General features: G+C 47.7%; 5 protein-coding genes across 9 annotated transcripts; all 5 read left to right on the top strand.

The window, feature by feature from the left end:
* Positions 1-1,401: 1,401 nt before the first annotated feature.
* Positions 1,402-146,821, top strand: TNIK (TRAF2 and NCK interacting kinase). Of its 4 annotated transcripts, XM_058031366.1 has the most exons (34): positions 1,402-1,592; positions 27,993-28,058; positions 75,533-75,589; positions 79,244-79,369; positions 84,777-84,887; positions 87,197-87,287; positions 88,632-88,762; positions 92,041-92,095; positions 93,119-93,197; positions 97,104-97,279; positions 98,867-98,933; positions 100,325-100,529; positions 108,856-108,966; positions 109,410-109,496; positions 110,774-110,974; positions 115,228-115,392; positions 117,041-117,280; positions 119,483-119,589; positions 122,448-122,611; positions 123,698-123,795; positions 124,516-124,539; positions 127,315-127,323; positions 128,398-128,582; positions 131,727-131,853; positions 134,234-134,398; positions 137,217-137,331; positions 137,692-137,862; positions 138,487-138,630; positions 140,150-140,284; positions 140,514-140,614; positions 141,850-141,999; positions 142,907-143,066; positions 143,616-143,755; positions 145,289-146,821. In XM_058031366.1, exons 1-34 carry the CDS (start codon positions 1,536-1,538, stop codon positions 145,370-145,372), a joined length of 4,104 nt encoding a protein of 1,367 aa, XP_057887349.1. In that variant the 5' UTR covers positions 1,402-1,535; the 3' UTR covers positions 145,373-146,821. The 4 variants fall into 4 exon arrangements, with proteins under 4 accessions (XP_057887349.1, XP_057887346.1, XP_057887347.1 ...); XM_058031363.1 differs by lacking the exons at positions 124,516-124,539; positions 127,315-127,323 and having other exon boundaries at positions 1,403-1,592; XM_058031364.1 differs by lacking the exons at positions 109,410-109,496; positions 124,516-124,539; positions 127,315-127,323 and having other exon boundaries at positions 1,403-1,592.
* Positions 146,822-151,880: 5,059 nt separating this feature from the next.
* On the top strand, positions 151,881-160,296 carry SLC2A2 (solute carrier family 2 member 2). Of its 2 annotated transcripts, XM_058031154.1 has the most exons (12): positions 151,881-151,895; positions 152,533-152,628; positions 153,140-153,170; positions 153,264-153,396; positions 153,922-154,046; positions 154,773-154,888; positions 155,418-155,580; positions 155,963-156,150; positions 157,006-157,110; positions 159,216-159,317; positions 159,732-159,935; positions 160,105-160,296. In XM_058031154.1, exons 1-12 carry the CDS (start codon positions 151,881-151,883, stop codon positions 160,294-160,296), a joined length of 1,470 nt encoding a protein of 489 aa, XP_057887137.1. The 2 variants fall into 2 exon arrangements, with proteins under 2 accessions (XP_057887137.1, XP_057887136.1); XM_058031153.1 differs by having other exon boundaries at positions 153,140-153,396.
* Positions 160,297-167,463: 7,167 nt separating this feature from the next.
* Positions 167,464-172,160, top strand: EIF5A2 (eukaryotic translation initiation factor 5A2). The gene is made up of 5 exons (XM_058031475.1): positions 167,464-167,546; positions 167,762-167,960; positions 169,307-169,411; positions 170,902-171,033; positions 171,281-172,160. The coding sequence occupies exons 2-5, from the start codon at positions 167,796-167,798 to the stop codon at positions 171,338-171,340; spliced, it is 462 nt and encodes a 153-aa protein (XP_057887458.1). The 5' UTR covers positions 167,464-167,546; positions 167,762-167,795; the 3' UTR covers positions 171,341-172,160.
* Positions 172,161-175,329: 3,169 nt separating this feature from the next.
* Positions 175,330-177,889, top strand: RPL22L1 (ribosomal protein L22 like 1). Its single transcript, XM_058031536.1, has 4 exons — positions 175,330-175,415; positions 175,669-175,761; positions 176,142-176,263; positions 177,667-177,889. Exons 1-4 carry the CDS (start codon positions 175,407-175,409, stop codon positions 177,809-177,811), a joined length of 369 nt encoding a protein of 122 aa, XP_057887519.1. The 5' UTR covers positions 175,330-175,406; the 3' UTR covers positions 177,812-177,889.
* Positions 177,890-186,776: 8,887 nt separating this feature from the next.
* OPA3 (outer mitochondrial membrane lipid metabolism regulator OPA3) lies at positions 186,777-187,765 on the top strand (the record flags this gene model as incomplete). The annotated part of the gene is given in 3 exon segments (XM_058031377.1): positions 186,777-186,956; positions 186,958-187,083; positions 187,270-187,765. Coding segments are annotated over 3 exon segments (528 nt in total), but the record flags the coding sequence as incomplete, so codon positions are not given.
* Between the last annotated feature and the right edge of the window lie 18,735 nt (positions 187,766-206,500).

Here is a 206,500-nt window from a genome sequence, read left to right as displayed (position 1 = left end):
GGTGTGTAGCTCGGGAAAAGGGGTTAAATCCAGGCAGGCTGCCGTCACTGCGGGTGATGTGCAGCCCCGTGCGACTTCCGCTACCTGCCACTTGGGCAGTTCATTACCCAAAAAAATCACATTCTGCTGCGCCCTCGCAGCCCTGCAGGCTGGAACAGACACAGCCAGCGCTGCAATCGGGATTAGTACGTGATAAGGCAGGGATGCAGTCCCCGGGGAGAGCCGAGGGCAGCGGCAGCACCAAGCCTGCTGTTTCTAGGGAGGTTTCAGCAGCTCCTTCTGGCCCTTGGTCCATCCGTGTCCCTCAGTCCTGCCTGGTGAGGCTGCACCTCCCACATCAGCAGCCTCCCCACAACTGCACGGCCGTTTGTAATACCATTTATTATTACATTTTGGAGCACATCTCCAATCAGAGAGTGTAAGAAAATCCCATCCGCCTGCCAGTTGACTCATGTGTAGGGTTTCCGCTTCCCAGATCTGCATATTGTAAGCTCCTGACACAAGTTGATGTTGTAAGTACAGCTTCCATACGGCTCTCTCAAAGGCAACAGATTTTTTTATACATATATATTTATATACGGCACCTGGTTTGGCAGGAACCACATCCGAAAAGGGGAAATAAGGAAAACTAAAAGCTGACTCTACCTAGCTATTGCTGGCTTGGGAGGCGGTTTGGCCAATTCCAAACACAGCATCCATCCCTTATCCCTACTGAGGATCAGCCTGGGAGTTGGTAGGGCTGGGATGGCTCCCAAATGCCGAGGGAACAGGTCGACAACCGGTCAGCAAAGCCAGCTGTGACATCTGGATCCAGCTGCAGAAGGGCCGAATCTCCCCGAGCATCCCGAGGAACACCAAGCAGGTTCCTCTGGCCTTGGTGCTCCAATCTCCTGCCTGCAGGATTCGGGTTCAGCACCTGAAACTGGGCAGTTTTCCCACCGCACCTGACGGGCACCGCTGCCGGGCTCCTTGCGTGAGGGAACCCACGCGGCCTGGAGCCCTGCGCCTTTCCGCCCAGCCCCAGCCCGGATTCCGGGACCTTTCTGTCTCGGGGGGATCTGCGGGCTGAACGAGCCCGTTTGTGCACCCCGGCGGGTCCCGGTGCCCGTTCCCTCCGCGGGTGCGGCTGCCCCACACGCCGCGTCCCCCTCGCTGGTCACAGCCGCGGTGCCGGCGCAGCCCCCGCCCGCCCCTGAGGGGGGCTCTGCCCGCCCCCGCGCGGCGCCGCCCCCTGGCGGCGGGTCGGGCGCCGCCCCCGCGGTGACAGACAGGGGCGGCGCGGGGCCGTGCGGGCGCGGTGCGGGGCGGGCGCGGCGATGCGCCGCCGCCGCCGCCATCCCGGCGCAGCCCGCGGCGAGCCCTGCCTGCCTGGCCGCCCCTAGGCAGCCGCGCTGCGGGCGGAAGGACAGGGGCGGCGGCGGCGGCTTCTCCTTCCCGGCGCCCCGCATGAGGAGAGGCGTTAAATAGCGCCAGCGCCGCGGCGGCCGCCACTGCCCGGTCGGTGGCGGCGGGGCCGCCTGGCCGGCGGCGGAAATATGGCGAGCGACTCCCCGGCGCGGAGCCTGGACGAGATAGACCTCTCGGCGCTGCGGGTGAGGCGCAGGGCCGGGGACGGCGGGGAGGCATGCGGGAGCGGCACCCCTCCCATCCATCCATCTATCCATCCATCCATCTATCCATCCATCCACCTATGCATGCATGCATCCATGCATCCATCCTTCTCCCGGTGGCGGGGAGATGGGGCTGGGGGTCCGCGGGGCTCGGTATGTGTGTCTGTGTGTGTGTATGTGTGTGTGTGTGTGCAATGTGCGCCTGCACGTATGTAAATGCGGGTAAGATAACCGTGCGCGCCCGCCGCCGCGCGCTCGTGTGCGCGCATCCACACGTGTGTGCATCCGCACATGTGTGCGCGTATCCGCGCGTGTGCGCATCCGCACATGTGTGCGTCTGTGTGCATGTCTGTGTGTGTGTGTGTGTGTGAGTGTGCCCGCCCCGCAGGTGTGTGCGTGTCCGTGTGCGCGCACCCGCGCAGCGCCGTGGGGACGCGGGTGCGGGCGGCCGGGCGGGTCCCCGCGGCGGGGAGCGGGGCCGGTCCCACCCGGACACCCCCGCGCTCCGATCCCCTCACCGTGGGCAGGCGGACACGCAGGGATGGCGGGGCCGGGCACCGCCGGGGTGCGGAGCTCAGCCCCAGATTCCGCTTTCCCCGCCCCGGCCCCGCAGCCTCTCTCCATCCCTTCTCTCCATCCCTTCTCTCCATCCCTTCTCTCCATCCCTTCTCTCCATCCCTTCTCTCCATCCCTTCTCTCCATCCCTCTCTCCATCCCTTCTCTCCATCCCTCTCTCCATCCCTCTCCCGCTGTGTCCCTGCGCGCTGCCTCCTCCTCGCCCCCCCGGAAAATGAAGCCCAGCATGTACCCTTGAAATGTCAGCCTCGTCAGACGTGTCAGCCTCGGCGTGGGCTGTGGCCTGATGTCCCCCCTGGTCCATTTCTCTTGTAACTTTCTTCCTTTTCCCCGTCTTTCTGGCCGTAAGAACGGCTCGATGGAAACGAGCATGGGGAGTCATTGAGAGAAACAGCATTTATGCGGGAGGCAGCAGCCAGGCTGCTCCACACAGCCCGCTGCATAGGCAAATAAATAAAATCAAGCAGAATCTGCTGAAGACTTGAACAAATGTATTTTTAGAAATATTATTTGATTCAGTACAAGGGAAAAAAAAAAAGAGAAGTCTATCTTTATTCACTTGCCCTACTTTCTTTCTGGTGAGTTTCTGGTTGATTAATAGTGTAAATGATTGCTCAGCAATACACAGTGTAGATGAGATTGGAATGGGGGAACCATCTGCCTTAAAAACAGACCTGGAGCTGGTTTCCCCTCTTAGGTGGAAGGTGCCTTGGGAGGAAGGTTGCTGAAGCCGGTGGAGTTAATCCAGGAGAACAGTATAATTTGGGAGAGAGGGAGCCCTCCCCTTCTTCCCCACCTTTTGGGTTTTTTTTTTTTAATTTTAATTTTTTGTTTAACATCTGTCCTGGGAAGTGTATTTGAACTAGGATATAATGCCTTTTTAAAACCATATCCACACGTGCTTAGTTTTTTTTTGTTGTTTTTTTGGTTTTTTTTTCCCCTTCTGTTTGTGGCTTTTTAATAGCAATGCACAGCAGCCACAGTCGGGGTTTTGTTTTCGCTTTAGGAGGAAATGTATATTGCCTCCCTCCCCCTGAGACACAGCAGCAGCAGCAGCGCCTGGCTGATGAGCAGAGCAGTGCTGGCATTTCAGGGTAACCGGAGACAAGGGGGACCTAAAATCCCTGACTGTCACCGGGGTGGGACAGCAAAACCCTGACTGTCACCAGGGTGGGACAGCAAAACCCTGACTGTCACCAGGGTGGGACAGCAAAACCCTGCTCTCTGCCCAGCAGTGCCCACTCTGCCAGCACGGAGCTGCCGCCACTCAGCCCTCTGCCCCCTCTCATGGGGACAGACCTGCTGTGGCACTTTCCTGTAAATGATGAGGGATGTGGTGGTTTGCAAGCCAGACAAGAATAGGAGCTTAATTTGCCAAGGAATAGATCTCCTTCTAAACCGAGCTCCTCCAGCACTTAGAATAATTGTTAGAGGTCGTAAATTCAGCAGATTTAGGGCACGAGGCGTGAATCATTCCGTGGGGTCTGAATCAGAAATCGATAGTAAATTTGCTGCCTGAGCACAAAACATGGCAGGGAGGCGTAATTCCCCAAGCCTTGCAAAATTTTTATGTAGCAGAAAAGAGGTGTCACGTTGCAGTGGGTTTGTGGAAGGGTCTGGGTGGAGGAGATGTTGCTCTTGACCCGCCTGTGTGTTTAAAGGGGTGAGAGGCGCCTCTGTGAAATGCTGGGAGCAGGTAGTGACTCAAAAACCTGGCGATTTGTTCCCAGCAGCGGGGAAAGGAAGCGCTCAGGACACTTTATCTCTGAGTTTGAGTCACTGAAATGTTCCAGGAGGCTGAGATGAGCCACAGGCAAATGTGTGTGAGAAAGGTGGGCTGCCGGCTTGCCCAGTGCCTTGCTTTGGCTTGCCTCCTGCTGTCCCAGGGAAGGGAGCTGTATCTGCAGGATGGCTCTTGGAGGCTGAGCACCAGCAAAACCCTGCACACCATCATTCAGTGCAGTTTGCCACTGCCCACGGGCTTGTGGGGTGGGATTTACAGATCTGGAAGGCTGGAAGGTGACATAGGAGGTGGCAGGAGTTGCGGTTTTTGCCATGCTGTGGAGTTTATTTTGGCCACACAGCCGGGCTCCAGTGCAGCAGTGCGTCTGCTTGATGTGCTGGAGGCTGGGCAGGAACAAAGCACTGAATTCTGATTAAAATGCACGGCCTGGTGCACTTGGGGTTGGCTCCTGCCTTCCCTGTGACGTGCTTCTATCCATCACTGGGCGCCGTGCTCATTGCCCTGGTACCCAGGAGTGCCCCTGTGTGTGCCAGGACAGGAAGGATTCTCAACACAGAGATCTTCCAGTGGTGCTGCTGGTAATGGGGATTGTTAATGTTGCAGAAAAATGTAAATTAAAACAATGAGGCCAGCAAACAGGTAGCACTGCATATTATACTGACAAGAGATAAGCTACGTTATAATGTTCTTTTGTATGGGCAAGGTGATATTTTTGCTAGTCCACTCAGCATGTTTAATAGCCAGATGACCTGGCAGTGTTATTAACAGAATAATGATTAACATGGGGATTCACACAGGCTGTTGACAGGCATGTTGGAGAAGCAGATTTTTGCAATAAAATGAAAAAGTGTGAGAAGGGATGCAGTGGGCCATGGTCTGTGGTGGGAATTGCACAGCTGATCCCAATAGGAGAGAGCAGAAAAATGGGGCTGGGTTTGGTGATTTTTTCCCCCCCTTTTTTTTTTCATCTCAGCGAATGCAAGAGCCTGTCATCTCTTGCTGAAGGCAGTGGCCTTGATCCTTCTCAAATATTCAGGTCAGTAGCTTTTCCTGTGCTGCATCCATCTGCAGGGCTGGGCCTCTGGCTGATGCTCTCAGAGCAGTGGTGCTGGGCTCTTCTGCAGTAGCTGCCACAGCTGGATTCATCCCAGTTGCTTTGCAAGGTGTGTGGGAGTTATAAAAGATCTCAGGGAGGAAAAACCTTCCCCAGGGAGCTGATAACCCCTGGGCTGGGTCTGGCTTGGGGCCAGCAATCCCCCTGCTCACAGCTGCTGCTTGTCTTGCAGGCAAGGGCTCACCCTGGGCAGAGGGCACCAGGCTCGGCTGGGATGTGCAGCTGGGCTGGGGGTTTAAAAAGAGCCTTTTGGGGAAGAAGCAATTGTTTTCTTCATGTACCTGGACGTTGCTTTTGTTTTGAGCTCATTAACGAACGCCAGGCTTTTGTTGTTTACTTCAGTGAAGTGCTGACCGTGCACTCTTTGGAAACTGTATCCTAAAATCGTTTATTGTTTTGAAAAAGCCTGGCCTTTAATGCTCAGGCTTGGAGGGGAGACAGCAAAGAATTTAAGGAGCTGGTGAGTTAGCTGTTGCTGGGAAGAATTGGATGAAACCCAAAAATGTCACTACTCTTCCTTTAGCCTGCTTTGTGTAGAAGTGAAGTTTCAGTGGCCCTTTGTTTGCATTAGTTGATCACTGTCAATGAAGATAAAAGCTGACATGTTAAAAACCCACAAAACTCAAGCATTCTGGCATTGTCCTGTTTCTAGAACTTTGTCAGTTTATGGCATATTTCAGCATCATTAAAGATTTAGGAGAAGGTCTATTGTGGGATAAGCACTGCAAGCCACCACTCAGGAGCATTACTCTGGCAGCATTATTTTAGGTTTCTTCTTCCAGCACCTTTTAAAAAAAATTCTGTAGCTCAACAGAATTTGGGCAGCTTTTGTAAAGGTCACCTTCCTAAATAGAAAGAGGAACAAACTTGACTGGAGATGACTTCTAGAGATTAAAAGAAAAAAGACATGAAAAGCTTATTTTGCTGTATTTTACATGATAATGCTATATTTGCAAATAACTTTGCAAATTAATATCTAATTTAAAATTAAAATAGTTAAATATTAATTTTGCAAATAACTTTGCAAAATTTGGGGCAGATGTTCAACAAATGAAAATATATATTCACAGTTCCTGAGGAAAGACACTCTCAAGAGTATTCCATCAGGGACTTAATCTGTCCTCTTCCAGTGTCATTCAGTGCACATGTAAGCCATGGAGCATGACAGCATCCATGTGCTTTGTCTGTTTTGGAGTCCTTTGAGTTCTAAACCATAAAACTGCAGCAGAATACTGGTCCTGAATCACAGAATCATGGAATGGTTTGGGTTTGAAGGGACCTCAGAGCTCATTTAATTTTAAACCCCTTCCCTTAGCCCAGGCTGCTCCAAGCACTGTCCAGCCTGGCCCTGAACAATTCCAGGGATGAGGCATCCACAGCTCCTCTGGGTTTTATGTTGCAGTGCATTTCTACCCTCTGAGAAAATAATTTATTCCTAACATCTAATCCAAATCGTTCCTCTAATTTAAATCTTCCCAAAGGGATGGCAATGTCCAGCTCCATTCCTTGAGCCGTTGGTGCAAATGTATCCTCTGTGCACCTGTGCATGTTCTTGTGTGTGCTCATGCAGAGTTACCATGGAAAAGGGTCTGTCTTCTGTCAGATCTTTCTCTGGGGTTGGTTGTGTTCTTTTCTCTGCCCTTTGGAGTTGTGCAGCCCAGCTGCTGCTCTTCTGCAGTTACTCTTCAGCGCTGGTCTTCCTTATCTTTGCAGCTCTTCCACAGCACAGCAGTGTATGGTGTGTTTGAGGGCATGGAGAATTCTCTCTTCTCACTGATGTTCTTTTGCTGGGCAGCCATAAAAATTAATAATTTGGAGTGAATTTATGGCAAAATGTATGCTTGAGCAGGCTGAAGTTTGAGCACAAGCACTTTGTTGAATCAAGCCTTGAAGCAACAAAGAGCATTTGGCTGGTGTGCATATTTAAAATAAAGGGTCTGTTTTTAATGCATGTGACAAGGAGGAGTTAGAGGAGGTTTTTAACCTTGCTACCTGAAGGTAGTTTTTTATATGCCAGGCTTGTAGCTGTAGTGGTACAATCTGTATGAGGTGAGGGATGAGTTTCCATTTGATCTGTGTGTGAATCCCCATGGATGAATCAGCCAGCTGTGGGAGAGGTGTCCTTGGAAATCATCCCTCGTGTGAGGCCAGGTCAGGGGAGAGCTCCTGGGCTCAGGCTCTGAGCTGCTCCCTGCACCCCCTTGCTGACTCCTCCTGATGCACCCTCACCCCTGGCAAGGGCAATTGCAGACACCAGTGGGGGTTCTGTGGCTCTGACCTGCAGGCCAAGGACAGGCTATTGATCCCTGTCTCAATTCTTCATGCCTCATCTGTAAAGGGGCAGAATCCTGCTGGATGTCCCGTGCTTCCCCAGGGAAAGCTACCAGCAGGCAAAAGGGTACATGGTGTGGAGAAATACCTTTGGCAAAAGCTCTTGTGCCTTGGGGTGTGGAGGATGGTTGAGGGTTCAGGACCTTCCACCTGGAGGCAGCTGGCTGCCCAGGGAGCACACACATTGTTTTCCCTTGCTGCCAACTGCAGAAAAGACCAGGAGCCTGATGGAGTGAAGGACTGACTGATCTCCCAGGATTTGGCTGATCCTTTCTCCCTGCTGGTGGCCTTTTTGGCCCTGACTGCTCTGCAGGTGTAGAGCCTTTCTGTTTGCTGATGCTCAGGTGCCTTCTTTGCTACCTTTCACACAGCCATTAAAGCAGGATGCAGGTTGAAACCCACAAGCCTAAGTCATTTGGTAGCTCCATTGGGTGAGAGGTTGTGTTTCCCGCTTAGAGAGCCAGCAGCTTTAATTTCCTTCTCCCCAGCCCCCTTCCTCTGTCCTGTTTTGTCACTTTGCACTGTGGCTCCACATTGAAAGTGATGGCCAGTCTGCTCTGGGCACAGAAAGACAATTTATGTAAGTGAGATTTGGTGTTTTCCATGTAAATTGTTTATGATTTCTAAAGGAGCTGTGGCCAAGGAACGCGGTCCTTGGGAAACGGATACTCCCCCTCTCCCTGTGCTCCTCCTCCATGGCTGTTTGTGGATGAGCCCTGCAAAGGGCTCAGCATCCCCTTCCTGCCCCGGGATGAGGATGCCCAGCACATCAGCCCTGGGGAGCTCCTGCAATACCTCATTAGAGAAAGGAGAGGAAAAGCCACCAAGGTTGGAAAGCACTGATAAGAACTTTAGTTGGCACTCAGTTCTATCTTCCTGCACGCTTGATTTTTATTTTGTAATGGCCAATCAGAAAACATTTCCCTTTGATCCAGAACGTCACTTTTCAGTGTTGCTTTGCTGCAGTGCTTGCCAGAAGTTCAAGGTTGTGTGTTGGTAATAAATGATGGCAATCAGACAGGCAGCACTGGAATGGCCAGGCTGGATAGCAGCTCCTGCTTCCATCCAAGGGAGCCAGCAGCCTGTCCTGCCCCACACTCAGAAACTGAGTTACCCTGGCCAGCACAAAGTGTTGCCTTTGCTCTGCTGTGGCTAACCAGCTCTGCTCTGCCACAGGAGCCTTGCCAGATATTCATGGCTTTGTGCAAACAGCGTCCACTGCCAGTCAGTGAGGAGCCACCTGTGCAGGTGACACTGTCCCATCCTTCCTATGGTTGCAGTCTGGTGAAAACAGCCCTGCCCTGTGGCAGGCACCTATTTGTGCTGCTGTGAGCAGTGAGCTGCTCCTCTGAGCGAAGCCTGAGCAGTGCAAGCTCAACATCCTCCTGCTGCAGTGAGGGTGGGTGTTTCTGCTTGCCTGAGTGCACGTGTGGTTTTCAGCCTCACACTGCACACAACCTTTTGTTACAGATTTTGCTTGTTCCCTCCAGCACAGTGGCATTTCAGGGTGCAGAAAGTGTTGCTTTCAGAACAGCAAATTGTTCCGAAAGCAGCTCTCTCTAAAAGCCAGGGATATTGCCTCACGTGCATAGTCCTTTATAAGCTAACAAGACAAGTAAAAAATTTATATGGCTGACAGTTTCCCCTCCCCTTCCTTTTAAAAATTCCCTTTTCTCCTGATTTTGAAACTCAGCAGGAAAAAGCCTACTGCCAGCTGAGTCATGTGTTCAGTGCATGACAGAAGTGACTGTTTGGGATCATGCCCTGAATCTGCTGGATGGTGACTTTAGGATGCATTGGAGGTGGAAGAGCCTTTGCTGAGGAAAAGATCTCACAGCTTGAGCCTAATAAAATGTGTCTAATAACTGCTGTAGCATGCTATAGAAATACAAGAGATCAAAGCTTCAGAGGCATTTATTTTCATAATTTGTGGGTCAGATCCTTGCAGGACTAATTGGGTGCTGTTTGATGTCCAGGCAACAATAGAAATCTCCCTGTACATCAGAATATATTTGTCTCTTCCTCTTTCTTTCATACCAAAGCATAAAAGCTTAGTGTGATTTTGAGATAAACTGGCAAAAGGGGAAGAGCAGATCTCCTCCCTACCTCACTGCAGTGTTTCTTAGCAGTATTAGGAGGATAGTGAGGCACTGGGACAAGTGCCCAGAGAAATGGCAGATGATCCATGCATGGAAGTGTTCAAGGCCAGGTTGGATGGAGCTTGGAGCAGCCTGGTTTAGTGGGTGGCCTCTCTGCCCATGGTGAAGGATGGCTTAAGGGTCCCTTCCAACCCAAACCATTCTGTGCTTCTGTTACGCTGGGGCCATACTGCTGATTCAGTGGCCAGAACAACGTGTCTGCTTACCAGATGTTGATTGTTTAATTACCATCAGTGCTTCAGGAGCACTAAGCCTGATGGCTGTTGCCTGCCAGGCTGCTGGTCCCCAAAACATGAGCCAGGATGAAACCAGAGGATGGGTTTGGTGGTGCAGCTCAGTGTGCTCCCCAGTTGTGAATCTCTGGTGGTGTCTCAGCACTGTGGGTGGTCAACCCAAAACACAGCAGGTCAGAAATGCTTTGGGCTTTGCAGGGCGCTTACAAAGGTCTTGTATTTATATGTATTAAAAGAAAGTGTACAAATATAAATAAAAATAAGCGTGGGTCTAACCGTTCCCTCTTGAGTGGAACAGGACAGCACAGCTTGTCCCTGTGCCTGGCAAACAGACCTTCTTCAAAACAGGCCAGAATTTTCCAGGCTACTCACTCAGATGGGAGATGCCAAACAGTCATGAAACATGGCTGGAAAGGAAGGTGCAGTGCTCTTAAACTTGTGGGTTTGTGTTTTATATTCCCACTGAATACTCAGGATAGGTGTTTGGGGAAGGGGATTCTCTCAGGTGTCTGCAGGTACCATCATTTGGGGAGGAAAGAAAGATGGGTGTGCAAGGCAGATGTTTCTGGAGAAGAACCAGAGGCCAAAGGAACAAAATGAAAAGGACTTTAAATGCATTTTCTAGCCATGCAGACAGGCTGTCTTCAGTGCAATAAATCTTCAGCCTTTATATATTGATTAGCTTCAGTAAATAGTGTGATGACTCTGCTCTTCCCATTGCTATTCTGTGGGGATCGGTGTGTTAGTATGGCTGAAGAGGCTATAAAAGCTAAATGGGATTCCAGTAGTGAGAACCGTTTACAAATGCACTCCAAAGTGATCCTCACAGCCAGTGGGACTGTGTTGGACTGCTGTAAATGTAAACAGAATGCTCCACTGGTGACCAGGCTCCTAATGGCCGTGTTTTCTAATGGGCAAAGCTCTGTTCTCTGAGCCAAGTGTCCTCCAGTGCCTGTGCCCTGCCCTGGCAGGGATGCTGTCTGCCCCTGGTCCCTGGCTGGGCACCTGTCATGGACACATTCTGAAGAGGAGAGGCTGAAATATGGGGATCCCTGGCTAGAAAACAGAAAATGGCTGAAAATGCCCTTTTTTGCACCAGCCATGTAATAATTTCTTCAGCATTTGTATGATGCTGGGCATAATTTGAAGCAATTTTGCTTGTTAAGCTTTGCTCCTGCTCTTGGAGCCAGGTATGTGATGTGGCAGCCTGAAGGTGGTTGTGTTTGAGCTCTGGGCAAGCCCCAGATCCCTGAGCATTTGCTACAAAAAAGCATGGACAGAGCAGGAAGATGGCAGGAGCAGCATCTCATTGTCCTTGTGGAGGATGGATGGATGGATGGATGGATGGATGGATGGATGGATGGATGGATGGATGGATGGATGGATGGATGGATGGATGGATGGAGAGCTGCTTTACCTGTTGCCATAGCTGGAAGCCCATCCAGAAGATTTCCATTGGCATCTCCCTGTTTTGTGGCTGCCTGTAACAACACCCTGGTGAAAGAGCTCTTCCAGAGGTGGTTTGGACCATGAGCTGAAATCCCAGGTTGCTCTGGAGACAGCTGAAGGAAAGATAGGATGGAGCAGTTACAAAATTACCATAACAATGCACCTTTAATTCAGCTTGAAGGAAATAATTGAAGAGTAGTTGTCACTTACGTTTGTGACCTCTGCCGGGATGACTCACACTGCAATATAATATGAGTCACTTGTTAATGATGGCCTGTTAAGGAGAAAGTGCCAAATCCCTGCAACTTCTTCTGTAAAAGCCAGGACGGGTGTTCAGGATATTATTGCCTAGAAGTAACTGATACTCAAGAGCACTGAACACCTTGAGGTGGCTCTGGGTGACTCGGGTGTGAAAAGGCAAAGGTCCTGAGCAGAAATGCTGCTTCTTCTTTGGCCTTGGTTTGAGAGAGCCGCAGAACACGGTGTAGCTCTCCTCCCCAGTGCTGCCCTGACGTGCCCAAGGGTGGGGACCCTGATAGCTTTCCTTCCTGCCAGATGGCCCAGCTGGCCAGAGGGCAGGTGCCTGCTGGTGGGACAGAGGCTGGGAGGGAGGGAGGGAAGGGGGTTAATGGGTGCTCAGCTCACAGAGCACCCATCAGATCTTTTATTTATATGTATTGTGTCTTCAAACCTCTACAGAGCATGGGCAGGGAGGTCTTGGAGGCATCATGGCTGTTGGGAGAAGGTGAAGGGAGCACTGAAACACTCTGTGGGAAGGTCCCTGGGGTAGCACCGATGTAGAGACCTGGGGGAGGAAGGTGAGGAGCTGCAGCCTGTGGTGCCATGCAGGGAGGGCTTGGCCAGGCACAGCTTCCCCCTGAACTCCTCGTCTCTGACGTGTGAGAGAAGTTTTTTATGGCCTCGGGAACTCGCGGTGCTCCTGCAGCAATTGACTTGAGCACTCACTTGTTAATCATCTACCAGCTGTATTAAATGCTTCCTCTTACCGAGCTAGTGTTTTTCCTCAATAAATGAGATTTCACAATCCACAGAAGAAGTGAGAGGCTGGTGTGGAGATGCTTGTGACCAGGGGTAGGAGCTCACCAAGAAGTGACCAGCTCCTGTGCTTGGGAGGGGGTTTCTCAATTGACAGAAGAATGATTTTGTCTGTAGTCAGGAAATTCTGCGAAGTGCTGACACCAGAAGTTAGCTTGGAAAAGGGAGTATTTTCCCCTCGATCTCATAATTGTAGAGAAGCATGGAAAAAGGTCTTCTGGAAAGACCATAATCCAAAGGGCAAATAGAAGACTTCAAGTAGCTTATTGAAAATTCAGAAGAAAAAAAATGGAGATAAATGTGTGAGGCTCTGCCTGCTTTCTTCCCTGAGTGATAAAACAGAGATCCCTGAGCTGCTTGTGCCATGCTTTCATCCTGCAGGTGAGAAGCTGCCTTCCCTCTCTTCTGCCACCTGCTCCAAGGTGTATCTTGCCCTCTGGGCTTTGCCTGGTGGCAGTCCAGACAGGACTGGTGCCCATACAGGATCCTGCTGCCTTAGGCAGCGCCAGTGTGGGCACAAGGAGGCAGGAGGGTGGTGGTGAGGGGCTGTGGAGGAAGGGGACGAGGAGGAATGGACCTGAAGGAAGAGAAATTTACTCTTGGATGTTCCTATCAAGGCAGTCTAAGGCAAGCAAAGGACATTGAATGTACGTGTCGGTTGCATGGCAGAAAATTGTGTGTAGGACCTTAGGAATAGCTCTCTGTGAGGGGTGGGGGAATGAGACTTCCTGAAGAGAAGCTGCCAGCACAGTGGAACCCAGATCTTGAGCACATCTGTGTTTTGTCTTGCTCGTTTGATAACGATCACCCACTTCTTTATCAGTTCCTGCTTTAGCACAGTGCTCCTGCTGCTGTGGGAGCTCTCATCATGCCTCTTGAATAGGCAGAAGTTCATCATCTGATGGAACTGGAGGCACACCTTGCAGGTGGGCAGACCAAACCCCCCAAAAATGGAGCAGTGTGGTTGACCAGCGAGACAGGGGCAGAAGTTCAGAGGTGAAGCTGGTTTCTCAAGGCTCTTTCACCACAAATGGTGGGTTTGTTTTTGCCTGTTGATGTGACCTCTTTGTGCTGCTGGTGTACAGCAAAGTGCCTGCACAGATGAAATGTCCTCGAGAGAAGATGCAAAAGCTCTGCTCATTATCAGAAACGAGTGAAACTGCTCCAAGCTAATATGGCTGCCTAAAAATAGAAGTGGTGTTAGGGGGAAGGGCTGTCTTCTGTGTTCATTTGCCCTTGATTTTCATGACATTTTGCTGCTCTATATTGCGTGTCTTGTTCAGGAGACTGCGTGTCCTGGTCACACTGGAGTAATTCACAAGAATGTGTGCTTGTGTCAAAAAAAAAACATCCTGAGGAGTCTGAAGAGCTTGTTGGGGGTTTATCAGTTAACTGGCAGAATGCAGTTATTCAGGTTTATTCCCTCATCCTCCTGCCCCTCTTGTGTCCCTTGCTGTGATCCTGAAGCCTTTCCTGAAGGAGTGGGAGGCCTGAAGAAGGGGATGTGGCTGACAGTGAGGCTCTGGGATGGGTGCTGTGAGGTGGTGGTTGCACAGGCCATCCATCATGTGCAAACCTTGCCAGAGAGGACACTCATACCTCAGCTGAAGGTTGCAGCATCTACTTTGCAGTTAAGTGGAAAAAAAAAAAAAAGGAGAAAAAAATTACTTATGAGACTTAATTACTGAGTTATTGTTATTCAGTATTTAAAGCCCAAGTTTCATAACTGCCTTGTGATATCAGCATTCATGTTCTTTGTCAGTATTATGCAAGCAGCTCACCTTGTGATCATGGAATACTAAAAAGTGCTTTCTAATGCTCACCCTCGTTTCTCAACGAGTCCATAAAACCTCTTCTGCTTTCCATTAATTATGGAACAATGGAGCATTTTCCTCTTCAAGGGAGCTGAGCCGTTTTTGTTTTTTCTTCAAGTTCTTGAGCCAGCTGCTCCTCTGAGACATGTCTGTTCCAGAGTGGACATATCTCCTGTCCTTCACTGCATTGTCTTTTGCCACTGGGGAGACAGCAGGAGGTTTGTGGGCCAATCTTAGGGGCAGAGGTCTTGCTCTGCTGAAGCAGTTCCAGCTGGTGCTTGGCTGTTTCTGGCACTGCTGTGGTTGGTGTGATCTGCCTTCAAGGTTAACTGAGGCAGCTGGGAAAGATGGGAGCAGGTCCAATGGGGATAACTCCATTTCCTTCCCAAAAGAGCTGAAATACTGGCTTGCTTGTCGATATTCAGTTGTTTTCCAAGTGAGAGTTTATTTAGAACCAGAAGAAGCCTTTCTGGCCCCAGCAGGAGCCGTGCTGTGAGACCCTGGCACTGCAGCTCTGGTTTCATCTGTGCCAGGTCTGGATTTTCCCCACCTTCCAGGTTTTGCAGAACACTGAGAGCAGACCTCTAGTTTTCCTGCTGATCAGTCCAGTTCTGCCACTCAGTGGCATCCAGAGAAAGGCTGGGACAGGGAGGGTTGTCCTGTTCTGTGGGGGTTGCCTGTGAGGTGGTTCTGCAGGTGGCTCTCCAGAGGTGGTGGGGTCTTGTGATGTTCTTGGGAGAGTCTTGAATGATTTCCTTGACTTAAGAGATGCAAAATTTAATCTTCCCCCTGAGCTTTCTCGAGAAAAAGGAAATGATTGTTTTTTTCCCTTCCCTGTAGGGGGAAAGGGTTCAGATGTTTCTCTGAGCCCAGATGTGGAGTGCTGAAGGGGATGTGTGCTCCCTGGCCAGTGCTGCTTCTCCATCCTCCGGATTTTTCCTCAGGTGCACATCTGGAGATCCATAACTCTTTTCACATGCTAATGAGGGCTTTACAGATAAGATCCCCTGTGAGGAAAGGAATGCTAGGACAGTCTCATAGCAGGGGAAATCAAGGTGAGGAGTGGTCAAACATCTTCCTTAGATTCACTCATGAGCCGTGCAGCCCCAGCAGAGCTCAGAGTAGAAGTCAGACCCTTTGGCCTCTCATCCCGTGTTGTGGCCATTAAACTCTGCTCTCCTAAGATTAGATAGCCTGTGGTTTTACTGTCTGCAAGCCTCGATGAGCAAATTCCTTTGGATAAATGCTTTTCTTGTACACTTGCCAACACTGAGTGATGTTCGGGACATGAGGGAAGGGAAATAACTTGCAGGCGTCAATTTTCAGGAGATGAATCAGATGAAGGGATGATACCTAACAGGTCTGAGCTGTTGGAGTGGCTCAGTGGTGAGGATCACATTCTGTGTCTCTGGTTTGGACTAAGTGATATGGGAAACCCAGGGTGCAGCTGTACCGCCAGCAGCTTACCATGAATTTGAATATTGCTGAACACTATCCATTCATGGATATTGCTGGACAACTGGATATTGCTGAACAATATCCAGTTCCTCTGGGTCTCTGGCAGGATGAGAAATGGCACTGGAGTTTGAGCCTTGGAATGGGTGCTAAAGGGATTGGAGTTGCATACTTGGTGTTACCCTGACCAAAAAGTCCATCCTGGCTTTGCATCACTTGCAGGCTGGGAAAGCTGATAGTTGAGGTGGTTTTCCTGCATAATGAATATTCCTTTTCAACACAGGTCTTCAGAGAAGGATTGCAAAAGCATCTTGGTGTTGTGGTAGTTTGTTTCTTGCTGCAGCCTGAGGCTGTAAGGTGGACCACAGCTCAGCTGAGCACATGCTGCCTTTGGCTTTCAATGAATCTGCAGCATCTCCCCTCCCTTCAGACCAGAGAGACAGTGATGGGCCAGCTGGGTCTGCAGAGAGGGATGAGGTGAAGCTTTCTGAGCATTTAGGGTGGCCTGGCAGAGTTTGTTGTGCTGTTTATTTTGCTTTCTGTGGGGTTGTGTTGTCGCTGAAGCACGTGGGTTTGATTTCTGGTTATGAGCATCCTTATCTGCCTCTGTAGCCATTAGCTCTCTGTCTTGCCCATGTGGGAAGCTGTGAGCTGCTTCATCCGATAAGGCTTCTCTTATCTCTTCTGCTCTTTATTGTGTAGAATTGAAATTACTCTAGGAACTATAAAAAAGAGGATGAGCCTGGGAATTGTAGCTGAGGAGTTGTGTTTCTCTTCCCTGCACAGACCAACGAGATGTCAATAGAAAGTTTGAATGTCTCCAAGCATCAGCCAAAGCTGAGTTCTTGGTCATGTATTATGTTAAGAGCAAAACATATGTCCTGAGATTTCCTTCCCTTACTTTGTGCAGCACCATCACAACACCACGTTTGGCCTTCTAAACTCATCAGCCTGCTTGTGAAATATTCAGTAAAGCTGAGTTTGCATCACTGTCAGTGGGCTGCATCTTTTTGGAGTGACTTTGATCTTGCTTTTACTCCGTGCTGAGTAATTTACAGCCCTCTCCCTCTGCGAGTCTGGCCCTTGCAGGCTCCCTCGTTTCTCCTAATCGTAAGCATTTAAGTGGTATTAGAGCTGCTTATCCCCGTCTTGTTCTCTTGCAGAGTCATTAACACCTCTGCAAAGAAAGCGTCAAGCTGTAGTAAAGTCAGCTGGTGGCCCTTGGCAGTGGTTTGAGTGGTTCCAGAGGGAGCAGGGGGCTGAGCAGGGTGTTTGGGAGGGATGCTGGTGGTGGGCTCACCCTTGGGAGGGGGTGTTCCCCTTCAGCCTGGGGTCAGGGCTCCTTTCTGGGTATGACAACAGGCACCTCAAGCTTTTGTTGAGTTCTTCCCCCACCCCAATTCCCTAGAGGCCAGAAACATCCATCTCTCTATGTTTGCTGTGCCTCGTTCAAGGGCATGTCTCTAATGATGCCAGCAATTTTCCTTTCTGTTCTGTTACCTTTACAAAGAGATGTTCAAGGGTGATCCCACAGGAAGTCATCCAAGAAAACCCAGAGCTGGTTTTGCTCTTCACCTTGTCTGTGTTCCTGTGCCACAGTGGTCTGATCTGCCTCATGGCCATGGAGAAGTCCCACTCATTGCTTGGTCCTTGGAGCCAGTTGAGCTCTCCACTAATTAATGGGAAATTGTCGTGCCTTACGTTAGGCTGGCAGGAAAAATTAATGGGGGTGAATAATAGCACAAGATACATGGGAATCAACGTTTTTCTCCTTGGAGGCTGTAGATGTAATCCACTTAATATTCTGTGGAACACAAGATTAATATTCTTCAGCATAATACATTTGAGGGCTTTTCTTTTTAGTTTGCTGGCAGAGGCATTGCTGCATTGCTAAAGCTGAGGGCAGGGGATTAGGAGCGGGGGGAAGGATGCTGACCCAACTTCCAGAGGATTCAGAAACAGAGAAATCTGGCTAGAGGAGATTAAACTTCTTCCTGGCTAGCAGGACTTTTATGCAAAAAATGCGTCTCACACTGGGACAGCCCCTGTTGAAAGCTGGTAGGGTGTCTTTCAACTCTCTGGATGCCTGAATTATTGGGGAACAGATCTGATTTGCTTGGACTGTGTGGTGTGACTCTGCTGGTGGGCTCCCAGTGCAAAGCTGGTGCCTGCAGAGTGTGGAAACCAGCCCCAGCCTTGCACTTGTCCTCCTTCACAACAGAGTTTTGCCATGATTTAAACTCATAGAGCTGCTAAGCTTCACAGAGGTTCCTTTAAAATAATAATAAAGCAAAGCCCCTGTTCTTTTTCTTTCACAGGATGGAAAGAATGCAGTGGGTTGCCAAGCTTAAAGAGGAGTAGATACAGCAGAAATAAATAAATGAAGACCATTTATTTAAAGTTGATTAATCTGATATGTTCGTAGTTTTCTAAAATAAAATCTAGCCCCAGAGAGTTTGGCAAATCAAATAACAATAACGGCAGTTAATTTAGAAGCAGTTACTAATGTTTCTCATCCCCTTTTCAGATCCTTAAACACTCATGATTAATCTCACATCTTATGACTGTGGGCCAGATCCTCGTGGGGATGTGCACTGTGTCTCTTGGGATGAAGGAGGTGGGTTTGAAGAGCTGACCCCATTTCTGAGTATGGGAAGGACTGAAGGGCTCAGAGGAGTGGCTGGTGGTTGCTGGCACCTTGTGCCTCCAGGAGGAATAGTTCTGATTTTTTCAGTTGAAATTCCAATTATTATGGGCTTCCCCACCTGCTTTGTTTTCCTGTCTTGTACTGGTCTTCAGCAGGCTGGTCCCTGTGGTCTTACAGAGCTTGCTTAGCTGCTGTGTGTGTGTTTATGTTAACATTTCCAGCCTGCTTGTGTGAACTAATAAAAAATGGTGGGGCTCTGCAAGAAGCCAGATAGTGTCACAGCTGGTTCCAGGGACCAGAGCTGGCTCCCAAGGCAGGGAGGTGTCACAGGGCTCCAGTTTGACCTGTGGGTCAAATAAAGCAAAATATGGTGGTTGGATTTATGGGACATCAAGGTGATGTGCAAAGCAAAACCTGCACATGCTCCTGGGGTGTCTGGGAGAATGGTCCCTCACCTTGTCTCATCTAATGCAGATATCAAATGAGCTAAACTAAATAATCTGTGTGCCCCTGCCAAGTTTAGTAGTTCAAGACATTGGGGTTTGAAATAAAAAGCATCTCCTTCAATTTCTGAGTGTGTTTCACAATGTAGGAAGCCACCAAGAAATACAGAAGACTTGCTATAGGAAATACTTCAAACCCTGGCAAAAAAAAATCTTGCAAATCACTTCAGCAACTGTGGACCAACCCTGATTTTAGGCTTTTTTTGGGCATGGATCAGGCAGGAGCTTGATTTTTGCTGTGGAACCTTGTTTTACACCCAGTTTGAGTGTCTATCATAACCAACCTTTTGGACTTCCTGCTGGGTCATTTCACAGCCTGTGAAATGTAGGAAAAAAGGTGAGAAGCCTTCCTTTCCCCTTCCCCACATCTTGTTAACTCTTGGGTGAGCCACGTATTTCTAAATTGAAACATGCAAATTAGTACAAAATTGATAATGTTTTAGATAATTCTGCTGATTTGTCAAGACAATTCAATGTAAAAGTGAGTTTATAATACAAGGTTTTGGCATCTTGTTGATATAGTTGTGGAGCTTGGGATTTTTCTACAGTCTATGCTGCAGAGTTCTGCTGAGTAATTTAAAGTGATTTGTTCCCCATATTGTCCTGGCTTGAAACTGCTGCCACTGGGGAGTTATCTGCATTTCTTGCTAGCCAGCCCTTGTAGAGCCAAGTGTGAGCAGCTGATGACAAGTGACAGGCTGTGGGTAAACTCCTTGAAAAGCACAAAACCAGCAGATAACTCCATCTCCAGATGATCTGTGAAAACTGGGCTGATGTGAGAAACTGAATCCAGCAGGGGAGGTGGTGTTTCTCCAGACATGTGTACAGGGACAGGAAAATATTGAGAAGTAATGGCAGCTGCTTTAATCTGGGATTCCTGGAATGCTTGCCTGCATGCCTGGCTGTGTGTTGGTTGTTGCACAGATCCCTGCTGTTGAAGGCTGCAGTCCATGGGTTGTTGATGCTGCAGCCCTTTCATCCCTGACGAGATTTCTGATAACTGAAAAATGGACATAAGAGGTGCAAAACCATCCTAGTTTAAGAAAGCAAAAGGTTTTAAGATCGCTTTTCTTTTCTTGCTCCAAAATGCATCTGGGAGTGAGACGTTCTCCTGTTTTAAGCCATCTCTCTGGCCATAACTCTCACTGCAAGGAGGGAGCAAGGCTGTCATTTCTTGGCAAAGGCGCTCCCAGATGGTGACCCCAGCCCTCCTGTGAGGGCTGCAGGAGCTGGAGTGTCCTGCAGTGCCTCAGGAAGGTGCAGACTGGCTTCTGTCACCCCTGCAGACAATGCCACAAGCGTGTCCTGCTGTTGGAGACTGAATGTTTGTTTGCCTGTGTGTGAGAGGGTGCTCCCTTCTCTTGGCACGAACTTGGCACCAGTTGTGCTTTGCACAGTGCATCTCCAGGAGCGGGATGTCAAGGGGCTGCAGTTCCCAAAACAGCTGCCTTGGTAAATGATTAAACCAACTCCTCCAAGAGCCCATAAACCTTTGACAGCGTTCAGTGGCAGGTAACGATTTCAGCTTGATGCAAACATTTGCTGGCCAAGGTTGAAACTCTCTTTCTCAGAGGGGTGAGATCTAAACATTTAGGAATAATATCTTACTGGTCTGAAACTACATGAATGACTTCCAGTGAGGAGAGCATCCAGCTGCTGTGCTCTAATTGATGTCTGCATCTGAAGAAGCGTGGTACAATAGTGGTAGTGACTTCAGATCTTCTGGGGGCTATAGATGTGATTTATAATTGGCACTGCAGCTTTTTAGAGACACTGAGCTCAGCCAAGCCTTTTATATATTGCCTTGTTGGAGTTGTGTGCTTGAATTAGGCATATGTTGAAGGGGTTGATGGCGCTGAGGCTGCATTCATCTAGCAAGGCATTGAAAACCTTGGGGTTCACTTAGCTTTTGCTGATGCTTCTGGTGTGATTGGCTTCTAGGCTCTCCTGGATGAACAGTCTGCTGTGAAACTGGGAGGTGGGCTTGTCATACAGCTGCAAACAATTCATGGAGTCTGTCCTGGTGATGTATGGAATGTGCTGTGGAGCTTTAAAGGGGTGAGAGGAATGGCTGCTTTGGAGGGAAATTAACTTCAAATGAAGAATAAGTACAGTTGTGTTGTCTTGAGGGTTATTGAATATCTCAGCATTTCCTTACCGTGCTGAGGCTCACGGAGGCCAAATGTTCATTTTCATTAGCCTCAAGTCAAAACTTGCTGCCTTTTACTCAAATGACATCAGGAGAGATGAACTCACCGTGTTGTGAAGGAGTGTCAACAACTCTCCATGCTTTTGAAGGAGTGGGAAGGAAGCTTGGACCTTTGTTTTGATTAATGTAAATGTGTAGCTTGTGGGTGGCTTTTCCTTGGCCTGGACTGCTCTGACATGCTGGAGGAAGGTTAATTTATATATGTCATTGTTGTCCTCTCCTGGTATCACTAGTGCATCTTGGTCTGTGGGACCCACCATTTGCAGTGCTATAACTGCATCATTCTGGTTGGAGAAAACCATTTTTTTTCCAGGTCAGTATATATGTGTTCCTTACAGGCTTAGAGCTCCCACATTTCATATTTATGGAGAGGGTACAGAATGGCTGCTTTTTCTTTTGACGTGCTAGAAAGGAGAAACTAGGTCAGAAGAACTCTAATTTTGTGTGTGCAGGTTTGAGTCTGTGAGCAGGAAATCTGGAATACTCAGTTTATTGTAGCTGCAGTGGCTTGGCCTCTGCAGAACCAAATGGGAATGAACTGTCTATGTGCATAAGGGATTTTGTATTTTTCTTCCCTAAGCACTGGTGTTGGCTATTCCTCTGCTGGCTGGGGGCTACAAATCTACACTTACATCCTAAATTGAACAGGTAATAGTTGAAGAAGTAATACAGTTTTATTGACTGAAAAGCCCAATGTGGCGATTAGTCCTTATTTAATTTTGCTGCTGCCAGCTATTGGCAGGTCTTAACATTCTGGAAAGGAAAGAGACGCTCACATGGTGGCTGGAGCTTTATTGCAGTGAGAAGCTGGAGAGGAGAGTGCTGGAGACCTGGGAGAGAGAGTGGATTTATGGTTCAGGAAGGGGGAATGGACAGAGCACAGATGTGGCTCTCAGTGGGGCCTGGAAGAGCATCTCCTGGTGAGATGCTGCACAGGATGGTTCAAATAGATTTGTAAACAGCCTTCTCAGCTGTCCAGGGGAGAAATTTCTGTTAATAACTTTCCTTCTGTTAATAACTTTGCCTTGAGAGCAGTTTTTCTTACGCTGCGTAGTAATGCTGTTTCTTGACTAACATCTTCTTTTAAGCTACGGAGCTGGGTGTTTGGGGGTGAGGGAGGACAAACTGCTTCTCCAGAACGAAAACAAAGCCCTCGGGGAGTTCATTATTACCCTTCCAAGTGGAGCAGCTTGTATTGCTTGAGTGGGCAGGAGGTGCAGTGGTAGATGGCATTGATGATAGCTTGTTTTGTGAGTCTCTGGATGGGTGGGCGAAGGAGGGGAAGGTACCAGAGCTAGCAGGAGAAGGCGTGAGATTAAACAATCCCTGTGAGGTCTGAGGAACATCCAGGAGTCCAGCATGGTTCTGCTCCATTGCTTGGCTTTTATCTCAGAAATACCTGCGCAGCCTTTTGAGGTTTTTTGCACTGCTTTAATTAATGGGCAGCCTTAGGGCTATGTCTGTGTGATTGAAACTTGAAAAAGTCATGTCCCCAGCATCTTTTTTAGAAAGTTGCCAGTGACTCAGTCAGTATTTCGTTGCCTTGGCCTCTGCCTTCCTGCTTTGTTTGCTGCTGTATTAACAATCCTCTGCTGGCTTGTGCAGTCCATCTTCACATTACTCACAGGGCTGTTAACTAGAAGTGCCTTGGAGATGGAGACAGCCAGCTGATTACTAAAAAGCAGCTGTGTCTTCAAGTGCTCTTCAAACCCCTCTGTTTTTCTGTGAACTGAGTGTCATTTGGGGTAACTTCCCCAAGGTAATCCAGACCTTGTTTTGTCACACAAGTGCTTCAGTTCCTGCTGTAGAAGCCAGTGCAGAAAGTGCTGCAGAAGGAGTGAAATTATGCCCCTTCAGAAGGAATAGCAGGGGAATTTGTAGAGCTTGGGGTTACTGGGGTCCTGACGGCTGGGAGATTGATGGCTGTTTACAGAGTTTCTAAAGCTTCCTGCTAATATGAGAGGTGGCTTCACAGAGCATGGCCCAGCCAGCATTTGGCCTTGGGGAAATGGAATCTGGGCAGGTGTACAGTGTGAGAACAAAAGGCTTCATCCTTGTACTCATCCCTGGCAGTGGTGCTTTGCATAATCAGGAATGTTACTCTGATGATAGTTTTGCCTATTGAGCTCTACTGCTGAAAGGCTTTTCTGTCTCCCCTGCACTCCTTGCAAAACCTTTCTCACATTCTCAATCAACGATCTTTCTCTTCTGGCTGGAGCTTGGTAGGGTTGGAAAACTCAACTTTCTCCAGGCAATTGACACCTCAAGACAACCCCTTGGGTTGGCAGTGCTGCCATGCCAAGCTGTGTGGTGCCAGGTGGGATTATGGTTTTCCTGGGCTGTCTGGGCATTGCCATTAGTTTACAAGAGCCAGCTTTTTGGGATGAATGGCCCTCTGGTGCTTCCCAGTGCCAAAATTTCTCTTTGTAACTCCCAGGAGTTGCCTAGGCAGAGGCACCTGCCCGCAGACAGAGCTCCCTGGGTCTCGTGTTGAGGGTGATGAGTAAATGGCTTTGTAAGCCTGCTTTGTTTTTTGTGGGATCTCCTGTTGAGGCTGTTTTATGATGGAGATGTAAGGCAGAGGCTCACAATATCCTGATGCTTGGGAGCATTAGTGCACAGGCTTTATCTTTTGGTGGAGATTAAAAAAACTCTTGTGATGCCGCAGAGCTGCTTTAGCTGATTGGAGCCTGGGGACACTCCTCTGTTACTGACCCGTAACTCTGCTGCCTCTGGTTACACACTGCTTTTTCCTTCTCTAGGGTTGTAACATTTGCTTAATGACTGGGTAGCTCCATGATTTTTGGCTGGAAGTTGTCATTAGCTGCTAGAATTGGGGGACTAAGCGCACAATGATTGCAGAGGCTCCAATCTCTGATTTCCCCTCCCGTGCATCCACTGCAATCGTGGTTTAATTGGTGTGCCCCTGGGTTCCCCTCTCCTGAGCATCTTTCCACTGTCTCCTCATGTAACCCTTCCTGTTACATCCCCTTTGTGTGGGCTACAAGAGAGAAAATTGAGTCTTCTTCAAGGGAAACAAGCAGATTTGGTGTACAGGCTGTGGGTAAATATTTCTCATGTTCATGGACATCTGCATAGTGGTATTTAAAGATGGCTAACTTGTGTTCTGCTCACCATAGCCAACACTGATGCACACCTGCAGGCCTTGGCCCTCAGGTGACTTAGCCCTGGGTGTGGATACTGCTCTCTGAATTGTCTCCTCAAGCAAAGTGTTGGCTGTTGTGTGCCTTGGACTTGTTGGGACATTGTGGTGTGGGCAAGGACATCTCTCAGCTTTAGTTCTGTGGGTTAGGCAGAAGGAAAGGAGCAGTTTTAACCAGGAACCTGCCAGCCCCACTGTGTGCTCCGTGCTGATAAGTCTTCAAAAGGGAGGCCTGTTTTGTTACTGAAATTTGAATGTATCCTGCTTTATCACCCACACACAGAAGTCCCTTTTCTGATAATGCACCAGTTTCAAATGCACTGTTTACTGAAATAAAGTGGCCTTTTTTGTCCTTACCCATGATATTGCTGGAAAGGATGATGCCTCTGTGTTCTTCTGTGTCTCAGACTGGTTTTAGCCACTGAGACGTTTGTACCACTGATTTTCTTGAGAGATTAGGAGAAACATAACAATTTCCCTCTTGAATTTGAGCCTGTCCAGGCTTTACTTGTGGCAGCATGGCCATACCCTGGCACAAGAGGCAGTTCCAGGCATGTCCCAGCCCATCTCTGCCTGGAGGAGCACTGGGTCTGCAGGTGCTGCTCTGAAACATTTCCCATCCCATGGGCAGATGAAAAGTCCTGTTGAGTGTTTTGTTGCTTTACGGAGAGAATGCTTTGTGGAGAGCCTGAGTTTCTGTGTTTTCTGGCACAAGCTCTGAGTAGCAGGGAGGAGGGAGGGACCCTACCTTAGTTAAAGGCATCTTGGCAAAGTCCTGGTGCTGCTACAGCTGTAAAAATCCTTTTCTAGTTAGAGTGAGGCTAATGTAGAGCTGAGAATTATTTGTGGGTTTGTCTCAGATGCTGTCTCTCTCCTCCCTGTTTTAAACAATGCACCTTCTTTGCCTAAACTAACAGCTCACCTCATTTTTTTCCTTTTATTTGTGGGCTTGTCATTCAGTGCAGCTGTCTGCAGTTACACGAGGTACAGTAGCTCTTGTGCAGGCATTCTGGGGTGTGGGAGGAATGGGTTGCAGCAGCCTTATCACCTGTGTGTCCCTCCTGCACTGAGGAGAGGGCATCAGCAGGCTGGGAGCAGCTGTGTGGGATGAGCTTTGCAGCCACCCCCAGCCAAGTGCTGCTGTGAGCCCTGATCTGCAGCACGGGCTATATTTGGTCTGAGATTATTCCCTGCTTGGCCTGGATTGGTCCTGGCTGGGGCTCTGCAGGGTGGATTGCTTTTTCCCCTGGCTAACATCACCCATGCTGTGTGCCTCTCTCTTTTTTCTCCCTCCCTGCCCTCTCCAGCCTGCCCGAGCTGCTCTGGTCCCTCCTGCAGCCTCAGCAGGGGCTTGGTGGGATGTGCAGGGACAGCCTATTCCCCAGCAGCCATTAGGATGCAAATCTCCTTTCTGTGCATCAGTCGGTCCAGGGGAGGCCAGTGAGGAGCAGGGCTTTTTTTTTTTTTTTCCTGGAAAGGCCATTAATAGCATATTATCCCTGTTTCTTGGGGAGAAGCTTTTCCCTTTAGCTGCCTGCTGGATGGGAGGAGGGCAGTGGGTCTGGGAGGAGGGATCCAGCCCCCTGTGCTCCCTGACAGTGCTGGCTGTGCTGAGGTGGCAGCAGTCAGGGGAACAGTGTCACTCCTGGCTGTGCTGAGAGATGCCCAGTCACCTTGGCAATGCTTCTGGAAAAATGCAGGGGGAAAACAGGATGGAGAGGGGACATTGCAGCAGGGAAACTGCCTGGCTGGTGGGAGACAGGAGTGGAACTTGTGGGTGATGTGAGCTATGGGGAAAAGCCCTCCTGGCACAGAGACAGCAGAGGCAGTTGTGGATAGCAAAACAAACAAGTGATGGATGGACTCAGGCAAAGCTACTGGAGCTACAAATGTGACATTTACACACATAAGACCAGTGAACCTGGGATGGTGGGATGGGGTGCTCTTGAGTTGTAGGATTTGTAGAAAGAGGCTGGAAAGCATATTGCAAAAAGGAATTCTTTTTATCAGAAATGGCCAGCTGCATCCCTGCATGTTTCTCCAAACCTCCTAAGCATATGCCCTAGGCACGGCTTTCTTCTGCCTTAATCTCCTAGTGAATATTCAAAAATAGATATACTTGTAGCACTGGAAAAGCCTCTTTCAGAGTTGTTTCAGCACTGCAGAGAACAACCCTTAGGAAAGAAACTCAAAAAATAAACAGCAGCTGCTGCCATGTTTCCCTGTCCCCACCTCCTCACCCACTGTGGAAACCTGGTGTCAGTTCCCTTTCCCATCCATTCCTGGCATTTCCCTGCCTGGTACCAAGGCAGCAAAATCCAGGGCTATCCACAGCCAGATGAGATGCTGCATGCTGGAAACCTGTTGTGCTGCAGCTTCACCTGTGTCTGGCCCAAGTGTGTGGATGCAGGTGTGTTTGTACAGGTATGGTCTCCTCCAGCACAGCTTCCCTGCCCTTTGCTGCAGATTGTCCTGCTGAATCTGAGTGTTGTTCCCACCCTGGAGTACCCCAGGGTTTCCCAGGCAGCCTGAGGAAGCTGCTGATAGATGATGGAGGAGCAGGCAGAGGGGGGATGTGGCATTTCTGGATGATCAGAGTCATTATGTCACCCTGTCACGGAGCCGTGCCAAACCCCGGCTGCTCCACAGCAGCTCCTCGAGTTCCTGGCTGGGTGGAAAGCTGCCCCAGCCATATCAGGACTCAGATTAATTTACTTTTGTGGCCCTGTTAACTGGATGAACCTTGCTTCTCTGCTTCTCACAAAGATCCAGTGTTTGACTTTTGGACCCAGCAGCATCTTGAGTCCCTGCAGCTTCGTAATGAATGAACCCTCTGTGTCTGTGGTGGGGTGGTGGGTGTCCATCTCCTCAGGAGTGCTGCTGGCTGATCCTCCTTGGGAGGCATCCCTGGGAGCTGGTATCCCTGGGTTCAATGGGATGCCAAGTCATCCAGCAGCTCAAGTAAACCCAGCAGGGAGGATGAGGATGGGTGGTGGTGTGGGAGGCAAGGTCACACACAGACCCCTGGGATGTCAGGATGCCTCCGCATCTGCAGCTTCCAGGGGGATTGTGCTCTCCAAAATTGGAGTGATGAGTACAGGAAAAGGAGGAGGAGCAGGAGAAGGGGAAAACCCACCCAGAGGAGAAAATAGCAGCAATGGTTATTCCTTCTTTCTGTCTTTCCCCACCCTCCCTCTTATCTCACTGCTCGTATCATCTTTGGGCTGTGCTGGTGGGTGCACGAGTGTGTGTGACTGCTCTTCCCCTGGCTGGGCACATGCCAGGTGCAGGGGGTGTGGGAACAGGGTTTCCTGCTTTGTTGCCACCTTTACAAGGTGTTGTGTCCTCACATATAGCATTGCCTTGGAGCTGCTTATCTCAGCTGGCAAACTGGGATGTCAATAGCCAGGATGCACCCAACCAAAAATGGCCTTTAGACCAAGTAACACTAATGGTGCTGACCTCAGGAACAGACCTGGAAACCCCTGCTTTGAGCCCCAGAATGGCATCCTGCCAGTTGGCTTGTTTTATTCCAAAGCTGATGCATAAGAAAATCTAACTTTTAACAGCAAATGTTTGCTGTTGCATTTAAAGCTTGCCCTGAGTGTTCATAGATGGAGCAGATGACAGTCAAATGGATGGATGCTCACTCACAGGCACCTGCCTGGCATCTCCCAGGCCAGGTGCTGGAGGTGGGCAGCACCTGGCAGCTCTGTGCTGCCCAGAGTGCTGGGGCTGCCCACACAGGGCTGGCACCTGGACAGTGCCACCCTTGTGCTCATTGTCCTTGTAATTCCCATCTCTGGTCTGCCTGAAAACCTTAAACCACTCAAAACCCTTGTCAGAGAAATGCTGATCTTCATCAAACATTTATTTTTTCAGAAGTCTGTAAATATTGCTTATTTAACATTCTTTCTCTTTTCTCCTAGGATCCTGCAGGAATCTTTGAACTGGTTGAGCTCGTTGGCAATGGCACCTACGGGCAGGTCTATAAGGTAAGAGCTCCTGCTGCAGTGATGCTGTTTGCCTTGGCTGGGTGTTGGACACGGAGCATCCCAGCACATCACCTTGACTAGGTCTGACCATTTCAAACCTGACAAGAAACCTTGCTGAGCTCTGACCCTTTGGTCCTGTGTGCAAGCACCGTGTAGCATACACAGCTCTTACAATAAGGAATTCACATTAGCTCTGAAACTGCCACAAGAAAATGAATTGCTTTTTTTTCTTCCCCTTTCCCCCCAGTTGCTTTTTATTGATTAGATGATGAGGAGGGAGTGAGAAGTCTGTGCTTTAATAGCTAAATCTCGATCTCGTCTGAGAGCTGAGTTTACGGCTGCAATAGGCTGCCAAATGAGTTTGCTACAGTCTAGTGCTCTGCTTGCACACAGGCTGGTTGCCGTCCTTTCCACTGGCAGCAACCTGCTACAGGATTAAAAACACTATTAAAATGTTTTTATTAAGGTGCCTGTTACAGTCAGTAGCATTGCTTTAAGTTTTTCTAAACATCTAGAAGCAGCAATCCACATGAGAATAGTGAAGGGACTGTGGAGAGCAGGATTTTTAAAACATGAACTTCTTTACAAGAATATTTAAAATGCCCTTCTCCTGTATTGTATCACCTGGCCCAAACACTTCTTAGCTTGGGGGATTTCCAGATGTTGTTATCTTGGTGGGGTCTTTTTATGGACTGTTCTTGTGCATTTGGGGTGGGATTGAATTATTTCAAAGTCTGGGGTTATCTGTGTTTATATGTGGTGAGGAGTTGTTTCTTGTCATGGTTGCTTGAGGAATTTGCCAACTTTTATGGTTCTGCTGGGAGTCAGTACCTCCCCTGGGCCTCATTCTCCAAGGAACTCCCGTGTGTGTGTGTGTGTGTGTGTGGGCACAAGTGCTGTGTACACGTGTACTCATGCGTGTGTGGGCACACAGGGAGCCTGTTTACCCGTCATGCCCGTGTTTCACTTTGACTACAGAAAAGAATATACTCATGTGCTCCTACTCTGTGGTTTTGGAGACACAGCTCTTGCTTGTCATGCTCTAAAAGCCAGCGGGCTGCCCCTGCTGCAGAGAATGGTGTTCAAAGAGCCAAAATTCCCCCATCCTCCTGCTGCTGTAGACTAATCCTGTCAGTAGAAGGATCGAGGGATTGAAGCGAACCGAAGATGAACTGGAACTTCTGGAGTTTTAAATGTGTGAATGTTTGAACTGAAACAGATTTTTTTTTAAAAAATAACAAAAACAAAGGAAAAACCGCCCCACCCCAAAGCTGTTCTTATCAAGGTTATATTCCAGGGAGCCTTCCCCTCTGGTATTCATTGTTTTCCCACCATGTGCTCCCTGCCACGGGAGCTCCCTTCTGAACTGTTTTTATTCTCAGCTGCTAAAATAACGGTGGAAGGTGACCTAATTTTAACTGGTTCATATTTCTAACAATCCGTGGAAACTATGTGCCTGTAACAGCCTTTTCAAAGCGTCGTGTGTTTTTGTGGAGAGCAGAAAAAGGAAATAAGCTGGTGCTGCTGGTTGTGCGGCTCAGCTGATCGGGTTTCCTCTTGCTGGGTTCAGTTCTTTCTGTGTGTTACCTCAAAGGGGAAAAAAACCGGCCAGAAACGTCCCAAGTGTAGGCCGAACGTTTCTGTGTTCCTTTCCCCCGTGCTGTACAAGGGGAAAATCCTCCTGCTAGCTGTTTTTAACGTGCTAGAGTGGCTGGATTGTCCTCGGTGTGATTCACGTGGTGCCGGTGCCAGACGGGATGGTGACGGGGGTGGAGGGGAAAACGCTGCTGTCCAAACCAAATTAGTAACTATTGAGGTATGAGCTCAGGCTAAGCCTGACTCCGCAGCTCCCTTAGACTGGAGTCCTGGAGTAGCACACGGCTCTATAAACAAAAGGAGACTTTGATATAAAACATACATAACTGTTTATGGTGTCCCACCCTAAAACCCAGCGTGGAAATAAGATCTCTGCCATTCTTTTTCTCCAGATACCACCGCTGTATTTATCTCTTGCAGCAAAACAAATGGATCAACTTTCAAGACGCACAGACCTTCTGGCTCCATTCTAAATCAGCCCTTAGAAGTGATCCATACCTAGGAGCAGTGTCCTCTGTAATTAGATGGTTGTTCCATTGCCATTTCCAAGCCCTTCTCAGGCAGGGCTGGACTGTTCACAGAATCATTTAGTTTGGAAAAGGTCTTTACGCTTGAGTCCAGACAATAACCCAGCACTGCCAAGCCCACCATGTCCCTAAGTGCCCCAGCTACCCATTTGTTGAGTCCCTGCAGGGATGGTGACCTACCCCTGTGTGCTGTGTTACCTGAGGTGCACCTTTGCTCCCCTCCTAGAGGCTGCTGCACCTCTGGTTGTGTTTTTGGGTTCTGGTGCTGGCTGCCAGCCCGAGCTCTGCAGGTCCAACCCCTGTGCTCTCAGCCAGGAGCAGTCACCTGCTGAGCATCACCCCCCTTCTCATGGCTGGTCCCTCTCTGGAGCAAGAAAAGCAACTTTGCTGTTGGAAAGAGGCAGAAGTGAGATGTTTATTCCAGGCAGGGCATGATGTGCTGCAGCCTTGATGTTTCCCCTAGAAAATCTGATACAGCAGCAATGTCTGACCCTGCTTCATGGCCACGTTTGTGCTGGAGACTGCAGGTGTCCTGGTGAGAACCAGCTGGCCTGCCCAGGACCTGGGGGGAAAACGTGCAAGGTGCAAAATTCCCATTGATCCCATGGGATAAAGGGCATGGTTATGTCCTTACAGCTGAACGATCTCACAGGTTGAGGAGCCTGAGAAGTGTCTGGGGGTGCCACAGCAACAGGAGCCCTCAGGGAGCAGGGATTCATGGAGCCTCAGCATCTGCTGTGTTGGAGAGGCGGGGAGCCCCTGGCACAGCACAGCACATGCCTTCTCCTTGCTGGTGGGAGGAGAGCTGTGTTGGCCAAGCCTGGAGCACCCTGAGAGCTCCCACAAGGAGGGCACCACTGCCAGAGCCTGAGCACTGGGGTGCAGCTGCTGCTGCTGCTGCTTTGATCCTGCTTTCTGGGTCATGGTCTGAAGATCCCTTTCAGGTGGTCCACTGTGCTCCTGTGAATCAAAGTCTTGTTTTCTGAGCCTTGTGCTCGAGGCAAAGGCCATGGGTTCTGTTTGACCTCTGTATTTTCAAGTAAAGGTCTTCCTTTGCTCAGAGCAGCAGGTTAAAATATCCCTTTGGTTCTTCCCAGTGACACCTGGGCACTGCAGGAGCCCTCAGCACAGACCTGCTCTGCTCTCACTTCTCTAACCCCAACCACAAGCTCCTCACTCTGGAAAAATGCAGAGAGAAATACATTCCTTGTTCGCTGCTTAACAATCTCCTGTGAATAGCTCAATTTTTATTTTAATGAGGGACTGCACTGGTGATGATTTATCTCTCTAATTGAATCGGAAGCTTTTCTTTATTTTCTAATAATCCTGCATCTAATGTTACAGATTGTAAACTGGTTTTGATGAAAGACTGAGAACTTGCTAGCTGCTGTGCCAGACATTGTTGCAGTAGTGAATTTTTGTGTCCTTGGATTTTATTTTTTTATAGGTATTTAAGGAAATGACTATCAGGAATACAATGAGTTGGACTTGGGGAATTAAGCCTTTGCCTCACTGGTTTTTAGCTGATGGCTGAAAGCAACTCTAAACACAAAACTCACTAGGACTCTTCAGAGCATTATCTAAACTGTGAGGAAATGCTGCTTTTATGTCCCAGAACATTATTATTGCTGTTTATTTCTACTCTGCATGGGAGCAAACAAATACTCCTTAGAATACAGTGTGTGCTTAGATTGCCTGGGTAGATCAGGGCCATAACCAGTGGGGTGTCCAGCACCAATAAAGAGAGGAGTTCAAAGGAAAAGGACACTGGGCTACTCAGAAATGCCTGCCCAGTAGATGGGTGCAAAGCTTGGGGACACACCCACTGACTGTGCATTGGGTAAGTGGAAAACCAGAGCAATTCCTTCAGTGTTTTTATGGACTTAGCTGTGGCCCATGGATGGTATCAGCCAGGAAGGATTTTGATGCAAACCTTCTCAGTAGTGAGAAAAAGAATCAGGAAATAGATGAGATGTAACCTTTGTACCTCTCATCTTGTGTGTTTTACAACGTGGAAGTAGATGATGTTGAGATTACAAATTCACGTGCTCCTTCCCCACTGTGCCAGGAGGACAGTGGTCATTAGTGCCAAGTGCTGCTTCGCCTGGTTCCCTGGGATGTGGCTCTCCATTTGCAGCTCCAGCAAGGTTTTATTTTACAGGGTACAAGATAGAGTATGTGAGCACCTCTGTAACTGCACAATAACTATTGATTGCTTAATTATCTGGTAAATGCCATATAATCAGCGAGCTATTACCCAGCAATAGTCTGTGCTCTAATTTAGAGCGTGTGGGATCCACGTGCCGCCCGTGTCAGCTGTGCCCATCCGAGGAGCTGCTTTACCATCCCCACCTGATGGGGCATGGCAGGGAATCGCCCAGGGCAGGTGGAGCACCTCTGCAGCCCTCTGCCAGCCCAAGTGAGGCAGATGTTTGAAGGGAAGGTGGGTTTTGCAATTGCTTTTTGTTGTCTCTCTGTCTGGAGTACAATACACATGGGAAAAGATTGAAGAAATGCATCCCAAAGTCTTTAGTCAGGACTTATTTATTGCCCAGCTGGTATTTGCCAGAAGTCAGGGCTAATCCACCGGGAGGCAAATGCCCAGGTTTGACCTGGTAGGTGGAGATGTTGAGGTGTGTGGGTATTAGAAAGTGAGTATGATATTTGAAATCCAAGTCACCTGTTGCTGTAGAGCTGGGACAATTTGGTTGCTGAGACAAACCTGTGGGAATGTCCCAGGCACAAGCCTGTGTTTGACAGTGTTGTCTTGGAGTTTGCAGGTGCCAGAGGAGGGATAATGCATGTTCTGCACTCCTGGGTGCTTTCTGTGCACTCCATGCACAGTGGCATCCTTCCTCCTGGCATCCCCAGGCATTCCACCAGTGCAGGCTGGTGGGGTAGCAGATAAATATCTTAAAGAAAGACTATTAGAAAACTCCTTTTTCCTTTAACTTATTTTTGAGAAAACAGAGCGGAGTCTGTGCCATGTTTAACTTGCCTGACATCTGTCTCAGTCTGGCTGCTGCTGATCAAGTGCTGGGCCTTTGCATGTGCCCTGGTGAGAACAGAAACTCTCCAGGTTCCTGGGTCATTAATAGGAGTTCAGATAATTAGCCTGAGTGAAGAATGACAGTAATTGTTTTTAATCATCAGTTGGTTTATTGTCTCCCTTTCTGAAAGGCTGATGGTCAATAGCTCGATAATTAATCACTGCTGCTTTACCCGTGTGGAAGAAGCCACCATGCTGCACACAATTAATATTTCCTGGGGATTGTTGCTGTAAAGAATTAACTGTAGTTTACATACACAGCTTTTATAGCTGCAGACTGACTGCTGTGCCTTGCTTGAGAGGCCAGGCTGAATGTGTGCACACCAGTGCCTGCAGAGCAGGTTGTGCTGCCACACACCCTTGTCCCAACACCTGGCCTGATGTGCTGGTCCTGAGCACAGCCAGGGCACCTGCTGCCCCCACTCACAGGCTGCTGAAGGAATTCAGAGCCCCATCATCCTGCAGTCTAAACAAGCAGCTCTAAGCCTAGACAGCTGTTGCATTTGAGGGAGCACTGTGAGCATTTCTCTTTTCCCACCTTCGTGTTTATGAAATGAACAGTGATGTTGCAAGGTTGGGTGTGACTTGGGCATTGGTGGTTCTAGTGTTGTATCCTCAGCTTTGGGTCTTTGTTTTTATGTTTTCAAGCTCTTCAGAGGCTGCTTTTGGTGCAGGCTGAGTGTAACCACACGTGTGTGAATGTGTGTAGCCATCCCTCCTCATGCTCTTGTGGTCCCTCTGGTTTGGGAAACTTCTGGCCTTCCCCATGGTTTGGTGCAGCTCTCAGAGCCTGCTCCAGGGGACTGAGGCAGGGAAGCACTTTGTGTCTGCCCACCCTGCCCTGTCCCAGGCTCTTCCTTCATTGGGATGGTTTTGGTGTTGGCTGGAACACTCACACGCACATCCACACACAGACCCTTGTGGGCAGGCCCTGGCTGCTCATCACCTTCAAGGTCAGGGACGGCCTGAGTGTGGAATGGATTTACAAGACTTACAAGCTGCTTTATAATCCTTCTGTATGACAAGCACAGTATTAAATATTAAGCCATTGTTTCTGCTGGGATGGCTCTGTGTGCTGGCAGAGAGGGTGCTGCTGCTGTGTGGGGATGCTCACCAGGGCTGGGGTCTCCATTGCTTCCATTGCTGGGCTTTTACCAGCTCTTTCTGGGTTGCAGGAAGGGGCTGGGCTGGAGTACTGGTGTGTGATAACTCCTGCAGCCTTATCAGAAGGAAAATGGGCAACCTCAATGCATCAGCTTCCCCACGATGTTATAGTAGCTCTGGAGCAGAAGGTCCTTTCCATGCTGACTCAAATGGAGTGTGTTTCTGAAATGCAGATTTGTTTTTGCCATGCAGGCAAGGAGGTCTGGACTGAAAAATGCTTAAAATGATGCTTCATTCTTATTAAAAAAAAAAAAAAAGGCAAAAGCTTTGTTACCAGAGCAACTGGTACATCTTGTGCTGCTTCATTTCTCTGAAACACAGAGCGAGCCCTCAGCCCTCCCTTCCCCCCGACAAGAAACCAGCCCCCACACACCTACACACCAATATGTCACATTAGCTTTGCTGCTTTCTGAATAATGTAAGGGAAAGGTGCTTTTTCAGTCCCGGAGAATGCAGGTTATAAAAGGTGATTAAAAATGTCTGTATTGCTTCCCTTTAAATCTCTGCTCCCTTTCCCTCCCTGCTGAGTTTGTGAAGGGAAAGGGCAGGGTGAAGGTCAGGAGCAGGTTGATGTATCTGTAGAGTGACATTTGTCCACTCTGCCTTGCATTGCTGGGTGCTCTCATTCTATAAATCCTGCACAGCTTTGCAGGACAAAAAAAAATATTTGCAGTGTCTTAGGGTTAGAAAAGCTGCTTTTGAGGATGCCAAGTGAAGTCAGTGGTGCTGCAGAGCGTGGGGAATGTGGTGCTTGGGCCTGCAGTGCCATTTGTGTGGGTGCCAGGCATGGATGGGGACAGAGGGAGAGCCCCCTCCTTGGCTTGTGGCATTGCAAGGTGCTCTGTGCAAGCAGCTGCTGTGCTGATCATGGCAGCAAGCCCCACGTCCATCCAGTGCCACGTTCCCCTGCCCAGAGGAATGCCTGGGCTGGGAACTCAGCCTTGGCTTTTGTCACATCTTCTGTGGGGGCACCGAGAGTGAGAGGTGAGGGTGCAGTGTGTGAGGGAGGTGTTTAGAAAAGAGCCAGCTTTCAGAACTGGGGTTACTGTGTGTGAAAGCACAACTCTCTGCTTTGGAGGGGTGGCTTCTCCTCTGCTGAAGCTCCCACTGCTCTGCTCACTGTAGTATCTTATCAGCAGTGCTCTACAAGGGTGTGGCGGTGGCTGGTGGGTGCTGTAAGGCTTGGGTGGGCTACAAAACACATTTGCTTTTGGGTTATAGCCCTCTCATGGGAACCCTGGGCTGCAGGGCACAGGTGAGGAGCTTCTTGCTCTCAGCAGAAGCTGGTACCTGCTGGTTTTTGCAGTTGTAAGCTTGGATATTGTATTTAGGAGGTAACAGGCTCGTGTAGTGAATTGGAGCCTGTGCAGTGCACAGGGAGCTGGGGACCAGGACCTCACTGCTGTGGATTCTCCAGTGACCTTTGCTAAGTGCCTCCTCTCTTCTCCTTTCCCATCTTCCTTTCCCATCCCTGTCCTTACCCCATTCCCAATATAATCAGAAACAGAGCAGTGCTGGGGAGGTTTGGGGGGCAGAGCTGGGAGCTGCTGGGTGGCACCAGCATTGGAAATCCATCTCTGAGGCCATGGGGAGGCTGAGTGCCTCTGCAGCAACATTTTGGGAACGAAATGCTGAGAGCAAGGCTGATTCCCAGAGGAGCAAGTGGAGCAGCTGCTGCTAGGTCAGCTGAGGAAAACAACCGAGAGAAGCACTGAAAAATAGGTTTTGGAGCTGGGAGGTGTTTTGTTCCTCCCAGCTCTGGAGGTGCCACTCTCAGCTAGGAAGACACTTTTTAGAGAAGGGGATGGGAGGAGCAGCAAGCTGTAAATGCTGGTCCAGGCTGTGGATTTGAAGCTTTTGCAAATGCTGTGGTGTTTGTCTTCAGAGACGTTTCTCGCTTGTCACTTTTTTGTGTCACTCCCAAGTTTTGATGCAGCTTGACTCGTGGCTGACCCTGAGGACTGGGAGGCAAGTGATGCCTACAGGGAGCTGGCTGGAGCTCTGCAGCTCCTCCTGCTTCTGCTTTGAAGGCTCACTGCAGAGAGAATGGTGCCTCTCTTCAAATCTGCTCTTTATTCTTAGGTTTACCTGGGAAGCCCTTTACACTAATTACCTAAAGATGGAAAGTGCCAAGCAAACACAGCCTGCTTCCAAATGTTGTGGGATTTTTTTTTTCCTCTTCTTGCATAAGAATGGCAGATTGGCGTAATTTTTTTTGTTTTGTTTTGTTTAAGTCTTCACATTTTTTGCGTGTCTTTAGGTGTCCTAAATTCTTGTGTTGAAATGTGCACAAGGCAGTGTGTGGCTAGAAGCCCAGCTCCACCCTCCCATGCCCTTGTCTCCAGCCCATCTCAGCCTGTGTGTAGGTGGCTGGGAAGGTCAGTTTGGGCTGGAGAGGGATGTGGGGGAACCTGAGCCTTTGTTAGCACCAGCTGAGGTGATCCAGCCCAGAGAGTCCTGTCAGGTGCCACAGCCTCCTCTCCCTGTGCCCAGGGCTCATCTTTGGGTGTAGAGCATCCACATCCACCTGTCTTGGGCTGGGCTCCACACCTGGGCACTGGTGTGCCACTCATTGCTGGAATTCTCTGACTTCCCTCCCCAAGCTTTTTGTGCTCTCCACTGGAGCAGGGCAGTGCTTTTAAAGTATAGGTAAATGCTCCTTTATCTTTTTTTTTTTTTTTCTGATGATGGTGTAATGACCAGGGCATTGGGCTGGTGGGGCTTTGTGCCGGCATTCAGGTCAGTGTCTTGTGTGGCAGTGTTGATTTGCATTTTAAAAGCCCCAAACTTATGGTGGCTGTTGTTGAGGAAAGGTTGAATGTGTCAGCCTCAACGGCAAAGGAAACAGAGGTAAGCAGATGTGCTGGGAGAAATTAACATCTCTCCTGCTCTGATATCTGGGCCAGCAGAGTGAGATGGGGACAGGGAGCCATTTCATCCTTCCAGCTTAACTCTGTTCTTCTTGCTTTGCATCCCCTTTTGGAAAAGATGGGAGGTTTCCATCATATCTTGCAGTTTATAACTCTTTATGCCAATACTTTCCTTGATGTTGTAATTTCTCCCTGAGCAGAGCCATTATTTGAGGATAAGATGCCTCATTCAGTAACTTGAGCATTCACAAGTCTCCAGCCAACCTCCCCTGTCCCCACCTGGGACATAAAAAGAGTTGGAAGCTCTCACAGACCACACGAAAGGCTAGAAATGCATCTTTGTTTTCCAGAGGTAGAAATTCAATATAAGCAGTCATCAGGGCTAAGGAAAAATTGCAGATTCCACTGGACTTGCCATTAGTCTCTTGTTTTTTTTAGAGCAGTTGTGGCTGTAGTTGAAGTGGGCAGCACCAGTGGAAATGCCTTTGCATTCCTGGACTTCAGAGATTTTCCCTTTCACACTTTTATTCAGCAGGTCCAGGATCAAGGCCAAACCTTTTCTACGTAACTAATAGAAAGACAGCCAGTTCAGCAGAATTTCTGTAAATAGCCTGTTCCAGATGAGTTGTGAATTGTGCATGTGAATGCCAATAAGGCTAACACTGGGGGTAGTTTGCCAAAGAAGATGGAAACCTTGTGTTCGAGAAGCAGGCTTCTGAAACACAATGTCAGATCACATTTTTGGACTCTGCAGACACATTGTTTGCTGTAGTCATGAAACTGCCCAAAATGCAGAAGAGTTTTGATCCATGGCACTGAAGGACAGCATCCAGGGGGTGAGTCCTGGTCACACAGAAAACACTCAGCATCAGCTGAAAATCCTGCAGCAGCCCAGCAGGGGCTGGTCTTTCAAGAGCTGGGCCCTTGAAAGAACTCCTCCAGTATTTTTAATGTTGTTTTTTCTTTAATTGTCCAAAGCCAGCATGTGTTGGGATAGCCTAGCAGGCAGTTTGCCAAAGGGCTCACAGAGAGCACAATTTTGGGCTATGCCATGTGTTGCACACATCTTTTCATTAAAAATCCTTTCCTTAGGATTTTTCCCTTCTGAGAAGCTGAGAGGCCTCAGGAACAAAATGCAAACAATGGTTATCTGCTGCTGTGGAATGCAACAGGTGCATCTGTGATTGATCTCGTGTGGATGTTTGTAATTAATGGCCAATCACGGCAGAGCTGGCTCTCCCTCTGTCCGAGCCACAGACCTTTGTTGATTCTTTTCTATTCTAGCCTTCTGAGATGAAACTTTTCCTTCTATTCTTTAGTATAGTTTTAATCTAATATATTATCATAAAATAATAAATCAAGCCTTCTGAAACATGGAGTCAGATCTACGTCTCTTCCCTCATCCTGAGACTCCTGTGACCACTGTCACAGCCATGTGTCTAAGATCACTCTTCTTCCTCCAAATCTGTCATCTTTCTTCTAGAAAGAGCCCTAAATGTGTGTTACAGTGCCTGGGGTTGTGTTTAGAGGACTCTGCACATTAGCAGGTGGATTTAAACCCAGTGGGGGCAGTGTGTGAGCCCCTGGCAGTGCAATGTGCCTGCCTGTGAGGGTGCAAGAAGCCCCAGCCAGCTGTGAGAGCATCCCTCATCCCTGGGGAGGGGATGCAGCTCCTGGAACAACCACAGCAATGTGTGCCTTTGCCTCTGCTGGTCACTGCCTGCACACTATTCCAGGGCTAGGGAATGTTCCTTGGGCTTGGGGAGCCCACAGCTGAGCTGGCATGGGGAGAAATCCAGTGGCAGGCAACAGCAAACGCTCTTGAAGGCTCCAGCAGATGCTCCCAGTATTGCGTTTTCTTCTTCCCTCACTGGTGACTGTCTACAACCTGTTTGGGAAGGCACTTGAGAAGAAATAAGGTAATTACATAATTGAATAACAGGTGTGAGAGTGGCATTCTGAGCGCAGCAGCAGTGAGGAGGAGCTGGGGCTGTGGGACGTGACTTGTCTTGCATGGCACAGATTAATCACATCAGCTCCTGGGAGACAGGTCTGCCAGAGAGGTGCTTGTGCTGGATGCACTGTTCATACCACTCAAATTAGGCTGTGTACAAGAGCTAGTAAAAACCGGGGGGGGAGAATTCCAGCAGAAGGGATCAATAACTTGAAAGCGTTTTAATTCAGAACTGGAAAAATGAGAGAGGTTATGGGCAAGGAGAGTGTGTTAATAAAGGAAAATGAGTATTTGTTACTGCTGGTGTGAAATGAGATAATTTAAGAGATGTTCTAGGTGCCTTTTGTCACAGTTAATGCCTTTTGTTAGGTTTCCAAGCAAAATGGAGCCTTCGACGTTCAATTTCAGGGTTCTCAGATGATCAAAATACCGTGGGGCAGCTTGATCATCTCATGCTTTACTGGAATGAGGTCATCAATAACTTTTGCCTGGGTGTGATTTACACAGTTGTCAGTGTCTGGATTGCCATAATATGTCTCTGCCCAGGAAAAATGCTGCATTTGTAGGGGGGGGGGGAAACCAACAAAACAGAAGCTCTCTGGGTAGTTGGTTCACTGCTAATAATGGATACAGAAAAGTGATTACTTGTGATCCATTCAAACAAAAAGGCTCAGCCTCTAAAGCTGGAGGCATGGAAGCTGTTACAAGGTCAAGCAGTGTCCTTTAAGGAGAAATAGGTGGCAAATACTGTCAGTGGCAGATAACACATCTGCAGCATCGTGAGAAGTACATCTGAAATTAAGATTAAAGGTGCTTTGCACTCGTATGGAGAGGGGGAAAAGAGAAGATGGAGATGAAATCAGAAAAAAGAGGATTAGCTTTTGGTGGGTGACAGGCAATAGCTCTGGCCAGGGAGAGATTTAAGCAGCAAAGTGCTCAGTAACCCAGGGAATTATCAAAGGTTTCTGCATCTGCTTCCAACTGATGGTCTTCAAGAGCCCCAAATTCTTTGTGTTTGAACCTTTCTCTCACCCCAAGCCTGTGTGTGTGTGTGCACATGCAAAATCTCATCTGCAGCCCCATATGTCAAGCTGGGAATGCAAAGCCCAGAGGCCCTGGTCATCCTCACTTGCAGGAGTCTGCTTTAATTTTAGATGCCTTATTCACACTGAGGAAAAGGGGACCTGACCTGTAGCTATGGTGGCAGACCTCGTTCTTTGATTGACTTACGCTGTGGGTCAGGGCACCAAGAGCTTCTGAAAATGAAGTCATTGTGTCTGGGCAGATGTTTTCAAGTCTCTGCTTTCCTAAATGGGGCTGGGAAGCTTTGCTGAGGGTCCTGCAGGAGAAAGTGGATCTGTTGACTGATGGGTAGGAGGTAAAATTAGCTTATTTGAGGTGTTGAAGAGGGTGGCACTAAGTTTTGTCAGTCATGATGCTGTGAAACCCTAATATTTGAAGATCGGTTTTGGCTGTGACCTCTTTGAGAAGCAGAAATACTTTGACCCTTAATAACTATGGTATGGCAGTGGCTTCACAGGTGGGAAATTTGGATTTGTGTTCCCAAAGGAAAACACGTTCCCTGAAGCAGAAGGAATAAGATCCAAGGCATCAAATGTGCTTCTCCTGCACCTTGGGAAAACACCACAGCCCGCCAAAACCTATGAGGTTTTCATTCACATTGGACTCCTTGGTGCAAATCTTGTTTTTGCAAAAACTTTAAAATGTCTGGGGTTTATTCCATTGTGGGGGGAAAAAAAGAGTGTGTTTGCAGATCTCAGACATTTAGGAGAATGTTGTTGGTTTCCTGGTGGTGGTCAGTGGTGCCCAGGGCTGCTGGTCTGCAGTTCTGCTTGTTTCCTCTGTGGCAAGATGCTCACTGACATCCAGATTATCAGGTCCATAAATACCCAGGCATCTGGGAGCCCTTCCTGGTGTCTGGTCTGTAGCTGACCTTTCATTTTGCTGGCAGAAAACGAAGATTAGCCTTGAGATCAGCAGACTGCAGTGGAGGTTGCACATCCATGCTGTCAGATAGAAATAGAAACAGAAACTGGAAAGGGGAAATATCATATCTGTTAAAGATCATCTGTGTGCTATTAATGTACCAGTGGCCAGGCCTCTCCCTGAGCTTGTGAGAGCTTTGCCTGCTTTAAAAAGTTGTGTCTGAACTACAACAACCTCCCAAGTTTGTGTCCTTCTTGTGGACCTTGCCTCCTCCATTTTCTCATGTGTCTTATCAAAGGAGCATAGTGTTTAATCCAAGGCAAGTCTCAGAAGAATAAACTGCTTTGGTTTTCATAGTCTGGTGCAAAATTCTTTCTGCATTTCTTGGCACTTGGTTATTAATGAGGCATTTGTTCTGTTTGCTTGAAAACCTCCCAGCAGCCAGCACGTGTGTGCTATGCAAATTATTTGTGGTTTGGTTAAATACTGTTTTACTAGAAAGGGGAATAACTGAAATTAGTAGAGGAAAAATAAGTAATATTAACCCTCTGTGGGCTGTTCCCTTGTTAATTGTTTTGGTGATTTGGCTCTTGAACTGAGTGTGCCACTGTTGTAAATGGCAATTTGGGATGTGGGCTTGAATAGTCACATACCCCTGAGTGCTTATTTTGTGTGGCAGCGGTCCAAAAAACTGCCAGCGTCCTAATTAACACACTTTTTCAATGGACAATATTAATATTCATACTATTATAATGTAAAATGAGTAATTTGAATAGACAGAATACCTTGCACTCTCTTGCTCTCTTGTGGATTAACCTACAAAAGGCCACTGGCACTCATCCTTTCAGGCCTTAATGGGTACAAAGGCTTCTAATAAAACTGTTTGGAGCAGAGGTGCCTGGAAATGTGTAGCAGATATAGTGCATGTGGTAGGGATGGTGATAATTTGTTAGAGTGGTGAAGGGAAACGTGAAGGGAAATGGTTTTGTAATAGATGAGCACCTCCAAATGATGGAGGAGAGAGGCAGCTCTCGGGGGTGACTGGCCCCACAACATCCATCTGAATGGTGTCAGCCTGGCAGCAGTGATGCAGGAGTCCCTCAGCTGGGCTGGTGCTCGGAGGAAAACAGCACTGAGGGGGAGGAAGCAGATATATGTCTGACTGGAAAACAAAGGACTCGCAAGGCTGGTTTGTTTTATTGATGCCCACCATTAGAGGCTACCAAAAGATCTACTGCCGAGTGTAGAAAAAGGAATAGAAGTGCAGGGAATGCTGTGAAAGAAAAGGGAAAGCAGGTGCAACTGAAGCAGGAAACATTGGATTTAGCCAAGAGGTTGAGCTGTGAGGGTTGTGGGGTGGGTTTGGGTAAGCCCAAGTCAGTTACTGGAGGATCCAGGTTACTCCATCCTCCTGAGATATGTGCCTTGTATCTGCACAAACCATCCTCTGCCTCTCCCAAGGTCTGACTGACCTTGAGTCCTCAAAGAAGAACTGGCTTTGGGGTCAGTATTGAGGGAAACTGCTGCTGAAAAAGCCAGACAGGTCTGAGCACATCTTCAGCACTCGGTGCAGAGAAGGCTGTCAGCTGGGGGAATCAGCTTTGCAGATGCTCCATCCTCTAAGGAGCACTTGCTGGTGCAGAGGAAGCTTTGGTAGCTGCAGGTTTGGCTGTGGTCCCTGCAGGTCTTGGGATCCTGCAGAGAAGCTGCTCTGTTTTGAGCAGCAGAGGAGAAAACCTGTGTGAGTGCAGAATTGATGACAGCAGATTTGAGTGGCTCAGTGTAGGAACAAGATCACTTTTAGAAGCATCAGGGGAGACTTTGAAGAATGGATGAAAGGGAGCTGGGTGAGCAGGCAGCTGTGGACACAGATTACCTGGACCCAGGGTAGTTTTTGGTGGCGTCACACACAATCTGTGCATTCCCAGGGCCTGGCACTGCTCGTGGTCTCTTATGGAGGATGCAGACACACCTTAGAGCTCAACAAGCCAAAGGCATCTGTGAGGAACAGCATTTTCAGCAGAGGAAGGTGACTCTGTAGTGCCACGGGGTTCACTGTTGAAACTGATTTAGTTCATTTTGTGTATGGGTAGCTTTGGCTTCTGAATGAAAACTTAACCATGGAAACTGTAGCTGCTCAGTCAGAGCTGCAAACCCCTTTCTGCAAAGCCTGGCCTGATGCTGCTCTGGTGCCTGTCTGTGGCCTGTACAAGTTGTTGGAATGGGGCAAACCGCTTTTCCTGAAGGTTACTCATCAGCCACTCTGCCAGCATCCAAGATGGGCAGATCAGGCTGAGTTACCCCGCTGACTTTGGGTGCTGTCTTCTGCCTGGGGGTAGGACCTGAAGCCTTTGTGTGTGCCTGCCCAGGCTGGATCATCCCTTGACTGGTCAAAGATGGGTGGCATCCCCTCTTCTCAAACAGCTTCAAATACCTCTGTCTATGGTGTGTCCAGGATGAGCTCTTACCTTTGGTACCACCTGTGGGCTCTTCCCATAACTTGGGATTTGGTACATCCCATGTAAACCCTGAACATGGGTGATTTACACCCCATTGCACTTTCAAACCCAGCACGTTTGTGCATCCAACCAACACCAATAGCCACATTAGCTGTCCCTTGATGCATCGTGTTCCAGTGGAGCACATCCCCATCTTCGTTAAATAATCATCCTGAGAAATGGACTCGTAGCCCAAAGATCTGCACTGAGCTCTGGTATCTGGAGAGCAGCTCTGTGGGTCTGTTCCCATCAACTTCTGGGCAGGCACATTCCCTTAGATATCAGCAGGACTGCCACTTAGTCTTCCTCACTCTGTTAACTCAGTTTAATATTAATTATTATAGATCTTACTTTATTTTTTTTAAAGTGAAAGGGGACAAGAAGTATGTTTTCAGGCTGTGACAGAGATTGCTTGAGTCCGTAAACAAAGGACCCACTGGAAAAGTTGGGGATATCCCATTAGCTGGGAGCTCATGGAAAAACTAGAAGCTTTTAGAGCCCAAGTTACCTGATTTGTTATTGCAGCATTACGTGAACTAGCAAACCTCCTACGAGGAGTTTGTGATTTAAGCATGCAAAATAAAAGTCCACATCCCAGATGCTTCTCCATGGGGGCTGTGGGGGCTGGCTGGGGCTGGCAGGCTCCCTGTCAGCCCCGGCTTTCACCCTCTGCAGCTCCCTCCCTTGAAGATATTTTGGTGAGCAGTGAAACCGCCAGCGAGGCAAAAAAAAAAAAAAAAAAAAAACCAAACAAAAAAAAAAAAAAAAAAAAAACAAAAAAAACCCCCAAAAAACCAAAGAAAGGCGAGAGGAATAATAATACATGTAATAGTGAAGGCAGTTGGGAGGGGAGGGGAGCAGGGCCGAGTGGTGCAGAGCTATGAGTCACAGGCAGCTCCGCTCCCGTGCGGGCGCAGTCCCGCAGCATCGCTGCTGCCAGCCTTGCCAGCTCCCTGCCGTGGGGCTGCCCTGCTTCCACACCCCTCATCCTCCTCCCCGCTCCCCTCCAGCCCCGTGTATCCCACCGTGGGCGCTGGGCATGCTCGTGCCCGTGCCCTTTGCTCCGCTGAGCCCCAGGAATGGGAATTGTGTCTGCAGCGAGGTGCCCGGGGCTGGTGGCACTGCTGGGCATCCTCCCGCTGGGCACAGGCTCTGCTCAGCTGAGCTCCCTCGCTGCTGCTTCCATCTGCCCGTGTCTTTGCTGCCAGAGTTCATAGAAGTACCGAAATCCATTTTCCTGCCCACACTTGCTTGTCCTTAGGTGTCCTCTTTTCGTGGAGCGGTTTCGTTTAATTGATTATTTTTCGGAACTTTTGGGAAGAAGCCTCAGAGAAGGCCTTAAAATAGAGAAATCATGTAAGTTTAAATATTTTTGAGGAAGGCTGGGAAAATATTCTGCAGCCTGCTCTGTGACCTTTCCACGTCTCCTAGGAGGCTGAGATCAACTTATTTTTGAATAATCCCCCATTTGCATTGAAAATATGGAAAAACTCATTTGTATAGCTGCATGTTTTGCTTCAAGGTGAACAGAAGTCTCAAATGTACTGAGTGGTGGCAAGCCAGGGCTGATGCCAGGAGGGTGTGTCCATCAGGACACCAAGGCACAGAGTATGATTTTTTAATTTTTATTCAATCTCACGAGAAGGCTGCAGTTAGCCAGGCCAGGCTTAAGGTCAGGCTCAGCTCCGCCTAAAAGCTCTCATGGTATTTTGTTCAGTTGAGCTTTAGAGGGTTTATTGCTTCATTTTTTAGCCTCAAGCCAGAAATTGTTTTCCCCCTTTTTTGCAGGAAGGATGTTTTCTCACAGATCCTTTGCTTTGCTGATGACGGAAGGAAATTCTTCCGAGCCAAAATATTCAAATGATGATTTCCTTCTAGAAAAAAATAATATCCCCTTTTCTTTCTTTTTTTTTTTCCTCTCCACTGTAAAATGTGTGTATAACACAATACCTGTCTGGGAAATGTGCTGTATTTTTAAGCTTTGGTTCCCATTCTGGGGTTTTGCTTTGTTTTTAACACGTCTTTGCAGCATGAGCTGCTGCTGTTCCAGCTAGCTCTGCTCACTCCACATGGAGACACATTTAATGAGAGGTCTTTCCAAGGCTCCCCTTCCCGAGCCACATGCCTTTTCCTGCCCTGGCCCGAGGTGAAGCGTGGAGGAGCCTGGAGTGCCCTTAGTGGGGGCAGCTGGTGACAGTGCTGGGGTAACAGTGCCCTCCATTGCAGCTGGAGCAGCCCCAGAGGAGCACAGGAATTAACTCTGCATTTCCTAATCACTGCTGTTTGGGCAGGTTGTTCTGAAGGGCCTGTAGCTGATCTCTGCTGCGGTGGCTTTGGCGAGGGGTGGCTCGCTCCAGCCTCGCCTGGTGCAGCGTTCTCAGCCTTTGTCAGAGCACTGTTCCTTGCTAATTTTCTGTAATGCTGGAGGTTCTTCAAGCTGGGACTGAGCAGGCAGTGAGAGCTGCAGTGGAGGGATCTGTGTGTTCATCCATCCTCCCTTCTCCCCCTGGCTGCCCCAGGCAGTGCAGGTAGCAGAGATGCTGTTCTGGAATGGCCACGCTGATGTCAGGACACACATATTGTTTTGAACAGAATGAGGTATCTGCTTACAAAGCAAATGACTTCTCATGGTTAGGTTGAGATCCTCACAAATTTGCAAATTCTGGGCTGTGTAGAGATGAGGCACGCAGCTTGCTTGGTGTTGCAGTGAGGAGAGGAGATCACCTCTGTGGTTATTTAAGGATAAATCAATCAGTGCTCAATCTCATCCATATTTGTTCCTAATGTGTTTATTTACGTGCTCAGCCCAGGCATATGAACATCCCTTTTAAAATCAGGGGGGAGAGAAGATGCTCCAATCAAAATGGAAAAATTACTTTCTGCAGCATTTTATCTTAAATCCAGTCTCAGTTATTGCTCCAGGACTATCTGGGTGTGATGAAGAGCCAGGAGCCAGCAGATTACTTCAAATTCTTTTTTTTTTTTTTTTTCCCTGAGGAGACAGAGGAGGGGGAAAAGCTGTCAGGGTTCTTACACCAAGAGGGAAGGGAGGGATAAGAGGGGAGCCCCAAGGGGTTTGCTGGTGCCAGGGTGGAGGCACAGGGTCCCAGCCCTGCACCTTGGGGCCACATCCTGCCCTGTCAGAGGGTTCCTTCAGAGGGATGCATGGTGGCAGGACACCTTGAGGCAGGCAGCTGAGTCATAACTGCAGCCAGGGGATGCCTGGGGAGCAGGGCCCATCACCCTGGTGCCCCCAGAGCATCCCTGCAGGGCTTCACATGGGCCCCAGCATCACCTCCAGCAATTAAGTTTTTCTTCATTCCCATCATCTTTCAGTTCTGAAGCAGCATTTACATTCATATCCATTTTTTTCCCTGGCTGCTGCTGCTGCTGCTGCATTTTGTGCCGGGGGAACCTTTTTGGAGAATGCCTTTGACAGAAATGTGTTTTCTTATCCCTTGAAGCTGAAAGCCATAAAGAAAGAATGAGTTTAATGAACAGACCTTGCCGAATCACCACCTTGAAGCTCTGGCTGCTCATGTGAATCAAAAGTGGCTGAAAGTAGGTCATATAGTAAAAATGAATTAGGCTTACTTCACATTTTATTGACTCTGCCAGTTTTTCATTCATAAAGGCCTATAGTTTGGAATGTATCTTGTCTTTTTAATGCTAGGCTGAGGTAAAAGGGGAGAGCACTGTTCCTTATTCCCTCCCTTTTGCCTTGCATGTTTCTGGTGGTTGATTTTATGATGGCTGGACTTTCTCTTTCCCGTTTATTTATTCTTTTGTTCTCCTGCACTCAAGAACTGCTTAAATGATGACCATAATATGTTCACAAGCGGGAATTCAGGCTGGTCCCAGAAGCTTGTGTAACACCTAAATTAGTCTTAAAGCTTCTGAGAAGGGTTGAAGGGGTGAAGGGGTGGTGGGGGCAGAGGGGTTACACTGGCATCTTCTCCATGGGCTTGGGCAGCAGGATGGCACAGGGAGGGGTCAGTCCTCTGCTTCCAGCCTCTGCCCCTGTGAGAAATCCTGGATTTTGGGGTGGCTGGAGCTACCTCACCGTCGGGCAGATGATGGGCTCCACCTGTTAGTTCATTCAGTGATGCTCGGCTGCATCTTCGGCAGCTTATTGGGATCAAACTTTTAATTTTGGTGTAAATCCTTCAAGTGTCAGTGGTTCCATGGCTAGTCCATCCATCCCTGCTCGTGATTAATTAGTCTCACTCATAAATGGTGCTCTTTATTTCCCATTGGTCTTTGTCTGTTTTCAGTTTGGAGTCATTTGGTCTTGTGGTCTTGGTCTGCCATTTTCTGCCTCTGTCTGGAATTGTGATTTTTCCTGAAGTTTCTGCTGGAGTTAAACAATCTGGTCTCAGCTTTAACAAGAAGCTGGGAGAAAGGGGATGGAGAGAAGGCAGAAACATTGCAGTGGTGGGATCCCTGACTCTGTGCATGCAGTGCTCATTTAAAAGACATTTTTTAAGGGAGACACATAATACACAGCACTGAGATCTTGTGTTCAGGATTTCTGTTGTGGCTAGTGGCAAAACAGGGAATGAGGGCAGCTTCTGTAATGATGGATGATTTTTTTTCCTGCCTTCCTGTCTCTGTTGCCTACTCTAGATGGCACATACTTTAAGGAGGTGAAAAATCCCTACTGATAAATTAGGATTTGTTTTGCACCCTTTTCTCCGCAATTACAGCTAACTGCTTTGATGTCAGCTGAAGACCTTTATCCAATGACAGAATATAAATCTTCTCTACCTGTGGTTTCATAACTTAAAGAAATACAGCCAGAAAGTGTCTGGGTGGGAAGAGAAAGTCCCTGCTGGCAGCCCTGTACCAGCTGACTGGGGAGGGCACAGCAGATAGTACAAGTACCCTCTGTCCTTATAATTACTGCTGGACAATCCACACATTACCTAAAATCCCAGCTTGAAAAAATTAAACCATTTAATCTTGTGTAATACAATGTGAGACATAGATGAAGGCCTGTAAGTAAGCCACTATTCTACTCCAGAAAAGACCTTCATTGACTATTATGTGAACAATAAATCTTCCATTTTCTGTTAAGAAACAGTAATTACAGAATCTTCAGCTGCGATGGGTATCTCCTGCTGACAATAAAAGTCTGTCCTCCAGCACATCATCAGTATCTTGGTGATGGATGCTGTGGACTACACTGTAAAGATAATATAAAATACTGTCTGTAGTATGTGCTGGCAGCCCCTTTTTTAAGCCTTGTGAGTACAGATTGGGAAGGTGCTCTGTGTATCCAGGAACACTTCTTGTTTGTCACACTTTCTGTTTTTACCAGTTCCAGGATATTTTTGCTGTTTGGCTCGGTTGCTAGCAAGGAGCTCCAGGGAGGTAAGCTCTGGTTTTTGGTAGGTAGGAAGCTGCCTCAGCACACATGGCAGAGAGAGATGACCTCTTTCACTGCTTCACCAGCAGAATCGAAGTGGAAAGCTGAGTGGATCAATGGAGCCATAATCCAGTTTCCCAGGGTGGAACTGGGTCACGGGAGGCATGGGCTGTGGCCAGGAACCTGCCTGTGGGTGCAGCTCCAGCGCTCAGGGACACCTCAAGGACACATCCAGCTGCTGTTCCATTCAATCTGATGGACGCTGGCTGCCCCACAGCAGGTATTGGTATGGGAAGCAGGTGAGGGGATCAAAAGGAATTTGTGGTGTTGAGGAAGACAAGTGCTAGATGGACTCTGAGCTACTTTTACTTCTCAGATTGTTTCCTGAGAAAATATTTCTCAAAAAGTGTTGCAATCTTATTAAATGGCTGTACATCTAAATTTACTGACAATTTTGAGATTTTTTTTAGTTTATTTCTTTTTTCGTGGCCTGATGTTTTATAGTCTTGCAGGAGTTGGGTGGCAGCAGAGACTTGGCCTCTGTTTTGGAGAATCCTCAGGTAGATCTGGTTTTCCAGGAGTCATTACAGAGCCTCTTTGATTCCCCTGGAATTCAGAGTGAATCAGGGCGAGGGTGTCAAGTTGTTGCCTGCTTTGGCTGTCATGTCGCAGCACAGAATTCTTCCATGCAGGGTTCACATGACTGAGCCTTGAAATGCCCCCATAAATGTTGGGAGATTTGTGTGTGCCTCCATCAGTGCTGCTGGGGGCTTTGGCCAAGTCCTAGCTGGGGTTCTTTTGAAAAGACTTCAATTAGACAAGCAGGTGCTGTGCTCTGACCCTCAATTTTCTCTCTTCTCTTCCCTCTCCCAATCTGTTCTTAAACCATTGTGCATCAGGCATGTGAGAAGCACAATAATAGTTTGAAGACAGCATTAAATAGACAAATAGCCAACTTTCATCTTTAGTAGCTTCATTTCTTTTCTCCCCTTTCCCTCCTGTAATGTACTGTTTCTCTGTTATTTCTTTTTTCCCCCATTTCCTCATTTATTTATATCTTTCTCTGCCTGAAATTGCCCTAGTTACAGCTGTCACATCCTCACTTGGTGGTGGTCTGATTTGGCAGCCCTGTTCCCTCGTAAAACTTACAGACAAATGACGGCGTTTAACTCGTGGCATCCTCTGGATGCTCTGCACTGTCACAACAAGATTAGAGCAATTCACATAAAACTAGAAAACCCAGCTGTCTCCTAGGAGGAAAGTCTATTCCTCCATTCCTTCACAGGGTGTGAAGATGGAGCAGTTTGTTGTGGAGAGCTGCAGGCCCTGTGGTTGCATCCTCCATTGTTAGTGGTGGTTTCATGGTGTTCTCTGTCCACCCTCTGCGTCTTTTCTGAACTTGGAGTCAACTGGGCACCATTTCATTGCTGATGGTTGAAATCCCAGGCTGAGGCGTATTGTTCCTTGGAAATGAGCAGAAATAACTGGCTGAGATGACAGCCTAAATAATTCACTCTTGGAGGAGCGTTCTTTGTGCGCTCTCTGAAGCATTGATGAGGAAGGAAGCAGAATGCTTCTCCTGCACAGCAGCACGTTGAAAAACATCTCCACTTCTTTTTCAGTGACACAAACAGATTTTGCAGGCCATCCTAATGTTCTGCTACCTCCTGTCCAGTGACTGATGTGATCCATTTCAGATTATACACTGTTTTTCTTCCCGTCAGGAGCAAAAATTGGCCTTGCCTTGTGGCTGGTGACAGAGGAGCTCCTGGCATTTCCTGGGATGACTCATCTCTCGCCATGTTGATACATTTGGAATGACTTTGAACTCTGTGGTGCTTTGGTAATTAATTTGGCGTCTTCCTGAAAGGGCTTTCAACAGTGACTCCTTGTGACTTCTTTTGCTGCGTAAGTCATTGAGGAACTTTGTGGAAAGGGGAACTTTTTTGGGTTTCCTTGCTGCAGGATTAGTCAGATAACACCCAGTGTGCTACAGCCTGCAAAGGATCAGAGGTGTGTGGTCAAGGCACAGGATTGAGGAGCTGAATGTTTCTGCTGTGAGAGTGGTTTTGGTGTTTTCAGGGCTGTCGACCTTTCTGTGCCTCCCTTGGCTCATCAGTACCATCAGCCCAGTGGGGACATTCCTCACTTTGTTGCAGTTCTTGGGTAACTGATGCCAAAACCGCATTTTCTACCCAGTGCTTCTGACTCCCTAGGGCATGCTGAATGGGTTTGTCAGCCTTGTGAAGTTCAGGGAGGGTCTTTGGTGTGATCTGTGGGTTTGGAGAGGGGTCATGGAGAACCAGGTCCTGTGCTGCAGGAGGGCTCCCCAGGCATGGATCTGGGTTTTTTGACCAAATATCTGGGACCTAGCTGTGATCTTCACAGACTGACTTTTGTACAGATGGTTTGATAAGAGCCTCAGCTGTGCCGCTATGAAAAAGCTGGGATTTTTACAAAGGCTGCTGTTCATGGAAATAATGTAAAAATTTCATTTGTTGTCAATACATGAAAGCCCACGCTGAAGATGAAAACTCATCTTACAAACTGCTCTCTAAATTATACCCATGTGGTGTTTGGAACATTCTGCTCAACCCTTTTAATTAAAGACTAAACTCTATGAGACAATTGCTTTGCATCCCTCCCCTCATCCCCCTTTGCTTTTTTGGCTGTTTCCTTAAAACATATTCCCTCTGTTGGGAGGAATGACTGAATTCTGTTGCTCCTTCTTCTCCCAAATGTTCCAAAGGTATGTTACTTTCTGAGTGTATGCAGTGGGATGGGCTTGCTGTAGGACCAGCAGGACTTGTGGTAACTTTTTCCCAGCGAGCAGCAAAGCCCAGTGGATACCACACTCTGTCCCCAAACTGTGGGTGAGTTGCCATGGCCAGATAATGTGTCACCCAAAAAGCCTTGGCTGTTACACACCCTGCTTTCCTGCTTTTACTGGCAAAGTGGTCCCATGGAGAACTGATGGTCAGCTCGGGGATGGCCATCACAGCATTTTAGTGCCCTGTTGTGCCAGAAACCTCCTCTTTGATGAGCGTCACTTTTTGTGGTTTCTTTTGCCTTCCCATCTGTGATGTGGGGTTGTGAGTGGTGTTGTACATCCTGGTGCTTCTGCAAGTGCTGTCAGTGCTGGGAAAGCAGTCAGAGGCTTGATGTGTCAGGTCAGCTGAGCTCAGCCTAGCGTGAGGGTTCAATTGTGGCACCTAAATAAACAGCATTTTACCCAGTCAGCTCTGCTCTTCCTGCCTGCTGTGAGAACAGCCAGAGGTGGGGTCGCTGAGAGCAAAAAGGCAGCAGGGATGTGAAGAGATGAGTGAGGGGCTTCTCTGATAGACAAGTGACCATCACAGAAGGGCCTGGTGCTGGACCTTACATGTTGCTGTTGTCTGTGGCCTGTGCAAGGAGCAAGGCTCTCTCTGTAATCTGTTCTTGTTCTTCTTTATCTCTTAATGTCTATTTTCTTCTTGATACCTTGTGAATAAATGGCATCAGTCCTGGGATTAAAGTTCAGATAAGAATCTGCTGTAAGATTGAGACCATTTTCTCTTGTGAAGGCTGTGCATCGCCACTAAATGGCTTAGGAGTCAGGGAGCAAACGACTGTAATGAAAAAATTGCTCTCATGAACCACTGTGTTCTCACACCCTGTTATAGGAGAATCCCAGAGTGTGTTCAGTGGTGTATTTGCAAGAAATAGATGGGCAGAAGGGACTGTAAGTGGGACAGGTGCTCTTATATCACACAGAAGGAGAGAGCAATCTCATTCTTGCTGTTCAGAGGAGCAGAATGCACCTATATCACAGCAGCAAATTGAAAAGTCGTGGGTAGAAGATTAGGTTTACTAGCTGTGGAATGCCTCCTGGAATTCAGATAGAGCTGTGCCATTAATAGAGCATTAAAATTTGATAGCTCTTGGCTTTGCTGGAAGTCTGAATTTACAGCTAGTTACTGGGGTGTGCTGGGACCTGGAGGAGGTGGTGGAGTTGACCATGGTGGCTGATGGATTGTCCACCAGCATTTCTGTGCTGTGGCCCTGCTCCCTCCTGTGGGTCAGCCCCAGCTCCTGGGTGGTTGTGATCTGTGGTGGCCCTGCCTTGAACAGGGCTTGCACCAGATGGAGATCACCTCTAAGCCATATTCAAAAGCCACATCCAAAAAAGTGAGGATGCTGTTTTTGTCTGTGAGGAACTGGCTGAGCTGAGCAAGTCTTGGTTTAGCTGTGCTTCTTTCTGACTGTCCCCTCATGTGAAGTGGGGCGACATCCCCACCAAGAGGCAGATTAATGTGTGATTTCTGCACCATCAGTACCGGGATGTGGCGCGTGTTCCTTTTGCCTGTGCACAGTGGCTAATCACTGGGAACCAAGGGAACATCCCACTGAGCACCATCACCTTGTCTGGCAGCATTCCTGGTTCAGGGCCCTGGTGTTTCCCAGGCAGGCAGGGCTGGGCTGGGAGCAGCAGGGCTGGCTGGGCACCCTGCATGCCTGAGCACAGCACACATCATCCCCACTGCTCCCTTCACAAGGTTTATTATTTTTAGAGCGAGCAGGAGATGGGAATGTGCTGAGCTGGCTCATAAGACCTGCCAAAAAAAGAACATCTTTCAGGGCTTTAACTTCCATCCCCGTGTCGACAGAAGAGCAATCTACCTGGAATTGATAAGTGGTATAGCTTGGAGTCAGTAAGACTTTTGTAGCACCTCCATAAGGTATGAAATCTATTACATGACTGTTGGAGGAAATCTGTCAGGATAAACATTAGGGTTTAAAAATAAGCAGGTGTTTTGCACCCAGAAAAATTTAATTACTGGATTTTTAATGCTAGTGCTAAGAAAGACCAAGGTGTTTTGTGGAACAAATCATGGCAGCCCCTGTATGCACTGGGGCTGTTGGTGCTCATGGCATGCTGTCAGGCCCACAGCCCTCTGGATGGGAAAAGCAGTGAAAAACGCCAGAATCCTGGTGGCAAGGACAGGCAGAGCTGCTGGCACTGACATCCATGGGGTCAGGCTTTTTTCCATCTGTACTTCCCCAGTTTCATGAGTTAAACTCTTGAGTTGCCTCATGAGTTTGTTAGTGATCCTCTGCAGCTTTCCGAGGGCTGTGATGCCCTGAGGTGGTCCCAGTCCCTCTGGGCAGCGTGGGCTCCTGGGGACACCCTGGCCGTGGGGTTTGCCCCTGTCCCAGCATGTGCCACAGCCCAGCAGCAGCTGCAGAGCAGTTTGTGTGGCGGGAGGAATGCGAGGCTCCCATGACGTGCACCTTCAAATATGCTCCTTTATTCTGGGCCCTTGCAGCCCGCAGATAAACCCGTGACTTATAGGGTAAAGACAAACAGCACAAGCACACCCTTGAGTTATCTTGGGTGACATTATTACTGTGTTGAAGTACCTTGCAAGGACGTTATCATGTTGCTTTGCTCCATTATAAGGTCAGCAATTGAGGGCTGAGTCAAGGAGGGATATGGCATTTTTGTTTTGCACAGTGAGCTTGATAGGGATAACTCATTTTTTTCCCAGACTGATAAACTGCATTAAAAGTTTTCAAGACCTGTAAAATTAGGAGTAAACTTAAACTGTATGGAGTAGAGATAGCTTTTTTTAATTTAAATCTTTTTGTGAAACTAGTCAGCAAAGCATTTACAAGTAGTGTTGGCTGTAGCTTCAGTGAGCCAGGGGCAGAAGAGCCCCAGGTTTGTAGTGAGAGGTAATGTCTTTTATTAGAACAGCAGTTTTTAGCCAGCCTGGAGGAGCTGCCTGAGCCCTGGGGCATGCTCAGCCCTTTCCTCAGCCTGGGAAAATACGATGAAAATATTTTCAGCAGTCTGTTGACCGTGTTAGGCAGGATTTAAATCAGCTTCCTGGCGCAGTGATTCAGGTAGGGTGGGAAAGGCTGGTCCATCTCCGTGCAGAATGGATGGGATTTGTCTGCTGCCATAAGGAGATCCAAGATCCATGGGTCAATGTCTGATGTGAAACCCACTGAGATCGACTGGGAGGCATTAGGGATCACTTGTGTTTGGGGCCAGAGCCCAGGCAGCCTTATTTATGTCCCCCTCCAGCTGCTCCCACAGAAGACAACTTGCAGGTGTCCCCGGGAGCGGGAGGGCTGGCTCAGCCAGCTCAGCTTTCTCCTTGGCTATCAGTGCTTTGCTTCCATAAGTGAATGTTTTCTGCCAGAAAAATGTTCCCAGCTATATTTTTTTTTTCCCCACTGGCTTTATTGAAACACTGTGCCTTTCTTCTCCTGGCGTCCCAGCTGGTGCCTGCCCTTCCTTTGGTGCATACCAAGTCCTCCCTTCGTCACGGAGAGGGGATGCCCAGACTCTCTTGCTCAAAACTGGTTTACATTAGGGGAAAAAAAAAAAAAACCAAAAAAAAAACCAAAAAGTTTTGTGCAAATTAAAAGTTTGTTTTCCATGGAGAGGCTTGGATTTATTTTCATAGTATCTTGGCAGTTTTGGGGATATTTCTTTTCTTTTGTTATGGGGTTTTTAAACCATCTTTACTTGGTGCCAGCCTGGAATTGAGCATGGAAGCAATGATGTGCTTTTCAGCTGAATTTCCCAAAGAAATGAAGCTGTGCCAATGGCATGCTTATCAGTGAGTCTCTTCTGTCTCCCAGTCAGGGAAATTTCCAACCTCCCAGCTCATCCCAGCAGATGTAGCAAGGGTAGAGGTCCCTGGGACCAGTGAGAGTCCCTAAGACAGGTAATTGGAATAAGGAAGAGACCCTCCATGCTGCTGAGGGAACAGCTGCAAACCCTGACATTGCTGAGCATCCACGAGTTTATATTTATGAGTGGCAAAAAATAGTTTTGATAAACTGCAGCGCTTGTTTCTCTTTTCCTTTTTTTAATGAACAGAATGGCTCGTTTATACAAGATGCTTGAAGGGCCTTGTGTGCACCACTTATTTAACAGCCTGTAGTGGAGCCTTCCTGGGAAAGTGACCTAGTTCAAGTCCCCTGAGGCTACTGCAATAAAAATGATTATGAATAAAACTGCTCTTATCACCATATGGCAGTTTCAGGCACTGCACATCCAGAGTCTGCAGCGGTTTTGTCCAGAAATGGTGAGCTTTTTCTTAAATAAATCTCTCCAGCAAAGGCAGCAGAGGAGGGGTTGCCATTATTATTGGTGCTGTTCCCTGTGAACCAGCAGCAAAATCCTCGGTGGCTGGAGAGGGGAGGATGGGTTTTGTTCTGCAGGCTGCCCTGGATAATGTGCTTTGGGGAGCTGAAATCCTCCCATGGAACGGAATCCGTTCTGCAGGTGCAGAGCACTTTACTTTTTCCTTATAAGCCCAAGCAGAGATTTAATTGCTGCTCTTCAGAAGTGCAAAACAAGAGAATGTAATAATTAGAGCTGTCAGGGTGTCCTTTCTTTCATGCTGATGCTGACATTAGCTGGTTTAAAGCCTATTTTTAACCTCTGCAACATTGAAGACTGACTGTGTATTTTCAGTCTGGCTTTATTTGTTTCAAAGTTTGTAAATTTTAAGTAGTGTAAACTGGAAGAGGTGAGGAAAAACTGGATGAAAAAAGGAAAGAGAGGAAAACCAAACCAAATAGAATGAAAAATGCATTGGTAAATTATGTTCATCTTACAGTGAGTTTTTTTTCTTTCTATGATCCTGCAAAATTCCTTCTAACTGGAAGTTGAAAAATCTCAAAACATAAAACCACAAGTGCCTGGTAAGATAAATATTGTGTTTAATGTACCTTCAGACAGTGCCCTGGATACAGCAGGCAGCACGGGGACTGTTTTTCTTTTTCAGTAGTCATGGCTTTATCCAGCTTCATCCCTGACTCCTCTGGGGTTACCCTGATGAGCCAACAGCAACAATAGGAAACCATGATGTGCTGATTTAGCATTTTGCAGATATTGTATACAGGCATGTAACTCTGAGTGGATATCTATGTACATGGATTTTTAAAAAAAATTAAAAATATGTAAAAAATAGTAAGTGTTAAAAGTGAGCCACTGCTCCCCTACAGCTTTTCTGGGGCAATGGGGATCCACTGGTTTTTTTGGAGGCTTACAAAAGGCTGAGCTGGTGGAGATGCCCCCATGCAGGGCACTGAGGACTTTGCCATGTTGTACTAAAGGGTCTCTCCTTATCCTGGAGGAATGAACCCAAAGGACACAATGAAACTGGGATTTCTTGGGATGTCAGAAAGGTCACAGTCCTCTGGTGCTGGTTAAATACCTCATTTAAAGTGAGTCAGGGATGGAAGAAGAGCAGTGTGGTTGTGTGGTCTCAGTCTTGCTAAATTAGTGCCAGAATGGGATGTTCAGACAATCTCACCACATGGCTTCCCGTATATGTTCTCATATATTTTTCTCTGTCTGGCATTTAATTATCATTTTTTTTGGTACCTGGCAGTGCTGCCAGCAGTAACTGGGGGCTGCAGGGAGAGGTGGGGATGGTTGTGTGGTGAAGGAGTCCTCTTGGATCCATCTGATGGTGGCATGAACTTTGTCACATTGCTGATTAGGCACTGATATCTTGTGGCTGTAGCTGTACAGTCCCAGTGAAGGCAGTGGATCTCTGCAGAGGTATGTGTTACTCCCCTGTTGTTACAGGAGAGCTTAGAACGTGGTGTTGGCAATGGATTTATTGTATATTTTTGGTGTTTCTTGGCATGGATGGCTCATTCCTTGCTTGCCCTCTCGGTTCCTTGCAGATAGATTATCATGCCACTGATGCTGGCCTCTTGTCATGCAAGGTATTGACATCCAAAGTACAGATTTCTAATCCTAAAATTACAGCCTGCTCCTTCATAACGTGAAATCAGTTAGTTAAGCTCCAGATAGTCCCCCAGCCCCTTGTCAGTCACTTTGCACTGTTGAACTCTGAGGCATTAAAGCACAAATGTTACACACACCCCCTGGCTCCGAACCCGCCGGCCCCACGTGAGGATGGAGTGGCAAAGGATGGAGCTCTCCAGCTCCAGTGGGCTCACTGCTGCCCTGGGGAGTTGGTGTCCTCACCTTTCCCCCTCAAAGCCTCTTGGGGTGCATTGTGACACCCAGTGAGCCTGATTTTCCTCTTACACTGGGGAAAGTGAGATACTGGAATTGCTGGAAATCGCTGATTAAATCTGACCTGAGAACTGGAGTTGAAAGCTTCTTCCCATAAGGCTGGTTCAGCTGTAGTTTGTGTTCTGTAACCAGAGTTCAGCCAGAACCTGGCTCCCTCCATAATGAGCTCAGTTACTTGCCCATTGTGAGTGCCATGGTTCTAGAAGCTCTTGAGTTTTGGTTGGTTTTGTGATTAACTTTTCCTGAAAGATCAAGCCAGGACTGTGCTGTTAAGATTACTGATCTGTTTTATCCCTTCCCCAATAATCAGGAATGAAATGGGCATTTCTGCCAGCACCAGAAGTAATAAACCTGGTTTCCGTTGTATTTATGTCTCTTGGTTGATTGAGTACTTCCCTAATTAAATTAGGATTCTATTATGTCTGCTTATACCTATAGTCTCTCACTCCCATTACTTTTTTGGCAACACTGAGGCTGCTATAATTGACTGGAGAAAGGGGCCAGCAGGATTAAAAGCTGTTGGAGATAAACCTTGTGAAAGGCTGCATCCAGCATCCTTTGCCACCCAGCTGCCTGTTGCCATGAAGTTGGTAGAAAATAATTATCTTTGATGTCTTTGAAGTTAGCTAATAGTGTTAAAGCTCCCAAGTGCACACATGCGTGCACCCACGTGAGTCAAATTCCAGCTTTTCCTGGGGAAGCTGGGATAAAATGGAGGAGGGATGGTGTTTTTCAGTCCAAGCTGATGGTTTTGCTCTGGAAGGTGAGGAATGTGTGTGGCCAGCATGTTAAAGTGTGGTTTGGCAGGCATGGATGAGTTGTGCACCTGTGCCATGGTAGCACAGTGTGAGAGGGAGAAATGGGCTTGCAAGTGGGCGCTGAGGGGGTTTTGTGTAAGCAGCAGCTCTTCCCAAATGTGGTCTGTTCACAGAAAACCAGGCTGTGCCTAGAAAATCACATACCAGAGTGCTGGGGTAACTCTTACTGGTTTTGGGACAAGTGGGAGATGGTTGGGTCTGTCTGAAAGTGTTTCTCCTGGAGTGCCACAGTGCAGACATCAGTAGGGATAAATAGAGTGGAATACCTCTGGAAGGCTCACAGCCCTCATTCCTGCCTGGGAAGGGGTGACATTACACCCTCTGAACAGGAGACCCTCCAGGCTTTGTCTTTCCACACAGGAACCCTGCAAGATCCTGGAATTGCATTTCAGGAGCACTGCAAGAGCTTTCCATTCAGTGTACCCCAGACGTGACAGTGGGACCTCTGTCCTGTGGCAGGATCGAGAAGACAAGTTAGTAGGTTGAAAGGTGGTGGTGAAATCTTCCTCCATATGTTATGAAAATCATGGAATGATGGGAATCCTTGCTGGAAATCCGTCTTTAGGCTGAAATGTTTGTGTCAGGTTTAGTAGTGTAGAAAATATGTGAAAATAGAGGCTTTGCATGGCAGATACCCTTTTGTGAATAATTACACGGCAGCAGAGCTCAATTAACAGTTTTTATTAAAAAAGAAACAAAGCAAATTTGCAGAAACACAACCTTAGGACTGCAGTAAAAAAGGGAGTTACCTGAGAAACATGAATCTTTATGTTTGTCTATATGACAAGAAGGGGGAAATGCTGAATACTGGTGTGACAGCACAGCCAGGTCTTAGAAAAGTAATTACATAAATGTTCTCAGCCCACCTTCCCACCTTTTTTTTTGCCCTTTTTAAAAAATATGTATATTCTTTTAGAACATGGAACAATTTTGCAGGCTAGGAATTGCCATTTATTCATTTCCCAGTAACTAAATTAGATGTCCTTCTGCTTTTCTGAATTAGCCTGTTTCATTTTCCGTGCTTTTAGATGCTTTTAGCTCTAATTTGTGTGGTGTCCAGGTACCACAGTCAGAGAAGAATGGGTGGGGGAAGGAGAAAAGGAGAAACCCTCCCATCAGTCCTGTCCCTGCACCTTCTCCAGATGAAGCTGTGGGGTCAGTGGCTTTTTAACAAGTCCTCCAACTTCTTTTTCAGAGGGATGCCAGGTACCAGGGGGGATAGCTGGTATCAGCTGGATGCCTTGCCAGGACTGAAGTGAAACCTTACCAGAACTGTACCAGGGAAAAGCAGAATGTGAAAAACAGAGGAAAATGGAAAGAATGAAAGTAAAGGAGTAAGAGGAAGGAGGCAGTAGGGGCTCGTAGGACTTGGATAAGCTGCTGTCAGACGATGCTGCAGAAAGCCTGAACTTGTATTTTTAGGGACACTTGGGTTTATACTTTACTGTAAATAATGGGTTTGGGGGGGAAGAAGAGAAATGACTGTTCTTCCTGGAATCTGCCCCACTAGGCTTTGTTTCACTTCTGCTTTCCTTCCTTGGAACCACAGCATTTGCAGAGTGAGAGGTGTTGGCATCCTCCCACCCATCGCTCCTGGGGCTTGCCCCAGCACAGCAGAGAATTTCCAGGTGGCACAGGAGCCAGGGAACCACCATGTACCACCCACCTCCTGGAAATCTGCTTTGCCCACTCATTCAATAGCAATTTACCATTTCTTGCCATCCACGACCAGGTTTGCTGTATGTTGGAAGATTTCCCCTAAGTGTTTGTATTTCTAGTGGCTCTGGGCTCAGAGCAGAAGAGCAAGGGCTGGTAACCTAATTTGCATGAAATCATTGAGGAAAACAGGATGCTTTTGGAAAGACAGGTGTATTTTTGACCTGTTCGCTGAGCTTTCAGAAAGAGGAAATGATTTGAGATTTCCTCAAAGGGATTTCAAGCTGTCCAGGAATTTCAGGGGAGACCAAGAATCTGCTTTTCTGTTGTCACATGGGGTGTTTCTCACTTCTTCTTTCTGCCTCGTATTTTCACAGAAATGGGACACATTTGTGCTAAATCACAACGCTGTGCATCACTGATAGTTCAGGCAGGGTTTATGAGCACTTTTAAAAGACTCTTCCCCCATCATCATTTAAGACAGAGAATGACTTTTATTTATCATCAGCAGGATGGGAAAGGACCATGGTGTTGTAGCACATTAATAGGCTGCTACAGATGGTGTCCTGAGCAGGTCTAAGGAGCTTTTCCCAGGCTGCAAGTGCTGCTGAAATCTCTCTCTCTTAACAAGTGTCCTCCACAACCACAAAACCCAACTTGCAGTCAGGGGACAGCTTGGCTTGCCCATCATTCAGGGCAACTAGTGGTGACTGCTCTCCTTGCATGTCTTTACATCACATCAGGGCAGTTTATCCCCTCTATATCTACATTTATCTTCAGGGTGGGTTTTATTTGCTGAATTCCATTTCTTCCTGGTCCAGCACATAAGTGCTTTGAGAGCCTGAGAAGACAAGGAAAAATACTGCAACAGAAATTTATGGGGTGCTTGTGCATGAAAAGGAACAAGATTTATTGGATTCTCTGGTTCTTCTTGATCTGGAAAGTACTGGGAACAGCAGCCTTCAGGGAATACTTCAGCTCAGCTCTTTCAGAGACAGGAATTTGGAGATCTGGAGGAAGGAAACAAAATGTTAAAAGCTTAAAAAAGATAAATGGAAAAAAAGAAAGGGACTTGTAGCACAGGTACCTAATCCAGTTGAGACATTTGTGTCAGAAGTTTTGATGATGGCTCATTCTTTGTCTGAAATTACTCATCTTCCTCCTTTGTTTGAAGCTCATGGGTTGTAGGCAGCAAGGATGAGTTGTGGCTTCTGCAGTCACCTCCTGTGCCATCCTGGTGCTGCTGCCAGTGACTTCCCAATCACATCACTACTGTGAGCATTAATCACAGTTATTCACTTGCAGTTAAATAGCCAGGGTGGGTTTCAGTGGCCTTGCAGGCTGCCTAGAGTGAGCTTGGTTGGAGGCACCATCTAGAGAAGTGATGCTGGGATCAGCAAACCTGCTTAGGTTTTCCATCTCAAGACTGATGCTCCAGTGGCCCTTGGGTCTGGCTCTGGTGCAGCTCTGCAGCACTTGTGACAGAAATCTTCCCCCCATTTCCCTGTGCTGCCCTTTCCATGTCAGTGATGCATCTTCCCCTTCAGCCAGCACTTCCCTTTGTGATACAAAACAAGCTCTTCTCCTGAGGAGCTTTTTTGTTCAAAGGGATCTGTGTGTGCTTTTGTGAGGTGAGGAAAGGAACATCTTTCCTCTCTGGAGAGGACCCAGGGGGCAAACATGCACCCAGGAGAAGAACAGCCCAAAACAGAGACACATGCAGAGGTTTAAGTTCATGGCCCCCTCATGCCTTTGCTGTAAACATCCTCTGCTCCTCACAGTGCTGCTCCTGTCTGAGCAAATGCTGCCCTGGCTTTCCTTTATCCTCTGGGAGTCTCCCAGGTTCACCTCTTGCAGAATATGAGGAGCACCAGGACATCTCTGCCTCATCTCAGCCCATCACCTGCATCATTTGGGACAGGAGCAAATGGCTTCAAGCTGCATCAGGAGAAGTTTAGATTGGCTATTAGGAAAAATTTCCTCACAGAAAGAGTTGTCAGGCGCTGGAACAGGCTGCCTAAGGAAGCAGTTGAGTCACCAGCCCTGAGGGATTTAAAGGATGAGTAGATGTGGTGCTCGGGGATGTGGTTTAGTGCTGGACTTGGCAGTGAAAGGTTTACAGTTGGGCTCGTTCATCTTAAAGGTCTTTTCCAACCTAAAGGATTCTGTGATTACTGAAACAACAACATCAACAACAAAAGAAGAGCCAAGCACATCTTGTAGCTCCCTCTGGGAAATGTGGTGTCCGTGGAAATGTTAGAAACTGAATCCCAGGGTGGTATTTCTGCAGCCGGTGTGTCCTGCTGAGCTGCAGCTGCGGGAGGGATGAGAAATACCAGGCAATCTGATTTCAGTTTCCTGCTCCAAAGGCAAAGGAGCAGGTTACATTTATGATGGCGTTTGTACAGAAAAACACATCTGTCCATGGGCTTTGTGTTGTTTTTTGGGCATTAGGAAAGGGGTTGATCTTTTGCTCTCACAGGCTGCTCGTTTCCCCTCTGATGCTGGTCAGAAATTGGGTGATAGTAACTGAATTTTATCTTTTACCCTTCACATTTAAGGAAACCTTCCTCTGTTCTCTCAAATGCTGGCAGCTCAGTGTGTGCTGATTGGAAACAGTCAGTGCTGCACTGGCAGAGCTGGCTGGGGCCAGGGTTGAAGCTGCAGAAGCCTGAGTCATCTCGTGAAGCAGATCAGCTTTTAATTACAATTTCTAGTGCACTTTTTAAGCAGTCTTGTGGAAATGCTGTGCAGAAGCATTTGAATTAAAAATGTAGAGACATTTTGTTGACTTTTTTTTTCTCGTTAAGTTTTCTGGGAAAACAAAAGCCCTTTGCTTTAGAAAAAAATAATTAAGAATTTATAGACCGCTGTTGTTTGAAGGTGTGAATGCAGGGTATGGCTGTGTGAGGAACAATTCCTGATATTCTCTAACATGTCTCTACACTTAGGCAAGGCTTTGGAGGCTTTTTGCAATATGGCATCACCCACTGCATCATCATTATGGGGTAATTAGTATTATTTTGCCCATTTTACCGGGGGATAGCATTGAGCAGCAAAGAGCCCAGACTCTCACCCAAGGTTGAGAGCGCTTGGTGGGGATCCAGGAATAGCACCCAGCTGTTTGCCTTGGCCTTGGCCTTGCATCCCAGGAAATTGTCTCACACCACACAGCACTGGCTGTGCTTTCCAATCCTTTCTTGGAGTTTAAGACTCCACAGTGCACTTAAAAATCTGCATTAACTCAGTCAAGGCTCCAATGTAAAGGAAATTTAAACAGCCTGGTACGTGTATACCAAAACTTACCCCTGAATGTGAGTGTTTGGAGGATTGGGCAAACTGACAGGTTGGGGTTTTTTTCCCTGGAAAAATACAGGGAGGTCCTTCCCTGCTCTTGCATGTTGGTGGCTTCTACAAATGATCTTTGCCCAGGTGAACAGTCCCTGAATACCAAACAGCATAACCAAACCAGCATTTTGTCTGACAGCCAGCTCTTACTGAGGGGAAAGACCTTGAATATGAATGAAAGAGCTTTTTAATATGAATCTGCCTGTAACTATTGGTGACATTGCTCCTACTGAGAAAGGGCTAACAGCCTGCGGTGGGCTGGGAGGAGTGGCATGTTGTCCTGGCTCTAGGGAATGGGATTTCTGGGTGGCCTGAGCTGCCTTTAGGTAGGAGCAGGATGCAGCTGGTCCCGGCTGATGCTGCTAAAGCTGTACCTTACCAATTTCTTTCTCTCAGTACAGCTGAAATTGCGGGTTTGTGGCGTGACTCAGTGCAGTGCCTGGCCTTGGTTCCTTCCTGGCGTGCCTGCAGCATGGCATAGTCCGTGTGGATTAGCTGTGGATGAGATCTCACACTGAGCTTTTCAGATTTCCACTAAGATCTTTATCCACTGGAATAAAAGGCCATCACCCCCTGCCCATATGTGTTCTCCCTGCAAAGCTGCAGGCAGCCTTCCTGAGCTGCCCACGTTCCTGCAGGCAGCTTTTTGGGCTGCTTTGAGAGCTTTTTTGTCTGCTTTGTTTCGCTTTGCAAATAACTGTGAGTAAAATCCATAGCCTTCAGTCGGTTCCTTCAAACTGTACAGCATTGATTTGTGTCTGTACATGTTATTGCTCTCTAATGGCTGCAGAGCCCTCCTGCCTTGGTAACCACATCAGGCAGTGGCTGCAGTCCTGAATTGCCAAATAGTGACTGCTGTGCCAGTGCTGGGCTCGTCCCTCCTGTCCCCAAGTGCTGAAGGTGGCAGGGACACATGGTCCTTTCTGGCTTCCTCCCACTCATTCCTGAGCTGTACTGTTCCCATGCAATCCCTGGTACTGGCTTAACCTTCCCCTGCTAATCCCAAGTCCTCCTCCTCCTCTTCTGCCTGCTTTCAAATCCCTGGCTAAAGCCCCTCTCTGCTGTGCTGCCTTGTGGAAAGGCTGGATGGGGGGCTGCGTGCAGGGCTGGGGAGGGTCTTCTGCTTTGTGGGGTCTTTTAGGGCTCACTCCTTTCCTGGAGGAGCCCTTGCACCCCAGTTTATTCAGCAGAGAAATGAGGAGCTGTGAGGAGCCCTGGGTGTCCTTCCTGGGAGAAGGCTCCTTTGGCATGCACGGGTGCCCAGTGGTGGCATCAGGTCTGTTTTGGAGCAACCTGGCTGCCTTAGTGCTTCACAGAAAAGCTTTTCCTTGCCAGTGTGAGGGTAGGAAATTCCTGCTTGGGAGAGGAGACTGGGAGATGGAGGAGCTGTAGGAGCAGAGCAGTTTAATCTGCCGATCGACGCTGTTGATCCCAACCCACAGGGCTGGCTTAGAGGGTGAGCCACAGAGGGGCTGTTCTGCAGCACAGTCAGAAATCCCATCTTTCTCCCAGACAAAGCAGAGAGTGTCCATGTGACACACACAAAGCAAATGCAAGGGTGAAGGGGTCTGCATGTCATTCATCAGCCTCCCCTTTCCAAAAGCAGTCCTGAAATTTTGCTGCTCAATACCTGACTTGCTTGAAACATTAGACAACATGAAAGCTTTGATGCCTCCCTGTGCAGCCAGATTAGTATGTATATCACAGAGGATTGCTCTAGGCATGGCTGGGTCTTTTAAATCAGTAAAACACAGCACTGCAAAACGTTTATTGACTCCTGACAGTAAGTGACTCAGGATAGGATGGGATGGACAATAAGTTGTCAAGGCTGCTCAAGGCAGACAAAGAGCCTGGAGGCAAGTCTGGATGAAAGGGAGTGTGATGTCCATCTGCCTTCAGCTGTGTGAGGTCTAAAATTGATATTTCAGCTGACATAGATAGAGAAATGTGCAACACAAGGTCTGCAGTATCTTGAGTTACAAAACCATTGGGATTAGGGGAGCACCTCAGCCCTCCACAAAAGAAGATCTGGGGTATTTATGTCATTCTTACACTCATTTTCCTCATGCTATGACCTCAGTCACCCAAGAGATACAAGTGAGACTTTCTGGCAGCTGTGGCATTTTCTCCTAAGCCCCATAAAGTGTAAGTACCTTTATCAGCTTGTTCTTGTTCCTTCTGCCACCCTGAGACAGGGCCTTGGAGTCAACTCAGGATTGATGAATGAGTGAAGCCTGAGTGTGTGAATTGGCTCAGGTGCCAGTCAGCCCTGCCACGTGGGCAGGAATCAAGGGGCTTAGATCTGTGCTGACCCAAGGGTTTGCAGGACTGGAAAGGCTCAAAGAGGGAGGCAGTGGAAGGGTTGGAAGGATGGCTTGCTAAGAAAGTGGTTCAGGGTGGCTGGATGTGAATCCTGGCTCATGATGGGCATGTTCAGCTGTTACCAACATTGGGACTGGACCTCAGAAGTCCCCAAATTTCTGCTGGATTCGGAGTGTTAGGGTTGGTGCACAAGTGAAACCTGGTGGATTTGTGTTTAGGCTCCTTTCTACAAGCAGAGAGTCGTGGAGCAGGTGGGGCTGACAGAGATAAGAGCCTGTTTGATAACCTCTGCTGAGGTGTCCAGAGAGATCCATGGTGGGATCTCATCCTGGGCCATCGTGTCTGCAGACGAACAGGGCCATGGGGGGCAACTGTGCTGTGCTGTGAGATAAAAGAGCACTGCCCTGCAGTCACATGGAGAAAGAAACACGGGGAACAGGACAAACATGGCAGGGAGAGCAGGCTGGGCTGCTCAGCCAGCTGTGGTGATCCATGGGAACATGGACACGCTTGGTTTGTGCCTTTGGCAAGTCAATGAAATGCAGTGGAACCCCTTCATGAAAACCCATCGACAGCCATAGACTTAAACTTCCTGAATTAAATGGTTGGGAAAACACCACAAATATTGGGCTTTCCTTCTTACTCAATTTTCTTTACACAGCCACAACAAAAATCACAAAACCCTCAAGCAGCTTTGGATAACAGATGCCTCTGTGTTACCTGGCTTCCCTGTTGCTGTCTCCTGCCACCAGTGCTGTCCATCCCTGCTGCCAGAGAGGATGCCAAGCACTCAGGTTCACAGAAGGTGGTTCTCCCTTGCTGTTGTTGGTTGAAAAATCACCTTGCACTTCACATGCCACCTCCAAAACTGGATCTTGCTACTATGAAACTCGAGCCGAAGTCAAGCAGATGGCAGTGCAGAGGTGTTTCCAGAAAATCCCATTTCCGTCACTGTGTAGTGTTTTTTCCAGAAGGGCCATTTTTAAAACTCGGTTTGCAAGACAGTTACTGATTTGGGGAGTGGCTTAAAGAACAGGTGACAGTTCAGACGTTGAAAAGCAGCTGTTTAATGTGAGGCACAAATAACTGGGGTACCAAACACCTGAGAAGGCTGAGGGGTACCTGTGTCCTTCAGTGTTCTGGGATGGATTGTCATGGGAGGCAGCAGCACACGTTTGCAGGCACTAAGCCCTGTCTGCTCTGCAGCAGGGAGCAGGTTAGGAACAATCTCTTTTGAAGGGAATTGTTTTTCTTACAAGTACAGAAGACATAGCAGCAGCTGCCAGAGCACATGGTGTTGTAGAGACCATGCTGGTGCCCCTGAGCTCTGGACGCAGCAGCTCGTTCTCTTGCTGAGCTTTTGGTCTGAAGTCATGAGCAGCTCCAGTCATTAAATTAAATCCCAGATGCCCTGGGATGCCTTTTCCTGTGTCCTGCACAGAGCCTGCTTCATCTGTGATGGGAGCTGGTGCCTGAAGCTGCTGGGCTCGTGCTGGAGTTTGAATGTTGGAGCTGAAGTGGTTCTGACTCCAATAAAGCCAAGGTGACCTGGGTCCAGGCAGAAATGGGTGGCTGTGGGTTGCAGACAGCAAAAGTGTGTGGAGATGGGGATCTGTGTGGCATTGTGCAGGTGTGACAGCTCCTGCTGCAGCCCAGGCCTGGCCAGGTGTCCCATGTCAGTGGGACAGTGCTCTGGGGTCAGTGCCAGCTGTGGGCCTGGAGCCTGGCTCCTTCTTGGGCCACCCTTGAGAGCCAAGGATCTCTTTGGGAATGCTGGCTGATCCAGGCAGTGCTCCCTGCACGCTCACTGCTTCCCACTGGGAGGAAACCTGGTGCTGCTGTCAGGACATGGCCTCTGTGCAAGGGTGCCTTGTGGGTCTCCTCAAGGCAGATTTAATTTTAGTTGTGAGCTCTGCAGCATTGAATAGGCAGCGAGTGAAACAGAAGCACAGTGGGGGTGTTAAGGGTGGTAATAACATGGCTGTCATGAACTAATGCTGCTGGGAACAGGCTGTGCTGCCTCCTTTTAGCTGTGAAAATGTGCACTTGCAGAGGAGCTGGGGCAAAGGGAGGACAGGCTGTGTGGCAGGGGAAGGAGCACCCCAAGGCCTGGCTGCTGCCCTCCTTGGCAGAGACTCGTGTGGAATGCCCCATGATGGATCTGGGGATGCTGGGCAAGGGGGCAAAGGGAGGACAAGCTGTGTGGGAGGGGAAGGAGCACCCCAAGGCCTGGCTGCTGCCCTCCTTGCTGCTCCCCATGGCAGAGACCCATGGGGAGTGCCCCATGATGGATCTGGGGACACTGGGCAAGGGGAAAAAGCTCACAGAGGGCCTGGGGAGGCTGCATGGGGTTCAGTGGTAAATGGTGTCATCTCTTTCCTTCATCCCACTGATATGCTCTTGAATCCTGCAGCCTTCAGTGTGGGATCAACTCAGTGAATATTGCCCTGAGACACTGCTTGTCCTTCCAGTTTTTCTTATATATACATTGCTCTTTGTCAGGAACATCTCTCCTTAGGCCTTTGGTGCCTCAGGTTTCCATAGGCTGCTCCTAAAGCCCACTATTGGGGTAATCTTTTGTCTGTTGATGATCTCCATCTCTCTCTGCTCCCTGCTGTGATGTTCAGCCCACTCCTCTTCCAGCCCAGACCTGCTCCTGTTGAGGCTTTGACCTCCCTTTCCCAGAGCAGTGTTCGTTCCTGGGCCATGACAAATGCAGAAACACCTTGAAATCTGCTCTGCTGCAGGGTTTGCTGTGACCATGAAGAGCAGACCTTCACAAGCTGCATCTTCAAACACTTGTGGGCAGAATCTGTCGCAGTCCTTGGTGTGACCATGGAGGAGATGCACAGCCTGACTTGCCCAGCGGGCTGGTGCTGAGTGGTGCCACAGAGAGGGGGGACAGGCTTTACAACCAGTGTTCTTCCCTGGGTGGAAATTAGAAATGGGGCAGGCCGTATCTACAGGAACCATCTGCAGAAGCTTCTGGAAGGATTCAGCTCTCTGATGCTGATTTTGGACTATTTAAGGCAATGGTTTTATCCGTGGAAGAGGGAAACCTGGTTCTTCCTGAGCTGGAGGTGGGAGTCTCCAGCCTCATTTGAGCTACACGAGAGATGGAGGATGGAATGAGCACAAGCACGCACCTGAGAGATGTGTTTCCATTATATAGGGAATATAAAACTGTAGTCTTGCTCACCTATAGGCTGTAGTGCATGTTATTCCTGGAGATGAATAATGTGCTAATTTAACAATTTCGTCTGTTAATCTAATAATCCTGCCTTTTCTTAACGTCAGAGCTGTTGTGGAGCTGCACTAATGGAATTGCAGCTCTCAGAGCTGCAGGGTCCTGATCAGAGCTTGGATTGATACAGAGGGCTGGAAAACACTTCAGTCCAAAGGCCAGCTCTGTTGGGTCAGCACAGAGCATTAGCTTGGCCCTGTGCAATTAGAGGCGTCTGTGCTGGGAGCAGATTTAGGCTTTTCCAAGGGGAAGCTCTGGTTGTTCAGTCCAAACTGAAGTATTAATAAAAATGCCCAGCTTAGCAGCAAAAAAGAAAAAAAAAATCCATTTTGTTTAGTTTCTATCTGAGTTTTTTGAATGTTTTTCAATATTTGCTCTTTAAAGCCTTGGTAAAGATAACAGTTGTAAGGGGAGGATTGGCTATGAGTGAAATTTGTGTTTTTCCCTCCCAGTGAAAGGTCTTCTCCCCAGAAATAGCTCAAAGGAAGGTAGCATGTTGGGCAGAGGTGAAAATCTGTCCTCAAGTGAGCAACCAGTGTTCTGAGAGCTCAGGAGAGAGAGAGGAGAGCCTATCCTGGCCACCAAGTGAGATGTCAAACACCGGATGCAGCCTTTTTTGGTTTTCATAGGTTTTCCATTTCTTGGAGTTTCAGGTGTGCCATGTTTATTGGAGGATGCCATTTGCAGAGTGTTGGAAGTCTGGGGAAACAGGGGCTGTTTTAAGTGGGGTTTGCCCCAGGTGGAAAGGAACTGCAACAAGTCAGATGTGTTCCTTTGGTGCTTTGAGGCAGTGGGATCACTCTGAAGATCTGCAAATCTGTTTGTGGGACAGGAAATGATGGAGAGATGGAAGGAAGGATGCTGCCATTGTGGCCAGCTCCTGCTGTAGTAAAGCAGAGAGATGGGGCTGAACCCCTGGGCAGGGTGAGGGCTTGCTCTCCAGCCCCAGTGGCTTGAAATCCCACTCCTATACTGGAGTTAAATGCAGGCAGCAACAATAAGGTTTGGCCCATGATGGTTCTGTTTTAATCAAAGAGATATGTTACTCTTTGTTAAAATAAACATTTTCCCCATCCTGTTACATGACTCAGTTTTTCTTATGCTGGCCTCCAATGTTTTAACTGCCTTCTCAGATACATGGATTTATTTCAGATGTATTTGAAGAGATCTGTAAACCAAGTGCAAAGCTTGGGTACGTCATTTTTAGCCAGCTTGTTTTGGAGATTGCTGAATTTTCACACTAAAATAAGCCTATTTTTTACACAGTAAGTATTTTAGCCCCTCAGACTAGCTGGAGAGGGGATTTTGGCACCCTCAAGATTGTTTTCAATGGGAAACCAAGTACATAAATGTGCCTGTACTCTGTAAAAGCTGAGAATAAATCATGCCAGGTGCTATAAAATGGTCTAATGTACAGCAGGATGGCAGCTCAGCTTCACAGCTCCTGTCGGAAGGCAAAGCTCCTTCTCCCAGGAAAAATTGGATGCAGTTTTCAAGTGCATTAGTGCTGAAGTGCCTGCATGCTAAAAATCTTGGATTGAGTCCCTGGATTGCCTTGAACTACAGGAAGAGAACTGGCAGGACCTAGACCATGAGGCTGTGAGAGGTTCTGGCCCATCCTAGGAGATCTGAACTGCAGAAGGTCTTGGATGCTGAAGCAGAATCTGGAGGAGATGGGACTCAGCAGTGGACACCTTGACTAGTGTGTGTGCAGAAGTGGGGCTGGGCAAAGAGTTTTTTGTAGCATTTAGCAAAAATTATATGTGGACACAGAAAAGTGAGCTGGTGACTTCTAACCTGGTAAAATCTGTGGTGAGATTGTTCTAGGAAGAGCATGAAGGATGTGGTGATGCTGAGGATGTGCTGGGTTTGGAGGCAGGGGTTGGGCAGTAGAATGGGTGATGGTTGGGCTGCTGGCACCAGGCTCAGTATTTTAACTGCAACAGAAATGAAATTGAAGAAATTTATTTGGGAGGATTCTCTTCAGCCAAAGTGGTGATATTTGGAATTTTATGAGAGTTTTTGTTGTTTGTCTCACTGAGATTTCTGTGTGAGACACAGTGTTCCTCAGTGGGGAGGGCTGACATTGTGGCCTGGTCCCAGCAGGGCTGTGCATGTTGAAATTTCAGCAGTGCCTTGCAAGATCCCACTCATTTGAATATTTACATGCAGCACTACTAAGGGCAGTGCAAAATGGTTGGATTTTAAGTGTTTTGCTGTAAAACATCAGGCATACAACATGGTTACTCCATTGAGTGGCTGCAGTGGGGATTTTGTGTGCATGGGGCATTGGTGCATGTCCAGGCTGGGAAGTGTAAGAGATGTTGCTCTGCCTGGCAGAAGGACGTGGGAGCTCTGCATTTCCCAGCAAAGTGACAATTCTGTCGTGTCCCACTGGCTGCAGCAGGTGGTGGGTCATTTATTTTGTGGGATGAATAAAAGCCGACAGCACGAGTTAAGTAAATATGATGGAATACATTTCTGGGTACAGAAACTGCAGGTTTTGCTTAGAGGTGAAATTCATGCTTGTGCAAGGAAAATTTTAAAAAGCAACAATCAATCATCCTCTTTCTGTCCTTAAAATGTGGGCTTCAGTTTTGGGCCAGGATATGCAGTTGTTGTCTACAAAGGCTGGTATTGAGGCCAGGGTTTATTTATTTAGTAAACATAATGCCTGAATGCACCAATTGATGTTTAAAAGCATTTACCAATGTTCTGATTGTGTGCTGGTCCATTACACTTTATGGAGTGTGAGGACCACAACCTTTGAAGAAAAAATTTGTGGTGCTTGCTTCATTTGTAGAAATTAGTCTTAATACTTGACATTATCAAGTTAGTGATAGTTGATATAACATTTTGAGAGTAATTAGGAGCATGAGTTTATGCTCAGATGGATGTTCAATTAAAAACTGTGGCAGCTTTGAAGATCATGCTTGAATAATCCTGAGGCTGAAATGTGGGTTTGTACCCAAGTGAACCTTGACAGCAAATCTGGAGAGGGGGAAATGCTTTAGCAGCTCAGTTTTCCTGCTGTATGTTTTATGCCATTGTAGCCCTCTCCCATGCCCATGGGGGCACCAGAGTGGAGGACTTTTGAAAAAGTAGAGATTTTCTGTTGAACCACAACACTTCTTGCCTGTTTTGAGCCACATCTTTGGTGTCGAGGAGGCAGAGTTGCGTAAGGGAGCAGGAGTAGGGCTCAGTCTTAATGTGGTTTTTGGATAGGTGGTGGCTGATGGTGTGCAATGTTTAAAGGGAAAAAAACACTGCTGTGGTGATGGTTTAAAGGAAAAAACCAACAAGTTTTGGTGGGTGGAGGACACACAGGAGGTAGAAGCATCACAACAGAGCTTTTTGGTGGTTCTCTTGTATTGATACGTCAGTACTCTTTTGTAGCTTCCTTGCAGCAGTACAGATTAACACTGGACAATTTAACACTTGACATTAATTAATTCCCAATTTCAGCTTGTCTTGGCTTTGGCAGAGATGGTTCCACTTCCTGATCCAACTGATAATTTGGAGAGACTGCAGGGGCATGGGTGCTTCTGGACTTGCTTCCAGGCTTTGGGCACAGGCACTGGAATCTGCATGGCCAAGGTGCCAGAGGTGGCTGATGCTGTCAGAGGGGTTTATTGCTGCCATGGCACCTTTTAATGGGTACAGGTTGGATGTTGATTTATTTCCTCTGTTGCATCTCTCACTTCCAGTTCTTGGTGTCTTCCTGCAGCCTGTCTGTATCTTTATTGCAAATTCAAGGACATCTGCAGTAGGGTAAAAATCAGCTGGGTTTTCTAAGCTGTTTATGAAGGTTTCACAGCAAGTCTCAGTGCTGAGCAGTAGGTTGAATTAAAGGGGATGGTTGACTGCTGAGGAGATGCCTGTTTTCCCTGGATGGCTTCATCTGCCAGGGTGAAGCTCTGCAATCCATTATTGTGAACAAACTATAGAAAAAGCAAACCTTTGCTACAATATCCCAGGGTGAGCACTTACTGGTTCTACTCCGCCTGATTTTTGCGTGACTAAGTGCCCCTCATGGCTTACATTAACATATGTTTCCAAGTGGTTTATTTTGTTTTGGTAAACGTTTACACGATATTAAGTTCTTACCATTGTCTGTAAATGTCTGGGAGGTGTGCAAGGAGGCAGCAGATTCCTGGGAGAGGGATGCTGTGAGCATACAGGGATCCCTTTCCCCTTGGCTGGTACTGAGGGAAGCAGGAGCACTTCCCCCCAGCAAAGCCAGGGCATTTCCTTAAAATACAAAATGAGGTGGTGGTGCATCACATGAAGGAGGTATAACTCCTAAATCATGGTTTGAAATGCTCCAGCTTGCTTCCCCCTCCTCCTCCTCCAGCTCGTGGGAGATGGGGATGCCATGGTCCAAGTGTTTACCCTGCTGGTGCTCTGTGGGCTTTAATTAAAGTGTCAGTACACGTGGGCACTTCCTGGGCAAGCCAAAAAGGACAAATTTAGGAAGAGGAGGATTTGTTTCTGCAGATCATGCTGTCTAAATAGATGGTGTCTGTTGACATGCCCCTCCTTCCCCACAGCCACATCCAGGGGATGCTTCAGCTACAGCCTGGGCTGCTGGGCTGCACTTGTTTCATTACTTTTTGTGTTGCACACTCTTTAAAGTAAAGCTCTTTTTCCTCTGCTAGAACATGGGCTTGCTGAGGACGTATAAATTGTGTTAATAAATGAGCGAGGAGCCCTGGTGGGTGAATTGGCTTCCTGGTGAAGTCATAAATTTGGAGAGGATGATGCTGCCTTGCTCCACAGCCGGCGCATGGGTTTGCTTCCCAGCGCCGTGCCTGGAGACCTCAGGGACCAGGGAGAGGTTCCCATGTCTGGTAATTCAGGGTTCCTGAGCTGAGGTGGTGTGAAAGACCATCTCCAGTCTGCAGGAGGGATGGGAGACCTGACACACACCCCAGCTCATCAAAACACACACTGCTGTGGGGGCAGGAGGAGCCTCCAATTCAGGAAAAGCTTCTATTTTTCCCTGTTTCTGCCACTCTGCAGCTTGATCCCTCTTTGTCTCTGCTGCTGGTTCTGTCCTTGGTGTGTTAATTATCAATTAAGACACCAAGGACAGGGCAGGAGCTGCCACTGCCTCTGTGTCTTCCACACCGTATCTCACAAGATGGGGCCTTGGGCAGCTCCACAGTAAATAGGGATGCAAACTGGAAAATAGGGATGCTTCCCTTTGCCTCCTGTGAGAATCAGCATTTGCTGCCTTTCCTGGAGGAAAATCATCTTTTCCTCAGGCAGCCTGGTTTGGAAGCAGAGCACATGTCCTGCAGTTGGGGGTGGGAATGATTTGATACGAGCAATTTGGATGTGATGTTGGGTGATCAGTTTCTCAGGAAAGGAGGAAAGGCTGGGATTTGACTTGCTTGATAGCAGTTGTGTTGGTTTTAAGGCCTCATAAATAGTTGGAGCTCTTTTATATTTTCACCATCTCTCCCAGGCATTTTCCCATTAGGATTAATGTAGTCGAGCACTGTGCAACAAACAGTTCATTGCAGTGATTTGCTGGTTTTTTCAGTGGCTGAAAATTGTAAAAACCTCTCTAGCCCACTCATCAAGTCTTTCTGTAAAGAATTAAATTACTGGGCAGGGTGAATATGGTGCCCTGCAGGGCAGGGGTCCCTGGTGTGTGCCCAGGGAGCTGGGATGGAACCCAGGTGTGCTGAAGGCAGTGTGGGTACCCCAGCCAGCACATTCCCATCCTCTCATTTCCAGCAGAGTCATGCTCTGTGCTCAGCAGAGGCCCCAAGCTGGTTCTTTGTGCATGGCTGAGCATTAAAGGGTATTTCCAGCACTTGTTTGCCAGGAAAACACAGCACTGAAGGCCCTGTACTAATTAATTGTAGTGGCAGGAGGAAGGGGAGGGAATTGCTTTCTCATCATGGCTGCTGTGAAGATGCTCTTGAAAAAGCAACAAATAATGCATGGATGCTGCCAGGGCGAGGAGATAGTTTAAGGATATTGTTCACTGCGAGGAAAACATTGTCACTGAGCAAAACCAAACAAATTTCTCCCTTTTCTTTTGCAGGGTCGTCATGTTAAAACAGGCCAGCTTGCTGCTATTAAGGTTATGGACGTCACCGGGGTAATGTATCCTCCTCCTTCTGCATCCTTAAATTACAGATAAGAGGGGAAAGGGGATGGGGTGTGACAATGTGTGGGGGTGGGTGGAAGACTGATGTTTCCTGGGATGTAAATTGCCTTTGTCTTAATAGGATATGTGCCATTATGAGGTTTTAGTTTTAATAAATATGTGAGGAAAAAATACATCTGGAAGAGTTTTGGAAATTAAGTACTTCATGCTGAAGCAAAGCAGCGTCCAGTTCCAGCAGTGGCTCTTTTAAACACCCTACTAAATTCTGGAAAAGATCATAGAATGATTTGGGTTGGAAGGGACCTTAAAGATAATCCAATTCCAATCCCTGCCTTGGGACACCTTCCATTGTCCCAAACTGCTCCAAGCCCCATCCAACCTGGCCTTGGACACTTGTAGGGATGGGACAGCCACAGCTTCTCTGGGCACCCTGTGCCAGGGCCTCACCACCCTCACAGGGAAGAATTTTTTCCCAATATCCCATTTAACCCTGCCCCCTGTCCATTTAAAGCCATTCCCTCTTGTCCTATTGTACATGATTTTGTCAAAAGTAGCAACAGGATCGTGTATTCATATCTCCTTTCTGTTTCTCTGCATGTGTGATTATCACTGAAGAGCTTTTGTTCACCAAAAATATGTTGCAATTATTGTAATGAATAACTTCACGAGGCAAGTTGAATAATTCCTGTGCATCCTACTGATAAAGAGGAAAAAACCCACACCACCCTGGTCTCAAATGTGGCTCTTTTGAAACTTGTGTCAGACTGAGAACCGAGAATTTACAAATCAATAAATTAATAACAAAATTATAGGGAAAGGATGCTTTCACCATTTCCCAGTTGCCGCAAAAGAAAAAATTATTTAAAAACAGAGATACATTTTGGAGCATGACATGAAGATGCTTTCTTCCTGAGTATTTTTTTCCTAAGTGCAGTACTATCCCTCCCAAAGTTCCTGCACTGGAAACAATGCCAGGCTTGGGAGTAAGAATGTGTTTCATTATGTTTTGTCTTTTTTTTTTTTTTGACTGGAATAACACCTTTCAAAATTAGGACTAGATCACAATCTACCCACCTTAATTTTTGAGTTAATGTTTTGGTAGCTTACAGGAGCTCAGCACATGCAGAAATGACTCTCTGTGAGAACAGTCAGCTGGCCTTGGGAATCTGTTTTGAAATACCTTAGATGTTGTGGTGTGGTATTAATATCTATGGGACCTTGATCCAGGTTATTTTTGGTGCTAACAGGTGAAATGGTGTGTGGAAATCAGTCTGTAAATGTGAATGAGATTTGTTCCTGTTTACTTGTAGTATGTACAAGTGCCATTTATCTTGTTCTCGTGGGAAGCAGGCTCCAAGGGAATAGGCAAACTCACCAAGCATAAACCCATGGCATAAATAGCAGTGAAATTCCCATGGGATGAAGCCTGATGCTAGAATGAATTTTAGCTGAGAAATCAAAATATTACTCTGAGGCCAAACACAAGCTTAGATTTGAATCCACCCTTAATTCAGTTGTTTTAAAATGCTTCCAAGGAAAGATATTGGAGAAAAGGAGCAACCTGCTCTGGTGGAAGGTGTCATTGCCCATTTGGGGGGGTTTAACTAGGTGATCTTTAAGGTCTCTTCCATCCCCCAAACCTGATGATTCTGTGTTCAGCGAGCTCCCAGACCGCATTTCATCCTGGCCACGTGCTTCGCGCTAAACCCCAACAGGCTCCTGACAATCATGCTTTGTTTAACTCATCTCTGCTCTTACTAATTATCTGCTTGGGAAGATTGCAGAATAGAGGTCCTCACATTGCAGCACTTCATCAGTTTGGGCAGCTGCTCTCTCTGAGTTAAGGTTCAGATCCATTGTCCAGGGCTGGTCCTGCTGTGTGCTGCATGACCCACATCCAGCAGTGGATGTCACAGAATCAGCTGATGGAGGCAGAGTGAGGCAGCAGAGCCTGGCCTGTGGCTTTTGTTGGATTTGGGATTGGAGTAGTTGCAGCAGCTTGCTGTGATGATTCCATTTCCATCCCTACCTCTCTGGATTTGTTGAGGATGATCGTTCTCAGTAGTCCTGCTTGGAACAGGAGTTTGGGCTGGAGCCCCTGAGCCTGGCCATGCAGACACATCCCCAGGTGCCATCCACAGTTCTTATGCTTTGGGGGCTTTTTCCACCCATTTTGAGTTCTTCAGCTTGAAGATGGAGTCAAAATTGAGCCTGGCCATGCAGACATGTCCTCAGGTGTCATCCACAGTTCTTATGCTTAGGAGGCTTTTTCCACCCATTTTGAGTTCTTCAGCTTGAAGATGGAGTCAAAATAAAACTTCAGACCAAGTGTCCCTCTGGCTTGCCTCCATTTCTTCCTAGAGAGCCAGGCATGAATGGAGGGATGACTGAAAAGCTGGATGGGTGCTCAGAGCTGGAGGGATTTTGTGCTGAGCACTGCTCCCAGCACTGTTGAGCATCCAGCTGCTTTTTAGGGCTTCAATTAATAGAATCATCTCTGATAACCTTCATGTTATGTGCTCTGGTTTCCTGGACAAATGAAAACAAGCAAAGTTGTGTTGACTGCTTGAAGAGAGGTGATAAAGGTTCTTCCAGAATAGTCCCCTGGTTTCCTTTGTAATGTTTGAGCCTGTTCCTCCTCCTCTTTGGTGCTTATACCCTCCCTGTTCTTACCAAAAATAAAACTGGAGGTTGTTTATGCAAGCTCCATCCAGATATTTCTCGTACTTTTTCCTCCTGTCTTCACCTTTGCTGTTGTTCCCTGGATGGTATTTTGGGAAGAGAGATGTGTTTCTGTCTGTGTTAGGTGACTCCTGGTCAGGGGGCACTGCTCCTCAGGACAAGCTGCTCCTGCAGCTCTGCTGCTCTCTGGGTCCTTGTCCTTTGCCCATTTGTAAAACTGAGGTCAGGAGAGGCAGGTGAGGGACACAGGGGAATAAAGGAGAATAAAGAACAAGCAGCCCTTCTGGTCCTTTATACCAAAGCTGGCTGACATCAAGGTGCTGAGTGCTTCCTGTGCAAATACAGGGGGCTGGAATTCAGTCAGCTTAAAATAAAACCAGGGCACCTTTGGTGGGTGTGAGAACAAAGAGGTGGGACATCAGAACAGGTATTAGTGTGGCTCCTCTGCCTCTGCTGCTTCAGCTAAAGCCACTCTGCAGGTGGGACAGAAAGGAGCTGGGACAGCTTGGAATGGTGCTTGTCACCAGGACTGGGTTATCCCGATGGAGTTTGTGGGCAGGCAGCCCCTGCCTGTTCCCCATGTGGTGCCACCCCACCACCAGCAACTCCTGGTATCTCCAGAGGTCTTCAGGAGTGATGTGCCAGAGAGCTGGGAGCACAGCAGCCCTTCTGCTATGCAGTGGTTTGTAGGAAAACACCTCTGGTGTGTCTGTGAGGGTGTGTTAATGCATCACTGGGGTAGCACAGGTATGGCTGAGCCTCACAGCAACATGAGTCTCCAGAGCAGCTCACAGAATCCACTGCAAAGTGGCTGTAAAAAATGGTGCAAAAAACCCCCTGGGATGTCAGGCAGGAATGGGGTGCTTGGAAGTTCACCCATGTGCAAAGACAGCTCAGACCCTGTGAAGTGCAGTCTCCTAATGCCTCTGGTTTTGTCTTTCTTTTCTTTTCACCTCATCCCAGGATGAAGAGGAAGAGATCAAACAAGAAATTAACATGCTGAAGAAGTATTCCCATCACCGAAATATTGCTACATATTATGGTGCTTTTATTAAAAAGAACCCACCAGGAATGGATGATCAGCTCTGGGTAAGTTGCTTTCTTTTCTTTAAAATAACTGGGATTTAATAGAGATTTTTTACTCTGAATTGTCCTCTTACCAGCACCCAGCTTACACAGAACCCCTTATTTTGCATTCATCTTCTTCAAAGCCATGGCTTTGATCAGGCTCTTGCTGCACTGCAAAACACATCTCCATTTTGCCATCAAATCTTTGCAGGCTGATTGTAAACCCATTTTTGTTCTGAAGTGTCATTAGCAATATCTTTATTACAATAGTCATGTTGGAAATCATTCCATCTTCTGGCAGCTGGAGGGAGCTGGGAACATCTCTGGGAAGATGGAGGTTGAGGGTGATTCCTGCCAGCTCTTGGTGGTGCCTCTTGTAATTCACATTTCATGGAGCCTGTGCAGGCAGATAAAGAGGAGGGGACAGTGAGGGGAGGTCAGGGGTGTCTGTGGCTGCTCAGACACTTTGGTGGAGATGCTGATGTTGCTGAAGGGCATCGAGCTGCTCTGCATCTCCACAAATCCTCGTCTGCCTCCTCCTGCTGCTTCCCTTGTCGGGGCCTTCTTGGTTATTAATTCAGCATTCCCAGCGCAGGGAGGATGGAGTTTGAATCTGCTCCATCCCTGGGGAGAGACAGAGCATCAGAGCCCACTCCCACAGCAGCAGCTGGTGCTCAGGGCAGGGCAGTGGCACCACGAGTCAGGGCTCTGGTCGTTGCTGTAAAATTAATTAAAGTTGTTGTGCTGTGTTCTGAGCTTGGCTGTGCTGGTTGGAATCTCTGGAGCAGCAGCCTGCAGTGCCTCTGGCCATCAGAGCAGCAGTGTAGGACCCTGCTTTCCTTGGAGGTCTCTTGGAGAGAAGGCTGTGTTATCAGTACAACGACCTGGATGTTGTCCTGTGGTTGAAAAAGTCTTTATTTCCTCACAGAGTTGTAAATCCAGTAAATTCTGCCTTACCCATGTGAGGGGGTTTTTAAGTCTGTGCCCAGTGTTGGGATGGTGGAGGCATTCCTGGGAAAGCTCCCCAGCCCTGGAGGAGAGGTGTGCAGGTGCCACTGTGTTAAATAGCTGTTGTTTCAGGATCTGATTGAATTAGGGCTCCTGTGAACTCTATCAGTCTTTGCCTCACAGATAAAGGCTTGTTTATTTTTCATTGGCTCTTTGTTGGAATAAAACGGTTTCTGATAATGCCCAAGTAATTCTTTTTATCGACACTCGGGAGGCTGATACGGAAATAAAAAATAGGGAACTCTTTCAGAGGAGATTAAAATCTCTCAGAAACGTGGCAGGCTTCCGACATGAGGTATTGTCAGTGCTGCTGCTCCATTCCACAGCAGCCACTTGCCCTGAAAGATGAGCTCAAGCTCACTGAACAACCCTGTTTCCAGAAATTAGGGAGCTGTGCAGAGGGTGTTATAGCAGATGCATCACAAATATGCTGTGTTAGGCAAAAAAAAAAAAAAAAAAAAGGAAGCAAAAGTCATAGGGACAACCTTTATGGACCATTTAAAAAAGAAATTTAAAAATATGAGGTAGGTTTATTCTTGTGTTGGATAATGTGTTGCATTCTGGGGTGCTGTGGGTTTCAGGAGGGTTTGTGCATCTCTAGCTGAGGTGAGGGGGTCCTGCTCTGGTGCAAGGGAACAGGGTGAGGGTGGGCTGCAGAAACTGGGGACGTTCCCAGGGATGTGAGGATCCAGATAATCAGTAAACTGCTGCTTCTCAGAGTTAAACTCAATAAATTCCCCTTGCTCTTCTCAAATCTGAGCTATGGGATACCAGGCTGTGCATAACCCGGAGAGGTTGTTGAGATATTTTGGGGTGGGTGATTTTTAAATGGTGGCAGATGAAGCCTTCATTTAGAAGTGAATTTAGCATTCATTTTAGAGCTGGATGTGGGAGGTGACCCCATCCCAAAGGACCCCTTCCCTGAGCGCTGCTGGAAGCTGCAGGCACTGTGACCCCGATACCCTGTGCCCCTGTGCAGGGTCGTGGAGGTGCCACTCAGCTGGACACTTGTCACCTGCCCTTGCTGTCCCCTGTGCCCTGGGGCCATGGACAGAGCAGGCCCAGGGGCTGTGCAGAGTGTGGGGGGCTGAGCAAAGGCTGGCACAACCCAGAGCCCACCCAGGGCAGGGCAGGGCAGAGCCCGCACGGTCCCCGATGGATGGGCTGCCATGGCAACCCTGCCCGCAGCTGCATCTGTCACCAAGGGGGACAAATTGCTAATAGGCAGGCTGCCAGATAGCCACGTGGTGGGGTGGCCTCTGGGGTGTCCTCTGCAGCAGATAATCTGGGCCAGTGTGGGGGTGATGTGGGAGCAGCCCCTGGGGCAGGGTGGCACTGCTGCAGCTGTGCAGTGCTCAGGGCTGGGATTGTGTGCTTGCAATGTGTTTTTTCACTCTGTTGAGCTCTAGGGGCCCACTGAATTGCTTTAGGGTGATGTGAACAGAGTCACACCAGGGATCTGCAGAGCAGAAATGGGGGCAGCAAGGCTCTGTTGAAAATTGAGCATGAGTTGTCAAAGCAGTGGGTTACACCTGTGCAGCTCTGAGCAAGATTGCTCTTAATCTGTTTATATACCCTGAAAAATATTTTTGGGCAGTTGCTGATTCTTTGCATGACAGAAATTAGATCATGAAGCATTTGAGAGGGGTCAGTTTTCAGTTGAGCTGTATCTCTCTTTAGTCTCTCCAAGCTCTGCAGTCCCAGGGGAGTGAGAGGGGATCAGGGCTGCTCCTCTGGCCCCTGAGCGAGAGCTCAGGGTTACCAGAGCAGATTTCATCTGCTGTCTGGCACAGTAATCCAGCACTATTTAACTCTCACTGCTCTTCAGAGCAATGTCAGTGCTGTAAACACTGCAGGACTGTGAGTGCAGCTCCTTCTGCTGCCATCCCTCACCCAAAGACACCAGCCTGCTCAGGATCCCTGGTGTCAGCTGCCTCCCCAACGGGCATGGCTTGTTTGGCTGGGCTTGACATCCAGGGAGATGCAGGCAAGTCATTTATTGAGGAATTTGTGTGAGAGCACTTGGATGCTGCAGTTGGAGAGGAGAGAGCAAAGCAGTGCTGGCCCCCTGCTCCCACCCCAGCACCAACAGAAACAATGAAAACCTGGCCTTGTCTCACTGCTGAATATTTTAGTTGCTGCTAAACACCAATTTGATTGCTATTTCTGTTTCTGAAAGGGGCATCAGCTTTTCTGCTGATCCCCCAAGGGAAGGTCTCTGTGTTTTTAATGCTCCATCCCTGCCTCAGGTGCCACAGTGTGAGGCATGAGGGACTCCTTTGCATGGGAGCCAGGCTGAGGGGTGGGATGAGGAATTTGAGTGGCCTGGGCTTATGGGACCATGTTGCACCCAGGTCCTGCTTACACACACAGCAGAAGGGTTGATTTCCAGCAGCATTTAGCCTGAGGGTGTTGTGTGCTTTTTTCTGTAACTTCAAAGAAGTCAAATTGTTTCTGAGCTGAGGCATAGGGACACAGGAGGATTTGTCTTGTGTAGTAAAATATTTAATTTGGGGAGTTCCTCTGGACAAGCTGGAGCAGTTCACTGCAGGATGAATTGGAATTGGTGTTCTGGAGATGCTCAGGTTTGAGCTCTTCCAGGTAATACCCAGCAGTGATTGGAACAGAGGTCTTGCCATTCCCAAACTGAGTAAGTAGTGGTTGATTTGAAAACTGAAAAGGCTCTTTAAACAAAAAATTCATGAGACAGCAGGACACAGTGATTTACAGCTGCAGCTTCTGAATTTGCCTTGCTTATGAAGTTTGCTGTCACTCTGGTATGAAGAGCTAAGTAAATGCTAAATGAACTGTATTTAAATATACTTCTTCAATAAATGTCCTTGCAAATTAAATTTCAGAAGATGATCTTACCTTTAGCCCATCTTGATGATAATTTTAATTATAGTTAATATAAATTCAATATGCGTTTCCAGTTTATTGTCTTACTCCATCATGGCTTCATCCCTTAAGAAAATTGGTGATGAGGCAGGTGTGTGAGGGCAAAGCACTCACCCAGAGCTATGAGATTTGTGAGAAAGTATTTCAGTATCTAAGTGCCCTTTGAAGCCTTTTCTAAGTGTATTAAACTCTGCCCTAAAATCAGCAAGAACTTATGCTCATTTTAATTTTTCTCCTGTAAGACTGTTGGTTTCCAGCCTAAACATACCCATAGTGTTCATAAATTGATATTGTGGTAGTAACTTCATTGTTCTTCTCCCTCTCTGGTGCTTATCTGTCCTTGGTCAAAGCCAAGTAAGGTATAGTCTGCTCAAGTGTTTTATTTAGCCTGAAGGTTTATGGCAGTCCTGTGTCTGGATTTTATGATCATTATAATTTATGATAGTCCTAAATCACTGCATTTGTGCAGTTTGGTCAGGAGTAACCCTTCTGCTGTTTTAATTCTCTTCTTGGCCTGTGCTTTTAATCATGATGTCACTTGCTTGGAGAACGTTAAATGCCATGTAAGCCTCATGTGATAAGAAACTTGAAACATGCACATTGAAGAATCTGGCAAGGGAATGTATTCAAGTAGGAAGCAGATCTAATTGAAAAACATGGTTTCACATCAGAGAGGAAGGCACTTGTCCAGGCCTTGGAGGAGGCTTGTTGCACACAGGGGCTGTGCTCACTTTCTGGAGCACGCTGATGGCTCCTGCACACCCTGGGGTCTGCGAAATCCCAGGGAGGCAGGCTCACATCCTGTGCTATTTTTGTAGTGTTTATTTCACAGTTGTACAAGGAAGATTAAGTTTGGGCAGGGTTAGATCATTACATTTCTATATTTGATATTCTAAAATCTTGGAAGTGGTACAAGTGGCCAGTCATGGTGGAACCAGCCTGAGCAGTAGGGCAGCAGCTCTCTCCTGGGAAGTCTGACACTGCTTGGTAACCTTCCCCTCAAAGGAGGTTTCCTGCTCAAAGACATGGTCACAACCAAAGTCTGTCTGGTTAAATAAAAAATAAAAATTGAAAAGTACACCTGGTTTCTAAATCATAGGAAGCTTTCAAATATCTGCCTCGGTGCCTTTGTATTTTCAGGTTTGAAGAACTTGCATGCAAGAGGCAGAGTTTTGTTTTATTGCTGTTGATACTAACATTGATCAGAAGTACAAAATAGGGCATGTAGGGGTAGGGTTTGAGATTCTGATCTCTTTCACTGATTTTCAGCACTGGATTGATTCCTGTTTCTTGCTCCCAGTCTTCTGGAGGGCCACAAGCCTCTCAAGCCTTTCAAGCGTTTTACTGTTTCATTTTCTCTCAAACCCCAAATGGATTGCAAGCTGATAGGTCCAGGATGATGTTCCAATGGCTCTGTTAGCACCATGGGGTCCCCACAGAAGCAGTGCCGGTGTCAGGATGCTGCTGCTGGTGTCACTGCACAACATTTATGTCATTAATGCCATTCCTGTTCCCTCTGCAGCTGGTGATGGAGTTCTGCGGCGCGGGCTCCGTCACCGACCTCATCAAGAACACCAAGGGGAACACCTTGAAGGAGGAGTGGATTGCCTACATCTGCAGAGAGATTTTGCGGGTACGTGTCCAGGGGGAGCTGGGTGTTGTTGGGAAGGTGGCAGCTGAGGGCTCAGGGGACACAGGAAGCCTTTGGCTCCGCAGATTTCGTGGATGCTGCGCTGCCATGGGCTGGAGCCTCTGTGCTGCCAGCAGGCGTGAATGATTCATGTGCCTGTATGATGCATAATAAATAAGCCCTGCTTAATGCCCTTTAGCTCTGTTAGTTGCCTGAATTTTAACCCTCTTTTTCCTTCAACAAAAATATAATCTCCTATTAGTATTTAAAGGGCAAAGATTTATTTACGTTTGAATTACGTTTGTAGTTAGCAGAAAGGTGAGGACTAATAAAGTCTGTGGAAAGAAGAATCTTCATGATTAAAAAGCATCCTATTTTTTATTAAATCCACATATCTGATTTTAATGAGGATGCTGCAGCTTTTATACTCACAGTACAAATGTTTGACTGAGATGTCTTAAAATGGGCCGTGCCAGAGTTTCATGTACTGGGAACTGGCAGCTTCAGCAAAGACTTTCCTGCAGTTTGCATTGCTGAGCTTAGAGGATGGGGTTGTAATGGTTGCCCTACATTAAAATCTATTGCTGTGTGAGCCAAAGATTTGTTCAAGAGGAAGCAGGAATATTTGGCATGTGAAGGAAATCTGCGCAAGAGCTATCAAGTGATAGGATGAGAGGAAAACGCCTCAAGTCACACTAGGGGAGATTTAGGAAAAATTTCTTCATCAAAGGGATTGTTAAGCACTGGAAGAGGCTGTCCAGGAAAGGATGGATCCCCATCCCTGGGGGGATTTAAAAGAGTGGCTGTGCCACTTAGGGACATGGTTTTGTGGTGGCCTTGGCAGCTGTCAGGGTTATGGTTGGACTCTGTGGTCTTAAAGGTCTTTTCCAACCTGAACAATTGTTTGATTCTATGAATGAAAATGAGGCAGAATGACCATTCCAAATGGATGTGCCCAACACTGAGCCTGCCATGGGTGTCCAGAGGTGACACAGCATTTCTGCATTGACCCTGAATGCCACTGCCCACACCACAGTGATGTGCAGGAGGTGCTGGTGCTGTAACTCATCAGCTTTTGCATGGACACTGCTTTCAGTGCCAGGAGGGCACAGTTACATGGGCTTATTTTTAGTGTATGAGCTCCATGAGCCTGCTCCTTAAAATAGTCCTGGCAGTGAGTCAAAAGCCAGCCTCTGACTCATGTCCCAGGGCCAGCATTGGGTGTCACCTACTGCATTTTGGCCACACATTGGGGTGGTGGTGGGTGACCTCTGTGGGGTGTGGGGTGAGGAAAGGCTCCCAGCTTCACACTGCAGAACGTGGCTCAGCCTTGGTTCAGACAGTGGTGAACAGTTGGAATTCTAACACGAGGCTCAATCCCAGGTTGTTAAAGGATTTATTGAAATCCTGTGGAATTTTTGTTTTGCCTCAAATGCTGAAAGGTGCCTGTAATCAAGTATAATATGGCTAAAAAAAGGACTCCTATACAGATATAATCTGTTCCACAGTTTTCCCAAGGTAACAAGCATAAAATTACTAATAGCTATCAGAAACGATAGCTGAAATCTTTTTCTTCCTCAAATATGAATGTTTAATGTGAAATGCAAACCTAGTGCAAAATTAGTTTTTGAAGTAATCCATATTTTTCCTAAGCTGGCAATCTGGGTGGATTTTGCTTTAAAACTGAAATAATAAATTAATGAAATAAAAATGTGGGTTGCGAAAAGAAATTAATGAGCTAATAAACCAGCACAACAGCAAAGCTAGTTTACCTTTAGCCTTTGAGACAGGCTTTTCACTTGAGCTATATCTCTATTAGGGATATGTGCAAGTTATAATATTTGTATTTGCATGGTAGCTTTTTTAATACAAATTTCTCAGTGTACTGAAATCCAGTTTATTGGACCGATATAACAAGAGAATTGTTTTCTTTGGTTTCTGGATGATGGAAATGGAAAAGGGGGACAAACCCATTCTATTATTTCTGCCACAGAAATGGCTCCCTGAGGCAAGGGAGCACATGGAGGAAATCATGTCTGGAGTGATAGAAGAATTTGGGTTATTACAGGTTCCTGCTGGAATGGGAAAAATTGGGTTAAAACTCCACAGAATGGGCAGGCTCCTCGCCAGGCCTGTCCTCCCAGCATGGGACATGGGACAGTGTTTGGAGCCTGTGATAAACAAAAACATTCTCAAGTGCTTAACTCCAACTGTGAACCTTTCATTTCTGGAGCATAATTGGTTGAGGAGGAATGTCAGAAAATAACATACTTTGAACTTGGGTTCCTCTAACCTTTCTCTGAATTCTCCAGGGCTTGAGTCATCTACACCAGCACAAAGTAATTCACCGAGACATCAAGGGACAGAACGTGTTGCTGACAGAAAATGCAGAAGTGAAACTAGGTAAGAGTGGGTTAGAGCTCCTGGAAACTGCAGGTGGGCTGGCTGGGGAGAAGCAGCCAAACTGGCTTGTGCATGACCTGAAGAAAGAGGATGGGTACCAAGAGCTTCTCTCTGGGCTTTGTTATGTTGGCTTTGATGCATGACCTTGGGTGTTGACCAAGTGCTGTGCCTCACACTGCCAGGGGTTGATGGCCAGGTTCTGCTTGCAGAGATGCACCTGCAGTGGTGTTTCTGCTCAGACAGCTCTGCCACCAGGTACAGGTTAAGCAACCAACACCAATTTTTCATGCCCTGGATTGAAAATTGCCTTGTGATCACCACCAGATGTTGTCAGTGGCTGTTTCCCCACAGCTGTATAGCAGTGTCCTGGAGAATAATCCATTTTCAGTTTAGCATGACATCATCCAGACTCCTTTTCCAGCTAACCTGATGGAGGGGTTGAATTTGCAAGAACTACTCTGAATTTTGTGCACCCTGTTAGTCACCCTGGAGAGGAGCAGGCATTGGTGTGGAGATCATATGGAAGGCCGCAGATCAGTGGAGATTGTGTCTTCACATCCTCACTTGTCCAATATTGATGTTATTGAGGCTGTCTTTGCACAGTTAATTTATGTTGGTGATGAAAGAGCCCTCACACTGGTCAGGTGTGGTGCAAGTCTGGTTTTCCCGTGCCTCCTCTCTCCCTCTACAGCAGAATAAACCCCTGGCTTAACAGATGGCACCACCAGCCCATTGGACTTTATGCTGGTGAGGATTCCTCTCCAAGGGGAAATTCTCCAGGGCAAATCTCTAGCCATTGTGTTGTGCAAAGTGCAGTTAGTGGACCATAGAGTTTTCTCTCATTGGTTTGATTTCATCATTTTTTGCTTCATTTTGCAGCTCTCTGCTTGACATTTCTCATGGGCCTTTGTCCTTGGTCCTTAGCTCCTTAAGTCTTTTGCATTTTTGCCATTTGCAGCAAGAATTTAGGTAGAAAAATGAGGCTTCCACCAGCATTTGGCAGGCTTCAATTCAAATGAGCAAGCACAGAACAAAGGCTGCTGCTTATTCATGTAGCTAACCCTGTTTCTCATTAGTATGAGGAGCTGTGATTTCTTTTCATTGCCTCCTGGCAAGGAGGAGAAGGCACAGGGTTTTGTACAAAACCTGGACATCAGATGATGAGGTCTGTCCTTGGCTGACCTCTGTTGATGCCAGCAGAGATCAAACAGGAATGTCTTCAGCCACGTCCCCCTTTCCTGGCTGTGCAGAGCTGTTCTGAACGAGCACGATGTTTTACATGGAGCAGAGCATTGCTCGGGTTTGTCCCTGACCTTGCCATGCCCTGCTGTGTCCCTGCTGCAGTGGATTTTGGTGTCAGTGCCCAGCTGGACAGGACTGTGGGCAGGCGGAACACCTTCATTGGCACGCCTTACTGGATGGCCCCCGAGGTCATCGCCTGCGACGAGAACCCCGATGCCACCTACGACTTCAAGGTACCTAAACCAGCCTCTCCCTGCTCAGGGAATCTTTGCAGCACTGAACAACACATTGGCAGGCAGCACAGGCTCCTCCTGCTTTCTGGTTGTGGGATTTTGGGATGCCAGTTCAGGTCCAACCTGAATCTTGGTTGTGCTGCTCACGTATCCAAATTTACTGTGAGGAGTCTTTCCCCATGTGGAGAAAGTGTCAGACTCAGGCTTCCCACCTGCTACTCTGCTTTTTGGTGCTGTGTATTCAAATACTCCAGTCAAACAAGCTGTATTTGCTCTATTTACTCTGGAGAGGAGTCAGGTCAGGTTTAGAAAGGGTAAAATCACATCCTCTGGCCTGCAGGCTGATATTCACAGGGAGATGTGAAGGCTGCCACACAATCAGACGTTTAGGGGGCTGACCTACTTTTCACATGTCTCTCCAGCCTGTTTGAAGTTTATTTTTGGATCAGTGGCAGCACAACATCGCTGCTAAGTTATAATGTGGCACAGAGCCCTGTGCCATGCAGCAGATCCACAAGAAGGTTAGGAGTCCCACCTGCCCATTCAAACTACAGTGAGGTCTGATGTTTAAAGCAGAGAGAGCTTATTATAGTTTATCTATTATAGTTTATCCTGTTTCTGCCTTACTACAAGTTTCTGGCCACACATCTGTAGAAATATCCCTCGATTTTTTGTCGCTTGGTTTTTTGAAGTGTCCCAGAACTTGAATTTCCAGCTCAAAACCTCCTAAGGTCCACTGAGTGTGTCCAGAGAGGAGGGCAGGGCATTGCCACATGAACCCTGGGGGGGAAGCTCAGGCACATGTGAAGCTTGCTGTACTTCTGTTCATGTGCCTGCTGAGAGGTCACTTCACAAGGTGATGTTTAAAAAGGACTTTGAGACCCTCTGGTGTGAGCTGCTTTCTAAAAGTAGAACACTCCAATGTAGCAGAGCCACAGCCCACCATTGTGATACAATTTTGGCTGCAATTACTGATTATTCAGAGAAATATTTGAGAAATGAATGATTTTAAAGAAGTCAAATGATGCTTTTCTCTTGCAGCCATTTAAGTGCATCAGTCAACTTTTGAACTGAGGCTTTTCCAGAGAGCAGCTCTCCAGTCTGAGTTCAGACTCTGGGTTACAGAAATTGTTAATGACGGGGACATGTAGAAATAGTTTAATCTCCAATTACTTATTACTCTTTGATTAAGCAATTACAACAAGCATTTCCTCAGCTCTTCTGAGGGCAGTGCTTCATGACAGGGCTGCACCCTGCACTGGCCGCTCTCACTTCTCCACCAACAGCTGCCTGTGCAATACTCTCATTAATCACAGCTTTTTGTCATTATTTCTTTTTAAAAGGACTGATATCTTCATAGACTACTTCTACCCTCTGAAATCCCTGAGGATTTTCCTCCTGCCAGAATAACTGGGGCACTTAATATGCCATGGGCTGCTGCACAGGCTGCGGGAGCAGAATCCCTCCATTGTCCCCGAGGATCAGATGCTCACAGCGAGCCTCTGAAGTTGGCTCTGGCCATTTTCCCGTGGCTGGGGGTGTGGAACAGGAGCTGATTGCTGCTGACACGCTCCTTGCAGGGTGCTTTCAGAGCTCCTGGTGGTGTGGGAGCCGCTGGACATTAGTCCGTACCCCGGATCACAGCCTTGCACCTGATGCTCCTGCTTTGAAGTAGGGTGGGGAGGATGTAAATTATAATTATTTCTTTTAAAAGGGATGCAAATCAGATGCTCTCAGGTTTGGCTGACTGGCTTAAAATACTGAATGCAAAAAAATGAGATTTATAGGGTGAGAAAAGCAATCCTCACAGGCTTAATCTCTTGGACAAAAAGCCTCTGATCTCACTGTTTTCTTAGCCAGAAAGAGATGGCTGTGTAATCTATGGAAGGAGGCAGTAAATACCTCCTCACATAAATAAACCACTTTAAAAAAGAACAAATAGAACCCCCCCTGCCGTTGTTGAGGTTATTTGTTGTTTTTTTCCCCAGCCAGTCTTCCTTTTTTCTTTAGAGATATCTTGTCAATAAGCTTAGAATCAAAAGGAGGAGGAGAAGGGAGCCTGCTTCCCTTCCCAAGTCAAGGCAATGCAAATACATTAGCACAGCATCCCTTTGCTGGATGGACTGAAAGGCTTTTCAGTCTTAAAAATAAAAAAACATTAAAAAAAAATCCTGAATTCCAGATCATTATAAAATGTGTGCTTCCCGCTGAGCTTTCTGCTTTCTCTGGGAGACTTAGAGAGATGATAATCCCTTTCTGTGTTCCTCCAGCTTTAAGATCACTTGGCATCTTGCATATAACACTGGGCACCTCAATATGGAAAGACACATTAGGAATTTGGAAGGAGTTCAGTGGCAACCCAGAGGGAAGGGGTCATGTGTGCTGAATCATGTGGAAAGACTGTGATAATTAAGTATGCAGCAGAAATCCCAGCTGACCAGAAACAAAGGATGGATGAGACTGTGCTGTGAAAGGGCTGAAAATAATATTTGAGAGAGAATTTTTAAGCAGGTGCAAAGATGTGTAGCAAGGACAGCATTTGTTGAGGGAGAACTTGAGCTAAAAATGAGGAAAAGTGCCCTGGAATTGGAAATCCAAGTTGCCTTTCCTGGAGGGTGTATGTGAAAAGGTGACTGGCTCCTGGAGCTCTCTCTAGCTCTGGCTGGGCTTTTGGGACTCTGTACTGGGAAAAAACAACCTGTCTGGGATTTATTCACTAAATGGTGGGTTTAGAGGCTTGAGGCAGTTTAGAAAGAGCAGCTCTTAAAGTGGAGAGGAGAAAAGTGAGGTGGGACTTCAGGGACGTGGCAGAAAGCAGGGCAAGGATGTACAAGAGGAAGGTGGAAGGCAGAGTCCATCCCTTCCAGCCTTGGTGGAAGCACCAGCACTGGTCTGAGTCGTGTTCCCAGTCCAGCAGATGGGTTGTGCTCATTTTCTCTCACTGGGCACGTCCAGCCTCTGCCTCCTGCACTGCCAGGAGAGCAAATCCATCCCCTGGGCTCATTGCCAGGGCTGGGAGTGCAGCCAGAGCTCAGGAGTGATGGTGGGGTGGGGAGGAGCATGGAGGACAGGGAGCTGGGGATTTGGGTGATCCTGCTGGCAAGGGAGAGGATGGAAGGAGGAGTGTTAGAGGCATGAAATCAGATTTTCCCAGATAGGTGCATTGTCTCTGCTCTGACCCTTCAGGAGACTCAGGGCTGAGCAAGGCTTGGGAGCAGGGTAAATAAATGTGTGCATTCCTCCTTGCACTGGCAATGTCCCTCTGCTTTCTTCCACAGAGTGACCTGTGGTCTCTGGGGATAACAGCCATCGAGATGGCCGAAGGTGCTCCCCGTGAGTAGTCATGGCTCTCTTCTTTACCCCTGGGTTGTAAAGGCTGGACTTTGCTGAGCACCAGCCAGAGTTCAGCTCTGGGCAAGGAACACCACCCCAAAGATTTTCCTGGGATTGCTGAGCTGGAGCTCGCAGCACCCATGGGGACAAAGCTGCCAGGGGGCAGAGTGGGCAGGGAGCAAAGGCACCTGTGTGACACCTGATACATCCTGGGGCACTCTGGGACGTGGTTTCCTCAAATAAAACACAGATGAAGAAGGGATGGAGAACTGGAAGCAGTAAAACACCTCAGAGCTGGCGTGGCACTAATAGTGACACACTGGGTTCACCTGGGTGCAGCTGCACAGGTCACACTGCCACAGTTCCAGCGTTGTCCTCAGGCTGTCCTTGCTGGAAAATGGAAGTAAATAAAGCACAGGATTGTGCCATGTGGTGTGGCTGTCCCATGCTCTGGCCCACTGATGTCAGCACCTGGCAGGTGCTGGGGACCTGGAGCTGCAGGAGCAGAGATGTCCCCAGCCAGCCCCTGCAGTGACCCTGGCAGTGCTGGGGACACTCAGAGCCCTGGGATGGGGACACCAGACCCTGAACTCAGAGCCCTTGGTTGGTGACACCAGACCCTGAACTCAGAGCCCTGGGATGGGAACACCAGACCCTGAACTCAGAGCCCTTGGTTGGTGACACCAGACCCTGAACTCACAGCCCTGGGATGGGGACACCAGACCCTGAACTCAGAACCTTGGGATGGGAACACCAGACCCTGAACTCAGAGCCCTTGGTTGGGGACACCAGACCCTGAACTCAGAGCCCTGGGATGGGAACACCAGACCCTGAACTCACAGCCCTGGGATGGAGACATCAGCCCTCACCTGAGCTCCAGTGCTGGAGGTGTCTCTGGGGGCTTGTTGCTGCTCTCATCCTGCCACAAGGGTCTGGCAGCCTCAGAGGAAGCTGTGATCTCCCAGTTGCATCTCCCAGTTGGATGTGTGTGCTGTATTTAATGCCTCTCTTTACAAATTGCAGCTCTGTGTGACATGCATCCCATGAGAGCCCTGTTCCTCATCCCCCGCAACCCGGCCCCGAGGTTGAAATCAAAGAAGTGGTGAGTTTCTTTCTCCATCTTTAGGGACTGTAAAAACATTGCTGGAGCAGTCTTTTTCTGCAGCTGGGCACGCTGGGGACATGGTGTTGATATTTATTTATTTAGTTTTGGGGGTTGGTGATGGTCTCCAGCATCATGCTGGTGAGTGCAGGTTTGGGTTTTGGTCTTCCATGGAGAGGAAATTTGTTCTGAAGGATCCACAATGGCATGGAGGCCTTCCTTGGCATGCAGAGAGAGCAGCACCCTCACCCTGCCATCTCACAGTGCAGAATTGCCTTTTCCTGGGCAGTTTGTGCAGCCTGAAGTCTGATGACACTTTGCTTGGCTCCCGTTTCATTCCAGTCAGGTTCCGTTCTCAAGTGGAAACATGTATCCAGGCCAAAGAAAAAAAAAGAGGATGGTTTATCTTGAAGGCCCAGGAATGCAGAGATTTGTACTTTGTTTGGGCTTTATTTTAAAATTTTGCAGGAAAAGAGACATCACTGTTTTGGAAAAAAAAAGCCAAAAGGAAAGAAAGTGAGGCATGCCAATAAAAACCCACAGGAAAAATATTCCTGAAGCCCAGCCAGATGTTGTTTTGTTACTGTATGTTCTGTATTGATGGAAGTGGAGTCCTTAAAAACACTTGTCTTTGGTTTGTGCTGTTTTCCTGCCCCAGTTCAGCAGTGGTTTAGTCAGGAAAGATCTGCCACATGTTGGAGAGACAGCACTGCCCCCTGTCCCCAGATGGGCTGAGCTCACAAAGGGAAGCTTTGCCTTAATCCTTTAAATTTTGCTTAATATCTTATTGATTGCACACCCATAAAAAGGAGAAGAGCCCATGGTGTGTACTGATGACAATTGGAGCAACAGCAGCAAATATTTTATTGCTGACAGAGAAGTGAGAGGGACTTGGAGCTCTCTGCTTTGGGTGCATGGTGTTAGGTTTTTAGGACCAGCCTAAAAACTCACCCAGGCTTTGGCAGGAGGCATCTCAGGTTGGTCAGCCTGATCATCAGCTGCTCCAGTACCAAAGCAGGAGCAGAGGGACCATTCCCAGCTGGCTCTGCAGAGGGTTGTCAGATATTCTTGCTCTCTTTGCATGACCTTTTGAGGATACAATTAGTCAGCTGAGAAAATAGTGTAGGTGCTTGTTTTCTGCCAGATCACCAGTCTGCTCCTTTGTTATCCTCACTCCTACAGCACAAAGAGGATTGTGAGACTTGAGAGTTTATTTTTCATACAAAAGTGCTGTTTATTCAGCAAAGACTCCCTCAGCCTCCAGGCAGAGGGGAGCTGATGAAAGCAGATTTTGAGCAGGATGTTTCCCCATGTCCTTAAGGTAAAAATGGAGCTGGGATGGAATTTGTGTTTTAATCCTTACCCTGCAAGGTGGCATGTTCCTGGGCACCCCCTTGCCACACACATCTGGCAGCTGTGCCAGGTTGGCACATCCTGTGGGGTCTGCTCAGAGCTGTGCCAGGGGTGGCATCCTGGGTGCTTTGATGGAAGATCTCCTGGGAAGCCACAGTGTAATGAAACTCCAGCTTCAGGAGCAGCTTGGTGCTCACCCGGCCTCTGCTCCCCTTGCATGATCAAGCAGGCATCCCTGGTGTCCATCACAGCTGGGACATGTGCACCTCGGGTAGCTCAGAGCTCTGTTCATCCTCCAAGCTGTCATTGCAGTGGAAAGCTCCAAAGGATCCCGATAAAGCTCCACCAGCTCCTTGAAAGCAAATTTTTGCAGCATTTTCAGTGTGGCACTGGGCAGATTTGCTGTCCTTGGCTCATTTCTCAGCTGGAGGTTTTTGAGCTTTGCTGGGATGAATCCTGGAATTCTGCAGGCCCATCCCAGGAAGAGAGGAGATGTTTGACCAGGCTTTTGGGCTTTCACAAGCACAGGTCACAAGAGCAAAGCAAAATGGAGAAAGGTTCAACTTGAGTTTGTCCTTGCTTTTGTGCACAGCAGCACATAAGTAAAAGCACACTACATGGGCAGACCATCTTTTTCCTTGCATGTAAAAGTAGTGAAGGGACTCCAGCCCCTCTGAGGGTAAGTCAGGAAAGCCAAGAGAACACTGGCATGGGAGCCTGCCCTCAATTAAAAATTGCAGAGAGGAAAATAATTTTGTTGCTTGCTAAATCCTCAAACTAGCTTTTGAAGCAGTGCTGTGTTCCAATGAAATTAAAGTCTTTGGTGTATCATTTTCTTTCCCAATTAAAGGCAGCCAGCAATGAAGCTTTATTTTCCTCTTCCCCTGGTTGCAGGCAAAATGAACTCAAACTTTAGTGATTTTGTTCCCATAAACCTTCGTTGTAAAAGACATGAAACCTCTTTGTTAATGAGGTGATATTTGCACTGTGGTACCACTTTTCATCCAAGCAGCTGCAGAAGCTTTGCAAACATTGATTTAAGCTTTACAAAGCCCAGGAGCTGGAGGAATGTGTGTGTTTCAGGAAGATGGGCTGCCCTGGGCCTGGGAGGGGATGAAATGTGTGGTGGAATCCTCCTGGATCAGAGCCAGGGAGAAACCCTTGGTCCTCAGCTCCAGTGGGGGCTGAACCTGCCCCTGGACAGGCTGGCTTTGAGAGAGGAAGATTTTGGGAAATGCAGCAGCCTGAGCTGGAAAATGGAGGGGGAATCCTTGTCCATAGCTGCTCAGGTGTCTTAGGGCATCACAGGGCACTGGGAACCCCCATCCCATCTCTTCCAGAAGGATAATTTTTCAGCTGCTTCACCTGTATTCTACTTGCACATGCTCTGGACCACACATCCAGCATGGAGTCTCTCCAGCTTCACACCAGCAAGGGAGAATCGTATTTTAAAAGTGATTTTTTTTTTTTTTTTGAGCATCACATTGATTGTGCCTTCTGGGTACACTGATACACTGTGCTTCTCAAGGCAAGGTGGGGAAGGCAGATTTGCTCATTAGCAGAGCTGGAGGGAAGATTTAATTGGATCCAGTAGCATATTTTATTTTTGCATCTCCATTTGTATGGATTAGCACTTGAAAGATAAATCATTTTTAGTCTGACAGCTTAAAAGTAAAATCCCTGAAAGCTTATTGTTTTACTTCTAATGCAATTCTGTAGTATCTGTTGGCTTCTGACATTAATTTATATTCATTTTCTTATTTGCTAAAGCAACATGGACTACAGTAGCCTGTCAACATTTTCCTTTCTTGTAAATCCCTGTTCTCTTGAGTTTATAATGTGGTGAAATTAGTTCCAGGAAAACTTTGGATATGCAGCACATGAGACTAAGACAAATTTGTTTATTAAAGATTTGGCTGAAACCGTTTTAGCTGAGATTGAATGTGACTTTGTGGGCAGAGAGGAAGGCAGGGCTCTGTTCCCATCTCTATCAGAAGAGCCTGTCCCAGTTCCAGTCTCCCAGTCCCCTTGTCCCAATCTGTTGGATCAGGGGCTCTGGGGCTTGCTGGCCCCCCAGCCCTGGTGGGTTGTGATGCTGCTGAGAGAGCAGGGAAGGGCTGCAGGCAACAGCATCACCCAAAAGTTGCCTGAGCTCTACCAAGCCCTGCAATGTTGACACTTAAATCTAAAAAAAAAAAATTAACCTAGCTTGTCCCACTCAGCTTCACAAAGATTCATCTCTTGAAACACTGCCTGGGGTTATAAAATATGAGAAACAATCCACTCAGGCATTGTGCTTATATCTGTGTCTGTTGTATCTCGTTTCTACCTGCAGTTTCACAGGTTCAGAGGGGAGGGAGCAGGAACACTGCCTTGCCTTTTCTTGGGTGCCATTGGTGACGTCTTGCTTTGGTGATTCTCTGGTCATACTGATGGTTCCCAGCTTTCTGGGATAACGAGCGAGACCTGGGAAAAATCACCTCAAACTTTCTAACACGAGAATCAATATATTTACCTATTATTTCTGTACCTTCCTTGCCTGTTCTTGACCAGGTCTAAGAAGTTTCAGTCCTTCATTGAGAGCTGCCTAGTGAAGAACCACAGCCAGAGACCAACCACGGAGCAGCTGATGAAGCACCCCTTCATCCGGGACCAGCCCAACGAGAGGCAGGTCCGCATCCAGCTCAAGGACCACATCGACAGGACTAAAAAGAAGCGAGGAGAGAAAGGTCAGTGGACAAGAGAGAAGGGTCATTGGAGAAGAAGCAACACTCTGAGCAATCCTTAACCTCTGCCATGTGCTCAGATATGCCTGCCTGGGCAATCTGTGACCTCTGCCACGTGCTTGGGGATCCCTAGTGCAGACCAGGGCACGTCCAGGCAGGTGAAGCTTGTGGGTAAAAGAGGGAAGACAAAAAGGACTGGGTTGCCCAGTACTAGTTCCCCTTACTCAGATGGCTGAAATTGTTTGCAACCTCGTTAAATTCTATAGGTGTGAGCCTTCATGTGGTTTTGGGGACTGATTGTTTTGTTGGGTTTGATTCCTCTCAGTCGTTGAAATGAAAATAAATACCTGTAACTAAACAATGCGTGTTCATGCAAAGGAGACAGGTGACTGTCATTAGAGTTAATCAGTGTTTTTAGATATTTTTTTTGCCTAATGAAAAATGATGCCACTTTTTAGGCCAGGTGGTAATTTCCACATGGAACATCCAAGCCTTGATTCATTAAAGCGTGTGTATAAAATTTACGTTTGCATAGATCCGTGCTGGCGTGTGGGAGGGTGAAGCTGCTAAGCTGAATTTTCCCCAGCTCACGTATTTCATGCCAAGTGTGTTGATCTACGTGACATCCCTGCAGCACCAGCGATGAGCAGAGCTGTGCAAACCAACATCCAGATAAGACCCTTGCCCCAAAGCAATTCCGCTGACTAGGAATAACCCATTAAACTGAATGTTTTCAGTGAACTCTCCAGGCCCTATCAAAGTCTTCTGCAAGAAAGATCAGATAGCAGAAGAAACTTGTTAAAGTATTCAGCTGCTTGTGAACTGAATTTTAATTTGAAAGCTCATTTGTAGGATCCAGCAAATTAATATGTTGCTATTTCTCTTCTTATTGGTAGTGGAATTAATTTTTCATGAGTACCTTCCAGCCCCTTGTAATAGATTTCACTACAATCAAAACAATAAAATGGGATCCCAGTGAAGTATTAAATGTGTTTAGTCTGGCAAATGAAGGTTGGACCCTAGAGATGGAGAGTAATTGGATAAATGCAAGCCTTTCTTTGACTATAATTCCCTTCATCCGATAAAGATGATATCCCAGCAGAAATTGCAGTATGTAACACAACATTGCAGTGAGCTTTTATGTGGATATCTTCATTGCCTGGAAATTACATGGATTTGCATAGGAAGAGCATATGTTTAGGGAAAGAGGAGCTGCTGCCTTCAGAGCCTTGGGTAAATCCCACCTCCCTGTGGCTCTGGCTCCAATGGCTGGTGGTGCACCTCCTGTTGCAGAACCATCCTGAAGAAGGGGGTCATTCACTGTCATATGGGGATAAATTCTTATTTTGTGGACACCCCCATCTTTACATCAAGGGGCTGTGGTTGTCAGGGCTGTTGCCCACTGTGCTGGTGCTTCCCTGCCCTTGTGGCCCCCATAAAACCACAAAACGCAGAGCAGTAATGCTGCTTATTCTTGGTTATGCAAGGTAAAGAGAATTGGCTGTTCTGCCTTCAGAGCTCTGGGGTTTTCAGCCACTGGAAAAACAAATGAGTCCAGCAAAGGGCACTGATGAGCAATTCTGTTCCTAGATGAGACAGAGTACGAGTACAGTGGAAGTGAGGAGGAGGAGGAGGAAAACGACTCTGGAGAGCCAAGGTAAGAATCAGCATTTCATTTGTGCCCTTACATCCCTTGAGCTGTGCATAAAATCAGCTTGGAGCATGGGCTCCTATGAACTGGAAATGGAAAAAGGACATTCTGAGCACAGAGTCCTGTTCCCTGGCAGAACAGAGGGAATTCTCGCTGCCGGGTGGTGCGTGGGTATGAACTGATGCTCTGGATCACCTTAACCAAAAGCTGGGGAAGAAAAACCCCATTGCCTGTTGGATCTGCAGCACAACATGGTGCTGTCATGGGAATACGGATATTCAGATGTGGAAAAATGTGAGGTAAAATTAAAAAATTCTTCAAAATATGGTTCCTTACATCCAAGTGTAACTAACTCCCAGTTTCCATGTAATTTTTCACCATGAAGCCTCCCAGGTGCTCCTGCAAGCACCGTGGGGCTGGAACTTTCTTTGCTGACATTTTTCAGAGCTGTTGTAATTAGTATCAGGTTATTCCATTATTTCTCTGAGATAATGTAGTATTTTAATAGCTGGCAGTGATTCATGCTAAATGTGCTTTGTGCACAGCTAAATATAGTGCGTGCCAGCCACTGCAGCACCAGAGGCTTTGGTTAGAAACTTAATGTAAAGGAAACCTTGCCCTTTCCAGTGAGTAAATGACCGATGAGCCATGAGCAAAGCTCTGTCACCTTGCAGGTCCCCATCCCTCCACCCCTGCTGCCCTGACGTTGGCAGGGGGTTATTTACAAATCACAAATGGAATGGGACTGCTGGGGAACGTGCCTTGAGCTCTTTTATTTTTCAGCATTAGTTTCTTTACATGATTATGACAATGGGAAGATGCCAGCAGCTCACATCTCAGGCAGCAGACTAAGAATTTGATGTTACAACTTACTTTATAAGTTTTTTGGCCAATCACACAAAGCAAAAGCATATTGACAGTAGTTCTATTTAATCACCATAAGCACACATACCTTTGGTTAAAACAATGCTTGCTGACTTTGAATACAATACCTGCTTGTAAGCCTTAAAACACAACGCACAGAGCTCCATCAGCCTTCCTAATATCTTGCTGGATAAACTTTTCTGTAGCTTAGAGAGTTACTCTAGACAAGCGTTAATACACAGACTGTTGTTCTATGCGTTAATTCACAGATCTTTTCTACAGTTTAAATAATTTTTCTGCTGACCTATCTCATAGCTGCTACTTAGCTCTGCTCACAGTTCTACTGTATCTAAAGCCAGCCTTTTGCAGCTTTCCCAAAACCCTCTATTTTCGCGGATTCCCACAATGCCCACAAGCTCTGTCGGGTGCTTGGATGCTGTCGGGATGGGAGCGGGACCACGCTGGGGAACCACGCGGGTACAACAGCTTCAAGGCTGCAGGGAGGGGATCTCTAACGCTCCTCCTGCGTGCAGCTCCATCCTGAACCTGCCCGGGGAGTCGACGCTGCGGCGGGATTTCCTGCGGCTGCAGCTGGCCAACAAGGAGCGCTCGGAGGCGCTGCGGCGGCAGCAGCTGGAGCAGCAGCAGCGCGAGAACGAGGAGCACAAGCGGCAGCTCCTGGCCGAGCGGCAGAAGCGCATCGAGGAGCAGAAGGAGCAGAGGAGGAGGCTGGAGGAGGTAACTGGCCAGGGCTGAGCTGGCTGTGGGTGTGGAGCAGCAGAATTTCTGGTGGCAGGTCTCTTGGCCTCCTTGAGCCAGGTCTCATAAGTTGTTGGAGGTGTATTACTCACCCAAGGTAGCTCAGCTACCTTTGGAGGTATAAAATCAGCAGGATGGCTTCTGTCGCAGTGTTGGAAACACCAAAGTGTAATAAAAGGCAGAATAACAAATAGAGAAAAACCGAGCCGGGTGCAAGAGGTTCTTGCTCCTGGTAAAACACCTCACAAAAGCGATTAGTTTCTTTGCTCGCTTCTTTTTTTAGTAAATTGACTTTTTGGCTCCTGTCCAAATAGCTGTCCTTAAGTCTGAGGTGAAGTCCCCTAAGCCTGTGAAATGGCTCTTTCACCTAACCAAGGAGAGAAACTTCTGAGCTTCTTTCTTTTTTGAGGGGACAAAGGAGAGTTTTGTCACTCTGTCAGCAAGGGGCACATTCCTGTAACTGTTCTCAGGTGGTTTAAGGTTATGTGCTGACCTCTCCAGTCAGTAATCCCAAACATTTTGTCACAATGGTCAAGCCCCATCCTTTTGGTGTAGCCTCCTCCAGCCACTCTCCCCACCATAGCCAAGTGTTGCCAACTTTTGTGAAGGTAATAGAACTAGTTTGCTATGAATAAATCCTTGGAATTCTAAACCTAAAGGGGTCCCTGGAAGTATTGAACTACTGACTACAGAGTTAGCCCATGACTGGGGTGACAGCTGTGTTCAGTCGAGGTGTGCAATCCAGCATCTGTCAAGTTCATTATCATTATTTGCTCCTGTGGACTGTTACAGTGGAAAAGGAGCTGAAAAGCTCAATTTGCCCTGTCCCTGGATCCATGTGCCATTTGTGTCCTATTTAATCCATAATTTCAATTTCAGTCTTACAGTCCCTGCCAATTACAATTTCTCTTGCAGGGGAGGGGCAGATGCCTGCCTGACTTGTGCAATGATCCATATGTGCCCTGAAGGATAAGATTTCATTACCCTTGTCTTTACATACCAGCCACAAATGCAGTCGGTCTTAAAATTATCCACCCCATTTAAAATCCAGCTGCAGGATTTGACCTCGTGACTTTGGGTGTCCCTGAGCTGCTCAGCCTGGCCATGTGCTCTGGAGGCAGTGCTTGCTTTTGTTTTAGCTCCTGGTTCTTGTATTGAAGAAATTCATCAAAAAATAAAGGGGCTTTTCCCCATCTCTTGGGGGTTTTGATGGGGTTTTTCAAAAAGGCACCCATAGCCTTGCTCTGAACTCAGCCAAGTGACTCATTGAAGGGTTCATGTGTTGAGGATCATTAAACTAGCTTTCTCAAGAGGTCACCAATATGTCTGATAAAAGGGTTTGCAGTAAATGGAGTGTTAGACAATCCATCCCCTTTATCTGTACTGGGTAATGCCTCAGGCCAGGGGCACAGACAGGAAGGAATTTCAGGCAGCTGATGGTGATGATGGTGATGGTATGGCCCCTCTTCGAGGTGGTCCTCTGAGCCCCTCCAGGGCAAAAATCAACACAGGCAAATCCCAGGCAAAGCATTTTTTCAGTCTGGTAAATATGTAGGTCTGTTGTGGTGTTCAATACTTTGTAGGTCAAGGTTTGCTAGAGCCCTGCACCCATCCCAAGGCAGGCAAGCTGCTTTGGGAGAGGACAAGGCTTGCACACAGATGCACCCCAAAATCCCCTGCCCCAGTGGGTGTTTGTGAGGACTGCTGTAAGGGAGCTTGGTTCTGCCTTTGTCTCAGCCTGCTTGCTGCAAGCAATACAGGAGCAGAACAACAGCAGAATAAAAGCAGACACCAGATTAACTGCAATCCTGTAATGAATACAATGCTTGCTGCTGTATTAATATGTTCTCTTCACACAGAAGAAAATTGTTCTCTTTGCTGCTTCCCAGGCAGGTTTTGAATGGAGGACTAATCCCTTTGCTAAGCAGGAGTGCTCTGCCCTGAGCTACAGAGTTGCTGCCTTGCTGGGCTGGGCTGTGCTCAGTCCCCTGGGCTCTGCCAGTTCCCTTCTGTCCCCAGGTCATTAAAAGTCACCATAGCCAGGATTTAAACCCAATGCCTTTTCTAATGGCTTGGAACAGCCCCTTCACCCACTGCCTTCTTCCCAGCTGGCTCACAGCTTTTGGACCTCGGGTGAAAGGGGGAAGTGCTGGAGCAAAGCTGGCCAAGAGGTGTTTGGAAGCTCCTGCCATGTCAGGGGAGTGGGAAAGGCAGGGGGCTGTGGCTGAAGAGCATCCTCTGCCCCCTTGATGTGATCTGTCCCACGGGCTCAGCCAGGATCAGGGCAGATGCTGGGGCCAGCTGGCAGCTGTGATAGCCCCAGCATCTTCTCAAGTGCCCATTTCCTCAGGTCCATCTGGCCAGGTTTAGCCTCACCTGCATCCAGCCAGAGCAAAATGAGCTCTGCTCTCTATTAGACACGGTTTGCGTGGCGAGCAAGGAGCAGCTGAGTTGCTATGGTGAGGATTAAAGCTGGAGTCCTTGAAAGAGGCACAGCCCTTCTGTTGCAAACGTGGTGGGTTGTGGCAGTGGTGGGGACAGATGCTCCCCAGCATGGCTGGCTGTGGCTTTGCCAGCTGCAAGGTGCCCTGAATCTGCAAAACCAGAAAATCTGCAAGGGCAGAGATTAGCAAATGAAGTTTCATGGCTGCTGCAGGGATATAGTTTGGATATAGTTTGGTCTTTGCCCTTGCTGGGTATTTTGGGGCGGGAAGCCTCTGATGGGAAGCCACCAGCAGCTGTCACAGTTGTGCTGAGTGTGGTGTGGCTGTCCTGAGGCTCCCAGCACACTGCATGGCTGTGGAGGGATGCTGCAGCCAGGCTGCTGCTGTTGGGCCTCTCTGCTTTTTCCTACACCAGCTTTGCACTAGCTTTCATCAATAGCTTTCTTGGCCAGGGGTTTATTTTGGTTAATGGGAGCAGGATTTCTTCCATGCTGCTTTATGGTCTGACTAAGATGGGGTGTGCCTGCAGCAGGCAGCAGTGGTACCAGCAGATCTCTGGGGGAACAGACCAGTGGAAGACTCAGATTACTGTGTTTTCAAAATAAATTTGACCTTTAAAACACGGCAGAGCAGCCGGGACAAATAAACCCTTGGAGCTGGTGGCTTTTGGGTCTCCCAAGTCAGCCTGTTCAAGCTGCCAAACATATTACTGTGTTTACAGAAAGAGCTCCTACTCATCATAAGATGCTGTGGAGCTGTCCAGGCTGAGGCAGTGAGTTGGCATTTGGGCCCAAGTGCAGCTCCAAAGGGATTGATGTAGAAGGATGCCAAGCTCAGAAATGCCTGGAGTTAATTTGTACTGGAGCTGAACAGCAAAAGAGTTGAAGAAAGGCCTTAGTGGGATAACTGGCCCATTCCCCCATCAGTGCAGACCTTCAGGAGGTTTGTTTAGTGGTTTTTCAGTGTCTTTAAATACTGGCAGGGGCAGAGCTCCTACCCTTTCTCGTGTCTCAAAATGAAAGAATCACATTTTTTCTGTCACCTTGAATCTTCCTAAATGGGGATTTCTGAACCTCTCACAAAGCACCTCCCACGTTAGGGCATTTTTGGGGAAATCCACCATCTCCTGGTGTTGCTCTGACAATAACATCAAATGCATATAGTAAAAAGTCAAGTGAGGAGTTTAGTGGAAGGTCTTTATGGCCTTCCTGGTGCCCTGCAGACCTTGCTGCCATCCTTTGCGTGTCTCCTTGCATCTGTTGGACACTTGGGTCTCCTTTTTCAGGAGCTGACCAATTTCCTTCTCTGAGGCTGAATCTTCTTCCAGGCAGTCAAAGAGATTTAGATTTGCAGCTGTCTTTAATTGCAGTGGAAGTAAAAATGCCCAAGCCAGCTTTGAAACCGGGGCTTTCATGGGAGCAGAGTTGCAGCTTTGTTTTCCCTCGCACAGAAAGTTGGTCTCATGAATTCAAAATGTGCACCAGAACTAACCCTCAAATTAGGAAATTAAATATCAATAGATCCAACAGCACTGCAGAAAATGTTTGTGTCATGCAGAAGGGTGAATAGGCTTGAATATATTTTAATTTTTCCCTATATATACATATATTAGATATATATAGTTCCCTAATCAGCCTTCCATTTGTTGCTGGCACAGAATGAGCCTTGATGCACTGGTTTAACCACCAAAACTCCAGCTGAGCTGTAGGAATAACACATCCTGGGGTCAGGAGCTTTGGGGATCCTGCAAGACAAATCTCTGTGCAGACCCCTTGGCAGCAGTGGGCAGATGGAGTCAGAGAGGGCTTTACATAACCTCATTTTTCTGCCAAATTGTGGATTTTTCTCCATTCTAGGTATAAAATGAAGGTCAGATCATTACAGGGAATGTACCAGGCAGATCTTGCTGTTTTCATTTGAGGCTCCAGTTAGTGCACTTACAGAGCTGGATGTTCAAGGGATAAAAAATTGCTGAAGCTCCTGTAAATGTTAACCAGCAGAGCACCATTGACTGGAAGCTCTTATAAAGCAATAAAAAAAAAAAAAATCAGCAGTTAGTTGTAGGTAAATTTAGGTTATCTAAAATGGTGGTTTGTTATTTTCTTCTGCATGTGCAGTTGTCCCATAGCTTGTAGGAACCTTGTCATTAAGCCCCCTCATAGGTGTGGGGTCCATGGGGACCCTGCAGTGGTCCCAGCAGCATTCCTGCACCCATTTCCAGGGAGAGCTGGGTTACAGCAGCCCCTGTAGTACAGGTAGGAGCTAAGCCTCATGTCCCTCTCCTTTTTCTTTGGTCAGGAAGCATGTAGGGCTCATAGTTCCTGAAGCATGAGATTCCTCCTGCATGGGGCATCCCTGCATGGTGATCCTGAGCAAAAGCTCTGCAGTGGTTCAGAGCAAATCAGATCCCTGCTTGCCGTGGTGGGAAATTCTGACCCAGATTCTCTACCAGTGGGAAACACCTCTCCATGCTCCAGTGCTTGGTGTGTCAGAAAAGATGATGTTCCAGCCACAGTCACTCTTTCCCTGGTGGCTCAGATAAATGAGCCTGTCACAACAACGCAGCCACCTAGAATATTTGTTTTCATTTGTCACTTGGAATTCCCCTTCCACTTCTTTCCTGGCTCATGCTGGTGTTTGGGAGCAGCAAGCCAGGGTTTCCAGGAGCTTCTTCTTGCCAGTGTCAGTGCCTCTCTGAGCTCACAGGGTTCGAGGGGCAGCTGCAGCTCCCTCACTGCTCATAGCCCAGGATGTGTCTGATCTGGCAAAGTGAGCTCGCTCTTTGAAGTCCTTGTTTCATGCCAGGCCTCCAAGGGCCTCCCCACCAGAGGTTTTGCTTTTGTGTGTCTCCTCTCATCAATATTTAAAACCTGTCATATCTGGTGCAGTGCAAATAAGATCCCATTCTGGCTTACAAGCAGCTACATATAGCTTTACCTGCAGAGTTATATAAATGCAGCCCTAATTAATTGGTGCTCTTGCCTTGCATGAATAATGGATCTGGATGGTGTAAATACACACAGTAGTTTCAGGCTTGGAGAAATGTGGGAAGTGTGCTCTTGCAGTGGGAGAGGGAGGTCAGAAAACAGGGAGAAAAGGAGGCAATGAAAAGAAAGAAAGATCTTTGAATCTTTGATTGGTTTTTGGGGATTTTTTTGTTTGTTTGTTGGTTTGGTTTGTTTTTTGTTTGTTTGTTTTTCTGGGGTTTTTTGTTTGTTTATTTGTTTTTTGGGTTTCTTGTTGGGATTTTGGGGGTTTTTTTTTTTGTTTCTACATGCACTTGTTTTCAGCTGCATCTCCCTGATCCAAATCCCTCTTTCAAAAATGGTCCGTATCACCCTGATACTGGGTAGACTGGGGTTTTGCCCACTGCAGTGCCAGCTCCTCTCCAGATGTTTGCCAGCTGCTGCAGCGGGGCCATACAGGGAAGGCAGCTGATCCAGCCCTGCTCTTCTGGGCTGCAGTGTTCAGCTGAAGGTGCTGGCAATGCCACCAATGGTGACAAGTGACCTGCTTCTAATGTGACCTGACAAATGTGCTGTGGAGCTGCAGGGCAGTGCTGCTCTGCTGGCCTCCATAAATGTGTGTGTTGGATCCTGCTCAGAGCCTCAGCCCCAGGAGCCTGCCTGCAGCAGGGTGCAGGGGGCCTTGGAGCATCCAAAAGAGCATCAGGCCTGGCTTTGAAGGAAAGTGGTCCCTGTGGGTCTCAGCTCTCATTCCTGTAGTTAAATAGGCTTTTAGAAGGCTGCTGGTGAGGTGCTGCCTGGAAGGAAAGGGGACAGAAGTGGGGCGAGCTCACTGGGGCATGTGGTACCCAGGAGGGATGAGAAAATTGCTTTTGCCTCCTTGTTTGGAAGGATTTGGATTTGTTCACCTACCAGATTGGAAATGAAGCCCGTTTGGGTGATTTTTATTTAAGAAATAGCTGTGATATTCAGGGCCTTGCCTCCTGCCAGCCAAGCCCAGCCTACACAAGCATGATGTGCCTTATTCAGCAGTGTGATAGTTTAACTAAAAAAGCCAGCCGTTAAAACCCACCCCAAAACCAGTGTGGCACAACTGGGACTGGAAGCTCAGGCTAATTTATTCAACGCATTAGTCTGAAGATGTGTGCTTCAGAGGTCATGGGAGCAGTGACCAGCACCTGAGGACATCAGGGAGCACTGGTGAGGCCAAGAAATCCACTAAACCACCAGGATGCTGCAGAGTGCTTGTGTCCTGGTGGTGAGCCCTCTGCAGTTTCTAGTGCAGAGTCCCAAAAGCTGCACCCAGGCCCACGTTCCCCTGTTGCCAGTGGGGACAGGAGTGCACACAGAGCAGCACATGCATCCCCTGCCCATGTGGGCAGTGCCAGGGACTGTGCCTGCAGCTGGCAGGTTATTTCAGGTTGGAGGCAGTTTTTCCTTCCCTGATAAATATTGCTATAGGTGGCACTAAAGCTGTGCTGCAGCTCAGGGAAATCATTGGAGTCCATGTGGATGTTACCTGTGGGTGAGGAGGCAGCAGCAGGACAGGCAATGGCTCCTAATGGAAATGCTGGGGTCTTTAAATGTTTGTTACAACAGCTGTAGATAGATTTATCTCCATGGATATCTATCTGTAAAGATATCCTTGGATGTGTATCTCCACAGAGACACAAATATATAGAATATGGAGGAAAATACAGTATCTCTATAGGTATCTACAGATTGATACAGATTTAAAATCAGTCTGTGCAGTGCGGGTTCCTGCAGAGCAGCAGTTTCACACGGAGGCATCTTGGCCTCTGCAGTGCTCAGCCAGCTCTCCAGCTGCTGGTTCCAGCCCTCCCCAGGGTTTAGAGAACGCATGGCAGTGCCAGCTTCTCCAGTGACACATTGCCATGCACTGCTCAGCCACCGTGTGTCGGCAAGGGAGGGGAAAAAATACAGGAAAAAAAAGAAGGAGAAAGAAGGGCCGGGTTTCTGCTGCACCGGGTGCCTTCCCGCTGCCGTGTGGTTGCACCAAGGAGATGATGGGGACGATGGAGTCAGGGCAGGCAGCTCCAGAGCCAGTCCCGGCATTGGAGTGCCCTCTGCCGATGCTGCATGCGGTGCTGCATGTGTGCTGCAGTGAGGGGCTGCCCTGGCCAGCAGCCTGTGCAGCACTGCAGCACTCTGCTGCCAGACCCTGCTACCGGTGTGGTTTAGGAGGAGTTAGGCTGGGTTAAAAGCAGGTGTGTGGGGGCTGCAGGTGTGCCCAGGGTGACTCACAGCAGGCTGTGGGTTGTCATCACCCCAACACTCCCTGTCAGCAAAGGTGCTGCAGAGTGGAGCAGGCAGGGATGCACCCAGGAGGAGTGGGATAGGCAGGACCTGACAATAGCAAGGGAAGTTCCATCCTGCTCATTTGGTGCTTCAAAAAGGAAAAACCCTTGGATTTTGAGTCTTCCTTGTTGGTTTCTGGTCTCAGCAAACATAAAGAGGAATGCATTTCCCTCTCAGTAGGCAGTAACTCCCCTGGCTCTGTCCCTGATCCAGGGACAGAGGCAATGGGTTCATGTAGCTCCCAGCTGTCCAAGGCTTCATTAACCTCCTGGTTGGCCATGCTGGGACATGGGGACCATGCACTGCCCCCATGGCTTCATCTGCAGGTGGGAGATAAAACAATCTGGTTCTGGCCAGGAGGATGCTGTGGGCTCTCCACAGCCAGTGCCAAGCACCAGAGTGTGTGAGGATGGAGTGGCATCAAGGAGTTCCTGTACCACCCAATGATCTCCTTGGATGGGTGGGAGCCCTCTGGGTGTGTGGGCAAGGTGACACCCCAAAAACAATGACAAAAAGGACTTTGAGCTCCTGGGGAGAGGGATGGGGATGCTGACCTGAACCTCCTACCCCCCACAGCAACAGAGGCGGGAGAAGGAGCTGCGGAAGCAGCAGGAGCGGGAGCAGCGCCGGCACTACGAGGAGCAGATGCGGCGCGAGGAGGAGCGGCGGCGCGCCGAGCACGAGCAGGTACCGGGCTGGGAGCACGCCTTCCTCTGCCTCTCATCACAGATCTTCCTCTAAACACTCCTTTTTTACCACTTGAGAGCAAATTGCTTAATTGTTAACGCTGCGTGCGTCGCTTTCACTGCTGTTTATTTCTGTGTGGATCCACTTGCTGGCCCACAGATGTGAAGGCACTTGGTGCAGGTTTTCCATGCCCGCTTGTTCTTGGGGTCAGGTTTTTTGTTATTCTTGAGTCATGTTTGCCATTCCCCAGCAGTTTCCATTCTTGTAGAGTGGTGGACACCCTGGGCTCTTTGGGCAGGGATGGAGGGTGCCAGGGCTGATTGATCAGATCACTTGGGCGGGGTGGATGTGGGTGCCCACCTCATTCTCCTTCCTCCCCGGAAATACTGGCTCTTTTACCTTCTCTCTCTTTTTCCTTTGATCCTTGCTGCCCATGCCTCCAGGAGTACATCAGGCGACAGTTAGAGGAGGAGCAGAGGCAGTTAGAGATCCTGCAGCAGCAGTTGTTGCAGGAGCAGGCGCTACTTCTGGTAAATGGGAGGCCACGGCCACGCTTGCCGCTTGCTGCCCGTGTCGTGTCCGCATGCACCCGTGTGCCCCAGTGCCTCCTGGCATGCCCAGACATGGGGGACACCGCTGTCACCACCCTCCCTGGAGCCTCCTGTCCTGCTCCATGGCTGCAGCATGCCTGGATGCCCTGTTCTGCCTGGGGCTGGCTGCCCTCATGGTGCACGGCTCTCATCGCATCCCTCCGCAGCATTGGTGTGTTTGTGTGTGTGTGTGTGTGTCCTCCTGAGAGGAGCAGCCCTGGTTGCTGCTGTGGAGTTTTGGAGGCTGTTTGCAGCATGTTGGGATGTGTTCCAGCTGTTGTGTGCCTGCATCCATCAAACCCACCCTGCCATGCTGTTTTTCATGTTCTAAGTGAGGGCTTTTGTTTCAATTTCCTCGCAGGAACACTGTCTGTTCCCTTGTGTGCTGTTTGCATTCTTGATGTCCTCTTTTTTATTTAATTTGAGTTTGAGTTATCCTTTTTACTGCTGGTAGCTGTTACTCTTACTGCATTTTCTTTTAATCTACAGGGTTGTTTGTTTGGGGTTTTTTTTTGTCTTGCTATTTTATTTAGGAAAAAATCCAAAGCCCTCACAGAAACCATTACCTTTTAAAAGGACTTCGCAAAATTATTTACTCCTTTAAACTCATAGAGCTGTAGGGATTCAGAAAGATCACACAGTTGGCTTTGCAGTCTGACTCTTCTCAGGATCAATTAATTGGTCCTACAGAGGAGTTGGCTTCAGTTGAGTTTTGTCTGACCATAATATCATGAAATGGTTTGGGTTGGAAGGGACATTAAAGACAGTCTCTTTCCAACCCCCTGCCATGGGCAGGAACACCTTCCACTAGACCAGGTTACTCTGAGCCCCATCTTGACCAGGTGATGCTTGGCACATCATTGAATTGATCCTTCTTTTCTCTATCCAGAAAAACTTGGGCAAAGTCAGTGGTAACTGCTAAGCAAACCTCAGCCCTCAGTGGGTCTTTCAGGGTTTCCCTCACAAGGCAGCACTCACATCCCCCATTCCTCCCAAACGGGGCAGAGCATCACCGGCAGAGTCACAACTCTGAATTTGCTGGTTCTGCTGTCTCTCCTTGGGGATGCTTTACAGCTCAGTCCCCAACATCTTCCAAATCAGCGAGCTCTGCCAGAAAACAACCTTTCAGCTGCTCAGGCCCCATTGTTGACCCAAACAGATAAATCTGCAGGTTGCAGGCTGGCTGGGCACCGTGTGACTGTGTTTCTCCTGGGCAGGAGTACAAGCGCAAGCAGCTGGAGGAGCAGCGGCAGGCGGAGAGGCTGCAGAGGCAGCTCCAGCAGGAGAGGGACTACCTGGTGTCCCTGCAGCAGCAGCAGCAGCAGCAGAGGCAGGACCAGAGGCCAGCAGAGAAGAAACCCCTGTACCATTACAAAGAAGGGATAAATGCCAGCGAGAAGCCAGCGTGGGCCAAGGAGGTAAGGGAGAGCAGGGAGGATGGTGATGCTCGTGTGCATCTGCAGGGCTGGCTCTGAAATGCACTCAGCGGGTTGTGCTGCACGGGGTGGGGACCCAGGAGATGCCATCAGCTGTGCTAGGAGCACTCCCAGCTCGGTGCAGTGTGTCTGGGTTTGTACAAACGGGAGGTTTTTCCATGAGGGCATGTGAGAAGGAGAGTGAATCCCTCCTGGAGGGGTTCAGCCTGTCTGGGGGCTTGTGGACATAGAATCATATAATTCAATTAAGGGGTTGGAATGGACCTTGAAGATCACCTCCTCATTCTCCTTCCTGCCATGTCCACAAGTCTGCAGGGTCAGGGGTGAATGCAGAGGGTGATGGTTGTGAGGTTCTTTGCTGAGCCCTAATTCTGCATAGGCAGGGGTTGGACAGCTTTTCCCCAGGCTCAGGGCTGTATCCCTTGGGGTTGCTCTTTCCTGATTTTTTTCTCTCAGGCAAAAAGAGAGGATTGTAATAGTTGTGAGATCTTGAATATTAATTATTGCTAGTCTGAATAGTCTTGAAAAGATTTAAGACATGCATGTCTGCAGTGCAGATTCAGAACCATGTGCAGACTCTTTCTCCTTAATCTCTTTGTGGTGACTCCAGTAAGACTGGTGCCTGCTCTTTCTATTCATTTTTCTAAAATTCCATCATCATTCTCCAGCCCTTTTTAGTGTAAGAAGAGGTTTGATGAGTGGGATTGCAGATGAGGTGTTCCAGATGTGCTGAGCTGCCTCTGATGAGAGAGGCTTCCACCTGGGTGGTTCCTCTGCAGCTCTGTGCAGAACTGGGTCACTCTTGTCCATCTGCTGGGAGGCTGAGAGTAGGTAGTGGGCAGGGAAAAGGGAATAAACTCTGTCTTTTATTGCCTGGTTTTAAGTAAACCCTCTAGAACCTTGCTTAAGTGCTTCTGGCACTGTCTGCAAAACTTCAGCAAAGATATGTAAAAAAGAATATTATTTTTTTATCTGGGGTGAAGGAAAAGAGTGCTGGATTTAGCTTTCCCTTTCAAACACAAAGGCCCATTTCTTCTGTTTCCTGGGGCTGGCATCGTTTTGATGCTGTCCCTGGAAGCAGGACATTGGGAACTGCACAGTGTTAATAAGAGCAGCAGAACATGGCCTCTTCCCCTTTGCCAAAATCATAGGAAAGATGAGGTTTCCTGTTGTTGGGGAACTTCTCCAGCTTCCACCAATTAGCTCTCCAAACCATTTATTCCTTACCTGTGTCACTCTGTCTGGTTTCTAATTAAATGCTCCAAGCTGTGGCATCTTTCTGCTGTTGGGAGCAGTAGTTTGATGTACTGCCTCAGCAAAGCCCCCTTGGGAATCTCCCAGAATGACTCCTCTTGCCTCCATCCTGTTTTATCTTCTGTTTAGTCCTACTTTTAACACAATTCAGGTACTTTGCTGCATATATTGAAGGCCCACCTTTGCTGGCTCCACAGATAGATTTGTGCTGATACTTAATGAGCCCACCATGGTTTTTGTTACAGTTTAGCAATTTCCATACCCAGCCCATGCATGCTAATTTAACAGAAATATTGAGACTTTGTTTTCCTGTGGGAACAATGAAAAGACAAGTCTGGTGCTCAGCCTACAGTTTCTGGAGGCTGTGCAAAGCTTATTTGGATATTTCCTGAGGATTTTGCATTACATCCCATACTGCCCTTGTTTTTATGCTTTTTTGGTATCAAGTCTTCTCTTGTAGGAGCTTGATCACCACGGCTGAGCCCTCCTCATGCTGTGCCTGTCTTTGCTTTTCACACCTCTCCTTTATGCACACATTTTCCCACCCCACTGGTTTTCACAGGGTGACCCCAAGACCCTGCAGGAGTGGGATGAAGCATCGGAGTGAGGCTGTGAGACTCACCCTGTGGTCATGTCCCTGCATCCCCTGGTTGAGGGGCTGGCCTGTTGGTGATGACAAAGCTGTGGGTGAGGATCCAGCCTGTGCTGCATCTCTCACAGCTTCCCCAGAGCACAGACAAGGATTTCTCTTGATGCTGAACGAAACAGTCTGAGCAGATAGTCCTGCCAAAACGCATGGATGCACACTCCCTTCTGCTGCCCCTTCTACTCATCTTCTGGTTACCCAGGGTTATGCACTGGAAGCTAACTTGGGATGTAGCTTGGATGCTGTCCCAGACCTGTCCTGTTTTTCCAGGCACATCTCTTATAATTATGGACTGTTTGGGCTTTTTTGGAGATCATGTTGGGACCCTCTGGTGATCCAGCCAGGGATGTGGCATTAGCACTCTGAGCTGTGGTCCTGGAATTAGCAGCTCCCTTTGTTACTGACTTTCCTGTTATGGATCAGTATTTGCTGAACAAGGTGTTGCAGATAGCCAGGTACAGCTTGGTCAGATGAAGGATGGATTTGGGCAGGAATATACCACACATGATTGTGCAGAAAGGAGGGGACAAGTTTCCACATTTTCCACATGGTGGCTGGACCCCATGGTGCTTTCCCACTGTTCAGAGCTTCCCTGAGAGAACTCAGGGCTCAGCTGTGCATCATGAGCTGTTCTGTTCTCTGCAGCAGCCAACACCCACAATCAGCTCCTCCTTCAGTCCCCATGGCTTTTTTCCTGCTCTCACTTTGAAGTGATGTATTAAGACATTAGCAATCCTTTACTGGGACTGCACAGACACTGCTAAGGATGTTTCCTGTTTGGGGAACCTTGAGTTCAGTTAGAGATGGTCTGTACTGGAGCAATGATGAACATCTGAAGGATTTTGCTGCTTTTTCCCCCTTTCTGCCTAACAGTGGAATCAGTAGGGCCCCACCAAGCACAGCTGGAGAATTGCAAAAGCATCTTTTGCTGTGCTGGTCCCACAAGGTGCAAATGAGGAGATACTGGCAGTGGGAAATCAAGCACCTTTCTCCTTCCCAGTACCCAGACATCCCAATTTGATCCCTCTCCTGCCTTCTCCTGCCCACCAGCTTGGAGATCCTCCACAATCAGCTGCACCTTGGAGCCCGGTGTTGTGCTGGGAGCAGCTGGGGCGCAGCGGCTCCGTCTCCGCCTGTCGCTGTCCCTGCCAGGGCTTGGCTGAGGAGGAGATGGACTGGAGCAGCCGTGACCCAGCACTCAGGCTGCTGCTCGCTTTTCAGAGGCAGTTCTCCTTCCCACCCTGCTCCTCTTCCCATCCCTTTGTCTCCTTGGGCACTGCTGAGCAGAGCTTTGCACGGCCTCTGCTTGCTGGTGGGAAGTTGTGGTGACCTTCTAGGACACAGCAGTAGCCCAGGCTACTTAAACTGAAGAAACAGTCCATAACACAAATTTCTTACCTAGATTTAACTCTGTCTCGTGCTCAGTCTCTGAAAAGGATTCATTTTTATTCATATAATGGTTCTTTTGTTTCATGAGTATTTATTTAAAGAAGAGCTGTGGTTCTTTCCAAGCAAACCTGTTGTCAAGATTGCCTTTTACTGTGGCATCATCCACAGTGGAACCAAGACATGCTAGGGGTATTTAACACTTTAATGACACATAAATAAAATACACATCAGATCCCGAGGTATCAAAAATTCTGCATAGCATATTCTGCCTGAATATCAATGCACAGCCTAGCTGCAGGATGGCACGGCTGGGTGAGCTGAAAGCACCGTGTTCCCATCAAGGGGAGCTGAAAGCAGTGGGCTTGGGGTTGATGTTCTCTCTCAGTAAAGGAGGTTTTTTCCCTCCCATACATGACAAGGTGCCAGACTCAGTAAATTCAGATCAAAGCCAACATTTTTCTGGCTGCCATGTTTATTCTTTTATTCAGATCAAACAAAACTACCCGTTGTGGTGTTTATAACAGTGAAGGAAAATGGTTCCCTTGCTCAAAGATCCATTTGAGAAGAAGCAAGAGCTTCTCGGGAGTATTCTTCTAGGAACATCTCTCTGAGGCATGCTGCCTTTTCTTTATGTTTTCTTTTTAGTTTCTTTATTTTTTCCATTTCATATTCAGAAATTAATGAAGCGTATAAATCCAAGCATTTTCATGCCTTTAAAATGCATTTTTTGCACAGTTTGATGGAAATCTTGGATTCCATGATCACAGAATCACTTAGGTTGGGAAACACCTCCAAGATCATCAAGTCCAGCCTGTGAGTGATCACCACCTTGGTTAAGCAATAGATACGCTATGCCTGAGGAGAAAGGAGGTTTCTGTATGTTCGTGCCTACCCTGGATCCCGTTGGAATGGGTTTTTGGGCTCTGACTGTCCCGGTGTCGCGCAGGTGGAGGAGCGCTCGCGGCTCAACCGGCAGAGCTCGCCGGCCATGCCCCACAAGGTGGCCAACAGGATTTCTGACCCCAACCTGCCTCCTCGCTCCGAGTCCTTCAGCATCAGCGGCGTGCAGCCAGCCCGGACGCCGCCCCTGCTCCGGCCCGTGGACCCGCAGGTAACGGTGCTCCCCCTGCCAGGGTGCTGGGGGTGCTGGTAAGGAGACGAGGAGTGATGGATGGATGGCGGGGAAATAGCGGCTGGCTCCCTGGATTCTCAGCCTTAAGCATGTTCATGAGTAAGAGCAGCATCTGCATGCATGAGTGTGTTCCTCTTGTCACCTCCATGTGTTAGCAACATCACGCTGGTTTGTACCTTCCTTTGAAGCATCACGTACTGGTTACTGCTAGAAACAAGCTGGAGGACCAGGAGGAGCTGCTGCTCTGGGCCAGTGCAGCCGTTGCTCTGGTCCTCTTTGGATCTGGTTTATGTAAAGGCCTAAAACCACAGAGCCTGGTACAAAAGACCCGGGATGCTTTGATGCTGGGGATCATCAGAAAGAGGTTTTGCTTTCTTTGCCGCTTTGATTCAAGGTTTTGTTTTGGTTTTCCATTGAGTTGACATCAGTCACAAACACATCTGGAGAGGGCATAGATCACCATGACTGTCACAGAGGAGGGGCATTGTTATTCTAGAAGTTTCTCCCAGCCATGAGATCTACAAGAACTCTGCCACCAAAAGCTGTAGGAGTGTCAGTGCTGGCTCTGGTCCAGCCGCTGGAATTGCTCCCACAGATCCACAGACTCCAGCAGGGATTTCAGAGGGAAATACAAAGCCTTTGCTCCAGGTTCAGCTGGGCTTTCTATGGAATATGTGCCAACTAAGTGCCAGCCACGTGTGGCACCTCCAGAACAGAGCCAGCCTTAAACAAAAATGTGCAGGAAAGCCCTGAAATATACTTTTTTTGTATGCAATTGGAAAGTGGGCAAAACCCCACTTCACTGTCATCCCTCTGACTGACCAAGTAATTTTCAGTGACTTTCTTGGTGTCCCATACCATCAGCAGCTACAGAGACTTTTGTTTGGCAATAAAATACCCATGAAAGTGTTGCTTGAAGCCCAGAGCCCCGTGTCAGTGTGTGTGTGCATACTCCTGTACCCTTGAGACATGGACACATACAGAGATCTGTATGTAGAAATTTCAAATAAAAGTCACGTCCCTGTTGTATCAATGGAGTGCAGCTTCACAGAGTCCTGGGAAGGAGCTCTGATTTCACAAACTGTAACCTTGTGATTTTCTCACATTTCCCAGAACAGATGTCATTATTCCTTAAACTTGCAACCTGTAGGGCTAATCCTTGGGAGCCACCAAGACCTATAGAAGCTCATGCCTCAAGATATTTTTTAAGCCATCTATGCCTCAGAATTCCTGATGATTTTTTTAATCAGTTATTATTTATTATCGTTTCCTTCTTTTTGTTTTTCTTCATTTTTAACATGGAAAATCCATGCCAAACCTCATTAGTACAACCACGGAGGTGCAGGTGAAGGAGCTGGACTTTGGGCCAGCAGCAGCAGAGCCTGGGGCGGGCACGGCGTGTGCGGGAGTGTGATTTTTAACAGATCTTGCCTTGAAGTGATGTAAGTCAGAAGTTCCTGAAATCAAGGCAGTGCTGATCTCAGACCAAGGGGGCTTTTCAGTGCATCCAAAGTGCTAATCAAAATAAATTTTTTTTTAATCAAATTTAAAAATTTTTTTAATTCCGTTTTTATTTTTTTTTTAGCCTCCATTTTGACTGATAGTTCTGTTTTGACTTGGTGCTTAGATTCCACATCTGGTCACTGTGAAATCCCAAGGAAGCTCCTTGTCTGGGTCTCAGTCACTGCATGAACAGCCTGCAAAGGGACTGGCTGGGTTTCAGGAGGCTCTGACGGTGACCTCTCACCGCACTGAGATGCCAAGGCAGAACTCGGACCCCACCTCAGAAAACCCTCCTCTGCCCCCTCGCATTGAAAAGTTTGACCGAAGTTCTTGGTTACGGCAGGAGGAAGACATTCCACCAAAGGTAACACAACCACTCCTCACTTTCAGCACCTCAGAGCTGAGTCCCTCTGGCGAAGCAAAGTGGGCAGGACTGAGTCCACCCCGAGGCTCTGCAGCAGGGGCTGACCCACCCAGGGGCTGCGTTTCCTCAGGACATGCTGGGAGCTGCTCTTGGCTGCAAAATAGCTGCAAAACAGCACTGCCCTCCAGCAAAGAAAGTTCTAGAGCTCAGACAGAGGCCAAAACAAATTAATCTCTTCTCTCCCTTGGATAAAAAACAACCTTCTGCTTAAATGGAATTATAGGAACATAAAATTTGTCATACTCAATAAGACAGGTCCTTTTTAGTCCAGTACCGTGCCTCCAGTTGCAATCAATATTGATGGAAGACTTGTAAGGGCTCCAGCAGCTTTATACATGCATTGACATTTTGGCAGTGTCTGGCAGTACCTCTTTAATTAGGATTCTTCTGGACCAGTATTTCGATTGTGTTGTTTATACACCTTCACTTGGGAAGAATTATAACTTGGCCATTAAAGCTGCCCTTACAGTGAATCAGTGCTCAGCCAGGAGGATTTTTACAGAGGAGAAATGATTATAAATTGATTAGTGACAGGGAGGCGGTATTTGTCCCTGATTGAGAGGCAGTTTTTCTGTGTATTTACAAAGTGAGTAACTTGCCTTTTGAAGAGCAAGGTCACAGTCACCAGGTAAGCCTCCCTGTGCAGGGGATCTGTGGTGGTGTCATGGGTGTTGATAATGCTCCTGTTTCTGCTGTCACCAAGCAAGAGGGGACATCAGTGCTCTGCTGAAGGCAGCAGCAAGCCAACAGCTCCTGGAACTGTCTGTGTGCTTGGCTCCTCCATCGTGCAGGGGGGTGGCTGCCTGGTTTTAACCTAATTAAGAAAAAGCCCTGCAATTTAATGTTGGCTTTTGCCATGAGTCCTTTGAGAAGGACGCTAGGCCGCAGCAATGCCCTGCGTGGTGAGACCATGGCTGCTGGGAGAAACGCTGTTTCTCCAGCACTCTGCAGTGCTTTCCCCCTTGGCTGAGGGAAGATGGACGCTGGAAGGGATCCACCAGATCACATTTAGGGCTGGTGTGTTGGCAGTTCCACCCCAGAGGAGCCTGACTGCACACTGGGCTGCCCAAGGTGAGTTTGGGGTGTTTGGAGGCAGGAGAGAAAGGACTGCCCTGAGAGGCAGGACAGGCTGTCTCCGTGGTCCAGGGTCTTGTTTCTGCCAGTGCTTGTGGCTGGATGCTTCAGAGGAAGGTGAAAAACTCCCCAAGTCCTGACTGCAGAGTACCCTGCCTGGAGGGGAGACTGCTTTGTGCTGGGACAAGCTGCAGCTGGTGATGCTGCAGTCCAGACTCTCTAAATCTTCTCTTATCTTACCTAATGGAACCGTGTGTTTATTCTTAAAAAAGCCAAGCCTAATCCTTTTTCTTGCTAATCCTGACGAGCCCTTGGCCTTTCTGTTACCTGGTGCAAGGTATTGAACCAGGTGAGTATTGTCTTGCCTCTGCACATCACTGAGGTGCTGGAGTCACTGCAACTGTGACCATGCAGTGATGCCTGAGCTCCCACGGGATGGGGCAGAGGTCAGGGTCACCTGTCACTGCCCCTCTAGGCTGTGGTTGGCTTTGGGTGCTCGTGCTGAGCCCTTCTGCCAGCAGCAAGGTTTGGCAGTGGCATCTGAAGCTCAGTGGAGGTCACAGTGTCTAATCCCAGTGTTAGGTGGGTCAGTCTGGGTCTTCCCACTGTCAACCCTCTTGTTTGTCCACCAGTCAACACCTTTTGTCTGCTGGCATGTGTCATATCTGAGCTAGATAGAAAACCTCTGTTGTGGCTGTAGAAATGCACTTCAGTCTGAATTTTACCTTAAAAATTACTTGTATGGGTTTTGTTAGATTTAAATTATATATGTGTGTGTGTATATATGTGCATACATTTCTTCTAGATGTAAGTGCCTTTTTTGGTGGTAGTCAGGCTGCTCTGGGGGCTCCTGTGCCAGGAGCATCCCTGATACCACCTTTGCTGCTTGCTGCTGCCTCACACTCCAGTGATCCCTTCTAAAAGCTGAGAGCCTTGTCTTTCATAATTGCCCTAAATACTGCCTTTCTCTCAGTGGGAAATCAGTTGTAAATCAGCCTTGAGGCAGAGCTGGAAGGTGATCTGTGATGGCTCAGGTGGGTGACTGCAGATGTCTCCATTCTTTTCCAGGTGCCTCAAAGAACCACTTCCATATCCCCTGCCCTGGCAAGGAAGAACTCCCCGGGCAATGGCAGCGCCCTGGGGCCACGGCTGGGCTCCCAGCCCATCAGGGCAAGGTGAGGGCATGCAGGGGATGGAGAGGATGGGCAGTGTGGAGGTTCCAGTTGTGGGTTTCTCTGGGTCTGGATTGAAGGCACTTAAGACAGTAATTTGTGTTTGGACTCAGGTGTTTATTATTTCTTATCAGTAAAACAGTCTCACTGCTGTGAGTTTGGCAGCTTGTCATTACAAGACACAAAACGGCCAACAATCGTTAGAAGGTCTTTTAAGACTAAACTGTCCAATTAAGAACTGACACCTGGATTATTTTCCCTTTTAACCCAATAACTGATTCCAAAAAGCTGCAATGGGGACTTTTCTGCCCAATTACCAAATGCCACCCAAACCCATGGAGAAGAAGGAAGAAGAAGCATGAAGAAGAAACCCAGGACAACACGCTGTGCCCTCCATCTTGCTTCTATCCACAACATACTAAAAATCCCAAAACCTAAATTTCTCACCAGCTGATACACCTACACTACTCTCTGTAATCTATTTCACTTTTTGGACTTTTGTGGATACCAGTCTATCTTGAAGTCTGGGAAACTTTCTCCATGAATGAGGGTCAAAGTCAGTGCTGCCCTGGGGGTCAGGGCACCCCAGAGCAGACAGAGAAATATTCCCTGAGTGCCCTAGGTTTCCCCAGGGCAGGAGTGACCCTGGTGTGCCACTGCTGCACTGCCTGGCATTGCCCAGCTGGGAGCACAGACAGGGGCTGGGTCCAGCCCTGCTTTAGCTGACTGAACACCACCTGCAAGGCTTCTCTTGTGCTTGGGATGAATTTTTGCATCCAACAGTGATTTGTACTGACAAGGCTTGGAGTTTCCCTGGAGGCTTTGCTCCCTTCCTGAATGAATTCCTGGGCATTGCAGGGTTTGGAGGTGGATGCTGCATCTGCTGCTGTGGAGGCAAACAGGAGTTTGGGTGCTCCCCTTGCTGGATTTAGGTCCTGGTTCTCACCTCCTGCATGTCAGTGGGTCCCTGTAAGCCAGTGGGGAGGTCTCAGTGGTACATTCCATACATTTCTTATGCATCAGAGTGGTTTTTCATAGATAATGACTGAGGAATGTGCTGCAGGACAGACACTCATGCAGCCAGCTGAGATCTTCTCTAGATGTTGATCAAGGATTAAATTCTTTCAGCTTCCTAGGACTGGGCCTTCACCTCAGGCAGATCCAGCTCTGGGAAGGTGCAGTGCCACTGCTGTGGCCCCATCCCTGCCGTGCCACAGCTGTCCCTGGGCATGTCTAAAACGAGCAGGGAGGCTGACAGGCTCTGCTCAGAGCTGGATGTTAAAAACACAGCTTAGTCATGCGAGAGCCTGTCTGTGATTCACAGAACAGACCTCAGACAGGCAGATCCTGGGAGAAATGCAAGTTCCAATTAGCCTTGCGTGAGGGAGCTCCTTGGCTGCTTCCTCCTGCCTTGTCCTCAGAGGGGGAGGTCAAAAAGTGACTGTGGGGATGTTCATGGGCTGTGCTGTCACCAGTGTGAGCAATGCCTCCCTTTCCAGCTCACTGCCCCTCTGTGCTTCAGCAAACTCACAGGCAGCAGCCCCAAGTCACTGCAGGGACAGCAGCAGGAGGAAGAGAATTTTTTGTTGTTCTTTTCTTTTTTTTTTTTTTTAATTAGAGAAAAAGCATATCATGGTTTGTTGCTCTTCTTTGCCAAAAGCTGAAACATTTTGAATTCTTGAAAATGTTGCTATTTTAATTAGCTGTTGCTTGAAGGACAGTTTAAAATGCAGAGGGATATTGGACTGCGTAATCTTTATAAGTGATGGTATTGAAAGTAAAAAGGATAATGGAAAGCTGGGATTCAAACTGAAGGTTGCCCAGTGTTTCCTAACCCTCAGTCTGGTTGGTGCAGGTAAATACATCAGTTGCCAAAATTTTCAAATATACTTCATTAGTTAATTTAGCTAAGGATTTCAGCCATAGAGCCTGAGCTGGAGGCCTTCAGTTTGATGAAAATTGGAAATTATTAGGATGCTACCACGTGTCCCTTAAACTTGTCATTGAAATTATTTTATACTTTATTTCTCTCACACTAATGTAATATTTTTCCTTTTTCCCCGTTTCTTCTATTGGTTCTTGGTTTTCCCCATGCATAAATACAAATATTACAAAAATATCCCATCTTTTATTTGTCACCCAGTTGTGACAAATGAGGGAATATTTACTATACATTTTAAAGAGGCCTTTGAATAAGATCACTTCCAGAAACACTGTATAAAACCAAATTGCCTAACTCTGCATGAACATCTCTTCTGATGTCATTTCAATGCCAAATAAGAATTAATTTCCTAAAGGCATCTGATACCCAGAGAGATATTAGTCACTCCTTGTGTATCAAGGGCACTTTTTATTCTAGATTTATCTGTGTTCACAAGGGTGAGAGAAATCAAGGAGGAAAAGTGGATATCTGATGCAAGTTTGAAGTGAAGCCATGAAAATTTGGGACTGTGAATTAAGTGGTACAAGAGATCTGCAGCCTTGCTGCAAATTGGAGATCCTTGCTTTGCTGAAATCTTTGTCTAACAGCACATCACAAATTCCTGCATTTACGAAGAATTTTGGTGGCTAATTAGGTAACTCCAGCTTTGCAAATCTACAGATCAAGAGCAAGGAATCTTTTAATGGTTGCCAAATTTTATAAAATAAGAGCAGAGAGCTACTCCAGGCAATTTTTTTTTGTTGTTATGTGGTCATAGGGCACCCAAAGTTGGTGATCTCAGCCCTGTCTCGTCCAGCTGAGGAGGACTCTGGGGGCCTTTGCAGCCACCCCTGTCAGTGTGGGCAGGGTCTGGAGCCCTGGGGTGGGTGGGTGTGTGTGACCCTGGCTGATGGTGCCCCTCTGTTCTGCCCTCCTGCAGCAACCCAGACCTGAGGAGGACAGAGACCATCGTGGAGAGCCCCTTGCAGAGGACCAGCAGTGGCAGCTCCTCCAGCTCCAGCACTCCCAGCTCCCAGCCCAGCTCCCAGGGTGGGTCCCAGCCTGGCTCCCAGGCTGGCTCCAGCGAGCGCAACAGAGTCAGAGGTGAGCTTGGGCACGTCCCTCGGCCCCAGGCACACTTTGGGAGGGCAAGAGACGTGTGATCTCATGCTTGTTTTCTAAAAAACTTAAAAATCAAAGGATCCATCATTTCTGATGTGCTTTTGTGACCTGCTGGCCTCCATGCAGACGGAGTTGCCAACAGCCCCATTTCCCTGGAGGCTGATGTAAGATGGCCACAGCATCTCACTGCCAAGTAGCCCTGGCAGAAGGAGATGGGAGTTATGCTTTAGGGTAAACAGAGAAAACAAGCAGTGTGCTTCCTGTCTTCATCCACTCAGGTGCACCTCTCCTGATGTGGTTTCTTTGGGAGTGTGTTTCACTTTTAATTGATATATTTTTTTTTGAGGGGCTTCATCTTTGTGCCGGAGATAGAATCAGAGGAGTGACATAACCTATAAGAAGCTTTCTCTCAAGTGCTTTCACCAGGCAGCCATGCTGACATGAGATTTATGTGTGTAGCCAAATTGTTCCCTCTCACCCTAGAGCCCCTCTTAAAGATATTCCATTCCCCTGTTTGATGGCAGTGGAGTAGTAGAGTTGCCACAGCTCGTACACCCACTCATCTGCATTCTGGCACAGCCCCACAATTCCATTCCCCAGGGCTGAAGAGCTTTAAGACAAATGCTGCCTCCATGCCTTGAATATTTTATGACTTGGCCATAAGATGATGGTGTCTGTTGTTGAAACCATCAGTCCTCTAGGTACTCAATAAAAGGAGTTTGTAACCCATTGTCATTTCAGGCTTGGTTTTGCTTTTACTAATGAGGAATCCTGTGACAAATATTGTCCTAGCGATGTCAGATGCTGCAGAGCTTTTCATTTATCATATGCCCTGCTCTTCTGCAAAGTAAATTTGTTTCTTTAGTAGGAAAGGAGCAGTAACTCTGTGAGAGGGCTGTTGGTGGAGGCTGGGCAGGATCATGGCTTCTCTTGGTGGAGAAGCAGAAAGGAGCAGGAGGGTTTTTGAAGACAGTAAAAGCAAAGTGATGATGAAGGCCCCGTGACAGGATGTAGTGATGGATTTTGGCAGCGTTTTAATTCCCACTCTCTCCTCCTGCCTTTCACCAGGGAATGCCAAGCCCGAAGGGTCCCCTGTGCTCTCCCATGAGCCCGCCAAGGTCAAGCAGGAGGACAACAGGGACGTGACACGACCGAGCCGACCCGCTGTGAGTGCTCAATTCCTTCCCATGGGAATGCTGCCAGCTGGCTTGGCCGCGTTTCCCTTTGGTGCGGTGGCACAACCGCGGGGACCCCAGAAACGAGGCTAGCACTGCTGCTGCTCCAGCTGAGAGACTGGACAGCAGCAGTACAGCAAGAGCCCCTGGGAGATTTGAATGCTTAAGAGAGTGCATGAGTTTTTACCAGGAGCCCAAGCCTAGGGGAAAGCTCTTAAGCCCGTGTTTCCAGGCGAAGCAGACGCTTAAGGGCTTTGCTAGCTTGGGCGCGGCGGTGGCCGATGGCACATGGTTGTGTTCCGTGCTGCATGTCCCCCGCAGCACCCGCCCAGGGATGCTCTGCTCGTGAAGGCTGGGGAACCAACCAGCCCCCGACAGCCTTCCCAGCTTAAAACCCCACCTGGTAGTGGTCTCTGTACAATCCCCTTCTATTATTCTGAGCAAAATCTCATCCGAAGTGTTTCCTCCTGGTTTAATGCTGTTGACATTTGTATCTTAAAACTGCAGAGTCGGCCTAAAAGCTATATGAATTTCTACTGCTTCTCTATTTTAATGTGTATTAATGTTTTGTTGATGATGTTTTTTTTCTCTACACTCCACAGCGTTGAGCTAACAATTCTAATTTTATTTCTAACCTGCTTGCCCTTCCTCTGGCTTTTTCCTGTCCCGATCTGTTTCCTCTGATGCTGATTATTCTTCCTTTACCCACAGAGCTATAAGAAAGCTATAGATGAGGTTAGTGATATCTTTTCTCAGTGGGTCATGCCTGTGCAAGGTTGACTAGTTAGTGCTTAATTCCGAGCTGGGTTTTCTTGGTGCTGTTGATAAAGGTGGCGATGCGATCTCGGGTCGGACGGGAGAGCGAACCGGTGCCGTTCCGGTGTCGGGAGGGGACAGCACTGCTGGTGTGCTCTGCTCAGCCCTGGGCTGCCCAAAACCTGCTGGCCACGCCACTTGCATGGAGGCCAGGGCAGAGGCATCCCAGTGCTCGCGTGGGGGAGCAGGTGGTGCTGCTGCTGTTGGAAGGAGAAGGAGCCAGAGCGGAGGTTTCTCGCGCCGGTGGAGGAGGTCGGGCAGCCTGGACCCCTCACCACATTCTGCTCTCAGCCACAGCCCCTGGCCACCTGCTGATTTCAGTGGGACCATCAAGTGCTTTTTGAAATGTGTTCTAAGCCTAATTCAAAACAAGGCACTTGAAAAACAGGAGTGGGTTGTTCATTCTCACGGACCAGCATCCACTGCAAATCCTGTCAGCAGAGCCATCTCGGATGTTGATGGCAGTGCTGGTCCTCATTCATCCTCTTAAAAATGAGAGTCCTCAAGTACACCTTTTTCACTTAGGATAATATTTTAAATGTGCATCTGGCAGTGGTGGATGTTTAAACATTCATGGGACAAGACCCAGCATTCCTGATTTAACATTTAACTTGCCTCACACACGCATCGCTGTGCACACTGCAGATACTGGTAACTGCAGGGCTGTAGCAGAAAGCACTGGTTTCAGCAGCCTCTTTCCTCCAAAAATAGAAGATATGAAAGAAGGAAGATGTGCTGGTTAGTTAACTTGTTCTCTTGGATAAAATATGAGCAATACATTTTGTTTAATGAGGTGCTTTGTTAAGAAAAAAAGCACATAAATCAGTGTCTAAATAGGCAGCATGTGTGCTGAATTCAAGCTCAAGGAGCAGTGTGATTTTGGAAACCAATCTGACTTGATTCCAGCAAATATTAAATCTCAAGAAGGCTTTGTAATTAAAAGTAATTAAAGAGCACCGACACTGCTGACTTATGTATTATGTCACCCTCAGTAATAACACTTGGAACATGTGTGGAACTACAGAGCACTTTCTCTCTGGTTGTCAGATTGTTTTTGGTCCAGGAGCAACTTGGTGAAGCTGTTTAATCCTACAAAGTGCTCATTACTTAAACAAAATTATAGCATCAAAGAATTAACCATCCCGAGGCAAAGCTTTAACTAGGAAATATGAGTTATCTGATGATATTGTCTGGGAGTATTACTGTTCTTATAACTTTCAAATTAGTTATTAAAAAGTAATTAAGCTGATTTTTAAAGTACCTGACTATCTTCTAGTGATGGCCAAAAAAGGCTGATAGGGTGCCTTGAAGCATATTAGAAGTGGAAGGTGTAAAAAAGAAATAATTTTCACAGTCCAGTGCTGTGACAGGAAGGAGATCAGTGCTAGTCCTGCACTGCAGAAGTCCAGCTGCAGTTTTAAGAGGCTCTTACACAGTCCTAAAATCCCTTTTAAAGTGCGAGGCTCTAATTCAATTCCAAGGCAAGTGCTCAATAAAGAGCATGTTTGATACTCTAAATGGAAGGCATTGTTAAGCTGCTCAAATTGTCACTGATTCGTATTTAGGAAAAGAAGCGGTCGTATCATAGAAGCTGCTACAGCACTAATTAAAATAATTAGTTGTCGTGACTGCAGATTTGACTCTATTTCAATCTCAAACATGTTGGCATCGAAAAGGAGCTCTTAAATACCACAATCTCTCTTTAATCATGGTAAAGAGCCTTTCTTTAAAGGTACAGAGACCATTTGGAGGGACGCAGAACTACAGAATCAGAGAATGGTTTGGGTTGGAAGGGACCTTAAAGTTCATCTTGTTCCACCCCACCCAGTCCATGAACAGGGACGCCTTCCACTATCCCAGGTTGCTGCAAGCCTCATCCATCCTGGCCTTGAACATTTCCAGGGATAGGGCAGCCACAGCTTCCCTGAGCCACCTGTGCCAGCGCCTCACCACAGCCTGAATAAGGAATTTCTTCCCAATATCTAATCTAAACCTACTCTCTGTCAGTTTGAAGCCATTCCCCTTTGTCCTGTCACTCCATACCCTTGTCCAAAGTCCCTCTCCAACTCTACTGGAGCCTCTTTAGGTGCTGGAAGATGCTCTGAGGTCTCCCTGTGGGACTTTGTCTTCACCAGGCTGAACAACCCATATAAAACCCATCACAGGTACCTGCTGTGAAACAGAGATTGACAAATCAAAAAAAAAAAAAAAAAAAACAAAAAAAGCCTTTTTTGGGATGCTTATACTTCTGGGTCTGATGCAAAGCTCTCCAACTCTCCAAAATCCAGGGGAGTCTCTCTGTCAGAGCCTGGGCAGGGCAGACCTGGGAGCAGAATGTGTGGCTGCCACCGGTGGGAGCCCGCCGGGAGGCGCGGGTCATCAGAAACCAAAGCACAGATTGCTTACAAAAAATTCCTCCCTCACCATTAAAAACCAAACTGGGTTTGCATCTCAGCCATAGAGCTTCTCCATCCTTCTCTTCATGTGTCGACAGGATAGGTTTTAGGAGCTCCTTTTGCCACAATAATTAATATTGCCGTAGCCGCCCTGCTGGAACGGTAAACTGGAAATGCAGTAAATGAGAGTATGGCCGTAAGACAATTGTGGAATTTAGTCTTTTTCAATGAGTTTCTTTCTCCCTGATCCTTTATCTCTGACCGAATGCACTGATGCCTACCTCGGTCACTAATATAGGGAGAAATGGTAAGACTGACAATTGCAATGCTTTGTTCGTCATGTGCATGTCTTGTGCAACAGAGTTCTCTAACCCATTCTAATTCGAGCTCTCATGCTTTTCTGCCCTACTGCTTCCCCCTGCATTGCTATAAAAGCATGTAAGATAACAAAAAGTCTCTTTTCTACACGGTGCCTGCCATGTTCCTTGTTTTGAAATAGCAGTGTCTATTTTATATGACTGTCGGGTCTGAGACCTCATCAAAGTCATGGTAAACTGAAAAATTATGACTAGGCTTTGGGACTGCTCCTATCTTTTTTCTTGTTTCAAGGCTTTTTGGTTGGTTTTTTTTTGTTTTTTTTTTAGTTTCTTTCTCCCTTAGCTTGTAGGCTGCCACATTTCACATAAAGTGCTTAATGGGTCCCGCTGAGGGATTTTTTTTTTTTTTTAATTATTATTATTTTTGATCGTATGGCTGACTCAGAGCTGTGACTCCAAAGTCTGGCTGAGCTGGGCGCTTCTCCTCGTGCTCCTCACCGCCTCTCGGCAGCCGCCCGACAGCGGAGACTCACCATGGAAGCAGCTCTTGACGTGGGGATTGCACCACTCCATGGGAGATGCTGTCATTGCTTCCTTCCCAAATGCATTTATTACAGAATAAATACCATTACGGGGTCTCTTTTGAGAAGTTTGAAAGAAGAGAAAACCCTGCAGGAGAAATTCTCCGAGCCAATCTTTGAAGTGACGTTGTTTTCCAGTTTACTATGATGGTGACTGAACTTCACCTTTTCCAACAAATATAATTTTGTCGTGTATATACATATAAGTGTGTGTATATATATGCACATACACGTTCCAAAGAGAAAAAGAAGAGGTTGGCTATTGACTTTTCAGTGAGCGTAAATCAGTTTTGTTTTGTTTAATAAATGCTACATGCTACAAACATTGTCTTACGTTTGTCTCATGTTTGTAACGACTCTGTAAAGCTATTTCTCGTTGCTCGTGCTGTTAGCATTGGCTTTTGGAGAGATGTGTGTGACCTTCTCCTCGCTCTGAGTGTAACAGCCGTCGCCTCCTTGTTTCCTCGCCCCCATCCCCTTTAGGACCTGACGGCTTTAGCCAAAGAGCTGAGGGAGCTGCGCATCGAGGAAACCAACCGGCCCCTGAAGAAGGTGACAGACTATTCCTCCTCCAGCGAGGAGTCGGAGAGCAGCGAGGAGGAGGAGGAGGATGGGGAGAACGAGACGCACGACGGGACCGTGCCTGTCAGTGACATCCCACGGCTCATGTGAGCAGCGCTTTCTTTTGGGGGGGGGCAAGCCATGAAAGCCCAGTGTGTGTTTTTATGGAGGTGGAACCCCAGTGTGTCCTGGCCTGGAGGAGAAACCCTGGTGTGTCCTGGCCTGGAGGAGCAGTAGCTGTGATAAGGGACATGGCCAAAGCGTGTCCATGTTTGGTGGCTGGCACTGGGAATGGCCTCATGGTTGCAAGGGGTGATGTACTCACATGAGTGCTTTTCCTGTTCCAAACTAGAGAGAATTAATGGGGAAAACTGAGCTATTTCTGCTGCATATTCAGTGAATGTTGGCTCAAAGCTGATGGAGCTATACCTGCTGATGAGCCAGGCAGGTTTTTGGCCAGAGTGGGCACAGCTGACCTCATCCACACCATGCGTCCTGCCCATGGGATGGATGTGTTAAATTCTGCCTGCTCTTGAGCCTGGTCTTGCCCCAAATTAAGCCATGCTTAAGTGTCAGTACTTGGTGTCCTGCCCAGTGCCAACTGGTAGAGCCAGGATTACAATAATCCTGAATCTTTGTCTTGGATTTCTGCCCTTGGCACAGTCAGTTGTGGTGGGTTGAAGTGGTGAAATGAAGAGATCAGCAGACTGTTGTGTCCCATGGGACATTTGTGCTTTTGAGTCTCTCCAGATCAGGGCAGCACAGCTTCAACACTCACAGGGAGCTGTTGCCATTCAGAGAGAGTTCCTGGAATATCTCTGCTCAGGTTTCCCACCCAGTGCTTTGCAGAGGCATTTCTGGAGGGCTCTGCCTGGCAGCAGGATCTGAATCCTGCCCCTCTGAATTCACAGAGGAGCTGTAGGAAAGTTTCAGGGGATTATTTGTGTTTTAATCAGTTCATTTCCATTTTTCCTGCTAAATGAGTTGTAGTTGACACAGGCATACCTGGCTTCAGGAACATGGTTTAGCAGTGAATATGATGGTGGTGGGTGAATGGTTGGACTCAAGGAATTTAGAGTCCTTTTCCTCTAAAGCTAAACAATTCTTTGATTCTCTGATTCATGGGGCATGGAGCAGCACAGAAGCCCTCTAAGTGGCAGGGAGACCATGTCTCCTTGGATCCATGTTATTCAGAGTGCCAAGCTCCTGGGTTGAAGCTTCCTTCCAGCAGAAGAATTAAACTCAGAGCTCTTGAGTTGGTTGGAGCAGGTCAGGAGGCAGAGGGATGGCTCTGAACGTGCAGCAGTGGGATGGGCAGTCAGGCGTGCCAGAAGGGGCCTCAAGCTGCTCATGGCAGAGGAGTTTGATCAAGAGTGGTTAATTTGTGCTGACATCCTTCTTCAGACACCTTGGGTTTGACACAGCACTTCCCAGTGGATGAATATCCCACTGGATGCCTTGCAGCCACATGTGTGGGATGACAGCAGTGAGCTGGATGCCCCCAGCCCCTGCCAGCCCAATGCCACATGTCCCACAATGTCCTGTCTCCCTCGTGTCCCAGAGATGCAGGAGTGTCTGCAGGCAGAGCTGCACTGCCCCATGTCTGGGGAAAAGGAAAGCAAATCCTCTGAGTTAAACCCTTATTTCTCAAGAGGGACCTTAGCTTCAGTTCAGCCTCGATGTACTTTTCTAACAGAGTGTGGTGTTTTTTTCTAACAGAGATTTATTTTCCTGTGTTTAGTGTTTGTCATTGGAAAGTGGGACCAAGAGAGATAATTTTGTCTTCTGCTGCACCTTCTGAGTGATCTCTGTGTAACCCTTGTTTAAACTTCCCTGGGTATCCTCCCTGAGCACTTGGCTGCTCTTCATTCCAGCTCTATCCTGCTGCAGGATAAACCAACCTATCAATTTTTGCTCTGTGTCCCAGTGGATAGGAGGGATTGTTTATTCCATCCACCTCTGGAGATACCATTTCTCCATCTGAAAACTCTGATGACTCCCCTCAGCTCCCTCTCCTTGAGCTGTGCCAGCCAGCTCTTGCCCATGGCCAGGGAATTCTTGCAGGATGACACGGAAACTGTGCACTGATGAAATTTGGGACCCCAGGGCTGCCTCAGCCATTCATTCACTGGCTGTACAGTCTCAAAATTAACATAACCTCCTTTGGCCCTGTTCTCTTATTTTAAAGCTATAATAACTGTGCTATTTTCTCATCCTTTGGTGAAAAGCTAAAGGGAGGTGTTAGCTGCCCTCATGGAAGGTGCTGTAGGGAATCTGGTGGGCTGCTGTGTGGAGTGCCTTTGTGATACCCATCCAGTTGTAGGTTTGATTGGATGCAGGCAAGGATCCAGTCCCACCTCAGGGTCCCCAGGGCTCAGGTCCCACCCTGGACCAGTAATCCCATGATTAATCCAGGTTGTTTTGGCTTTTCGACCACCAGGCTCCCTCACCAGCCTCGGGGCTTGTTGGTGTGCACAGGAGTTCCAGGTTGTGTTGCCTCACACTGCTGGAAGCAATTGGTCTGTGAGGGTTTTAAATGCACAGTAACAGGTCTGATCATCCAGGGGTGTTGGTTGTTTGCTTGTGGATTTGTTCCAGTTATATTTAAGCAGCCAGGCTGCCAAGTGAAGTAATGGGAGCTGCTCAGCACCTGTGACATCCAATCTCAGGCAGTCCTAAAATTTAATAAATTCCAGCCCCCTTCTTCAAATAGAATCGTGGAGATTACAAGGTGAAACCACAGGTTAGGGCTGAATTTTCACCTGGGAAACAGCAGAAAGCTACAGGACACAACTTGTCCTGCTCACATCTTCTCCAGACCCCATCCCCTCCCTTGTTATTTGCCATCAGATGCTCTGGTGTTTCCTTTTCAGGGGCTGAGGTGGGAATTAAAGGGAATAAATTTTTGTTTTCTACAGCTTTTTTAGGTAGGAAAAAATTATATAAAGTAGAGCAGGAGTGCCACTCGTTGTTACCTGTTCATCAGTGCTCCTCTCAGGACACCTCGGGATAAGGAAGAGAATGGTCTCTCTCTTTGGTATCTGTCCTTTATCAACCTGACCCTGGCCCTGTATTTCTGGTGGTGTCTGTCATTTCCCCATAAATCTAAATGGATACATTTTTTTAACTTTTCTTCCTCTGATATACAGAGCTTTACTCTTATTGAAGTAATAATACTGTACCAGAGGATTTTTTTACCTAGTTTAACAAAGGGAATATTCACCATTAATGCTTTTCCCCTCTGTCCCCAGCCCCACAGGAATTCCTGGAAGCAACGAGCCGTACAACCTGGGCATGGTGACAAGCCACGGGCTCGAGACTTCCCACGCAGATACGTTTAGCAATATTTCAAGGGAAGGGACTTTGATGGTGAGGGAGGTAAGTTGTAAAACAAACACTTCCATGGAGCATCTTCAGGAGGTTTTGCCCATGTAAGCACAAAAACTAACAGTGCTGTGTGTCCGGAACACAAAATGAGGAGTAAATTGTGCTCGTTAGCGCAATTTACACTCGGAGCAAATGTGACAAGTGCAAATGTTTCTCAGAGCTACAAACAGCAGTGAATGGCAGTGCCAGGGCACAGCGGGGAGGAGGCTCCTGCAAAGGCTCTGCTGTAACCCCACCATTGCTCCGGGCAGCTGGAGTTACCTTCCATCTGCAGCGTTCAGTGAATTCACTTGGAACTGGCCCAAAGTCTGCCCTCTTCTTCCCAGCCTCTGCCACTTGGGACTGATAGAGCTATGCAGTGTTTGTAGAGGGTTTGGGGCTTTCAGCAGAGGCTGGTGCTGTGGGAGGCACTGGGCATCCCAGGGGGACGTGAGCCCTCATCCCAGGCTGTGGGAGGCACTGGGCATCCCAGAGGGATGTGAGCCCCCATCCCAGGCTGTGGGAGGCACTGGGCATCCCAGAGGGATGTGAGCCCCCATCCCAGGCTGTGGAGGCACTGGGCATCCCACAGCGATGTGAGCCCCCATCCCAGTTTGTGGGAGGCACTGGGCATCCCAGAGGGATGTGAGCCCCCATCCCAGGGCTGTGGGAGGCACTGGGCATCCCACAGGGATGTGAGCCCCCATCCCAGGGCTGTGGAGGTGAGGCTGTGCTGGGAGCAGGGCTGAGGGATGGTTCTGCAGCAGTGAGGCAGAGCAGGCACCTGCAGTGGCTGTGGAAGATCTCCCTCGGTGTTTCTCGACTTGGCAGCTGCTGGAACGTTCTGGTGATGCTGGTGGAAGTGCAGATGGGGAGCTGGACCTCTGGTGAGAGGGCAGGAGGTCCTCATGGTTATGGAACAGGGGAGTGACTCTGCCACCAGCACATCAGGGAGGTGGAAGAGGAGAAGGAAGGAGGGGAGCTTGGAGTCTGCAATTGTAGGGGAGGGATGTTTAGATCACACAAGACTTGAGCTGCATTTTAATTCTTAATTCCATTTATCTAATGTATTCACATATGAATGAAAAATATAAATGCAAGTTTGAAAGAGAGGAATGAGTTAGCAAAAGAAGTTACAGGATGTTTGTTGCCTTTCTCCATTAGTTTTGGAGGGGGTAATAATACAGTCCACCCCATCCCTCAGTGGGATGGAGCTGTTCAGAGCAGGGATCCCCACAGCTCTGCACACCCCTAAATCAGGGAGGGTGCTGTGGGTGAGTGGGAGAACAAGGCTCTGTGTAACAGGCAGCTGTTCCTGAAATGAGCTTGTGTTCAGCATCACAACAGTAAAGCCTGTGCTGTGCCAGCAGGGCTGGATGGGAATTGGGATGAGAATTGGGGTGCAGAAGGGTTTGAAAGGCATGGGCAAGAGAAGCAGCTGGGAAACCCCACTGGGAGGAGAAAGCATGATAAGAAATCCAAACTGCAGCCTTGTGCTGGGTGCTTACTGTTTTCCCCCCACACCATATCATCAGAGGATGAGCTCACAGAGGTCAGAGGGCTTTGGGCAAAGAGCTTTTCACTCTTTGGTGGGATGGCAAGGTGTGGTCAAAGGTGAGGATAATGAGCAATCAAAAGATGAATGTCATCAGGACTAGTCAGGCTTGGTGAGCCCAGTTAAAGTTTCCCCGAGTCCCAGTAAATGGGTAAATCTCTGTAACAATCTCATTGATGTGCTCCAGGTAGGTGAGATCCATCAAAATGGCAAAATAAATTAGGAAGGGAGAAACTTCCCAGTGCCTGCCTTGCACAGGGAGGGGATGGAAAGGAAGGGGAGCCCTGTGGAAACCCAAGGAACCTCCTGTGCAGGGCGAGCTGCTGGTGGTTCTGCCCCTCCCGCCCTGCTGCTGCTGTTCACTGCTGGTTTGGGTCGCAGAAACATGGACAGGGCTGTGCTGGCACTTGCAGTCAGGCTGCTCTTTGCCATAGCTGTGCAAAGCTGTCCAGGCTAGGGCTGGCTGAGGGCTCAGTGTCACCAGTGGCTGTGTGGGAGGAGAGCTGGCCATGGGGTTTGCACCCATGGGGGCAAGCACAGAATCTGCCCTGAGTTCCTCGTCTCCAACCAACAGTGACCAGGCCTCTCTCGCTGTTTCGTGGCTAATTACTCTGCACTGACTTTGTCATTAATCCTGTCTAATTCTCTGGAGTGGGGGGGGTTGGTTTGCTGCTTGCCAGGCTGCATGGGGATGGAACAGAGAGGGTCCTTCTCCTGCGCTTGCTCTGGGAGCCGCGGGACTGCCGACAACTTCGTTTGGTTTGGATTTTTCCCCTTCTCTTTTCTCTTCCCTCCCCCCTCCCTTCTCTTTCTTCCTCATGCCTTGTGTCTCTGCAGACCTCTGGTGAAAAAAAGCGTTCTGGCCACGCAGCCAGCAATGGCTTTGCAGGTCACATCAACCTGCCTGACCTGGTGCAGCAAAGCCACTCGCCGGCGGGCACGCCGACCGAGGCCCTGGGGCGAGTCTCCACGCATGCGCAGGACATGGACTCGGTGCCTGAAGTACGTGTGGGGGGCTCCTCTGTCTCCTTTGCACTGCTTGTAAATCAAGGATTAACATCTCTGCCCCCTGATGGGCTCTCCTGCTTTCCTCCCTGCCTTTCTTGGCTCTTCCCTCGCTCTGTTTCTGGTCCCCGTGGGTGAGCGTAGTGGAAATGCGAGGGAATCGGATGGGTTGCTGCTGTAGGGGTCTGTGGCTGATGGGAGAAGGATTTATTAGGTCTTTCAAGCCCACTAGCTGGAGTTCTGGTGGTGTGACACCAGTGCTGCCAACTGGTAAGAAAGCCCCATTTTTTTTGACACTTGGATATAAAAGGAAGTGGTGAGAGCCAGTGATGCCATTAGCTTCAACTGGGCCCAGCTTCCATCTGTGCAACCTCTGATAATTGTCATGGCTGAAAAGTTACCAAAAACCAAAGCCAGCAAAATTCCACATTGTTCTTCAGAGTAGAAGAAGCCTGCACACTTCTAAAATCATGTGTTTCCTGTCATGGCAAAATGTTTCTCTCTGGTAGGTGTTTTATGGGCACATGACTGAACACTAAAATTGAATAAAGTGTAAAAAGCCTTAGTACAAGATGTGACAAATAAACCAAGGGAATTGATGTGTCCAGCTTACCATCCTTAGCTGTGTGAGCCAAACAGTTCATTTTTCCCATGAGACCTCAACCCATTTGGTGCTAATTAAGCTATTGTATTTAATGTTGTTGTTTCATTTGGTAGGTTGTACATCAAAAGTTCTGCCATCCTATGTTCTTTCATAGAAATGGTGTTCTCACTCTATCATCTACTTTTACTAGCAGTATAAAAATAAAAATTTCTTGGAATTGGGCATTGATAAAACGTAAGAACAGATGGTGCCTGACTTGACCTCAAGTTTTTATCTGTTTCCTCATTGGCATAAAAAGCAGGAATGAGAGAGTCGATCCTGAAAGTAACACCTTCCACAGTCATCCTGGGGCTGAAATGCAGCCTAGGATTGAGTTTAAATGTATTCATTTATAGAATATCAACCAAAAAGATCTTCTCCATTTCTAAAATTGTATTTTTAGAGTTGACTGAGCAGGGAGTGGGTGTGAGTGGAAACTTAGGGATTTTGTTCAAGGGTTTCCAGGTGACTCATGCAAGCACGACTTCAGCCTGCAGCTTGATGCTCTTTGTAAGCCACCACACAGGTTTATAGGCTGTTGAACAGGACCTGGGGGAAGATGAAGTCTTAATATTTAAATATCAGCCTTGGATGCTATTAAAATGTCATCTTCTGAGGAGAATAACTGCATCTGAGCAAGGAAAAATGCTCGGTGCATTGGGATGAGGGGTTTCTTTGTAATTCATTTGCTGGAAAGCACCTGGCTCTCAGCTGGAAATCCCTGCAAAATCTGAAATCTTCTCTTCCTTAAATTGCCATTGTTTTATGGAAAAGACATTCAGCACAGGGAAAGAATCTGTGTATTCCTTGGATAGGAGACAAGCACAAAGCAGAGGTGTCTGTGCCCACAGCCTTCCCTGCTGCAGGCTGTTAACTCCTTCAGTTACCATCTTCTGCTTAGAAATCCATCCTGTTTCTATGGAAACAGCCAGGCTGTCAGGGAACAGGGCTGGGAGGGAAGCAGGATGCACAGCCTGATTTTGGCATGGATGCTGGCTCACCCATGGATGCCAGCCCCAAAGTGCTGGGGAAAGTCACGAGCCACGAAGCTGCTCCTGCACCTGGTTTGTTGTGCCCTTGAATCACTTTATGGTTCACTGGAGGACAGGCACAGCCTGGTTTCAGTGGGGATGTGCCAGGCTGGTGGTGGTGTTCCCCATGGCACACCTCCCCAGGCAGGAATGTCACACAGGGACAGGGAGCAGCCTGGGATGGGTGACTGGGTGAAAGCTGAGGAAGATTTATGTCACAAGAAGGACAATGAATGTCCCAGAGGAGAAAAACGTGAGCTGTAGTGGTGCTGCAGAGTGAGCTGGGTTTGCTGCTGCTGCAGCTCTAAACTGAGCTCATCCATAAAGCATGTCCTGGGTAAATGCAGGCGTAGGGAGGATAAGCTGCTCAAAGAAGGGGAAATTCACATCCCTTTGACTCCAAAGACAAGGATTTCCTTTTGCTTGGAAGGAGGTCTTAGCCTCGTTTTCTGCCTTAAAGCAATGGTTTTAAAAAGAAAGCAGTGTGACACTGCAGTTTGTTCATCCCCAGATTCCCTCAGCATAGTATTGGCTCTGACATTTCCTGCCATACCTTCAGGTTAAGTTTTGTTAACTTAGAAATGCCCCTTTCTGCAGTCCCTCTTGAAATGCTGGGGATAATTTAAAGCTGTGCCAGCTGCCCCAGGCCTCACAGGGACTCCCAGCACCATCCTGCCAACCTCAGCAGGAATGGGAAAGTGGGAAAAGCAAACCCTCGCCTGCCTGACGTCCCAGAGAAGGTTTAAGGCGTGTGTGTGACATGCAGAGAAGTTACCAGGTGGATTGATGATCTTAAAGGTCTGCTCCAGTCTAAATGATTCTGTGATGGATTTTACCTGCCTTGGCTTCTGCCTCTGGCCCTGTGGCTTCTCTGCTGACTGTCCTCATGGCTGTGCTTCTGCCTGTGAGGGGAGAGCGGAGCCAGGGCCTGCTCCTCCCATTTTCTGTCGCTCACAAACACTCAGAAATCCAATTTAATATTTGCTTCTGATTAGTTATGGGAAGGAGGAGCAGATGTTCATAGAGGGCTCAAAAAGGGCACTGCAGAGGCAGGCACCATTTGCTAATTAGAAAGTCTTAGATGTATGTACACAGCTGTTATTTCTGTGCACTGAGCCCTCTCTTGCTGTTCATTTTCTAGTATGGTATGGGAAGTAGCACCAAAGCCTCTTTCACCCCCTTTGTGGACACCAGAGTGTATCAGACCTCACCTACCGATGAAGATGAAGATGAGGATGAAGAGTCATCTGCTAATCGTAAGAGCCAATGAGGCCAGTTTGAGATGGGAGGGAGAGCATGTCAAGGAGCCTGAATAACCCCAGTGAACTTCTCACATTTCAATGACTCCAGACATCCAGACATAGCTGGTGTGTGTATCCTTGCCCTCTCCAGCTCCCATCCAATTTCTTCTCCTCTCCAGCAAAATGCCCCCAGAAAGATCTGGGAGGAAACGGGGAGCAGCAGAAATCCACCCTGCTGTCTGCTCGGGCAAACTAATACCTTGTAACACAGCGATGACTCCTCCATGGAGAAATAAACCAAATATTGTCATTCTATCCCAAAAAAGAGGTGATAGAGCATTTAACCCATCACCCCTCCCTGTGTTGCCTTTCCAGCCCTGTTCACCAGCGAGCTGCTGAGGCAGGAGCAGGCCAAGCTGAACGAGGCGCGCAAGATCTCGGTGGTGAACGTGAACCCCACCAACATCCGCCCGCACAGCGACACCCCCGAGATCCGCAAGTACAAGAAGCGCTTCAACTCCGAGATCCTCTGTGCTGCTCTCTGGGGTAGGCCCTGGGCACTCCCCGTGGCTCCCAGGGGCTGGGAATGGGTGGGAATGGGTGGGAATGTGCCCCTGCCTCCGCTCGGCCCCTTCTCTGAGGTGGTGTTCACAGGGGTCCCAGGAAGAGGGAAGAGATGAGGATCTGACTCCATGTTTCAGAAGGCTGATTTATTATTTTGTGATATATATATAATATTAAAACTCTACCAAAAGAATAGAAGCAGGGATTTCATCAGAAGGCTAGCAAGCAAGGAGAAAGAACGGAATGATAACAAAATCCTGTGACTGGCCAGACAGTCTGGACAGCTGGGCTGTGATTGGCCATTAATTAAAAACAACCACATGAGGCCAATCCCAGATGCACCTGTTGCATTCCACAGCAGCAGATAACCAATGTTTACATTTTGTTCCCGAGGCCTCTCAGCTTCTCAGGAGGAAAAATCCTAGCAAAGGGATTTTTCAGAAAATATCGTGGCTACACTTCTCCATGCCCCAAGGGTCACATCCCCTGCGCTGTAGAGTGACCCTTCCTGTCCCTGGATAGGTCACACTTCTGGTGGCAGCAGAGACGAGCTCGGGGTGTTGTCCTTGGCTCCTGGCGCCCATGGCTCTCTGTTCTCTTCTCCAGGTGTGAATCTGCTGGTGGGCACGGAGAATGGCCTGATGCTGCTGGACCGCAGCGGGCAGGGCAAGGTCTACAACCTCATCAACCGGCGGCGCTTCCAGCAGATGGACGTCCTGGAGGGCCTCAACGTCCTCGTGACAATATCAGGTGCTCTCTCGTGCTTTCACCCCGTCACTCACCTGCTGGGCCTTGTGCAAGCCCTGAGTGGCTCCAGCTCAGACAGAACCTGCTCACTGGTGTCAGAGGGAAGCTCCCAGGGGAGCTGGACCTGGTTTATTCTGGAATCAAATCAGTTTAATCTGCTTTCAATTGAGTTTGCTTCCTTCACCTGCTGACTGCACTTCAGTCTCCTTGAGCAGGGAAGGGGAGGTGCAGGATGCAGGCAGGTGGCCCAGCAGAGGAGGCAGTCACAGCTTGAGGGGACAGAGAGCTGTGCTTGGGTCTGTTTGGTTCTGGCTGAGGGAGCTGTAATCCATGGCTCTAGATTTCCAGTTCAGACCACAGATGTGCCTGGGCTGTCCCAAGCATTGTGACAGGCTTTTCACTGTCCCTGTTTTTATCTGGGAGCTCCAGTGTGCTCATACCAAGCTCATGGGGTGATTTCTGGGAAAAAACCCCCAAAACTTCTCTAGTCCAGTCTCTGAGGAGAGCATCCAGCATCCTCCTGCAGAGCAGCCTGAGGAGCACATGGGTGACAGCCAGGGCAGAGCCTTCTCCTGCTGATACCTGTCCAACAAAGCTCACAGAGGGCAGCAAGAGAAGTGCTCATGAGGAAATTGTTGGATAGCATCCTTCTGTTTCCTTTCTGGCCTCGCTCTGCATTCACCTGCAAATTCCTGCTCGTCCCATCCAGCCAGAGCTCCAAACTCACTGCTCCATCCTTTACCTGCTCTGCAGCTCCCCTGTGGTTTTGGGATCCAGCTGTAGGGATGAGGGGTTTAGTACAGCTGGAATGGGAATAGCACCAAACTCCAGGATGAAGCTGAGAATGAGTCCTGGGGATTTGAGGAAACCTGTGAGCAGACAGGGTCTGTCCTTTGGGTCTCATCTCACCAGGCTCAGTGTGAGCTCTGTCCTGTCCCTGTCATGGGGGTTTTGCAGCCACAGGGATTCTGCAGCCCTGTCACAGCCATCCAAGAGCAGGCAGCAGTGCAGAAACTTGGCAGCCCCTCAGCATTGCAGAGCCCAGGCTTGCTGGCTGACAGCAGTGCCTGTCGCAGGCCAAGGAGCTCCTGCCTCATCTCCAGGGTGGAATTAATGTTGTATGAAGGAGAGGGAAGGAAAGAAACCCAGTAGCTGAGTGGTTGGATAAGCTTTGAGCTGTAGGAGCTTTGGGATCACTGCCCCACTGAGTCCCACTGTCCCTCTGTGGACACTGATTTATAGGAAAAGGAATATTTCCAGCCTGTGGGAAGCAAAAGCCTGCCTTTTCCAGTGTCTGCCTGCAGCCTGCAAGACAGAGCTCTGGGCTTCACTTTCCATATATTTCTTCCCAAGGAAAAATCCCAAAACAACTAAATTACTATTTTCAGTTACTATTTATATTACTTTTATCATGAAATGGCCTTAAATTCTATCATCATGTGACTGAAAATAAGTACTGAAACCTCAAGATGGTCCATGCAAGCGTGCTCTGCTCTGACAAGGACATTTCCTTTGCCAACAGGAAAGAAGAACAAGCTGCGTGTGTACTACCTGTCCTGGCTGAGAAACAGGATTTTACACAACGACCCTGAGGTGGAGAAGAAGCAGGGCTGGATCACAGTGGGGGACCTGGAGGGATGCATCCACTACAAAGTTGGTGAGTGGAAATAAATGTCTGAAGAGATGTGGTTTTGTTCTCTGGCCTTAGGTCTGACCTGACAATTTGATATTAAAAGACCATACCACGAGTAAATTTGGAATTCATCTTTATGCATTAGGTGGGCTCTGTGTAATGAGAATCAACAGAGGGATGGCCTGAGAAGCTGTTCTGGAGATTTGTAGGAAGAAAGTGAATGTTTCTAAAATTGGGTTTGTTTTAATTTTAGTGAAATATGAAAGAATCAAGTTCTTGGTGATTGCCTTAAAGAACGCTGTAGAGATCTACGCTTGGGCTCCTAAACCATATCACAAGTTTATGGCATTTAAGGTATGTTTGTCTTTCACACTCTGTAATTGTAAATACATGAGGTTTCTGTACTCTGCAGAGCAGAAAAGCATCTTGCTTATGTAGCTGAGCTGCTCAGGATGCCTGGCAGGCATGGGAGATGGGATCCTGAAGAGATTGGAAATGTTCTGCTTGCAGCCAACAATGAAGTGTTATTATTAGTTTATGCTAGCAGGCTTTACATGAGGAATTTTCAGAAAGCTGATCTAATGCACATGAATAAAACTGAGTTGGGGATTTTGGTGAGATTTTTTTGTGAGGTTTTTGTGTTTGGTGGGGTTTTTTCCCTCTAATTTTTAACATACAGTACAAAAATAGGCTGGCATGATTTTCTGTTTTCATTTTGCAAGGTCCTCTCCCCTTCTGCAATTTGGATTCTGTTTCAAGACAAAAAGTTTGGGAGAGTGACCCACTCTTTCTCTTTTCTCCTCTCTTTTCACCTGCCTTGGTTTCCTCAGTGAGACCTTCCTCCTCTCCAACCTGTCAGTGGGCATTTTGTGCTTATTCCTTCAGAGCACTTTTCATCCCATGCTCTGTGCAGAAGAGTCACAAGGGCAATGCCTCGTGGAGATGTTCATGCTGAGTAATCTCATTGTACATCTTTCCAACACACATGGACTTAGGCAGTATTAGGTCACATTTGCTTTTTCTGAACAGAAGCCAGAGTAAATGGGTTCAGTGACATGGAGAGCTCAGCAGCATCAAATGCTCTGGGATCCAGCTTCCCACAGGTGTTTGTGTCACTATCCTGAGCACCCAAGCCATGGTGCTTGATCTGGACCTGGCTGGGGTTGGTCCCAGCCTTGCTGCAGCAGGTTAGGTGGAGCAGGGAAAGTAGGTCTGTGCTAAACTGGCTCATTTCAGCTGCCCAAAGCAGAGCAGTGATCCCTGCCAACACAGGAGGTGGGTGGTCACAGATCTCTGCTGAGAGAGACTGAGCACACACTCATGTAAAATTGAGCTGTCTCCTTCCTTCAGAGACCAAATCCTTGTGTTGGCCTCAGGCTGCTGTGAGAGAGAGCTGGGCTTGGCACGGGTGGGCACTTATCTGCTGGGATGACTAAATACCCTCTGAGGGGAACAGAGAGGCAGCAGTATAAATAACCATGTATTTAGTAGGAAACACAGTCAAACAAATATGATTTCAAAAGCATATCAGGCTGCTGCAATGGGGATTTGCTGGTTTTCTGTGATGCTCATGGAAGGGATTATAAAAGTCTTTTGCAGATCTCCAGCACAAGCCGTTGCTCGTGGATCTCACTGTAGAGGAAGGTCAGAGGCTGAAGGTTATCTTTGGATCCCACACTGGTTTCCATGTGATTGATGTAGATTCTGGGAACTCCTATGATATCTATATACCATCTCACGTGAGTACAGGGCAGTGCTGCTGCCTGAGGAGGGGTCACCAGTGGGGTCTGGGGGGCTCACGGTGGGGACCAGTGATGGTGTGACATTCCCCAGTGCTGCACTCACTTAAAGAGGGCTCAGGGCTCTCACATACTTCATGCTCATCTGCACAGGCTGTTTCTGTCCTCGTGCAGGAGCAGTGAAGTTTAAAGCAAAGGTTTTTTATGTCCCACAGAAAGGACAATCTGTCTGTACACTGCATGGAGCAGTAATGGAGTTCTCTGTAGGATTTTCTTGTTGGGTCATTTAAACTCCATCTATACTGTTGGCCCACAGTAAACTGGTCAAGGAGAAACTGTGTCACTAAACAAATGCAGGAATTGTTGAATCTGATCCAAGCAACAGTCTCCTCTGTGAGAGCTAGCAAGAGCAGAGGGAGAAATACTGGGGCAGTTTGGGATGGTTTTGTGTTGTCTTAGCTATGGAAGGGCAGACATGGGTGGAAAGTCAATGCAGCTGCCCTTGGAACTAGAGGGTGATTGCTAAAAAGTAGGATATTTCCTCCCTAGGGCTGCCTGTAAAATTCTGAGTTGATTTACCTTGATTTGAACTGGTGATGGATTCATTGGCTCAGTCACTTACTTGTGCTGCAGCCAAGTGTCAGCCATCAGTCTTGGGGGCGTGTATGTTGTGATCTGTCTGTAATTGCTGAACCTGTTTATCCTTGCTGTGTCAGACTGCTTTGATGCTGGGGTAAACATGACAGTCTATTCCCCTTCAGGCTTATCTCTGAAACCCATTCCTGTGTGGGGAATGCAGGGAGGGCTTTGTTCTTGGGCCGGTTTGGGCTTTTTCCTGCAGTGCTCTGCTGCCTTCCCCTTTTTCCATTCAGGGTAATTGTGACTCTCAGGGTCTGTGTTCCTGCAGATTCAGGGCAATATCACTCCCCACGCCATTGTCATCCTGCCCAAGACGGACGGGATGGAGATGCTGGTGTGCTACGAGGACGAGGGTGTCTACGTCAACACCTACGGGCGGATCACTAAGGACGTGGTGCTCCAGTGGGGGGAAATGCCTACTTCCGTGGGTAGGTCACCCTTCCTCTCCACCTGCTTAAAACACAAGCCACAGGCAAGATGAGGAGTTGTGAATGCTGGGATGGAGTCATTTGGGATGAAGGGGATTTCCCTCAGGCAGCCATGAGATGCAGTTACTTAATTTGTCCGGTTTGGTCCTCCATAATAAAAACAAGCAATTTCTTGAAGATTTGAACTTTTTGAGTGTAAGATAAATGTGAGATAATGCAACCTGTTGCACTGTGTTGAGTGGAGGGGGGCTGAGTATGGAGATGGGAGCCCTTGAATTGCTCTTCTGGCTCTGCTGTTGCTCAGCTCCACAACCCGTGGAGGCAAAACACTGCCCAGCTCCTCACCTTGTGATGCTGCTTCTGTTTAAATTTCTCAGCAATTCCTGGATGAAAAGTGCTCTGAAAGGGCTGCTGTCCCTGCAGGCCATCAGAGCTCTGCCATTGATCTGCTTAGGCTTTGAGTAACAGCTTATGAGAGCTTTTCTGCTCATTGCATAATATTTAACTCAGCACAAGTTGTAACACCTGCCAAACGCTTCCTTTTGACAGCCTACATTCATTCCAATCAAATAATGGGCTGGGGAGAGAAAGCGATTGAAATCCGGTCAGTGGAGACAGGACATTTGGATGGAGTATTTATGCACAAGAGAGCTCAAAGGTTAAAGTTTCTATGTGAAAGAAATGATAAGGTAAGTCCACTTCAAAGCTTCTATCTGTGCTGCGAGCTACAAGGAGCTTTTAGAGCTTAGGTCTGGTTTGTCTTGAGATTAATAATTAATCTGAAGGTTCTGTTTAATAAGCAGTGCCCTTAAGCCTATTCCCAGTTAATTTTCTCCAGTGGATGGAGACCTCAGCCTGCAAGATCTCTTCTCCATCCAGCTGAGATCTGCGTTGACTTGGCTTGACTTTCTCCCAGTTCTTTCATTGAACATTAAATTGAGGCTGCCAGGTGAACTCTGAAAGTGGAATATTAGCAAGGGTGTGTAAGTGACCCTGATTTGAGCTCTGATGCAGAAACATTTTGATGCATCTTTCGATTTAAATTATTTTCCTCTCACAGCCTCATCCATTTCTGTGGACAGCAGTGATAAATGCTGCTCTGGAGGGTCTCCAGAGTTGCATGGCTGTCATGCAGATGCCTCCTGCCACAGGTTTTGCAAGAGGGGCAGGGAATGAGGAGAAATTGCTGGAGGAAAAGGCATTTTTGTGTGGAAGAGATGCTTGAATGCCAAGGTCTTTCTGCAGGTGGTGTTCCCTCCCCTCACAAGGTGTCACTAAGACAAGTCAGGACCAAGCAGCAGGGAGATCTTTCATAATGGACATGATCACAAAACCAGTGAAGAAACCAGTTGCTGTGTCCCCAGAGCAGGATTTAATAATGTGCAGTAAATGAGCTTTGAGGCCATGATCACTGTAGTGAACAGCTGCTCATTAGCCGAGCTCTGCCCTTCCTGGGGCATGGAGGTGGGCTGAGGCTCTGCAGGAAAATGTATCCTAACTTTGCAGTTGAGTATGTTATGAGAAGCTGTCCAAGAAGCTGCATTTGAGTTAATTTTAGTATAATCTCATTCTAACAAAGCTGGAAAAAACACCGTGATCTTTTTAAAATCCTGGAACCAGCTGATCACTGATGGGTTTGAAATACTAAGCTCAGATGGTTCTCTTTCTGGAGAACTGATTAAACTGGTAAGATTAAGTAATTTTTGGTTTTATTAAGGACAGAGGCTTTAGATAGTTCCCTTCAATATTTGCAAATTTTAATTAATTTTTTAATTCCCTTGGAATCAAATGCTGGTGGATCATTCCAGAAGCACCAAAATCCCTGTTCTTCATACAGAATCCTGATATGTTTGTGCACTTTGAGCATGTTGAAGGGAAGTAGTTTTTTCTGGGCTTTACTTTCAGGAATAGCTGAAATACCAGGACTCACTTTTCCAAAAAAAAGCCATTTCAGACTGAGGCAGATATTGACCAAATGGTAAATGTTTAGCAAGATCCAAACCACTGACAGCAGTTCTTTGTTAGTACTTCATAATAAATGATGCTGTGGCAGTAAAATGTGATAAACCTGGTATTTTCAAGGCATTCCAAACTGTTTGGTAGTGAGGGAGAATGGGGTTTAATTACTGCATTTACTAATGAGTGGCTCAATTTAATCCCAGTCTGGCATGGGTTAGCTCCATCCCCTGAGTATTAATAGGTGTTTTTTTCCTTCCAAACAGGTATTTTTTGCATCGGTGAGATCCGGAGGAAGCAGCCAAGTGTTTTTCATGACCCTCAACAGAAACTCCATGATGAACTGGTAACAGAGGAGCACTTGGCACTCACCGCCATGGCATTATTTCTAATTTAAAGGACATTAAACACGTGGACTAACACTGTAGAGGCAGGTGGAGGGCGCCGAGGAACCCCCTGCCCACGCTCCCCCGGCACCGCCAGCCCCGGGGCAGGGACTGCAGCCAGGGATGGACTTTTCACGCTTGGAACCCCCCGAGGTCTCCTGATTACGCTGTGTTATAGTGGGTTATGAGTTTTCCTTTATTTTATTTTATTTTATTTTTTAGTTTTACTTTTTCTTTGTCCCCTACTTTGTAAGAACGGGGAAAGAAACAGTGTCAAAAAGTCTGTTTTTAATTCTGCCTGCTAGCATCAAATATATAGTATGTTGTAAAGTTACCAATTAAATCTGGTGAGAGACAGCACAATAAATGTACCTTTTATCTTTGTGATGAAGGCCATAACCATATAGCTGGGTAATTTTAGAAATCTTTTGCCTTCACCAACATTTACATGTTGCTTTTGGCAGCAACGGCTTAACGGATTTTTAAAGAAGAGAAAAAATAATAGGTTTTTTTCCCCTCTTTTGGGAAATGGATTTTAAATGGCTAAACTACTAGCCTTAGACTAATAAAAATCAGCTACCATTTTTGTCAAGTCTGTCAATCCATATTTCTATATGGATCTTCACTTAATGGTGTGTCTTGATAGGGACAGAGGTGCCATTTCTTGTTGCTCCAGAGGTGCCCGCCTGCCCTGGGGCTTGGCCATGGGCACCGTGACAGGGGATCAGAGGAGGAGAGGACAGAGGAGCGGTCAGAGGAGCCCTGTGCTCGCCCCTGAGGGGGATTTGTGACCACAGAGGCTCCCGGGATGCTGTGGGCACCGGACCCTGCTGCTGAAGGTTGTGGGTGTTCATTCCCCCCAGTCCAGAGCCGGGCACTGGCGTGCGGGAGCAGCCGGCACAGGGATGGGGACCGTGGAACAAGCTGCCTGTCCCCCGTGTTCTGGATTGGGCTTGTAAAGAGCTTAAAAAAATATATATATGTGTGGTTTCTTCGGCCAAGGGTCTGAATCTACTCGTTTTCCACCCCCTCACTCCCTAGGAATTACCCAACATACAGTGAAAGACAACATCTGTGCCGAACCGTGTGTGTGTGTTTAGTTCAGGTTGAATCGTGTCCTTATAAACCTTGCTCAGTTGATTTCTGTTCTCAGTGCGTATCTGGGGTTTTCTTTCTCAGTAGCTGCAAGCATGGCCGCCTGTGGTGTTGGGGTGTCGCATAACAAGGTCTGTGTTGCTGGTTTTAACCTACCTCGTTTCGGTTGGGGTTTGTTTTTTGGTTTGGTTTCGTTTTATTTTTTTTCCGTTCCGCTGTCGATCACAGCGCTGTTACCTCCAGCGACATATAGAGAGCTTAACTGGCAATCTTGGTGTACTCAGTAACGATGGCTTTATTAAAAAATGATTAAATCAACAGGACTTGGTCAAACTTGAATCTTTATGGAGGGTAAGAGGTGATGTGGGCTGGCGGGGATGGGATGGGCCGGGCCACCCTCACCTGAGGCGTTCTGTGGGCGCGGTGTCAGGGTTTGGTACCGCAGGGATTGCCGGCAGTGGGACTCCCAGGATGTGGAGTTCAGGGAAAAACAGGTGGGATGTGCTTTGTGGTGCCTTCTTTGAGCACCAGACACCTTCCTGTTGGGCTGGTGCAGCCTGGAGAGTGTAGGGTTGGCCACAGGATCAAATACTGGTATTCAAATCCCATCACAAACACTGATTGCCACCAGCTCTTTGTATTTTCATTGTGGTTAAAATAAAAATCAAATAAAGCCCAGAGCTTTTATTGTGTTGCAAACTGATAACTGTTTTGGGGTGTTTTTTGTTCTACTTCAAGTGACAAATGCACAGCTTTGGATGATTTTTGTTATTATGGGTTTTTGCATACAGTGATGAAATAGCAGGCAGTCATTGAGTTTAAACGACTCAGGTGGTTTGTGAATGTATTTTTTAAATCTCAGAATAATTTGAAACAAAAATCACAGAAGCCAATATTACCACAGTCTTGTCTATGGCATGTGTGTATGGAGATAACACAGAGCAAATGCTTTTCTGGTGCCAACCACAATAAAACACAAAACTTCACCATTAAGCCATGCCTTTTATGTTTGGGAAAATAAAACCTGGGGTGTTGGAGGACGTGGAGGTAAAGGGGATTTTCAGGGCTCCCAGTCACAATGCTCTTTGTCTGGAGACTCTTGGGAAGGTGGTTTTGGAACAGGATGAGTGCAGGGAGATGGGACACGTCCTTTGTGATGCTGCCCAGCAGTGAGCAGTGGCCAAGGGATGTCTTGATGGACCATCACCATCTGAAAACTCCTCTTCTACAAAATCAACCCATGGTTACTATAAAGACATTTCCCCTCCAAATGTTACTAACTTTGATTTGCTTTTCTTTTGCTGAAAGTAAAATGTGCTTATGGTTGATTAATGCCCTCAGAAACTACTTATTAGTAGTGTTTAAAGAAATAAAACCTGCAGCTCATTTTAAAATCCTGGTTCTGGGACTTTTTGCCCAGGAAAGGAAATTTATTCAGCTGTGCAGTGCCACAGGAGGAAAAAGCAGTAATGTCTGTGCGTGCAGGGGTTGCTTGAGCCTGTTGCAGATTCAGTTATTTACAGAGTTGCTATGAAATTGTATAACTTCAAGGATGAGTCATGGTAAATGGAAGAAAAGCCCTGAGAGCTGGCACGAGGCCATGCAAGGGCCATGGTTGGCTCCACCACCCTGAGGAGATGCTGGGTACCTCTGCCAGGGGAAGGATGCTCAGAGGTAAGGCTGTAGCAGCTACTTGTGAGAACTGAATCTTTTCAAACCTGTCTCAGCCTTATTACCAAATGGCTTTTTTCTTGTTGTGAGATGGTTTGGGGGTTGGCACTACATATTTTGAGATAGAACAGGGATGCCTGAGGTGACCCTGGCCCCAGCCCCAGAGCTGGACTGGTTGCTGGAAATGGTTGAAGTTAAACTGCAGATCATTGTCTCAATGTGAGCCCACGTTAAGGTCTTTTCCTGCTTGTGCACAATTTGATGCTCTGTAATTGGGGCCAGCATGGGCATCGTGCAGGCCAGCAGGGACTGAACCTGCCTGTCCCAAAGGTGTGGGTGGAGCCCCATGTCACACCCTGCCTGTGTCTGGGCTAAGCCACCTGTCTGGCAGGGCTCTGAGCAGATCCAGCAGAGATTCCTCAGCAATCAGGATGCATTTCCTGGCACAGGACACCTGCCACAGCCACTGCTGCCCTGCAGCATCCTGCCCTGCCCTGTGGGACCTGCAGCTGGGGAGCTTTGCTGGGTTTGCTTCCCAGTTTTTCTCTTCTGGGAGATGCTGCAGCACCCAGAGCTGGGGGTGGGAAGGGGCTCATTAACCTCTGGTATCTTTACAGCAGTGCTGTAAATGCACCAAATTCTCTCTCCTAAATGGGTTTTATCAGCCTCAGCTGCTGTCTCTCATGTAGCCTCAGCAGTGCTGCCTGCCCCAGCTGATGTGCTTAGAGAGGAGAAATGAAAGAGCATAATTTTGGTTTTGTGCCAGACACTGATGTGCTACATCAGCCTCTCTTTGAGAGCCCATGTCTTACAGACCAGATCTACCTTCTTTCCTTTGTTTTGTTTTGGTTTATGGCATACTTTTCCTTTTTTTTAACATCAAAGCTGTCTCTGAGTGACCCAGAGCAATAAAATGGATGTGCAAATTGCCCCAGCACCTGGGTATAGCCTCACAGCCCCTCTGGAATCTTTTAATTCCTTCCACTGAGGTGACAAGCATGCCCAGCTGTTCCAAAGCAGAGCCCCACCATAAAATTAAGCCCAGTGCTTTTATCACACATAGTTAGATTATCAACACCACCAATTACTCTACACACAACACAGAGCAGGCAATAAGCGTGGCATTGCTGTCTAACATTATCCACAGTTCTTGCACTTTATTATTTAACTAAAGCATTAGCAATAATGCAGACCCTGCTGTTTGCCCATCACCTAAACACTGCCTGGCCAGGCTCTCCAGCCATGGGATGGGTCAGTGTTGCTTTGGGCTGTGCTGTGCCACTCTCTGCACCCTCTGGAGTGTGATCATAACTGGCTGTCAGGTGTGCAAGAGATTTGATGGTAAGTCATTGACCCTGGTGGAGCCAGGCCTGCTTCTTTATCCTGTAGGAACACTCTGCTTCTCTCTACCAAGCTAACAATCAGCCCCTTTGGAAAGTGATTGCAGTGAGAGGAAGATTCACACACCAACCTTTCCCATCCACGAGCCTTGAGACCAGACTAAAGCTGGCCTCTGCTACTCACCACATCCACATCCAGCCCCGTGTTCAGAGAATCACCAAGTCTGGAGTCTGTTAGTACCACTGAGAGTTCAGTATGTTAAACACTAAATTCCCTGGGGTCAAGCTGGGGAGGAGTGTGTGTCACAGCCCAGCTGGCACCCCCTCAGAGGCAGAGGTGAGGCAGCCTTGGCACTGGGTTGCAGCATCTTGCCTGGCAAGGAGGGGTGGGAAAACCCCGGGATTACTCCATGCCTTTTGCCAGCAGACCTGGCCAAGGGATACGTGTGGCTGTGGGGCCTCCATCCTTTGGCATCCAAAGCTTCCATGAATGGAAGGGCAGCTCCTGGGGAGGTGAGTGATGCTCACCCAGCCTCCCAGCACTGTCCAGCTGCTCCACACCCCATCCCCAGGATTCCAGGAGGGCTCTGCTCTAAGCAGCAGTGGGCAGGACATGGAAAGGCGACCCTGCTCATGCCTTGTTGGTGGCCTTTGATCCCTCCACTGGGAAGAACAGGGAGGGAAAGCTCTTTGTGCCAGGCACCTGCAACAGGATGGGGACCCCTGAGGGGCACATGGGAATCCTGGAGGGGGACATGTGTCCTGGCAGGGTTTTCACGGTGCCTGAAGGTTTGGTCTTGGGTCAGGGCCCCCATTTGTTTTCTGATTCAAGCCTTAGCAGCCTGGTAATTGTCAAATCCTGACAGTCCCATTGTGAAGGTATTTAACTGCAATGCAAAGAAACTGCTTGTAAATGCCTGGGTATCCACACACAGCGAGCAAACAAACACCATTGGCAAAGATCTCAGCAGGAACGACAAATATTGGGGAAAACTAGAAAGCTCAGCCTTGGGGCCCTTCCTGTCACATCTACACCAGCCCTAGAGGGGAATGCAGGTGCTGTGGCTGGAATCAAAGCCTGCTTAATGTAATGAACTTTCCTCTCCCAGTTAAAGTTTTACCTTTCTGGAGACCAGTGCAAAGATTAGTGGTCTTACACTCATCTTTGTTGTTTTTTCTCTTGCTCTTCCTCTGTAGAAAGTACATTTTGTGCCCATGTGAAGCCTGGCTGACTGAGAGCATCATCCAATGAGTGCTGTAGCTTGGCTGCTGAACCCATCAGGGGCTGATCTGGAAGATAATGACTTTAATCAGCATTAATCACCTTCCCGGCTGACTCAGGCTTTGGCACGGTCTGCTGCCGCTAAGGATGCCACTGTACCCCCCCACCCCGGCCCTGCAGCTCCTCTCTCTGACCATGTCAAGGACAGCAAATCCCAAGCCCGAGCAAGACCAGCTCAGACCAGCTTGTGCAGATGTGCAAAGTTCGTGAAAGCCAAGTGAGCTAACGCAAAAATATTTGGCAGCATCAGAAGTATTTGGCAGCATTGGCAGTATTACCCAGAATCCACAATATTTGACAGCACAGCCATCAGCTGGTGGTGCTGAAAGGTTCACTGTTCACACCACTGTAGGATTTTTAATGAAAGCCTCCTTTAATGTAATATTCTGGGTAATTTTGTTGTGTTCTATATCCATATACACACAGAGCTATCTCTGATAGCATCAGAGCTGCCTGCTGAGAGGGCTCTGTGTATGCAGGTGTCTGTGTATGGACACACAGAGACCTGTATACATCTGTGTTTATATGTGGCTCTCTCTGTGGTATACACACATGAATATATTTTAAAGCAGGTGCTAACTGCTATTAAAATAAAACTCTTAGTCATTTTCTAGCTGCTTTGCTACATGTGCTGGAGAGATTTCTTGTCCCTGATTCAGCAAGAGGATTGTGATGTGACATGCATGCCCAGCACAAAAGCTGAGGTGGATGTTGAGCATCTCAAAACAGGCTCAAGCCCCTGGCACGTCACATTCCAACTGTTCAGCTGAGGGACAGCCCCAAATCATTTGAATTTTCCAGATCCACTCTATGTCTTTACAGGTCTCTCATTGTTTCGTGTGTGTCCCAAACACGGGGATTGGTGGTGGCTGCTTGAGCTGAGCGGTGGCCAAATAATGCGTGGAAGACTTGGGTTTCTCATTAACTCCAGAGTTGATATAGTCCCATCTCTCCAAGCACCAGCCCATTTTCCTGCCTCCATCCCAGCTCTGCTGTCCAAGCCCTCACCTTGCTCTGCAGCCCAGGACAGTGACTGTTCCCAGGAGGAGAGCGGAGGAGCTGCGGGGTGGATGACAAAAGGAAGATGCAGACAGAGAAGGTAATCATGGCTTGCTGGTATTCTTGCACTAGACTTTCCAGTGAAATGATCACAATTTCTGCAGGACCCCAGACCTGAGCAACCCCTTGCCAAAACTGAAACCAATAAAAAAAAAAGTCCCCTCTTATTAATTGCGCACAGGGGCAAAGGGGAAAAGGGCCAAGGGCCTGTTTTTAAGAGCGCTGTTCGCTCACTGGATAACTTTAACTGTGATGGGAAGAAAAATGCTTTAAACAGGGCTGCTGAAAAACACCCTTTTGGTGTTTTCTTCCTAGCTGTTTTACTCCAGGGATGGGGATGGGGAATGAGACCCTGCTGCTGCTTCTTGCACCTCTGTACTGGGCAGAGCTTTGGCTCCAGTGAGCTCCAGGGCGAGGATGGGCAGCACAGCAGGGAGAGCTGGACTGTCATTGTGGGGCAACACCACTCTGCCCTGGGGGCCTGATCTCCCCTGTCCCCATGGGCTTTCCTTCTCCTTTGGAGCAAGCCAAGCAGCTGTGCTGCTGCAGCAGCATCCCTGGATGCCACTGTCCCAGCCAACTGGGCAGCAGGATCCCCTGGGACAGGGGTGGGATGCAGCCCTCCCCCAGTTCTGGCACTGCAAGGACAGTATGATGAGGTTGTTGTTTGCTTCCAGCACCTCACGGGAACATTGATCCTCTCTGTCTTCACTGCGGTGTTGGGCTTCTTCCAGTATGGCTACAGCCTGGGGGTCATTAATGCCCCCCAGAAGGTAAGTTGAGCCCCTCAAGCTGTGCATGGCCAAGGAACTATGGCTTCAGGGCAGCCAGGGCCAGTTTGTCCCTTGCAGAAGCCCTCAGGAAGACTCTGTCCCTTCCCAGGCAGTTTCTCCCACAGCACAGGGGACAGGGCAGTGGGGTGAGAACAACCAGGACCCTCTGCTGGCACTTCCCCAGGGAAAGAAGTGGGGTTCTGCATGTAATGGAGCTGTCCCCACTGCAACACAGTCCCTGTGCCCGAGCCAAGGGACTGCACCCCTCCACCAAATCCAGTGCCAAATCCAAACAGCAGCTCAGCCCAGCCCCAGGAGGGGGATGCCTTGTGCCTGCCCTCGTGGCCCCTCCCCGCTGGGGTCTGCGTGTTATGGAGCTGGGGGACCTCAGGATTTTACCCCTTCAGAGCCTGCAATGCAAATCTTTTTCTGAGGCAGAAAAAAATCCAAACAGGGGTTGGGGTGGTTATAGATCTCAGCTGATGGCGTTTTTCTTCTTTACCTGTCACAGGTTATAGAAGCACACTACGCGCGCGTGCTGGGCATTGTCTCCCCGGACAGATACGCTGCCAATGCCTCTGGGGAGGATGGCACGTTCCTCCAGGCTGGCACAGGGGGCACACTCCCACCCCCAGCTGACACCAGCGAGGAGCTTGCTGCCTCCCCACACATCCTGACCATGTACTGGTCCCTGTCCGTGTCCGTGTTCGCCATCGGGGGCATGGTCTCCTCCTTCACCGTGGGCTGGATCGGCGACCGGCTCGGGAGGTGAGAGGCTCCTGTGTGCTCTGACTCTGGGCCACAGCACAAACCCTTCTCATTGATTTTTTTCTCACAGAACCATTTCCACCCTGTAGAAATATCATTTGTGTTATTTTCAGCAATTTAGGAAAAAAAGGAAAAATAACCCTCCCAACTTCCAAAATGCTGTTTAAACCATCACAGAGGTTGGGCTTTTCATAATCCTCAGTTACAATTCAGACATTTTATTGCAACTTGAGCATTTCAGAGAGCAGCTGATGAGCAGCCTTGATTAAGCTCTGAATTCCCCCTTCTCTTTCCATGGCAAAAGGAAGGACATCTGCATGGTATTTGCACAGGATGTAAAGTATCATTTATAATATAATTTTAACTACTCTGATTGTACCCCGGTCCCTGTATTTTGCAGTGCCTGCTATCATTGTTTTTCCCCTGTAGTACTGATTAAGTGACTTCACAGCTCCTCTTGTGTGTTGCAATGGCTGCTTTGGCTGAGTGAGGTGCCAGAGGAGCTGTGCTGCTGCTGCCTTGCAGAGTGAAAGCCATGCTGGTGGTGAACGTGCTCTCCATTGCTGGGAACCTCCTCATGGGGCTGGCGAAATTTGGGCCATCCCACATCCTCATCATCTCCGGGAGAGCGGTCACGGGGCTGTACTGCGGTGAGTCCAGGCTGAAAGCAGCTCCCTGCTAGCGTGTCCAGGGCTGCAGTTCAGAGTTTCCCAGATTTTTCAATCCTTTTCTTAGTTCAGAAGGGCTTTCACAGCTGGGAATTTCCCTCTTCTCCCTATGTCTGCCATTCTTGATCTAGGATCTTTCCCAGAAGTGATTGGGTTGGCTCTATCATATCTTCATATTACACATCCTGAAAGGAGCAGGTCCCTCTGTATCTCAAGGATAGGTTTTGCTGGTGGCTGCTGCAAGAGCACACCACAAGCCAGGCTGGTTAACATGTTCCCTAGACAGAGACCACAGGACCACTGTACATTGAGAGGATATAGCCAGCAAATAATTGGGAATTACATTAGAATTAGCTTGGAAATAACAGCTCTTTATACTGTTACTGGTATGCAAATACAATACCCCACTCTGAGGTTTCGAGGCAAGTTTTAAGAAGGCTCTTTACCCTGTGATAACTTCAGCAGATAATTCCTGCCCCGTGCTCTGATGTGTGTGTTCAAGTAAAAGGCTTCCCACTTTGGGGCTCTGAATGCAGGGACCTCCCAGCACCTTCCCAAGGTGCAGGCGGTTCCCAGCCAGGTGTGAGGGGCTTGGTGGGGTGTGGGGTGCAGCACACAGGCTCCATCCTCCTTTGCCATTTGGGAAGTGCTTTCTGCTGTTGCTGAGCTGTGTCTGGAAGAGGTGACAGCCACGTGTGCTCGGTGCAGGGCTCTCCTCTGGACTCGTGCCCATGTATGTCAGCGAGGTCTCTCCCACGGCCCTTCGAGGAGCGCTGGGGACGCTGCACCAGCTCGCAATCGTCACGGGCATCCTCTTCAGCCAGGTAAGCAGGAAAACACACACATCCAGAGAGGCTGCTTCAGAGAATAGGAAGACTATAGTGATATACTGGGCTATTGTTCACCATTCCACCCCAAAACTGAAGGAGTGTGCAAAACAATCTGTTTTAATGGGGTTAAATCCCTGCCTTCAGCAAGAGGTGTCTCTACAAAGACAACTTCACAAGAAATGAAAAAAAATACTTCTGCAAACAATTTCTCCTCTCCCTGAAGAATTTTTTTCAGCACCTCATCAGTGTCAGGCTGGATCCTGAGCATTAGACCCCTGATAATCAGGTTCTCAAAAACGGCTTCATCAGGCAAGTAGGGAGCCCAAAGCCCTCATCAGCATTGCCCACCATGGCACAAGTCCCAGCTACACAAAGGTGGGCACATAAATGTACATCCAAAAAAACAGTTGGAATTTGCTTCTAGCTTTCCCCCAGCTTGTCACTTCAAAACACCATAGTGGTCAATTGCTTTCTCTTTTTAGTGTGCAAAATGATCCATTCAAATATGTCTCAATTATTCCAGATCCTTGGACTAGACTTTCTTCTGGGCAATGACGAGATGTGGCCCCTGCTCCTTGGTCTGTCTGGTGCGGCTGCCCTGCTGCAGTTCTTCCTGCTCTTACTGTGCCCTGAGAGCCCCCGATACCTTTACATCAAACTGGGAAAGGTGGAGGAAGCTAAAAAAAGTAAGAAAGACATTCTGAGCTTGTCTAGAGTTGTTTTTATACTTTACATAGTACAACAGAGAAGGAAAAGCCTCACATGTGGCTGAGGACTCACATGTGACTGTGGTTGCCCCACTTCAAGCTCTGAGCTGCTGAGATACAAACTAGCTCTGGATCAGAAACTATTGAGGTATTTGCATGGGACTAAGCAGCACTGCTGAGGGATGAGGCTTGAGAGTGATCTCAGGGCTGTTGCAGAGCTGATGTGCTGCTGCCCCTGACTGAGCAGATGCACCCTGGATTCTTGGCTTACCTTGAGTTTTGCCTAAAGAGATTCTTGTCCTTACATATACAACTTACCTACCACTGAAAATAATATGTCAACCTTTTTTTTTTCCCTAAGATTTGAAAAGGCTTAGAGGAAACTGTGATCCAATGAAAGAGATTGAAGAGATGGAAAAGGAAAAGCAAGAAGCTGCTAGTGAAAAGAAAGTCTCCATAAGACAGCTTTTCACCTCTTCCAAGTACAGGCAGGCTGTCATCGTGGCGCTGATGGTGCAAATATCCCAGCAGTTCTCGGGAATCAACGCGGTGAGTCTCCCCAGAATGTCTGTGTCTCAAGAGATCCATGCTGAGCATGAAAAGGCAGCTCTGGCTCCATCCAAGCCATGCAGGGATGGAAGAAGGCTTTCCCATGGTCACAGTGGGCTCCTGGGTCCCTGCCAAGCAGGGGGGGAGAAGGGTGGGAGGGAGTCCAGCACAAAAGCAGCTGGCACAGCAGGCCCGTGCTGAGCCCTCCCATGACCCTCCCCTACCCAAGTTTGTCAGCAGTTTGCTCTCTTTAATGACATCATGCTCACCCCAGAATCACTATTTTCTAGCCATTTTTAACTAAACAACTTTTGCATCACCTCCTGGAATACCAGAAATCCATTTGACACCCAGCAGCATTAAGGAGCACACAGGGATGCCCAGCCTACCTGGCTCCAGGCCATGCCCATCCCATCCACCAGGCACCCTTTACCTTCTGCCCTTAACTTTCACTAGAAAGGAATCACCTTATTCTTGGAGAGAAGAGAGAAATGGGAGCCATTGCAATGAGAATATTTTAAAATTAATGTAAAACTTGGTCATAGTAAGATATTTGTCTTGAGTGCTCAGTGCTGGTGATCTGGATTTTAAGATTAAACAGACTAGACCGAAGAAAACAGATTTAATGTGCAAATGCAGTAGTTCAAGAGGAGAATTTCAACAGGATTTTTAACTACCTCAGGCTCCTATGAAATTTTCAGCTTTATTCATTATAACAAGCCATTAAAAGTTGAAAAATTAATCATAATTAAATTGCGCCACATCTCAGCCAAGCAAGTGCAACTCTTCCCTCATGTGAACAAAAAGTTTCAACAGCCTTGTTGCCTAATCCTTCATCCTGATGTATTCTGATAGATCTTTTACTACTCCACAAACATTTTCGAGAGAGCTGGAGTTGACCAACCAGTTTATGCAACCATCGGTGTCGGAGTGGTGAACACGGTCTTCACTGTTATCTCTGTAAGTAAATACTTCTGCCCCCTGGACTACAAAGACACATAAGGTACAACGTGGTTTTGAAACATGATTTTATCCTGGAGCTGGGATTTGCAGTGTTGCAGGACTGACCCTGGGAAAAATCATTCCCTGGGAAAGTTGAATTTGAAAATTCAAGCCTTGACATAGAGCATGTGGCTATTGATCCGCACTGCTAAATGCCTCGTGAGTGGAAACTGCGCCACTCTGTTCAGGGCAGCTCTAAAAACTCTGCATTTCCCCCTAAAGGAAAAGTTGCCCTTGAGACTGCAATTCTGCAGGTCCTATTTCCCCAGGAAGCAGGCTCTGATGGGGACGTCACCAGCTCCCAATCTGCTCTTACCTGCTATCTTTCAAACTGTTTTCTGTATGTACATAGCACCTGCACGAGTGATATCCTAAGGCTATTCCACAGCAATAAAAGTAATCCAGCACCTATCCTCATCCTATCTACACAGGGCTCTGCAGCAATAAAAGGATGGTTCTGTTTCCACAGACCTCCCCCTCATTTGTCTCTCTCTTGAGAGAATTAACACAATTCCTATCAGCTGGCAATTAGTTTTATAATGTGGCCATTAATATAAGATCAGGAAATGCCAGGCCTATTTCCCTCATATCTCTCTAGAGATTTAGGGAGTAAAGAACTTTCACCAACATGATGCAGGACTGGCTGCAAGGCAGAAATACACAGCTCCAAGAGATTTAGGACAATGAGACAATTTTAAACTGAAAGAGAGGAGGATTTGATTAGATATTAGAAATTCTTGTCTGTAAGGGTGGTGAGGCACTGGCACAGGTTTCTTAGAGAGGTTGTGGATGCTCCATCTCTGAACTGTCCATGACCAGGCTTGGTCTTGTGGAAGGTGTCCCTGCCTATGACAGGGGGTTGAAATTGGATGATCTTTAAGGTCCCTTCCAACCTAAACCATGTGTATTCCAGTATGTGTGAGAGAGGACATCTTAGAGTAAACCTGCCTTAGAAAAAGTCAATTGTAGGCCCCATGAGGAGAAATTATATTTATTGTGAAATGAGGCCCAGAGGTGTGCAGCTGGAAGAAGCCTTTCTTCAGCATGGAGGGTGCCCTCCAGCTCAATCCCCAGGGCTGTGGTACCAACAGCCTTGGGCATTTGCTCTCTGCTTCTTTTGTCCACGAGCACTTAAAAATTACCTGTTTTTGTCAATAAATGACAGACCCCGATCAAAAGGCAGAAGTGCTGACAGCTGGGTGGACCTTGGCAAGGGGAGAAGGGAGCAGAGACTCATCCTCTGCAACTTCACATGTCAGCACATGAACAGCCCTCAGCAACAGAGACGGTCTCTGGGAAGTGTAAATCATGGCTGTAATGGCAGCAAAGGGGGGGCTGCTGGCCACAGGTGTCCTTTCAAGCAGAGGGGAAGGAGCAGGCAGCCTAACCTGCTGCATGGTTAGGCCAGGACACCTGCACAGTCCTCTGGAGGGACCTACAGCTCCCTGTCGGGTGAGGTGTCTGGTACGGACTTATGTATCTGTCAAAAGCTGGGTGACATGGCTGGAGTCCACCAAGAGGAGCTGAGAAGGAGCAAACTAAGCTTTGTGACTACCAGCGAAGCAAAAATAGTCTGGAAGTGATTGGAGGAAAAATCCTGACTGCAGCTGCTACACAACTATCCCTGCCTTAGGACAGGCAAGGTGCAATGGCCCGTGATGTGACCTGAATTGTGCTACATTCTGAAGCCTGATTTCAAACTAATGCAGACCTAGTAAGTTTTTAGTTCCGGGAAGAAAAAAAGAAAAGGGAGAGAGAAAGTCCATAGTCAGCAATGTGTAGGAGCAGTGGGAAGTCCTGAGAGCTTGGAAATGCATGGGCTCTGATTGTGTATGCCTTTGCCTTGCCCTTGGCAGGGTGAAAGCTCAGTCAGGCTCCCCAGCAGCTGCCAGCAGAGTTTCTGACACTTGGAAACCAGCATATAAATCTGTACCACTAGAGCTAAAAGAGCAAAAGAACAAAAGAGCAAAAATGTGGCAGCGGTAACAGGATGGTTATTGCTAATGGACCTGATCCTGAGAGTGGTGGTGCTGGACACTGAGCTCCTGCATGTGTTTCTACAGGTCTTCCTGGTGGAGAAGGCAGGCAGGAGGTCCCTGTTCCTGGCAGGTTTGATGGGCATGTTAGTCAGTGCCGTGGCCATGACAGTCGGGCTTGTGCTCCTGGTAAGGATTTCTCTCCAATTTTTCTCCCTGGTTTGAAAACAAGAGAAGATCCCATCAAAATCAGTCTAAACTATTGCTGCAAGTCCCGTCAAGATGAAAAAGCAAATGAGGGGTGGCCTCCTTTGCTGGACACCCTAGTTATTAAAGGGTGCCATTCTGCCACATTTTGCTGAGCTGCAGGCAAGGAGAGGGCTCAAAGTAACAGCTGAGCTGATGGCTGTGAACTCCTCCAGGCAGCAATGCTGGCACCACATGCCCAGCCAGCACCTGGCACAAGAGTTTAAAACATTGATTATTCATGTCCAGTCCCCCTTTGTCAGAATAGAAAGAAATTTCTGAAAAACAAACCTAAACAAAGCAATTAGTGATAATTAACGAGAGTTACTTGGGGACTATAACACCAACCTCTTGCAGAGCAAGTTTGCCTGGATGAGCTATGTCAGCATGGTCGCAATCTTCCTCTTCGTCATCTTCTTCGAAGTGGGGCCTGGGCCCATCCCCTGGTTTATCGTAGCCGAGCTGTTCAGCCAGGGCCCGCGCCCTGCCGCCATCGCTGTCGCCGGCTTCTGCAACTGGGCCTGCAACTTCATCGTGGGAATGTGCTTCCAGTACATAGCAGTAAGAAATCCCTTAGCCCATACAAATAAACAACTGACCCCACGTGAATGTGCCTCCCAGATTTCCATCCCCTAGCCTGGCTGGGCGCACCTCAGCCAGCTGGGTAGGAAGGGGAAGCCATGCCTGTGGTGCTGATGGTGGTCTCCCTGTGCTCCCTTTCCCACTGCAGGATCTGTGTGGACCGTACGTGTTTGCAATCTTCGCGGGTCTGCTCCTCATCTTTTTCCTGTTTGCACACTTCAAAGTGCCGGAGACGAAGGGAAAGTCCTTTGAGGAGATTGCAGCCGTGTTCCGCCGCAAGAAGCTCTCGGCCAAAGCCATGACTGAGCTGCAAGACCTGCGACGCAGCGAGGAGGCATAGACATCCCATGCACCCAGAAAGGAGGGACTGGGCGTGCACCTCCTTCAGGCACCATGGGAAGAATGTTGGGCAAAAGCCTCATTTCACAAAAACCTTGCAGCTGGCAGACCAGGAGGACCCATCCATCGGATTCCTTCTGGCTGCTGCGGTTCACACCTCTCAGCCACAGGTGCTAACCTGGAATTTTACTCTGAGACACTTGGGACAACTGGGCTGCAGGAAGATCTAGGGAAAGGACAGGAGGAGTATGATACATGTCCATCTCAATGCCCTGCTGGAACAGCCCAGTGGGACAGTGATCTTACCAGACAGGATTGAGCAGGGCTGTCTCTTAGCTGAAATGAAGGAAAGAGGGGCTGGCTAAGGCTGCAGCCTCATGTTTTCACTTTTTTATCCCCATCTCTCTGCTTCATTCTGCTGAGTGACATGGTGCCTTTAAAATCCAACTGCTCATGCAGTTGTGCCACCAGCACACAGCACTCATCACCCCAGGTGCTAAGGAAAACAGGTGGAGCAAACACCCCCTTACTCTTGCTTCTGCAGAGGAAGACGGTGGATCCCACCTGAACTGGTTGGGATGTACTTCCCTTGCTTTTCTATCTGTGCATTATGGAATTGCTGTCTGATCTCATTAGGATTTCTCAGTTGCAGTTTTTTTTTGAGAATCTCAGAAACTGGCTGGGCTGATGGGCACTTCCTACATTTCAGCCATACTATTTAGCTCACTCTTTCCTCCCGGGAAGCCTCTCCTCTCCCCCTTCTCACTGCTACAGCACAAGGCACAGCACAACACTGACCACACAAAAGGCCTGGGCACTCTTGGCCTCCATATGAGGAGACTCGAGCCCTGCTGCCACCTCTTCCATGGTGTGACCATTGCCAGGGCACCTCCTTCCCCATCTGCACCTTCCTTCCCTTCCTTTCACACAGTGCCCAAGACCCACAGGCTCCCGGTCCAGCCAAGGGCTCAGGCTGCTCATAGAGCAACAATTAATGATGACCCAAAGAAGAAATGGGTATTGGAAGGTTGACTGGAAGGTGCCACTTACCTAACCCCCATTTTGCATCACTTAGCATTTTGCTGGCTGGGTGTGCTTCAGCCAAGATAGTGTGCAAGCAGGAGGTCATGCTGTTTCCATAGCCCTGTTTTTGCTCCTTTTGCTCTTTATGAGACATTTTTATGTGTCACAATCAAACTCCAAGGATTTTTCTTCCTTTTTTGGGGGCATATTTTGGAACCGTTGTAAAAGCCTGCTCTCTGCTTGACTTTTAAGATTTGCATGTTCCTTGTTGTGATACCAGGTTACTTTTTGGCAACTTTCTCAGGGTAGAAACCCATTATTTATTTAGAGATGAAACACCAGCATTGCTTGGTCACTGTGTGCTCACCACAGCTGCTAGTGAAGCAGTGGCCAAAATGTAACAGAGGATTGAGCATAATGAAAAGCACAAAACAGATGGGCTGAGAAGGATCACACTGCTGCTGTAGGTTTGGTTTTAGGGGAGGTTCATGCTCCTTTCCACGTGCCTGAACTTTTTTTCCTTTGTAGACTTTACTGTCTTGGTATTAACCTTACAGCACACTCTGGTCACTTCCAAGTGATGGGAAGAGCAGCTACAGGTCCACTGGCAGAAATGCCTGGCCCTGGTGTGTGCACTGAAGCAGTAAGATTGCACCAAAGGCTTTGCTGGAGTGACTGCTGGGATTTAACTGGAGGAGAACTGGGTCAGTGCTGTCATGTGCTGCAGTGGTGGGTGACCTGGGTCTGACACGGGGCATGCAGGGCTGCTGGAACCAGGGCCCAGCTAGGGAGGAGAAGGGAGCAGCAGAGCTGGGGCACAGGTCGGTGTGGAGCTGTCCATCTGTGTGCTGCACACAGGTCTCCCCAGGTGAGACCAACAGCAGGCTCAGAAGCTCTCCACTGGCTGTGTTCACTGTACGTTAAATATAACGAATTATCTGAATGTACAAAAAGGAGAAAAAAGAGGACTCTTGCTATCAGCATTGTTATCTAGGTATGTTAGATAAAAGATGAACAACATCTATGTCATGTGATGGCTTGTGCTGCTGTTTTTCCCCCTCTGTACATCTCAGACATACATCCAGTGTCAGATGGGAGCTATTTTCCTCGCAGGACACATTTGCTCCACAGGTGGTAAAAGCTGTGCAAGCCCTCAGCTAAATCCCTTTCAAACAGGTGGTCCAGAGGTGAGCCTTGGGGTTGGAGGCAGCCCTGGAGCTGGTGGCAGGGGCCTTTGGGCTGGGATGGACCCTGACTGGAGGGGTGCCAGTGTCTGGCCCAGCTGTCCACACTGCCCCTTCACCCCACTGTGAAGCACCTCTGCTTGCACAGTGCTGGTGCAGCCTAAAACCTGGCACTGGGGCCTCTGTAGGCACAAGGGGCAGGAGGAGCATTTGGGGAGAAGTGAGGTTCAAAGCACATTTGCTGCTGCTCTGGGGGCCCAGCCAGCCTGGGTTCCCTGTGATCATATGGGGGTACAAAATTATTTCCTGAACTTCTGCTAAGTTTTGTGCTGTTGTGTGGGGGGCGTCGGTGACTCTCCCAGCAGCTCAGCAGTGAGGGGCCTTACTGATCAACACTGAGCAGTCAGTCTGGTTTTCCTGTGTCACTGGTGAACGACAATAGAAAGCCCAGCCCAGTTACTGTAGCACAGCACATAAACCAGTTTAACAAAGCCCACAGCATTAACATTGCCCACAGCTACAACACTCAACTTCCCAGAAGAGCTGCCTGGGGGTCCAGAGGCACCTAAGGAAACTGGAGTTTCAGGCCGTGTTTCCTTGCAGCAGCTGCCATGTGGAAGGTAAGGGAGTTTTCTCCTTCCAGCCTGGGACAGGATGAGCAGAGTAAGGCATTGCTGGCCCTTTGTCCTCCCCATGGCTGCAGTGAAGGATCAAGCTGGGCTTTACTACCACAAGAGCACTTTAGTCATATGCCAGCACAGGACGGGGTCATTAGAGTTAGTTAAATCTGACGATATGTTTACTTTTGTCTCGTCCCATCAGGCTGATAATTAGGACTGTACACTTTATCTGTCCTTGCTACGTGCAAGTTCCAGTTAAAACTTGTTCTTGAGACACAGCTTGTTGAATCATTATTTTTATCTCTCACCATTACAGTTTTACTAAGCTGCTAATCATTAAGAAAATCTAAAAGACCAAGTCAAACTTATTAGCTAAATGGTCATTGCATTTTAGTAACATGCTAAATATGTTCTCATACCATGCCTGGCTAATAATGCAATATAATTAATAATCCCTGAGAAAGCATCTTGTCAGCAAGAGCTTTGACAGTGTTTTCCTAATGTGCTGAGACAACAGCCATTAGGACTTTTCTGTTGTGCCAACGGTATTTAGTCTCCCACTCTCTAGGCTTAATTTTAAAATTAGTTTGACTTCCCTAATTCAATAAACTCAGGACATTTGGCCCCATTAACGCTCTCCACACTAATTTATCACAGGTTTTTCTGCCTCACTTCAACTTGTTTTTCATCACTGAGAAGAACTACCCTCTATCTCTGGAGTCAAACAGCTGATAATGATGAAGCTAACCCAAGTACTAGGTATGCAGGGACAAAGTCTTTGAGGTATGATGAATTTTCTGAGGTGTTCAATGTCCTTATCTTTCACCGGAAATCTATGGGAGCTGAGGAATTTCAAGGTAGGATATCAGGTCTGGATCCAGCAGAATGTGTAAGCATCAGATAAAATTTAAGGTAAATGAGTGTGCTCAAGTATTTCACTAAATCCTGAAGCAACAGTGGCAAATTTCACCCAGAGGCACAGCCTGAGTAGCTGTGCTGAAAGGGAAGGAATCTCCTCCCCAGCACTTGGGCAATAAATCCTGGCTGCAGATCAGCAGTCCTTTAATTTTACAGGCTGTAGATACAACTGCAGACCCAAGGCTTGGGTAGTATCCTGTGTTTTGCCTCCCTGCACTCTGTTCAGGAGAGAGAGCAGCTCTGTGACTCTGGAAAAGTTCAGGCCCCCGCAGGTCAGGGTGGAATATCACTGCTGCAGCACTGTTGCAGGCCCAGGAGGAGGGAACAGCTGGAGTTACTTTGTGCTTTCCTTCTTCCCTGTGGGGAAGTTACAATTACAGCGGTTCCTGCTAGCTCACAGTGTCACCGTGCTGTCACCGCTTGTCCCTGATCCCCAGGGTGTGCCCAGGGTGATTCCCTGGGTATTCCATGGGAATGGAATGCATGGCTCAGCACAGGAAGCAGACAGTGAACGCCAGGACTAAAGCAGTGCCCGGAGCAGAGTGGGTGCCTATGGCAAGGGCACTACAGAGCATCCCTGACCCCATTCCTGCAACACAGGCACACTGCACCTGGGAGCTCTGAGGGCCTGCTGAGCGGGGCACTGCCCTGTGGTGGGGAATCACTGACCCACAGCTTCTCTCACGTCCTCCTGCTCAAGGCTGTGCCCACAGGCCAGCCTGAACCCTCACCCCACCAGCCAGGACACAGAGGGATCCCAGGAAAGTCAGCTCAGCAGCTGAAACAGGGACACTGCTCAGGTTGGAACAGGGCTGCTTACACCACTCTGCTCATGACCTGGTATTTCTAATCGTGTGACCTGACCCCACTGCCCAGAGGTGTAAACACCTCCTCCTGCCTCCCATGAGCTGCCTGGAAACAGGTGGGATGTTTCTGGAAACAAGGTGGGATGTTAACCCAGCACTGGCTGACATGCATTTTCTCAAGGCTGGGCTTTGATGAGGTGCTTTAGGGCATCAGACACTTCTCCAGGACATAACTGAGAATGGACACAACTCGCTCAGTTCAAATCTTCCTGAATTTTTCTAGTCCCTTTTCACTTCTTAAGGACACAGGTAACAGAAGAAAAACTTGATAACATTCTGAGCCTACTTGAGAGAAAAGGTGTGTGATCCAGCTGTGCAACACTGGAAAGAAAACACCTTTAAATGTGAAAGGCCACGGTATTTCATTTACAAATATGCTTTGAATCAAATTGCTGTTCTTGTATAGAAAAGTGGGATAATCACATTAATACTATCAAGAACTGCACTTTAGAAAATTAATGTCGATCGAGACAAAAGAACGATGCCTGCAGGCAATAACTGATGGATTGGATTTCCAATGTTTTTTATTGAATCTCAAATAAAAGCTGTCTTGGAATATTTGTTTTGGGTCTGAAAAAATTAATATCATCTACAGCACACTTCAATAAAAAGACTTGATTTAGCCCAGAAGATCTCTCAAGTAATTCAAAATGAATCTGTTAATTGTGGAAAATCAGCCAAATTTATCAACTGATACTTGAGGAAAAAAAAAGTCATGAGTAGTGTTTAGCTCCAGGCTGCTGCAGTTTGGGTTCAGAACAGTTGGTCGTTTTCTCACAAAGTGTTTTTTTGAAAGATAAAAAGCCCTAGAGCATGTGCAACTGGTCACACACTTGCAGGTAAACAAACACATGTTAAAACACTTAACAGGATGCCCCAGATTCTGCTTATCAACTGAGACAGGAGTAAAACGGGCAGGAGAAAGGGTATCATCTCCAGAGCAGGCTGGGTGAGGCAGCATCCAGGGAAAGCCCAAGTTAAGGACAGAGATGATGCTGGGGCCTCATGAAGTGGCCCCGTGTAAATGAGAGCCAAACTTAACTACTTGGCTCTGCAATTTGGAGCGTGTAAGCAAGAGCGGGACCACAGGCAAACAAATCACAAAAATTAACACAGATGAAATAAAACATCTCATGGTGAACCATTCAACAATGTGATGTTAAAAGTGACTTGTGTAGCTACCCCACTAGAGCACAGATGACAAAGTCAGTGTCTCAGGGCAAAAAACATAGGACAGCACACAGCAGCCTGTGGTGGTGATGGCTGAGGCAGGTGCTGCCATGGAATCCCTGCATTTTCCTGGTTTTGTAGGTGACCTGCAGGGAACCCTACAGAGACAGGGCTCATCCACCGGCAGCTCACAGGAAAGCTCCGGGTGAATTTGTTCAAACAGCTCAAAGTATGATGACATCTGATTAGGAGGGATTTAGTAAAAACAGTCCTTTGGCTTCAGGACCAAGCTTCCATGGCCACAGACTTCTGAGGCAGCGCATGGAATGGTTGTTGGACAGGATGAGGGCTGTGTAATAGTTTAGAATACTTTGGATTGGAAAATCTCTTTAAAGATCATCCATTCCAAACTCCTACCATGGGTACAGACATCTTTCACTAGATCAGATTGCTCTAAACCCCATCCACTCTGGCCTGGAACACTTCCAAGGGTGGGACAGCCACAGTTTTTCTGAACATGGTTTTTCCAAATCTTCCCTCTTTTCAGTTTGAAACCATTGGCTCTTGTCCTGTCACTACACCCTGGTAAAAAGTCTCTATTTTACACAGAATCCTCCTTTATATATGGTAGCACTGCAACAACGTCTCCTTGGAACCTTCTCTTTTCCAGGCTGAACAACCCCAATTCTGACTTTCTTTACAGAGGATCACCCTCATGGTCCTCCCCTGGATTTGCTCCAACAGATCCATTTGTTTCATATGGTGGGAACTGCCACATAGGGGTGGCCACAGTATTCCAGTACTAATAATTCCACCATTACTAGAACATCAAACAGAAGCCCTCGCTAAGGATCTCAGCCAGCTCCGTCCCTTTACGCTGATTATAATGGTCTCAAAAGGCTCGTTTCTGATTACTCTGAGTAATCAGAACACACGAGGCAGACAAAGGAGTTTTGTGTGTACCGTCACACACGGTTCACACGGCTTTGGGGACATTTTGCGGACACAGATTCCCCCAGCGTTGGTCTAACTCCCTCCGCCGCACCCAAGGGGCTCTCAGGCACCGCGGCCGCCCCAGCGGCCCAAGATGGCGGCGGTTAGTGAGGGCTGTGGGGAGGCGCCCCCTGGCGGCCGCTGAGCGCCGCTTCCGCAGCGCCCTGAGCCCGCCCGCCCCGCGCCGGAGGGGGCGTGGCCAGCGCGCGCCGGTGGGCGGGCACGGGAAGCGCCGCCGGCACGCGGTCCGGGGGAGGGGCTGGAAGGCTACGCCCGCCCCCCCCGCTGTATGGCCGCGGGCCAATCAGCGGCGGCGGAAGTGGAGGGGCGGGGCCGGACCGTGCGCGCGCTGCCCGCGCCGCCCCTTCCCGCCGGCCGCCGCAGTGGTGTCGGGCGCGAGTGCGCCGCGCCCGCCGCTCCCGCCCCGCTCCCCCGGCACCGCCGCGACCCCCGGCACCCCCCGATCCTCCTCACAAGGTAACGGGGGCCGCGGGGACGGGAAGGGAGGGGGGGCGAAGCAGGCCCAGGGGCGGGAGACCGGGGGCCCGCGGCACGTGGCGGGTCCCGCCCGCCGCGCACGTGTGCGGGGCGGGGGAGCCCGGGCCGCGCTCGCCGCGGTGCGTGGTTGGGTCCGCGTCCGTCCCCCTCCGAGCGCCGGGGCTCCGAGCCGACCCTCTCTCGTTGTCGCGCAGCCCCCCCGCCGCCAGCCCTCCCCCTCGCACCGCCATGGCCGACGAGCTCGACTTCACCACGGGCGATGCCGGCGCCTCCTCCACCTACCCCATGCAGTGCTCGGCGCTGCGCAAGAACGGCTTCGTGGTGCTCAAGGGGCGCCCCTGCAAGATCGTGGAGATGTCCACCTCCAAGACCGGCAAGCACGGCCACGCCAAGGTGAGCGCTGCCGGCCCGGCTGCCGCACAGCCCGCAGTGTGCGCTCCTGCGGCTCCCGGCTGGCCCACAGGCGAGGGTGTAGCGTTTCATCTGGCTCCGTGTCCCGCCTTTGCCGTTCTCGCACGGTGTCTCATCACTCCAGAGCTGGCTCAAGAGGTTTCGGTCTTGTAAAGCAGGAAGGATTGAGGACGGGGAGTTGTTTTTTTTCTCCCAACTTTAACTCGTTAACGCTTAAAAAAAAAAATTCTTAACGCTCATAGGGACACAGTCAGTTTCTGTAGTGGGGGTAGAGTAAGTTCTGGAAGGGGGGCTGATGAAATCACTAGGGCGTGGTTGGGTTGTGCTGCCGCTACCCACCAGAGCGCTTCTGTGTCTGCCCGTGCCGGCAGACTTTTACAATTGCGGTGTTAGAGCAGGAGGGCCCGTGCTGTGTTACATAATCCCCAGCTCGGCGGACACGCGTTACTCTGAGGGCCTGCTCTGGCCCTGTTCTGCCGCCTTTGCCTCGCAGCTTCTTCCTTTATTCCAGCCCTGAGAGAGGAGTGCCCGTGTCCCGTTCTCAGCTGCTGTCTGGGGCCGCAGCCCTGCTGCCCAAGCAGTTGGCTCATGCAGCTGTCCAGAGCTTGGAGCAGGGCTGAAATCACCATTCATTCATTCATTCATCCAGCCACACTTTAGGGTGGGTGTATCAGAGTTTAAAGACAGATCTGTTACAAGCCCAGAGATTCGTAAGTTTCCACAACCTTGTGTGGTATGTGCAGGGGAGTAGAGTATTTGGATTTGTCCATGCTCTTCCTAGTTTTTTCCTTTACCCTTACTCTTTTTTTATGGCTTGTTTTAATAGACAGTTCCAAATTTCTTAAATACAGAAACAGCTGTTAGAGGGAAAGGACGTGAAAAGAACTGGTTAAACTGGTCATCTAAGCTCTAGCTGCAGCAAGCATTGCAGCTGGCATGAAGGGAGGTGGGAGCTGCTATGATCTCTGTGCATGACCACCTATTTTCCCCTTAACTGCCCGTTTCTTCGAACAGCTAGATCTGGAAATAAACATGTTCTTAACCACTGTGAACTCTTAACTTGCTGCTGTAAATCCACAGAAGGCAGTAGAAGATAACAGTGGCTGGGCTTGCTCTCATGTAGGGTTTCTGTAGTGTGCTGTGGGAGGGAGTGAGAGGCCCCCTCTTGATGTGAGGGATGTTTTCATACCACAAGCAAAGGGTTGAGGCACAATCTGGGATTGCACATGATCTCATAGGAAACTGAGTAGAACCAGCAATTCTGATAGCAATAACATCTTGCTTCTCTAGGACCAGCACTAACTGAAGTGATTTTTCTACTCTTACAGGTCCATTTGGTTGGTATTGATATCTTCACTGGTAAAAAATATGAAGATATTTGCCCATCCACTCATAACATGGATGTCCCAAATATCAAGAGGAATGATTACCAGGTGAGTTAAGAGGCAAATGAGGCTTTATGCTCTTAGTACCACACACAAACTCTATTCATCCCCAAATTTGCCTCTCAATAAAGTGCTTTTGTCAGAATTAATGGGACTTGCCTGTCTAGACATGACAAAGCTGAACTCATAGCGTTTACTGACTTGCTAAAACTGTTGAAACTCACTGATGGAGAGAGAGCTCCAGAGTGTATAAACAATCTCAGGTCAGAGTAGCAGTCTTTAAGCATGACAGGTAACGGACATAATTCATACCATGCTTTTTCTAGCTATTGTTATAAGGCTACTTCTGGATTCTTTGTCGTACTGGCATCCTTTAGAACATGGCGAGAGGTTTTCCCTGCTAATAAGTCAATATTAGTTAAAGGAGAATCAAGATCTCACATAATTAAACATGAACCTAAGCATAAATTGTTGCTTATAGTTTCACTCTTATACATGGGGTAGATGAATCCCCAGAACAGTCCTAAATGGCATCTGATGTGAATTTCAACTTGCCAAAGTTTTCCACTCCTTGTGGGGAAAGCGGCTTTAGGTGACATCAATTAGTTTTGAAGTTCCTGAACTCTGCACTGAAATGAAGGGGGCAACTTCTGTAATGCCTTCTGTGATAGGGTTGGTGAGCTCTTAAAAGCACAGTTCAGTTGAGTTGTAAGATGTTTGCCATCTTCTCATTTCACTGGGAGTCGTTCTGATCAGGAGCTGACACATCCCCACGATCTGGAAAGCTGCAATTGCTTGACAGAGGCCAACTTCAGTGTTTTAGCAAACATTCTTTAGTGTCTTCAGGACAGCTGATGCTGTTGGAATAAAGTGTGACCAGCCTGTCTTAGGACTCATACCTTCCAAGAAATTATTACTGTTATCTTAGTGGTCTGTTGTTCTGGGATTCTGATTTTTTGGATTTACTGTAACGTGTTCCAAATTCCCCAACCTGCTCTGTCAAAATAGTCATTCCCCTTAGCCCAAGCTTTTGGTTAGGCTGAAAACAGCATTATAAAAGGGGTCCATGTGGATGTTCCCTAATTTATTAGTGCTTATTGTAAATGATTGTATCTCACTGTAGAGATGCAGGTAGAGAAGTTGTGTGTTTTGTACACTTTATACATGCAGTGCAGTTGAGTGAATACCATTCCAGTTATTGTTTCTAATTCAGTGATGAAGAAAGCTGAACCATTGACCTGGAAGCAGGACATTTCCTAAATCACACAGATGGGATTTCTAGTGTCTCCTCTACTAGGAAGTAACCAGCAGAATTCTGTTGGTTCTTGATAGCAGAATGCCTTTTGCTACAGTTGCCCTACCTTTCAGCCGACTGAACTTTGTTAAAAACGGATTTAAATAAAGGTTTTTAACTGTTACAGAGTACTGAAGAATTATTGTAACAGGTAGAGTTTACTGCCTTCTGCTTACATTAAGCTACTTACTACCTGCTGGTGAGTGCTGGTGTTAAACTTGTGAAAATGAACTTCTCTTTGCAGCTGATAGGCATTCAGGATGGGTATCTCTCCCTGCTGACAGAAAGTGGTGAAGTTCGTGAGGATCTAAAGTTGCCAGAAGGGGATCTTGGCAAAGAAATAGAAGGAAAATTCAATGCCAATGAAGATGTGCAGGTAAGTAGGGAGGGCAGACAAAGAACAGTTATGGTTAGTCCCAGTTGATACAATGAAGAAGTCTCACTCTGATATTGACCACTTGTATCTCTTTGTGAAGGGTGGGCTTGAGGAGTGCGGATTGGTCCGGACATTTGGACTGGAGCACTCAAAGGAGATGGGATAGATAATAAATTTGAAAGTTTGTAACTTCTAGGAGCACTTCCTGTGGGCTGGAGCTCACTCACCTCTGTGTCTTCTCTTGCAGATATCTGTCATAAGTGCAATGAATGAAGAATGTGCTGTAGCCATAAAGCCTTGCAAGTAAAGGAGATCGCCAGGCTCGGGCACCTGCTCAGGTCTGGACAAACCACAGATCTATAAATTTGGTCCTTATTGTCACCAAAGCTCTGGCCTTCACAAGCAACCTCATTTCCTTTTTGAATTGTTAAAAAGCAGTGCTGGATTCTGGATTAGTGTTGCAGGCTAACTGGCAGTTTTCAAAATCACTGAGATTTTAATTCCTTAATTGTAACTATTTTAACATTCCTGTGGGTTTCAGCTATGGATCTAAGAAACCAATCAGGTGTTACTAGTGGATATATTTTTATTTGCTTGAGCAAAACAGTGTTTGTCTGTATGAACAGACAAAATACAGTATTCAGGGGCTTTTAGATAAGCTGGTAGGTATCTAGGATTATAAAGTGACCTAGAGCACAAATAGTATTTTTCTTGACATCTTTAGGTAGAACTGACAATAAAAGTAGCTTTTTTTTTTTCCTTTTTTTAAAGCTTAAGTACTTTGTGGATTGGGACTCTTGCAGAACTGTAGGTGCCAATCACAACTTTTAGACCAAGAAACTCAAGTGATCAGAAATGCCAGCTGGCTTGACCAAGCCCCAGTGGCCATGTGCAACTAAACTGTATTACCTCTGTTTTCTTCTTTGCCAACTTGTTGGCTTATTGTAACGATAAAATGGTTTAAAAAAAAAAGCCTACCTGTGGTTTAGGCAGGCCTTTGGAATATTGAGTGGATAAGACATAGATAGGTCAAGGGGACACAAAGGTGAGAATGGATGTTAAAGCTATAGACTTTCACTCGAGGCCTTTGTCAGACTTGAAAAATAAAATAGAAAAATGCAGTTCAATTGCTTTCCTTTATTATATTTATCTTAAACTATAAAAGGGTGACAAAATCCATGGGAATCTGTTGCAGTGCTTCCAGCTTTAGGTTTTAACCTTCAGGTTCAGACCATATTTTTGTAGCACAGGGACCACACGTTTTTCAGAAAGTGGGACAAACTGTAGCATTGAGCCTAAACTAAATGCATGTGATTCATTTTTTAAAAAAAATAAAACTATTGTATTTTCAAAACATAAACTTGACAGACGATACCGAACAACCATGGCTTCACTAGAAAAGTTAATATCTTGCTACCTAGTTAGGGAAGCTGGCTCCTGTCCTGGGGAGTTCTGAGTCATAGCAACATGCATGCATGCCTCTGACTATTTAGTAGCTTAACAAGGCTTCACAGCAATAGTTATGGAAGGATAATTAGCCTGCTCCTCTCTAAGGTGTTCAGCTTGAATTCTAAAACTTGGTGACTCTTCATGAGTGGGGGAACTTCCTTAGTCCCTGGCTCAGACCTCTCTTCACAGCTGATAAATTGTTTCCTGAACTTGCCTTAATGCTCAGTGGCTGATGGAGGATGACACAGAAGCTGCCCCGGACAGCACGCACAACTCACACTACTGGCAGCCAGAGTTGGACTCCATGCTGCTCTTAACTGCTTCAAATGTTTTCAGCTTCATAGTTTGTACTCTCTAGTCCCCAAAGGGCTCGTGGCAACTGTCCTGAGCTGCCCTTGGCCACCCTGGGGCAGGGCTTAGCAAACCTTGGAGGTATAATGCAGGTGGCAGAAGCATGCATTGTCCACAGGCTTCCCACACCAGGGAGAGCAGTACCAGTGAAGGTAAAGACAGCAATAAATACACTCTGGTAATAAAGCACAGCTCTGGGACACCTGGCAGAGGTAGGACCTGCCACACGCTCTCACCTAGCACAAAACATGTTGCAGGTGAGCTGTATAAATAGCACCTTGACTGAAATGGCAAAGCTGCTTTTGAAGGAAGCTCTAGATTGAAATGCTTCTGGAATAGTTCTGAAGTGGAGGAGGAGTAGTTCAGGCGAGTCTGCACTGTGCTCCTGTCTGCCTCTCCATCAAGCTGGTACCTGGAAGTCAGGCTTTGATGGCTCTGGAGGTGACTGTAAGCATTGCTGATGATGCTGGCAGCAAGCTGAGCTGTGTGGTGTCACATGGGAGGTCACAGGTTGCTATGTCCAACTAATGCAAGTTCTATCACCACATTACAAATACTTCCAACATGCTTGAAAACTACAAGACTTGAATTTGTCCTTGCTCTGGTAGTGCTATTTTCAGGTTCCTGTCTGTCCTCTGAAACCTTGTTGGAAGACAGGTTCTTGATGTCACTGGCCCACAATCTGAGCAGTTACTGGGACTGAGCTCTCTGGGACCAGGGCTGCTTTAAGCCCTGTTCCTGCGAGTGCAGTCCTGGGCTGACTGGAGTTTTCAGGTACCACAGCAATCTGAAGAGAGGTTTCCTGACCTCCAGCTTGCTGGAAGAGCCCTCCTGGGGACTTCCAGACGTCCTTCTATTGCAACCTTCAGTTCTGCAAGATTTAAATGATAAGTACTTCATTATAGGTTTGTTCTTATATACTTAGTTGTCTTTGTGAAGCACTTCAGACACCATGGAAGTGCAGAGCATCATGCATGAAGTTTCCCATAGGTACATAAGCATGTCTTAAAGCATAATCTCCAAGTTTCAGTAAGGTTAAAAGTTGCTTCTAAATTAAAACATGTATTTGGAGCATTTTTTTTTTCCAAAGTAAGACGCTTCAGTTTCCTGTCAGAATCGTTGCAACAAACTTTGTGATCAGTAGTCCATAGAGATGTGTATTTTTAATATCATAACCAAGTGCTTAGGGAAGTTCTCCTTTCATAGCTTTACTTTAAAACAGATCTTACCAGTGTATTTGTTCTGTATTACTGTCTTAACACTTAAATTGTGTCAAAACCATAAACTTCTTATAGCTGATGGCAATTGCTTTGAGTAAAGCCTGTGAACACAGGGAGGTGGTGAGAGGTATTTCCACTCCAAATAATGTGGTTTTTTATGGCTCCTGTTCATTGAGTTTCTCTTACTACTTCACACAATTGGAAAGACTGCAGTGTTTCCTGCCTCAAATGTTGGCAAATAATACTTTGAGAATTCAGTAGATCCTTCTAATTTTTGCTTATAATGGTGGTTTTTCAACTGGGCTCTTGCTGGTTGAGCCATGTTCTCAGGGCTGTTTTTTTTTAAGCTGAAGTTCATTGTTTCTCTTGCAGGTTTTTCTAATCTGAAGTGCACCCAGAAAACGGTGCACGGTCTGTAGTTTCACAATACAGATAATTTTACATAATCTGTAAAGAAGTCAAGTTTGTTGACAGTTCTAACTCTTATGGTTACTGCAGGTCAGTCTCACAGAATTCAAAATTCAATAAATCCCACTATTATTATTTTTTTTTTTCGGTTGAGTAATTAGAACGTAGTTTGTTACAGTAAAACTAAACTTCAGGCTGTAAAGAGACCTTGTTGAGGATATTTCGAGTATCCACGGGAATGTCACTGAAGGTGTGGCTCTGGAGCGATCACAGCTCGCCTCGAGGTGGCCGGAGGCTCTCCAGCACCTGCACCGTGGCCCTGCAGTATTTGGCGTCCGAGAGTGACTTGGTTTGTTGAACTCCAAGGAAATGTTTGCTGTGCTTTGCTGTATCGCAGACCCCTTTGTCCTGTGCTGTGTGTTGTAAGCGAACCTGGCTGCTGCTGCTGCTGCTGCTCCCGGGGCAAACCCGGCCCTGCAACCGCGAGATGCGGCAGCTCCGGTGTCCGTTCGGGAAGCTCTGTTACTGTTCTCAACACCATGGAACCGATCAGGGGAAAGATTTGTACGTGTGTGTGTGTTTTGCTCCAGAAATAATAAAGGTGTCAGTGCTGTGGGGACATTGGTGCTCGTTACAGTCACGGGAGCGCGGTGGGGCTGCCAAGGGCGGGGGGGCTTCGCGGCCACTTCCAGGGGCGGAGGCCGGGCGGTTGCGGTGCGTGCGGGAGGAAGGGGAAGGCGTGGGGCCGCGTCCCCTCCCGCGGGAGTAACACGAGGAGATTCCACACGGCATTCCCTTCCCCGGGCCGCCATCTTCCCGGGAGCGCCGGCGCCTCCCGGCGTGCCCCGCGCGTCGGCCGGCGCGGTGACGTCACCACCTCCGCTATAAAAGCGCGGCGTGGCCCAGCGCGCTTCCTTTCTGCAGGAGCGGCGCGGCGGGAGCGCCATGGCGCCGGTGAGAGCGGGAGGGAGGCGGCGGCGGCGGCGGGGCCGGCCGTGGGAGCCATGGGGCGGGTGAGGAGCCGCAGGCTGCCCGGTGCGAGCGGGGCTTTCCCCAGAGAGTTTCGTGTGGGAGCCGGCCGGGTCAGGCTGCGCCGGGCTGGCTGCAGTGAGCCGCGCTGGCCGGGAGGAGGCGCTCCCGCCGCCATGTGTGTCCCCCCTTTGGGTCGGGGAGTTTGTTAATGGTGAGGAATTTTTTAATGTTCCAGCAAAAGGACCGAAAATCCAAAAAGTCAACCTGGAAGTTTTGCCTTGACATGACTCATCCTGTGGAAGATGGAATCTTTGATTCCGGCAATTTTGTAAGTCGTGGTTTTGCTCATACTAATGACGCATAGTTTAATAAAAGCCTTAGTGCAGCAACTGAGTTACAGTTGAAAAGCTGCATTCTAAATGAGTTAAATCATCAACTGTTCTTTAAAATACTGTCATTAAAAAAAAAAGGTTTCATAACATGCTTCATACCTGTCCATTAATAGAACTGTTTGAAATTAATTTCTGGTTGAGCATGGGGGGATTTTTTTCATAATTACGTGCTGTAAAATATTTTTGCGTAGTAAATATTTCTGTCAGGACCTAAGTAAATGCTGGTTTTTAATGTTGCTTCCTGACTAGGGTCCCTTCCCTAGTCCATACCTAGGGTGCCATTCCCTAGTGTTCTACTTCTTTAATGTTGAAACAGGAGCAGTTCCTAAAGGAGAAGGTTAAGGTCAATGGGAAAACTGGAAACTTGGGCAACACTGTTCACATTGAACGTCTGAAGAACAAGATCACAGTGACCTCAGAGAAGCAGTTTTCTAAAAGGTTGGCATGGGTTTCATTCTGTTGTGTTTGTGGGGTTTGAACTGTGGGATGTTGGATGTAAAACCAGAAATTAATATTCAGCTCTTGCCTGGAAAATTAATTCCAATTAGTGCACTTCTGATACTTGGAGAGGTGTTAGCTCTAACCTTCATAGCACTTGTAAATATTAGTGAAATGTGTAATTGAAACAGATTTATTATTCCAGATATTTAAAAATCGCTTTTTAAAAAGGCTTGATTGCTAATTAATGTTGACTCTAAGCATATTAATAGAGATACTTTATATAGGTCCTTGGCAGTGTATCAGTGGAAGATGGACCTTTAAAATAACACTGAATTAATACAGTGGGTGGCTGTTTGATTATTTTATTGGTTGTATTATAACGATTGTGTGCTTGATGTGGGTTGTTCCAAACAAACCCTTCAAGCCTTAAACTGTTGAGTTTGTTAGGACAAACAACAGCTGAGTGCACTGATTGGAGGTACACATCCTCCCCTTTGTTTGCTGATACAGGTGCAGCAGAATCTGTTATGTTAGACCAAGGTTTGGAACCAGTTACTAGTGCTGTCTAGTTATTGGGATTTTGCTGGTATTATTCATTTAGGTAATTATTTATTCATTAGAGGTACAGATTCTCCCCTTTGTTTGCTGATACAGGTGCAGCAGAATCTGTTATGTTAAACCAAGGATTAGAACCAGTTACCAGTGCTGTCTAGTTATTGGGATTTTGCTAGTATTATTCATTTAGTTAGTCACTCATTAGAGGTACACATCCTCCCCTTTGTTTGCTGACACAGGTGCAGCAGAATCTGTTGTTAGACCAAGGTTCAGAACCAGTTACCAGTACTGTGTAATTACTGGCATTTTGCTAGTATTATTCATTTAGTTAGTTAGTTAGTTAGTTATTCATTAGAGGTACAGATCCTCCCCTTTGTTTGCTGATACAGGTGCAGCAGAATCTATTGTTAGACCAAGGTTTAGAACCAGTTACTAGTACTGTCTAATTACTGGCATTTTGCTAGTATTATTCAGTTAGTTAGTTAGTTAGTTAGTTAGTCATTAGAGGTACAGATCCTCCCCTTTGTTTGCTGATACAGGTGCAGCAGAATCTATTGTTAGACCAAGGCTTAGAACCAGTTACTAGTGCTGTCTAATTACTGGCATTTTAGTAGCATTATTCATTTAGTTAATTAGTTATTATTCGTTTAGTCAAATGATTAATAAATTCCTGCATATCTGTAGTGAAAATATGCTTTTATTCCCTGCTACATGAGAAATTTTCATATTTCTGGGTATAACTCTGTGGTACTGCCCTGCTCATGACATTGTTGTGGGTGGAGTGCAGACAGCAGCCCAGGGGAGTGTCCATTGAGAAGCTTCTAAGGTGAAATTGGTGGTTTCAGGTACCTGAAGTACCTGACCAAGAAGTACCTGAAGAAGAACAACCTGCGGGACTGGCTGCGCGTGGTGGCGTCCGACAAGGAGACGTACGAGCTGCGCTACTTCCAGATCAGCCAGGACGAGGAGGGCTCCGAGTCCGAGGAGTGAGCCAGCCTACAACATCTATTTATGAGAACACTTTTAACTTATTGGTGAATAAAGGTTTTGTACCTTTGTTGGACAGAGTATGGTTGGTTTGCTGGTATTTTTTGTGGAGTTCTGATTAGAGAGCAGCACGGGAATTGTTTGGTTTGCGGTTTTCCTTGCACTGCCAGGAATCAGCTGTTCAGTTGGCACCAGTGGAAGTCCCAGTAATAAAAAACGGAGCCCTTTGCCCAGTGTGTGTGTAGGACAGTTAAATCAATTTTTAATCATATTGGTACAAATGCTTGTGACTAAAAGTACCTCCTCCTGTGAATTTATGTGAAGGTAATGGCAAGAAGAAGTGAAAATTCACTCAAATTTTCTTCACGGCCTCAGGTCAAATGCATTGTTCTCTTGGGGGTCAGTGCCTCTCAGCACAGAAAGTCCAAAATTCCCATTAACCAGGGTTCCAACAATTACAAATCACCAATTGCACTGGTAGCACAGCAGATGGGCCAAGGCCAGCACCTGCCAGCTCAGGGCTCAGCAGGCACCACAGTTCTTACAGGGCTTTAATACAGCCGAGATACTTACATAAATATATTTTATAAATTGATATAAATAAAATATGAGATATGTTCTTCCCTTTTTAATAGTTTCCCCCTTCATTTCTCAAAAAATGGTTTCACTGCTGTCTTCCAAATAAAATCAGTTTATGAGAGACATCCCACACATGTGAAATTCTGATGTCTGTCAAATAAGAAGCAGATTTTAAGCACAAGTGGCTGTTGCCAGAGCAGCAGTAGCAGCACCACATAGGCTATTTATGTGTGAGCATACAGAGATATTATTTTTCTGCACTGCCAGTCTTTTATCACTTTTGCTGCAGCAAAACTCTCACTGCATTCCATTAAGAAAAGAGCAACAAACCCCACAGGATTTCACTGATTTTAAGCATCACTAATAAAGTTATTTCTAATGTATCTGTATGCCTTCTGTCTGCTTGCCCTCCTGGCCAATAACCTCATCAGAAAACAGCTTCATTGAATCTCCAGAAATAGTAAGATCAGAAATAAAGAGGTAAATAATAGCAGGAAATAGCTGAAAATGTGTTTACAATGTACTCAGCATGTGGCAGGTATTAAAGGAGGTGCAGACTCAACATTGTCACATAATATCAGCACAAAGTAATTAGAAACAGAGAGGCCCGTGGAAAAATAAATACTCAATAATAGCTTGTATGTACCCAGCTGCAGGAAATGAGGTTCAGTGGTGGAGGGATCTGATTACACCAAATACAGACAAAAATAAGGAACAATTCTTTTTCTTTTTGCAGGCAAAAAAAAAAGCAGAGGCTTCTTATTGAGATCAGACGGAATCAAGTTACCTCCTCATTTTGGACAATATAATATTTACATATACTCTAAATAGGTATCTATTTTATTTGTCCATTATTTCTTGGAAGGCTCTGGGGCTGCCTCAGGTGTCCTGGTGGGGCTTGGCAAGGATTCATGTCAGCCCCATCCTATTGCAGCAACCAAATAACTAAATCCACCCAGTCAATCCATCCTGCTGCCTCTGCTGCTGCCCTGCAGGCGCAGGAATAACTAAATTCCTGTGGGGTGTGCATTTCTGGAGGGTGCTGGCATGAAGCCCCTTTTGGGCTTGCCTTGGCTGCTATTTGAGCCCTGACTCCTGCTGGAGCAGTGCTGGCTGGGATAACTGGGACAGTAACGTGCCCCAAACTGGAGGCAGCTGGATCCTGGGAAGTTCCTCAAGGAGGAGATGGAGGGATTGATTCCAAGGAGGGTTTCTGTGACCACTCTGAGCCTGAAAACTGCCCTGGGCAGCATTTTGTACCTAAATCCCTTTGGTCTGGCCATAAAAAAACTCATGAAGCGCTAAGGAGCCAACAGCCAGGAAAGATTTTCCATTGCTGTCCATCCCTTCTGGATTTAAATGAGAAATTAAGAAAGAAATGCTTTAATAGATCAATAACAAATTTCTTTTTTTTTTTTGTTTTTTAAATTATATAGCTTGAAGTATCAAGGCAGTTCCAACACTCCATCCCAGCAAGCTTTAAAGTGTGATTTAAGCCTCACATTTGTTATATGGTTTTTGCTGTAAGGCTGGGGGTTTAGCAGGGATTTTAAATGGGAATATGGGACAACAGGAAATTTTTTTAGTGACCACTGGGGCTCAATCACCGCCCTGATGTTCCCTGCACACCATCAGGATGCTCTGAGCCTGGCCTCCAGGTGGCAAAGCCCACAACAGCATCAGCATCTTCTTAATCACTGGCCCAGGGGGCAGGGAGAGGACAGAAGGCACGGAAAAATAGACACAGCAAAGTGCACAAACGGCAGAACTGAAAGCAAATAGCTAAAACTCTTCGGTTTTATACAGCAGAGTGAAATGCTTCTGGGACCTGTGCTGACACTGAGTGGGGCTGGAGAGACCCCAGTTATCCCCCAGGACAGATAAGGGAGTGTTCAGCCACCCCTGTTCCCAACCTGATAACATTTCCAGCAAAACTGCATTCGTCACTCCTCCTCCTTCCAGCTCATTTAGAAATTATTTACACTGCTGCCAGATAAGGGCCCTGAGATAGGGCTGGTTTTGCTGACACAACAGGCTGGGAGCAGTAAAGCCTCTGTGCTTCTGCCCCAGCAGCTGGTTCAGGCATCTCCCTCCTGCCCCAGCCATGCTGAGACCCCTGGGGGGTAAAACCCTCCCCACGGCCCCAGCTGCAGTGGGGCACAGTGTGGGGCTGCCAGGAGAAACCTGCAGAGCCTGGGGGTGGGCAGCAAGGAGCAGCTGAACCGGGGTGAGGAGCCCGAAGCCCAAAGCAGGATGAATTGTCTCTCTCTCTATAAATTTGTAAAAATAAAGAATATAACATAATATAATATAATATAATATAATATAATATAATATAATATAATATAATATAATATAATATAATATAATATAATATAATATAATATAATATAATATAATATAATATAATATAATATAATATAATATAATATAATATAATATAATATAACATAATACAATATAATATAATATAACGTAATGTAATATAACGTAATGTAATATAACGTAATGTAATATAATGTAATGTAATACAATGTAATGTAATACAATGTAATATAATATAATATAATATAATATAATATAATATAATATAATATAATATAATATAATATAATATAATATAATATAATATAATATAATATAATATAATATAATATAATATAATATAACATAACATAACATAATACAATATAATATAACATAATATAATATAACATAATATAATATAACATAATATAATATATAATATAATATAATATAATATAATATAATATAATATAATATAATACAATATAATATAATACAATATAATATACATAATAAATATAATAAATAAATAATATAACATAATAAATATCTATACATTAATATGGAATATATAATTTATATAAAATATATTTATATTTATATATATATATAATATATATAATTTATATATTGATATATTAATATAGTTATACATCAATAAATAATGTAATGTAATATATTATATTATATTATATTATATTATATTATATTATATTATATTACATTACATTACATTATATTATATTATATTAATAATAATATAAGAAATATATAATATAATAATATAAAAATATAATATAAATATATATAATTCCCAGGGAAAGTGCCTCTCAGGGGACAGGGATCACAGCAGCAGGTGCTGACAGAGCTGCCCCCATCGGAGCTTGCAGTGAGTACTCAAGTTCCAAACTCCATTAGGATGCCTCCATAATTACACACTGCACTAATTACACAAATAGAAGTATTTGGTGAGTATGTCAGTGAGTATTTGGTGTCAATGCTGAGCACCAGCGACTGGGATGAGCTGCGTGGCCCTTGGAAGTTAGCAGGGAGAGGAAATCTGCTTATTCTCAGTGACTTCTGACCTTCCCATCCACCCTGGAAAGCTCAGGAGGGCTCTTTTTCTCTGCCCCCAAACATAATACAGAGGAACGAAGCAACCAGTGTTTTTACAGGTGCAGAATTATCTGTTGAGAGAATAAAGTGCAGAGATTGTGACATAAAGCTGCAACTTTCCTGCTCACCTTTAGCAGGGAGCCTGTTTCCTGCATCAACACCAAAATAAACCCCAAAAACCCAACCCAAACCAAACCAAACCAAAACAACAAAACCCACAAACAAACAAACAAACAAAAAACAAACCAAAAAAACCAAACCAAAACCCAAACCCAAACCAAAACCAAATCAAAGCCCATGAAACCAGAAATGTTCCAGTGTATTTTGGCGTATTTTGGTGATTTGGTCTGAGGCAGAGGTGTCTCCCTGCCCAGCTCTGATGCTCTGTGCCAGGTGGCATTGCTGTACCCACGCAGAAGGGGCATTGTGCTGCTGTACACAAAACCTCAGGGAGGTTTTTACTTGCAGGTCAAGAATCTGCTGCTGCTGCTTGCCTGATTCCTCTGGGTGTTTTGTATTGCACACAGCCAAGTAAAAAGCATTATGATTATAAGAGTGTTTATGTGTGCTGTCCTGAGCTTTGCTAAGCCCCAGAAGCAGCTGGGATGCCCAATTCCCTTTAAAACAAATGGCACTCCTTTCCTAAAGATTTCAGAAAGCAAACAAGGCTGCCTAGCACCATTTTTTCAAAATCATTCCCTGTCGTGCAGTTCAAGCACTCCATCAGATTTGCAGAAGAAAATAGATCAGATTTCTTAAGTGCTCAGTGGGTGCTGCTGCCTGCCACCAAACTGGGGACGTTGCCTTGTGCCTCAGAAGAGAGCAGCAGATTTGGCACAGCTCTCACACATCGGAGATGGGTGCCAAATACGTGCTCTCCCTGGGTTTTGGCTGCATTCTCTTTTCTGAAATGATTCATCTGTAGCCTTCAAATACGGAATACAGATAATTCAGGGGAGAAAACAGGGAAATCCAGCAATGGATGTGGTTCCTGTGCACAGTCTCGCTCCTCATGCTAGCAACACTCTGCTCTAAGTCCCAGGAAAAGATGTGAAAATCCTAAATTTTGCAGCATGGACACCTCATGACACAGATAGGAAGGTTTGCTAAAGGGGTTTGATGAGGCAGCCAAGCAAAAACCTTATTTTTTCAGGTGGAATTGCCTTCTGTGAAAGGCACTGAAGAAGCAGCTCTCAGAAAATTCACTCCAATTTCTTACAATTTGCTGTAAATGAGTTTCAATTTATGGGTGAATTTGGGGGTATTTATGGTTTTATTTGGGGCGATCTGGGGGTTGGTTTGGGGGGAATTTATGGCTGAATGTATGGGGGATTTTTGGTTGTTTTATGGGGGGATTTGTGGCTCTATTTGGGGGGGATCTGGGGGTTGATTTTGGAGGGATCTCGGGTTGGTTTGGGGGGATTTATGGCTGAATTTGGGGGAATTGTTTTTATTGTCTCATATTGTCCTAATTCAAACTGTCCAAATTATTATTACTCTAATTGTATTACTATTTCTATAACCATTTTATTACTATTAAACTTTTAAAAAGTTTTAAAAACGAGTGATTGGCGTTTTTCACATGTGGCTGTGCAGACGAATCGTGACACAAAGTAGTCCTACTCGGTGTTAGGAGTGCGGAAGGCGACAACGCGGAGGCACACCAGCAATGCTTTGTGGAGCGTCCCGCGCTGCGGAGGGATCTCTCGGTGATGGGGCCATGCCACATCAAGTTCCGCCATCCCACATCAAGGTCCGGCAGAGGGAGAGACGCGGAAGGATACATGCAAGGCGCTGCAGTTTTCACCTGCTGCGGTGCCGTGTATAGACCCGGTGGCTGCGGAAGCGGCGTGACAAGGCACGGGGATTCCGGCTGTGGCTGAACAGCGGCATGCAGCGGCACGGAACCGGGACCGGGCTGTACCAAAGCTGTGGCCAAAGCTGTGGAGGGGTGGTGGCGGCGGGACCGTGGAGATACAACTGCGCATGCGTGCGGCTGATCATGAACGCAGCGCCGTGGTTGGATGAGTCGGCGCGGAGTGATAATGCTGGTGCGAGGTTGTAGCTACTGCGCATGCGTGGCTTCCTTCACTAGGGCAACGTGAGGGAGCCATCATGGCGGCCGGGTGGGGGGGGTGCGGAGCCGCAGAAACGGGACACGGGGCTGCAGCTGCGGCCGTGCAAGGGAACGCCGGGGCGCCCGTGATTGCAGGAGGCGGCGGAGCCGCGCCATCCAGCCGCTCTGAAGTGGCAGGGTGCGGTGGGGAAGGCGCGGCTCGGCCCGCCATGCTGCAGCGGCGGCAGGAGCGGGAAAGCCCCCACAGGCGGCGGTGGGGCGGCCCCGTCAGCGGGAAATGAACCCGGGGGGCTGGCGGGAGGCTGCTGCGGTGGGGAGCGCAGCGTGCGGCCGCTGGGGGCTGGGCTGGCCCGGCGGGCAGGGCCGGCGCTGGCGGGAGGCTGCGCTGGAGCGCCGCGGCGCCGGCACGGGGTGGCTGGGCAGGCTGGAGCGCCCCGATCACAGCGCAAGCGGTTCCGTGCCGGGAGCGGGGGATCGCGCCGGAACGGCGGCAGGGACGGGGTCAGCCGTGGCGTCTGCCCTGCCGCGGGGCCCGCGGGCAGCTCGGGGTGTGCTGCGTGCGCTCGAACGCCAGGCTGGGGGGGCGGCAACGCGCACAAGCGGCGCTGGGGATGCGGCGCGGCCGCGCCGGGCGTGCTCGGCTCCGCAGAGCCGGGAGCCGCGGGGGACTGCAGAGACACAGCAGCGACGGGACTTGGGCCCCCGCCGGCGCTGGCTCGGCAAAGGGGGCGAGATGGACGTGGCGGGGCGGCAGGAGCGGCCGCACTCGCGTGTAGTGGGGAGAAAGCGGCGGGGCGGGCCGCGGTAAAGCCTAGGGGCGGGCCCATAGGGGCGGCATTGAGGGGCGGCACGCGATAGCCGGAATAGCACGGACCAACGGGATGGCAAAGGCCGGGATGGCGGGAGCGGCGGGACGGGTCAGTGAGACTGCGGGTGCCGGAGCCGTGCGGTCCAACGGGGAGGTGGGGGCGTGTCCCGTTCTACACTCGCGGAGGAGCAGAGCTCCGCGGGGCAGCTGCTGAGGGCATCCCCTTGCAGCAAACAGCTCAAGCAGTGCCCTGCAAGCTGGGAGCAGACCTGCAGCAGCCATGTCCTGGAGGGAGATACTATTAAAGTGCTTTATTCCAACTGTGTCAAAGTCTCTGGTAAAGACAGCTGAACGGTCAGCATTTAGGAAATTCAATAAAGTCCATTCTAAGAGGTTTTTTAACTCCCATTTCGGTAACTGACTTGGCATGGAACTTAAGAAAGGCTTCTTCAGTTGCTTATGGAGATCTCTGTTGTGGGCAGAGTGAGTTTGTCCCATTATAAGACCAGTGTGACATCAACCTCGATGTCGCAGAAACAGGGTCCTCAGAGCATTACGACACCCCCTTTTACGACAGTCGCGCTTTATGGCCGTTTTTATGACAGTCGCGCTTTACGGCCGATCTTACGACAGTCGCGCTTTACGACACCTTTACGACAGTCGCGCTTTACGGCCAATTTCACGTCAGTCACACTTTACGGCCGATTTTACGTCAGTCGCGCTTTACGGCACTCATTACGTCAGTTGCTCTTTACGGCCGATTTTACGACAGTCGCGCTTTACGGCACTCATTATGACAGTAGCGCTTTGCGGCACCTTTTACGACAGTCGCGCTTTACGGCGCCTTTTACGACAGTAGCGCTTTGCGGCACCTTTTACGACAGTCGCGCTTTACGGCGCCTTTTACGACAGTCGCGATTTACGGCACCTTTTACGACAGTCGCGCTTTACGGCGCCTTTTACGACAGTCGTGCTTTACGGCGCCTTTTACGACAGTCGCGCTTTACGACGCCTTTTACGACAGCCGTGCTTTACGGCACCTTTTACGACAGTCGCGCTTTACGGCGCCTTTTACGACAGTCGCACTTTACGGCACCTTTTACGACAGTCGCGCTTTACGACGCCTTTTCACGACAGCCGTGCTTTACGGCACCTTTTACGACAGTCGTGCTTTACGGCACCTTTTACGACAGTCGCGCTTTACGACGCCTTTTACGACAGTCGCGCTTTACGGCACCTTTTACGACAGTCGCGCTTTACGGCGCCTTTTACGACAGTCGCGCTTTACGGCGCCTTTTACGACAGTAGCGCTTTGCGGCACCTTTTACGACAGTCGCGCTTTACGGCACCTTTTACGACAGTCGCGCTTTACGGCGCCTTTTACGACAGTCGTGCTTTACGGCACCCTTTACGACAGTCGCGCTTTACGGCGCCTTTTACGACAGTCGCGCTTTACGGCGCCTTTTACGACAGTCGCGCTTTACGGCACCTTTTACGACAGTCGCGCTTTACGGCACTCATTACGACAGTCGTGCTTTACGGCACCTTTTACGACAGTCGCGCTTTACGGCGCCTTTTACGACAGTCGTGCTTTACGGCACCCTTTACGACAGTCGCGCTTTACGGCGCCTTTTACGACAGTCGCGCTTTACGGCGCCTTTTACGACAGTCGCGCTTTACGGCGCCCTTTACGACAGTCGCGCTTTACGGCACCCTTTACGACAGTCGCGCTTTACGGCGCCTTTTACGACAGTCGCGCTTTACGGCGCCTTTTACGACAGTCGCGCTTTACGGCACCCTTTACGACAGTCGCGCTTTACGGCACCCTTTACGACAGTCGTGCTTTACGGCACTCTTTACGACAGTCGCGCTTTACGGCGCCTTTTACGACAGTCGCGCTTTACGGCACTCATTACGACAGTAGCGCTTTGCGGCACCTTTTACGACAGCCGTGCTTTACGGCACCTTTTACGACAGTCGCGCTCTACGGCTCTTCTTTTTAAGGCACTTCACTTTACAGCACTTTACGGTTTTTATTTTTTTCTGTGCCTCAGTTTACCACTGTGTGAAAATGCTCCCCTTTTATCGTGCCTCAGTTTCCCTCTCATTCCTATTTCTGGGTCTCAGTTTTCCACTGGGTGGAGATGCGGACCAAGATGCGTCTCCTGGGGTTCCGTGGGGCCTCAGTGAAGCCCCTGAATGAGGAGGCAGCAGCCGAGCTGGGGGCGGGGCTACTGGGGGAGGTGCTCGTGTTCAGCGTGGTGCGGGCTCTGCCTCTACCAGGAGTACCTGTGGCAAGTGGGGCAGGGCCGGTGGCACGAGGAGCACCTGGACAGGGCCCTGGGGAAACTCTGGGATCACCTGAAGGAGCTCAGGAGGGACCTGGAGGTGCTCTGGGGACAGGGAGGGGCGGGGCTTGAGCACGGAGGGGCGTGGCACAACCTGGAAGGGCCGGGGCTTGAGCTGGGTGGAGCTGGAAGTGCCCAAGAAGGGGCAGGGCATGGTCTGGGAGGGGCGGAGCATAGCCAGGGATACACCCAGGAAAGGGCGGGGCACAACCAGGGACACACCCAGGAAGCCTCAGGCCATCCCCAGGGAACCTCCGGCCACGCCCAGAACGGGGTTGAACGTGGCCATAGAAGCTCAGGCCACGCCCCCACCAAAGCTGTGAATGGTGCTGCTGGATCTGGACACGACCCTACTGTGTCAGGCCACACCCCCGCTGGGTCGGGCCACGCCCCCCGCATTAAACACGCTCTGTGTGTTCTGTTTTGTGCCCTTAAGGGGCGGGGCTAACACAGAGGATGGGCGTGGCTAGTTTGGGCGTGGTCATTCTGCTATGGGCGTGGCCACCGTGAAGAGGCAGGGCTTGACGAGGAGGAGAGGCGTGATTGGTGGGAGGGTGCTGATGGATCTGTGGAGTGGGCGTGGCTTCCTCTGAGGGATGTGGGCGTGGCCATTCAAGCTTTGCCTCCCAAGTCCAGAAAGAAATTTACGTTTTTATTTAAATTTCTCCTGTAAAAAACCCGTTTATTGGTTTAAACAAAGTGAAAAACCCAAAAGTGACTTAAAAAACACCCCAAATTTGGGGAGGGGGGAGTGGGAATTGCAGGGGAGGGGCTCCCCTTTTTCTCCTCCTCCCACAGTGATGTGGGGGAGGGGCACAGTGTGGCACTAATTATTAATTAACAATTAATTAGTGAGGGGAGGGTCTCCAAACCCCTTCTCCAGCAGGTAAGGCACAGCCTGGGGTGGGGGGAGGGGCTTGGGGATCCCATCCCTGGGGTGGGGGATGGTGAGATGGGGGTGGGGAAGGGGTTGAGGGGGAAGGGGCTGACCCATCCTCCACCCCCCGAAAATTGGGGGCGTGGCTTGGTGTGGAGAGGGCTCAGGGCCTGTTTGGCTTCCTCAGCTCTGTCAGCAGCACTGGGGGAGGGGCAAAAAAAAAATTGGGGGGGGTCGTGGGGGGGGTGTCATTGTGACCCCTCCCCCCACTGAGACCCAATCCCCAAATTCAGCCAGAGCCCCCCCCCCCCCCCTACCTTGGATGATCTCCTCCTTCATTTTGTGCAGCTCCTTCCGAAATTCCTCCAGCAGCTCCTGGGGGGGGGGGCAGGTGGCGTGTCCGAGACCCCTACCCAAGTTTGGGACACCCCCAGAACCTCCCCAGACCCCTCCCCAAATTTGGGACACCCCCCCAAAATCCCAGACCCCTCCCCAAATTTGGGACACCACGAAATCCCCCCCAGACCCCTCACCAAATCTGGGACCCCTCAAAACCTCCCCAGACCCAAATTCCAGACCCTTCCCCAAATTCCATACCCCTCCCCAAATTTAGGACCCCCCCAAAACTCCCCAAACCCCTCCCCAAATCCCAGACCCATCCCCAAATTTGGGACCCCCTAAAACCCCTCCAGACCCCTCCCCAAATTCCGGACCCCTCCCCAAATTCCGGACCCTCCCAAAACCCCCCGAGACCTCTCCTCAAATTTGGGATTCCCCAAATTTCAGACCCCTCCCCCCCAAAACCTCCCAAGACCCCTTCCCACAATTCCAGACCCCTCCCAAAAATCCTCCAGACCCCCCCCAATTAAGCAGAAACGCCACCTGAAAGACCTCTAACCTTTGAATGTCAGACTTGGACATCAGCAATGCAAATGGCTCTTCTCTGCAACTGCTCTGCAGATAATCACAGAACCATCAAATGTTTTGAGTTGGAAAAGACCTTAAAGGCCATCTGATTCCAACCCCCTGCCATTGGCAGGGACAATTTCCACTAGATCAGTTGCTGAATTAAACAGTCAAACCTTCTTTTCTGTGGCTATACATAAATAACCCCCACTTTTAAAACCGTTTATTTATCAAGCTCCTCTGTACAACTTTACAAACACTTAGATTTGGCAGGGGAGGTTGTGATCATGTTAAAATCAGTGGAGGTTTGCTCAGCAGCCCCACACGGCAGCATTTCACCTGCTGAGCAAAGAAAACGGGGGCAGCTGATCAGGACCCCAACTGGGTCTTTGTTTATGGGTTAATTAATTTTTTTACCTGCAATAAGAGAGCACAACTTTATGAGCATAGAGAATTTTGGCTTACTTAGCTCAAAAAAAAGGCAGGTTGAGAGAGGACACAACTGCTGTTTATAAGTAAATAAGGAATATCAGCAGGAAAAGAAAATAATTAGGCTAACAACCCTTAGTTAGAACTAGTGGGAATGAGCTGCCCATAAATTATTCAGGATGGAAATGAGAAGTTTCACCCCATTAAAGAAATCTTCATAACAAAATCAATTCTTGCCTCCAGTTAGTCTAAAATATGGAGATGGAAGGGGGGGGGCAGAGGGAAGAACTTACCAGAATTTCATTCTGAAAGAGAAGAATGGCAGCAGCAGAAGGGAAAAAGTCCCTTTGCACAGGGCAGCAAACACACAGCCACAATCCAACACAAATATACACACTACAGATTGACTATCACTCTTGGGGAAGAAATGGCCAATATCCCTGGCTCCTCTTGCTTTATTATTTCTTTATTATTGCCATTAAGAACCTTTTTGGCATTTTGTAGGATGGTCTGAATGCAAATTACAGGAAGGTCAGTGTAAAAACACATTTGTTAAATAAACTAGTACTTTTTTAACTTCCCTATGAAAAGAAATGTCTCTGTGGATCTTTAATGAGACAGCACTGTGGCCCTTGTCTAAACCCAGGGTCAGGGCATGAGAAAGACTGGGCTGGCTAATTGCAGTCTGACTCTTATTTAACTCCCCAAAATAGAAGAAAACACTTGGGGAGTGAAGAGTCCATTAGAATTTTTTTCTCTCACTGTCTTGAAAGCAAGCAGTGATGGTGACCTGTGATCTTCTGACCAGAGAAAATTCATAGAAAGCTAAAAATAAGCATAATTGTCAGGTAGAGGGGTAGTTTTGAGCAACACCCCTTCTGCCATAGGCACAGGCATGACATTGTCCCCTCCCAGGACAGAGGGGACATCCCCTTCACCCCCATGGGCCTGAATCCTGCCACAGGCACTGACAGACACATCTCCCTTTGAATTCCAGCATTTGAGGGACAACACCACCAACCTGCCATGCATTCCCAAGCTGGTTGGTTTCAATTCCTTGAACTTGCAATTTGTCTCTAATTGTAGCACTCATTAAAGCTGTTTCTAGCCATTAATTCTCCCAAAGGCCTCGCAAGGCTGTAACACCCAGCAAAAAGCAAAGCAGGCAGAGATGAACTGATCAGCACAGGGTATGTCACAGCTCAGCAGGAGGAGCCCTGTCCTGACCCAGCTCACTGCTGTTTCATAGCAAAAAATAAAAGGAAAATCACACCACGCCGAAGTCTGTGCTCTGTCAAAGCACTGAGTGCTCTGCTGAGCCACCAGCTCGTGGGCACTCAACATCACTGCCTCACAGGGGGACACTGCAGAAGGCACAGGGGCAACATGAGACAGGAAAATTAATCTCCAAAGTTTTGGAGCTCGCTCTGCCTCTTTCTGAGGTGGTTTATTCCCAATAAGTCTCAACAAGCAGTTCCTGGTTTGGTCCTAGCAGGTAATTGTGACCCTTTGGGTGTCCCTGAGGACCTGGGGTCTCCCTGGGCACTGCCTCCTCACCACCCCCATGAAGTCCCCTCTAAAACCAGGTCCCACCAGATGAGCCCACCAGCTTCTCCACACAGAAAACACAGCATGGCCAGATTTCTCTACAGCCACCCCAAACCTTTCCCCATTTAAACCACCCCAAATTTAGAGCTGTCATGGTTACAGGGCACGTCCCATTCCCACCTGCCACTAATGCCTGACCATAGAACTTTCACTGATGATAAATCCCTCCTCACACACCTGGATCATCCTTTAATGAGCTGCCATGGATCATCCCCAGGTCTGGTTCAGCCCAGCCTTGGCAGAGCCACCTTCACCCACTCGATGTCAGAGCCTGGAAATGCCAGGCTTGCTTGGCTCAACACATCCCTTATCAACAAGGACACTCCTCACAGGGCTCTCTGTCCCTCTTGCCTAAACAAGAAACATTTTTGTGCAAGCCAGGGGCTGTGCCTGGGAGAGGCAATTCCAGCCTGGAGATAACACAGATCCAGCTGCCTTTGTTCCCTGGGAAATCTGCTGACAGCAGGGAGGGTCCCACGGGGGAGCTGCTCTTTGGGGCCAGCCAAACTGATGCTGCTGATGGTTTGATACGAGGTGGTGTGGCCAGGCTGGCTTTCCCAGAGTGCTGGAGCATGAGGCTGCAGGAAACCAGGGTTTTGTGCTGCTCCAGGCAGGGTTTATCTCAAGAAAAGGCACCAAGGACGGGCTGCAGCTATGGATGGACGGCAGGAGGAGAACAGCCAAGCACGGTGATATCACAGCTTTGAGGGTGATATCAGAGCTCTGAGTCATTAGCTGAGGCTCAGAGCTCTGCCCGGGTAAGAGACAAGGGGCTGTAAATAAATGCCATGAATAAATGCCAGGAGAAAAAGGAGTTTCAATTTTACTGAGGAGGGTACTGTTGATTAACTGTTCTGCAGCTTGGGCTGTGCTGAGGGCCTGATCTGAACATTAAATGCCCAAGCATGGGCAGCCAGGGAAGCTTGAACTGCTCAGCAGAGATCTCATCCCCCACCCAAGTCTTTACTGCCCTGATGCTGCCCAGCTGCACCAACCCCAGGGCTGGGTTTGAATGATTTTCTACACCAGAAAAGCAAAGGCACACATTATATGTTTGCAGGAGCTAATTAGTTCTACAAATACACCCTCCTTCTGAAGATATCCAAAGTTATTAGTGATTTTTCATAGCTAAATGGTTTTGACAGGCTTTTCAAAATGATGGAAATCTGTTTAAGTGAGGAGTAAACACATTCATGCAGATCCAAGGACAGAAAGCTGAGGATGCATCCTCAAGATGAGCTCCTCTGCAAAATCAGACCCTGAAATTTCCAGAACCCATCAAGCAGCAATAAAGGAGTAAATAATAGAAGTAATAATCCATAGAGCAAAATGCTGCATTTCCTCTCTGTGACAGCCCTGGTGCCCAGCTTGCTGTGCCATGGTAGCTGAGCATGATTTCTGCTAAGCACACACATCTCTCCCTCCTTAGGTATCACACACCGTGACGTTCTCTCCAAATCATTTTCCCTGAGCATTGCTTAGCAACTCATTTCTGGTTATCTAACTCCAAGCAGCTCATCCTAATGACCATGCTGGGTTTTGCTTTTTCTTTCTTTCTTTTTTTTTTTTTTTTTCTTTTTTTTTTTTTTTTTTTTTCCTTTTCAGCTCTTCCCATGCTGTTTCATCTGGTAAGGAACTGCAAGTGGCAGCAATTTGAGAGCTCTGGGCAGGGAAGGCCATGGTGTGCCTGCTCTCCTTGCTGTGAATGCTCCTGGCAGCCAGCACAGCTCCTGTGGCCCAAAATGCACAAAAGGCTCCACTCTCCTTTAAAGCTCTTCCTCTGCACCTCTCCATCTTGAAATATCCAATCTTTTCCATCTTTTAAAAAATTTGTTTGAGCACTAAATGCCAAAACATCCTTTGCTGGTGGAATCAAAGGCTGCAAAATGAGATTTCTCTGGCTGACATCCCCCCACAGCCCAAGGTGCTGGAAGTGCTGCCCTGTAGTGCAGGCAGCAGGTCCCTCACCTTCCACCTCTGAGGAAGGGTTGCTTTATGGGCTTCTACATTTTTTCCATTCTATACCAGGAACTAATTAATGTGCACAGCAAATTATGCTGGAGAATTGTGTGAGAAGAGACTGTCATCCAAAACAGAAGGAAAAGTAGGAGATGTCAGTAATTACATGCATTTATTCCATCAAAGCGTGCTTCTGGTCAGATCATTAACTGCAGAGCAGCACTCAGAGTGCAATCTGGTGTTTGGAGGAGTCAAACGTCTCCTGCCTTCTCGTGCCAGACGAACATTTCAGCTCCTGCATCAATCTCCCTCTCACCTTTCTCGTCACCACCCCAGTGACAAGTCCCTTTTCATGGCTTGTAGCATCTTGCCAGTTTCCTCAGGCAGAAAATTTTCCCTTTCTGAGTCACTGTAGAATTTCTCAGGCTGTAGAGCAGCCAAAGCCTCCCCCTGCTTTGTGCAATTTGACAAAATCTTCACCCCAGCCTGAGGACAGAACTGCAGCCCCATAAACAGCCCAGACATTGGGGGATGTCTGCTAAACCCTGAGCTTTGCAAGCTACAGGTAAGTTTATCTGCATGGTCTGAGGTGTCTGCAGAGGCCAAGGCAGGTCAGGGGGCTCTGACCCCCATTTGGTGATGGACACCTTACCCTGTGGCCTGCAGGTGTGAAGGACACAGCTGTGGCTCAAATATTGAATTTCAGGATGGATCTAGGCACCTCTGGAACAGATCATCTCCATCCTGAAGCTCAGAGTTTACACACAAACCTGCTGCTAGAATTCTATATAAAAACAAATCCTACTTCTTTTAGAATGACCCTGCCTAAAACCCTCAGGGATGTGGTGGAGGAAGGCTGACTTTTCTGGGCAGGAATATTGTGGCCTCAAGCAATCAAGGGCTGTGCCAGAACTTCCATCCTGCCCAGTGTGGGTGACCTGCTCCAGCCTGGGCAGGCTCAGCATCCCAGGGGAGCTTGTGCTGTGCAGTAATGGTGCTTTGAGTGCAAACCCAGCTGATAAAATAACATTGGGGGATTGCACACAGCCCAGCAGCACATGACTCGAGTGATGAAAGCTGGAGATTTCCTTCCTGTGCGTGATCAGGCTCCACTGTGGCATTAAAATCAGGGCATAACATGGAAAGGGGGGTGAGGGAACCTGGCAGGTCACACTCCATCATCATCAGCAGCTGCTGGTCCTGCCCTGCCCTGCCTTGACCTGCAGCACTAGATCCTCATTCCTAGGCAGGACCTGGGATCCACTGGCTGTGCAATCTGAGGCACATTACTTGGTTTTCTCGTTTCCAGTACACCAGCTTCTTGTATAAATCAGAGATATTTTGAAGGCGAAGGTAACAGAAAGGACCGGGGAATAAAAGGAGTTTGGCACTCACTAATATTTAAGTATAGTTTGCCTCTAGAGAGAACAGAAGAGAGGAAAACAGCTAAAATTTATCTAAAATTATCCCTTTCTCCTTTAAATAACATCCTTCCTTGGTTTGGTGGGGTTTTTTGTTTTGGTTTGGGTTTTTTTTGTTTTTTGGTGCAGGTACCTTGCAGCAGTGCCCACATCACCCTGGCTGGCAGCAAACAGAGGGTCACAAACACCAACCCCTAGAGAAGGAGGCCAAAATAATACAGGGCAAAAGCTGCAGCCATTTGGTGAGTAGCTGCAGTTTGTGGTTATTTCAGCTAATAAAATTGTAATCCTCTCAATGGCTGGTCCAAAAATAGGTTACAATTTTGGAGAGAGACAAAAAGGCATTCACGCTGCCGCTGGGGTCATTCACTGCCCTGCAGCTTCACTCTGCTTTCCAAAATAAGGAGAAGCTGGGCTGGAAGGTAATTAGGGCAGGACACAAATATTCACGAGGGTGTGTGTCCCCTGCTGCCAGGGGCATCCTGGGACAGGGCATCTTTCAGTACAGAAATATTCCTGCAATCTCCCAGAGCTGCAGCTTAGCGCAGTAACGTCTCTCGCAGGCAGAGCCCTGGCAGATGTGCAGCAGCTAAATGGGCTCTGCAGCCTGAAGCAGCCCCCAAACAGCCAAAGGGAAAGTGAATTCCCCTCCAGCACCAGGGTGCTGTGGGGGTGGCAGCAGAGCCCAGCCTGGGTCAGGGAGCACCAGTGATCCCATTCCCCTTCATCCCACACCTTTTGGATGGGGTCCCTGCCCCTTTCAAGGCAAGGGTGTCTCTGCTTTTCAGCCTCATCTCCTCTCTGGCAGAAAAAAAATTGTAGTGAAAATGCTTTACCGTGATGAATTTATTTTAAATTTCTGCAAATTAAATAAATTACAGCAGGATGGAACAAACCCTGAGCACAGAAGGTATTGCAGGATCACAGCATTTCCTGTGTGTGAAGACCCCAAACACTGACCCTGCACCCCCACATTTCCCTGGTTTAGGCAGTGGAACACCCAGACCTGTGTTTCACCCTTCTCATTGCCTCAGGCTTGAGAGGGCTCAGCCAGTTTAAGGTCAGGAAAGGATTTAAAGCAAGCAAAGAGTATCTTGGAGAGACTGAAAATATTAGCAACAGCGTTATCCAAAAAATGTTATATTCATTAACTGATTAAATCATACAACAGTGTAATAATTCATTTTAACTGTGAGCTCTAGCACAGGGCCTAGATTGCCAAGCCAATACATCTTTTCCAGTCTCAAAAGAACCTTTCTACAGTGGATGCTGGCATCAGCACAGAACTTAAGGCTGATAATGCAGTTCTTAAGAGACTCCCCATGGACAGCCCATTCCTGAGAGTGTTCAAGGCCAGGCTGGATGGGGCTCTGAGCAGCCTGGCCCAGTTGAAGCTGTCCCTGCCCATGGCAGAGGGTAGAATGAGATGTTCTTTAAGGTTCCTGTCAACCCAAACCCTTCTGACTCTATATTCCATCCCCTCTCAACACCATCCAGCTTTTGCATTTTAAACTGGGGCCCATCAGCACTTGAGAATTGTGTGTTTCACTCCTGATGTTCAGAGCAGGCACTTCTCAGCCTGAAAAGGGAACCTGGAAGCCGCCAGTGTTTGTAGAGACACTGAAATGAGCAAAGGGATGGAGAGGGCCAAGAGCTGCATCCCCTGGGAAAAACGCTCAGCAACAGCAGGAGCAGCATCAGCTGCCTCCTGACAGTGGGCACAGAACAATCACATATAAAACTGCATTTCAGCCAGTGTGGGGCACCAAGTAGAGAAGATACACTTCAAATGATGAATAAGAACCTCTTCCATCTCCTTCTCTTGTTTTTCTCTAATAAAATTGTTTTCTCTGAGCCCTGCCGAGGTTACAAGCACAGCCACGCTTCAATGCAAGTCCCTCACCTGCCCGGGCACAGAGGGGCTACTTGCCAGTCAGTTTTTCAGGTCCTTTTGTGAGTCTAATTAAAGCTCTCCAATTTATTTTTGTTTTATGTGAGAAGCAGAGCTGCTAATTAACTGCTGAAAATTATACTGGGGATCCAATATCTGCTGTGCAGCTACCTTAGTGCTCATCATCTTCCCAGGGTGAGGGAGGCAGCAGCAGCAGAGATACAGAGAGGATGGGGGGAAAATAAATCCAGCAACTTTTGTAAACAGTGGTGGATTGGAAAGGCCTTTAACCTGAATTTCACAAGAAGCAATAATAAAAAAAAAAAACCAAACAAACAAAAAACAAACAAACAAACAAAAAAGATATATATATGTATATACTCAGCATTACCCTCTCTTTGCATCCTTTAACCTGAATTTCAAAAGAAGCAATAATAATAAAAAATAAACAAACAAATAAATAAATAAATAGGTTGGATATCTATAGTAGAATGCCAACTCACCAAGCATTATCCTCTCTTTGCATCCTTTCCAAATGCACAGGGGACCATTTCTATTTTTCCTGATTCTTTGCAACTCTTTTCCATAAAAATGAATACGGAAAAAAGAAATCAGATGCTAAAAGCACTTTTAGTTCCCTGCTCCTTCAGTGTGTGACAGATCCTGACATGGAGGAACAGAACACTTGTTTAGATTAAACTTTATATGACGTGAGAGCCATCCTGTTTGTGAGTAATTCTGAAATCCTGGGACTAGGGGTCTTTATTTCTGATTCAAGGGATTATTTAGCAAAAATGATCCCTGTGGGAGTACAGGGAACACCCCCAAAATCCCTGTGGAGCACAGGACAATGTGCATTGGCAACTGGCCCCTGAAAATGTGCTGCATTTGGTTGGTTTGTGTTAATTTGTCATCTTAAATAGACCTGGCCACCAGGAGAGGATGGGGTCAGGAGGCAGCTAATGGCACAAGGAGTGCTGCTGCTTGAGGAGCATTTCAGGGAGAGCTGCAGCCAGGCTGGGGGGTGCTTTTAATTAAGATATAACCTAAAAAGGCTTTTTTTGATGAAATGCCAAAAGCAGAAGCACGAGAGAATGAATCAAGTGATTTGGGCAGACGTCTAACCAATGGAAATGATTTAATGTATTGCCCTCAAACCAGCAACAGAGCTGCTGAGATGTTTTGCAGGTATCAGCAGAAAGGGTGATTGTGCTAAAATCCTGGTTTTTCTCTTCCCCCGGTTCTGATGACCCCTCTGGACATCCTGTGCAGCCTCCCTGCAGCCTGAGGAGCCAAAGCTGCCACCAAAGCTCCTTCCTGCCCCGTGGAGAGAAACCACTGCTGTGCAGGCTGGAGCCAGCCCTGGTGCTCCTGGTGGGCACATTTCACAGGAGCTTTGGGGAACAAAAGTTAGAACATCTGACCATGGCTAACAAATAATATCTACCCGAGCAGCAGCTCAATGCAGCACATTGAGAGAAAAAACAGAGAGAAACCCAGAGGAGTCCATGTGGGGACACACTTCCTTCTCTAGGAGCCCAGGGCTTCAGGATGGACTTCAAAGGACAAGAAAAGCCTTTTCCTGCTTGTGGCTCAGCTGGAGGCATCAAACTCCGTTCAGCTGTGGTTGCCGAGCTGTTGCATGTTGTTTGTGCTTTGCCCACTGAGTGGAGCTGGGGACTCTCCCATCCATCCTTCCCCTCAGGGCATGGTGGCAAAGGTTCCTTTCCCTCCCTGCACCAAGGGACAGGGGAGCTGCTGCCAGTGTGGCTGAGTTCTCACAGACACACCCGCTGGTGGTGCCACATCACTCGTGTTTGGGGTTTCCCCCCAGTTTCTACACAGAGATTGAGATTTTGTACCCTGCTGATGAAGCCTTGTGCAGGACAGGAGCATCCACACCTTCAGAAGGTGAGGGATGACAGAAATTCCTCCTTCAACATTTTCCTGCTTCAGCTTTTTGCACAAATTCCACTCATTCACCTCTCAAATACCTACAGGTACTGACAGGAATGTCTAGTAACACTGAGGGTTTTCAGGAGCCTCCTCATAACATGGTCCCTGCTGTGTTTTTTACACCTGCTTTATATAAACCACCTAAAGATACCAATGGATGAAACAGAAGATCAGCAACAGAAATATTCCCATCATCCCATGAGGATCAATTCAACCATTAAATCAAACTATTTGAGAGCCCATCCAACACCTGTACAAGTTTATACATTCCCAGCAAATGTTCCCTGGGAATGTGGGAGAGCAGTGATGATGGACGAATCCATCCATCCTCCCACCACCTTTCCTGCTGCCAAAGATCACGTCAGAAATAACCTCAGAGGAGAGCAGAGCACGTCTCTAGGGAAGATAAAGGACATGGAAATAAACCAGGGTGAAATTACAGCTGTACAAAACTCATTGCATTACCCTGCAATGGGAGGATAATTAGGAAATTGGTTTTGTACTAATGATTCATATCTAGCTGGGCAGGAGCTATGTCAGGAACACGGCTTTAATTTAGCCTAATACTGCAGTACAAAACATGGCTGGCAATATTTTTATGCCCAGAGCCTCCCAGTGTTGCTGCCTTTCCTCTCCCACCCCTTCTCCCCAAATGGCTGTCCCAGGCAGTGACATCTGGGGACCACCTGCACAACCCAAACAGAAGCAAATAATTGTCCTTAATGTTCTTGCAATGAGGCAGGTGCAGTCTGAAATGGCTGGGCTGGTGGGATTGTTGTCCATGAGCCTGATTATGGTTTCTGAGTCAATTTATTACCAAATGATCTTCTAATTGGTGAGGCTGGATAAAATCCATGAGGTCACTGGAACCTTATTCTAAGGCTGGCCCACATGGTGCTCCTATGAGGAAGTATTAAAAAAAAAAATCTCTGAATGCCACATTCCTGAAAGTCAAGATTTTAGGATATGTTCAAGCCTTCCTATTCAAATATAACAAACTTTTCCTTGTCTTAAAAGAGATCATTCTATTCAAATCATGTCAGCACATTGTCAGTGTTGACTGAAATAATCATAACTTGCAAAAACAATGTATTTATGCAGCAGATATATTAAGGTTCCATCTACAAGAGTTTTTCTTTGCAGACAAAAAATATTTGCCTGACAAAAAATTACAATTCCTCATGGAAGCATTATCTGTGGAAACCATACTACTGATATGCAATGAGACACAAATGTCACCCACCCCTGCACAATAATCTGTGGATGAGGAGTAGATGGATGTATAGTTCTTCAGTTTGTGAAAAAAGAGTCTACAAGTTTTTTACTGACCACCATACATTTATGTGGCAAACAATGACTTCTCTTTGGTGTGCAATTAATTTAATTAATGTAGAAATATTTAATGAATGGTAGATTTAATCTTTCCCCTTTTTCTTTGCATCCCAGACTTTAGAGTAACTCAATATCTGTTCCAAATTTATAATGGGAGCTTCTTTCTCAATAGTGGCCTCGAGGCACAAGAATATGCTGAATTTTATGTACTTACATAAAGTAAAATGAGGAATATCCTATTAGACAATTCCTTTTAATCTAAGAAAAGAGAAAAAGATTTCATAGCATGAAAAATTTCCTAATACATTGAACCATATTGCCATTATTGCTTTATTGCCTGTTATCACAGGGCTCTTATCAGCACATCCTCCTGGTAAATGAATAAACCCTTTCACAGCACAGCTCTGGCACAAATGGTAACCCTGGGATTGTGGGAGACAGAGGACTCCTGCCCTGCCCTAGGGACCCACCACTGATCCGTGTGGGCAGCCCTGCTGTCCTTGCAGCTTGCCCAAAGCAGAGATTTGGTGATTTTCAGGTGAGCAGGACCATGCCCAGCTCCTGCACCCTTCCCCTGCCCACTGCAGCCAAGAGCAGGGCAGGAGCTGGTGCCACAGCAGAGGAACCCCCAGGGCTGGTTCTGCTCTCGGGCACCAGAGATTTCCTGGGTAGAATTTGCCTTTGAGGGATTGTTTCAGTGAGTGTCTCACTCCGGAGAGGATTTCACACATTACTGAGCTAAAGCACTTAATAAACCCCGATGAGAGTGTCACAGAATGCAAATGCACTGCTGGTGGGGGTGGGCTGTATTTTGGTGATTATATTTGAGAAAAAAGCCCCCATTTGCTGACCCTTCCAAGATGCCTGAATGGGATCCTCCCAGTTAAATCTCTGCCTCTTTCATTATATATAAAACCAAAATACAGGTCTAAACTTCCACTGCAAAGCCAGTTCTGTGCCAAGTGACCAAAAAATCACTTCACTGCATCAGTTTCCTAATTATTTACAGGCAGACTGGTGCTACCTTTCCTGTTAGATAGGGTTCCCATAGCAACATTACTTTTATCACATAAGAGGATTTACCAGATTAAAACAGACGCCTTCAGGTAATTAAAATACACGAAATTTCTTTGTTATTTACATTTCTGCTAGTGAAGAACCACAATACTCAATTCAAACCAGGATGTTGAGGATCTTTGGGACAGAACAAACAAGAAATAAAGCTGTCAGTGTTTGTCTAGTACAAAATGGGGCCATGCCAGCTGCAGGAGGCATTGCACACAAAAAGCCTCCCAGTTTGGAGCATGCAATGCTGAGAGGAGCAGGCTGTGCAACCTGGTATTTGCATTTGGAGGCAGCGCCAGAAGGTTGGGATGAATGGCCTGGTTTATTTTCTGGAGTCAGTTTTCAAGAGAAGACATAATGCTTTGGATGGGTAGGAGCTTTAACCCTGGTGTCGTGGGCTCAGTGATGGTGGGGGTGGATTTGAAGGTGGTCACCTGTTTCCCAGGGGATTTCAGCATTTTCCACCTCTGCCTTGCCAGGTCTCAGACCTCCAGTTTATTAGAGACTGTGCAAAACTCATTCTTCCCAAAGCTGCAAAATTTGAGTTCCAGATTAAAGGGCTCAAGGATCAAACCCAATGCATTTAATAATTTCCATTTTCCTCCAAAGGATTTCCATTTTGGGTTTTGCTAAAGGGGCAACCCTTTAGCACTTCCAGAGGCTCTCTCCCACCTTTATACCTGTGATGCTCCAGGATGCCCCAGCCTGTTGCAGGTGAAGGCAGAGGCAGGATCAATATCTCCTGTAAGGTGATGGGGATTGGAGCAGCTCTGGGAGCTCCACCACTAGAGATGGAGCAAAAATAGAAAAGAGCAGGGAAATTCAGATGTGGGATAAAAACAACCTTCCTTTGGGAGATGAAGGGAATTTTTCACAGGGGAGTTGCTTCTGCTGGTGCTGTGGCCATCAGGTAAATTCTGGGAGGTTGGAAGCAGGTTTTGTCCCTGTCCTGAGGAATTGAGACTCCAGCACTTTGGGTTAGAGGGCTGGAGGAACCTGCACATCAGCATCAGTGAAGACAGGTCATGCAGAAAGCTGAATCTCAAAATGCTTCACTGTGAAACTACATCCCACAGCACAGTGTATTTGCATGGCTTCCAGTAAACTGAACTGCAGAAACCCCCTCTTGAATTAAATCCGTCATCAGTGTATTTCAAGATCTTTGTTTCTAATTAATGTACAATATGAGTGACTGCTGTGGAAAGTTTTCTTGTTTGAAAGTATTGGGAGTATTAAATTCAATGTTGTTCTTCGCTGTGAGCTGAGCTACACTACTTATTTACTCCACAGCTGAAGTCTGGAGGAGTGAGGACTTAAATCACTCCATGTAGGAGGCAACTTCAACTTTAACAGCAGAGGCAGTTCAGGCTTGCAGCCTTCTCCATGCCCACTTTGAGAGCTTCAGCAGGAATTTGGTGCATGCTGTCTAACCCTTGGGAAGCCTCAGCTCATCCCAGCAGCCACCTCTGCACAGACCAGAGGTGGATGAAAGCAAAAAGTCATTTAAATGCACAAGGGTGTCCTCATCGTTATCGCCGAGCCTCCTCACAGCCTCTCATGGGGATGAGCAGAGCAGCTCTCCCTCTCAGAAGTGAGATTTGCAGTCCCCACAGACCCACCGCACTGAGTCACATTTCAAGCTTCTTTGCCAGACATTATAACCAGGAACTTTTTAAATTAAGTTACAAAAGAAGAGCTGAGTTCCATTATTTGGTGCTACACACCATGTCCAGCTTTGCATGACACAGAACTGCAATTAAAACCTGACTGCTCTGATGACAGGCAGAAGTAAATTGTACCTGGAACTACATCAGGCCCTGGAAGTGCAGTTTAGCCCCTGGAAATCCAATTCAGCCCCTGGAAAGCCAACCTAATGCTGTCTCAGATATTTCCATTTCAAATGGCTCATGAAGCCCATATGTGACATCGTTGTGGCCTTGCGGTGTTCTTTTAATTGTCCTGGCATGGCTTCAGAAAGATATATTTGTTTTCAGAAAGATGAAATGGAAATAATTTTCAATGGAAAATGAGTACAGAAGCGATTACACAGAAGGAAATTAAACCAATACTGTTATGCCTGGCAAGTCTCCTCCAATATTTGAATAATCTGGTTAATTCTTGATTAAAAACCACAAAGAACAGGAAGACAGGAGAGTGCCCATAAAGCAAAGATGTAAGCCCAGCCAACACCCTTCACTAATCTGGAAAAAATGTTGATCTGGGGTTGTTTGGAGCAGATTTAGGTGCTACCATGGAGAATTAATGATGCCACCACTGCAGAGTAACCCAGTGGGCTGCTCAGCAGCTCCTTGCAAGGGCCTTGGGTTTGCACAGAATGAACTCTTTGTGGTGAATCACCTTTTCCTGAGAGCTGCAGAGTAAATCAAGCACCAAAGCAAATGGCTCACATGGCAGCCCATGGGCTCAGATGACCACCTGAACTCATGAAAGATTTCTAAAGGGACAGAAAGGGCCATGATGCTGCTTTTGGAGGACAATGAAGATGCCAGGCACGTTTGGTTCCTCACTGCCCTAAGACTGAGGGTCATCCATAAATCCTCTGAGGAGGCTCTCTCAGCTTTTCACTCTCTTACAGCAGTGTTACACAAATGCCCAGGAGCTCCAACTTGACGTTATCACAAAAATAAGATGACACATTCCTACAGTCTGAGTGCAGGATGCTCACAGACTCACTCGCAGAAGTGAAGGTCTCTGCTCTGGATGGTAAATTTACCAGCCTCAATCTTTTCTGGCTGTCCCTAAAGCACTCATCTACCTGAGGGCTCAGCCTTACCAATCTTTACAGCACAAACATCACCTGCTTGGACTTATTTGGATTAAAATTGCAAACCACTTATTTTCTAGACATTAAATTTTAGTATAAGCTTTCAAACCCCACTGTGAGCACTCTCCATTCCCTGCTGTAGCCAAGCAGCAGCCACTAATGCTGCTGGCACAGACTCTTGCCAGGCTACACCTAATCACTGCCCACCGAGCCATGGCACAGATACAAGAGCAGGAATAAACAGAGCTGCTGTAGATCACAAGTGAGATCAGCTGGGAACCAACTGGGAACAGCAGCTGTAAACTGTGCCATTGTCAGAGAATTGGGAAGGGCAGATGCCTGTACTCTGGTGGTCCTTGAGCAGTGCTTTACCACTACCTAGGTGGAGTTTGGACTTCAGTTTGCCCCAGATTAATATCTGCTTGGGCAGAGTGATGTAGACCCACAGAATCCCCTAGGCTGGAATTCCAGGGTCACAGAGTCCAGCTATAAATCTAACACAGCCAATTCCAGCAGCTTCAGGGGGGTTTCACAACATAACAAGCCAAGATGTGGCTGCCTGAAGGGTTCCTGCCTGCTCTGAGTCCCAGCCAGCGAGGGATGGAAGCTCTTTGTGAGGACAATGCACCTCCCCTGCCCCAGATGTCTGTTCAGGAACCCCAGGGATGTTCACAGAAATATCTTGGGTCAGACATGACTCATGGAGTGATTCAAGTACCTGTGACTCAGCTTTCAATTGATTGTTGTGGTCATGGCCCAGCTGGTAAAATCTGATGTGAAGGTCATTTGAATGAAACGAAACAGGCATCTTCCTAAGGATCATTTACTGGCTTTGATTCTTCCCTACAGATTTTCTAATTTCAGAAAACAGAGTGACAACACACAATCTCTTCCATCCAAAGCCTGACTCATTTATCCACACAAACACAGCAAAGGCAGGGGGTTAAAACAGTGATTTCTTACTCTGCCTTGGCTTTCCCCTTGGGCACAGCCAGTCTGTTCCTGTGATCCTGCTTCTCGTGCCCCTGGTTTGTGTGTGTTCCTGCTTTCCTCCAGATTGCCTGGGCAACAACTGTCTTGTTTAAAATCAAATTTTCAAATCATGCATTTTCTCATCTTCCCTCATAGGGGAAGACATTTCCTACCTGCAAAGAATCATCCATTGTAAGTGGAAAGGAAACCCTGGGATAACTTGGTGTTATCTTTCAGCAAGCAACATCACTTACAACAAACATTACACCACACTGTGGTCCTGAACATATGACAAATATTTTCCTTTATATTTTTAAATTAAATCTGAACCAAAGCAATGAATGCCCCAATTCTGAAAGAAACCCTTGTAAACAATAGTTCAACTGGGCCTTTCCCAAGAGACAACTAATTTTATGCTTCATCAGAAAGAACATATTTTACTTCCAAGAATAATTTTAATCCTTTCCCTAATTCACATACATTAACACTCAGAGGTGATTAGAGTTGCAAGGCATGAAGTAATCAAGTTTAGGCACTGTACATAACAGTCAGCAGTTTCTGCACAAGGCAGAACAAACCCTCAACAAATTTACTAGCTGAGTTGCCCTTTCGAGACTATCTGAGGCTTCTCTGTTGGCAAAAATATTTCCTTTATTCCCACAATATTTGCCTAAAGAATTCCCTGGAACACCAAAAGAACAGGACAATAAAGAAGTTGCCTTCATAACTCTTCATGCACAACTTTTAGTCTGTATGGGCCCTCTGAGCTTTTTTTTTCTTGGCTTTTTGACTCATCTGAACTAATTTACTTTGGGTCAAATCCAGAAGCCTTTACTGAGGCAAAGATTCATCACCTTCAAATGACCAAATCTTGAAAGAAGCTTCAGTCCCAGAAATGAAACCATCAATTCTATCAGCCTACCTCTCTGCTAATAAATTAAATGGCTTTGGGAGCATTCTCTCAGATACTGGCCAGCTGGCACAGGATGATCTGTGTCCATAATGCTTCGCTCTCCCAATCTGCAGAACAAAAAGTTTTGTGAAAATTGTCTGGGGGTGGGGGGCATTGACCCATCCTGGTGCACCATGATCCCGTCTCATCCCATCTGCACCGTGCCTGGGGAGTGCCATGGACATCTCTAAAAGCTGAATGGTATCAAGGACTGACCTCCTGCACTAAGAAATGAGACCCCAGAGTCCTTGAACATGAGCACAAATGTAGCCTCAAACTCCAGCCTGGGTCAGCACCTGTTGCTGGGTTTGAACAGTCCTTTATCACAGAAGCTATCAGTGAATACAAATGTAAAACTGAGCCAAGGCTCCTGAACTTAGCAAAACATGACACTCTTTGGGTTAATCTTGGAAGCTTGAACTTGCAGTTTTCCAGTTAAAATGCTTTCCTGATACAGCTGATAGGAAAACCTGGATAATCCTTGTACAATCCACTGCATTACTGTATTTCTCCCCTTAATCCCTCATGGATAAGAGTGAGAGGAATTATCAAGAGAGCAGGATGAATTGGCACTATTGACAGACCAATGTTGTGAAATATGCTCAGCACTGAACATATTGCTGCCCCCGAGCAGCAGTGAGGGAGGTCTGGGCTGTGGCTGCCTTGGCACTGCACAGAAACCATGGTGTGATGCCTTACTCTGCTTTTTCCTCCTCCTCAGGCAGGGCTCTTGCCTAGGGAATGACTAATGCCATACTCAATTTCCTTAATATGGCTTTGTATTGCTTGTGCTGCAATGGAAATTTATATTGGAGTCTGAACAGAGAGAACCTGCTCTGAAGGGAGGGGAAGGACAGCCAGGGCCAGGGGGACATTTGCGCTCACCCCCAGCTCAGTGCTCGTGGCTCAAGTGTCACCATCCCTCAAGGGCACCTTCAAGGGAGCACTCTTCATCGAAGTAAATTATTTCAAAGGTTTTCTGCTTACTCCAATGTCTGCTTTCTCCACAGATCTCACAACAAAGCCAAGGGAAACCCTAAACGTGGAACCAGAGCTGTGTTTTGCACAGTAACCCCTATTTAGTACCGTTCCTCTGGTGCTCATCCCCTCTGTCCAGTCCTTCCCTTCCTCAGGCCAAGCTTAAGGCTAAAGGATGTCTCAAAACCTCTGAGCATGTTTTTTCTTTTCTATTGCTTGAAATGCATTTTAAAAAAGGAGTTAAATACCTTTTATTGTCAGTGTAATACAGGCAGTGCTGCACCATCTGTGTTTCACGGTCAGGGAGAGAGAGAGGCAGGAAGCCT

The sequence above is a fragment of the Melospiza georgiana genome, chromosome 10 (genome assembly GCF_028018845.1).
Source record: "Melospiza georgiana isolate bMelGeo1 chromosome 10, bMelGeo1.pri, whole genome shotgun sequence".
NCBI lineage: Eukaryota > Metazoa > Chordata > Aves > Passeriformes > Passerellidae > Melospiza > Melospiza georgiana.
Note: the sequence above shows the minus strand (reverse complement) of the source record. Positions and strands in the feature narration are given on the sequence as shown.

Bases quoted from the DNA above. Each gene is read 5' to 3' on its own strand.
- EIF5A2 (XM_058031475.1), top strand. From the start codon at position 167,796: ATGGCCGACGAGCTCGACTTCACCACGGGCGATGCCGGCGCCTCCTCC. The intron at 169,412-170,901 runs GTGAGTTAAGAG...TTCTCTTTGCAG, and splicing joins TCAAGAGGAATGATTACCAG to CTGATAGGCATTCAGGATGG. The intron at 171,034-171,280 runs GTAAGTAGGGAG...CTTCTCTTGCAG, and splicing joins ATGCCAATGAAGATGTGCAG to ATATCTGTCATAAGTGCAAT.
- SLC2A2 (XM_058031153.1), top strand. The intron at 154,047-154,772 runs GTGAGTCCAGGC...TGCTCGGTGCAG, and splicing joins GGTCACGGGGCTGTACTGCG to GGCTCTCCTCTGGACTCGTG. The intron at 159,936-160,104 runs GTAAGAAATCCC...TTCCCACTGCAG, and splicing joins TGTGCTTCCAGTACATAGCA to GATCTGTGTGGACCGTACGT.
- RPL22L1 (XM_058031536.1), top strand. The intron at 175,762-176,141 runs GTAAGTCGTGGT...ATGTTGAAACAG, and splicing joins TCTTTGATTCCGGCAATTTT to GAGCAGTTCCTAAAGGAGAA. The intron at 176,264-177,666 runs GTTGGCATGGGT...TGGTGGTTTCAG, and splicing joins GAGAAGCAGTTTTCTAAAAG to GTACCTGAAGTACCTGACCA.
- TNIK (XM_058031366.1), top strand. From the start codon at position 1,536: ATGGCGAGCGACTCCCCGGCGCGGAGCCTGGACGAGATAGACCTCTCG. The intron at 98,934-100,324 runs GTAAGAATCAGC...TCCTGCGTGCAG, and splicing joins AACGACTCTGGAGAGCCAAG to CTCCATCCTGAACCTGCCCG. The intron at 108,967-109,409 runs GTACCGGGCTGG...CCATGCCTCCAG, and splicing joins GGCGCGCCGAGCACGAGCAG to GAGTACATCAGGCGACAGTT.